Raw genomic sequence first — 288,358 nt, 5'->3', positions numbered from 1 at the left:
CTTTTCAGATTCACTTACATCCCTGATAATTGAAGTAAAGGAAGCTTTTGGTTTAGATCATGCTTTTCCTGTGTGGTTTAGGAAGTCTATTCCTGGTTATTATTCGTTTCATTATATAGAATGAAAGCTGGATGCCTTCAAAATGTAAATCCCTTTAAAGAGCATGGAGTCAGAACTGCCTTTTGTAGTGATTGCCAAGTCAAGTGAATAAAACATAGCTGAAAATTCCCTACCTCCCCCAGCTAGTAGACCTCAGTTGCCCAGGTGAGAGTTCCTGTTGCAGTTTCAGTGGCTTCTGTTTCTTAGAAAACGTTGATCACTGTGACACACAGTGTAAAAACCAATCAAAGACAGCTAAGTACTCTACCTCTGTATCCTCCCCCACCTCCCTCCCTGGACTTTCAGGGCCTGACATTTTGAGGGTCATTTAACTCCCTCTTAGGGCCTGCTTGATATTGAGTAAATCGGCCTCCAAATCCTGGGTTTCATTTGTGTTTCTCCTTGCCATTGTTGGTTTTCTTATGTTCAGAAAGAGAGAAACAAGAGTCATGGTAAACTGAGCACACATTTTAGATTTCAGAAGAAACACTCAAGTACTCATTTTTTGTGCCACAACAATGTTCCTACCAGGCATATAACCTCACAAAGTTGCATTTGGAACAAAAAGACCGAAAATAATTTTTTCTAGCAATAGTATATATATATATATATATATATATATATATATATATATATATGCTGGGCAGAACCTAAATATTTACCAAAGTAGAGCAGACAAATAATAAGAAATTCATATAATGGAGCACTGTACAAATTTTCAAACTACTGCTAGATTCAGCAATTTATATGAATCTTGCTTACATACCTTTTAGTAAAAGAAGCCAGAGACAAAATCATAAGAACTGAGAGATGATTATCTATAATTAGACTGGAGATAAATGAAACAATTTAGAGGAATAGAGGTCAAAATATTGGTTACTCTTTATGAATAGATGTCTTGTAAAGGCATCCTGAAGAGTCCTGAGTTACTTTTTATAATATTGCAGACTGTGATCTGAGTACATTCACCTAAGAAAATTCACCAAGATGTGTACCTTGATTTACATACTTTGTTATTTTTAAACTTTTGTTTAATGTATGATAATATGTACATTAATGAAACATAAGACATTTCAAGGCATATGTGTGTGTCTGTGTGTGTATGTACTGACCTAATTCGTGTAATTATCATTTTTCCTCTTATCATTGCTTTGTGTGTGAAGGTTTCCAGCTCCTCTCTTCTCAGTCTTCACAAAACATTCCCAAGTGATTAACAGTCATCCCACTGTGCTGTGGAGCCCTGGAACTTTCTCCTTCCCTCAAACTCTGTGCTGATGTTTAATATTATAATTCCCTTTCTCCCATGCTGTCCAGCTTGTAGTAATTGTTATGTTCTATTTTTGTTATATTATAACGTTAGTATATTGTTTCTGGATTATTTTTTACTATATAACACACACTGTTTTACATTCACATTGACTTTCTGAAGTTATCACATATGAGACAGTGAGTACATTATTGATTTTTCTGTCTCTGGCTTATTTTATTGAACATACCCTACCTCATTTGATACGTTTTGTTGTAAATGTCAGAATTTCTTTCTTTTTTGTACTGATGACTAATTTTCCTCTGCACATATATACTATTTTCTCTCTAATCATCTATCAGTGGGCACCTAGATTGATTCCACACCTGAGCTATTGTGAACAGTGCTTTAATAAACATTAGAGTGCAGATACCTTTTTGCTGTACTGATTTCATTGATTTTTTTATATATATTTAGAGGTAAAAGAGTTGGATCTATGGTACACTTATTTTTAGTGGTTATTTTTAAGGAGGTCCTCAATCTCTTGTTTGTATTGGGCAGCTAACTCTTACAAACAAAGACATTTCACCCTTACTATGAGATCATTTTCCCATCTGTGAAAATATCTGTATCAATTCTGCGAGCCAAGATTGAGCTCATTCTTTAGTATCTTGAAGAAAATTCACATTCTGTGAGTATCCTGCTCTGTGATGACAGTAATGTTATTGTATTATGTTGATCAGTAATATTAGTAAAATAATATCATGCAGAGAGCTCAGTTGAGGCAAATTTCCAAGAAAAGTTCTGTATGAGAATAATAGATTAGTAATCACACACAGCAAAGAATTTGTCTAAGGCACATAGGTCAGTCACATTAATAGACATCATTAACAATCTAGGAAGAAGAAACAGGCTGGATAATTTTATAGGGCCTTAATAAATTTAATCGCTGAATTTCTTTAATACTAAGATGTAGGTTTCATAACCTTTCTCCTTATTTCAGCATGACTCAGGATTGAGTGAAAGATTCTTCTCCATGCTAGACAAGACTACCATTCAGCTACAGCCTCAGTGATTACTCTGTTTTTCACCATTGTACATAGATATTTTTATACTGATTTTTCTTTTTTATTGTAAAATATCTCATGGAATTTTTATTTTTTGTTATTGAAATCATAAAGATGAAGCAATATGGGTTAAGTAGTGGTTTTTCCTCAACCAAATACCATTTGCTCATTCACTTATGCACTTAAAATACGTTTGCTCAATACTTTTTAGATTTCTGACATTATTCTATGTGTAGGAACAGCACAATGAAACGAGTTTTCCTCTTCAATCTAAAGCTGTCCACTGATGACTAAGTGTGTGTTAATATTACTCTGATTTATCCTTATCCTCTGATTTTATCCCGATGATGCGATTTTTTAGGGGATGAGTGTGAGGCTAAAATGGATAAATAAGGAAAGCAACTTCGTAGGGTTGTCACGGCATGGAGTTTACAAATAAGACAGTTTGCAACATAAAAATACATTCATGTAAAATACCCGGTGCTGCTTCATATTGTTAATGCCCTTCTGAAGGGTAACAGGTGTCTCAGAAAAGACGCCAAAGGTAGAGAGACAGTGCTTTGACAGATGAGTGTTGGGGTCTCCTCCAGAAGGGGTGCATGTTCTTAACACAGGCACGTTTCTGCTTTATTTATGAGCTCATGTTCATTGTTTTCACTCTGAAGTTAAATTTTCTTACGTAAACAAGTCAAAACTCACAGATACCCGACACTCTGAGGATGAACTATTCACCAGACTCACGATGGCAATATTATTAATGCGAGGTGAGTAAACTGGCGCTTACACCTTAGTTTTCTTCCGTGTTGATGCCGTTTTTAACCCTGATTTTCTCTGGGAGGAACCCGTGTCACGACCAGGCTAAACCCCAGTGAACCACTGTTACTTTTCAGGAGGAGGCAACTGGCCAGTCAGTGACCCAGACAGGAGACCCCGTGGTCCTCTTGAAAGAGGCCTCCTGAGTGTGCATTGCTTCTAAGAAGCCACACAGTGCTCTGCCTTATTCTGCTGGGTCCAGTGTGCTCAATAAAGTCCACCTCTGTTCCTCAAAGCCATGATAGTTTCCTAAATCTTTCTGCCTTCTCTCCACGTCTTCAGATGTTCCTGATACTCTCTATCTCCAAATAGTGAAGACTGTTATACCATCTCCCACCAGCGATGAGTCTGAACTTATATAGAATTATATAGTAATAATACAATTAATTTACATGGAATTGTTTCTTTCCTTCCTGCAGACTGTGCTGGGGCTTGGGCCTATTTGTCCTTAGATTCTTCCCCTGCTCAGCACTTTCTCTAGGGAACAGATATTCCATGGCTCCTGCTTTGATTCTAGGAAAGAAGCTTCAGGAAGCTGGCATCTGGCCTGCAGCGCCTTCCCATTTGCTTATCATCTTCACACCACAGGGTTCTTTATCTGTGCACTGCTTATACGGCTACTAACTTAATTTAACATTAAATAAACTTTAAAACACTACTCAAAATAGCCTGATTTTAATTAATGCTATTTGCAAAAATATGCTGGTTATATTATTTTCTAATACTAATTAAAATGTCAATGTATTTATTACACTGATAAAGCTCTTCCTTGAACATTTTGATGTAACCTCCTTTATTAATCACTCTTTAAAAAAGATTGATCTGGCCCATCCTTGTCATTTTATCGATTAACAAATTAGGACACAGAATCATGGTATAGTATTGCACAAGAATAAAATTCATGATTCACATGAATAAAAGTAAGGCATAATGATCAGGCTTTATGACCCCATAATAGCTGTTTGCTTGTTTGTTTCACAAAAAACACAAACCAAGATCTAGAGTCTAAGGGAAGCAGTTATTTCATTGTTAATTATTTACTTTAACTAAATGATTTATTTTGGATGCATTAGTAGATCTAATCAGATAAAAGTCAGATAAAAGTCCTTTAATTCCATAGCCTACAAATGAGCTATTACCATCTAAAATTTTTGGCGTATCCTACAGATATATTTTTCTATTACAGGAGTTTGCTATCTAGTGTTTATTAACAGGCCTGCCTATCTCCACTGTATTTTTATTTATGTATTTCCAAAGCAGACAGCCTATTGATGGCACAATTTAAAACGTATACCTAGTTATTTTACATAGTTTTTTAAACTGATCACATTTTGATAATGGTTCTATTTATCCACTATCTTAAATAATATTTTTCTGAGCACCATACAAGTGTAGTTTTATTGGAAATAGAGTTCGTGAAGTACAGAAAAGACATGATACAAATGCTTACTTTCCATGACCATATTTTTCAAAATATATTTAAAATCCTGTATATAAATCATAAATATTACATATGCACACACACACACACACACACACACACACATATATATATATATATATATATATATATATATATATCACTATATTTTACAAGATAGGATAGGCCACCTGCAGCATGTGGACCAGTTCAAAAAGGCCATCTGTTTGTTGGAGACTCAGATGACCCACTTAAAACAGGGAGACCCAGAGCTCACTGCAGAGCCCCAGTGGTGGCCAGGGGTCTATGCTGTGAGGCTGAGAAGTCTGAGCTAAAAGGCTGCAGAGTCTGAGCTGGGAGACTGGGGACCTGCCCTGGAAACCTAGAGATGGATATCGAGGTGGGGGTGAAGACTGGAGTGCTCTGAAGAAACTGAGCTGAAACTCTCTTCCTCATTCCCCTTTTTATTCCATTCAGACTGCAGCCCTATTGGCTGGTGCCACTCACACCCAGGGTGGGTCTTCCATCTGCAGGAAATACCCCCAGCCACACCCAGAGCTGTGTTAATCCCATAGGCTGGGCATTTCTTATTCAAGGTGACATAACCATTAGCCATGACAGGGAATACTGAAGCCCTTGTTGTAATGTCTGAGAGCTGTGCTGCCTTAATTTTCATTCTTTTTATGTTGCTTTTTGAATCTGTTCTCTCTTTTATGTCTCTAAATTTTTATTTCTACTATAATACCCTTGCAACACGTAATGTTGCACAAGCACATGCACATGATACATCATAGTTCCTTTCATGTGCCCCTCCCGACACGTGGTCCTTTTCCCATTTACAAAAGCATACAGACCCTCCATCAATGCACACTAGATTCTTAACCTAGAATGAAGCATTACCTCTAGCATATCATCATGTTCTACCATGTGACACAGACAAATAAGTACACAAATATCTGCATTTCTAATCCTTTAAGCACAACACATAGTCAGTGAACATCTTGACTAATTCTTAATGAAATATTAAAAATTAAAGAGCAATTAGGCACAATCTTTTTTCAAGCAGTTTTTCCAGTGATTTCCACATCAAAAGTTCAAGGCACTTACCCCATAAACACATATAAACTAAATTATATGACAATATTGAAAATATCTTAGGCATAGCACTGTAAGACGTAACACTAATTCAAGATGCAGGATAAATTGCATATTATACAAACTTCTTTTTTCATTTTTTTAAAGCACATTAACAAAGTTAATAGAAAAATAAACCTCTCTTAGCAAAATTCACAATACAATTACATTAATTCTCATAGTGGTATCTAAGACCAGGAGCCATTTTTATTTACTGTAATATAAGTATACAAAAACAATATGTTTATGGTCTTTATATGTTATACTTATGACCAAATTTTGCATTAGTTATTTGGTTTACATGATAAGATTTTTTAAAAATCCCTGTACTTTTACATGTTAAAATGTTTATTCAAATACCTGGGTCTGAATTTGTGTTTTTAATGAACATCTATTTCATCACTTGGAGATTTGTTGAGCCTTTGCTCTCCATGTTTCTTAATACCAGAGAACATTTTCTTTTCATCCCTAGCACCAAGGTGCCTTGGATGCAAGGACCTGCATTGTCTCCTTTTCCTCCTTTCCATTCATTAACTTATTTAATACACTTCCTTCATTTTAGTCTCCCCAGGGACTCCTGATAATGAAGTAGCAAACTAACAAGAAAATATAGATTTAGTGAGTTCCAGTTTAGTCCATGGGTGTATTGGGGAGAATATGAAAACATTCCAGAGGAGTGGCAGGTTCCAGAAAACCATAGACCAACAGTCAAGGAGAAAAGCAGGCCCGTTGTTAGGTAAATAATCAGAGAAGCAGCTAAGCCTGTTTATGTAGGCATTTAGCTCTGCTTTGTTGGTATTCAAACAGCAGAGTGGAGTAGTCGCAATAGAAATCATAAGACCTCAAAGTCTAAGATGTTTAGTACAGACACTTTAAAGAAACTCCTAGAGGAAAATGCTCTTGGGTTAGTTAGATCACAAAACAGTCTGCTGAATCCCAGCCACGCATGCTATCACCCTGGTGTCCAGGATTAGTGGTTACGTTGATATTCTGTGAGGGACATATATTCAGAGTGACCCAGGTATGTTTTATTCCTTGGTTTTAGGGTCACCCTTCGCCCCTCAGAACAGGAGACTGTTCCTCTCTCAGTGACAAAGTAGCAAAGCATTTTGACACTGTAAGAGGAATCCCCAGTTATTGTGATACTGACATAAATTAATTTTTGTTTACACACTGCACACACAATGCATGCATATATTGATTTTTTTACCTGATGTTACCTGAAATGGACCATACTGTGAGGTGCTATGACTCAAAAGGCAAGATATGGATTCTTTTGTTAACAGTAATATATTTTTCATGAAATTTTCCTGAATTCCATGACTAGCAAGGTAGTAACAAGGACTGAGATTAAAACTTTTACAGTGTTTAGAAAGTCAAAATTCTGCAGTTACTCTTCACTTTTGCCCTGTCTGGAGTAAATGATGCACATGTAAGACCACAGGGTGAGTGATTATGCTCTCCCCTGCACTTACTAAAATTTAAAAGGGAAATTGTATGCCTCACACACTTGCTTTTTATATCAATAAAGACAATTTGAATGTGATTAGAGGTCATCATTTCGAGTCCACAAAGTTATTCTGAGACATACCAGGTGCTCAAGGCCGTCTGGCCTCCCCAACTGCACAGCAAGCATGTCACAGGTCACAGGCAAACGTGTCCCATCTCTCCCAAGTGCATTTCCTATTGAAGCAGATGCACCAAACAACCCAATAACATGTGTTTACCTCTGGGCATAAGACACAAGATTAAGGCTGAAATTTTACAGAGAGCACAGAGCATTGCCCTGGAGGGCAGAGCTACCACCATGCTGCTTGCCACACTGCTTGGAGCAGCCATCACCTCCCTCTCCTTTGGTAAGGATTCCACAGCAGAGGGCTCAGCTGCTTTCTAACTCTGAAGGTCACAGAAAGAGCAAACTATGGCTGAACAAGCTGATTGGAGAAAGAAATAATGGGCCATAGGCCCAGAGTGTTGGGACCTAGATCATTTTGTGCCTTCTTCTCCCATGGTTGTAGATAATGGATCCTCTTCATCCTCACCCTCTTTCTTAACAGGGACCAGCATGACCCAGAAAGTAGCTCAAACTCAGACTGCTGTTCCAGTGCTGCAGAAGAAGTCTGTGACCATGGATTGTGTGATCCTAGTTATTCCTTACTCTGGTACAAACAGCCACCAAAAAGGGAAATGATTTTCTTTGTTTGTCAGGACTCTTAGAGTGAGCACAGTCCAGCAGAATGCTGCTGTTCTATGAGCTTCCAGAAGTCAAGGAAGTCCATCAAGCTCACCATCTCAGCCTCCCAGCTCATGGACTCCACAGTGTTTTTCTCTCCTCTGAGGGAAGGCACAGTGAGAAGGAACCCTCAGAGGCCCTAGGAAAACCTCAGCAAGAGACAGGAAGAGACTCCTGGGAAGAGACTTCATCACAGACAGGGTGAACAAGCATAGTAACACAACTACATTCTGACCCACAAATTTGCAAGAGTTAAACAGATAAAGTTCATCAATTTAAGATAAATATTTTTCATAATTATTCTTTTTTTCAAGTGATTTTAGTGTTTTTACATTGCCCCTTGGGGGCTGTCACAGCTGTTTGGAGTTACAAAGACCTTGTGCTTTGAAAATGTTTATGTATGCATAGAAATACCTATTATTTTATTCCTACAATTATGATGTTTACCCTTAATTCATTAACTTGATTGGCTCAAGAAATGCACAGAAGATTAGTAAAGCAGGTTTCTGAATTTGTACGGGTGGGTGACAGAGGTGCAGACTTGGGTGTTAGGTATGTTTCCTATCCTACGTGTTCCTTCCAAGCCACCATGAACCGAGAAGCTTTCCTGCACCAGGTCCTTTCATCCTCAGTGCTTCTACCCTGGGGCATGATGATAATAGAGCAAACCCCCTAAAGCCATGAGTCCAGGTAACTCTCTCCACATGTAAATGTTGGGTGTCAGGGACTGTCTCAGTGATAGGAAAGCTAATAGGGAATTTTGGAAGGGGAGACTTTGCTGTGACTGTCTCTCTCTGACCATGTGGTTTAGAAGCTTTGAGAAATGGTTCACAAAGGAGGTTGGAAAAGTAGGATATGCAGGCTAGTGAAACTGAGAATGCTATAAGCAGAGTCTAATGAGTGATTCTAGTCAGTTCTCCAGGTATAGCAATGTTGACAGTATAGGACAGACAGTTATAGGTTGGGTTCAGGGGGTTTCAGGTGGGAACAAGGGCTACTAGGCTAGAGACCATGTGTATTCCACTCTTGAAAAAAATGTCTACATTTTCTCATACTCTAAGACTTTGTGGAACACTGAAATTAAGGGCAGTGGACTAATTGAGCTCATGGAAGAAACTCAAACACAACCCAATATTCAGACTGTCACATGGGTAGTGCTGTCTTCTCTTAGCTAAGTTTATAATGAAAACCCAATGCAAAAGGCAGACCAAAAACATTTTTAAATGCTTAAATTCCAACATAAAAGGAATCATGTACAATGCTGAATCCAGAGGCAGTGTGGCTGCTGAATGGATTAGAACCTTGAAAGAGAACCAGGTACTTTGTATAGGTATAAGAAGGAGGATGACTGGAGAGTGTCTCAGGGATTCATCCCCATCAAAGGCTCCGTAGTGCAAAAGCATAAATCTTTCACTTGAGAGGAGTCCCCTAGAACCCCCTTCTTAAGACAGGACACCTCAGAAATTTGTTCTCCAGTATTAATTTGACCATGCTCAGTCATCCAGGCACTCAGAGTTTGCAATCATGGTCCTAGGGGGCCTGGCTACATCTCCAGCCTGCAGCATCACATGTTCACGCAATACTAGTTTCACCAGCATGCACAATACAAGAGGTGTAAGGTGGAAAAGATTTCTACTCAGTTATTCACTAAAGGTCTGGGAGATCAGGCAAGGAGCTGCCAAGAGGGCTGTGTAGAAAGCTGTGGGAATGAAATGAAAGGTGCAGAGGAGACCCTGGATGTCAGAGATGCCAGGAATGTAGAATGCATGAGATAAGTAAGCAATAGGTTGTGAGTGAGCCTGGCCCAAGAATGATCTCACCTGCGCCATAGAGTAAGGCCATGGGCACAGCCATGTGGTCCAGATGCTAGATATGGAGCTACAGGACTCAATATTTGTTCTGCAGATTTTCAGAGTTGTTATTGTCCAATTATTTTCTGTCTTCCCCATTCCCTTATTTTGGAATGAAAATGTTTCCTCTTGCCATTGTGTTTTTTTAAAATTATGTTCATTCTTTTGCCTCACCACAGAGGGTTCATAGGTAAGAATCTCAGAAGACAATAATTTTGACTTCTGAAAAGTATGGAAACTGTTGGAACTTTGGGAAATGATTGTTGTGTTTTCTAATTATGTGCTGTGCCATGTTAGCTGGAATTATGGACATGCTATTATCTTTTTATTTAGATGTTAACTACTGGTTTAGATGTGAGGTGTTAAGCTGGAAACAGCTGGTATTGAGGGTTAACCTTAATTGTATCTCAGAAACACCCAAGGAATTAGTGAGGTACATTCTGGGTGTCTCAGACTTGGCCATGGCCTTGTACCTGTGGATGCTGTAGGTGGTTCCTGACTCCTTGCACTCTGGCACTTTCCCCTCATGCTGCTTCCCTTCCAAGGTTAAACTCTTGCTTCAGTTAAAACAATGGCAAGACAAAAAGTAAGCTGAGAGTATTTCAAAGATCATGCTAACTGAGTAAATTGTCCATCTGTCACTGAGCAAAATGAATGAGACTGTGATGAGCCACGTGTGATCCGCACCTTCTATGGAGAACTTTGCATGGGGCTTGGCATCTCAACACTGTTTGCATGATATCATTAATGCAGTATCTATTCATTTTGTGATACTGGTCTCACAGTTGAATATTTTTGAGGCTCTGCACAATGCGTGATAACAGCACAGTTCTGATCCTTGATGTAATTTCTATCTATGTCCCACATAGATAAAGACTCTTTGGAGGGCTTTGGGAGTGTTTTGTGAGACTGTACAGAGATTTTGAGACCCATGACTCTGAGAGCTGACAGTTCACAGAATGCATACTGAACATCACACTGTGATGTAAGTGATGGTCCTCACTGCACGCACAGTGAAGGGAGTGTATTTGTTGCCCTTCCATCCTTGTGCTATTATTGTCATGTATTTTAATGCTGCATATGTTACAAAATCTAGTCATGCATTTTTATAGCTTTTTCTTTAACCAATTTTAATATTGTCCCTCTTATTCCCTAGTGTTGTTCTGATACACAATATTCCCAATCAGATGTCAGCTGTCACTCTTAGTTCTGAGGTTCTGTGTGTAAATGTTCTGTGCCATTTTCATTCTCCATACCAACTGCTACTGAATTTTCTGAGAGCTGATTGTTGCTATGATGTGAACAGCCCTGTTCTCACTAAAACTCACGCTGAGGATCGCTTCTCAGAGTGGCAGTGATGGAAGATAGTGTCTTGTAGTCATGCAGAGATCACGTGGCACTGTACATGAGCTTAATTAATATTCTACCTAGTAGATTAGGTTTACTCCTTCTGTACTGGGTATCTATTGAAATCTATTTTATTCTCTTATTTTCTGTCTAGTTGATTTACTATGTTTAGAATCATGTCATGACTGATTAGTGGACTCTATCCTTATAAGTACATATATAAACATTCATATATATATATATATTACTGTCCTATATATGTGTGTATATATATATACATATATAAACATTCATATATATATATATATATTACTGTCCTATATATGTGTGTGTATATATATATATATAGGACAGTAATTTCAGAGTTTAACTAGCTGACAAACTACAGATTCCATGCATAAGTAAATAAAGTAATAAAAACAAAATCCACATCCACAAAAATCATAGTATGATTTTACCCCCTTCCTCTTTAGATCCTTTTCCTGGGGACTCATTTCATAGTACAGCTTTCCCCCTGCTGGCTACATGGGCCACCTTTTCACTTCTTTCTTAACTCTCTTCTAGAAGGACATGGGTAAAGTGAGTAAAAGAAATGTCTTATGCAGTTTACTCCAGTGTTATATGTCATTGGTAATTAATTGCAAACATTTTAAGAGTTTATCAATGAAGACACGGTGTAAGAAACTATGCCTATACAAAAGTCCAAGACAGCCATAAGCTATTTTTGTGATGCCATGAAATTTACAAATATATTAAGGAGTTTATAGTCTGTTACATAAGGGTATTCAAACGATGAGCCATTTTGTATCAAGTAAAATGCTGTAGCATAAATACTATGTTCTCTTGCTCCACATACTTGGTATATTGTAAAGAATGTAAACACTCTGAGATCCCTGTTAGCATAGCCTCTGAGACTGGAAAGAAGAAGGATGAATCAAGGTGATGAAGGATGGAAGGGACAAAATAGGAAGGAGGAATCATTGGGGATTTGGGATTATATGTGGTATTTTATTACTCGTTGTTATTTGGTGCTGGATTGTGAGCCAGGACCTAAAGCCACGAACTTTTCTACTAAGTGGCATCCCCAGCCTTAAAAGTGGTTCTTTTTAAATCTCCATCCAACCCAGGCATTCCAATTTTTGAGCACCTGCATTTCCTCATCAGGAAATTCAGAGTGAAGAGGGCTGGTGGGTGAGGGCTGAGGATATCTGGTCTGAAATGACATGTGTTAATGGTTTCATCTCACTAGGGGGCACTGTAGTGACTACTATGCATTCTCACCTAACAACTGTGGGTGGCTTTCCTTAAAAACCTGAAAAAGTTCAGATGTCACGTGAGCTCAGTGAGTCTAAGGAACCTGCTCCTGTAAGAGCAAGTTTGGGAGCATCACATGACTATACCCAGAGCCTGGAGAAAGAAACCCCAAGCACGGGTCAGGAGGCATGGAGAGGAAACTGGGAGCCCTGCTGGGGCTTTTGTGGATGCAAGCTTGCTGTGAGTTGAGGGCCCTCGCCTGATACCTGACTGTGAGCAAAGAGGGGAGGACTTACACCTAGATGCTGGAGTGTTCTTTATTCTCATGAGCATTTCCTGGGATATTGTCCAGGTTTGGAAACTTCTAAGTGATTCCCAGTGCCAACGTGCATGTCTGCTTCTCTCTTTCCAAACAGGGGTGAGAGGAGCACAGGTGGAGCAGAGCCCTTCAATCCTTAGTCTCCAGGAAGGAGCGAATATAACACTCAGGTGCAATTTTCTACCACCACAAACATGGTGCATTGGTTCCGGCAAAATGCAAGAGGCAGCCTTGTCAGTCTGTTCCTCATGTCTCCAGGGACAAAGCAGGCTGGAAGCCTGGAGTCAACATTTAATTTCAAAGAGCATTCTAGCACCTTACACATAACAGCCTCCGAGCTGGGAAACTCAGGCTTCTACCTCTGTGTGGGCGGAAGCACAGTGCTCACAGCTCACCTGTACCCTGGTTCCAAAGTGCAGCTGGGACTGAGCCACAGCCACTGCCTTGGGGGACTCACCCTGCAGCATGCACGGCTTTGGGTTTCCTCATTAACACTGTACCACTGTTACTTTTGCTAACATCAGACTTTTTACTTTAGACACGTCGTGTGGTTTTATTTTTATATTTTCAGTCTTGGAATCCATAACAAATATAAATAGAAAGATCCTTCATGACACTGAGTCAGTCACTCTGAACAGGTGATTACATATGTGATCTAAGTCCTGAAATTATTTCTTCACTTTGCTTAGGAGTAAACTGAGAACTCTAGACCAGAAAGCCCTGTTCTGAGCTCATGTGGTTGCTGACTAGTGAAGCCAGGAAGGATACCCCACTTGTGTCTGGCACCAGAGCTTTTACCCTGAGCTGGCCGGGGGAGGAGACTCCACAGTGTCATGAGATTTACTGGGTCTAGGCTCAGGAAGAAAGAAGGTAAAATGGCCATATGTGTAGTACACACAGAAAACAGAGTCTTTTATTGACCTTGGACAAAAAGAATCAGAGACTTCAGATGAGGAGATCTGAGCAAAAACCTGTTCTCTGAATGTCCAGTTCCTCCGTGGTCAAAGCCCTTGAGATATCCAGTGTCAGTGATTGGATGTCTACAGATGTCCCCCTGCTTGCACAATTCTATGCTCTATTTTACGTCTTTTACAACATCCTGTGTTTGTTGTGAGCAACCCCAGGACTTAGCCGGCTCTTTGCTGAGAAAAGCACCTCTTCTGGCAAACAGGTTAGGTGTGGGGAGAGTGGCGCCCTAACCAAATCTGACATTAGTATCTTGCAAAAAGTTTAGGAACTCTAGTCTGATAGTGATGCCACATTTCAGAGTGTATTTCACAGGTTTAGAAATTTAAATAGGAAGAAAACCTTTTCTTTGAACTTCTGAATGAACCAATCTTAACACAAAACCTTATACTGAAAAATACAGTGATGAGATGTAAAAGCAAGTACTCTGAATTATGTACAAATCACAAAACCACTTTCAGATATCAAGTTAAGAGATTTTCAGAGGACATGCTGGGATATTTTTGTGAAAGTGAAATTTAAAATAAAATTCAGGCACATATGAAACTGACCTTTATGAAGAGTAAAGCATTATAGTGTAATTATTTGACTTCAAAAAACCCTAGATTTACTAATACTTATATTTCAAAGTACTTAATTAGGTATCTATGCTAATATTCTTATATCAGATAAAATACTCATAGGATATTTAATATCTACTGTATAATGTTTCAAAATCAGAAATCAACAAAAATTCTGGTCGCACTTTCTACAATACTGCCATAAAACTAAGTTGCTAAAAGAATAACTTTTGAAACTCTAATAAATTAACTTACAGAAGATCAAGGAGGAATATTAGTATAAGGAACCAAGATATTCTACTTATAAAATGTTAGCATTAGAAACACACTTTTGCAGTAAGAAAGTTTATGTTACATCTATATCATTATAAGGATCTTGTCTCTCTCTTAAGAAACCACAGTATTGGTTAGTATAACCTCAGGGACACTAAATTACATGTGAACTTTAAAAATGGTCTTGGAATTCCATGGTATAGGACAATCTCTCCCCACTCTCATGTTGTCCACATTTCATAAAGTCACCATTTATTAAACATTTTCTCTGTTAATGGTATAAAATATTTTTATATCTGGAAGGATCTTTAGGGATCTTCTACTCCCATTTGATCTTACAAGGGCAGAAACCATATGAAAAATTCAAGTTTAAACAATTACCTAGTAAATGAGAGGGTAAAGAAAGATGCCACTTCCTCATTTCCTCTTAGGAATCTGTCCCGTGTCACACTCCGGAAGGATCAGATCGCTGAGCAAAGTGAGGAGATGCTTCGTGGAATCCAGGTGCTTTGGGCTCTACCCTTTGGCTCTGGGAGAGCTGTGGTCTAAGCAATCTGACTTCCAGAAGCAAGAGTTTCAGTTCATGTAAATGATGGACACTTTGAGCTGGAAGGAGACTCAGGCTGAACCTCTCTGTTGTTCTACTAGCAAACTGGTCCACCCTTCAGTGAACCAAAGAGAGGTGGCATCATCTCTAACACCCAGGTGATGTCTAGACATTCTTAAAAGTAGTCACATGTAATCACCATCCCAGGTGAACATTCCCTGAAGGAAGGATTTCACCGTAATGAATGTCACTCACACATTGTTAGCAAAACACTCATTGAAACTGAGAGATTAGGGAAAACAGTGTTCTCCTGTAATTGACAGTCATGAAGGGGCTAGAAATGTCTGTTTTTGGTGCCACTTTCTCAGAGGGGAAATATTGACTCATTGGCTGTGTCCCCACCAAAGGGAGAATTCACTCCATCAATTATTTGGGAATTGTATCTTATGGGCAATGGAGAGAAAATAGAGTAACTTTAGAATTGAGAAATCTTAAATATATTAAATATTAAATATATTAAAATGCATTATTTATATAAAGAATTTCCCCAAAAAAGTGTATAGACACTTCCGGAAAATAAAAATAGAAATTTTTAAACACATGTTACCATCATATGGGGAACCATAGTAGATGTCATGTATTTCTGAAAATTCTCTATACTGCTGGCCTTTAGAGGAGAAATTGAAAATGTGTATGCAGAAATCTCAGTGACCACGGTCTCCTGAACAAAAGTTTGCTGTGCTAATAATTTTGAGCACCTCTTGTAACTGTAGAGGGCAAAGGTGACTTCTATTAACGCCGTGATCTCTCAATAGAGTTAGTATTTTTTCCTGAAGTGTAGTGGGTATACATTTTTGCCCACATACCTCACACACACATACACACTGAGTTGAGGCTGATCAACACACCGGTCCTTAAGTCTTGAGAGACGTGAGATATGAGTGAAGCCTTCATTCTGTATAACTCCAAGGTACTAGTGAGTACGGATCACAGGAAAAGGGTAGCAGGGTGTTCACTTTTGGAAACGAGGTCATCTTCATTCAGCAGAAACCGCTTCTCATTGTGAATTCCTTAGGGCAGTTCCCTATGTGTGCTGCCCCTATAGCAGACACAGGCAATGTTTACACTTCCCTACATTTATTCTTATGGAAGTAGCTAGAAAATATCAAGACATTATAGAAGCTGAAAATGCTTTTTGTTGGGGGAAGAGTCCTGGAAATTCAGAGGGATGAAGAACCTCATCAGTATTTTGAGGCAAACCTTATAGTACATGTATTCTGGAGGAAAATCGACGGTCCAGGTAGAAGGAGTCGGTGCCAAGAGGGCTGCACAGAGAGAGAAGCCCTGAGCCTCTGACCTGCAGGTCTCTCAGACTCTGCTCCTCCAGGCCCCATGGTTACCCACAATCCACCACGCCGCTTCTGTCAAATAAAACCTTACCATGGAAACTTGCTCTTTACTTCTCTAAATCCACATTTATTCAGCAGTGGACTGGGTGGTTGTGGCAACCATCGGTTCTTTGGGAACAGCATGGTCACCAGCAGGATCCGCTCTGGAGGAACAGAGGCTGAGACAACCGCACCTCAGATACTCAGGGTTCTCTCTCCTACTTTTTTTTTTTTTTTTTTTTTTGTCTTTTTCATTTTTATCGGTTTCGGGGATCGAACTCAAGACCGCCTTCTTGCAAGGCAGGTGCTTATGCCACTGAGCTAAATCCCCAGCTCCCCTTTCTCCTACTCTTGACCTTCGGTTCACACGTTCCTTTCAGAAGGGTTTTCACTGTAAAAGATAAATCTTGAAGGCACATTTGGCTGAAAAGAAAGTTCTGCATTGTTTGTTTTTTTTTTTTTTTTCCTATTAGAATGTGAAAGTTTCCTTTGATTTTCTTGATTCAAGTGGCTGCTAAATAAAAACATTTATCTCATTCCAATTTGTTAATAATGACTCAGCAGTGCACATGAATATCAATCTTGACTTCTTCATACTGACTGAGTATCTAATCTCCTGTAAAGACCTATGTAGAGAACTGTGCATGGCTGAGTCCTTCATATAAAGAGAATTTTAGTTGGTAGGGAGCTGCCGCCAGATGGCAGCACAGGTCAACCAGTGCGGATAAAGGTAGGGTCCATGGGTTTGTTTTCTTTTTGGAAGGAGAAGTCCAATGGAGGACCTTGTGCTTGTCTGGCAGGCACTTGTGCCGCTGAACTGTATCCCCTGGACTCGTTTTAGCAAATTCTGATTGGATAGGAAGCTGATGAGCCCAAGCTGAGACTTTTCTGCGTCGGTAGAAAACAGGAGAAGCCACCATAACTGCTAAGTGACAAACTGCTTTAATGGTAAATAAAAACGGGTGGACCAGATAATAGGAATAACTCTGCTGCCTGGAGACTCCTAGATGAGACTGAGCCTGTTTGTGAAGAATAATGGAGAGGCAGACACTCACGCGTTATTAGAATTCACGTGCCTGCAGCTGTGTGCTGAGGATTTGGACCTGGAGAGTGTATCAGCAGGTTCCCTTACACACCCAGGGAAGAGACTAGTTTTCTGTAGGCTTCTCTGTTAGGGTAGGAAAAGTGAGTTCCAGAGCATAAGGACCTGGCACCTTGCACCTTTCCCTGTGTTTCCTTTCCACATAAGGACAGTCTAGGAGAAAGGAAGAAGCAGAACCCGTCCACTGGTCCAGGCAGGAAGCAGCTCTCTCAGGAGGGTACTGACCCTGGCAGGTTCCATCCGTTTTCTGTGGTGGGAACAAGGAGCTGGAAAAAGTCCTCAGCTCCTTATGGACCTTCCTTTAAACATGGGCGGAAAGCAAAGCCAAAGACTTGCTAAACAGTCAGCCAAGCAACCCCCACACCCTGCAGACACCCACTGTAGACTTTCAACGATGGCCTTAGGTGCAGTGGGATGCGCCTTGCCTGCCAGACCTCTCCTAGAAACACACACACTTGCCCTTGAGCTGAACCCGCCTCTGTCCTTGGGCACAGACCTTCCAGGATAGCGCTTGCTGTATTTTGGTTTGGAATTAGAAACTAATATATACCCATTAAAATAAGGAAATTCGTAGATGACTTAAAAAGCTTAGCATGTTTTGCCAGCTGACTGCAGCTTCATATATTGTTTTTGTCTTATTTGTCACTGTGTACATCTGCTGTGTGCAACATGATGCTGTGATATCTGTGCACACGGTGAATAGGAGCAGCTGGATGAGGAGAAGCATGAGGCAAGATGGAGGGCAAAGCAGGAGCTCCATGCCCTCTTCTGGAGCCCAAATCTAGGTGCCTCTCTCTGCTCAGCAGTCCTGAGGCAGCACTTACTTGACTTTTAAAGGAAGCTGGCAAGATTTCTGTCTTGAAATCGCTCTAAAGGTGGGTTTACATTTGCTATTCAGATGTCTCTCCTTTAAGGCTTACTTAGTATTTGTATCATAATCCTTTTCACACATGGGTTTATCACTTCTTAGAAAATCACATCCGTTATTTTCTGTGATTATAAAATGCTGCAAATATTGAAATATGTAAAGCACAAAATTTTAAAATTAATAATTCATTACCCTATGTTTTGCTCTTCTGTGTCAAAAATTAAAAAGCTTAGATATTAAGACTTTATGAAAGAGAGATGAGGTTTTCTGTGCTGCTTGGCCCAGGAGAGAGAACCGATCACACATTGGAAATGGGAGGGATATTTTCACACCAACAGCTAAATCAAAAGAGCTACAGTGATGGCTTCAGCGAACTTTGCTTTTCACTGATCCAGTGATTTCTCCTTTAGACTAAATGACGCGGCATTTCATGGGGATGCACGGTTACTCACAATGCCTTCCTAATCCTCTGTACACAGTGCCTTTAAATAGGTGCTGACCTCCTAGGCCCAGCACAGATGCAGTGAGGAAGGGCAGCCATTATTCTAATGAGTTTCCCTTTCAATAGACTCCTATGTATTTTCAGGCTGAATGGCTACCATGGCAATATTAACATATCAGAATTGGTTGATTTAAAAGGAGGCTCAAGCTAGGTGAGACTGCCAGCCAGAACACAGAGCAGTGTGACGGGACTCATGCCCACGCCTTTCACTAGGAAACTTCTGTTTCCTGCTTCTGAGCAACTCAGCAGAGCTCAGCTATTCTCTCATCCCCCCACCGCACCAGGCTCACATCACAGCTCAGAGCACTGAATGTGAAGAAGACAAACTGTACTTCTGGGTGGTAAAAGCAAGCATGTCTCTCTCTGGGGTGCTGAAGCTGCTCATGGCCTCCACATGGCTGGGTATGAAGCTGCAGTGGGATTGGGCCTCTTCTGTGACTTCACGATGGGAGCACAGGAAGTGTCTTACAGGGAATTGGGGAAAAGCGATGACAGTGTGTACACAGGGAAGGTTGTCCCACTCTGCGCATGCTAAACTTTCTGATTCTTTTATTCCTTCAGGATTCAGTATTGCCCAGAAGGTAACTCAAGCCCAGCTGCCAGTATCAGTGGAGGAGATGGAGGCTGTGATCCTGAAGTGCACCTATGACACAAGTTACAGTGATACAAGTTACAGTCTCTTTTGGTACAAGCAGCCCAGCAGCCAGGAGATGGTCTTACTCCTTCGCCAGAACTCTTATGATACACAGAATGCAACACAAGGTCGTTATTCCTTGCATTTCCAGAAAGCACACAAGTCCATCCACCTTATCATCTCGACTTCAAAACTGGAGGACTCAGCTGTGTATTTCTGTGCACTGAGTGATCCACAGTGTAAAGATTGTTTGGGGGAGGAGTACAAAAACCCCCATGTCTGCCTGAGGCAGCCACCTGCTGCAGAGAGGAAGGAAGCAAGTCACCACCTCCCACAGGAAGTAGCTAGGACTGAGGCAGCACAGGGTAGTGCTACAGGGAGAGTCTCGCTGAGCACGCCCCTCTCTGGGCTCATGGCCGTATCTACAGGCATCAGTAATTACAGACATCCACATCCATGAAGCTGTAGCTGGAAGTTAGAGACAGAATTTTGATGAAAAATTGAAAGGAAGAAGGGGCACAGAAAATAGTTGCCCTTTGGCTGTGAGATCCAGCTGGGAAAAAAAAGCTGGATGAAGAATTTTAGAAGCAAATGCCTGACAGAGCAGTAATTTTTTGGAGTTTTGTGTCAATTAATACAGTAAACATTTATTGAACAAATATTGTTACAAGCTTTTTTAAGTGAGGGAGGCCTTGGAACCTCACCATGCTGCCATGCTGATATTACACAATTTAGTAGATTAGTTTAACTAAGCTTTGCTTAGTTTCCTAAGGCAACTGCTATGTGACAAACTTTAACTATGAGCCCCCTTCATTTTCTTAACAGTCCTAGCATGGAAGAGTTCAGTCCCCATAGCAAAGATTTGCTCTTCATCAGCTACAACCATAAAATGACCCATAAGTCATGGCTCTGAAAATGGCATGTTTTGGTCTCAGGCATGGAGATATAAACTTTTTATGTGTGTATAACACATAAAGGATATGTTCTCCTAAAATAATCATCATTTTTATTAAACTCTATCTTTCCATTATAAAGTGTTCCCAATATTTTATTATTTCCATTGATATGTCTAACTCTGTATATGCAAATATCTGTTGCAAACCAGGCTATGTAAGAGTTAAGTTTTTGGCCATGAAGAGAGCTCTGGCTGTGTTAGAAAACAGTGCTATGAGTCAGGATAACACCACAGCTGAGGACATGGACTGCTGACTCTGCCCCTTCCAGAGTAATAAAACTGCCAGCCTTAGAGACTGAACAGGTCTCTTAAGTGGCAAAATCGGCTGCTTGGAGAATTCTCTGTACTAACTTGCCAAATTCCTGCTCAGTGCCTGGATTTGCCTTAGTGTCTCTTCCTTTGAAAGTTAAATAAACATTAGCTATCTAGTGAAGTTCCTACCTTTTTAACCAGAGTTTTGATCTTCTTGAAGCCCCCTCCCCAAACATACTACTTGTCTCTCTGCATTTAAGCCATTCATCTTACATTTGTTTTAGGAGACTGGAGTTACACAAGTCCCCAGTAAATATCTGTGAGAAGTTTGAATAAGTACTATCTTATAAATATTGTTGTAAATAATGAAGACATTACTATTTTTATGTTTTCTATTTTTCAGAAAAATCATGCTTATTTATAATATTTATAATCATGCTTTATTTATAATTTATAATATTTAATTTATAATATTTAATACAATATTTAAATCACTTTGATTTAGGTTTGTTTGCTGTGAGTAAATAATAGTTGAACCTATTTTCTGAAGATGTTAACAATGTGACAAACTTTGTACAAGAGCTCTTTCCATTTTGTGAACACCTCTAGAAAGGAAGAGCTCAATTTTCACACTGAAGTTTTATAGGTGTCTCACCTCTCACATCCCTGAAGTGATCAACAGTAGCAGATCTTAGAAGTGCTCGGGGAGAATCTCCCCCACGGGAAGAGACAACCTGAAACTTTTTCTATTTATTTATTTATTTATTTTTGGTGCCAGGCATCGAACTCATGATTGCCAGGCAGGCACTTGTGCCACTCAGTTCAATCCCTGGCCTCCTTCCGAATCTTTTTAATGTATTGAATTCACCCCTTCACTACAATATGTTTATACCTGCTTTATTTACAACCATTAATCTGCTTCTTTCATTCTGTGCGAATTGCAGAAAGCAGTTTCATGGTCATTTTATTATTTCTTATGGTAAATCATTTTTCTTCATATATATTTTTCATAACTCTTGTACTTTTATTTTCCAATCCAAATATTAAAAAGGCTGTTCCACTTTCCTTATATCCAGTATGCATTAAACACATAAGACAAATGACAAAATCATTTTCAAATGCTTGAAAACAAGATTGTAGGCATTACACTTTACATATATATATATATATATATATATATATGAAATGTTAACTTGTTATTTTTATTCAACAAAACTTATTTTTCTCAATTGATAAAATGTTTTAGTTCATTTATATTTTGAGGTTTCTTACCTTTATCATCAACTAAATTTCTCTTAGTTTATTCAAACATTTATTCAGGTGCATACATTTTGCAATTTTGGAGGAGGGTCTTAAAGACTAAATTTTTTTTAGTAGTTTCAGGCTGCAGCAAACTTGAAAGGAGAGTACTGAGATTTTTCATATAAACCTCAAAAAACTAATCCTGTAGCCTTCACTTTTAACCAAATTCTCAGCTGGAGTGGTCTGCCTGCTGCAATGGTGACCCTGCTCTCACATGTTATGGTCACTTGAAGTCCACTGTTGCTCTTAGATGTCGTTTTTACACTTTCATATCACATATGTTTTGATAGAAATTAATGACCCAGTAGAATGTCACACAGAGTATTTTCACTCTCTCACCATCCTCTGTGCTCTATCTAGTCATCTCATTCTCATCCCAAAGCATTCACAGTGACATCTACACAAGTGTTAGAGCAGGTTTCTCACTCCTCACTTCTCCTTAGCCAAGGAGACACACAAAACTAAACAACCTCTTTACCTTCACTAATTCTTTTTTTTTAAAAAAACTTATTTTATCTTATATGAGGATAATAAACAAGCTTTCTTTTGATTTTGACTGGAATATCTTTGTTCATTCTTTCATTTTCTGATTGTTTTATATTCAATTATAAATATACGGCAACTCCCTATTTGAAAGGTATGATTACCTTTTCGTTGGAATTCTATTGTACTGAGAAAATATGAGGAATGAGGTGAAAATTTTCACAAGATTCAACTTTAAGAACTTTCCAGTATCTGAGCTGAAATATCCCACTTCTTCTGTCAGTGTAATCTGTTTCTATGATCAAGGACCTGCTTACCCTCCGCACATACTTATGCCTGAGCAATAGCAGGCCTTTAATACTGGTTCAGCTCATAATTGATGACAAAGTACCACTATCTCCATGGGAACAAAACTTCCCATTCATTCGGGAAGGATTTATTATGTGTCTACCTCTGAATGAATCATATCCTAGAAACCAATGATATGTTAGAACAGAACTGCGAAAACCTCCTATCCTAAAACAACAAACATTTTAGTTGATGTTCCCTGTCATAGGTCTTTTACATGAATTGTCAGTTGTAAACACTTAAAAATTCAGCAAGACATGGTAGCTCAACTATGGCCTCCACCATCTGGGAAGCTGAGGCACAAGAATCAGAAGTTGAGATCAGGCTGGAGCTTAGCAAGACCCTGGTTTCAAACTAACTATATCCATTATAGAAGAGAAAGCTAAAACTTAAAAGCCCCCTTCATATCATATGTAGCTGGAATTCACTTGAGATCTTCAAATATATGACTGAATTAGTAATCTATTGTGTTTCTCAAGACATGTAGGAGCTTGTATTGTATATCCCTTTGCAAATAATGAAGAGGAAGCCTAGCAAAAGAACTTAGAGATTCTGATCAGCTATAGCTCAGGCCCCAGGGTGGCAGTGTATGCCCTGGCCCTGCCCACAAAAGTGAATAATGCATCTGCAGCTGACCTAACATCTCACTGGCTGGGCGTCCTCCCTGAGATCCCTTTTTTAATGTTACAAGGAATAGATGGTTTTTAATAGACGTCACTCTTGACAGGGCCAAATGTTTGCAGAATAAGAATGGAGAAGCATCTGAGGACCTCTTTGCTGGTTCTGTGGTTTTCTATTTGGTGTAAGTTATATGCAGACTTCCAACCCTGACACAGAGGCAGGGAAGATGTTCACAGGACGCGGACAGAGTTTTACACTGGGATTCCTTGGGAGGAAGGAAGACAGCGTGCAGTGGGTTGCATTCTGGTTCACCTGGGATTTCTGTATGGCAGAGAAAGGTTGGAAATTAGAAGGTATTGAATCTAGATTATTGATCTTTTATTTCCTGTTTCCTTCTGAATAGGTGTGAGTGGCAACCCTGTAGTGCAGCAGAGTCCTCAGTCTCTAACTGTGCTCCAGGGAGAGGACTGCAGCCTTCAAAGTGATTACACCATGAGCCCCACTAACAATGTCAGGTGGTACAGGCAGGACACAGGGAGAGGTTCTGTCCCTGTGATACTCATCACTTCCACCAAAAAAAAGACATCGGATGGAAGGTACACAATGACTCTGGATGCAGCCACCAAACACAGCTCCTTGCACATCACAGCCTCCCAGCTGAGTGACTCTTCCTCCTAAATCTGTGTGGTAGGTGTACTGTGCTCCCCTGTCTGTCCTCAAACCTGTAGCTGGAGACTCACATGAGGCTTTGGAGTTGGTGCAGCTTTTTAATCTGATTCTGGATATGGTTAGCATGAAACTGATAATTTAGTCTCTGTTTGTTTTCCTGAGAAAGGGCATTGCTCTGGTCCAGGCTGATCTCAGCTCCTGCACCTTCTGCTCAGCTTCCCAGATTGCTGAGATAAGACTGTGTCACCATGCCTTGCTGACTTCTGAGCTGTTTATTCACTTGGTTGCGTATAATTTCACAAGTGATGAAGTCATGGCACAAATGAGATCTAAAATTATTCTCAGGAGAACACTGTGAGACACAGTCAAAATAAAGACTGGAAGAAGTTTTACTGGGAAATCAACACAATTGTCTATTGAAGAACAGACACATATTACATGTTTTAATTGTACAATTATATATCAAATATTTCATAAATGACAGGTATTTTCTAGAAAGGAAGGAAACAGATTCAAATACCAAAAGAGCTTCATTCATGAGTCTGGGTTCTTGATTGCTTTGTACTGTTCAATTTCTTTTACAGGAGTTCATGTCCTAGCCTGTTTCCTGCTTCTTTTCCTGACTGACAGATGTCATATGGTAATTAAGAGTCACAGCTTTGAAATACTATGTGTATCACTAAAGGACTATGGACAGCATTTATTAGGTATAGAATACAAATGTTTAATTATCTGTAATAATATCTTTTCACCACAAGGTATAGGGGCTGAATTAAATTAAATAGTTTAATCAAGTGATTAAATGGTGTTGTTAGAAAATGATTTTTAATAATAGTAGTAATTTCTGGATAATAGATGAAATGATGTAATGAATTTAAGCAAAAAATTAATATTGAATCTTAAGTATGGAGTAAGGGTTATCTTTCCATTCTCTGGTATGAACTGTATCATTATTATAGCATGGTTATGGCTGAGGTCACACTTTACTGCATACTGGGTTTATACTATTCAACTAAACTATAATCCTTGCTTGTTTAGTTTATTAATATCATAATTTTATGTTTGAAATATGATGATCTTCTGCTTCTGATGTAACTTATTGTAAATTCTAAGATGATTCACCATAAACTTTGTGGAGCAAGGCTCATACATAAGATTGTTAAACTACACAGTGTAACAGTGCCAAAAACTAGATTAATTACTGGGACCTCACCCATAGATCTTTGAACTGGAAATGAAAGGGATGGGAAAGGACGGGAGGGGAAGAGAAGGGAAGGGGAAAAAGGGGAGGAAAGGGAAAAAAGGGAAGGGAAGGGAAAGGAAGGGAAGAGAAGGGAAGGGAAGGGAAGGGAAGGGAAGGGGAAAAAGGGGAGGAAAGGGAAAAAAGGGAAGGGAAGGGAAAGGAAGGGAAGAGAAGGGAAGGGAAGGGAAGGGGAAAAAGGGGAGGAAAGGGAAAAAAGGGAAGGGAAGGGAAAGGAAGGGAAGGGAAGGGAAGGGAAGGGAAGGGAAGGAGAAGGGAGGGAAGGGAAGGGGAAAAGAAAAACAAAAGAAGGGAAAGGAAAAAAGAAGCAGAAAATGAGGAAAAGAACTTTCTAGGATTGGTAGCTGCTCGATAATTCCTATAAAAGGAAAAGATTAATCTAGGGCACAAACAGTGTTTTAGGTCTGGCATATTCATGCCTGGTCCTTATCTGGCCCTTTACTGGTTATTGTGCAGAAATCTAGGGTATCTGAGTGCCCTGAGCACAGCTGGAGAAATCTGGTTTCTGGTTCACAGAGGAGATGCTCGGCTCACTGTGTGGCAGAACTGGGAATGTGCACTCAGGGGAATGAGCCATTGAGGACTGGAGTCTTCAGTGGGTCTGACAGATGGAGCAGCTCTTGGACATTTCATTCATGACTTTTTCCTAGAAGCTGTCCTGTGAGTTGTTGGCTTTGGATTTAGTAAATCTCCATAGGCCTTGAAGTTACAGAAAGTTGTTTAGAGGTTCTATTCCCATGTGTGGAGACTGTGAAGAGAGTGAATATATTTGAAAAATAGTAAGCTTAATGAATCTCTGAGTGAGCTTGTGTGTTTAAACAAAGTCCCCCCAGAATCTGCTCAGTGTTCTTAACTTTGCTTGAACCAAAACTCGAGCCTGAAGAAACCTGTACCCACCAGGAGACAGTCATGGTGTCTCACCATGGAAGTGAGGGGTGACTCTTCTGCCTAAGCTTCTCTCCAGGCCAGACAACACATGGTGTGCATTCTAGAGGCTTAAAATGGTCTTCACTGTGCTCTTTTTGGCTTTATTTGCATAAAGTATCATAATCGTGGTTCCAAAGAAAGTTAGCCATACCAGCAGTAAGGAAAGAGAAAAACTGTTGAGAACTGCAGTAGTGTTAGAGAAAGAAATCAATGTGAAATTTGTTCAAGTCCTAGGAAAATGAATTATTTTTGAGTGGAATTTTGGTCCTCAGAAACAATTATTTGGTTTTTCATGATTTCTTATGGCAAAAGTACATTCATTTCTTGAACTTTTGGTGTTTGAGCACTAACATGGAATAAATTAACAACTGATAACCAAGATATTACTGTATTTATTAAATTTAATACTAAATAACTTTTATTAATAATTAAATAAACATGGTTCTTTTAAAATGGTATTATTTATGAAGCTATATATTTGATGTGCTGGTCATATATTTTCCTAATACAAAGTAAAATACCAGTCAACTCACTTAGGACCCCTTCTGTCTTTCAGATAGAAGCTTTTTTCTCCCAATAAATATATTCTGCTCTTAAAAAATAAGTAAAATAAAATCAAATAAAGGCTAACGGCTCCTTCTGCCCCCATCTTTGTTTTCTTTATTTTTCTCATCCTCTAGCAATCCTTAACCCCAAGATCCTCAGGAGCTGCACTGGGTCATGGCAGTTCTTACTGCAATCCCTGACTAATCAACCTGCCACTAGAAGTACAAAAAATCTATGAGAAACAAGGCATACAAGTATGCAAATAAGGAAGACGGGAAAGAACGCATCCTGCGCACAAGAAAGGGAAACTTCTGAAAATCATTTAGTTTACTTTCTAAAATAAGAATTTAGAAATTTGTCTGTCATCAATGAACTGAAATAAGTGGTAGCTGTAAAATGTAAAGTGGAAATCTGAGAATAGATCAGAGACTTAACTAAAAGCTAGTATAGCAAATCAATAAATAGAGATCATTGATAAAATATTATGATGAAGACTAATATATCTAAATTGAAACACATCTGAACTAAGGATAAATGATGGAGTGGTTAGTGAACAGAATTCAATACACTGTCATATGTTAAACGTGTATATTGGTCTCCAGCTGACACCATATGCATGTAGCAGTTTAGTTAGAGAAGGTATATGAGTACAAGGATAAGATACAAATCTGATAGGAGAAAATACAATATCCTTTATTTTTTATTAGATGATTATTGCTTAAACAGTATATAAAAAGTCTTAAATATCAAAACTGAAATATATTAAAAATTGACACAAAAACTGAGTTTGTAGATTTACAAAGCTAGTCGGTAAGCCGAAGATACTTGCAGCCTATACCACTGACAAAGGGCCTGTTTTGATTTTTAAAAGGAGACCTCCTTAAAGCCAGTGAGAAAACAAGTAACTATTAGGAGGGTAAATGGCTTGAGAAGATATACACCTGGCCAAATACACACCCCACTCCTGTAAAACAGAGACACAGGTAATCTATTACAAAAAGGAGAACAGTGTTGTCCATGATACTGGACACCTGGAAGAGCTCATAGAGGGGCTCAGAAGTGCTAGCAGAGTCCTATTTCCTGATCTTTGTGCTGACTAGAAGGCTGTGCTCACTTCGTGATCACTTACCAAGCCACACACTTTCCTATTTATATTTGTATATGTATATCATACTACAATAAAAGCTTTAAAATGATGCAGTGGTTTCATGTTAATTAAAAAGTAATCTGTGAGGTAAAAGTAAATTTTCAGCTGTTTTTCCAGTAGTTTTCCCTTCTTATTCTGGAGCTATTAAAGAAAGAATGCATCACTTAAAAACCACAAACTCAGAATATGGGTAAGTGTCGGTTCTCTATTACAGCACCATTGATGAGAAATATGACAACCTCTGTTTTCCTGTATCTGGTATATGAAAAAAGATTTTGACCCTTGTCATATGGTACAGCACATGTTAATGACGGGCATTTTAGATTATTATGAAAGCTGAAAATGTACTGAATAGAAAGTGATAATAGTAGCTCATAATACACTTTATTATTCAGGACAGGATACATGATAATTGAAATGTGTAGAAATCTGAAGAACATGCATATTTTTATTAAAGACATTACCCACTAAAAGAAATATTCTCTTAGTAAAAAAGAAAAAATCAACACTTGTAGAAAAACAATATCTGTTATAATTCTAAATGATAAAGGGCTTGCTAATATTGAGGCAAATTATATCAACATGATTTGTAAAAAGCACTTGGAAATTATTGACATAACCTCACCGTCAAGGATATGTTCTAGTTTGGCATAACAGTGCATGTGAATAATACTGAGCTTTCAGATTTTTCAAGCTGGAAAAACATTAAGATAGAAAGAGAAGCGTGTGGATTAGTGACATTTAAAAGAAGAACTTTGCAATGACTGACATTGGAGCTCATATTAGAAAAGAAGATGAGAGAGTGGCTGTTCGGGAAAGAGTGGAGGCATCAGCACTAAGTTATGAACAGATAGTAAAGAAAGAGAGAAGATCCTGCGCAGCCTGAGTGAGCATCCCAAAGCCTCTGCTACATGCAGCGCTGTCTCAGGCAGTGAGTGCAGCAGTGTCTCAGAACCAGAGCGGGTTTTCTCAGAGTGCTCTCTGTCAGGATTTCAGTGTGATGTGCACATTTCTCCTTCAATGTTCCTATCTGCAAATAGCAAAGGTTAAAAACCTTTTTAGTGTTTCCTGGAGGAGAGCTGTGCCTTTGTGGAAAGCCTGAAACTTGGTATTTATACAATCTGCATGGAAAACAGCACAAATAGCTTCCCAATAAACAAGCCTCTCCACACCAGGACCTTGGGAAGTACTTGTGGTCCTACAGGACTGAATTCCTTGAGAATCATTCACCAGGGGACCTGAGGGTTCTTCTGTTTTCAACACTGACCAGGCTTTCAGATTTCCATTTTATCAAAAGCAAAATATTGGCATACATTTCAGGGGTACGTGGTGATTTCCTAGCATGGAAGAGTCTCTGGGTTTTATCTCCAGCACTGAAAAAAAGCCACATTTTAGAGTCTTTGTGAGAATTGTTTCCATGTGTCTCAGCTGAATGCAATTCTCTGTGTGCAATGATTTTCTTCCCCTTGTGCTCCTTGTTCCACCACAGCTACAACACCCCAGACTGAAAGGCAGCATATTTATACACGTTACCAGTAAACCCAGGCATTATCTGTGCAGTTCTGAGATTTTGGCCTGATTCCCCTGCTCTGTTGTTATTATCATCTTCCCAGTCAAGACACTTCATACACTGAAGGGCTTAACAAAATTTAGGAATTTCCACTGTAAACTCAATACCATGCTGCTTAAATGTTGGCCTGGGACATTTAGAAAATGTCAGAACTCAGCAATTTTGAAAACTATTAATTTGAAGCCCCTAACTATTAACTCCTATTTCCATACTCCAGAAAGATCCTATAATAATTCTCCAATCAGATGCTGCTCCACCAAATCTTCCACCCAGGCTAAATCCACCCATATTTATGTTCTCACACAGCTCCTTACAGTGAATTTGTGTTTTGAGTACATCTGATCACTTATATGTCGTCACATCTAATCCACTGAAATAGCCAGTAGTCCACACTTTACAAATTCACCCATGATCTAGCTGCTGCTACATCCTAGATCCCCGCTTTTTTGTTATATTATTTTCTAAAGGTATCTTATATGGTCTTACCAATAACTTCAATGCACAGCTTTCTACTTAAACTCTTTTGTCACTCACTGCATTATCCCTAATGCAATTCTGCACTGAGTGATGACTGTCTTAATCCCCAATCACTCATAAATATCATCTTTATGCTGCATACTTTGTCTGATGCAGAAGGTTCAAAATAAAGACAGAGGGATGTAGGCTGGTGTTGCTGAGATTTGTTACTGTCAGCATTAACTTGATTTATAGTGGTGCCTGGCAAGCCCTTGTTCTCTCTTTAATTGGTTGTCACTGCCCATCCTTACAGGGCTATTTCAAAGTTTATCACACAACTCAAAATTCATAACCCGAGTGATGCCATTCAGTTTTTTGGTAAACACTTAATCTCTCTTTATGAGAAATAATAAATTCCATTAGAAAATAATAGGTGAGTCAAACTTCTTCCTTCATATCCAAAACAATTACTGAAACACAAACGGATCCTTTCCTCCTTTATTTCAATAAAACTAGAAATATCTGTCCCTCCTGCCAAAACTCAATCTTCTGATCCGTGATCATAGGTCAATTCTATTTATCATATCTGAACTCTGATTCATGGTTATTTCCAAATCATGTAAATACTGCCTGTGTTAACAACCTCATCTAGTTGACATCATATATTTTTATTCTCATTTACATAATCTAAATATCCAAAAATATATTGCAAATTTTCATTGTTTTTTGCGTCATTCAAGTGCAGCTGAAAAGACCAACCTTGACCTTTGTGTTGTTAAACTATCGACAGATATTGAAAAGCCATCTTTCTCTTCTACTTTCTTTAGCTTTTGCTCTGTGATCACACATTTCTCCTTAAAACTCTTTTTCCCAGATCCTCATCCCCTCCAGAATGGCTACTTCACACTCTGGCTGTGCTCTGGGGTTCCTTTAGTAGCTCCTCCACTTACTATTCCTTCAGTGTTCGGTCTTGTAAAGAGTGTCTTCAGTCCCTACTCTTTTTGAATTTTCTCTGAACATCTTTCTTGGACAGCTTTCATCTTCTATTTTATAATAGCCCTATGTCCTGAAACTTCTGTGTCCTTCGCATGTTAACTCTGTAAATACTTGGGTTTCCAGAGGTTAAGTAAGGAAAATGTCTACTCTAAAAGGCCACAGTGAAAAACTTTCAGTCGTCAGCCTTGGCGAATACCGTGGATACTCAGTTCATCTTAGTGGGACCAAGTCTAGTTTTCTCACATGATACTGGACCAATTACATTATTTCTCCCATGTTTCAGTTTTCTTACTTTTTAAGTGAGCATGGTAATATTATTTACTTCATATGACTTAATGATGTTATTTTGTTCATGTGATTAAAATACCCTCTCAAAAACAGACCCTTGAAAATATTTTTCACCACAATGAACTAACAAAATCTAGCACAAAAACCTTGAGGCTCACTTTGTTTCTGTACTCTACCACCAGGGGGCAGTGTTTGCCTGCACGGAAATGTCGGTTTCCTCTTGGGGGCTTCTTTTTGCCTTCTGGCACACCAAGTGCACAGTCTGAGCAGGACAGACAGCAGAGTACTGGTGACAGAGTTCGTGCTGTCATGGTTCAGACAGCATCTCTTAGCGTTAGTCTCTAGGTTGTGCCTGAACAAGGACCTCTCGGATGTGAGATTCCCATTAGAGAGACTCCATTCCTTCTGAGGGACCTCTCCCAGAGTAGCACTCTTGGACTCCTGATGACCAGCCATGCTCTCAGTGACCCTCCTCCTGCTTGGAATGCCTCTCACCTTGAGTAAGTATGCTGTGTTCCCTGTTCCTACCTCCCCAGAGGAATGAAACCAGAGAGGGACACTGTGTCATTATGGTGGGTCTGTCCTGGTCTCACTAATACAGACTTGATGTTGCAGGAGGAAGCAGAGCTCAGTCAGTGGCCCAGCCTGACCACCATGTCACTGTCGCTGAAGGACACGCTCTGTTGCTGAAGTGCAATTATACCTATAGTGCAACACCTTACCTCTTCTGGTATGTCCAGCGACCTGGCCAAGGCCTCCAGCTCCTCCTCAAGTATTTCGGAGGGTCATCTGTGGTTACAGGCAACAGAGGTTTCAAGGCTGAGTTTAAGAAGAGTGAAACCTCCTTTCACCTGCAGAAATCCTCAGCCCAGGGGAGCGACGCGGCCATGTACTTCTGTGCTCTGAGTGACACAGTGCCTGAGACTGCAGGGGGAGCCGAACACAAACTTCTAGAAACACAGAAATTTCTGTGAGGTGAAGACAAGACCTGACCCGTTTTTAGCAAGCTCTCTGATGTGATGAAAGTGAGCAGGTGGAGGAGCAGCCTCTGCAGCCTTCTGTGCCTGTCGCCCAGTGCTCCATTCTTAGTACAGCAGCCTGGAAGTACCCGTGAGGTCTCTCACTCATAAAACTCCTGCACTGGCTTCCTGTCACCCTCAGAATAAAACCAAAGCCTGTGCACTGGGCAGGGAGCCACGATCTCCTCCCATTGCACTTTTACAAAGCTGACAGAAGTAAACATTCATCCACAATGAGTTCTTAAGAAGGGAAAATACTTTTAATAATTATGATAAATTAAGAAATTTTCAAATACAGGGAAATTGAGAAAATTCATTATGAGGAGACTTGTTCTAAAATTAATCAAAAGAAAATTTGTTTAAGCTGAAGGGAAAGATAAGGGAGGAAATACTACAATCTCAAGATCAAAAGAAGAAGGCCTGCGGTGTAGCTCAGTGGTATAAGCGCCTCCCTGGGCAAGCGAAAGGTCCTGAGTTTGATACCTGGTACCAAAAAAAAAAAAAAAAAAAAGTACAAGAATAATGGAAGAACAACATAAATAATAAATATAAAATATGAGAGATTACTAATTTTTGTAAAAAGCTTTGAGGTAGAATTGTTGTACAAAAACTGCTCATATTTGACATATTAAACTTCATGATCTTGGAATTTACAATCATCCTTGTAACCACCATCACAACCAACAAAATGGACAATATCTGCCACCTCTCTGCATTTCCTGTTTCTTTCCTTCTGTTTCATTTGGATTTGTTTTTGGTGTTACTTTTGTAGGATCCTTAACCTGCTCTCGTTTTAAACAGCTTGTTAAGTGTGTACTTGACTTATTTTTTATTTACTTGACTTATTTAAAATGCTCTCAAGTACTGAAATCAGTGGATATAATATTCTCTGATGAGGTTTTCAGAACCTGAGTGTGGAAGACAATTGAGGAGCATAACATAAAGGGCAGAGGGAAGATAATCGACCCAGTGGCATCTATTTTTCTTGAACTAGCCAAATAATACTAAACAGAACATGAAATATTAGATTGTAAGTACCATGTACACCTTAAAAAGACATTAAAATCATAACATAGAAAGGAATAATTATATACACCAATTTAAAGCAGAGGGTAAATGAGGAAAAACTTTGGCAGGAAAATGAGGAAAATAGAAACAGGAGTTAGTGAAGAAGCATTGGAAGAATATGTAGTTATATTTGTAAAAGGGCACTGGGTTTTTTTTTTTTTTTTTGCATGATGACACACGTTCATTATGGAAAAATAAAATCATCTATATTCTACAGTCCAATAAAAACCTATGCTAAACTTCTATGTACAGGTCATTTTATGAACAAAATATGTTCAACTCTGTGACTGTAACCCACTTTGTTATCTTCTACAGAGGAGCTTCAGTCTTCTGGTCCCATACAAAGAGCCAAAAATATACATTTAACAAGCTGTGCTGGGAACTGGATATCCACTTATACAAGACTGAAACTGTATGTCAGCTGTGCAAAGGTCAGAGACCTCGGCATCTGGATGTCAAACTTTGGAAGAGCTAACAGAAAACAGGGGAAACACTTGATGCCAGAGACACTGACAGTGATTTCCTCAATAAGATACTAATACCACTGAAAATAATAATAAGAATCAACAAATAGGGGCTGGGGATTTAGCTCAGCAGCATAAGCCCCTGCCTTGCCAGCAAGCAGTCATGAGTTCCATCCCCGGTACTGATAAAAAGGAAAAAGACAAAAAAAAAAAAAAAAAAAAAAAATTCAACAAATAGTACGCAATTGCATTTTAAAATTTCTGCACACCAAAGAAAACTAACAGAGTGAAGACAGCACCTACAAAATGGAGGAAAATCATTACCAGCTATTCTTCAAATGCAGGTTTTATATCTAGAATATGTGAAGAACTCAGGAGTGTAACATAAAAAATAGCTCCATAAATAAATTAGAAAAAGAATTCAACAGATATCTCTCAAAGGCAGAAGTACAAATGGCCAACAGGAACACACACAAAGAAAAAATGTTCAAAATCTTTGACTAATAAAGAAATGCAAATTGAAAGTAAGGAGATTCCACTTCCTTGCAACCAGCATGTATCTCATCCAGAATACAAATGGCAATAAATGCTGGTGAGGATGCCCGGTTCCTGCTGAGAATACAAATTAATAGAGCCACCATGGAAATCAGTACAGAAATTCCTCAGAGGAATAAAAATAGGGCTCCCCCTGGGCCCAGCAGCACTGCTCCCCGGCACACACCTGAGTGAAGTAAGTCAGCGGAGTGTAAGGATGTGTGCACACCCAGGGGGAGTCAGCCCAGCTCACAGTGGTCAGGATATAGACACACATAAGTCCCCACCAACAGGTGACAAAAGAAAACATGACATTATGTATACAATGGGGCAGTACTACGTGCTAAGGAAGAATGAAATTCTGTGATTTTCAGGAAATTGAGGGACCTGGAGACCATCATTTTGAATAAACAAGTCCGATTCAGAAAGACAAGTGCAATTATTCTAGTATGTAGAATATTTAAAAATACCAAGAAAGTACAAGAGAATTTATTTTTATTACTGAATAGAAAGGAAATAACAGGAAGGAGTGTGAGGGCCAGCAATAAGGGTTATGGATACAAGCACAAAACTTACCTCATGTTAGAACTCCCCAAAATGTAAAGCTTGTGAGGAGAGAGAGGAAGCGGCTGAAGGAGGAATTAAACGATATGTGCATGAATGAACCTTTTAAAGTGAACCTATTGAGATTAATGAACATATTAATAAACCTGTTAATTTTCGGAACAAACACAAACAACTCATTTCTCAGAAGTCTTTATTTATTACTCTCGGGTTGCAAAGCAATGGAGCCATCGCTGACAGTAACCCAGGGTCAGCCTCACGTGGCGCTGCCCATAGACTCACCCAGGTGTCCACACTGCTTCTTGAGAACACTGTCATTTCTCAGCTGGGCTGTCTTGCATATTCCTTCAAAATTAATTGGACATGGATGTATATCTGAGTCTATTTTTGTAATACCTATTTTTCTACTTTGATACAATACCTGCTTAACTTACGTCTTTTATGTTCACCAATATCAAATTCTATGGAGTACTGTACTTTACAATAAGGTTGAAGGTTGAATCCTCCAGTGTTGCTGAGTTGGGATTATTTGAACGTGTTTCCTTGCCATATAATTGTGGAGTTGTTTCTTCAATTCATATGAAGAATTAGAGTTTTAATTCACAGCTCATTGAATTTATGTCAGAATTTGAGAGGTTTACATCTATTGAGTTTTTTCATTCATGAACATAACATATTTCCATTTACTAAATTTTTAAAAATTTCTTTTAGCAATGTTTTGGGCTTTTCAGGACAGAAGTCTTAGAAACATTTAATAATATAGAAAGCATGTAGATGTGAATAAAGGCATATATAAGCTCTTAAAATTCAATAAAAGATTGAATATTAGGATGAAAAAAATATTTGTGCAGGGCTTTCAAAATAAAGTCCATGAACATGAAAAGATGCTCTTCCTCAGGGTTCATCAAAGTACAGCCTATGACCCAGCGGCAGTCATGAGTCAGCTTTTATGAAGTTCAATTAAAGCAGTGCCATTTGCTAATCAAGGACGTGTCACATGCTTCAGTGGAGGAAATAAGAAGTTGCAGTAGAGAATGAATTACCATCCAAGATTAGAGTTTGGTGCTTACTACTCTGGATAAAGGTTGCTAGTACATATTTTACATCATTTCATCAGAAAAATGTCAGTAAACACCATAGTAAGATATCACTACAGAACCATTATGTTCAAACTTTTAAAGAGCGACTAAAAAAAAAAAATGGCTCCCCAGGCTCCTAGCTGTCTAATTTCAAGGCTGTGTAAGGGAGCATGTATTTCAATGTGGAGTTTTAAACCTGACTTGACATGGGTAAGGGAGGCCAGGACAGGGGTGTCAGGCAGTAGCTCAGCCCAAGGCCCAGCACGTGCCTCTGAAGTAAGTGCCCACAGGGTGCATGAGATGCACATTTCACATCCCAGTAACCCTGCTTTTTCCTGGCCTAGCTGACACCCTAAGCAACTCCTCCAGATGTCACTGGGAAATGCCTCGGTTGAGGGCAGCAGATATTTCTAATAGACTCAACAAGGCAATCTTCTCTCCTCTACAGTAATTCTTGGTCCAGAAGAAGAAGCAGCCATCACTCAGTTCAGGGATGCAGGGTTCGATAAACAGAAGTCTGCGTGCCCGGCATCATGTGAATGAATAAAGAATAAACAGGTTTCACACATTTATCACAGCAGAGTACTGCTCAGCCATGGGTGTACAGCAAGTACTAAGCAGACATAAAATATAAATTTGAGTCATTTGTAGGAAATTTGATGCACCTAGACTCCATAACGCTAAGTGAAATGAACCAGACACAGGTTTTATATCACATGAGTTCTCTTATATGAGAAACCCAAACTATATGAGTATATCATTGCTCATTCAAGAGATGCAAATTAAAACAACACTGAGATTGCATGTCACTCTAGAAAGAATGACTGTCATCAAAAAATCAACCAATAACAAATGCTGGCAGGGCTGTGGGGAAAAGAAACACTTCTCCACTGTTAGTGGGAGTGTAGGTGGTGTCGCCACTGTGAAATCAATGTGGAGATTCATTCAAATTTAGGGTAGGAGATCCCTTTTGATCCAGTTATTCCTCTTATGGGTATCTTTCAAGAATTGAAATCATCACACCACAGTGATAAACGTGCACCCATGTTTTGAGCAGCACAATTGGTAAAAGCTAAATCTTCGAAATAAACCAAATTCCCTTTAACTGAGAAAAGGATAAAAAAGATGTGATTTTATATATAATGGATTACTACTCAGTCACAAAGAAGGATAAACTTGAGACTTTTACAGGTAAATTGGATGCAACTTGATACCATTCTTGTAAGTGAAGTAAATCAGACCCATATGTGTAAACATCATATTGTCTTGCTAATGTGAGAAACAAAATGAGTAAATAAGTTTCAAAATGTACAACAGATATTGTGAATTGGGAGGAAACTATTCAAAAGAAAAGACAAACTGTAATAGTGAAAAGGGGAATAAGAAAGAGAAAGTTATCTTTACACATAAGATAGTTAAGACATTTATACAACTATTCTCTTAGGTCACTGAAAAAGAAGATGTGCACTAATATTGTTTGGACAAGATAGCATGCTTGTATCTTATAATGTGAATAACTACTATGAAGATACAATACACAATGTATTAATTTTGGTAACTCTCTTAATAACCTGTTTTTAAACGCTGTTTTTTTTCTTATTATTATTTTTTTCTCTTTAAAGTAAAAAGGGATATTCTACTCTTAGGTGCTTATTAGAAATGAAATCATCTCCCTATAACAAGGATTTTTGCTTTTAGCAATTTAATTAAGTTTAATGGTATAATTTATATACGCATAATAATCAAATATATGATGGGGACTTTGTACCTGAACATGATACATGTGGAGAGACAGGAACCTGAACCAATGGAGATAAAGGTTAATAAAAACAGACTCATAGAACGCCGAAATGTTGGAATTATCAAATATGGGATTGTAAATACTTATATCAAATAAGTTAAGGGACATGCAGGAAACCAATATTATAAAAAAGGAAAAGATGTAGGAATATGAAGAGAAATATGAAAACATTATGAAAAGAAACTCTAGACTTAAAAATCCACAATATGAACCAACAGAACATTATGTGTGAGTGTGAGAGCACACAGAGCACTGGGAAAATCACTAAGGGAATTGGATGTGAGTAAACAGAAACCATTCAAACAGAGACACAGAGAAAGTTATTTAAAGGACAGTGAACCCTGTCCTGCATCACATCGTCATTTGAGAAGGGCCCATAAATTTCAGATGCACCATGCTGTGTACACTTTCCAGCCTCCTAAATGATGGGCCAAATAATTATCTTTTCCTTAAAATGTACTTTGCTTCAGGAATTTTAGCATAACACAAAATGGACTAAGGCAGTTACAGTGAGCCGTGGAGCAGATGTCTTTCCATTTGTCCCATACTGGTAGGTTTATAGTTAAGCCTTGATTTTCTCGGTCCTTATTTAACTATCTTTCCTTCTGTATTCTTCTGAAGTTTCTATCACATGCACATTAGATTTCTTGGGTTTGCCCCACAGCTCAGGGACTGTTCCTTTCAACTTACTTTGTCTTTCTTCAGTTTGAACCATTTCTATTGTTCTTCAAGTCTGCTGAGATTTTTCTTACATTTTCTCATCTGATACTAATCCTACCTAATTTATTCTCATCTCTAGAAGTTCTATTTGACTCTTGTGTCTTTTTCTACTCTTCATGTCCCTACAGTTCTTTGGAGATTTAATATATTTTATGCATAATTTTAATGATTTATAATTATTTCTGTTCATAATGATAATCCTATCATCTGTGTAATTTCTTGATCCCTTTCTACTGTTTTGTTTCCTCTTGGCTATAGATGATATTTATCTGCTTGTTCATATGTCTGACAATTCTGATGATGCTACATCTATGAATGTTATGTCATTGGATAGAGACTTGTTTTGTGGGACACATGCACATTTGTTCTGAACTGCACATTTATTCAGAAGAATAAAAAGGAGAGTCCCCCCCGCCCATTATTGAGCAGAGGGTTTCCAAAAGGCAGAAAACCACACATGTTCTAGTTCAGGGGTTTTCACACAAGTTTTGGCCAGGTGAACCCGACAGAAAGCATGGACACTGCTACCTGCTGCCAGGCCTTTGGTGTCCAGAAAGGAGGCCGTCTGACTTGTACTCCACCCCTCCAAGGTTCCTCCTAGTCTGTTTAGGAACTTGCCCACCTTCTACCTGACAGCCTACACCACAGGACTTCTTTAGCCCACTGTTAACACATCACTTTCTGGATGATTCTGGTGTCTGCTCACGTGCTACAAGGTCTGTTTAATGTTGGTTGCTGTGCCTGGCCCTGTATGAGCTCAGGAAATTATTCAGGCTATCACTTTTTCTTTCCCTCAGACAGTTTCCTCCACAGGTATGTAAACCAGGCAAAGATTAAAACTAAAATTTAAGGTCAGTTGCTATAGCCAGAATAATTTATTCCATTGTATTTCACAAATGCACAAGCCAGTGAGAAATCATGGTCCTTCAGAGCAATTTTCTGGCAAGCACTGAACTGGATGATGTAGGCGGCCTGGTGCTTGGGACTCAGAGAGGGACAGGGATAATTAGGTGATGTTCTGATGGAGAGGAGCGAGGGTTTTCTACACAGAGATGTCCTTCTTTAACCATAGGAATCAAGGACCGTAGAATAGTCCACATAGAAGCCGTGGCTGGGGTTATTTGGGGGAAGATCTCTACACCATGAGAGTGCACTGGAAGTAGCAGTAATTAAATGTCGTCCAAATACAGTTGTGGTTGTACAAAGCGAATCCATTGTGGTTTCTTCTTACAGGGATATTTATGGTTTTTATCAAACTTTCTCACAAGCCATTTTGTAACAGTGCCTGATACTTAATTTTTTCTTTGTTTTTGTTACATCCTCGCCCCTGTCATCTGAAAGTAGTAAATGGAAAATAACAGACATGAAAAATCCATGAATTTCAGATAAACCATCTGAGCAGTGCGATGAAATCTTGCATGGCTGAGCTCCATTCTTCCAGCAAGAGAGCCATCCCTGTATCCAGCATATTCGTGGTATACAGGCACCCACACTTTAGTCCTCCTTCTTTTTGTCACTTTTTCTACCACACCTGGAATTGGACAAAAGTTACAGCCCCAGTGCATGATAAGTGCTTAGTTAGGATATAAAAGCCACAGTACTTGTGAGTAGGAGACATGAACCCAAAGGTGTTTCAGTTGTCAGCAACGTGTTGCATCAGAAAGCACTGTGCTCACTGTATGTGCAAACGTCATTATACATGTGTGTGTAGGGAACGGTGGTCCGCTTAGTATTCAGTGCTGCAGGAGATTTCAGGCACACTGTGGGGGTCTTGGAGCAGATCTTCTGTGGCCAAGGGCGAGGGAGGACAAAGGCATCATATGTATTTAAAACAAGGTCAGAGGTAGAGTGCAAGTTTGAGAACTACCAGTAGATGGCGATACTTCTTCATGTGTGGTCCAGGTTTGCAGAGTGGCGTTCCTTCAACAGATCTAATAGGTTTGTAGTAACCAGATAGGCTGCTGTTGTGCAGAACAAAGCTCAGGTTTCTTCTAGTGAGGTGTTTGGATTATATCACAAACATCAAGGATCCTTTCCTTCTATTAACATGCTTTCTGTCATCTGCTCTCTTCTTGTGATACTCTTAACATCTAGTAAGTAACATTTTTTTCTTAAGTACTAATATTTCAGTTTCCTACAATTACAACAATTTTAGCTTTCTTCTCTATATAACAGAATATTTTTCTGTTTCTTTAGAGCGGAGCTATGGAGACTCAGTGACCCAGACAGAAGGCCCGGTCATTCTCCCAGAGAGGTCCCAGCTGACCCTGAACTGCACTTACCAGACTACTTACTCGGTTACTTTCCTTTACTGGTATGTGCAGTATTCCAGCACAGCTCCTCGGCTCCTCCTCAGGAGCGCCACAGAAAACCAGCCGGCAGAGAACCGAGGTTTTCAGGCCACTCTGGCCAAGAGTCAGCGCTCCTTCCCCCTGCAGAAACCCTCCCTCCAGCTGTCAGACTCTGCCACGTACTACTGCGCCCTGGGGACACAGTGAGGAGAGCTGCAGGGGGAGCACAGCAAAAACCACGAGGGGGCTGGAGGCTGAGGGGAGAAGCCCTGACAGGGGATGGCTGTGTCCCTCCCTTCTGTGAGAGTGTTCACTCAGTTTCCGCAGGAACATGATGAGCCCATCTCAGGTCAAATTCCAAGAACCCTCAGAGGTCATGAGCTATGCTGATGTAGGAAGGGATGGAAGTAAAATTAAAGAGAACAGTTTCGCTGCCTGGAAGTACCCGTGCTCGGCCTGAAAGGTTTCTTTCTCTTTCAGATTCAGGACCCTCTCACTGCTGGCATTTCCTGAAAATGCTGATGAGCAATTTTTCTCTACCAGCATTTTAGCTGCTATTTAAAATCTCCTGGAATATTAGGTTCTTCATGCAAACACTTCTGTTTACTCACATCCAATTCCCTTAGTGATTTTTCTGCAACTAGAACATGTGTGGTTTTCTGCCTTTTGGAAACCCTCTGCAAAGAAAACTGAATCTGTTTTATTATTCTGCATCGTTCTCCACAACTAAGTGAGGCTCCGCTGGTCCTTAACCCCTGCTGCAGGATATCCCACACAGCCCCACACCAGCCTGTGCTTCATGCAGCTGCTCAGGAAGAATGACTTTAGAGGACCCTCAAGACCAAGCAGTGGGCACAGTTCCCTGCCAGGCCCTCATAAGACTACAGAAGAGACGGGAGGCAGCCTGGTCAGGAAAGGCCGTGTCCAGTGAGTCCTCCCTCTTCATGTGAAGTGTCCTCTGCTATCACCGTAGCCTTAAGGCCCCAATCACATGGTGGGGCTGCTCACCTGAGGTTGGGCTTTCATTCTCTGATAATGCATCTTAAATAGTAGAAAAGAGTCCAGGATTTTGGCCAAATAATTCCTTTAAGCAAGTATTATCTTAAAGTACACCAGTATGCTTACATATTCCTCTGTAAAGCCAGTGACATGTGAATACCACGGATGCCGCTCACAGAAAGACTTCTCTTCCTCTGTGTGTTGTAAAGGGCTGAAAAGGTATAAGCTGGGTTACCAGCTAGAAAGGCAAACGAAATGTCTTATTTCCCATTTCTGAAGTTGAGCTGTAACAGCCCTAGATAGACCAATGATTTCCTATCACTTGGAACTCAGCAGACTTCAGACCTCTGATGAATTCTCAGTTTCTGTAGGAAACCCGGGCGTCTGTCTGGGGCCTCACCATTCACTGCCTTCATGACCTCAATGGCTCTGTGTGCTGTAGATGCGGTCACCGGGACAGGAACGAGAAAACTGGGGCCGAGCCCTCATTGGGCCCTCTTCGGGTCACTCTTGGGTTTTCCCTTTTACCCAAACTCCTGCTTCTCCCTACCCTCCCTGTTCTCTACTGTAGGAGTTCAGTCCTGAGGACTGGATCTCCCAGGCTCCCACCTCAAAGTAATTTCAGTTTTATTCTAAAATTTCTTGGTGTCATTTTAATTCATATTTTTATCTTTTCAAAGCACAGTTTTAAGTTTTGGGGCTTACAAAACCATAAACCCTCCCTCTGTGTGATTCTAAAGCTTGAATTTCAACCCTGGAAAGGCTGGAAGGAAGTGAGGAAAGTTCAACACCTCCAGAGCTTCTCCTTGGCGCTCACTTGGGCCCCTAGAGGGCGCTGTTACCCAATCTGGAAATGACTTTCCATCCAATGGAATGGACACACAAACACCTTCCTTCCTTCCCCTACAGTTTAGTGAGGAGTGATCTGAGCACAAGAGGTAGAAATTGGTAAAACGGGAGGTTATTGTGTATGAGGACAAATGAATCCTTATTGGCACCTACAGTCTCTTTTGCTAATTAAGCCTTTCAGTGGACAGCTCTGCTGTGTAAATGTGAGCTGATGACACCATAATATGGACACTTTCCTAAGTCCTTAACGACCATCTCGCACATATCTACATACATTGTTATCATGACTTCTATGTGCATCACTACCTGTATCTCACATAAACTCCTGGAGCAGAGAAACATATACAGAAAAAGCAAGGCTGAAAATTCCAGAGAAGAGGAAGCAGATTTCTAAAACAAATTCTTGCTTAGATTTTATATACCAGAGGAAAATCTGAGTTTTATTTTACATATTCCAAATGATATCAGAACCATTTAATGCTATCATTTCTTTAATATTTTTTGCCTTTTTCTGGTAGCTAGAAGAAAGAGAAGGTAAGAAGAAAGGGGACAAGTTAAAGACAGAGATACAATGAGAAGACAAAATGGAAGGGGGGAAAATTAATCATAATGAACAGAGGGGCTTTATCAAATGCAAGCATGAGACACAGGCAGTTACTATAAGAATCAGGAAAAAAAAAAGCCCCATCTCCCAAACAAGGTAATATGTAACTCTTGTCTGAATTGAAACTATGTTTGTCCTCACAATTAAGGATTTTGCTACTATCGCTTGTTTTACATAGCCTGTAGTTATTCTTAAATAATACATACATATAAAATTATCGATATTAATAGATTATATGATATTTAGATGCATATATTCTTTGATTTTTAAATTAGGCAAGAAGCATCTTCTTAAACTTTTATAATTTAAAAAATTATTTATTTGATCTGAGGTCTTGGTACCCTGGAACTCTGGCTTAAATATCTGCCCTTCTCAGCTTCTTGAGTAGCAGGGTTTGTAGGCACGGGTCACCATGTGTGGCTAAACATTTATTATTTCCTTAGGGTGTTAAATTTTACACTCCTTACTCCAGTCTTGTGAAGATTACAGTGCATTATCATTATTTTTAGTCACCCTAATGTGCAACAGTACTCTTGAACTTCTTGCTCCTAAGTGTAATTTAGTACACACTGGTTAAACTCTCCCTCACCCTCCATCTCCTCAAGTTGTAATTCATTACAATAATGTTTACCACAACTCTTGGTTATTCCGGAAGAATCCCAATCTACAAAGTCCAATAAGAAGGCAGTATTATGTGTTACAGTATTAGAGGTGTTACAACTTTTTTACTTAGTATGCCTGGAGTGATTCTCAAGTAAATTAATTTAGAGGTTAATAAGAACTCATTAGAACACACATTTCTTTTCTGGGTTTCAATACACGTACATACATGTCCTTTCTGTGATGATCCCCAGACGCATTAATGTGGTTGAGCTGTTCTCCTTTGCAGAAGTGCCTCCCCTTCCTGCTCACATGCACCCTCACACTCCTCACAGCTCAGGGATTGCAAGAAAATGTTCCTCTAATTATATTTGTCTCTGTCCTCTCTCCCCACCAAGCTCCACCCAGATTCTCAAAGGTTTGAGTACAGGAGAGGCTTCCTGCACAGAGCTGTGGAAGACTCAGTGTCTGGGCCTGAGCAAGTTCTTTAGTGGAGCCAGTTGGCTGCAGGAGCAGTTCCAGAACCAGGAACTGACAGCAGTGACCCTGAGTTGACTATGTGCATCTGACTGATGCACCTAGGCCAAGAAGGATCATGAAGAGGATCTTGAGCTCTCTGCTGGGGTTTCTGTGCACCCAGCTCTGTGAGTTGAACTGTTTCAAATTTGGGGAATTTAAAGCACTTTTGCAGGTGCAGTGGAGGGGTTAGGCTAGGAGCTCACAAATCTTGCAGACTGTCCTCCCCATCATGATCCATGGGGGCATTATCAGGGCTGTGTACACACTGAAGTGACATCACCTGTGACCATTTCTCCATTCCTACTCAGGTGTCAGAGGGATGCAGGTGAAGCAGAGTCCTCCAGCCCAGATACTCCAGGAAGGAACTGGGTCCACTCTGTCATGCAATTTTTCTAACACAGTGAGCACTGTGCAGTGGTTTCGCCAAGATCCTGGAGGACACCTGGTCAACCTGTTTTACATTTCTTCAGGGACAAAGCAGAGTAGAAGACTAAAGGCCACAAAAGTACCTAAAGAAGACCACAGCTCACTGTCCATCTCCTTTTCCAGCCTCATAGACTCAGCCTCTTATTTCTGTGCTGCAGCCCACAGCGCTCCCCAGGCGCCTGCAGCTGGTGCACACATCCTCAGCTGAGCTCAGCCCTGTGCCAACCACAGTGCATCACAGGGCCACTGAAGCAGCGTCTTCACAGGTTCATATGTTTCATCTGAACTGGTAGAGTGTCAAGTACACACACTTTTAGACTTCATAGATTTGTTTGTTTTTTTGTTTCTTTTTTTTTTTCATCCTAAATTTTACCTCCCCTTACACAGAGGCCTAACTTAGAACTAGCAGTGTAGTTCATAGGAGGACTGGGTCAAAATAAATATTAAATTCCAGTGTTCTGAGTTCCCAGAGAATAAAAAAGAAAATGAATAAAAAGAAAAGAAAGTTATACAAAATAAAGGTGTTCTTAGTGAGGATGTATCTTATCTGTGCCCGTCTCAAGCTCATTTGGTTCTGTCTTAGCACAGGGTGCTCCCGCAGGCAAGTGCAAATACTTTGCTTTCAAACAATAATAGAAGGGCAACAGAAAAAAGAAAAAAAAAGTTCAGTGAATGCTCATATACAATAACTAGATGTCAGAGAAGATGTGAAGCTACACGTTCCATTCATCTAAGTCCCACCAAGTTCTTGAAGCTTGTTGTGTGGCTTAGGACTCGCTCTATGCTGGAGTGTCCCTAGCAGGACTGAGAGCACTGTGTGTCTGCTGGAGGATGTCTTCAGGCCAAGCTGTTTTATGGGGTTGCTCTAGTCTTTTATTTCCTTGCAGTTATCCTGCTCAGTTGTATCCATTACTGGAAGAAATCTCCCAACTGTTGTTACTGAATTTCTGTTTCTCTGGGTAGTTTCTTTCAGGTTTTGTTACATGTATTTTGGGAATCTGTTGTTAGGTGTCTGTACATTTTAGCTACTGTAGTTTCCTAAATGACTTACTTGTGATCATGATAAACATCCCTCTTTATCTTTGGTAACTCTGGTTCCCGTTATGGGAACATTATAGCAACTCTCTTTCTCTTAAGGCTGCTGTTAACATGATTCAACTTTTACTGTTAAGCTTATTGATACCTGCTATAATTTGTATCTTGAATGTTCTCCAAAGGCCCATAACTGAGGCTATTTGGCACTGTGGTGAGGTGGGTCCCAGTGGGAGAATTTAGCTTATCGCTTCCCTGCCCTTGATGAGTGAGGGATGCTGGTTCTTCCTGTCTGTGTCCGGGTTGCTGGAGGTGAGTGCCTTCCTGTGCTGTGTGTGTCCACCATGGTCCACAGCCTTGACAGATGAAGAGGCAAAGAGGCTGTTTGCTATGCACTGAAACCTTGCAAATGGGTGATTTCAGTCATTATGTAGGTGACAGAAACAGACTAACACAAAAATACTGACGGTAAGATGACCCACATATCACAGCATTCAGGATGTGAAAAAATTTAGATTAAATTTTACATTACATACTTTTACACATTCTAGGTTAAAACTCAGTAAACCAAGGATGTGCTTAAAGAATCATTTACTCATAAGTCTGAAATATGAAAAAATACAAAATTATCTTTTTTGTAAAATCTTTTCTTGTCACTCCGAAATCTTAGGAGAATGGAAGGGATGTGAGTAGTAAAGGAGATTTAGACCCACTGGGCATTGTCAGGAGACAGAGCTGGGTGATCAACGTGATTTCCTGGAAACACTTTTATGTTCTCATTATCTCTATTTTACTTTTCATTAATGAGCGTGTGATACATAATAAACACAGAATGGGACACGGCATAGACACATCACTTCTGGGTCTCTCTTACTTCCTCTTCCTTTCTCAGTGCTCCCATCTCAGCCCGTACTCAGACTGTCTTGATCTCTGCTAAAATTGAGTATGTGTGTGTGAACCCATTTCTGTGTCACAGTACATGTATCAATCTCTGTGCCTCTCTTTCACCATTACCAAACTCTGTAGATTGCTGTTCTGTACAGTAAGTGTTGCTAGCATCTCTCCTTAATGTTCCTTTTCATAACTGTTTTGGTTACTCAAGCAGATTTTCACATGCATGTAAATTATGCATTCAGTTCGCAATATATACAAGTATAATGTAATTTTGAGTACTACCTTATTACAAATTTTTGAAAAGGTGAATTTATAATTTTTGAGTCTTCCAATTCATGAACATATTTCCTGATTTAGTAAGCTTTCTTTATGTTCATTGGTAAGAGATTTTGGTTATTTTTAAGAAAAAAAAAGCCAGAAACTGGAAAAAAACTGTTTGAAACACAAATGTTATTCAAAGAATTTTACATATAATGTGTGAAGAGTTCTTGAAAATCAATCAAAGTATAAATTTTAAAATGAACAAAATTAGTATAGCCTTTATACATAAGCTATGCAAATGAGAAATAAGCAAATAAAAGAACGTACTTCATCAGAGGCTAACAAAACATGATCCATGAGCCAAATGTAAGGATTCACTTATTTTATCAGTTTTAATTGCTATAAAGAAAAGTCATTTGTTTATGTATTGTGAATTGCTTCTTACATGTTATACATAGAGAGCTAAGAACCTGCAACAGAGACTGAAAACAGAAAATCTGCAGTACCCAATCCTCTATGCCAAAAATTTAACCACTATTTGGCATCCATAATTATCACAGAAACAGTGTCATCGAAGCTAAGTGCGGTAGGAATAGATCAGCAATGAGATGGGCTGGGCCCTCCAGGGAGTCAGTGCTGAAGATGAGAAGGCATCAGGGCTATGGCCACAGGTGCATCTGAAGAAGACTAAAAGTGCTAGGGTGTGATTTCATACTTTCCTAAGTAACTCTTAGGATACTTAGCAGAAGCTCGGGAGTATTGGTGTCACCTCTTTGAGAATTGCCATCACCTTATTAAGGGTGGATCATCATCTCCCACCCACCAAGATTAAGCCTAAAACCACTAGGGATAAACTAGGACTACCAAGACTAAGACTATAGATACTGACCAAGTTTAATGATGGCACCCATATGCCCATATACCAGTAGATCAGTCTCATCTAAGTGACTATATTTGCAATCATATTGGTTAATCATAATTTCAATCCCTGTTGTGCCCGCCTCATGATTTTACTCTATAAAACTTCATTTAAGAAGTGGTCTCACTGGCAACCCATTTAAGACCCCTGCTTTTAATATAAGTAAAGAAACTCTCAGCCTGCTAGATGTCCAGTAGAAGTTCATATTCTCTACAAATGAAGAATGGATTTTAGGAACAATGGAAATTAAGAGCAGAATATATTTATTGAGAGAAAGAAAGCTTCTGTTCAAGAGAGTGATAGAAGGAGTCCTAAGTGGATTGCTGAGGATCCTGCCTTTTCTAGAGAATTTTACACAGCATAACCACAAAGCGAAGTGGGTTCAAGGTGGGGAAAAATGGGAAGTGAGCTGGGACAGAACTATGGCCAAACAATAAGACTATGAGTGTAATTGTGGGTAAAGCTGATTAAATCAGAATCAAATTGAGAAGCAAGTCACATAGCAAGCAGATATGAATAGAGAACAGGGCCTTTGCCTGTAGGGCTTTGGATTAGTGGCTCCTTCTGGCTTCTTCAAAGTGAGCAGACAGACTCCCCAACTCAGCAGTCACGGCACATTCAATCTTGGCCCCCCAGAAACCACCTCTTGGAGGCAGGCACTACTTGCTGCTGAGGTATTCTGCACCTGGACTGTCAGGAGCACAGGCAGGCAACTCACCAGGAGGGAAATTCCTTTACCATCTGCTCCCGGGGTGCTGCGCACACCCATGGTCTCCATCTGCTAAACAGCAAATAAATGCAAACTGGAATATTGGCTGTCTGTCACCACTCAGGAGAAATGGGATGAAGAGAGAAACTCAAAATAATTATTAGCCCATTTTTACAACACTCATTGATCTGTTATTACAACTTGTATCATGAACTAGAACTGTCTTAGGGACTTCATATGTGCTTTTCTTGGTTTCTAATTGCCTTTTGGTCACTTTAGTTTAATTCGTCTTTTGAAATGAAGAAGGAAAAGGAAGAGCAGCAAGACCCCACGTGATCACATAATGGGATGCAAAAACTCAGTCTCCATTGTTAGTAATATTCACGTGTCCTGTGTGTTTTCAGGAGAAGATAATAGTGTGTATCACAGAAATACCTGGCATTCTCTTCATGAGGTTATTCAAAAGAGAACAATAAGACTCAGTATTTGAGTCAATAGTATAGAAAATGTGGTAGAATAAATCTAACATATATGTCTAAAAAGTATAATTAGTTTTGCGGAGGCAGTAGGTCTGATTATACTCATACTATTAAAATCTAGTAAATAAAACTTGCTATCCTGTTGAGAGACGAGCATTTTATTATGCTTATAATTAAATAAAAACCCAAGATAGTTTCACCTCCAAAGACTATGGGATGGAATTTTATCACATGATTTGGATATAGTGTTGTCATTTGTAAAACTGAAATAGATCCTAAAGCTCAGGAAAGGAGAAGCCGCAATGATTGTATTGACATGACTGCCTTTCACAGAAAAGAAAAGACCTATGTGGAGAAGAGTAAACATTTGTCAGTTTAGTGACCAGGCAGAGGATTAAAAGGACAGTGTAGGGTTCAGAGTCAATATTACTATAAATGTGTCCCTCAAATTAATCTATTGAGTAGCATCTCCATGCGTAACCCAGCTCAGTGTGCAGTTCCTTTCAGCTCCAGCTCTCAAAATAACTGCTTTTCTCAGTGTCACTTCTAAGAACTCCTAACTGAGCTCCAGTGGAAACAAGGGTAGACAGAAGATCAGTTGTTTCTCACATGTGTGCAGGCCTTGTGGTGTATGAACCTAAAAACCCATTTCCTGTTTGGGGGAGTCACCTAGGAGCTCAAGAATTACTTATATGTGCACTGCCAGGGACTGAGGGGCCCTGAAGCCCAAGTGTGAGGCAGAAAAAAACACACTGTACAGAGGGACAAGGACACATGCCACTCTTCAGCCTGCTGTGGGTGTTCCTGGTCTTCATATGCTCTGGTATGGATGGTGCAAATAGATTGCTAAGGGTGGTAGTCATAAACATAGACAAGTGCTTCAACAGTCTGGGAGAGGAAATTGGAATAGGGAAAAAGCAAGGAAATCGTGACTTCACTTTTGTTTGTGGGTCCTAAATTAGTCTAATTCTCACAATATTTCATTCGTTATGTCATGGAATCAGCTGTCTCTGATTGTTCCCACAGGATCCAGTGTGGCCCAGAAAGTGACTCAAGTCCAGCCACTCACATCCAGACCAGAAGGGGAAATGGTCACTCTGGACTGCTCCTATGAGACAACCTGGAGCTCGTACTATCTTTATTGGTACAAGGAACTTCCCAGTGGAGAGATGGTTTTTGTCATTAAACAACATTCTTCATATTCCAATGCAATCAGTGGTCGCTATTCTGTCAACTTTCAGAGAGAAGCTAAGTCCATCAGCCTCACCATTTCAGCCTTACAGATGGAAGATTCAGCTAAGTATTTCTGTGCTATCTTGGAACCCACAGTGTTTGAACCGATGGTAAAAGCTGAACAAAAATTCAGGAGTTCTCTGAGAGCCAGGCCCTGCTGCAGGAGCCCAGCTGAGACTTGCACCTGCAGATCCCAGCAGGAAGGAAGCACAGCAGTTGCTTCACTGCTGTCTTTATTAGAAGATTAAGTTCTAAATAAAACCTGCTTCTTTCTCATTTCGAAACAGGTGTCAGAAGCAACTTTTCTGTGGTACATTGTGTCTTCGATTTCTGAATCAAAAATAGTTCATCAGAACACCCATCTGTGGTTGACATTTGTGCCTTTTCTAGCTGAAGCACACTCTACCATTGATATCCTACAGCTTAACTGCTGAGACACAATGAAACATGGTTGAACCTGCATTGGATGCCTTACGCCTCCATCTGCAGATGAATGAACAGAGACTAAGTGACGGTTATTATGAGATGTACCTGAACATGTTCATATCAAAGGATATTTCATAGCTTTTGCAGTTCAGGTCTCTCCAAGTGAACACATAGTTGCAGCTGGCTTTTAAAGCCACCTCTCCCCAATGCTCTACCCACTGTGCCCGCAGGTGCCCTTAAGTTTCTATAAAATAAGCTGCTCAACCAAGGACAGTGCTGCCTGAATGCCATAAACTCAGCAACAAAATTCTGTGACTCCATGACTCTGGTTTCAGCAGGAATCACAGACAAGTGAGTGAAAGCAAATCATACTTGAGAACAGCTGTAAAATCTTTGTAACACCCAGAGGAAGCTCATATGGTACATTCTGAGAAACAACATCAAGGATAAGGCCTCAGTTTTCTTTAAGGGTAACACAGTTGAAAGTAGATCATTTTAAAAGTGCTTACAGTGAAATAAGGTTTCCAGGTATTTCTCTATGAACATAAAATGTATTTAAAATTTTCCTTGTTGAAAATCACTCTTAAGCCACGTCCATTGGATGCGCTGTGATCTCTGCTGCTGGGGAGTGTGAGGCAGAGGCACTGGGCATTCTAGGCCAGTCAGGGAGAACTTAGCCAGACTATGTCTCAACAAAAGAAAGAAAGAATAAAAAAGAAAAGTCATGGTTAAGCTTGTGGAAAGTCCATTCAGATAATGAAAAACTTTATTTTCAGTGTGTATTTCCTTTCTTAATTATTATTATTTTAAGGCACGAGGTCACTGTGATATCCAGGCTTCCTTCACACTCCTGGGCTTAAGGCACTCTCCTGCCTCAGTCTTCTGACCAGACTGGACTACAGGCATGCACCAGAACACTGAGCTCTGCCGTGCATATTTCTGAGAAAGGACTTGTGCAGAATATACACAGATTTTATAAAATTAGTAGAAAAATAACCATCAGTCAACATTTTGAGAAATATATCCTTCAGATTTAAAATGTTTAAGAGCAAATATCCCTAAAGGCACTTAATATCATTACACATTAGAACACTGAAGAAAATGAATACTTTACCAAGAAACTGAAATCTGACGTTTGCTGAGGTTACTGTATGTGAGGCCTGGTACTATACATTCAGACTTACCTAATTTAAACACTGAGAGGTAGGTTTTGTTGTTTTCATTTACAACGTTCAGAAACAAGGTAATGCTTTCCCTAGTGTGGAGGAGCACTCTGACTTAGCATTAACTCATGTGCAGCACGAGGAAGGTTCTAACATGCAGAGTTCTGCTTATAAAGAAAAAAGGACCTGTGAGCAGGGTTGCTGATGTCTCTGTATTGGTGATATTACTGGGTCTCCCTAGGCTGGGGAAATAGTTGTCAAACTTTGGAACAAACTGACCAAGGCCCAGTGCATTTAAAAGCCACCCACTAACCAATCAGGAATGCTGAACGCATTGCAAATCTTTCCTACCACAGTGTATCAGTGAGTGGCAGGAGCTGGAGGAAAGCTAGTTCTGAGACACTGTGGGCACACTCCCCCATCAGGACCTTTGTCCCTTGTCTCTGCCCTGCCTGGGATTCTTTACCCCAGGTGTCTCTATGGCTCGTCTCTGTGCTTTCTCTTCATCCTCATTCAGCTGTAACCTCCCTTTGAAATCTTTGCCTAGCTGTATCTAATTCTCTTCTCTGAGAATCAGGCTCTAGCCTGTGTGTCCAAACCTGAAGCAGTTCTGGCTAAAACTCTGCCACCTGGTGTCCAGATAAAGTATTTTGAGGCAGTCAAGCTCACTTCCTTGTTGTCCTCTAGAATTCACAAGTTAGACTGTGGTGAAACTTTTCTCAAAAGGAGCCGCCTTTGTTCAACCAACCAGTGTAACTCTGAGGGCAGTAATCACGTGGGACAGGACTCAGAAGAACTAGCTGGTGGCTGATTTATTATGACTCCAGATGTGAAAATGATAAATTAAAAAATGGGGTAACTTGGGGTGGAGAGTAGAAGGATACTCTGACTCCAAAGCTCCCACTGCAATACCAAAGTGCGTTAATATTTCATTAATAGTAAGAACCATAATAGGGTATGAAATGTACGTGGTGAATTGTAAAATGCACCCCAGAAGAATACTGTGAACTTCATTTTGTGGGTGAACTCTGGGTATTAGAGGGCAAGAGGGGACATGGGATTTTAAGGGAGACAGGAAAAGAAAATCAGTGCCTCCTTCTTGGTTTCAATATAAAACTGTGCCAGATCATGAGGATAATGTGAGTTATCACTTGGATACTCACTTGCACCTGCACAGTTTGGGATGTATCCCCAGCCACTCCAAAAGGAGATGATGTCAGGCAGAATGAGCTCATACCCTTCAGTTGAGAGAGAGAGAGAGAGAGAGAGAGAGAGAGAGAGAGAGAGAGAGAGATTAAAGGAACAGATTAGAGGAATTCATTTTATCTAAAGTGTTAGGACCCAAAATTCTGAATGAGGTGTCACTCTGAGGCTGTCTTCTCTACTGGGTCTCAGGAGCAGGCTCCCCATATTTGCTGGAGACACTGCGTGGGTCCCTGTTTGTGTCTCTGGTGAGCAAGTTTGAGTTCCATTTGACCTGGAGTGGGGTACAGCGACCTGAAGGAAACATTCTGTGGTCAGTGCTCACTGTCCCGTGTACAGCTCCACACTTCCTTCTATTTCTGATTTGGAGGACCTGGAACCCCTTATTTCCAAGGCTTTCATATGTAAGCACTGATTTTCTAGTTACTCAGAACTCTAACAGCTGAAAAGACAAAGCTAAAAGTTGGTATGTTTCAGAGAGCGAGGGATTGGGGCAGTGGGAAAAGTATGAAAAGCTTTTTGATAGACTTAAAAAGTGAAGGTGCCAGTGCAGCAGGATTTGCCAAGGAAAATGTCACTACAGGATCCTAGTTCACAGGTGTACAGGTTCACAGTGCAGACATGCGGAACTCTAATCCAGCCTAACTGTAGAATCAATCTGCAGGTTTACTGATTGCCATCACAGAAAAACAATTTTCTGGAGATGTCAGAAAGTGGCATAAAACAGATTTTTAGGCAGAATTTTGAAAGTACATACTCACATAAATAAAGCATGGGCATTCAAGAGAGAGGGATATAATTTTTGGAAAAGGGAACATTTATATTTCTCTTGAGGTAGAAGTATATAGTATATATATGCTATCATATTATAGAACAATAGATGTTATATTATATGAGACCACATTAGAATATGTACAATATTGACACTCATATTCTGATAATATAGATACATGTGGAGTGTATCGGTGGAAGTATAATTTGAATTATGAGCAATTGCAAATTAAATTCAACAATAAAAACAATAATTAATATTAAAAATTATTATCCCCATCTATAATCCAAACAATTTAAGAAATTCTGCAGACACCTTAACACCTCTGAAAATATTACAATACAATGAGATAGTTGACTCTCTGCTAGGAGTCTCATGTAATAAAAGTATCCTAATGTTGTGAATCGCACACCAAGTCCTAGATAAAGTGAGTCCACCTTGCAGTGAGTCAGTCTTTAGCTGCCCCGTGGGTCCACGCTGAAGCACTGAAGCCCTGTGTCACACTGCAGCACAAGGTCAGCCACTGTCAGGCTAAAGATTGCTTGCAGAGAGTGGCAGAGTTTCTTTATTAGGATGGAATATGAGAAGAATGCACAAATTTCCAAGTTCCCTTCTTACTTTTGATCTTGCTTTTCTGTTTTAAATTGTGCCTACAATCCTAGTAGCCTAGCACAATGTTTGGCAACACTGATGGTACTGCACCCTGTAAATAAACACACTCACTCACCAAGCTGGGCTTGTCTGAGCAATCATATGGAGCTTGGGCTTTTCCTCAGCTCAGAGGCTGACATTTCTTTTACTTCTCTCCAGGACACCCATACCACATAAATTAGTCAGTCTTTTGAAAAAAAAAAATGGAGGTGGGCAAGGTGGGCAGATCAGTGAATTAGTTCATACAATTTTTGAGGCTGAGAAGTCACACAATTTCCCATCTGCAACTGGAGGCCCAAAAAAATCGGTTCGGTGTGTTCTGTACAAAGATGTAAGAACCATGAGTGACAGTGTCCAAGTCCATGGAAGACAGATGTCCCAGCTTAGGCAGGGAGAGTGGGGCAATCCCACCTCTAACTTCCGTTCTCCTCAACCTCCACGGATTGCAAGATGTCCACCACACTGGAAAGGTGCATCGCCTTTACTAAGCTTACAGATTCACACACTAATGTCTCCCAGAAACTCTCACAACAGCCTTAAATAATGGTTCATCAGCTCCCTGAGTGTCTTTTAGCTTAGACAACTTGATGTGTACAGTTAACTGTAATAGCCTACTGTTTGTAAAAACTCAACCCAAAAACCACCAGCAAGAAAATGTTATTATTTTACCACCTATAATTTTATCTTATACAAAAAATATGAAGTATATCATGGAATAATGCAAACCAAAAACTATTGATTAAACTCTTTAGGTACTAGTGTATACCCAGCACATTTCCTGATATTGTTACTCTAATTCTGTTTTGTGGTAAGTCCTACTAAAACTACAAAGAAAACAGAATTAGAATGTGGTTGAATACAAAAGTCTTCAGGGTTGCACAGGTAGAACACTAAGACCTTGAGAAAGATTTGCTGAGCAGCACAAAAACTCCTTAAAATACTTTGGAGTTTTAGAAAGCACAGTTTATGTATTCTATAAAGGATATAAAAGGACAAGAGTTTTTCCAGTAATGCAGTGGGTATGGTTCTAGAAAGCAAAGCAATCTCCCTAACAACCAAATGGCCAGCAGCAGGCTGTAAGTGGAAGAAGAAGGCATCCACAGTTAGGGCAGAGACAGCTCTGGTTTTCAGATGTGAATGGAGCATCAGAACTTTTCCAGGAGTGACCCACCAAGATTCATTGACAAAAACTATCTTCTTCCAGGGTCAATTCTTGTATTTACAAATTTTCATTATCCCATAAAAGTATATACTTTGTATATTCCAAAAAAAGGAATTCAGTAAGTTGTAACATTTACATTCAGATTACTTCATAGTTTCTTAGTGAATTTCACATAAATTAGCTCCCAGATCAGGAAAGCACTTAGGGTCAAACATACCTGTAGTACCCCCTTCAGTACCAATATCACATTTTCTTTGCCCATTCCTCTGCTAATGGACATATAGTTTTCTTCAAAGATTTATCTGTTATGAATTGTGCTGCTATAGAGATACATACACATTTATCACTGTAGTGTGATGTTTTTAGCTCTACAGCAGAGTACTACTGTGTTATAAAGAAGAATGCACTTGAGTCAGTTGCAGGAAAATGGATGCACTTAAGACCAAAATTTTAAGTGAAATAAATCAGACACAGAAGCTTAATTATTGCATGGTTTCTCTTACATGAGAAACTCAAAATTTAAATAAAGAGAAAAATGAAAGGTAGATAACAGGAAGTAGGACAACAGTTTTTTTTTTTTTTTAAATGGGAAAGAGATCAAGAGATGGAAGGAGAGAGGAGAAAGTGGAGGGAAAGGGGACCAAAGTAGGATTGAAATGTGTTATACACATGGACCAACTCCCCACAGAGAATGGAATTATTATGTAATGCAAACATGTACTAATAAAACACACACACCCACACACAAGGTTTCTGGGTTTAAATATGAGGATGCTATTTCTCTGATGCTCTTGCAGGCTTTGATTAGCACATTGAGACTTTTCTTTTTGGAGAAGCATCTCCCCATCCTCCTCACAATTCCAGGATTGTCAGATGTCCTTCTGCTAATATAATAATAAACTCTCTCTCCTCTCTCTAGCAGGCTCCACCCAGATTCAAAGCTCTAGTTGGGGGAGGGGCTTCCATCAGGGAGGCTGTGGAGGACTCAGTCTGGGCTGGGCAGGGTCATCAGTGAAGCTGATTGGCTCTGGTACAAACAGATGTGAAATCTGTCCGTCTGCCACAATCAGGAAAAACATCATGAAGAAGGTCTCATGTTCTCTGCTCTGGCTTTTATGCTCCCAGATTTGCTGTAAGTTTAGTTGTCCCTAATTCAAGAAAACTGAAAGCATTTTGCAGTTGCAGCATCTGAAAAGAAGGGGAAAATGAATGTACAAATCTTGTGGGCTTTCTTCCCACTCATGATCCATGGGGGCATTTTCAGGGCTGTGTAGATGTTGCAATGACATCACCTGTGACTGTGTCTCCTTCCTACTCAGATATGAGAGGGATGCAGGTGGAGCAGAATCCTCCAGCCCAGATCCTCCAGCAAGGAGCCAGTTCTACATTATGGTGCAATTTTTCTGCCACTCCTCAAAATGTGCAGTGGTTTCGCCAAGATCCTGGGGGCCACCTGGTCAACCTGTTCTCCGTTCCTTCAGGAACAAAGCAGAATGGAAGACTAAAGACCATGACAGTCCCTAAAGAATGCCAAAGCTCACTGTCCATCTCCTCTTCCCAGCTCACAGACTCAGCCACTTATTTCTGTGCTGCAGCACTCCCCAGGCACCTCAGCTGGTGCACAAACCCTCAGCTGAGCTCAGCTTTGCATTAGCCACAGGCACATCATGGGGCCACCGCAGTAGCATCTTGACAGCTTGACAGTGTTTCTGACCTACATTGGTAGAGTCTGAAGCACACACATTTTCAAGGCCCATAGTCTTGGACTATGATTTTTATCTTACTTTCTCCAATTATAAATCCCGGTTTGCAGAAATCTAATTTAGGAGATAAGACTTTCTAATAAGAGGACTGAATCAAAATGTGCTGGCTTCCCAAAAAGCAAAAATTAAAACTAATAAAAAATAAACTATGTTTGAATGAAGAAGTTATTGACGATGACACAGGTTAGCTGTGTGTCTGAAGTGCATTTGAGTTTGCACCATGGCAGTAGAGAAAAGAAAAAGTTCACTGGATGTTCATATACGAGGAATAGATGTGGGAGAAAATGTTAACATGTGTGTTCCATTCCTCTAAGTTCTATTCACAGTCCGGAGACTTGCTGCGGGGGCTGGGACCTGACATGCACATCAGTGGGCGCCTGGAGGCTGGAGGACATCGTGTTGAGCCATGTCCACAAGATTCACTGCTTAACAGCATTACTCAGGTTCTCTGCTTCCTTGCAGTTATTCTGTTGTTTTCCTATTATTGACAATGAAATGTTAAAATCACCAAATATTATCATTGAATGTTCTTCTCCTGAAATTCTGTCAGCTTTTGCTGCATTATTTTGGGGCCTATTATTAGGTGCATATGTAACTGTTTTTTTTTTCCAGATTGATCAAATATTTGAATTATTATCAGTAATCCACTTTATCTCTAATTACTTTTTATTTTAATGTACATATTATCAGGAACTTAGCTTAGCCTCTAATCTCCCAAAAATTAATCGGGTAAAGAGTTAAATAAAAAAAGACAAGCCGTGTGGTTTGGGAGCAGTCTAGGAAGGTCACAAATCTCTCAGGAGTGAAGATAAGGATGCTTCTGGGTCACTGTGTTTATTGGGCGTCCGTAGATTTGAGGTGTGCAAGAAGAGGGCACCTCCGAGGCAAAAACCCATGTAAAGGACCCTGAGGACAAAGGCAGTAAATCTTGTCAGTTAAGGGGAATAGTGTGGTCTCTAAAGCTGGCAGTCTTATTGCTCTGGAGTGGACAGTGTCAGCAGCTGTGTTCACGGAGGCCTCAGTCATGGTGTTATCTTGACCTAAGAGCACTGTGAATATGAGCTTTTCCAACATAGCCAGAGGGTCCTTCACAGTTAGCATTTATCCCTTCCATAGCCCGGTCTCCTGCAGCATAGATTGAGTCCAGCGATGGAAACAAATTCCAACCCTGTTACAGCTGTTATTAATATGACACAGCTTTTCTATCCATTTAATTTGCATATTCTGTGAAAATTTATATCCTGGGTGTCTTGGAAAGGGTCACACGTTAAAGGCTTAGTCTCTAGCTTAGCACAAGAGGAAGGCAGGGCCTCGCTGAGAGCCTAGTTCACTGGGGGTGGACCCTTGAGGGGGACTTTGGTACACCAGGTTCCTCTGCTGTTTGCTTCCTGGCTGCCTTGAATGAGCAGCTTCCTCTGTCCCTCACCCCGGTGTGATGAGCAGACTCACTGAGGACAAGAGCAATGAGGTTCATCTGCTATGGCTGAGATCCACAGGACTGTGATCAAAGTAAGCTTTCTAGTTTATTATCACAGGCATTTTGTTATAGTGAGAGAAAACTGACTAACATACACAGACTCACAACTTATTTTTTTAATTAGGTTTTCTACTCCCGAACTTTATAAATTCTAACTTACATCCAGACAAGAAAGGTCATTTGAAATAAGACAACTTAGTTATACATTTGGGTTATGAAAAACCAAAAATCAGTTTTCTCATAAATCTCTTTCTTTATCACTCTCTCACCACAGAATAATGTAAGGGATGGTGAGCCTCTTGCCATAGCCTCCTAAGGGCTGGGGATAATCACCATTTCCTGAGAACACTTTTCGTATTGGCTGTGCCTTGCACTATTTTGAAAATTAATTTGAACTTATTTTTTAACTCTTTTCAGGTTGCTACATTATTTTCCTGAACTGTGTGTCTTATTTTCACCAATACCAGATTGTCTGGGTTACTGTTCTTTGTTGTAAGGCTTGGTCAGATGACTAATATATTTGCATAAATTATGAACTAACTTCACCAGTTTATACAAAATATAGAATTTTGGTTGACTTTTTTATTGAATTTCTAAAAGAATTTGGGAAATTTAAAGCTAGTAAGTCTTCTCATTCATTAGTATTGCTTGTCTTCTGTTTATTTAGCTTTTTAAAATTTAAACCATTCCTTATAACTTTATTAAGCAGAGGATTTGGACATTTTCAGAAAAAAAACAATGAACAGTAAGTGAGAAAGATTATCAGAAGCATATATACATTGTTCAAAGTATTTTTATATATAAAATACATTGAGATATTACAACTTAAAGAGACAATAAATTTTAAAATGAACAAAACACTTAAGCATCCTCTTCATAATAGAAAATATATTAACATGAAAAGATGCTTTTCCTGAATGTTTAACAAAACCTGACCTATGAGAGAAAGCCAGCCGTTTACCTATTTTTATAAAATTTAACTCCAGCAAATCAATGTCACTTGCTTAGCAATGGCTGCTTTCATGCTGCAGTGGCAGAGCTTTAGTAGTTGAAAACAGTCTGAATGACACTAGAAGTAGAGATATTTACTATTCTACCATGTGTGGGAAACAAGGTTTAGGCCATATTCTGTATCAAGTCATAAGGTAATTGCAAACAACTGCCAAAATAAAATTGCACTACAAATCCATTATGTAGGCTAAAATGATCCTGTCAGGCGTTGACCTGCTGCTATTTAAGTTAGAGTCTATTTAAAGGTGTGTTCTCTTCAGTGTGAGGAGCTCCCCTGATCTGAGAGGCATATGGAGGGAAGGAGATTCTGCAGTCTGATAGCCACTGTCTGCCTGTGAAGGGAGCCCAGGTCACCTGTGATGTGAAGCTACTGTGTGTTTCACTGCCCCTGTTCTCTCCTAGTGTGGCCAGCACCAGTGTTTCTGTGCTCTCTGGATATGCACAGCATTTGTATTAATAGTGAAAGGTGAAGAAAAACTTCTGGATAACCTGCAGGCAAGCAGAGCTGTCGCACTATTCTGCATGCAGACTTGGCCCAAGGCAAAGAGACACTGAAAGCAGTGTGGTGGGACAAGTGGGAGTTGTGAGTCAACAACCTGAGGATGTGGGAGGCCTGGGACATAGCTCAGTGGCCGAGAGCTTGCCTAGCATTATGCACAAGACGCTGGGCTTATTCCTCAGCACTGGAGAAACAGTGTTTAAAAAGAGGAGCTGGCAGATCAGCACAGGTGAGCTTCCCCAGTGCCTTCAATCTTGAACCTGCAGATACAACACAGGTGCACATCACAGCCACAGGCTACATCTCACAAAATTTCTCAGGTGACCAATCCCCCTTTATGTGGGAAATATATTTCCAGATAGTTAAACTGAGTAAACACAAATCCATCTGATCATGAAATTTGCATCCCTATGCACCTCTTGTGACAACACACAGTGTTCAGATCCAAACAATAGAAAGACTGCACTTTCTGGTAATGCGATGATTGTTCTTCACTCTACCAAGACAATGTTAGCACTTTTGCCCATAGAGGACATAAACCCTCTTCTCAGTCACACTCCTCATTTGACCTCCTGTGCATTAACTTTGGAGATACAATCAGGTATAAGAATAATTTTCATTACATAAATTTTGTCGCTACATGATGCTCATATCAAAATGAAAACGAAATGACTTAACCACTAAAGTTCTTATTTCTATGAATAGTTCCATAATTGCAGTTTTAAGTGATTTTTTTCTAACATACTCATTAATGAAACTTCATACAAAATCTTAGTTTGAAGCTAACACCTCCACTCACATATACACTAGGTTTTCTATACAAGAAGCCCCTCAGTCTGCAACAGTCTCCATGGAGAACCACAGTGCCAACTAAAGAATTCTACAAGTCCATCACTCTAGTTTTAGCAGATGTATACCAAGAATGGAAGAAAAAGTCCATATTCCAGTGTTTATTTAAAGGAAAACATCACTAAAACACACAGAAACACTAGGCACAGCCAGCTCATTTTTAATTTCACAAGGCAGCTTTGAAATTGTGATCCTCAAGACCAGCTTGGGATACAGGATGGAGGTCATATCATGCAGGAAGAATTGAGAGGTGCAGAGGTTGAGGCAAAGTCCTGACATGGCACTTATGTGCCTAAAACTCATAGGAATATAGTTTCCCTTAGGACAGATAATAAGGAAAAAAGCTGTGGTCCTCCTGTGTGGTGAACGAATAACAAGAAGAAAGTTGTCATCCCAAAAGCAGACCTTTGAAGACAAACTTCAGGTTCTGAGACTAAGTATTAAGACTGATGGGGGGGGGGGGATAATTGTAGAGAAGGAAAGAAATTTTAACAAAATTTTGAAAAGACATGTCTTCATAAGAGGAATAAGCAGAAGGTTTGTATTAAGAAAAGGCTCACATTATCCAAAGAAGTGTTATCCAAAGAACATCAGCAAATGCTGGGCTTATACCTAGAGTACCTTTACAGAGATATTTTAATTCCAAGAAAATGAAGTTTTTGGTAGCTCATGATACAGTTGTGACAGGATATGAAGGAATAGTTCTCCCACAGTGTCCTTCAGAAATTAGTGAGATTAATCAGGTTCTAAGCAAACCATTTCAGAGGAAGGAATAGTGTGATTTCAGTAGATATGAACAAAGTGAGGAAGTTTTTGAAGACAAAGATTTGGGAAGCGGAACTGCAACTGATATCACACTTGTGGAGCAAATACCCCAGCTTCCTAGAGGTCTTCCTGCTGGATTAAAACCGGAGAGTATGACTGCACCAGCAGAACTATGCTTGGATTCTTAACTTATACAAGGAAGCGTGCAAATACCAGAAGGAAAGTTAAAGCTGAATAATGCAAGTATCACTGCCTTTCTTGTTTCTGAAAGTCCAGATATTGTCATTGATCAGACTTGTGCAGACTTTGATGTTGGGAGCCACTGAAACTAGAAATTGAACACACGTGGAATCTGCAGCATTACCAGGGGCTGGGTGACCCAAGAAAAAAGAGAGGCCTCAAGGGGCTGGTCAAGGTAGCAACTGAGGACACCTGGACTCAACTCCAGTGAACCAATTAAAGACTATAGCTGCAGATGTTTCACTTCTGTGGTGAAATGCAGCATGGAGATCTCCTAAGATACTTCTCCTAGATTGACATAAGCTAGTACTCCTCAGTTAAACATAATCTGTCACTTGGGAAAGTCCTGGAACCACTCCCAAAGTCTGTTCAGTTTTGTGCATTTTCCACTCTAACCTCTTCCTTGCTTGAAAACTAAATAAATGCAGGCCACCCAGAGACATTCCCTGTCTTAGCCCCCAGAGTCTTGAACTCTGCAGAGGGCTTTGACCCTTCTGGAGGCCTAAAATCATACTACTTGTCTCATTTATTTAGGCCTTCAATTACAGTTATTTGGGAGACGGGGGATCTAGACCAGGTCCCCAATACTTTAAATTGAGCGTGTAGGTTATATAACCAATGGTACAGCTTTCATCTTGGGTCAGAAAGGAATAGACAGCATTCCACAGACAATGGCTCACATAACTCATAAATTGATGATGGACAGAAAAGTTGAGCATGCAAGTGGCATTATTGATCCAACAATGATTAGAGGATTCGAGGAGAATGACGGCACTTCTGATAAGTTATGTGGAAAGCATAAAGCTTATGATACTGCTGTCCTTGCTCATAAAATAGATAACTGAGCTGCGAGTGTGGATGACATTACCAGTAAGCCATGTGTGATGGAGTTTACAGGTGCTATGTGTGATCATGTGACTGTAGGTAGCCCTTGTGTAGTCCAACCAGATGATACTTGTACTAAGTAGTTTCTCAATATACATAGAAATGAATGCAAAACACAGTCACTCCTCATGCAGTTAGGAGTGAGGATGACTCTGAAAATTCAGCAACCTACCTGCTTGCTCAGATACTTATGCTGAAAGTATTTCATCTAGTTTTACAGAATCCACAGGAAAGTTGGTAGAGTGCATGTCAGACTGTACTTCCTCCTTATCCATTAAGAAGATTTCTGGTAATAATTATAACACTTTTTTGGACTCTGAACTGTATATATTGAATGGGACAAAAGACCTTTGAGAGAGTACCTTGGGCAGTGATCTGGGTATTACCAGTGAGATAATAGAGGTATTACACGACTAAGAACTGCTAAAGTGTTCAAAACAAAAGAACAAAATGTCTTAAAGAATACAGAATTTGGTGTATCATTTCCTGTTAGAGAACTTTACACAATGAAAAGAGAAACTCCATGAATTATTTTCTAATACATATTTCCCTATCCTCAGATAAGAGGATCCTTCCAGAGCTGTGTACATAGGGACATGGATGGTAAAGAAAGAGAATAAGCTGTCAAGACAAAGATGGACCAAGCAGAAAAAAAAAATAGCCATTTGTCTTCATTCATAAGTGTAGTTCTCTGTTATTACCCTGCTGTGGTAGGGATAAAAGGCAATTGTCAGCCAGGGGGAAAAAAAACATGAACAATGCAACTTGCAAGAGTCCTGTGGACAGACAGGTCATGTTAGCGTGGATCTCACTTCCTAAAATGTCTAAAGCAAATGAAAAGCAGAGAAGAGGATTCAAACCTGCAGCGATGGGAGATTCAGGCCCTGCACAGGCAGAGCATTCTTTCTTACCTGACAAACCTGAAGATAGAAATATGGGAGACAGGAATGGTGGACATTTACAGAGCAATTAAGACAAACAGACAGACTAGAGCTATGCTTGACACCCACACCACCTACAGTGCCAGGCCCAGAGCTCCGAAGTTGATGAACTGCCACAGATGTAGGCATCTGGATCTAGAGCTGATACTGAACTCCACACCTGGGGCCACTCCAGCTGCACAGCAGCCAGGTACCTGCCAGCTGCCTTCCTCCAGCCAGTCTGGAGGAGTTATGTGCCATTTCTACTTTACACAGCAGTGTGCTGTGAGAGGGAAACGTTAAAGGCCATTTATGAAATAAAAAAGAATCACTGCTAAGATGGTAAAAGTCAGTACACAGGGTTAAAACCTACATTAGCAGTGTCTACTTCTAAAAAAGACCACATGCTCATGTAAATGTATAAGAAAATGAATAATAAATAGGATAAAAACCTAGCTACTTCAGAAATATGATACTCATTAGATAACAAGCATATAAAAACATTTAGTATCATATTCAGGAAACAAAAGAAAGTCCATTTGAGAGTCTCAGCAACCCAAGTGTATTACTATAGGAAATAACCCAAAGAAGATGGGGAAAGAATCGCTATCTTCAGACAAGTAATGATTAATTTTCTAGAAGCTTCCTTCATGCAACCTATGAGAAGAGGAGAAAAAACATCAGTGAGTCCTACAATGAGTGCTGAAGCAAAAGTGGGTGTAGTGGTTGGTTGATGGTGGGAATCTGAGACATTTGGAAGCTTAACTAAATGGATTTAGCAACCATACACCCTCGGGTGTAGAAGACCCACCCTAGTGTGGCTCATCACCATGAGGTATAAAAGGGAAGGAGGAAGGACAGATGCATTCCATTCTTGGGAGAAGCTCCAGTCTTTGCCTTTGGTTTAGAGCTGGTCTCCTGGCTTCCAGTGTAGACTCTTTAGCTTTCCAGCATAGACTCTTCAGCCATTTATTGTAGAGGCTTCGGCCTTCTGTCACAGACCCATCATCCTGCTGGTGTGACTTGCACAAGACACTAGGGTGAACTCCACACCTTGGGTTGACTTCTTTGGCCTCCATTGTGTAGACACTCTCTGCACACTTCCTATCCAACTCTGTAGTTTACCATCGTAAGCCAATCTTGTGGTTTCTTATACATCTGTATATCTTGTGTTATCTGTTTTCTTTAGTAAAACCCTGAGTAATACAGTGGGTTTTTACCAAAAAGAGAAAGCTAATATAATTGTGCACAATACATGTGAAGCACTGTATTACACACTTCAGAATTGTCATATAATTTAATCATAAAAGTACTATAGTGTAAGTTTTATTTTCCCATTTATCAATGTTTGGAAGATGCCATCAAACTTTCTTCATCCTAAAGAACATTTTTGACTTGTATTTTGAGGGAGGGTGAAACAGCAGCGCAGGTCCTAAGGAGCAGAGTTTTGGCTGCAGAGAAGGAATGTTACCGGCGCAGGGTGACCAGGGTGTCAGTGATGGTGAAATTTCTGCCAAACCTGAGTATAAATTACGAGAAAATCAATGGGTTAGCCAGGCATGGTGGCTCACACCTGTAATAAAAAACTCCAGAGGTTGAGGCAAGAGGATCTTTGTGAGTGCAAGACCAGCCTATGCTACAAAGTGAGCTCAAGGTCAGCCTGAACTGCATAGCGAGACACTGTCTCAAAAAGACAAAAAAAAAGTTTAAAAAAAAAAAAGATCAATGGGTTAGGAAAATAAACAAACCAGTTGACAGTGGTGGCTGCCTTAGCAAGTTCCTTGTAAAACACGTGTGCTGGGAAGTGTGAGGGTCTAAGGAGTGGGGCAGACTCAGAGTGAGACACTCTGAGCGGGATGGCACAGCAAGACATTTGTCCTTTCCCTTTGCCCCTCCTACCTGTAATGTTCTCCCTCAAACACCTGCACGGTGCACTCTGTATTTCCTACTGCTGTAGGCAAATGTCACCATCTTGTAAAACTTAGGTATAAATATGTTTTTCTTTTCGAGAAGCTGCAGAACTGAAGCAGTTGTTCAGTGAGTGTTGCCACTCAGTGTCCAGCTAAACTATTTTGACATTTACTTGCTGTCCTCTATTGTGTCTAGGTTAAGTTAGGGTGAAGCCTTGTCACAGTGAGAGTCATCACTGCCCAACCGAGGCCAGTGAATTTCCCATTGTACTGATTATGAGGAAGAGGACTCAGAAGGCCCGGGTGTTGCTGATGTGCTGCCCCACCAGATGTGAAGGTAGCTGAGCTTGAAGTGACAAACACAATACATGATTAATTCAGGCTGGAGAATAGTACCTACCTGGACATTGCTTTGCAAAACGGGGAGATTTTTCTCTACTAAGGGAACTGGATCGATTTTCTACTCTTTGCTGTATAATAGAAGTATCCTTAGAAGTAGGAGGAAGACCTCTTGATGGAGAAAAATGAGCCATTTTAGGGAAACTATCCATACTTAATTATGGCTACAATCCCCCAATGCAACACCACATGCACTTTATTTCTCATTAACATTTAATAAACGTAATGAGTCCTAAATTTCTATCATCATCCATGAACTGGAATATTGTGAGCTTTATTGTGAATATTGTGAATAGATTCCACTACACTCTAGCATTGTTTCCCAGCCTCCCAGTATTTTATACATTGTGCAAATTCCCAAGATAGAGAAGGCATTGTATTGGGTGACTTGCATAGATGCCCTTGCTTTATTTTTATTGTTAAGTCTTCAAAGTTAGTGGAATTTGAATCTCCATTGTGAGAATGATGTTTTGAGGTGGGGCTTTTGGGAGGTGTCTAACACTAGATAAGGTGCCCAAGGTAACACTCATGAAAGAATATTATTGGCTTTAGCAGAACAGGGAGAGAGAGATCAGAAAATCTACACCCCTGAACTCTCTGTCTCTTGCCATGAGATCTCTGCTCCACCTCAAGCTTCCTCTCTTTATAAAGCACTTGTTGGGGGAATTGTGTTATTAGCAGACAGATTAAGTCAGGCAGACCAGGCAGTAAGTGGTAGACAGCAGCCCTCATCTGGTTTTCCAGATCGTGTTAGACAGCCCATTATTGGAACTGTTTTGGACAGGCTGCCTTAACAATCCCATGCTTCAGTGTTCTTACCTGTCTCACACAGGTATTGGAAACACACACCACACATGGTTATTATGAGAATTAGGAATGATGATGAGAGCTGATGCTTAGAACAGGACCCAGAGAAGTCTGCTGGTTACTTACAGAAAAGAGAATTGAACATGCACATGATTAACACCTAACCCATTGTTACAGAGCCCCAGAGTGGAGCCTTCTCTCCTGTCTACCTCACTCCAAGTGTGACTTTCACCCAGTGCAGTGTCATATTAGCTGTGTGTAGTACTTATCACAATGCAAAATAATCACACTTTTTAAATTCATTTTTCCTTTTCCCAATGGTTAATTTTCCTTTTTCTGTCTCCTTCACTACTGCATCCCAGCCTAACACACAGCAGGGAAACCAACATGTAATTGTTGATTGCACAAAAGATGAAATTATTTCTAGAGCTTTGGTCACACAAACACTGCTATCAGAAATTAAAAGAGATTGCTATTTGCTGCATTTATCTAGGACGGGTCTTAACTCAATGCCAACTGTCCTTTTACCAGACACAGAGATGTCACATGGAGACAGAGCTAGAAATGGGACTTAGGTGGTCTTGGGTAAGAATGCTTGGACCCACCAGAAGCCAGAAGCAGCCCAGAAGGATTCTCTCCTAAAGCTTTGAGAGGCAGAGTGGCCTCCACCTCTTTATATCAGGCTCTTGGCCTCCAGTAATGGAGAAAAACAAGTCTTGAGACATTTAAGCTATTGAATTGGTTAATTTCCTAGGGCAATGCCAGTAAATTAATGTAATTTCCAAGATAAATAGTTAAATATTTAACTGTGATTGTTTGGATTCCTGAAAGGGTACATTGTAAGCAGAATTATTTGATTTGGTCCTTGGGATATTCGGAGTACAAAGCCTCACATACTTTAATACAACATTCAGTAAGTATTTTTGAGCAGCTGCGATTTATTGGGTGTACATTAGTTAATGAGGACATTTTGGTAAAAATTGGACTTTGTTATTAAGTGCTTGCTACTTACTAAGGAGTGCACTTGGGATACATTAACAAATATGCATATGAATTTAATTCTACAGACTCTGTATCCACTAGCAGTAGTATTTTTCAGGAGAACTGGTAAGGTGTTACATCTTCATGACCCAAAAGACAGTAAATCATGTGCCAGTATTATGAATTTTAAATATGACCAATATGAATGAGAAACTAAATTTTAAATTAAGTGTAATGATCCTTATGCAGCTGGCTACTACCACAAAAGAGAGCACATTCTTGGGGATGGTAATAGTGTACACCCTCAAGGTGTAGGAGACCAAGCCAGCAAATTAACAGGAAGTTGTAATACAGGGCTACCAGTACTGTGATAAGCCTGGTCAGATTTCTGTGACAGCCCATGGCTTTTTTCTAAATTTCTACACTCAGCTGCTAGTTTAAAGCACATAATAGAAAAACAGAACATACCATACAGAACAGGAAAAGATTCTGTCCCAGGGTTTTGTTTAAAGATAAGGTTCACATGAGAAATGACATCTAATGAATGATAATTTCCTAATATTTCATATTAATGTGCTCTCACAGCTGGGTCCCACAAGTAAAATAATAAGAAAGTAATGGACTGCTGTTAACTGAATGATTTTCAAGGGGAAATTTAGGTCACAAAGGAAAATTTGTAGTTTTGATTTTCTTTTAGAGGGGATTTGCTGTTTAGAGGGGATTAGCTTGTGAGTTTTTTCACACTTACTGAAATATTTAACCCAGTGCCTTGCGTGAGCACATGTATGGGCACAGCTTGATCCTTGAAACAGAAATGGAAAAGTAAGACTTTCTTACCCCTAGCTTTAAACAAAAGAGTGTATTTTACAAGGCAAATCGTTTCTTGCTGAGCAATTATTAGTATCAATGGACTCTTTCCAATCCTTCACACATACACCTGCCTCCTAAATTTGAAAGCAACTTTAAGGAAATTAGTGATCACATAAGACATTTTCAAGAGCAGTCACCAGGGGGAAGCACGTGCAAGCACAGCCTCTTTCAGTGAGTGGGGAAAATAGATGCTTCAAACTGAAGAGATGCCCTACTGTATTTCTCTTCCATTCCAGCACAGACACAGAGACTTTGCAACACAGACTAAAATCGCTTTTCTGGAGCTGAAGTCAGTCTTTGTAGGGAAATCCACAGAGCAGCAGTCGGAGTCAGAAGCTCTTTGTTAAGAAGGAGCCGGGATGCTACTCATGGCGACAGTGCTGATCTCATGGATGCAATTTTCAGGTGAGTTCTAGATTCCCTGGTTGCTTCCAGAACTTTCAGCATGGTGGAAACTTACTTGTAAGACACAAGTAGACTTTGTTTTTCTTTTTCTTTTTTTTTTTTTTTTTTGAAAGAACAACTCAATAAAAGGTGAGGAAGGAAATATGGAAAGGAGAAAAAAGGGCGTGATAAATGAAAAAGACCAAGGCCACCGTAGCTTAGGGAATAGGGACCTGACCTATTCAGTATGATGCCTTTTATTGTCTTTCCCCACAGAAATAAGTGGACAACAGGTAAAGCAAATTCCTCAATTCTGGTGCATCTGGGAAGGAGAGAATTTCACTGCGTACTGCAATTCTTCAGGCACTTTCAACACCTTGCTGTGGTACAAGCAGAAGCCTGGGGGACACCCAGTCCTCTTGGTGAGGCTTGTGAAGGGTGGAGAAGTGAAGGAGCAGGACAGACTGACAACTCAATTTGGAGAAAGAAGACAGGACGGCTCCCTGCACATCACAGCCACCCGGGGAAGTGACGTAGGAACCTATTTCTGTGCAACGACACAGTGCTCCCCAAGCACCTGCTGCCTGTACCCAAACCACGACCTGAGAATCCACAAAGAGCATCTCATCCCTAGTATAGCTCCGACACTAGAGAAAGCTAAACTCACACTGTCTGCAAAGAGACGGTGCACTTCCTCCTCATGGCAATAGGGATGCGTGTAGAAATTTACTCAATGAGACATGGTAATTTAATTCCTAATATGTAGTTATTGGTTTTCTTCTACAGAGATGTCTAGGGAATTCCAATTATTCCAAGAAGAATCAGTGTATTCTGAGGGCATCTTTCTGTGATGTCACAGATCCCCAAGCAGCTTCTTTCAGATTTCAATGCTAGAAAAAATATTGTTGAAAGGTTTCTCTTTAAACAAACTGTAAAAATAATAAGCCACTAAAAGATTAAAGGAATATATAGATAGATTTAAGCATTATTCAGGATTATTTGGACCCTCACTGATACATACTACATCCATAGTTGTGTGTATGGTTTACTTTTCAATAAAACATAACTAGAGCTCCCCTGAGCTCGAATGGTCCCCTTAGCAGCGGGCTGCTTTCTCACCACTCCTTCCCCGAGGCCCTGATGTGCTCTCCTCTCTTGGCCATTCTCTCCTGGAAGCTGCTTGTCTGACAAAGTGGCTCAGGGCTTCCAAAAGTGTTGAAGTGGAGCTCCCAGGCCATGTTAATATTTAGGCAAATAATTACCATGACGTTAGTTTTGCTTCACATTGTGTATTAAAGTGAGCATGGAGTTAGACTACAGTAAGTTTGGTAGAGAACTACAGGAGGCTGTGAGTGTCACTGGGAGCCTTTTAGACACTTTCTGAAACAAGTATTAGAGCACACACACTCCCTGTGCCAGGAAGACACTAGAGGGCTAATAAAGCACAGTTCATACCCAGGGGTTACCAAACCCTGGGACTTTACCTCTCAAACACAACTCACATTCATTTCCTTGTACCTGCACACCTTGCTGTTCTCATATTACAGGCGTTCAGCGAGATTTTGAACGCTTGTATTTACCTCTTAATTTTCTTCCGACCTCTCATCTTACTTCCTTGAATCCAACAGTAAAAGCAAGACATTTACAACTGACTCAACAAGTAAAACTTTTGCATCATTTTCATGAAATATTTTTGTTTTGGAAACAATTATGATGAATGCATGATAACCCTGGAACTAGTTAATATATTAAAATAATAAAGAGAAAAATATTAGTAAACTACTTGTAAAACTGAATAGAATATCATATACTACATAAAGAAAAATAGTGATATTAAAGTACTTGTAAAACTAAATAAAATAGCGTGTATACTACTTTAAGAAAAATATTCACACATGTATAGTGTTTAAGAGAATTTTAAGAGTACCTTTATTATTTGCTAAATTTCCATTTGTTATAAAATTTAAGAGGTATTATAGAGTTGTTGTAAAATTATTTTTCTGTAAAAGTGACATTTTTGAGATAAATTTACATTTATACCATTCAGAAAAACGTGAATAACAGATTTTTAAAATTTTTAATTCACATAATATCTGTATCTCCATAGCCACATCTGTATGTATAGCTATCTATAGTTTAATAGCTAAATTGATAAATACATTGTGTAATGAGCAAAGTAGGGTAAATTGCTTATGTAAACTTGAGATGTTTAGAAGTTTAACTAAATCAAGTTACATTATGGTAGCCATTTTGAATTTACTATCTTGTTCAGAAGTGCTTTACTGCATTCGTTGTTTTGTTTTTATTGGTTCCTCTCTGGGTTTTTTTTTTTTTTTTTTTTTTTTGCTGTTGTTGTTTGTTTGATTTTTACTACGTCTGAAACTAAATGCAGCTATTTTGAAGACAAGAAAAGGCATTATGGTAACCATTGTTGATTTCGTATTGTTTTGAAGTTCTTTGTCACTTACACTGGTTTGTGTTGATTGGTTTTATTTTGCTTGATTTTATTCTCTTTAAAATAAAAAACATTTTTGCAGTTTCAACAAAGAGTGCATGAAATGTCGGGACCTGAGAAACGTGGTTGCTGAAAAGAGCAGCATTAAAGAAGAGAAGTGTTTTGCTTCAAGACATCAGGAAAGATGAACTGAAGGTGCTTCAGGAACTGGGAAGGTGTCAGCTGCACGGGCTCAAGAGCATAAAGAGATAAATAATGCTGAAAGGCTTTGCTTTGAGAAGAAAGCCCCAAAGGCCTGGCATATTCAGGGCTGCCTGGGAAGTGTTTCTTAGAAGTCAAACGCCAGGCCAGCAGATGAGGGGCCCTAGGACAAGAGGCCAGGCTTCTGCTCCAACTGGCAGCAGATCCTGGGATCACCCATATGGTGCAGGTTTCTCAAATTGCAGAATCCAACAATAGTGAGATCAGGAGGCTTCTGTAAGATTTCAGAAGAAGGCCTGAGAGGCCAGGTGGTGCAGCCCTGATATGGCAGTGCATGGAGCTGTGAGAGTGAACTGAAAGCACTCTCACACCAGAGACCACAGAAAGTTAGATACCAAAAATATGGAACTTCTGCTGAGGAAAACTGGAGGGAATGGCTGAAGCCACCTCAGCAGACAGGCCATGCGGGCTGTAGCTGCTTAGCAAAGTTGCAAGAGTCGGGGCTGGCAAGTGCTTTGGGGCTCACAGCTCACCTCACTGCCCTGGCTCCTGACAGAAATAAGATTTAGTGTTTGTGCTATGATATTTTATAATGTTTTGTTCTAATTTCTGGCTGTATTATTCTATCACCTCCCTTAGGGAATGGGAATGTTTTTGTTTGTTTGTTGTTCAGGGGCTCACAACTATGACTTTAGGTTGAGTCTCTGGGGTGACTTTGGACTTGGACTTTTCAGGAATGATGAACTTGTTAAGAATTTTGCAACTCTTACAGAGGGACTAAATGCATTTCTAAATAATAAGATGGATATGAACCATTTGAAGGCCAAAGGCAGAATATCATGATTCAGACCTAAAATTTCCCCAAATTTTCATATTTGGAAGGTAATTAGATCATCAGGATGCTACATGCATGTTAGTTTGTCAGTGGATGAACTCAGTAGCTGAGTATACTCTGAGGAGATCAGGCCTGGTAACAGATGGGTCACTAAGAGCATGGACTAGAAAAGTGTGTTCTGGACTATGGCTCCTCCCTTTCCTTTCTGCACATGGCTTCCTGGGTTGGAACAGTGTTTCTCCACCATGCCGTGTGCCTTGAAGACCAACAATCACAGACTGTGTCTTCTGAAAACTCTTTTCATTTAAATTGTGTGTGACAGGTATTTTTCCAGTGATGAAATAGTTGAATAATAGGACTTACATTTATTTTCATCTCATGGGGCTTCTAGGCAGTGCTAGTATAGTGCTCAAAAAGCATCTAAGACTACTTGGCAATTTGTGCCACCAGGAAACAGTCTGTGCCTATCCAGCTTTAAACAGGATTTTCAAAAATCACTTTCCTTATCTTATTGTTTTTTTTCATACCTGTGTTTCTGTTCAGAAATAATCCTTTACCATTAAAAAAAACCTGACCTTTCACTAAACATTTTCTGCTTTAAAATATTGTTCCAAATTTATCTTCATAAATTGCATAGTTGAATATTGGTTCTTACAGATGTGATCAGTCCTACCACTCTTTCCACCATTAGGGCTTCCCGTGAGTAAAGCTGTTTTTGCACTGATTAAGCAGCATAATGACACAAAAAATAAGAATTGAGAATGCAGAAAAACAATGGCGAGTTTTTCTTTTTGCATTATCTCCCCACTTACAATAACCTGGGTAAATGTACATAGTGAGGATTTTAATATTTTAAGAACTCTGTTAAGCATATTTGAAAGGCCACTCCAAAGTAGATACTCAAATTCTTCCCTCAAAATTTTACAAACCAGATGATACATTGAGGATTTTTAACTTGTTTGATGGATTGATAACTGGTGGCCAACTTGTAACACCAGCTGAACTGAATCAGCGTGGTGCTGAGCATGGATGGCCCATCTGGGGCTGTTGACAAATAAAGAGGAGAACTGGAGAGGAAGAGTTAAGTATTGTTGGTTCTCCATGGTGTTGTTGGTTTTCCTGTTGCTGTGGGTTCTCCTGGAAGAGCTTGTCCAGCTTTTTTCCTGATATGTGCTTGGCTGTTCTCATCATCAGAGGTGCTCTGGACCTCATTGTCACTGAGAAAGGCTGTGGTTCATTTTGAAGGAACTCTGATCTTTAGTGCTTCCTGGCTCTGGAGGAGAAAATGATGTCCTGTTCAGTCTCCAGGAAAAGCTTGTCATGCTGGTTTCGTAATATGAACCCAACTGTTCTGATCATCAGAGGATCTCAGGACCTCGTTGTCTATGAGGATGGCTATGGTACTTTTCTGAGGAGCCCTGCTTCTTACCATGAGTGTTGCTTCCTGGCTCTGGTGCAGAACCCTCAACCTACTGGCCCAGACTTTCTAGCTTCCACCATTGAACTTCAGGCCTTCCCTAGCACAGATCTGTGAAACAGACTTGCATGAGACATTGTCCTGGGCTCTAAGCTTCCAGTTGGATTCGTGGGGAACATTGTCATGGTCTCTAGGTCTTCAGCTGAATATGTATAGAACATTGCTGTGGAATCCAGAAACCTAGCTCGATACATTGGTCTTAATATTGTAGACAGATTTCCTACACTTCTAGTATTTAACTATTGATAGTCCATGAAATAGTTTTGTAAATTATGTGTCCTCCTATTGTCTTATTCTCTTGCAATCCTTGACTACATCAACCCGCCACTAGAAGTACGCACGATTTTGTGAGAAACAAAGCATACAAGTAAGACGGGAAAGAACACATTCTGGACACCAAAAAGGAAAACTTCTGAAAATCACTTGCTTTACTGTCTAGAAAAAGAATTTAGAAATCTGTCTGTCATCAATGAAGTGAAATAAGTAGTAGCTATAAAACATAAAGAGAATAGATCAGAGACTTAAATGAAAGCTAGTATAGTAAGACAATGCTAGAGATCACAGTTAAACACATTGTGATGAAGACTAATGTCAAAGTAGATTAAAATCTAAATCGGAACACATCCAAACTAAGGCTAAATGATGGAATGTTTAGTCAGCAGAATTCAATACATTTTCATATGGAAAATATGTATATTGGCCTCCAGCTGACACCATATGCAAGTAGCAGTTTAGTTAGAGGAGGTTTATGAACATAAGGATAAGATACAAATCTGTTAGGAGAAGGTACAATTTCCTTTACTTTTTATTACTTCTTAATCAGGATACCAAATACAAAATTGAAATACATTAAAATTGGAAAAAGAATCGAGTTTATCGACTTACAAAGCTAGTTGGTAAGGTGAAGATATTTGCATCCTATACCATTGACAAAGGGCCTGTTTTGATTTTTAAAAAGGAGACCTCCTTAAAACCAGTGAGCAAACAAGTAAACTATTAGGAAGGTAAATGGCTTGAGAAGATACATACCTTGCTGAATAAAGACCTCATTTCTGTAAAACATAGACACAGGTAATCTATATCCCTAAAAGTCAGAACAATGTTGTCCAAGGTACAGGACACCTGAAAGAGCTCTTAGAGGGGCTCTAAAGTGCTAGCAGTGTCCTATTTCCTGATCTGCAGGCTGAATACAAGGCTATACTCACTTTGTGACCACTTACCAATCCATATACTTATATATTTATATTTCTATATGTATATTATACTTCAGTAAAAGCTATAAAATGATACAGTGGTTTCATACTAATTAAAAAGTAATATGTGAGCTAAAAGTAAATTTTAGGTGTTTTCTAGTAGTTTTCCTTTCTTGTTTTGGAGCTATGTAAGAAAGAATGCATGTCTTAAAAATCACAAGTTCATACAGTGATTAAGTGTGGGACCTCTATTAAAGCACCATTGATGAGCAATATGACAATCTCTGTTGTCCTTTATCTCATATACGAAAAAGGATTTTGACCCTTGTTATATGGTACAACATATGTTAATCATGGGCATTTTATATTATTAGGAAAGCTGATAATATACTGAATAGAAAGTAATAATAGTAGCTCATGATACTTATACTTTATTAATCAGGACAGGATACATGATAATTGAAATTTGTAGAAATCTGAAGAACATGCATATTTTTATTAAAGAAATTACCCACTAAACGAAATCAAGATTATCTTAATATGAAAGAAAAGAGTTCACCATTTGAGGAAAAAAGTTTGTTATAGTTCTAAATGATAAAGGGCTCCCTAGTATTGAGGCAAATTATATCAATATGATTTGTTAAAAGTACTTGGAAATTAGTGACATAACCTCACCGTCAAGGCCATGTTTCTAGATTGGCATAATAGTGGGTGAGAATAATACTGAGCTTTCAGATTTTGCAAGCTGGAAAAATGTAAGAGAGAAAGAGCAGTGTGTGGATTAGTGACACTTACAAGAACAACATTAGAGCACCTGACATTGGAGCTCATATTAGAAAAGAAAGGAAAGGAAGATGAGAGAGTGGCTGTGCAGGAAAGAGTGGAGGCATCAGCACTAAATTATGAACAGATAGTAAAGAAAGAGAGAAGATCCGTGCTCAGCCTGAGTGAGCATCCCAAAGCCTCTGCTGCAGGCAGGCGCTGTCTCAGGCAGTGAGTGCAGCAGTGTCTCAGAGCCAGAGCGGGTTTTCTCAGCGTGCTCTCTGTCAGGATTTCAGTGTGATTGCGCATTTCTCCTTCAGTGCTCCTATCTGCAAATAGAAAATTTTGAAGACCTGTTTAGTGTTTCCTGGAGGAGAGCTGTGCCTTTCTGAAAAGCCTGAAACTTGGTATTTACACCATCCACATGAAAAACAGCACGAATAGCTATACTGCAAACAAGCTTCTCCCCACCTAGACCTGGGGAAGCACCTGTAGTCCTACAGGGATGACTTTTGTAAGAGTAATCATTCACCAGGGGACCTGATAGTTCTTCTGTTTTCAATACTGACCTGGCTTTCAGATTTCCATTTTACCACAAGCAAAATATAGGTGCCTATTTCAGTGGTACATGGTGCTTTTCTAGCATGCAAGAGGCCCTGGGTTTGATCTCCAGCACTGAAAAAAGCTGTATTTCATAGTGTTTGTTAGATTTCTTTCCATGTGTCTCAATCGAAATGCAATTCTCTGTGCAGAATAATTATCTTTCCATTGTGTTCCTTGTTCTACCACAGCTAAAATACCCAAAGACTTACAGGTAGCATACTTATACATTTTACCACTAAAACCCAGGCCTTATCTTTGCAATTTTGAGATTTTCACCTCATCTTCCCCTACTCTTTTGTAATTATCTTCCCAGTCAAGACAATTCATAACATTGAAGGGTTTAACAAAGTTTAGGAGTTTCCACTGTAAACTGAATACTATGCTATTTAAATGTTGACCTGAGACATTTAGAAAAAAGTCAAATTTTTTAAACACCATTAATTTAAATCCCCAAGCCATTGACTTCCAATTCCACAATCCAGAAAGACCTTGTAATAGTTCTCCAATCAGATGCTGCTCCAGCTAAAATCTTCCACCAAGTCTAAATTCACCCATGCTTATGTTATCACACACAGCTCCTTACATTGCATTTTCTTTTTGAGGATATATTATCACGTATATGTCATCACATCTAATTCATCGAGACAACCAGGAGTCCCTGCTTCACAAGTTCACTCATGATCTAGCTGCTGCTACATCCTAGTCCCCCCCCCCTTTTTATTACCTTATTGTCCAAGGACTTCTTATATGATCTTACCAATAATTTCATTCTATAGGTTTTCACTTGAAATGCTTTGTCACTCCCTAATGCTAAGTGATTCCCATTCCAACTCTGCACCATAGTGATGATTGTACTAATCCCCAGTCATTCATAAATATCATCCTTATGATGCACACTTTTTCTGATGCAGAGGGTTCAAAATAATGACAGAGGGATGTAGGCTGGTGTTGCTGAAATTTGTTGCTGCAACATTAACTTGATTTATAGTGGTGCCAGGCAAGGAATTGTTCTCTCTTTATTATTTGTCTTTGCTGTTTCTTACAGGGGCTATTTCAAAATTTCCCCCACAACTCAAAATCCCTAGCCCAGAGTAACCTCCATTCAACTGTTTGGTAAACACTTAATTTCTTTTTATAAGAAATAATAAATTTCATTAGAGAATAATAGGTGAGTCAAACTTCTTCCTTCATATACCAGAGAATTACTTAAATATAGTTTCTTTCCTCCTTTATTTCAATAAAACCAGAAATATCTGTTTTTCTTGCCAAAACTTGATCTTCTGATCTGTGGTCATATTTCAATTCTATTTATCCTCTCTGAATGCTGATACATGTTTTTTTCCAAAATCGTGTAAACATTACCCAAGTGTTAACAATCTCATCTAGTTGACACCATATATTTTTCTTTACATTTATATAATCCAAATATATTGCAAATTTTTGTTTTGTCTCATCCTTTTGCCTCATTCAAGTACAATTTATCTTCTGCTGAAGACCAACCTTCATCTTTGTGTTTTTAAAAGATCAACAGACATTGAAAAACAACTTTTCTCTTACACTTTCTTTAGTTTTTGCTCTGTGATCATCCATTGCTTCTTAAAACTCCTTTTTCAGAGTCTAATCTACTTCAGAATTGCTATTTCACTCTCAGACTATGCTGAGATTCCTTTAGTGGTTCCTCCACTTCCTATTCCTGCAGTGTTCGGTCTTGTAAAGAGTGTCTTCATTCCCTACTCTCTTTTGAATTTGCTCTGAGCGTGTGTCTTGGTCAGCTTTCACCTTCTCTTTTATAATAGCCCTAGGTCCTGAAAATTCTGTGTCCTTGGGCATATTATCTCTATGAATAGTTAGTTGGGTTTCCACACATTAAGTAAAGAAAATGTGTATTCTAAAAGCCAACAGTGAAAAACTTGTAATGGTCAGCCCGTATTAGTGGGACTAAGTCTAGTTTTCTCACGTGATACTGGACCAATTGCGTTATTTCTTTCATCCTTCAGTTTTCTTATTTTTAAGTGAGAATAATAATATTATTTACTTCACGTGACTTAATGATGTTATTTTGTTCATGATATCAAAATATCCTGTCAAAAAGCAGATCCTTGAAAAAACATTTTCACCAAACTGAACTAAGAAAATCTAGCACAAAAACCTTGAGGCTCACCCTGTTTCTGTATTCTACCACCAGGGGCAGTGTTTGCCCGCATGGAAATGTCTGCTCACTCTTTTTTTTTTTTTTTTTTTTTTTTTTTTTTTTTTTTTTTTTTTTTTTTTTTTTGTGGTCTGTTCCCTCTTAGGGGCTTCTTTTTGCCTTCTGGCACACTGAGTGCACACTCTGAGCAAGACAGTCACCAGAGTACTGGTGACAGAGTAAGTGCTGTCATCGTTAAGACAGCATCTCTTAGCATTAGTCTCTCAGTTGTGCCTAAACAAGGAACTCTGGGATGTGAGATTCCCATTAGAGACACTCCATTCCTTCTGAGGGACTCTCCCAGCCTAGCACTCTGGGCCTCCTGCTGACCAGCCATGCTCTCAGTGACCCTCCTCCTGCTTGGAATGCCTCTCACCTTGAGTAAGTATGCTGTGTTCCCTGGTCCTGACTTCCCAGAGGAATGAAACCGGAGAGGGACACTGTGTCATTGTGGTGGTTCTGTCCTGGCCTTGCTGATGCAGATTTGATGTTGCAGGAGGAAGCGGAGCCCAGTCAGTGGCCCAGCCTGACCGCCATGTCACTGTCCCTGAAGGACACGCTCTGCTGCTGAAGTGCAACTATACCTATGGTGGAGCACCTTACCTCTTCTGGTACTTCCAGCGACCTGGCCAAGGCCTCCAGCTCCTCCTCAAATATTTAGGAGGATCATCTGTGGTTACAGGCAACAGAGGTTTCAAGGCTGAATTTAAGAAGAATGAAGCCTCCTTTCACCTGCAGAAATCCTCAGTCCAGGGGAGCGACGCAGCCATGTACTTCTGTGCTGTGAGTGACACAGTGCCTGAGACTGCAGGGGGAGCCGAACACAAACTTCTAGAAACACAGGACTTTCTGTGAGGTGCGGGCAAGACCTGACCTGTTTTTAGCAAGCTCTCTGATGTGATGAAAGTGAGCAGGGGAGCAGCAGAGACACGGAAATGTTAAACACCTGCAAAGAAATGGAGTATCTGTTAAGTTCCCTCTCTCACTACTGAGTCATGTCAGACAAGATGCAGGACAGAGAAGCTCACACGGGTGTTCTTTGTGGGTAATGACCCTGAACTCTAGGTCAGTGTACTGGTTCTGTGTAACAGCTACTGACCTCCTCGTCTGTTCCCACTGCCATCGATAGTGCTTTTCTACTACCGTTTGCTTTTCAGTTGATAGTGACTCCATTCAGGATTTTTAGCTATTGATTCTCAAATTTATTTCTGACTCAGTTTCCCCTTACTGCTAATGTCTTAATTCATCCTGTTATCCAGTAGTCCTCACCTCACAAGTGAACCCATGATCTAGCTACTTCTCCTTCTGGGTCTAACTCTGCATCCTTCTAAATGATCCCTGTGCTTGTTGCCAAGTTCTCCATTCTTATTATAGCAGCTTTGAAATACCAGTGAGGTCACTCAGGCATAAAACTCCTGCACTGTCTTCCTGTTGCCCTCAGAATAAAACCAAAGTCCGTGCAACAGCCAGGGAGCCATGGTCTCCTCCCATTGCACTTTTAAACAGCTCACAGCTCACAGAAGCAATCAACCATCCACCATGAGTTCTGTAAGTAGGAAAAATATTCTATAATAATTGTGATAAAAATCAAGAAATTTTCAAATTAAGGAAAATTGATAAAATTCATTTTGAGCAGACTTGTTCTAAAAGGAATAAAGAGGAAGTTGTTTTAAACTAAAAGAAAAGATACCAGAGGAAATACTACAACCTCTAGAACAAAAGAAGAAGGCCTGGGGAGTAGCTCAGTGGCATAAGCGCCTCCCTGGTGAGCAAAAGGTCCTGAGTTTGGTACCTGGTTCCCCAAAAAAGTACAAGAATAATGGAAGAACAACATAAATAATAAATATAAAATATGAGAGTTTAATTTTTTTAAAAAAAAAAGCATTATTGAGGTAGAATTGTTGTACAAAAACCACTCATATTTGATAGATTCAAGTTCATGATCTTGGAATTTACATTCACCCTTGTAACCACCAGCACAAACAGCAAAATGGACAATATCTACCACCTCTCTGCATTTCCTGTTTCTTTGCTTCGTTTTCATTTCGATTTGTTTTTGGTGCTACTGTTGTAGGACATTTAACCTGCTATCTTTTAAAACAGCTTTTAAAGGTCTGGACTTGACATATTTATTTACTTACTTGACTTATTTAAAATGCATACAAGTATTGAAATTGGGTATAATATTGTCTAATGAGGATTTCAGAATCTGAGTGTAGAAGACAACTGACAGATAAAACATAAAGGGGAGACAGAAGAGAACCGATGCAGTTTCATTCTTTTTTTTTTTTTTTTGATGTAGCCAAATAATACTAGATAGAACATAAAGTATTATATTGTAGGTACAATGTAAACCATATAAAAGCCATTAAAAGGATAACATAGAAAGAAGTAATTATATATACATTTATGTATATAAAGGCATCAAAAGCATAACATAGAATTAAGTATTTATCTATATTTTATACATATTATATATAATTTTAAAAACAGAGGTTATATGAAGAAAAACTTTGGTGGGAAAATGGTGGGAAACAAGAGTTAGTGAGGAAACGTTGGAAGCATATGTAGTTATATTTTTAAAAAGAGCACTGGATTTTTATTTGCCTAATGACACATGTTCATTATTGAGAATAAAATCCCCTATATTCTACTGTCCAATAAACACCTATGCTAAACCTCTATGTATAGATTATTTTATGAACAAAATTTCATTCAGTTCTGCTACTGTTACCCACTTTGTTGTCTTCTACAGAGTAGCTTCAGCCTTCTGTTTCCACACAGCCAGCCAAAATACACACTATTAAACAAGCCCTGCTGGGAACTGGATATCCACTTGTAGAAGACTGAAACTCTGTATCTCAGCTGTTCAAAGGTCACAGACCTGAGCATCTAGGTCTCAAACTTTGAAAGAGTTAACAGAAAACAGGAGAACACTTAAGCCAAAGACACTGACAGTGACTTCCTGGATAAGATACTAATAGCACTGAAAATAATAAGAATCAACAAATACTATATACAGGTTAAACCACATTTTAAAATTTCTGCAAGGCAAGGAAACCAACAGAGTGAAGACACCACCTACAGAGTGGAGGAAAGTCGTTAGGAGCTATTCTTCCAATGCAGGGTCTATATCTAGAACATATAAAGACTCAGGAGTGTAACATCACAAATAGCTCCATAAATAAATGAGAAAAATAATTCAACAGATATCTCTCAAAGGCAGAAGTGCAAATGGCCAACAGGAGAACAAAAAAAAAATGTTCAACATCTTTGACTAATTAAGAAAAGCAAATTGAAAGTAAGGAGATTCCACCTCGTTGCAGCCAGCATGTATCTCATCAAGAATACAAATGGTAATAAATGCTGGTGAAGATGCACAGTTCCTGCTGAGAATGCAAATTAATAGAGCCACCGTGGAAATCACTACGGAAGTTCCTCAGAGCAATAAAAATAGGGCTCCCCTGGGCCCAGCAGTACTGCTCCCCGGCACACACCTGAGTGAAGTAAGTCAGTGGAGTGTAAGGATGTGTGCACACCCAGGCGGAGTGCAGCCCAGCTCACAGTGGTCAGGATATAGAGCTGCATAAGTCCCCACCAGCAGGTGAAAAACAAAAGGAAAAATGAAATTCTGTCATTTTTAGAAAAATGAGTGACTAGAGACCATAATTGTGCATGAAATAATGTGGATACCGAAAGAAGAGTGTCAAATATTCTAATATGTAGAATGTTAAAAAATCACAAGAAAGTGGAAAATAGTTTATTTTCATTAGTCAAGAGAAAGGAAAGAATAGGAAAGGGTGTGAGGGCCAGTAATCAGGTGTACGGATCCGAGCACAACACATAATATATGTTAGAACTCCCCAAAATGTAAAGCTTGTGAGGAGAGGGGCAGCGGGTGAAGGAGGAATTAGACGATTATATGTGCGTGTATGAAACTTTCAAAGTGAACCTATTAATGAGATTTTGGTAGGATCAAAAATGACTCTTTCTCAGAAGTCTTTGTTTATTTATTACTCTCGGGTTGCAAAGCAATGGAGCCCTCACTGACAGTAACCAGGGTCAGCCTCATGTGGCTCTGCCCATAGACTCCCCAGGTGTCCGCACCGCTTCGTGAGAACACTTTCATTTCCCCCACTGCGCTGTCTTGCATATTTTCTTGAAATTAATTGAACATGGATGTACAACTGAACATATTTTTTATTACTCATTTTTCTACTTTGATACCATACCTACTTAACTTACATGTCTGGTTTTCACCAGTATTAAACTCTGTGGAGTCCTGTGCTTTACAATAAGTTTGTAGGTTGAATTCTCCAATGTTGCTCAGTTTGGATTATTTGAACATCTTTTACTTTCCAAATAATTAGAGAGTTGTTTCTTGAATTCATATGAAGAATTAGAATTTATTTGATAGCTCATTGAATTTATGGAAGAATTTGGGAGGTTTAAAGTTATTGAATCTTTTCATTCATGACCATAATACATGTTTCCATTTACTAAACTTTCTTTAATGTCTATAGGCAATATTTTGTGCTTTTTGGGACAGAGGCCTTAGAAATATTTAATAATGTATAAAGCATATATATGTGAATAAACACATATGTAAGCTCTTAAAATTCAATAAAACATTGCATATTAAAATGTACAATACATTTGAGCATAGTTTTCAACAAGAAAATATATGAACATGAAAAGATGCTCTTCCTCAGGGTTCAACAAAACACAGCCTATGAGGTGGATGCAGTCATATGCCTGTTTTAATGAGTTTCAATTAAAGCAGTGCCATTTGCTAATCAAGGATGTGTCACTTGATTCAGTGGCAGAAATGAGAAATTTTAATAGAGAATGAATGACCGTCCAAGCTCCGAATTTGTTATTTACTACCCAACCCTCTCTGGACATTTGCTGATACATGTTTTGCATCACATTCATTGGAAAAGTGCAAGTAAAACCAACAAAAAGTTATCACTGCATAACCATCATGTACAAAAGTAAAAACAAACAAACAAACAAACAACAACAAAAAAAAAACTGACTGAAAAACAAAGATGGCTCTCCAGGGTCCTAGCTATCTAAATTAGAGGCTGTGTAAGGGCGCATGCACTTCAGCATGGAGGTTTCGCCGCAACTTGACATGGGTAAAGGAGGTCGGGCCAGGGGAGTCAGGCAGTAACTCAGCCCAAGGCCCAGTGCGTGCCTCTGAAGTAAGGGCCCACAGGGCGTGTGAGACGCACGTTTCATATCCCAGTAACCCTGCTTTTTCCTGGCCTAGCTGACACCCTAACCGACTCCTCCAGATGTCACTGGGAAACGCCTCAGTTGAGGGTGGCAGATATTTCTAACAGACCCAACAGGGCAATCTTCTCTCCTCTACAGTAATTCCTGGTCCAGAAGAAGAAGCAGCCATCACTCAGCTCAGCGAGCAGGGCTTGGTGAACAGAAGAAGTCTCTGTACCAATCATTGTGTGAATGAATAAAGAATATACATATTTCACACATTTATCACAGCAGAATACTGCTCAGCCATGGGTGTGCAGCGAGTGCTATGCAGACTTAAAGTGTAAATTTGAGTCATTCATAGGAAAATTGAGGCACCTTGAATCCATAATGCTAAGTGAAATGAACAAGACACAGGTTATATGTCACATGGTTTCTCTTATAGGAGAAACCCAACCTGTAAATAATTCAGAGAGCAAAATCAAAGATAAATGAGAGGACATGGCCAGACAGACTTTGTGGAGATCGAAAGGGGGTCCAAACATGGAAGTCACGAAGAAGCAAAATAGATCAAATGTGATGTGTGTACATACACACACACTCCACAATTAAGTTATTTATTATGTGTTGCAAATGGAAACAATACAAAATTGAAAAACTACAATCAGATCCATTAATAAAAGTGAAGTCACAGGGGATTGTTCACAGGCGTCTGTGATCTCCCTGCATAGCCACAGAGGGGCAGTGCTGACTCAGATCAGAGTAAGGTCTACACACACTCAGCCAGACATGAGCTCTTTAAAAAGTATAAAATTATTCTCTACTCCTCTGTTTCAGCATATTTTTTATATCAAATGTGAGTTCATGTGTGTATCCACTCACCCACCTAAATAATGTCTATGATCAGAGGGTTGAAAAATCCGACTTTATAAGGCAAAAGTTCTCTGAAGACACAGGATATTTTTCAAGGTCAGGGCTACATTAACATTTCTGAGCACAAAATGACCTCAAGCATGTATGGCTGAATCTGGAGCCATGCTGATTAAACTGAACTAGAATTTTCTTCTACATGCTTTTTCCTGGGAAATCCGTTCATAGTTTTAGGCAGAGTTTAAGCATATTTTCTGACCAAAGTTTTCAGTGACATGGTCCAGAAACAGAGATCATCTCTGTCTTGGTGACCTATTCTAAGCACTGAACTCTCTCATAGATTTCACCTTGCTGTCCCTGAGTGCTGGGTTTTTCTGATAGACTGGGACTCACCTGTCACAGTGAGAACCAGATACTGGCCGTTTGGCAGGTGTTTGGTGGAAACACAGTATGGATACACCAGTCCCTATTTAGCCTCAGGATCTCTTTCTAGGTATTGAGCAAGTTGTGATCTGAAAATAGTAAGTGGAAAATTCATTAGTAAATAATTCACGAGTTTTTAAAGTTACACATTTTTCCAGCAGCATGGTAGAATCTCTTGCTGTCCTTCTCTACCTGCCCTTGGACGTGAATCGTCATTTTGTACAGGGTGGACATGCTATGTGATCATTGGTCACTTCATAGACATCTCATTATAAAAGTGTCTATCCTCACTGTTTGTATTTAAGTAACGCTAATTTTACTTAACAAACCTCCCAAAGTACAAAAGAAAAGGTGCCGGTAATGTGGATCTGGTAAAGAGATCATGAATCGCTTCCTTTAGGTGAAAAAAAATGAAAATTTTAGTATAGGAAAAATGTATAGGCAATAATGGTATAGGAAAAATATAGGAAAAGCATAATCCACTGGGTTTTGTTACCTCCAGTGGGTGTGGGTTCTAGGAGTTTCCAGATTCACTAGACCCAGGCAGTGACAGCCATTTCAGTGAAGAGTGAAAGAGTGGGGTACTTAGAATCTGGGGTGTCCTATTTGATGGGGTAGGAGTAAGTCTCCACCCCTGGGAGGGGCAACACTTGATTGACTGGACATTGGGCTTGTTGCTAGGGGTTTAAACTTGTGGGCTGATGGGGGAATTGGGTGAGGATGGCAAAGTGCAGTAGGGTGGACAGTGCTATTGGCCTGGAGGCAGCCATCAAACCATAGCCCTCAAACCATGGTGTGAAGCTGCTAGAAAATCTTTTGCTGTCACAGCCATACAGAGGGAGTTTTTTCTGTTCTCTACAAAGGGTCTGGATCTTCCCTATGGTTTGATGCTATTTGTGGCTTAGACATTTATTTGAGGTCTTGGAATGTAATAACCACAGATAAGAGAGGACACGATAAACACAGAAAAACCTTAAGCAATTAAAACACTTTCTATCTGACACAGCCACAGAATGGGACTGGACAGACTGAGGGATCTGCACCATTTTCTCCTACTGGATTATGATGATGGTTTTCACTGACTGGAGCTGAGATGATCTATAATACACAAACAAAAATCTATTGTGCTCTTCATGAAAACAACCTGCACTTTGTCCTTTTAACTTCTATTATTTATAACCGATGCCTTTCCTCCTCTTTGGGTTGACTTTAGAATTTATCAATTTTTGTCACTACTTCCTAATGGAGTAAACAACTATAGCAAATTAATTCTTTTTTTTTTTATTGGTACCGGGGATCAAACTCACGATCATGCACTTGCAAGGCAGGAGTTAAGCTGCCGAGCTAAATCCCCAACCCCTAGCAAATTAATTCTTTGTGTTTTCATTTACATCCCTGAGAATAAAGAAAATATTGAATGCCTATTCAAACTCAGAATCAGAGACCAAAAATGCTTTACTTCTGAACAGCCAAGTCCTCATATCTTCTGAAGTCAGCAAAATGTTCTCTTCTTATTATTAGAAGGTCAGAGCTTCTCTACCATAGACTGTTTCAGAACATTCTAATTATTTTCATCAGATATTCTTTGAAATATTTAATTTACATAAAAGAAATTTAGAATTTCTTTGCATTTTATAAAAACTGCAAAGAAACTTGCTTTGACTTAATTGTTTTCTATCATTTCCTAATCATGAAATAAAAGCACATCTAAAAGATGCTTAAAAATTGAAGTTCTCTGAGTGCAAAAAAAGACAAAGCATGTATATTCCACGACTTTAGATTTTAATGTAATATTTTGTCAATTGTGTGATGTCAGAAACTTTAAGATTTATATGAAAAGTTAAATGCCTTATATGTGTTCATCTTTTGCTTCCTGGGATTCCTTCTCTTTCATTTTTGTATAATGAGATGATTTTTATTGACATAGCTGTTACCACATATGAGATTTAATATTCTAGGAACCTGAAAATGTAGAAAGAGATCAACAGACAACAATTTTAAATGAATACTCCATCTCTATAGAGTGGATTTCTCCTTTCAAAAGACAAAACCTGGCCCTAGTTGGAAAGTGCTTCCTGTGACAGGGACTAAGTGAAAACCCCTGCAGGGGTGGAGCCTGCTGACAGAACTAAAGTGGGTGTGAGTCAGGCAGAGCTCCAGCCACCTGGGAGACCACAGACCACGGGGTTGGCACTGAGCCCTGGCTGCAGCAGGAATGGACAGGATTCTGGGAGCATCAATTCTGATTCTCGGCCTTCAGAGGGCATGTGAGTGTAGAGGAGAAACTCCGGGGTATGGTGTTAAATGAGGGAATGAGAACATTGGAGAACAGAAAACAACACACAGGGAGAAACTTTAAAAGGGAAATACAATTTTAGGGCCTAATGACTTTTTTTTTTTTTTAATTTTCCTAAGCAGGGGTGAGTGGCCAACAGAAGGATAAAGGTGACCAGCAACAGGTGAAGCAAAATCCTCTGTATTTAACAGTCCAGGAAGGAGAGACTTCAATTCTGAACTGCACATATGAGAACAGTGCATTTAACTATTTTGCATGGTACAGGCACCTCCCTAGGGGTAAAGGTCTTGAACTTCTGATAGCCATTCGATCAGTTGTGAATGAAAATGAAGACGGAAGATTCAAAGTACTGCTCAAGAAAAATGACCAAGAGCTCTCTTTGCATATCAGGACTTCTCAGCTAGGAGACTCAGCCACCTACTTCTGTGCAGCAGGAGCACAGTGCTCCCCAGACAGCTGCAGCCTGTGCACAAACCTGCCCTCGCTGCTCTAGCAAGACCTGCCCCAGACTTGGGCTCTGAGTGATAGAGGATAGCTTTTCTCTATACAAACAGTTAAAAATGGATATCCATAAATTCACTAGTGTGGTAGTACCATAGGGTGGTCTCTGAACTAAATAAAATAAAATTAGCTGCATGAATGATCAGACTATAACACTGGAATTCCATCTTAGTCCAAAAAGAATGGCTATTGTCAAGAAATCAACCAATAACAAATGCTGGTGGGGTGTGGAAAAAGGAAACTTCCTCTGCTGTTGATGGTAATGTAGGTGCAACCAACGTGAATATCAGTGTAGAGATGCCTTAAAAAACTGAAAGTAGAGATTCCCTCTATTATTCTCCTTCTTGACATTCTTCCAAAAGAATTAAAAGCATCACACCACAGCAGTACATGTGCACCCACATTTCTAGTAACAGTTCTTAGTAGCTATATCTTGGAAATAACCCGAATGCCAAATGCCCATCAACCAACAGATGGATAACAGAGACACATTTTTAATACAGTGGAGTACTACTTGGTCATAAAGAAAGGTAAACTGGAGACTTCTGGAGGTAAATGGACGCAACTCGAGACCACACTCTTAAGTGATGTAAATTGGACAGAAGTGTGAATAATGCATAGTCTCACAGATATGAGAACCTGAAAGTGTAAATAAGAAGTAAATTACATAATAGATATTGTGAAATAAGAATTATTCAAAAGAAAAGTGGAGAAAGGGAGGGGGAGGGGGAAGGAAGAAAGGCAAAAGAAAAAAGTGTAAAATGGAAACAATGTAAAAAGGAAGAGAAGAGGGCTTGAAGGGAGGGGAGGGTGGGGAGAAAGAGGGCTCAGGATCCATTAGGCACATTACAAATTCCCTATGATAACATGTATTATACAGGGAAATTTAACAATGAAAAACTAAGTGCTTTGAGATTGTCATAAACACCCACATATTCGTGTTGCAAATGGACTTTTTTTTTTTTTTTTGTCTTTTTCGTTTTTATCAGTACTGGCGATCGATCTCACGACTGCCTGCTTTCAAGGCAGGTGCTTATGCCGCTGAGCTAAGGGTACAAATTTTCATGCCCCATTGGGATATCTCTTAGCAGTTTCTTATTAAATGACCTTAGCTAAGGGACAGAAATTCCACTCCCAGAATGACGAGGATATCAAAACATGTCTTTTGCTCTTGGATAGGAAGAACCAACAGCATAGTTAAAATAGTCGTAATCCGAAAACTGCTATACAGATGAGATGTAATCCCAGTCAAGATATCATTAGCACACCTCACACATCTAGAGAAAAACATTGCTAACTTTGGACAAGCGTTGGAACCAGAAGAGACCTAGCAAAAGAAATTCTGGGCAACAAAGACAAGACAGGAGGCATCACAATACCATACTTAACATTCTACTACAAAGCTACTGTAATAAAATCAGCATGGTACTAGAAAAAACAAACAAACAAAGAAAACAGGCCTTAATCTCAGTGGAGCAGATTAGAATATGCAGACACATCTACAAACACAGTCACTCACCTTATTTTGACGGAGGGGTCAAACATGTTCATTGGAGAAAAAAAAAATGTGATTCACATGTGATGCTGCAAAAACTGGCTTTCCATATGCCAAAGAATAAAACAAGGCCCATGTCTATCACCATGCACCATACAATTGATTCAAAATGAATAAAAATCTAAATATTAAATTAGAAATGATTTATTAGAAGAGAAGATAGAATTCTCAAAGACATATGTGTAGGCAGAAAATTCATGAACAAAAACCTAGACTGTAAAGGAAATACTACCCAGAATCAACAAATGGATCTCACTTTTTGAAAATGTTGTACACAACAAAAGAAATCACCAGCACAGTGAAAAGACAACCCACAGAGTGAAAAAAAATTAACACTCGGGTTTCCCTCCAATAAAGTATTTGTATCTAGAACATATAAAGAATTGAAAAAAAATCAGACTTCCCCAAATTAAAAGACACAGTCCAAAATGTGCATCTGAGATGATCATGAACTTCTCAGGTGAAGAAAAACAAATGGCAAATGAATACATGAAAAAGTGTTCACCAACATTGGTCATTCAAGAGATGCAAATTAAAACAACACTGAGATTCCATGTCACTCTAGAAAGAAGGACTATCATCAAAAATTCAACCAATAACAAATGCTGACAGGGCTGTGGGGAAAAAGAAACACTTCTCCACTGTTAGTGGGAGTTTAGGCTGGTGTAGCCACTGTGAAATCAATGTGGAGATTCCTCCAAAAATTAGGGTAGGAGGTCCCTTTTGACCCAGGTATTCCTCTTATGGGTATCTTTCCAGAATTGCAATCATCATGCCACAGTGACATATGTGCACCCATGTTTTGAGTAGCACAATTTGTAGTAGCTAAATCTGGGAAATAATCCAAATTCTCATTAACTGAGAAAAGGATAAAAAAGATGTGATTTTTATATATAATGGAGTACTCCTCAGTCACTGAGACTTTTATAGTAAATGGATACAACTTGATACCATTCTCCTAAGTGAAATAAATCAGGCCCATATGTATAACCATCATATGGTTTTGCTACTGTGAGAAACTAAATGAGAACATAGAATTCAAAATGTACAATAGATATTGTGAATTGAGAAATAACTATTCAGAAGAAAAGACAAACTGTGATAGTGAAAGGGGAAAAAGAAAGGGAAAGATATATTTATACACAAGATAGTTAAGACAGTTATATGACTAGTTTCTCTTGGGTCATTGAAAAAGAAGATTCATACTAATACTGTTTGGGCAAGATAGCATGAACCTTGTACTAGTGAAAAACTATTATGAAGATAACAATACGCAATGTATTAATTCTGATAACTCTCTTACTAACCTGTTTTTAAACTCTGTTTTATTCTTATTCTTATTTTTTCTCTTTAAAGTAAAAAAGGAAATTCCAATCTTAGATGGTTATTAAAAATGAAATCATCTCCCTATACAAGGATTTTTGCTTTTAACAATTCAATTAAGTTTAATGGTAAAATTTATATACACATAATAATCATTTTTATGATGGGAACTTTGTACATGTACATGATACATGTGAAGAGACAGGAACCTGAACCAAAGGAGATAAAAGGTTAATAAAAACAGACTCATACAAGGCCAAAATGTTGGAATTATCAAACAAGGGGTTGTAAGCACTTATATCAAATAAGTTAAGGGACATACAGGAAACCAATGTTATAAAAAGGAAAAAAGGTAGGGAATATGAATAGAGACATGAAAACATTATAAAAAGAAACTCTAGACTTAAAAATCCATGATATGAACCAACAGACACTATGGATGAGAGTTAAAGCAGATAGATCATTGCAGAAAAAGTGTTAAGGAAATTGAATGTGAGTAAACAGAAACCATTCAAATAGTGACACAGAGAAAATTATTTAAAGGAAAGTGAACCCCTGTCCTGCATCACATTGTCATCTGAGAAGTGCACATAAATTTCAGATGCACCATGCTGTGTGAACTTTCCAGCCTCCTAAATGATGGGCCAAATATTTATCTTTTCCTTAAAAAGTACTTTGCCTCAGGAATTTTAGCATAACACAAAATGGACTAAGGCAGTTACAGTGAGCCGTGGAGTAGATATCTTTCCGTTTGTCTCATATTGGTAGGTTTATAGTTAAGCCTTGATTTTCTCCGTCCTTATTAACAATCTTTCCTCTATATTCTTCTGAGGTTTCTATCAACATGCACATTAGATCTCTTGGGTTTGCCCCACAGCTCAGGGACTGTTCCTTTCAACTTACTTTATCTTTCTTCAGTTTTAACCATTTCTATTGCTCTTCCTTCAAGTCTGCTGAGATTTTTCTTACATTTTCTCATCTGATACTAATCCTATCTAATTTATTCTCATCTCTAGAAGTTCTGTTTGACTCTTGTGTCTTTTTCAACTCTTCATGTCCCTATAGTTCTTTGGAGATTTAATATATTTTATGCATAATTTTAATGATTTATAATTATTTCCTTTCATAATGATAATCTTATCATCTGTGTAATTTCTTGGTATCTTTCTACTGTTTGTTTTCTCTTGGCTATAGATGATATTTATCTGCTTGTTTACATGTCTGACAATTCTGATGATGCTACATCTATGAATGCTATGTCATTAGATGGAGAATTGTTTTGAAGGAGGATGACCAAGTGCCCATTTAATCAGAAGAAGAAAAAAAGGAGAGTCCCCCCATTAATGGGGAGAGGGTTTCCAAAAAGTAGAAAACCACAGATTTTCATGTTCAGGGGCTTTCATACAGGTGAACCGGACAGAAAGCATGGACAGAAAGAGTGGCCAGAAAGCGTGGACACTGCCAGTTGCTGCCAGACTTTTGGTGTCCAGAAAGGAGGCTGTCTGACTTGTACTCCACCCCTCCAAGGTTCCTCCTATTCTGTTTAGGAACTTGCCCAGCTTCTACCTGACAGCCTACACCAGAGAACTTCCTTATCCCATTGTTAATGCATCAGTTTCTGGAGGATTCTGGTGTCTGCCTCACGTGCTACAATGTCAGTTGAATCTTGGTTGTTGTGAATAAACACGGTGCCTATGCCTGTGTGGGCTCAGGAAATTACTCAGCCTATTGTTTTCTCTTTACCTCAGAGAGTTTCCTCCATGTGTATGCAAATCAGCCCAAGGATTAAAAGTACACTTGGAGGTCAGTTCCTAGAGTCAGAGGAATATATTTCATTGTATTTCACAAATGTACCAGCCTGTGAATAAAAACACTGGTCCTTCAAAGCAGATTGTCTGGCAAGCACTGAACTGGATGATTGAGGCAGACTTCTGCTTGTTACTCAGGGAAGGACAGGGATAATTAAGTGATGTACTGGTGGGGAGGAGAGAGGGCTTTCTACACAGAGACCTCCTTGTTTATCTGTAGGAATCAAGGGACCCTACACTAGTCCACTTAGAAGTTGTGCCTGTGGTTATTTGGGGGAAGATCTCTGTACTGTGAGTATACTACAAGTAGTAGTAATTAAATATCGTCCAAATACAGTTGTGGTTGTGTAAAGCAAAAGCATTGTGGTTTCGTCTTACAGGGATATTTATTCTTCTTATCTAACTGTCTCACAAGCCATTGTGTAATAGTGACTATTACTTAATTTTCCTTTGTTTTTAGTTACACTCTGTCACCTGAAAAAATTATATGGAAAAAACCAGATATGAACAATCTATGAGCTTCAGATAAATCATCTGAGTAGTGCGATGAAATCTTACAGAGCTGTGCTCCATTCTTCCATCATGAGAACCATTCTCGTATCCAGTTGAACTCTACAAGAAATTTAGAGAAGATTTGAACTCTTTAATGAAATTCAAAGGAAACTAACTCTCTTTAACTCATTCCTGTAGACATGCGTTACCCTGAAAATAAACCAGAGAAAGATGTAACAAATAAAGAAAGAAAGATAGAAAGAAAGAAAGAAAAAAAGAGGACAAACTCTCTCATGAACATAGAGGCAAAAATCCTCCGTAAGATACTGGAAAACAGATTGCAGCAAATGATCAAGAAGATTATAGGACATGCCCAAGTGGGATTCAGCCCAGGAATGCAGGGATGCTCCAACATATGCAAATCAACATATGAAATGCATAATTATCAACACAACCAAAGACAAAAATCACATAATCATTTCAATACACCCTGAAGGAATTTTTGGTAAGGTCTAGGACTTGTACATGATTTAAAAATCATACAGAATATCAGAATAGATGGTATTTACTGTAATCTGCTAGAAGCTATCTGTGACAAACCAGCAGCCAGCATCACACTAAATGGAAAAGGCTGGAGGCCTTCACTCTAAAATCAGGAGCAGGGCAAAGATGTAACTACTAGCACTTTCATTAATATAGTTCTGAAAATATTAGTCAGAAAATAGGACAATGAGAGATATAAACAGTATGAGGATAGGAAAGGAAAAGTGAAACTATCATTATTCACAGGTGACATGACACTCTACATAGAAGACCCCAAAAACTCCAACAAAAGACTCCTAAAGTTGATAACCAAATTCAGTTGCACAGCTGGATACAAAGTCAACAATCAAAAATCAATAGCATTTCTGTACACAAACAACAAACTCACTGAGAAAGAAATTAGAAAAACTAAACCCTTCACAATAACATTCAAAACAATGAAATACTTAGGAATGAATATAGTCTAGGAAGTAAAGGATCTATATATTGAAAATTACAGTGCTTTGAAAAAGGAGATTAAATTGGGTATCAGAAAATGGAATGATTCACTTGCTCATGGGTAGGAAGAGCCACCTTAGTGAAAATGGTCATTTTGTCAAAACTGTTACACAGATTTAATGCAATCCCGATCAAACTACCATTAACATAGCTCACGGAACTATATAGAAAACAGTCATAAAATTCATCTGGACGAGAGCTAGAATAGCAAAGGCAATCTTGGAGAAAAAAGGCAAGGCAAGAGGCAGCACAATCCCTGACTTGAAATTATACTACAAGCTACTGTGGTAAAATCAGCATGGTACTGGCAATGGAATATGCCACTGAGAAAGAGTGTAAAGATCTTCTTTACACAACTTGTTGTGCAGACACAACTATGAACACAGTCAACCCCCTATTTTTGACAAAGGTGCCAAACATGTTCACTGGAAGAAAAAAGCCTCTTTAGTAAATGATGCTGGGCCCCTGTCTATCGCCATGCACTAAACAGAAGTCGGAATGAATCAAGAAGCTCAATGTAAAAAAAAAAAATCTACATTTACCAAAAGAAAATAGGTCCCGAAGATAGGGAGTAGACAGAGACCTCATGCACACAACCCAAAAACAAACAGCATGGGAAATTCTTCACAGAATCAACAACTAGAATCTTACATTTGATTGAAAAGCTTTTGCACAACAAAGGAAATCACAAACAGAATGAAAAGGCAACCCACAAAGTAGGAAAAGTCTCTCAAAGCACTTCTGCCTAGAACATATAAAGAGTTGAATAAAAATCAGACCCAAATTCAAAGACACAATTCAAACATGGGCTGCTGCTGTAAGCACACGCTTCTCAGATGCATAAATACAAATATCAAATAAAATATGTAAAAACATTTAATATTACTGGTCATTTGAGAAAATCAAAACAACACCGGGGTTTCATCTCACCTCAGTGAGGATGACTATTATTAAGAAATCAACCAATAACTAGTGCGGGAAGAGCTGTGAGGAGAAAGGAATCTTTTTCCCCTGTTGGTGGGAGTGCAGACTGGTGCAACCACTGTGGAAACCAGTGTGAAGATTCCTGAAAAAAAAAATAGCATTAGATGTTCCATTCATCTCAGCTATTCCTTGTCTAGACATTTTATCAGAAGAATTACAAGCATCATACCACAGTAATATCTGTGCCCATGTATTTATAGCAGCACAATTTGTAATAGCCAAGCCTTGGAAACAAGCTAAAGGCACATAAAAGAGGAATGGATTAAAAAAGATGTATTTTATAGAGTATCACTTATCTAGGAAGAAGGGTGAACTTGAGACATTTATAGGGGAATAGATGCAACTAGAGGTCATACTCATTAGTGAAATAAATCAGACTCACATCTGTAAACACCATATTGTCTCCATAATGTAAGAAGCTGAAAGAGTAAACATGATCCAAAATGTACAGTAGATACTGTGAAATGGAAAGACAGTTTTCAAAAGGAAAGAGAAACTGGGATGGGGAAAGGAGAAAAGAAGGAAGAGATAAGGAAAAAATACATATAAAAATGTACAACTGTTAGGATAGTTATACAACTAATTACTATTAGTTCATTGAAAAGATTTGTGCCTATATTGTCTGATCAATTTTTCATGCACTTATCTTGTAGTATGTACAACTATTTTGAAACAAACAATATACAATAATGCCATTTTTCTGCTACCATCTTGTTTTTTAAATTTTGTACCATTGTTTTTATTATTTTTTGCTTAAAAATTATCATATATTTCTCTGTAAAGCAAGTGATATGTGAATCCAAACACCATGGAAGCCTCTCTAAAGAAAGACTCCTTTTCCTCTGTGTGTATAAAGGGAGGGAAAGGTAAAAATTCTCTTACTGACTAGACTGGAAAATAGAATGTCTAATTTCATGTTTCTGAAGGTGAAGTGTAGCAGCACTAGACAAATGATTCTCTGTCACCTGAAACTTGGCCAAACTTCAGACTTCAGAATAAACTCTCAGTTTTTATAAGAAACCAGGCTTCTTTCCCACCTTTTCCATTCTTTGCTATAACAGTTCGATCCTGTGAACTGAATCACCCAGGCTCCACCCCAACATAATTTCATGTAATTTTATTGCTCATCATAAAAATTATTTTGTGCTCATTTTAACTCATATTTTTGTCTTTTTGTAACAAACTCAGGGTAGTGTCCTTAAAAAAACTTAAATTGTCCTTCGTATGTTATCATAAAGCTTTGAATTTCAACCCTAGAAAGGCCAGAAGGAAATGAGGAAAGTTCAAAGCCTTTAAATCTTCTCTTCAGCTCTCTTTCTGGACCCTGGAGGGCGCTGTTCCCTAACCTGTCTAATGCAATAGATTCACACTTTTCTTCCTCTGAAGTTTAAGGAGTGATCTGAACATGGAGGGCAGTAATAGTTAAAATGGACGATTACGGTGCACAAGGAAAATGAATCATTATTAGCGCTTAAAAACCCTGTTTGCTGAATATGTCTTTCATTCAACAGCTCTGCCTTCTAAATTTTAATTGATGACACCATAATATGAATTGGAGACCTTTCCTTAAGTCCTCAACATTTGCAGCTGTCACATATGTATACATTGTTATCGTGACTCTTGTCTGCGTCATCACCTGTCTCTCTCACAGAATACTCCTGGGTCAGAGAAACATAGAGAGAGAAAGCAAGACTGAGGTTCCAAAGCACAAGAGGCAGGATTTTTGTTGTTGTTGTTGTTTTTGTTTTTCTCAGAAAACTATTGCTTAGTATTTTATATACCAGAGAAAAATCTGAGGTTTATTTTATATGTTCAAAGTGATATCAAAACCATTTAATGCTATCATTTCTTTAATATGTTTCTGCCTCTTTCTGGTAGCGTAAAGAAAGATAAGGTAACAAGAAAATAGGAAACGTAATGGGAGAGATACAGTGAGAAGAGAAAGTGGGGGAAGGAGAGGAATCATAAAGAACAGAGATTTTATCAGTTGCAGGCATGAGACGCAGGCAGTTACTAAAAGCTAAGAATCATTAAAAAACTCATATTGCCCAGGCAAGGTAATATGTAACTCTTGCCTGAAGTGACACTATTTTCTCCTCACATTTAACATTTTTTACTAGTATGTTATTTCATATAACTTGTATTTTCAAATGACACACACAAATACAAATATAGATATTAATGGAATATTATGTGACATTTAGATGCATATATGCTTAAATCAGTTTAAACAATATTTTCTTAAATTTTTATCATTTAAAAATTATTTATTTGAGCTGAGGTCTTGCTGTGTTGCTCAGGCTTACCTGGAACTCTTGGGTTTAAGTGATCTGCCCATCCTAGCCTTTCAATTAGCATGGGTTGTAGTCATGGATTATCATGTCCTGCTAAACATTTATCATTTCCTTAGGGGGGGTAAATTTTACACTCCTTACTCCAGCCTGGTGAAAATTACAGTGCATTATCATTATTTTTAGTCACCCTAATGTTCAACAACACACCTGAACTTCTTTCTCTGAAGGGTGATTTAGTACACACTGATTAAACTCTCCCCAACCCTCCATCTCCTCAAGGTATAATTCCTTGTGATAATATTTACTACAATTCTTGGTTATTTCAGGAGAATCTCAATCAACATACTCCAATAAGAAGGAAACAGTATGCATATATTTTAGAGGTGTTACAATTTTTTACTTAGTATGCCTGGAGTGACCCTCGTGTAAATTAAATCACAAGTTAATAAGGACCCATTAGAACACAAGTTTCTTTTTGGGGTTTCAATACACATACATTGATGTCCTTTCTGTGATGACTCATGGACTCATTAATATAGTGAGCTGTTTTATCTTAGAGAAGTACCTCCCCTTTCTCCTCACATGCCTCCTCACACTCCTCACAACTCAGAGATTACCAGAAAATTCTCCTATAATGACCTTTCTCTCTCCTCTCTATCCCCACCAGACTCCCTCTGACATACAGATTCTAAAAGGTCTCAGTGCGGGAGGGGTTTTCTGCACAGAGGCTGTGGAGGACTCACAGTGTCTGGGCCTGGGCAGGTTCTTCAGTAGAGCTGACTGGCTGCAGGAGCAGAGCAGTTCCAGAACCAGGAACTGACAGCAGTGCCTCTGAGATGACTAAGTGCATGTGACTGATGCACCCAGGCCAAGAAGGGTCATGAAGAGGATCCTGAGGTCTCTGCTGGGGTTTTTGTGCATCTAGCTCTGTGAGTTGAGCTGTTTCAAATTTGGGGAATATAAAGTACTTTTGCAGTTGCAGTAGAGGGGTAGGCATTAGGAACTCACAAATCTTGCAGACTTTCCTTTCCCTCATGATCTATGGGGGCATTTTCAGGGTTGTGTAGATGCTGGAGTGACATCACCTGTGACCATTTCTCCATTCCCACTCAGGTATGAGAAGGATGCAGGTGGAACAGAATCCTTCAGCCCAGATACCCCAGGAGGGAACCAGGTCCACTCTGTCATGCAATTTTTCTAAGTCAGTGACCAATTTTGCCAAGATCCTGGGGGCCACCTGGTCAACCTGTTCTATGTCCCTTCAAGGACAAAGCAAAGTGGAAGACTAAAGGCCACGACAGTCCCTAAAGAACGCCACAGCTCACTGTCCATCTCCTCTTCCCGGCTCACAGACTCAACCACTTATTTCTGTGCTGCAGCCCACAGCACTCCCCAGGAGCCTGCAGCTGGTGCACAAACCCTCGGCTGAGTTCAGCCCCACACCAGCCACAGGCATATCATGGGGCCACCGCGGCAGCGTCTTCACAGGTTCATATGTTTTATCTGTACTGACAGAGTCTCAAGTACACACACTGTTTGACTTCATAGATTTGGTCTTTTTTTTTTTTTTTGCATCCTAAATTATACTTCCCCCTACACAGAGGCCTAACTAGCAAGGTACTTCATAGGAGGACTGAATCAAAATAAGTATTAAATTCCAGTGTTCTGGATTCCCAGAGAATAAAAATAAATAAAAAGAAAAGAAAGTTATACAAAATAAAGGTATTCTTAGTGAGAATGTATTTTAACTGTGTGTCCCAAGCTCATTTGGTTCTGTCTTACCACAGGGTGTTCCCACAGGCAAGTACAAATATTTTGCTTACGATCAATAATAGCAGGGCAACAGAAAAAAGAAAAAAATCAGTAAATGCTCATGTATAATAAATAGAGGTCACTGAAGACGTGAAGATACGCTTTCCCTTCACCTAAGTCCCTCCATATTCACAAAGCTTGGTGTGTGGCTTAGGACTCGCTCTACCCTGGAGTGTCCCCAGCAGGTCTGAGAGCACTGTGTGATGCTGGAGGATGTCTTCAGGTCACTCTGTTCTGTGGTGTTGCTCAAGTCTTTTATGTCCTTGCAGTCATGCTGCTCAGGTGTATCTATTACTGGAAGTCTCCCAACTGTTATTATTGTATTTCTGTTTCTCCCTGTAGTTCTTTCAGCTTTTGCTGCATGTATTTTTGGGTCTGCACATTTTAGCTTCTGTAGTTTTCCTAATTAACTTACTTTGTACCATGATAAATTATCCCTCTTTATCTTTAGTAACTTTGTTGAAGCATGTAGGAACATTATAGCAACTCTGATTCTCTTAAGGCTGCTGTTAACATGTCACAATTTTTTCTAAGGTAAACATATTTCTGCCTGCTATAATTTGTATCTGAAATGTTCTCCAAAGGCCCTTTGAGGCTGTTTGCCATTGTGGTGAGGTGGGTCCCAGTGGGAGAATTTAGCTCACAGCATGCCTGCCCTTGATGAGTGAGGGATGCTGGTTCTTCCTGTCTGTGTCCGGCTTGCCAGGAGGTGAGCGTCTTCCTGTGCTGTGTGTGTCCACCATGGTCCACGGCCTCACCACAGACCAAGAGGCAAAGAGGCTGTTTGCTGTGCACTGAAACCTTCCAAATGGGTGACTTCAGTCATTTTGTAGGTGACAGAAGCAGACTAACACAAAAATTCTGACAATAAGAGGACCCACATATCACAGCAAAAAGGATGTGAAAAAAATTAGATTAGATTAAATTTTATAAAGCATACTTTTACACATTCTAGGTTAAAGCTCAGTAAAGCAAGAACGTGTTTAATGAATCATTTACTCATAAATTTGAAATATGAAAAAAACACAAAAATGTATTTTCTCTAAACTCTTTTCTGTCACTCACAAGCCCTAGGAGAATGAAACGGATGTTAATAGTAAAGGAAATTTAGATCCATTAGGCATTGTCAGGAGTCGGAGATGGGTGACCAGCATGATTTCCTGGAAACACTTTTAAGTTCTCCCTGGATTATCATTGCTTTGCTTTTCATTAGTGAGGTGGTGGTACATAATAAACATACTATGGGAAAAGGCACGGACACCACACTTCTGGTTCTTTCTTACTTCCTTTTCCTGTCTCCTCGCTCTCCCCTCTGCCCATCCTCAGGTTGTCTTGATCTCTGCTGAAAATTAATTGAACACACGTGTGTGAACCCATTTCTGTGTCACAGTACATATATGGATCTCCGTGTCTCTCTTTCACCATTTCCACACTCTGTAGATTGCTGTTCTGTACACTAAGTCTTGGTAGGATCTCTCCCCGGTGTTCCTTTTATTTTTTCTTTTTTTCTTTTTATTTAAGGAGAAAAAGAAAAAAAAAACAGAAAAAGGGTACAAGTAATACAAAATTTAAAAAATAAACAGTAAGAAATCACTAGTTAATAGATTGCACATTCTCATCTTACAAACTGTTGTTCAAGTTACAAAATTGAAGCATATAAAGTGGACTTTCAAACAGTGAGAGTGCAAACAGTTTTGTTCAATGATCCAAAAAACACTAAGTAATATGGTTATCCATCCTACACACTCAAACATATATGCAGTTATAACCTGTAGAGTACTTTCTTTTCTTTTCTGCCAGTTCCTTTTCATAACTGTCTTGGTTAATCAAGGAGATTTGCACTTAGGTATCAGTTATGAATTCAGTTCAACAATATATGCAAGAGTAATGGAATTCTGAGTAATGTCTTATAACAATTTTTTAAAAGGGGAATTTAAAACTATTGAGTCTTCCGGTTCATGAGCGTATCTCCTAGTTTATTAAGCTTTTTTATGCTTATTGATCATAGGTTTGGGATATTTTTAAGAAAAAAAAAAGCCAGGAACTGGCAAAAACTATTTGAAACACAACATGAATTCAAAGAACTTTACATATAATACATAAAGAGTTCTTGAAAAACAATCAAAGTATAAATTTTAAAATGAACAAAATGAGCATAGCATTTGTACATAAAATACACAAATGAGAAATGAACAAATAAAAGAATGTTTTTCATCAGAGGCTAACAGAACATGGCCCATGAACCAAATCTAAGGATTCATTTATTTTCATCAGTTTTAATTGGAACAAAGAAATGTCATTTGTTTATTTTGAATTGCTTCTTATACGTGGTATATACAGAGCTAAGTATCTGAAACAGAGACTGAAAACCCCGAAAACGGAAAAGCTGCAGTACCCAATTCTCTATGCAAAGAACTTAACCACTATTCTGCATCAGTAATTATCACAGAAACAGTGTCATCAAAGCTAAGTTGGGTAGGAATAGCTCAGCAGGAAGACAGGGCTGGGCCCTCCAGTGAGTCAGTGCTGACGATGAGAAAGCATCAGGGCTGTGGCCAGAGGCGCATCTGAAGAAGACTAAAAATGCATGGGTGAAATTTACTACTTCCCTAAGTGACTCTTAGGATACTTAGCAAAATCCCGGGTTTACTGATGTCACCATTTTGAGAATTCCCATCAATTTATTAGGGGTGGATCATCTTCTCCCACCCACCAACAATAAGACTAAAACCACTAGGGCTAAACTAGGACTACCAAGACTAAGACTATAGATTGCTGACCAAGGTTGATGATGTCACCCATGTGCCCATACAACAGTGGATCAGTCTCTCCTAAGTAACTATACTTGTAATCGTGCGGGTTAATCATACAATTCATGTTGTACCTGGTTCAATCCATGTTGTACCTGCCTCATGATTTTATTCTATAAAACTTCATTTGAGAAGTTCCATGGGTAACCCATCCAATACCCCTCCTATTGATATGGGGAAAGAAACCCCAGGCTGCTAGGTGACCAGTATGAGTTAATATTCTCTATGAATGAATAATGGATTTTAGGAACAAAAGAAGTTAATAGCAGAATATATTTATTGCGAGAAAGAAAGCTTCTGTCCAAGAAAGTGAGAGACGGGGTCCTAAGTGGGTATTTGAGGATCCTACCTTTCCTAGGGAATTTTATAGGGCGAAACCACAAAAATAAGTGGGTTCAAGCTGAGGAAAAATGGAAAAACATGGGCATGAGGTGGGACAGAACCATGGCCAATCAATAAAATTATGAATATAATTGTGGGAAAAAGTGATTAAGTCAGGATCAAATGGGGAAGTGAGTCACACAGCAAACAGGTGAATACAGAATGGGCCCTTTTCCTGTAAGGGGTTGGATTAGTGGCTCCTTCTGTCTTCTTCAAAGTGATCACACTGACTCCCCAATTCAGTGGTCATAGTGCATTCAATCTTGACCTCCAGAAACCACATCTCGGAGGCAGACACTATCTGTTGCTACAGGGTCTGCACCTGGCCTGTCAGGGGCCCAAGCAGGCAACTCACCAGGAGGAAAATGCCATCACCACGCTGTTCCCAGGGTGCTATGTGCACTTACAGTCTCCATCTGCTAAAGTACAAATAATTGCAAACAAGAATATTGACTGCCTGCCACCACTTAGGTTCCACAGGATGGAGAAGAAACTCAAAATAATTATATGCCCTTCTCTACAACATGCATTGATCTGTTTTTAGGACCTGTATCAAGAACTGGAACTGTCTTTGAGACTTCATATGTGCTTTTCTTGTTTCTAATTGCCTTTTGGTCACTTTAATTTAATTCACCTACTAAAATAAGGAAGGAATAGGAAGGGCAGCTAGGTCCCACATGATCACATAGTAGGGTACACAAACTCAGCCTCCATTATCAATAGTGTTCACATGTCATGTGTACATTACAGAGCAGATAATAGCATGTATCACAGAAAGACCTGGCAGTCTCTTCATGAGGTTATTAATAAGAGAAGAATTTGGATCAATATTTGACTCACTAGTATAGAAAATGTGGAAGAATAAATCTAACATACATGACCTAAGAAGTATAGTTTATGGAGCCAGTAGGTCTCATTATACTTATACTATTAAAATCTAGTAAATAAAACTTTTTATCCAGTTTTGAAAGAATAGCATTTATTATGCTTATAATTCCCCCCCAAAACCAAAACAGTTTAACCTCCAAAGAATGTGGAATGGAATTGTATCACATGATATTGATATGGTTTTATTATGTGTAAAATTGAAATAGATTTTATTATGTGTAAAATTGAAATAGATCCTAAAGCTCAGTAAGGAAGGAGGAGATACAATAATTGTGTTGCACATGATTGCCTTTCACAGAAAAGAAAAGACCTATGTGGAGAAGAGTAAACACTTGTCAGTTTAGTGACAAGTCAGATGATTAGGAGACTCTGTGGCTTCTGGACAATATCACTATAAATGTGTCCCTCAAACTAATCTATTGAGTAGCATCTCTTAGCCAGCTCAATCTGCAGTTCTTTTCAGCTCCAATTCAAATTAACTGATTTTCTCAGAGTCATTTCTAAGAAATTCCTATCTCAGCTCCAGAAGAAACAAGGGTAATAAGAACATCAGTTGTTTCTTGTGAGTTCACAGACCTTGTGGTGTATGAACCTGAGAACCTATTTCCTGTTTGGGGGAGTCACCTAGGAGATCAAGAATTACTTATATGTGCACTGCCAGACTCTGATAGGCCCTGAAGCCCAAGGATGAGGCACAACAAAACACACTGTGCGGAGGGACAAAGACACATGCCACTCTCCAACCTGCTGTGGGTGTCCTTGGTCTTCATCTGCTCTGGTACGGATGGTGCAAATAAGTTCAAGATTGTTAAGAATGAAAGGCATAAACACAGATGTGTGCTTCACACACTCTGGGTGAGGAAAGGGGAATCAGGAAAAAGCAAGCAAATCATGACTTCACCTTTGTCTGTGGGTCCTAAATTAGTCTAAGTCTCACAATATTTCATTCATTATGTCATGGAATCAGCTGTCTCTGATTGTTCCCACAGGATTCAGTGTGGCCCAGAAAGTGACTCAAGTCCAGCCACTCACATCCAGACCAGAAGGGGAAACAGCCACCCTGGACTGCTCCTATGAGACAACCCAGGACTCATACTTTCTTCACTGGTACAAGCAACTGCCCAGTGGAGAGATGGTTTTTCTTATTATGCAGTATTCTTCGCATTCCAATGCAAAGAGTGGTCGCTATTCTATCAACTTCCAGAGCACAGCTAAGTTCATCAGCCTCACCATTTCAGCCTTACAGATGGAAGATTCGGCTAAGTATTTCTGTGCTATCGAGGAACTCACGGTGTTTGAAATGATAGTAAAAGCTGAACAAAAACTCAGGAGCTGCTGCAGGAGCCCAGCTGCAACTGGCACCTGCAGATCCCAAAGGAGAAGGGAGCATAGCCGTTGCTTCACTGTGGTCTGGATCAGACACTTAATTCTAAGTAAAACCTACTTGCTTTCGCATTTGGAAACAGGTGTCAGGAGCAACTTTTCTGTGAATCAAAAATAGATCATCAGAACATATGTAAAGATGTTTAATGTTCAATGCTTGCCCCATAATGACTGAAAGTGTCAGTTTTACTTTAAAATACGCACAGTCCAAATTTAGGTTTAATGATCTGAAACAGCAAGAACATAATTTTGTTAATCTTTTTAGGCTCCCTGTTTGGTACACGGAGCAGAGTCACCATGAACGATGCTGAATGAGAATAATTATAAGGATGAGACATCACACATTAGCTTGATCTGGAAGGGAGCCTCTATGAAGCTATTGTTTGTATAACCACAGTGAGCCTGAATTGAGTGAAGGCCAACTAGATTCACATTTAGGAAGAAAATTTGAGTAAGCACAAGTACTGGAGTTAAATGTGACTTGTGAGGAAGTACTGGGACCTGTGACGTCAAGTGGAACCTTCAACCTAAGACTTGGCTCTCTCCCTACTCCTTCAGTGTCAGTGGGTGTCCATCAAGAGAAGCCATGACATTTACAATGAAGCCATGTACACACCTGGGTCCAGATAGAGGTGCTGGAGGAGGAGCTGTGGTGGGAGGCGGAGCTGTGTCAACAATAAGATAAGTCAGCAAATCATTACCAGCTCAGGAGCACTGAACAGGGTCCTGAGCACACAAGGAGTGGCCTTAGCATCTCACCCACCTTGCACGTGCAGCACCATTTCCTTCATAACCAACCTTAGAGCAGCAAAGCACAGGGAAGCAAACTCTTAAGAAATCCATTTCTAGAGAGTTAAGTTGAGGCAGTGCAATGCTACCCTAAGTACCCCCTATCAGCTTGGGGTAAGCACCTCTTACAAAAACATTTAAAAGTTCAGACAAACACAACAAAACAATCATACTCACATGATGCAACTCCTCCTCTATCGACCACAAACAAACTAACAATTCCTAGTCAGCATAAGAAGTTTGCTTACCCATCTGTGGTGACATTTGTGGCTTTTCTAGTTGAAGCACACTGTACCATTGATATCCTATAGCTTAACTGCAGGGACACAATGAAATATGAGATGAACCTGCATCAGACATCTTATGCCTCTATCTTCAGATGAGTGAGTAGAGACTAAATCATGGTTATTATGGGATGTACCTAAATATGTTCATATCAAAATAGTGTTTCATAACCTTTGCAGTCTATGTTTCTCCAAGTGGACACTCAGTTGCAGCTGGCTTTTACAGCTGTCTCTCCCCAATGCTCTGCCCGCTGTTCCCACAGGTGCCCCCGACTCTCTATAAAATAAGTTGCTCATCAAGGGGCAGTGCTGCCTGAACGCCATAAAGTCAGCTAATACATGCTGTTACTCCGTAACTTTGATTTCAGCAGGAATCACAGATAAGCAAGCGAAAGCAAATCACACTTAAGAACAGCAATAAAATCTTTGAAATACCCAAAGGAAGCTCATACGGTGCTTTCTGAAAAACAACATTAAGGATAAGGCCTCAGTTCTCCTTATGCATAACATAGTTCAAAGATGAAAAAGCATTTTAAAAGTACTTAAAATTAAATAAACTTTCAAGGTGTTTCTCTATGAACATAACATATTTAAATTTTTCGTTGTTGAAAATCATTCTTAAGCCATGTCCATTGCATGTGCTGTGATCTCTGCTGCTCGGAGTGTGAGGCTGAGGCACTGTGCATTCGAAGCCAGTCAGAGAGAAATTAGCCAGACTCTGTCTCAAAAAAAGAAAGAAAGAAAGAAAAAAAAGAAAAATCACAGTTAATCCTGCGGAAAGTCCATTCAGATAATGAAAAAAATGTATTTTCAATGTGTATTTCTTAATTACTATTATTTTAAGGAATGAGATCACTGTGATATCCAGGCTTCTTTCACACTCCTGGGCTAAAGGCACTCCCTTGCCCCAGTCTCCTGACTAGGCTGGACTACGGGCACACACCAAAAAAACAAGCTTTGCTGTGCTATTTCTGAAAAAGGAATTATGCACAGATCTTATACACACATTTTATAAAATTAGTAGAAAAATAACCATCAGTCAGCATTCTGAAAAATATACTACTTCAGATTTAAATACTTCATAACAAATTTACTTAAAAGCACTTAATACCATTATACATTAGAACACTGAAGAAAATGAAAACTTAATCAACAAAATGAAATCTGATACTTGCTGAGGTTACTGTATGTGAGGCCTGGTATTATAAATTTTAGACTTTTCTAATTTAAACAGCCTGACATAGGTTTTGTTGTTTTCATTTACAATGTTGGGAAATGAGATAATGCTTTCCTTAGTGTTGACAAGCATCTCTGATTCAGTGTTATCTTGCATCCAGCATCTGGAGGCTCCTACATTGCAGAGTTCTGGTTATGGAGAAGCAAGGACCTCATAGCACGGTTGCTGCTGTCTGTTATGGTAATATTACTGTGTCTCTCCAAATCCCTAAGAGACTGGAGAAAACTTTCCCAAACTTAGATACAAACTGTCCAAAGCTCAGTACATTCAAAAGCCACCCACTGAGGAATGCGTGCCGCCCTCGGACCTTGGCCTGAGCTGCCGCGCGCTTCCTGCATGACTCCCGCCAGCCTGGATGAATGCCGCCCCAAGGACTGCTGCCCTCCACAACGCAACCCTCTGCATGTCCTAAACCAAGTACTTGATCTTTGGCTCCCACTCCTCCTCCCAGAACCTTGAACTGCAGTAGGTTAACCGTGCTGAGTTGAGGGGAGACTCAGTGACCTCTCACCCAAACAGAAGACCTCAGCAGGCTCCAATCCCTATACTCGTGTGCTTCTCCTGGCATTCATCCTACAACTTCAACAACCCGTTGAAGTTACAGCTTCTTCAACTAGAATGGGACCAAACAGGGTGACACAGAGGGAAGACACTCAGAACAAAACCATGAAAGTGATATAGAACTTCAAAACCAGATAGCACCTCATGGATGCCTGGACTGATGCCACTGGCCCACTCCTCAGCCCAGGACCACATACACTGCTGCACTGTGCTTCCTGTGTGCCCCGCGGATGCCCAGATGGATGCCACCGATCTGTCTCTTGGCCCAGGACTGTGTATGTCACCGCACTACACTTCCTGCAAGCCCCAAAGACACCCTGACTGACACCACCAGTCTGCCACTGCACTCGGCCCAGGACCACCTACCCTGCAGTGCCTCACTTCCTGTATGCCCAGCAGACTGCTGGACTGAGAGCACCCGCTGGCCCCTCAAGAACATTTCCTAACTCCTGGACCTAATGCTGCTGTTGATCTTCAGCTTCCACCCTTTCTGCCAGAACCTTGGACTACAGAGGATTCACTGTGCTAGCTTGTAGATTCAATAACTGCCTCACCCAAACAGAAGCAGGCTCCAGTCAGTGTGGTGAGTATGCCCCTAAAATAGAGGGCTACAGTGGGTAAATAGGGTCAGTAGTAAAGCTCCCTCCAACTAACTGTAAGACCTTGGTGAGTCTGACAAGAGTGTAGGTGACTCCTTCCTGCACACGGAGAACATCAGGCAGGGTGAGGAGTGTGCCAATAAGGATTCCCCCAACTTGGAGAAAATTAAAGGGGCTTATGAGACACACACAGGCAAACAGTAGGGACACAGGATAGCTACAGCTGATACACTATAACCAGAGATATTTGGTCACCTGGAATACCCTGAAAATAAAGTAAAAGCAGGAACTAAAAGTTGACCTACATCAATATTACCAGGCTTGTCAGCCCAGGAAGAATATGCAACTCACCCAACAGGCCTTGCAGGGGGAAGTCAGGTGACTGGCCCTCCTCTTCATTGTGGGACCCAGCAATTGGACAAACATCAACCTTACAGTAGGACCCCAAGATACACGCTACCAACAGTTGACACTAGTGGAACTGAAGGACCAAACATTAACTCGAAAGGGGAAAATGGCAAAATGAAAAAGCAAAATGCAACCTCAAACATCGACGTTTGTGTCCCCCAGGAGCACATACAGGGGACACTGAAATAGAGGACTTCAAAAGTAACGCACCAAAAATCTCTGAAAAGATAGTGAGTGAAATAAAAAAACTCCACGATGCTACAGAGGAAATCAAATTAGATGTAAGTTCTCATGTAAAAACAGAAATAGCAGTCTTAGTAAAGTAGTTGCTGAGCACAGCTAAAGAAGAAATAGAGAAAAAAAGTACAGGAGCATGGGAAACTGATTGAAACCTTGAATAAACAATATAGAAACAAGCAGAATTCATGAAACAAACTCAAAGAGACATCCAAGTAACAAAAAATTCCATTCAAAACTGGCAAAATCATTTAAATGAAGCTGAGGATAGGATTTCGGACCTTAAGGGCAGGATCAAAATTAGTGATCATGAAAGGATAGAACTTTTAAAAATAACAAGCATCATGAAATGACAATCCAGCAACTTTAAGATGATACCAAGAGCAAAAATATAATATTAATAGGCATAAGCAAAGATGCAGGAGTAAATGCAAATGACAGAACTAAACTATTCACAGAAGTAAAAGCAAAAAATTTCCCACACGTGGGGAAAAATCTGACATGCAGTTAAGTGAGGTATATAGACTGCCAAGACACAATCAACATAAATTTGCTCCCAGACATATAATAATTACGATCTTAGGCATACAGCATAAAAACAGAGTACTAAAAGCTATTAGAGAAAGGTCACAACTCACCTATCAAGGAAAGCCCTTGAACCATGGCAGACTTTTGAGCACAAACCATCAAGTCAAGATGAGCTTGGAGTCAGGTATTTCAAGCCCTGAAAAAAAACAACTTTCAACCCAGAAGGATGTACTCAGAAAAACTTTCATTCAGATTTAATAGAGAAAAAAGATACTTCCATGACAAAGAACAACTGAAGAAATTTATGGCCCCCCAACCAACCCTAGAAAGAATGTTGAAAGACTTATTATATAGAGATAAAAATGATCACAATCTCCAGAAAAACAAAAGAAAGAAACCACACGGCAGGACCAGCATTAAACACGATGGAAAAACAGAAAGCAAACAACTGGAACATAACATGGCAAAGTCGAGCCAGTACATATCAGTGATATTTATAAATGTAAATGGCCTCAATTCACATATCAAAAGAAATAGGTTGACAGAATGGATCAAGAAACAGGATCCCTAAAGAAGCTGTTTGGGTCAAGAAACACATCTGACCCAAAAGGAAACTCATAGACTAAAAATCAAAGGATGGAAAACAGTATTCCATACAACATGAACCCAGAAAAAAGCAGGGGTACCTATTCTGTTTGCAGACAAAGTGAACTTCAAACCTAAAATGATTAAAAGAGATAAAGAATGTCACTACATACTCATTACTGGAAAAATTCAAGAGGAAGAACTAATAATTATAAATATGTATGCAGCAAACACAGGAGCACACAACTATATAAGACAAATACTAATGGACATGAAAAACCAAGTACACAAGAACACAGTTATAACAGAGGACCTTAACACCCCATTGTCACAAAGAGATAGATCAACTAGACAAAAAGTCAGCAAAGAAATAATAGAACTGAATCACACCTGTGAGCAATTGGAGTCAAGCTCGCCTCCTTGTTGTCCTCCAGCATTTACACATTAGAGTAAGGTGAAACCTTTCTCAAAAGAGCTGCCGGTTTTCAATCATTCGGTGCAATTCTGAGGGCAGTAATCATGTGGAAGAGTCTCAGGACAGCAGGACTAGATGGTTGTTAATTTATTATGCCTGCAGATGCAAAAATGATAAATTAAATATATAAGGTGATTTTTTTTTCAGAGAATTTTAAAACACACCCAAAAAGGATATTGTGAGCTTCGCCTTGTCGGTAAACTCGGGGTATTAGAGGCCAAGAGAAGAAATGAGTTTTTAGTGGGGAGAGGAAAAGAAAAGCAGTGCCCTCTTTCTAGGTTTGAGTATATAAACTCTGCCAGGTCATGAGAATAATATGAATTACCACCTGGATACCCATTTGCACCTGCAAAATTTGGGACATTTTCCCAGCCACCGCAAAAGGCAATGATGTCAGGCAGAATGAGCTCATGATCTTCAGTTCTGAGAGCAAGAGAGCTGGAGGAGAGAGAGAGACAGAGAGATAGACAGACAGGCAGACAGGCAGACAAGACAGACAGATAGACAGAGACACAGAGAGTTACAGATGGGGAGAGATAGAGAGACTAAAGGAACAGATTACAAGATTTCTTTTTATCTAAAGTGTTAGGATCCAAAGATCTGAATGAGGTGAAGTGTCGCACTGAGTCCCTTCTCTCTACTGGGTCTCAGGTCCAGGCTTCCCACACTGGCTCCAGGAGAAACTTTTCTGGATGGATCTCTATTTGTGTCTCCATGGTGAGCAAGTTTTAGTTCAGTCTGACCTGGAGTGGGGTACAGCGACCCGAAGGAAACCTGCTGAGGTCTATGCTCACTGTCCTGTGCACAGCTCCACACTTTCCCGATGTCTGATTAGAAGGACCTGGAACCCCTTGTCTCCAGGGCTTTCATATGTAAGCTCGGATTTTCTAGTTACTCAGAACTCGAACAGCTGAAAAGACAAAGCTAAAGGTTGATATGTTTCAGAGGGCAAAGGATTGGGGAAGTGGGAAAGAAAACTATGAAAAGGTTTTTGCTAGACTTTAAAAGTCAAAGTGCCAGAGCAGCAGGCTTTGCCAGGAGCAATGTCACTGGGCAGGATTCTAAAAAGTTCACAAAGCACAGACATGGACCCAAATCCATCCTAGCTGTAGAATCAATTTGCAGCTTTATTGACCACCATCACAAAAAACAATTTTCCAGGAATGTCAGGAAGAGGCATAAACAGGATTTTAAGCAGAATTTTGAAAGTACATGCTCACATAAATAAACCATGGGCCTTCAAGGAGAGAGATATTATTTTTGGAACTGGGAACTTCTATGTTTCTCTTGAGTTGGAAACCTATGGAAAAGATGGCCAACCCCTTAAAAGCACAACGACTCATTTTACAGGTCAAAGAGATTTTTATAGATGGCTATTTTAACCACTGTTTGTATTATCTCACTCTCTTTGTTTATCTTAACATCAGGATTCCGTTCTTTACTTTCTCAACCTGACCTATTTTACTGCACTTACAGTATCTCGAAGGAGTATTGGGGATCACGGGTCTGGGAGGAAAGAGGCATGAATTAACCAAGGAACTGCCAATGTAGGTAACTTTGGGTAATTCTGACCATGTCTTGAAAACTGCAGTCTTCTTAAAAGTATAGTTTTTTAAAATTATGATTGTCCTTATCTTTTTTCTACCTATCTTATTTCTTCTATTTTACCTTATATCTGATAAATTTACTGCCTTTGACTGGTACTTTGCTCTTCCCCAAGTGTTGTTCAAATCCCTAGAAGTGCGCTCTGGAGAGAAACCTATTTGATCCACTTAGCTGGGCTTCGTGTTAAGTCACCTCTTCAGGGTCACAGTACTCTTCTGTCTCCTTCCACTGCGGGTCCTCTCGAGGTGATTCTTCTCAGGCCGCCCTGCTAGTGTGACACTAGCAGACAGTCACCTTAAGGCAACACAATGACTGGTCCAAGATCTTCAACTGTTGCTGTTCCAGAAAAGACATTTAAGTAGAAGAACGTCTTACATGTGACTGTGAACAGTCATCCACAAAATTTAACTGAGAAGTTCCTTTTTGGGACAGTTATAAAACTTTAAATATAGCTGGAAAATTAGAAAAAATAAGTTTTTAAGTGAAAAGCAGATATCCATTGAGAAAGACAGATTCTCAGCTATTTAAAAGTTCATTTTCAAGACTTACTCAGTTGGTAATGTTATGTTGTATGCTTATCGCCCTAGTAACCATGTACCTAGAGCACTAACCACATTGCTATAAATTAGTTATAAATTAACTGACCATGTCGTCATGCTGTTCTGTATGCGTTGCCCCCCTACCCCAGTAACCTGTTTGCTGTGTCAACTTTGTTCCCCTTGTAAGAGAGGAATAATGCTGTCAACCATTGTTCCCTCAGGAGACACAAATGTTCCTGGAATTGGCAGACCAAGGGCTCTGAATTGGCTAACCACCCACTGTGAAATGTCTCTCACCTCAAGCAAAGGGGAACAAGGCCCACCTTGTTTCTGTTTCTCATCACTATGTACTCAGTGATCAATGAGCTAATCATAAATGAAGTATTAAAAGTCAGTCAAAATTGTGACTCAGTTGCACAGCTTTGCAAATTACATCTGCACTGTGTCGCTGGGCCAGCTAAAATAACAGCCCTTCTTTTAAAAAGTCATTGTCTTGCCCCATTTTTCACCTTGGGGGTCTTGCCCCATTTTTTATCTCGAGGGGCCTTTTTTGGGGAGTACAACAGGTAACTCATGAATAAATGAAACGAAGCCTTTGAATGTTCATTGTGATGTATCTGGAGAACACTCAATGCTAATACTGCAAAACTGCTTTCAATTCTGGAGCTCAAAACAAATCCACATGTGTCCAGACAGTGCTGTCTGTCCTGACTTACATTTCAAATCTTTTAGCACAAACAAATTAAGAGGATGGATTTCCTTTATAGCAGAAATGTATAAATGACTATTTGTCAAAACATATGAAGGGACATGGAAAAACAACTTTAAGCAGGTACTTGTGCACTGACATACTAGAAGAAAGAGAAATGCTTTCCTCCAGTACAGTTTAGCTGAAAATGTAATTTCCAGTCCTTCCTGTGCAACTGTGGAGGATGCACCACAACCAAGCTGCCCTCTCACTGGCCACAGGTCCATTAGCTTCCCTTGTCAGAGCACTTGCTTCTCCTCAGGCTTGGGAGTCTCTGAGGACAGCACAGCAAGTGTGGGTATCTCTTCCGTCAGTCACTCCATACCAACTCATCACCGGGGATGTGCACTGGATGCTGGCCACCAGAGTGTCCACACCGGCTTTGGCTGGGAAGAAGCATCGGGTGCCCCAGACCATGTCCTCCCACCTCGCTCAGCAACAGGAGCTCAGCTGTGCATGTTGGGATGCATGACTCCGAGAACTCTGGTTTTGTAACTGTGGATGCTAACTGAGTTAAACTGGGTGTTTATCAGGGCTGAAAGGGTCTGTTGGATGCTTTCTTTGAAGGGCTCAGCAATGCTTTCCAAAATAGCACATGAAAATATGGTTAAATGGCACTGAAGACCTTTTTCTCTTGTAAGTGTGCTGAAATTATTGTTTTAGATTTCCCTCTGTTATCTTAAAGTTTTAAAACTTTAGACGTCCCCCAAATCAATTATTTTACCATCTGTGCAAAAATGTCCTCCACATTTATTAATATATAAGATATTATAAATTCCTGGAATATTGGGACACCAAATCATCTGATTTTCCAGCAACGAGTCATAGAGGAAAATAAACAATTAGAGCAAATGGCAATTGAGTGAATTATCTATGTTTCCTCTGACAGGAGGAGTCACAGCAGTTGATATTCAGAACGAAGACAGCTCTAATCAGTGTGTCTTTGGTATTCTTTCCCTCAGATTTTATCCCATCCTCTGCTGGAAGCTCCTAAGGACAGAGGGTACAGATATATCTTTTCCCTCAGGGTACTAGAGCTTGGGCGCCAGGTCAGAGGCTTGAATCTGGGGCCTATCTGGATGATTTTGCTTTCTTTCCCTGAAAAGTAGGAGAAAAGCTCATAGGGGCAGAATAAAAAGTTTATTCATGATTTCACTAAATTGGAAAGGGAGCTTGTCCACCACTCTAAGATGTATAGAAGACTCCAGTTCATCAGAGGGGTAGGACAAGATCAGAAAATATGACTGTGCAGATTCAAGCTTTAGTTCCTCATGAGGAACCTGAGAAATAGCTCTGTTTAAAATAATCTTAATGTTTAAAGCCCATGTCTTTTTTGTTTCCCCCAGCATGATATCATCTATTCCTCTGTCTTGAGGGACGACGCCGAGTGCTGAATTATCCGGGTAGCTGTTTAGTGCTTGCTTTATGTGTAGATTTCATCAAAAGCAGATAAGATCTAAGTAAGTAAGAGACATCTGGTGCTTGAATTAAAAAAAAAAGAAAGAAAGAAAGAAAGAAAGAAAGAAAGAAAGAAAGAAAGAAAGAAAAGAAAAGAAAACTGCACCGTCTTAAATCCTGGAACAAAATATTGCACAAGAGGGAACCTACATCAGAAATTTACCTAATAGTGCCACCTTCTGGAGGGTTTTTTGCTTTTAGGAAATTTTGCCTAAGAACTGCCTCTATGTACTTCGGTGATCCTGTTTAATTTTTGGTAACGTTGACTTTTTTTAGTCCCGAAAATTTCCTCACCCTGACTCCAAGCTCAGTTGTCTTCTCTGAAGCACTGCTAATTCACCATCTGATGCTGAGTCCTTCCCTGGGATTCTAACTTTTCTGGTCAGACTCCTTGCGGGAGAAGCGATTGATGATTGGCGTCATCCTTTTTAGACAAATTTGAGAAACAGTAGAGGTTGAGACAGAGTGGCCCTCAGGCTGTGTTTACCTTTTATTAAATTTGATATCATTTATTTGGTAGGGGAGAGCTCCCAAGAGGTTTAGAATTTTTACAATTTCAAGGAAGTACCTGCCTATCCATCTATCTACATGTCCTTTACACTGTGACATAGATTTTAGGTTTCTATATATGACGATGAAAGATAAAAATTAAAATTTTAAATAGAGGACTGCCGGAATGCCCGCCAAGAGGCATAGGGACACACCTGGAAAGAGAACCTTGCCCTCTCTGTGTGAGCCTGTCTGGCAGGCAAGCTTGTCTTACAGTGCAACCCCAAAGTGTCTTTTGCTTAACCTCCACCTTCACTGCCTGTTTAACTGGTGCTAATGGCCTTGTAATGTAACAAAATGTAACAGAACAGTTCTCCTCTGTATAATCCATAGTTTGTATAACTGCTAGCCTTATGGTGTAACCCAAAATGTTTAATCTCCCTTAGCAACCGATGCTGTCACCCATCCCACCAATCATAGGAGCCAAATTTGTCTGTAAACCTCCGTGCTTACTTGCTGGTTAAAAGCCCTAAGCCTTGCCAGGCAGGGCTCTGACCATCATGGACAAATCCTGGTCAGGAGCCCTCGGGTGTAGTAAACTGTCTCCCACAACTTCTGGTGCTGTTTTCCGGTTTGACCTGCTTTCTGCAACATTTTTAAATAGCAGGTGTTTGACTGTCTCACATTGAAATCTTGGTTCTCAATATCTTTTGAGGTGAAGATGGGCAAAGGAAGATTGCCCAATTCCAACTGAAAAGGACACAGCTCTTGCTGATTAAGTAACTATAAACCTTACACAAGGCATCATTTGTACCCTGAATTAGTAATTCAGGGTTTTAGTAATTTGGTTAAATAATTTAGCTACTTTTATAGAATGTTAAGACAACAATCATGATTGTATTACCTCAGGAGAGTTAGACTTCTTTAAAAATTTTGTAAAAGGTTAGAGTATTTGTGTAAATAAGGCATATTACAGCTCTGTAAATATAATAGCAGTTTATTTAGCTAGCATTGTAGGCCAAACTTTATAAACAGACTTTAAGTGGGTGCTTAATAAACACATCTCTCTTAGATTTAGTTTTTGTGAACAATCAAAGTCTAAAAAACACAGTGGCAAACACAAGAAATTATTCTGATGAAAGTAAAGCCTTTGCACTTTATTTCTTTTATGAATTTTATCAATATTTTAAGAGTTGTGTTTTAAACTTAAACATTTCATGATTCTGACTTTATCCCTGTGTGTTACACTTTGACTTCAGAATAAACCCCCTCCCCTCTCCTCCTTCTTGGAGGGTGACAAAGTCAAAGTGTCTGGGCTTCGGCTTCTCTCAGTGAACTCATTCCCCTGGTGTCCGTGAGACCAAATAGTACAGGGCTGCTGAGCTCACTCTGTGACTCCATGACAAATAGGTCTTCTTTACCCAAACCCATCAACCTCTCACCTATGGCAAATGTGCCCTTCTATCGTGTGTTCATGCAACAAAAATGAGAAGTTTAAAGAAGTAACTGGGAGCGAGGACTTGGGGGCCAGATGGCCAGCATTGGAATCTGATCTTGAATGTCTCTGTGTTCACCAACTTCTCTGATTCCAGTTGTAGTGGGGATTAAATTAATTAATGCATATGAAATTGTGCCCCCTTGTAGTAGCCAATATGTTTTAGCTGGCAAGAACAAATTGTATAAAAGTTTGTAAAATAGTAAAAAACTGAGAAATCACTTTTGTTCAGGAAGCAAAGATGTATCCTTAAATTGGTTATCTGTTTAGTAAGTAAAGAAAGACAACAGATATATATTCAGCATGATTATGATCATATGTAAAATGTCTTACATCAGGAGCTCTGGTTCAACTAATGTAAAATATTGGTTTTGCACAGGTCATACTATCTTGAGATGCTTGAAATTTGAAAAGCAAGACAAAATACTATGAATTTAATCAATAGCTACAATTCAAAAAGCATAGAACAAATAGATTTCATTATTGTTAACTCATTTGTTGTGCACAGTGATGGGCTTATTGTAAATTTTCTTACACACAAAAAATGTGCTTTGACTGTCTTCTTGCCAATCAGTCTCTTTCATTCCCCGATCCCTACTGCTCTTCTGCTTTCCTGATAGTGCACTTTCCACTCTTATGGTATTCAAAAATTAGATTCCATCTTTTACTTTTATGAATCTGACATATTTTGCCTGAGCATGAATTTCATCCATTTTCCTGAAAAGGATGATTTTGTTTTTCTTTATATTTGAATAAAATTCCATTATGCAGCCATTTATATATACACACACATTCTCTCTCTCTCTCCCTCTCTCTCTCTCTCTCTCTCTCTCTCTCTCTCTCTCTCTCTCTCTCCTCTCTCTCTCTCTCCTCTATCTCCTCTCTCTCTCTCTCTCTCTCTCTCTCTCTCTCTCTCTCTCTCTCTGTTTACTCATTGGCAGGAGTCTAGACTCATTCTTTATCATGGCCATTGTGAACTGTGCCGAGGTAAACACTGATATGAAGGTGTCTTTATAATAAGATGACACTGATTCCTTTGCGTATGCACAAAGTGTATATATTAAGAAGCATGTTCCTGGATAATATGTCAGGTCCATTTTGATTTTTTAACACACCTTCATGCTGATTTATGTAATGCTGTGCTAATTTACATTTCCATGAATAAGGATTCCTTTCCGCCTGATCCTTGCCAGCAAGTTAAGTTTTGTTTTTTGATAATGGGCATTGGGGTGGTGCCAAATATCTGTGCACTTTAAAATTTCTTTTTATTTTATAGGTGTATGTTTGCAGTATTCCATTCATCTTGGAGTGTAGCTACCTGTACATAACACACAGTTTCTTCTTTTCAATTCCCGTCCTCTCCCATTTCATTCCATTTGTAGTTATTTCTAACTCATATTTATGACAGTCAGTGTTTTACACTTATTGAGGATGTTAGGCTCCTATACCTGGCACAGTTTAATCTTTCTTACCTCCCCTTCCCGTCCCCTCTCTCCTCCGTTCCACCCCCTTGACCCCTTTCCATTGGAAGAGATCTGTCCTGGTTCCTTTCATCCATCCTGACCTGCCCTTTATTTTTCCCTTGCCTAACTCAGTGAGAGATGACACATGTAAGCTTGTGGGTTTGATTTGACATGTGTTTCCATAATGACTAAAAATGTTAAACATTTTTGTCATATTTGTCAAACCACTTATATCTTTTAGTTTGAGAATTGTTGGTTCAGCTCACTTGTCTATTTTGATTGATGTACTTGTTCTATTGGTGTTTTGCTTTTAGTTCCTTAAATGCACTGGATATTAATCCCCTCTAAAAGAAGTTACTGGCAAAGACTTTCTCTTATTCTCTTTCCTTCACTGTTTACTTTCTGTGCAGAAACTTTTCAATTTGAAGTAACCTTGCTTTTCAATTCCTAGTGACATTTGTGAATCTTTGGGAGTCCTGCACAGAAGATTTTTGGCTATGCCAAAATTTTAAAGTATATCACCTGTTTTCATGTAATGGTGTCACAGTTCGAGGGCTTATATTGATGTTTTAAATCTATTTTGAATGATTTTTTTGTTGTTGCTATACTAAGTGTGACAGATGGATCTGGCTGCAGTCCTCTTATTTGTGCATAGACATTTTTCCCAGCACCATTTGTTGAAGAGGCTGCCTTTCCTCTAACATACACTTTTGGTTTCTTTAACAATTAGAATGGCTGCAATTGCATGGGTTTGTTCCTACCTCTCTGTTCCAGTGGTGTGCCTGGGTGTTCGTGTGTGTGTGTGTGTGTGTGTGTGTGTGTGTGTGTGTGTGTGTGTGTATTTATGCCAGCTTTGTCCTTCAGTACACTTGCTTCTGGTCCTGACCTGGTCTTTCCTTTGTTACCTCTGTGGAGAGGAAATCAGCAGTGTAATCTGGCCCAGAGGGCGGATCTAGTGGCTGGTTGGCTGGGGAGATTCTCAGCTCTCTGCAGTGACACTCAGGAATATAAGCTATTAGGCTTGCTTGTGTTTGTGGACACTCAGACAGTGATCTATGTTCTCAGTGAGTGTGATGAACACAAAAATGGAGAAACTCTTGAGAGTTTCATTCATAATTTTGTCTTGGATCCTATGGCTGTGAGTTTGGTGCACTTGGGAAATGTCAATAATAATAACATAGTCAACAAATTCTTTCTATAAGCCTGAAATTTGTAAGGGCTATTTGAGCATCTGTGATCATTGGTAGGGACAGTGAAAAGATTGTATTTCTTTAAAAAAGTAGTCAATATCACTGAATGACTACGTCTGTGCCTCTCCCTATTCCACAGTGGTGAGCAGCCTGCATGTGCTGGAGCAGAGTCCTTCCTTGCTGAGTGTCTAGGAGAGGACAATCACCATTCTGAACTGCACTACTGAGGGGAGAACCCACCTCAATTTCCACTGGTTCCGACAGAACCCTGGGAAGGAGCTTGTGTCTTTGACCTCCATTCAGTCTGATCAGAAAGAGCAGATTGACAGATACTTTAAAGATCAGCTTGGGAAGAGCAAGGTATACAGCATTCTGAACCTCCCCAGCCCCCAGCTTGGTGACTCAGCCACGTACTTCTGTGCCTTGCGGCACTGTGCTCCTCCAGCATCTGTGGCCCACACCACAACCTGCAGCGGGGCTGCTTGACACAGGTCCAGCCTGTGTGACCAAGAGAGGGGCTTTCTTTACTCTTGGGTGCTCTGCTTTACACTCTCTGTCTCCCAGTAGGGAAGGCTGATGCACCATCTCCTGTGTGAGGAATCGGAATTTACATGGAGTTAAATTTTTTTCTTCATGGTTTCATTCTTCAGTGCCCATTATACTGGTCCTGGGCCTGTTTGCCCACAGAGCCCTCCACTGTGTGCACTTTTCTCTGCAAGGTCGAAACCCTTTGTGGCTCAGGCTCTGAGCCCAGGCAACAAGTTTCACCAGCTGGCTGCTTAACAGGAGTAATTGGTGAATTTGTTGATGATCTTCATAATATTTCTGGATTTGTGTGCTACCTATGTCATTGGTAGCACTGTTTACTTACTTTAATATTGAGCTGATTTTAAAAACAACTGCATTAAAATTACTCATGTTGTAAGGGATTCTATCTGTGAAATGATGTCACATATGCTGACATTACAGATAAAATTTTCCCAATACAAATAAAAGCACATTTTTATATAACATTTAAGAAACTCAACTCTGTATTGCTTGATTTTCCCTCTTATATCAATGATGCTTTAGGAAACACTCAGTGTGGGACATTCATTTAATTTATGAAATAATCAGGACACAGAGAAATGGTGTGATGTAAGGCATAACCTAAAGAACTAGAACCCGGGAGTAGAAGCTGGGTGTTCTCACCGGACATGTGCTAATTCCCTGAAAAATGCAAACACGTCCAGAGTCTGAAGGAAGGTTCCTGTAATGTGTTGCAAATTAAACTAAATTAAACTATCTTTTAATTGTACTTTTATTTTGGATAAGTTAGAAGATATAAATACTCAGATATAAATAGAATACTCCGTAATCTGTGGCCTAAAAATGCCAACTAATATGATTTTATGATTTTAAAGGTTAGGGGTACAGATATACAATGTTATTTTTCATGAAAGGGGATTATTGTACATCCAGTATTTCTTACATGCTCGTCTTTCTGTATAATATATTTAGATACTCCCATGACAACACTCTGTGCTGTGACAGCACTGGTCTCCTTCAGGTTGTTGAAGTCCTTTCCCAAGTTTCGCTTTACTCTTTCCTTCATCTGAAATGTTCTTGCCCCAAATCCTGGCCAGCCTGACTCACTGTCACCCTTCAAGTCACAGCTCTAATATCAGTCACTTTAGAGAAATCCTCTGACTTCTGCTGATCTTTCCACCCGCAGTGACTGTTCACAGCACTCCCTAAATCTCCACAGCACACTGGCTACTTCTTTTTCAGAAGGAGCTGTAACATCAGGTACATTGCTGATTTATGTGTCAAACTGTGGAGTGCTTATTCCTTCAGTCAGAATACAAGATTTAGAGCATCAAGGGTATTTGCTTCATGGCTTTATCTTTAGTGTCCAGAGTAATGCCTGTAGCAATCAGTACAGAACTATCTGCCAAAAGAATTAATGGGTGGATGAAGGACCGAGTGTTGCTTGGCTCTTCCCTTTCTCTTCATTTTCCTTTTGCTCATTCCACAGCAAGTCCCCTTTATAATTTCTGTTTCACTATAGGAACAGCCCAGTTCTCCCTGGCCTGCTCCCCAGATTCTGATTCCTGCTTTCTTTCATTCTAGGGGCTCTGGGAAGTAGATTATCTCAGGATCTCGGCCTTTCCTCATCCAACCAAATTTATCTTTATCAGAACGACTGACTCAGCTGTAAGGTGAATAAACTCATGACTCAACAAAAAGAAGAGACAGTCTCAATTAGAAGTTCCGAAGAAACACAAATCAATATCTCACAGAAAATAATTACATGCATGTGCCAAAGCTTTAGTTTAAACTATTATGAGCTGAAAAGTTCCTCAGGAAACAAATCCAAATAATTTTTGTGGACAGTTTATTGGAAGATTATATTTTAAAAAGCTACTGTTAACTTTACCATCTATGAAATGGCCCAGTGGAAAAAAAGTAGTCTTTTCTTGTTGGGAGCCACCACATTGCCGAGCCGCCGCATATAGCGATCATGCGGCCTGTGGTAAAGAGTAAAGCCTGAGTTAGATTACCCCTCCCATCGAGCACGTTAGTTTCCTGCTTACCGCGTAAACAACCCGCTCAATAATATGTTAGCCAATCAGCTTGCCTTGCTTACTTTAATATGATTGGACACTGTATCCGTATATATACTGGTGCCACCCCTGGGGGGAAGTAGAAGCCCGGAAGGAGCCGCGGAGAGCGGACCGGTAGAGGCTTCGGAGCGAAGCCCGAAAGGAGCCGCAGAGAGCGGACCGGTAGAGGCTTCGGAGCGAAGCACAAAAGGAGCCACGGGGAGCGGACCAGAGGAGGCTTCGGCTGGGAGCGATCCCAGGGCAGGCTATACAGAGAAAAAATTAAAAAAAAGGTTGTCCACTGCCAGACTTTGTCGTGTGTCCTTCCTGCCGGCCAAGAGCGACATCAACATTTTCTGTCAAAAGAGATACCTCAATTTTATGAAAATCCTTATTTTTGTTCAATCTTATTTTTGTGAAATGTACTTGTTTCAGCATTTCTTAAAAAGCTGAAACAAAAGGCTATGTGCCTGTCAACCTGGTGTAAAACTTTCTAACAAAGGGCTTTCCAGATCACAGAACCAAGCCTACCTAACAACTATGATCTCATGGGACAGTCATTGGGGTTACGTTGTAAGGCCACACTCCTGCCAACAGAGTGAGACACAGTGGCCACCGAGCTTCAGAGATAAAACCTGAGCAGATGCCTGCTCAGCGTGCTTGCTCTGTTAGTGATACAGCCTTCAGCAGAAATAGTTTGTCTTGTTGAGACACTTTCAAAAGTTTGTAGTTTGCTACGTCCTGTTTGCAGCACCAAACAATTTGTGCCCAGCAACTGTTAGACTACTAAAAGATTTATATTTATGGGCACATAGAACACTAATTTTGCTGAAGGAGTATTTATTTCATTAAATCACATCAGAAAATAACTCAGCTATAAAGAAAGATTGCGTGGAGGCTTTTTACAAGTAAATGAATGCTACTTGAGAGCGTACTTACAAGGGAAACAAAACAAACTCTCATGTGTAAATACCATATTGTCTCCCTACTAGAGAAATATGAGTAAATATGATCCAAAAGAGTAAATATGACCCAAAATCTACAATAAATGTTGTGTAAGGGTAAGAAACTGTTCAAAGGGGAAAAGTAACTGGGATGGGAAAGAAGGAAAAAAGGAAGGAAAAAGGAAAGCACGTAAATTTGTGTTTATATGCATCAGTTAGCTAAAGTGACTATAATACTAATTCTATTAGGTCTTGAAAAAAACACTCAGTACTCATATGATTAGATCAGTTTGGTGTGTCCATATCTGGTAATCAAAGTAACCCTTTTGAGGGTAAAATTATACAGTGTTACAATGATCGCTGAGTTCCTATCATCTTGTTTTGAAAACACACACTGTCACTGTTTTGGGTTTGTTGTTGTCTCTTTTGCTCTTTGTTTTTCTTTTCTGTCTTTTTTTCTCTTAAATAAATAAATAAATAGCTTATGTACTTTATTAGAAGTGACATTTAATTCCTGTTTTTTTTTTTTTCCTTATTCTGGGGTTTCTTTGCCAGTTTTTTTTTTTATTATTCACAATAGCTTTATAGTATATTTTCAGATCAGGGATTATGATGTCACCTGTCTTCTTTGTTGCCCAGGATTGCCTTTGCTGTTCTAGGTCTCTTCTGGCTGAAGATGAATTTTATGAATGTTTTCTCTAAGTCTGTGAGATATGCTGTTGGAATTTTGATTGGGCTTACATGGATTCTGTGTAAAAGTATTGGATATATGTCCATTTTTACTACGTTATTTCTTCCTACTCAAAAGCATGGGATATCTCTCTATTTTCTAATATCTGCTCCAATCTCCTTTTTCAGATTACTGTAATTTTCAGTGTAGAGGTCTCATATCTTTCATTAAATTGATTTATTGGTATTTCATTTTTTGAATGCTATTTTGAAAATTATTGATTCTCTGACTTCTCTTTCAATGAGTTTGTTATTCATGTACAGAAAGGCTATTGATTTTTCAGTGTTGACTTTGTAACTAGCTATATTACTTAATTTGTTTGTTAAATCTAGAAGTCTTCTGGTGGAGTTTTTGAGGTCTTCTAAGTAGAGTATCTTATCATCTGCAAACAATGATAGTTTAAGTTCTTCCTTTCCTACTTATTCCCTTTATTTCTCTCTCTTGTCTAATTGTGCTTGATGAGGTCTCTAGGGCTATGTTGAATAAGAGCAGAGACAGTGGACATCCTTGTCTTGTTCCTGATTTTAGTATGAAAGCTTTCCATTTCTGAAAATTTAGTATACTGGAGGTTCATCAGCCATTTTGATTTATCCAGCAAAGGCTGAGACAAAATACACTGAGTTTATCTGAAGCAGAATTTAATTAAAGTTGCTTTTGCAGAGTTCTAAGCAGAAGCATAAAAGCAACATGTAGTAATAACCAAAATCCTATCTCCTGTACCCATGTCAGAAGTATGCGATAAATCTCAGAGTAAAGACAATTAGTATACACAGTTTCATGCATTGTAGCCCACATGAGGAGTTTGAACTCACATGCTATTCTCTGGTTTATCAAAGAGAGGCCAAAGTTCCGCTATTATTCCCAAAGGAAATATATTCTGTGTTCTCTTTCCCCAGACCTGAAGGGAATTTTAATTCTGCTTTGGAGTTAGTGTGGAACTACTTACTTTGGCATTGCACCACTTTGTTAAGACACACTGTACACAAGGAGATAATATAGTAAACATTGTTCCTTTTCTGTTAGTTGGTTCCAAATACCCTGTAATACTTTCATTCTCTTGCATGGTTTTACACTGTCATGTTGTGTTTGGTACTATAATATACAAAGTCATACTCAAATATTACAAGGAAAGAGATACTGTGGTAGCTGAAACACTATGTTGCTTAAATTTATTCTGTTCTGACCTGTGTTATCATGTTGCTATGTCCTCTTTTATCTTAATCTCATTCATTTAAAAAACTTTTTAATAAAAAAAGATACGCTATCAGTTTTGAGTATTGGAAACTTTTTTTTTTTTTGTATTGGGGAAAGAGAGATTACAAGAGAGGCAGTGGAGTCATAAGTGAATGGCCCCATTTGTAAGCTTTACATGCATTCATAGACTACCCCAGCACTACTGAGGCATAATGGGAAATGTATTTGTATCCACACATGAAGATTGACTTGGAACAAATACTTCTTAATTGTTCTTAAGTAAAGTGTTTGTGTTTGTATTTAACAGTTCCCACTGGGGGCATTTTCCATATTTTATCTACCACTATTCTGAATCCACAAGATGGCAGCATCTTGTTAGGTACCCTGAGGATGGTTTCAACTGTTTCTTTGATGTTGTGTGTGTGTGTTACAGAAAGAAAAAAAAGGAAGAAAGAGAGAGAGATAAAGGGGAGGAGACACACAGATAGCGAGAGGGAGGGGGGAAGTGATCAGAGGAGGGGTCTGGTGTAGCTGGGTGACTAAGAAATCATCTTCTAATTTTGAGAACAGACACTTATATTCTTTGTTTCCTACAGCAAAATAATCAGAAATATTTGAAGAAGCTTTTTACAGTTTAAAACCTTCAGTGAAGAAGAACAGAACAATGGGATCCTTCAGTGTTTTCCTAGTGATCTTATGGCTTCAGTTCATCTGTAAGTAGAGTCATTTCTTTGGGAACTTTCAAGGACATTATGTAAAATTGTCATATGTACCAGGACTGTGGGATGAATATGAATGTTATCAATCTGCGGAAAAACAGAGACTGGGAAAGCACTGAAGAGATAATTTTTATCCTAAAGAGTATGCACCCGCTCCCCCAGTCAATCTGCTTTGCCTGTTGACTTTTTGAACAGGGGTGAGCAGCCAGCAGAAGGAGGTGGAGCAGAGTCCTGAGACCCTCAGTGTTCCAGAGGGAGACACGGCAGATCTCAACTGCACTTACAGGGACAGCAATTCTAACATATTTAGGTGGTACCGACAGTACCCAGGGAAAGGCCCTGAGCTGCTGATATCCATATTCTCCAATGGTGAACAAGAAGATGGAAGATTTAAAGCACAGCTCAACAGAGCCAACCGACATATTTCCCTGCACATTGGGGCCTCTCAGTCCCTTGACTCAGCCACCTACTTCTGTGCAGTGAGCACACAGTGCTCCCCAGGCACCTGCAGCCTGCACTGAAACCCAGCCAAGCCTGAGGGCAGAGAAGTCCTCTTCCTGCTCCAGAAGCACTGGGAATGATGAACAATAATGTGGGGTAACCTGTGGGTGGACAGGAAACTATTTTAATAATTCTGTGAATACTCACCTTTAAAGGGAAACTGTAGGCAAATATTAGCTGGTACAGATAGTTTTTAGTTTTCTATTATTATTCTAAAAATTTTATTGAAGGGTGGACAAACACCTACACATATTTAATATGTATCTTTAGAAGACTGAAACTAAATAGACAGCCATGAAATTGTCGTTATGTAGATAGAACCATTCCTTACAAGTTTCACTATTTTTGTTCTTTAAAACTGACATGGGATTGTTATACAGAAAGGTGCACATAGGGCATACATCTTGATATGGACTCTAGCTTTACATCACAGCTTCACACAAAGGATTACCGGGTGATAGATTTTATATATGAAGGAAAATGTTTTAATATGACAGGTATTTACTTATAGGCAATAAACTTTTTTCTGCTCAGTTGTTATACCAGTTTAATACACTACCTTTGGAATACATTGACAAAGCAGAAATCTAAAGAGAAGAAAGATGTCATAAAAAAATTCACAAATTTTAAGCCATAAATTCTTTTAGTGACAGATCTCCCACATCATCTCCACTCTCAGCTCCACCCTCAGCCGTGGGTTAGGTAAGGACCTCGGGTGGGCAGAAGGAAGGGTCGTAGAGTCAGATGGTGAGAATTGGTGAAAACTGAAATGCTCAGGACTCTTTTCAGAGATTTAAAATTAGAGAGTTTCCATGGTCTTGCTCTTGAGTCCTGGATGATCAGGTCTCAGAGTTTCTGGCCTGAGTCTTGCTTTCTGAGCCCTGGTATGTTGCATGAACATCAACCACAGCCACACGGAGACCCACACTCCAGGAGCGCATGAGGGCACAGAGTGACTCCAGGCCTCTTAGAATCTCTGAGAATGTGTCTGGAGTAGCTCTAGATATCAGAGGATTCTGTTCTGTTGACTAGAGACCTGCTTAGAGGAGCTAAGGTAGACTATATGGTACTGAGAGCCTTCTAGATAATGTTCCTTAGGAGAGCTGGAATTGGTGAGGCCATATGTTTGTCACCTAGCCTCGCCCCTCTGACTTTTGGGCAATATGGATTTGCACTCTTGCTTCCATGTGCTCAGGAAAAAATGTTTGTTGATTGATGCAAATAAGACATTATAAAAGATATTAAATTGAGTGATAGGAAATAAAAGTAAAGCTGCAGTGACTATGAAGCTGGTGTGGAGGCCTGTTACTCATGATGCTGTCTGTGTAGTTCATTTGTCCAAAGCTTATGGAAGTAGAAAATTAAGATTCAACCCAATCAGGGCTGACTTCAAATGTTCAGTATAGATTTTGAAGATTCTTAAATATTTATTTCCCAGTTTTGGAAAATACTTGAAGTTTGTTATACTGCAGTGGAGACTTGAAGGGAAATGAGGAAGAACAGATGTTTATGCTGAAGTCAAGATATTTATCTTTCAGTTCCACTTTTCTTAAGTGCATTTTATCATAATGATATTATGGAAGAAACCAAGGTAGTGATACCAGTTTCAACAAGTGTCACGTCATTTATGTCGTTTATTGATTTATTATTTATTCATCTTTTGAGACAAAGTCTCACATTATAGTGTAGGCTGGCCTAGAACTCATTCTGTAGCCCAGACTGGCCTTAAACTCACTTGGATCCTCCTGCCTGAACCTCCCCAGTGCTGAGATTACAGGTGTGCTCCACCATACCTGGGAAGCCACTTGATCTTGGGCAGTGCTATTATACATATATTTGAGGATTGGTTTCACAGATAAATGAAGCAACACATTGACATAGGTTTAGTCCCTTAAACAAACTCTAAAACTGAAATCCTTTTTCCCATGATATATCAAGTAAAACAGGTTGAGACGGAATCAGCCAGAATCTTGATTCAACCTGATTCTTGTGCACTGCCCCACTGGGCTGGTCCTTCTAAACTTGAGGTGGGTAATAAATTGTTCACTTTCTGAACATTAGAATCAAATGCTGGAGTCTCTCTTGCGGAGAAGGTGTACAGCACAATAGTGACTAACACTGGAAGAAAACAGCTTTACAGAGAAGATTGTCAGCTGAGAGTCACAAGTAACCAACCCTCCCAGCAGCTGGGTACAGATCACACTGGCCTGGGAAAAAGATTTCGGTTGAGGTCAGCAGTGTCCACTGTTAACATGAAGCTCCCTTACCACACTTATCATGTACTTCCTTACTACTGTGTTTATATTTTAATTTCTTCACTCACTTAATGGGGATGCGTAATTAATCACACTATTCACGGGGAATGGGAATAGTTTCAAGTACTTGTTAACAGAAAGAATGCAGGTGAATATAAGACCTTGCTATTCAAAGCTGAATTCCAGAAGTTTTTGAGGGTAAGGGCCTAACATATTGTTTCATTTCAGTGGAGAACAATGCTATGACACCGTGCCTGTGGCCTCCATCCCAGTAGAAATTGTTTTTGATGATCCATGATTGGTAATTTTGGGTTTCTTTGTATAGAGAGTCATAGGAAAACAGACACCATCTTGCATAGTCATGAATAGAAAACATTATTTTGTTCTTGGATTTTATGTAGGAATGTCAGACTGGATAGAAGAATATCGGTGTGTCCCAGGTCCCCACAGGTTCCTCTTGGATGGGGCTGGCCAGCGGTGTGGGTGTGCTGCATCCACATGAAAGGGGAGAGTTTTTATAGGGTGAAAAGGAGAGGGTGTCTGGAAACTCATTGTCTCCTTTTCTTCCCTGAACCATGTGGGTGTGAAGACAGTTTAACTCTGGCAACTGTCACTGGAATCTTTAGCTTTTCCACGAGACTCCTTGTATTTTGTGGTTTTGAAATTCAGTATAATACTACCTAAAATATATCAATATAAAATTACCATTTCTTCCTAAGTAGAGACAATATGAAACACTAGGCAGCAGACACCTTAAACCTGGAGCTCTGGGCTTTAGATACAACTAGGATTAAGAGAGGAGCAGGAAGAAGAAAGGACAAAAACAACCTAAATACTGAAGAGTAGATAACCAAATAGTCCTCCCTCACCTTGGAATAAATCCATCAGCAGTCTCCTTCCAGTGTGGCCTCATCTTCTACCTGCCTGTGCTAGGAAACATGGATGGAAAGAAGCAAAGGCTTCTTTGAGCTCAGCTGGACACACCCCAGAGGAACTGCTCTGGCAACAGAGCCCAGACTGGTCACTCTTACACAAGTGATGGGGTCTTTTAGGGTGACAAGGAGAGGCTGTGGCTAACTGCAAAGGACGAGGCTTGAGGAATGCTTACCCACGGATGAGGCTTGGGAAAATCCAGGGTGTAGTGTTTGCTGTCAGAACCAGGGCTGAGTAAGTACAGGATTCGACTGTGCTGGGGTAGGGCAGGGGTTACAGTGGTCTTAGTGAGCCTAGAATGGCAGTAGTTGGATTTCTTTATTCCAGAATCTATGGTTAAACAGGAAAAATGGGCAGCATGTCGGTTGCTTAACTGCTGCCTGCCAATTCGGGACAGCAACAGTCAAGATTTTGGTTTTAGCAACTGCCTGGGAAATGATGGCGGTCTCATTGGTGGGATCTCATTGAAATAGTTTGATTAGGCATGGTAATAATAAAAAAGGCAAATAAAACAAGAACCCAGGAGATTAAAGCCCATATGACCAAAGCAGGAGCTTTTTTTGAAGGCTGTGCTAGGCTGGAGTAGCCATGGTAACCAGCTCGCTCATAGATCTTTAGCTGGAAACTGCCAGCAGGGGCCAGTGACTGGAGGCTATATTACTTCTACTTTTTATTGTGAGGCTATATTGCTATTAATTTTATATCCCTTTGGTTTTACTTTTCTTTTGGGTGTTCTGTGTTAATCAAAACCAACCTCTTGGTACCTATTGAGGTCATGGCTGTGCGTGTTCCTGTGGATTCCAATGAACGCATGGGAGAGGTTTCTCTCTGATGACTGTCCTTTTCAGTGCACTGTACTCTGGTTAACCCCTGTTCTCTGGAATTCAATAATCTACCTGCTCAGGAGGTAGAGGGTCTCATAAAAATGTAGGATCCTGTAGAAAAGTACCCTCATGTCCATGACCCTTGTTGACCTTGGAGGACCAGGGTCAAAGCATTGGCTATTTTAGCTCTCGCCTCCAAACCTCAGTTGTTGAACACTGAAGACCTCATTTAATAGTCAGTATTTTAGTGGGGGCAGTGGGTTTAATATTATAATTTTATCTAGGCAACAAGCACCTTGACATATAAACGTGACCAGAGAGTTGTTATTAACTTACCAACAGAAGCTGAATCCCTGCAGAATGTTAGCAGGTAATAATTGCAAAGCTTTGTACAGAGGACTTGGGATCAAGGACAAAATAACTTTTGTGTAACAATCATGATGAACTCCTCACAGGCTTCTCCTTCTCTCCCTCCATTTTTGGTCTCAGATTGTTATATTTTAAATGTGACTGACTGCCAATAACTCTTCAAAAAACTTTGAATCAGGTCTCTTTACTTAAGCAGCAGATGACTGAATTAACCCCCTAATTGTAGTCTAAGAATTTACAAGTCACAAGAAATGTTTAAGTGTATTAATTAAACAAAAATACCCATAAAGCTTTGTTTATCATTTTTGTTTCCTTGAGCCTAGAATTTGTATTTTCCACTTTGATCTGGCAGTGGAAGGACTAAAAGAGTGGTGGGGCCTGCACAGGAGCCAGTTACTGGCAGAGAGGGCAAGTTTAGGTTGCTTTTACAGCTCTCTGGGATGCATCTGCAGGAGGAGGCAGTGCTGTTCAGAGGGGCAGAGCAGGTAAGCTGCTGTGATGCAGGCTCAGCTCCCAGGTCAGGGTGAGAGTTTAAGGGGTTTCAGGTGGGCAGAATGAGTTCTGCAGAGAGCGGGGCAAGAGGAGGGAGCAGAGAAAGCTTGAGCATAAGGAACTTCCTGCCATTTGCCATTTCTCTGCAGGTAGTTACTAAAGTATTGAAGAATTTGGAAATCAAACCTGCCAAATTCAGGCCATCAGCTGTTACTGTGCCAAGTTATGTGAACCAAATATCCTCATTTAAATTGAAGAATGAAATACATTTTAAGAGGCATCCCAAATGGAAATCTGCTGGAATCTGAGAAATTTTGGAGCCCAGAGTGACAAGAGAATGGCCAGGAGTCTATAGCCTTGTGTAGGGGCATCCCTCAAACAGAACTGGAGGTCTAGAGATTCTCTAGTGTGTGTGGCCTGGCTACATGAAATAAGTTTTTTTCTGAGAGATGGGGCAAATGTTCGTGCTCCAGGTTCTGTGGGAGTTTACCACAGAACCCAACCCTGTGGGTCCCCACTCTCCCACAGGTTTGCAATGGATTCATGCTTCCCAAAATGCCTGAGGAAGTGAGAGGGAAGGGATCTTATCAGTGTGGCTGGATCATGAAGTATTGGTATTGATCATTGAAGTCTGGTATTGAGTGGAGGGCTAACAGGAAACAGCAAAAGACTTGCTGGAGTCATGAAGAAAAGAAGGACAAAGGGAGAGAAAGAGAAAGAAGGAGAGAGAGAGAGACAGAGAGAAAGAGAGAGAGAGGTCAGAGAGAAGAGGTAACAGAAGGAAGAGGCAGAGGACATTGGAGCAGTCCCCTTGACCATTTTACTTTTAGGGGCCACCAAAATGTTAGGGAAACAGGAGAAAAGAAACAGAGGTCCGAACGTTGCAGGAGAGCTTTATTTCAGAACAGAGCTGAGAGGGACTCCTCTGTCACTAGAGACCAGACAAGTCAGTCACTCTTCACCGGAATAAGTGCAGTGAGGGGAGGAGTGGCTGCCAGCCAAGGCTGAGGCTTCATTAAGGCTCACCATTGATGGGGACTGGAAAGCACAGTGAGTAGTACTGTTGTCTGTCAGGGGCAAGACTAAGTAATAATAGGGGCCCTAGGGGCCCTGCTCAGCCTCGGGTGGTGCAGTCAGTGTCCTTCAGGCTGATCCCGGGCTAACACAGCACCAGTGTGGAGCAGAATTTGTTTTTCTTCTCTGCTCCTTGCTTCATGGAAAGCAACTGCTTTTGCTTTATGAATTTCTTAGACCTCTGGAAATGGTGTATAATTGTCAGTTTCTGGACCAAATTCCTGGGTTAGTGCATTACTGATCATAGATGATGGTGTAAGAGCAGCTAGGTGATCTGTCTATTAGAAAATCTTGATGACATACAGTCTGGACCCTGGAGTAAATTATGGTAAGAGGTAAACATGCTAAGTTATTAATTGTGTCGAAACTATTTAGCATAAATCTTTTTCAGCTGAAGCTTGTTTTTACATTCAGCTGATTTTAGTTATGGCCACTGCTCTCCTATGGACAGTGCTGTTCCTCAGATCTTTGGAAGAAAATACACTTGACTGCACATATGGTTTATGATATCTCAGTGTTGACTTTGTATCTAGCCATGAAAATAAATTTGTTATTAAATCTGGACATCTTGAGTCTGGGAACCAGTGCCATGCATGGGTCCCCACTGGACTGAAAGAGACAGATCCAGCCTCTCCCCATGAGTCAGCGCCATTTGTGGACAAGGAGTTGACAGAACAAAGCCACACCAGCAAGCAAGTCCAGTCTGGGAACCAGTGCCATAAATGAGCTGCCACTGGACTGGAACATATGGACCTCAGCCCCTTCTGGCTCACAGGATGGCAAATAAGATGTACCAACTCCTCCCCTACCTACCACCATAACCATCCAACTTATCCAGAGAAACACAGCTTGTGATGATAGCAATGGAGGTAAAACACAATTGGATGCCTGTGGTGCTTTGGTATTCCACTAACACTGAGGGTATATGGCCAGACAGTCATAGGTTCAGAGAATAGTTGTACATAGTGTGACATCTAGGGGGGATCTCCTTTTGAGTGTTGTAACCATTGTTCATTCCCTATGGTATTGTTTTGGGATTCTTATATCATTTCCATTGTTTTGTTGGCTTGGGTTTTATTCTCCTTTGTTTTGTTTGATTATGTCAAATTGGATGGCAGGAGCAGCTGTTTCAAAGATAACAAGATACCACATTTCAAAGATACTACACTATGGTAGTAATTTTCGATTTCCTATAGGCTTGCTTTGTAGTCCTTTATTGCATCTATTGCTTTATTTTTATTGATTCTATTCTGTTCTGTTCTGTTTGATTTTTACTATTTCTGAACTTATCTTCACCTATTTTGAAAACATCAAAAGGCATTATGGTTACCATTGTTGATTTTGTAATGTGTTGAAGTCCTGTATCTCTTACACTGGTTTGATTTGATTGATTTTATATTGTTTTATCCTCTTTAAAATAAAGAAAAATAAATCTGGACATCTTTTGGTGAAAACTTTGGGATTTTCTGAGGGCCATGTCATCTGCAAATAATGATAATTATTAATTCTTGCTGCCCTATATTTGTTCATTTTATTTATTTCTCTTGTCTAATTGCTCCAGCTAATGTATCTAGAACTATATTGAATAGGAATGATGATAATGGACACCCTTGTCTTGTTCCTAATTTAAGAGTGGAAGCTTCCAGTTTTTGTTTGTTTAGTACGCTGTTGACTATTGATTTGTCATTGGTGGTTTTTATGAGATTGAGATAAAGACCATCTATTCCAGTCTTCTGGAGGGACTTTATAATGAATGAGTTTTGGATTTTGTCAGAAGCTTTGTCTGCATCTATTGCTATGATCATATGATTTTTGTCTTACTCCCAGCGATCCACCTCTTCCAATAAGGCCTCACTCCTAACAGTGCACACAGCTATGAACTCATCAATGGGCTAATACTCAGATGAGTGCACTTCCACTTTCCAAAAGCCCAACGTCCCAACCCAAATCTTCTGGAGGACAAATTTCCTATAATTTCCAGTTTCTAAGATTGCACTGAAGAAAACAGAAGTTGAGAAATTACACACGACAAACCTTCCACTGTTCTGTTTTTAAACTTCAACAATTCCTGCTCCTCCGTAATAATATACTGGAGCGCACATGAGATTTGCCAGGCTATGCAAGTTCAAACCTTACTTTGTAATTTCCTTACTGTGTATTCTTTGGTAATTATTCATTTATATCTAAATTGCCTCATTAATAAATGTGAATGAAAAAAATTTCTATTGTCAAGTTTCTGAGAATTAAATGAGATAAAATATATAAAAGTACATGGTGTCACAACCTATGTACTCCATAAATGTCCCAATAAATGTCATTAACATCGCTAAGTAATTGTGATCCCTACATAAAGTTTTCACTGGTTGTGCAAGATTTCATTTTCTGTCTCTCTTACAGACAGAAATGTAGACACATGGTTTGGCCCATCTATTCATCATTCTTTTCTGCTTTCTAATTAACAAAACTTTCAATTTTAATTTAAATTATATACATCTTGATTTTCCAGGTTATAAAAAACCCAATACCTTAGTTCATACTCTGTTAGCTAGGGATTGTCATATAGAAGAGTTCTAAACAATGAGAAAGGATCAAAAATGAGTTAGGGATTTCCTAAAATTCTTTTGCTTTCCTGGTACAATTACCACATCATCCTCGTCCACCTCATCCTCTTCTTTTCTTCCTGAAACAAGCAAGTGATAATTTAACGGAAAGCATAGACATACTTCCCTGTCCAACTCTATGCCAAGTAAAATCTCCCCTCAGAAGTATTTTAGGGTTAAAAAAAAACTTTAAAAAATCATTATTTGGAATGATTTTTCACTTCTATAATTATCCCTAATCTTGATTGTGGTAGGACTAATGGAAAATGGCTGTTTTTTTCTTTTTTTTTGTTTCAGTGTACAAATACAGAAAAGGATATATGAAGAATTTTTTTTTCAAAAAAAAACACCTCCTTTTCTATGGAAGTGACATATTTCTGAAAGTGCTAATGTTCCTATAATTCTTCCCAGTGTCACAAAAACTTTAGGATTCCATAAAACAAAGATGAAAGAGTTATTTTACATGCAAATTACACAAAGTATCATCTTGTCTGAGAAGAGTACCACTTTCTTATCTCCAGTAAGAGTCCCACCTACCTAGCTGGGACTGTATGGGTGTTGTATGGGTGTATAGACTTATTGTTCTTAGCTTGATGCTCTGGAGAGGAAATTTTAAAAATGATTCACTTCTTTGTATATGCATACACATGTATTCATGTTGATTTCAGATAAAATAAAATAATTTTATTCTACATGTTTTCAATTAATCTATATTAATTATGTGGACTACTGTAGCATTTTCATACACATGTAATGTACCTTTATCATTTCCACGTATACTTACTCCCTCCTACCTTCCTGTCTTTCTCCCACTAATCTCCTTCTTTTGTATAATAGACCATTTCTACTTTTATGTATTTTTTTCAGGATTCCCTAGGATTCCTTATATGAGAGAAAATGTTTGATTATGTGATTTTCTGCATCTGACTTATTTTACTTAAATAAGTCACTGGGCTCACTCTTTTTTTGGATCCTCTATAGTTATTATTTTCTGTATTCTTGATAATAGATTTCTGTATTCTTGATAATAGCTTTTCTGACAGGGTGAATTCTTTATGCAAGGAACAAAGTAGTTTTGGTTGTGTTTCCCTAATGACTAAACATACTCAACATTTTTTTGAATAATTATAGGCCATCTGGACTTCTTTTGAGAAATGTTTGTTTAGTTGATTTCTTCATCTACTGATGGGCTTACTTGTTCTTCTGGCATTATTTGGGTTCTTCATATAGAAGTGTGGCTGACAATGACTTCTCCATTTCAAGAAGCTTTCACTTTGCCATGGACGTTTCTTCTTTTACTGTGCAGTGTTTAATCTGATGTGATTCCATTCTTTAATCCTTGCTGTTGTTTCTTGAGCTATTGGAGTCCTATGCAGGCAGTTATTTCCTGTGTCGTACGTTTGCTGTTTCCTCTATGTTTTCCTCAAAACAGAGTCAAATTTTCATGTCCTACATTTGTGTCTTTGACTCATTTTGAGTTGACGTTTTGATGAGGATAAGCAGTGGGAATATATTTTCAGTCTTGTACATGGATATTTGATTTTCTAAATACCGTTTGTTACAGGTGCTATATTTTTTCCAATATGCCTGTATCCCTTTTGTCAAGAATTACATGGCTGTAAATGCATGAGTTTATTTCTGGAACCTCTATTTTGTTCCATAGATTTACATGTCAGTTCTTGTATTTGTAGCATTGTGTTTTTGTTACTATGGCTTCATAATTCATTTTGAAATCGGGAATCATAATACTTCCAATATTATTCACTTTGTTCAGAATTTCTTTGACTAATAAGGTTTTTCTGTGCTTCCATGTGAATTTTAGGATTGTTTTTTCTAGTTCTGTGAAGAACGCAATTGGTATTTTTTACGAGGATTACATTGAATCTGTAGTTTTGTTTTGTTAAAAAGTTTATATCAATGCTATTCACGCTTCCAATCTATGAACATGAGAGTTCTTTATATCTTCTAGTGCATTCCTTAATTTTTTCCTCAATGTTTTGTAATTTTCCTCTTCGATATCTTTGTCAAAGAATGCTAAGCTATTGTGCATTTTAAATTATGAATTTTAAATTTTTGTGAATGGGATTATTTTTCTGATTTTGGTTCTTGGATTGTTCATCACTGCTGAAAGCTCCTCTGTATATCAATTTTTATCTCATGCTACTTTGCTGAATTTGTTTATTGGTCATAACTGATATTTGATAAACTCATTGGTCTTTTTAAGTATAGAGAAATGTCATCTACAAACATGGAAAATTTGACTATTTCCTACTTTTATCCTGTTCTTATTTTTTCCTTCCCTAATTTCTGTGGCTAAAATTTGAAGTGCTATGTTGATGAATAACTAATTAGAGTGGACACTTTTGTCCTTTTCCTGATTTTAGGAAAGAAATCATTTCTTTCAGTTGTGCCCCATTTGGTAAGACATTGGCTGTGGTTTTGTCATACAGAGCTATATTTCTGTTGTGATAAAATCCTTCTAGACCTGTTTCATTAATTCAAGTTTTTTTTCCCCATTCAGAGTTTTTATCCCAATGCAATGTTGAATTTCTTTGAGGACATTTCTTTGTCTGCTGTTATAATCAGGTGATTTTTATTCATGATTTAATTTATGTATCACATAGTTTTTATTATGTATGTTTACGTATGTTGGAATGAATCCAACTGGAACACAGATGAACTTTTTAATGTGCCGTGGAATTCTTTATGCAAGGATCTTATTGAGGGCTTTATTTTTGAGTTTATATACATCAAGGATATTTGTCTATACTTTTTTTTTTTTTTTTTTGGCTGTTGCTGTGTCTTTTTCTACCTTTCATATCAGGATGAAACCGGTTTCATAAAATGAGTTTGCAAGGATTTCTCACCTTTCTATTTCATGTAACAATTTGAGGAATTTCAGTATTAGATCTTCTTTAAAATTCTGGTAAAATTTAGCAGTGAATGCATCTTGGACTGAGCTCTTTCTTGTTCAGTGATTTCTGCTTTAATTATAGACCTCATTATAGGGCATATAATTTATCTGTTTAGGTTTTGGATAAGTTTGTTTCAATTTTGGGAGGTCATACCTATCTAGAAATTTGTCTGTTTTATTAAGCTTTGACAATATATTAGAATATGTTTTTCAAAATAATGCCTAAATCACTCTTGGGCTTTCAATGTTATCTGTTACAATGGTCTCCTTTTTTATATCTACTTTTATAAATTTTGGAATTTCCCCTTTCTTTCCATAAGTTGGGCTCAGGGTTCACCCATCTTGTCTTTGTTTTCAAAGAACTAACTCTTTGTTTCATCAGTTCTTTGTCTTGTTTGTTCTTTTTGATGTCTGTCTTACTCACATTCTGCATTGCTGGGGTAGGATAGCTGATACCCACAATTTAAAGGAGGAAAGCTTCATTTTTGACTCCTAGTTTCTAGAGGTTTCGGTTCGTAGTCCTCTGGCTCCTAGGCAGGTTAGTGTGGTAGACAGGCCTGGCAGAGGAGAACTGCTCACAGAGGGCTGCAGAGAGAAGCAGAGTGTGAAGGGAGGTCCAGAGAAGAGTTAGACCACTTTTTAAGAAGCCCTTAGAGACCCTCCTCTTCTCGAAAGATCCTGCATCCTTATCTCCACTCAGCTATTGTCTTATTGCTGGGACAAAAATACCAGACTTCTAAAGCTGAGGGAGGAAAAGTTTACTTCACACAAGGTGAGAGCTTTGAGGGAGTTAAAATGACCTAAAACTGGTGCAAAAGGGAGGAGAGGGGTTGAATAATCACTAGATATCGCTAAACTTTGTGAAAGTTTTCACAGACTCAAGAGACTCAGCAAGCCCTGAACAACTAAATTCAAAGCAATTATAAATGAAACAAAACAAACAGAAACTGAAAAAGTAAAGCTTACTTACATTATGTTAAAAACACCAAAAAGCCAAGATGAAAGACAAAAATTTCCAAACAGGCTTAATTTTTGTTTTTGCAAAGGGTAAATTAAATTACCCTGTAGATTTGTTTTTAAATCTTGGATATATGAACCCAGCAGGTGGTTCAGGCCTTCCAGAGTCAAGCAGCATATGTGATCCAGCCGCATGTTTGGGGACAAACTGCAGCAGCCAGAAAAACTCTATGCTAAAATATAATGACATAAAGGAGAACACCTGTGGGTACCTCTCAGTGTTTCCATGAATCACGATAAGATGTAACAGAAAGTTGCAGTAACCCAATAGTTAAGACACACATCCTTGGATCATCACCCCATAGACAAGAGAGTAGCCATACCGAGGGCAAAAAGAATAATGAACAAGCAATGAGATAAAGAAATTATGCAGTAATACAAGCTCACGTGTAGGCTCAGAAAGAACTATCACAATTATGGTTATTTATTCTCTCTCTCTTTCTTCTCTGTATGCATGTGATAACAAATTATTTTTTTGTTTATTTTGGTCTGTACTATCTATGTCCTACTCCCTACTTTTAAAAATTACTTAGCTTTATATTTCAATATAAAAGTTACAAGATATCAAAGGAGCAGTGTAACTCAGTGAAAAACAAAGAACTTCACTCAACAAAGTGTTAAGTGACATATGGGATTTCATACATCTATTTAAGAAAAAGGTTAATTTGTTTTAAATTTCATAGAGATGAATTGCATCATGTTTGGTAACAGCCTAATTTCATTATTATTTTATATGAAAATTCTTCCTGTCACCCACCCTGTTGAATAAGCACCATCATCTGCCTGGTAGTAGTCCCTAGAAATCCTGGCTATGGAAAGATAGTAGCTTCCTGAGACTTCTCTGTGAACTACTGTTTAACCATAATTGAGCAACTAAAGATGCTTGGCTTCAGAGACTGACTAGTCAGGGCCCCCTCTGGGACCACCAGGTACCCATGTGTGCTCACCTCCATGACTCCTTTTACAACTGAGACCAGTTCTCACAATGAGGATCCTGTACGACTGAACTCATGGAGATTCTGATTCATGGGCAGTTCCTTGACTGATAAACTGTAAAAATATAAAATTAAAGGATATTTTCTGCCTTACATACATCTATCTTCTCAAATAGGAAGGAGGTCAAGAGATGGGGTGGAGGGGATGGAAAGAGGATTAAAAGAGGAATGAAGATGTGTTAGGTTCCTGTACCAGTTCCACACAAAGAATGCAAACAGTATGTACTGCAGACATGGCTAATAGAAGGTGTAAAGTGTTGTGTGAGGAAACTATTAGATGAGCAAACAATAAGAAATTCTACCAGGGTAAGTGTATCCCTCCAAAAGATGTTTTTAGCTACATGAGTGTAGGAGAAAATAGATAAAAGTGATGTGTTCTATTGTCTTTTTGTTGGATGTGAGGAAATAAATTTATCCAAAGTGAGAATCCAGATTAATGTGTTTTTAATGCAGATACTTATGAAAATAAATTGCCTGCATTATAATTTATTCTCAGCTTTAAAGCTGTCAGTCTAATCCTGCATTATTACATAAAGCACTCACTGCCATTCCACCTCCATAAGAGGAGCCTCCTGCTTCAGTGTGGCTGAGCACTATCAGTCCTTACAGTGATGATCATTCTTGGGATGAGAAAGTTCCTTTTTATTTTAGGTGTCTGACCGATGTAGGGTCACTTTGTGACACACACTCTACAGTGGCAGGACTCTCCCTGTTTCATTACTGATGTTCCTGGAGGAGCAGAATCTCCTTAGCAGTTCCTCAGCCCAAATGCCAGCCTGGCTTTCCCTGGTTGCAGGCACTCATACACATTTTTTAACATTGAGTTTCAGGAACCATAGAGACAGTGCAGGAGTTTTCTCCACATCAACTAAATGGGTAACACTTCCTTTGTTAAGCATAGGTAACTTTAGATGAACACAGGGCTGCTCCTTGGTGAAATAAAAGGTCTCCGCGTAAGTAAAGAAGGCAGAGGAAGTTGAAGTCAGAGTTGCAGTTGCCTGGGCAGGAGATGGGACCACCTGGGATTGCACAGAAGGCATGACCAGGCTCCTGGGGGCCTCAGTGCTGGTTATGTTGTTTCAGGCAGACTGTGAGTTGTCAAGCGGTTATTTGACTATATAAGGAAAACTCCAAGAAATACAACCAAGAGGGGAAATAAGATATTGGGGAGTTATGTTTGGTTCTGTGTTCTAACTCCTGATGGTTTTCTGTAGGGGGATCAAAAGTAAAATTTTAAGTCTGTCATTTTCTTTTTAAACAGGGGTACATGGTGAACAGAAGAATGATGGCCAGCATGTTTTGCAAAATCCTTCACCAATGACTGGTGATGCAGGAAATATTTCCATTCTGAATTGTGACTACAATAATAATTTGTTTGAGTATTTTGCGTGGTACTAAAAATACCCTGTCAATGGTACCACATTCCTGGTATCTGTACCTTCAAAAGTGGAAGATTCACGGTCTTCCTCAGCAAAGCTGCTAAGCGCCTCTCTCTGCAAATTGCAGTTTTGCGGCTTGAAGACTCAGCTATATACTTCTGGGAAGCAAGTACACAGTGCTGTAGAGGGACACCCAGCCTGCACCCAAGCCTGCAACTGGGACCAAGCCAACCCTGTTTTAGGACTTCAGAGGTGGATCCACCAAACCTGCTTCCATTACTCATAGGAGTAGGGGAGAGAATTTCTTAAAGAATGTGAGACAAGTTGAGCTCCAAGGGATGCTTCACAAATAAATCAGGACAGTTCCTTGAGATTCAGAGTATCAGTTAAGTGACTGTTCTCCTTTCAGAGAGAGAAAGAGGCTGCTGGTTTAGCCAAAGCACAAATCTCTAATTATTCTTTGTTTTCACTCCTAAAATAAGGACACCCTGTGGTCTGCACCTAAGGAGAAGGAAATCTGGGTCAGAAATGGAAAAACATAAGCTCACTCTACTGCTGCAAAGTTCTCCTACTGCATGATTTTGCATTTTCCAGAGTGCTGACATCCACGTCTCAATTTTGTAGCTTGGTGGGAAAATTAAACTAGAATTTATCTTGCTTGTTAAATTTGTCTGATTGGACTTATGCCTGGTTTTCTGGTTTGGGCCTGGCATACAGTTCAGTCTTCAAATCTTAAAGTGTATTCATACTTGTATTTCACTTTAGCCTTTAATTGATAATTTTATTATTTTTACATTGTCTTCTATGATTGATACATTCTAAACTTATTTCTCTTACATCATCTTGGGTTTTTTATTCACTCAGAGTTTTAAAATTTCTTCTCTTGATTGGACTGAAATCCTTCCCCATCTCTCTTTTCAATCTTGCAAAATAGTGTTGCTATTATAAAATATATGTATCTATAATAATAATCTTTAATATATATTAATAAATAAAAGGCATGCATATGCTACAATAGTGTTATTTGAATAAAGTAATAGCTAACAAGCTTTAACATATATTATATTTTATAATATCTCAAAATTTACTGTGAATATATTTCTTTTTTGATTATTTCTATATTTCTATTTTATTCATTATGTAACATTAGCTTTTACTGACTCAATTTTCTAATGCTAACTTAAAATTGCATTACATGTTGTTGGTTAAAGAGACAAAATTTGTTGTAGTGCTATCTTCTGTTTCTCTTGTTAAAATGAGAACATTTTATTAGTGATATTTTATAGATACATATTTTATAAGTTCATAACAATGTTAAACTGTATTGCAAATTCCATTTCAATAGGCAGTATTACTTCCTTTTAAATTAACGTAAATCCTTAGGGATTATTTTAGCAATTTCTTTCTTAATATTTTTAGGAAACTGAATTCTTTTTCTTTATATTAAAAGAATTTCACTAAATTTCAGATTTGTCCATTTTGTGTAAAAATACTTTGAAGGTTATATTTCATTTTTCCATAGATTGTATGCTGCTTTCAAAAATAGTTTTTAGTTGGTGCTTTTCCATCTGCGTATTGACTCTGATTTTTAAGTTTTCCATGTGTATATTTACCACATTTCTTTAAACACTCATCAGCTGATGAACACAGATTCTTTCTATTTCTCAGCTCCCATGGGTAACGCTTTCCACAACATGGGACTACACACATCTGTGACACACTGGTTTCATCTTCATTGGATATATGCCCAGAAGTGGTATTGGTGTTTCACATAGTAGGTGTATTTTCAAATTTTTAGGAAACTCCCATACCATTTTCATAATGACTGTACTAATATACTTTCCTACATAAAGATTCTTTCTTCTCCACATCTTCATTAGCATTTGTCTTTTGTATTTTTGGTAACAATAATTTTTTTTGGATAGCAGATAATTTTTTTTTAGGGGCACACTTAGTTTACCCCTGAGTTCTAACTACTGTGAATAGAAAGATTATAAAGACTTTTGTCCCTGTCTTTAGAGGAAGTGAGCATTCATTTCCACTATGTATGATGGAATTCCCCAAGAGTGGAATTCTGGGTCATGAGATGTGCATATTTATCTTTAATGCATGCTAACTTACCTTTCTCATAATAGCTTTAAGAATTCATAAATCCCACACTAACCTGGGAGTGTTTCCTGTTGTTAGACATTGAAAATTTGACCTTTCTTATGGGATGTCATTGTTTGTGAGTTTAATTTATCTATTCTTCATGAAGAGTGATGTGGGGTAGTTCTTTTGTCAATTTATTCACTGATTAATTATCATTTTGACTATCTTTTTATTGGTTTGTATTCCTGATTTTTACAATGTTTTAGATACTAATTCTTTCAGATAAGGGTGTTGGGGACATCATGCCCAGTCTGAGATTTCAATTATATATTTAGTTGTTTGTATTCCACAGCTCTTGATGTTTTTTTGGCGTGTGTGTGTGTGTGTGTGTGTGTGTGTGTGTGTGTGTGCTGAAAGAATTCTATTGACTTAACCTTCATGAGCACTGATTATTTTTTTGTTGTTGTTGTTGAGTCTAAAGACCAGATTTTTTATCATTCAGTTCTAGAATTCATCTTGTTTGGCCTTTTTATTTGTTGCATTCTTTTTTGATTTTATATCATTATCAGGATATAATTATCTACTATACAGACAATGTTGTGGCATAAACCTCTAAACTTATTCATTTTTTCCCAGTGCACATTATACCCATTAATTAGTAACTCCATTTTCTCCCACTCTCTCCCCTGACTAACATTCCATTCTTTGTTCATAGCTGAGTGTTTTGGACACTTAGTATGAATGGAATCAAGCACTATTTGTCTCTCTGTGGCTAGCTTACTTCATTTGACATAATGCCTGGAAAGTTCATTCATGTGATCCCATATTAGACAAGTTCCTTTTTAAAGGTTGAATTGTGTTCTATTTTGTGTGTGCACCTCATTTTCTTTATCCATTTATCTGTTGGTGTCACTTGAATTGATTTTATGACTCAGTTACTGTGATGAGCTACATAATGAACATGGAAGTGTGACTGTCTCTTTGAGATGCTGATTTCAATTATTTTGGATAAGTAAGATTATATTTTACTTCATTGCATTTTGAAAGCATTGAATTTTAAACAATTGAAGATTTTGTGGCAATCTGACATTGAGCACATATATCAGTGCCATGTTTTCCAACAACATATGCTCATTGAGCTATATGCTCAATTCGTTTCTTTGTATCACATTTTCATAATTTAATAACATTTCAAACATTTTATTACTATTATATGTTTTATGGTGATCAGTGATTTTTTGATGTTACCGTTGTAACTGTCGGAGAAGCCGTTAACTATAACCATATAAAATGGTGAACTTAACCCGTAAGGGGACGTGGCACTACTATCCAGTACTTTCTATGTCTCTCTCTTTCTCTGACTTCCTTATTGCCTGTGACTCCATATGTTGATGTTAGATCAATTAAAAGCTATTCAGTGGCTTTTAATTCTTCAAGTGAAAGAAAGAGTTGGAAGACTCTAACAAAAGATGAAAAGATAGATTTTTTCCAGGCCAAAAGCCAAGACAGGCCAATATAAGTCAACTTCTTGCACTGGTTAATGGTATGGAGAATGTAAAGAAAAAAGTCTTGAAGGAAATTTAAAGTGAACACCAGTGAACTCAGTGCTAAAGTGGAACCTTTTTCTTTTCTGATATGCAGCCTTTTTCTGATATGGAGAAAGACTGAGTGGTTTGATCTTCTGATCAAAACAGCCACATTTCTTTTTCTAAGGATTAATCTAGAGCAAGGTCTGAACTCTTTTCTGTCTATGAAGCCTGGTAAAAAGGCAAAAAGCTTCAGATGAAAAGATTGAAGTTACCAGAGTTTGATTCCCTAGATTTAATGAAATGAGCCATCTGTATAAATCAAAATGCGAGATGAATAGCACGTGCTGATCCAGAAGTTGCAGCAAATTATCCAGAAGATGTAGATAATACAGCCACCTACATTAAACAACTGCAAATTCACTATGTTCAAAATAATCCTATACTGGAAGAGTGTGCTCTCCGGGGCTTTCATTGATAGAGAGGAGAATCTGATGCCTTACTTCAATGATGCAAAGAATAGGCTCACTCTCCCCTCGGGACTAATGCAGCTAAGAATTTTTGGATGAATCTAATCCTCATTGTTTGTTTGTTTGTTTGAAACAAGGTCTCACTATGAAGTTCAGTTTGAACTCAAGCTCACCTTGTAGCCCAGGTTGGTCTTAAACTGGCACCTATCTGCCTGGCTCAGTCTCCTGAATTCTAGGATTACAGGTGTGCACCACTGCACCTGGATTCCCATTGTGTTTCATAGTGTCTGGGCTGTGCTATAGATTTTTAGTTAGATGTAGTCTCAATTCTCTGTCATTGCTTTTGTTGTTTATGCTTTGGGGATTATGATTTTTAAAAGTAAATAAAATGATTTATTCAAAGCTAATTGTGTAGAACTTTGCTCTGCTTTCTTTCATTAGTTTTACAATTTCAGATCTTGAATTTATGTCTTTCATCATTTTTGAGTAGATTTTTTATGATATAGGATCAGAACCTAATTTCACTCTTCATTATACAGATATCTGCATTTCAGCACCATTTAATGCCAAGAATTTTCTTCCTCCATTGTATATTCTTGGCAGCTCAGCAGCAAGTCAATTGATGAGAGCACTAAGAAAAAAAGATGTAATCATAATAAACTAAAAAGCTCTGCACAGCAAAAGGAAATAACCAACACAGTGAAAAGAAAACCTACAGAATGGTAAAAAAAAATTGACAGCTGCTCTTCAGATACATAAATAATATCTAGAATGTATAAAGAAACAAGGTTGGTGGCACATGATTTTAACCCTAGCACTGGAGAGAATGAGGCAGGAAGATTGCTACAGGGACCAGACAAGCTTGGACAATGTAGTAAGTTCAAGGGCAGCCTGGATTATACATGACCCTGTATCAAAGAAAGGAAGAAAGAAATAAAGGAAAGGAAGGAAGGAAGGAAGGAAGGAAGGAAGAAAGAAAGAAAGAAAGAAAGAAAGAAAGAAAGAAAGAAAGAAAGAAAGAAAGAAAGAAAGAAAGAAAGAAAGAAAGAAAGAAAGGAAAGAAGGAAAGAAAGAAAGAAAGAAAGAAAGAAAGAAAGAAAGAAAGAAAGAAAGACCTCAAAAAATTAGTACTATAAACATGAACTAATAAACTTCAAATTGTGTCAACTTATTTGGTGGCTCTTTGTTATTCTGTTTCATTGGAAAAAGAATATGTATATTTCCATGTAACACCATAGTGTTTAATTACTGTAGCTTGATAATAAATTTTAAAATTAGGAAGTGTTACTATTCCAGCTTTTTTCTTAAGACTGACTTGGCTAATTGTGGTCTTTTATGGCTCTATATGCCTGTACTTTTCTCCCTATTTCTGTTCAAGTGCCATTGTGATTGTGGGAAGGATTACATTAAATCTGCATATCATTTTGGGTAGCATGAACATTTGAGTAATACTAACTTTCAATCCATGACCATAAAAGTCCTTCCATTTATTTGTGTCTCCTTTAGTCTTATTAATAAATATATTGTAGCTTTCAGTATATAAGTCTTTCAACTTCGCATTTAAGATTTTAAGAGGGATTGATTACAAAATTTACCTTTCAGATAGTTAATTGTTCATATATGAGAATGTTACTTTTTAAAATTTCATTTTAAAAAGAATAAAACCAAACCAAACAAACCAAAACAAAACAAAGCACAGAAAGTGATACAGGTCTTTAAGACAGGATAACAGGAAATCAACAATGGACACCATCATGCCTCTTGTTATCTTCAAAATTGCTGCCCATATCATCAGACATAATAAAATTGAACAAAACTGAACAGAATAAAACCAATCAAAACAGAACATGGAATAAAATAAAACAAGAAAAAGGAACAGAACAAAACAAAACAATGAGAACTATACTGAATTTCAGAAACAAGACAAGAGGAAATCTCCCATAGTTGCTATATTGCATATTGTTATTCTCCAAATAGATGCTCAGACTACAGGCTTTAGGCTTGCAAAGTCAATCATATTAGACATGCATTAAGTTGATTTTATGCCTCAGTTTCTGTCAACTCAGCCTGCGTTCCTCCAAATCAGCTGGTTGCTTAGGAGTGTATGTGTGGGGGGTTTCTTGTCTCCTAGCCCTTATGCCAGCTGGCTCACAGGAAGGGGCATTGGCTTCTGTTTTCAGTTACAATGGACATTTTTTGCTCTGATTGCTGTTGCTCTCTATCATGCCTGATCATACCACAGTGCTGTATTTAGGGAATATGTTGAGGCTCATCTCACTTCAAAGGCTGCAGTGTTACACAGAAAGTGGATGCCAGGTACATTTTTGTTTTATTTTATCAGTATATTTTGTGTAGCACTTAATGTTTACATTCCTGTGGGAAGCTGGTATATGCACATTACATATTTTAATTCCCTTATTTCATCCCCTGTTCCTTCTTTCCTTCACTCTTTCACCCACATCTTGGTCCCCAGCCTTTTTCTCTACACGTTTGTGATACATAATGTTTACATTCCCTGAGTGGAGTTGGCACATACCCATAGCACAATCCAGATTCCTTTGACCCCCTCTTCCTCTTTTCCTTCATCCTCTGTTCCCTTCGATCACATTCATTCCCCCATGAAGAAATCCATCTAGCTCCTTCCTATTTTCTATCTTTAATTTTGCTCTTTACTTTTGCTCATTTTCTCTTCTATTTCTCATAGAAGAGAGATCATATGATATTCAAGCCTGTGTGTGACTTATTTAAATTAACATTATAATCTCAGAACACATTTGTTTTCCTACAAATGACTCAAGTTTGTCCTTATGGCAAAATGATTCTTCACTGTATGCCAACAGTGGACTTTATTTATCCCTTCGCCATGGTGTGTATCTAGATGTCCCCTCCCACAAGGCCTCATTTAATCTTAAGTGGGTCATTTCAGAGGTGGCTAGGTATGATTGTGTGATGCTGGGATTCAGGGTGTGACGATGGGATTAATGATGCTTGATTATTAAATTAGCTCAGTGATTGGTTTAGTGCAGTTCTAGGTGAGGACAATGAGAAGGTCCACCCTGGGTGTGGCCTGGCAGCATGGATGGGATGAAGGGTGAGAAAGGTTGCTACTGGTGTTTTGCTACTTTGCTACTTGATACGCTTTGCTTAGCATGCATTGCTTCTCCTCTGCAGTGAGCCTCTGCCACCCCCGCCAACCAGATATGGATTGAAACTTCCACAAACTATGAGCTAAAACAAACCTTTCCTACTTTAATTTTGGGTGTTAGGTATTTTTGGCTTTGTTCACAGTTTATCTTCTGGGCCAGGGATTTAGCTCAGTGGCATAAGTGCCTGCCTGGCAAGTGCGAAGATATCAGTCTAATCCCTCGTGCCAAAAAATAAAGTGTATTTCCTTCCATAACACTGAGCATGGAAATGTTAAACAATGATGAAGTTATTTTTGCTGTATGTATTACAGATATTCTCTTCCTCCATTTTACCTGCATTTAGCATAATAGTAATTATTGTGATTTTTGACCAAGCTATATGGTTGCTTCAGTTCATATACACAAGCAAAGATATTCTGAGTACAACTTTAATAGCACAGGATACATTATCAAGAATCAACAAGTGGAGCTATATCAAATTTAAATTTCTTACACAAGGGGAACAACTAAAGAAGTCAAGAAAAAGTCTATAGGAAAGGGGGATTTTTTTGGTAAATACTGTTCCAACAAAAGAGTGACATCTAGAATATATAAATCACTCAACAAACTCAGCACCAAAAATCCAGCATCCCAGTTAATAAAGAGTCAAAGGGATTGAGTAGACACTTCTTTTATTAAATTTTATTTAAAGAGGAAAAAAAAAAACCAAGACCGAAAAAGGGTACAAGTAATGTAGAATTTCAAAAAAATAAACAGTAAGAAATCACTAGTTAATAAATTATATATTGTCATCTAAGAAATAGTTGTTCAAGTTACAAAATTAAAGCATAAAGAGTGGATATTCAAATAGTGAGACTGCAAACAGTCGTGTTCAATGATCCAACAAAAACTTAATAATATGGTTATCTATCTTATACACTTAAATATACATGCAGTTATATCCTTTAGAGCACATTCTTTTTCTCTTTTTTACAATAACAATTATAAATTTTGGGTTTTATTACTCCCATATTTTTATTACTTTTTTTTGAAGAGACTAAAACCAAATGTGACAAAACAAAACAGAGTCAGTCAAATCAAAAGGATGGGCATAGTACATGATTAAAAAAAAAAAAACAGAATACAAGGTGATCCTACAGTGGTTACCATGCATCTTGCTATCCTAAAAAGAATTGCCTATATCATAAGTTATAATAAAATTGAACAAAACAGTACAGAACAAAACCAATAAAACTGAAACACTGGAGACATTACAGGACTTCAAAAGAAGGTAATAGTCAAACCAGAATGGGCATCATCGTGAATCTTATTGTCTTCAAAGTAGTTGCCGATACCCTCAAACTTGTATTATCAAGCAAAAGAGAATAGAGTAAAATCAGTCAAAACAAGATGATGAGAGCAATACAGGGCTTCGAATCAAGTTAACAGGAATTCAAATTGTTAATATAATATATCCTGCTATTTTAATTTATTTTTCCATTAATTAATTAATTAAAAGGAGGTTGAGATAAAAGAGGACATAACAACACAACAGCACAGGTCAGAACAGAACAAAATAAGGAACGTAGGGTTCACCACCAGATATCCCAACATAATAGTAGTTACCATAGTGTCTCTTTCCTTGAAATACTTGAGTATAACTTCGTATACTACAGCATGAAACATATCAAGACAGTGTAAAACCATTCAAGAAAATAACAACATTACAGGTATCTAGAACCAACTAACAGAAAACAAACAATGGTTTCTATATTATCTCCTTGTCTATAAAGTTTTTGTTTGTACTATCACATATAATAAAATCCAGTAAGATACAATATGATAAGACCGATGGAGACAGAAGAACAAAAGCTTGATGGGACTTCAAAACAAGATGATATTAAACCAGCACTAGCTATTATGATTTTTTTCTTCAGAATAGCTGTTAATACCATCATAGACAATAAAATCAAAGAACCCAGAATAAAACCATTCCAATTAATGAATGAAAACATTATAAGGCTTCAAAGCAATATAATGGGGAATCATGATTACCACATACTTTAGTGTATTCTTATCATTTCTTACACTAGGGAAACTCTTCGGTATTTATACATTTGAATTTGATTTATTTCACTTTTGAGTATGGTCTTAAGCTGAACCCATTTATTTATAAATGTCTCAATGTGATCATTCTTTATACCTGAGTAGCACTCCATTTCTATAAAAGTACAACAACTTTTTTATCCATTCCTCAGCAGATTGACACTTAGATTGTTTCCAAGATCTGACTATTATATATTGTGCTGCGATAAACATGGGTGTCCATATACAACAATGATATGATGCTTTCAGTGCTTCTGGGAATATACCTGGAAGTGGAATAGCTGGAAAAAGTGGGAATTCCAATCCCAGCTTTTTGAGAAATCTCCAGACTGACCTCCACAATGGTAGCACCAATCTACATTCCCACCAACAGTGCAGGAGAATTCCTTTTTCCCCACAGCCTTTCCACCATATTTGTTGGTGGTTTTCTTGATCTTGGCCATTCTTTCAGGCATGAGATGGAATCTGTATGGTTTTAATTTGCATTTCTCTAATGAGTAATGATGATGAACATTTTTTCATGTACTTATTTGCCATTTGTATTTCTTCATCTGAGAAGTGTGTATTCATCTCAGATGCCCATTTTTGGATTGGATCTTTGTATTTTGGGAGTCTAATTTTTTTTAATTCTTTGTATGTTTTAGACAGAAGTCCTTTGTCAGAGGGAGAGTTCACTAAGATTTTTTTTCCCAGTTTGTGGGTTTTCTTTTCACTATGCTAGAGATTTCTTTTGACATGCAGAAACTTTTTAATAAGAGGTGATCCTAGTTATTGATTCTGGGAAGTATTTCCCATGTGGTTTGAGTCCTGTTCATGAATTCTCTACCTACTCCTATGTCTTCAAGATTTTTACCCAATTTGTCTTCCAATAGATTTAGTGTTTCTGTTTTAATATTCAGATATTTGATCCATTTAGATTTTAATTTAGTACATGGTGATAGGGGCATGGGTCTAGTTTTAGGTTTCGGCATATGGAGAGCCAGTTTTTCCTGCACCATTTATTAAAGAGACTGTCCTTCTTCTAGTGAACATATTTGGCCCCTTTATCAAAGATAAGGACAAATCTTTTTAAGGAAACAAGAGACAACGTTGATAACTATTGTTAATAACCGTATACTCTGTTCTACATCATGTGCTAAGTCTATCCTTGGTTTTCACTGACAGCTTTGTTCTGCCATATTTGACTTTATTCTCCCCCCCCCAAAAAAGTAATAAGAACTAAGGAGTAATAAAATCTAAAATGTGTAAATTTTGTTGTAAAAAGAGAGGAAGGGGAAAAAAGAGCTCTAACGGATATAACAGCAAGTGTGTATAGGGATGTTGAATAGCTGACTATATTAATGTTTTTGGATCATTGAACACAGCTGTTTGTAGTCTCTCTGTTTGAATGTCTACTTTGTATTCTTTGATACTGTGATTTGAGCAACTATTTCCAAGATGATAATATGTAATCTATTAACAGGTGATTTCTTACTGTTATGCTTTTTTTTGTAGTTCTGTATTATATGTAACCTTACACTGCTTTGTTTTGTTTTGTGTTTTTCTCTTTTTCCTCTTAAATAAAAAAAAAAAAAGATAAGGTGGTTGAGTGTGTTGGTAGTTGTTTTTGTATCTTCTCATCTATTCCATTGATCTTCAGCTCTGTTTTGATTCCAGTGCCATGTTGATTTTACTACAGTTATTTTGTAGTAAAACTTCAAGTCAGGGATTTTGATGCCTCTTGCCTTGCCTTCATTGCTTACAGCTGTCTTTGCTATTCTCGGCCTCTTCTCGCTCCAGATAAATTTTAGGAGTGATTTCTCAAGATCTACGTGATATGTTAATGGCATTTTTATTGGGATTGCACTGGGAGAATGGCCATTTTGTCAATAATTATTCTTCCTATCCATGAGCAAGGGATGTCTTTTCACTTTCTGAAATCCTCTTCAGTTTCTTTTTTCTGTGTATTATAATTTTCCTTGTATAGGTCTTTCACTTCTTTCCTGAGAGTAATTCACAAATATTTCATTTTTTTGGTTGCTAGTGTGAAGGGTGTGGTTTCCCTTACTTCTCTTTCAGTGATTTTGTTATTAGTGTATAGGAATACAATTGATTTTTGAGTATTGATTTCGTATCCAGCTATATTGCGGAATTTATTATATCTAAGAGTCTTTCAATGAAGTTTTGGGGGTCTTCTTTGTAGAGTATCATGTCATCTGGAAATAAACATAATTAAACTTTTTCTTTTCCTATCTTTGCTTCTTTTATTTCTCTCTCTTGTCTAATTGCTCTGGCTAGTATTTCCAGTACTATATTAAATTGGAGTGGTGATAAGGGGCATCCTTGTCTTGTGACTGATTTCAAAGTAAAGTCTTCAATTTTTGGTATGATACTGGCTGTTGGTTTGTCATAGATGGTCTTTATTATATTGTGGTAAAGACCATCTATTCCAATTTTCTGTAAGCTTTTTATCATAAATGAATGTTGGACTTTATCAAAAGCTTTTTCTGCATTTATACAAATGATCATGTGATTCTTACTTTTGTTTTTATTGATATGGTGGATTACATTTATTGATTTATGTATGTTGAACCATCCCTGTATGCTTGGGATGAATCCCACTTGGTCATGGTGTATAATCTTCTTGATGATGCACCCTATTTGCCAATATTTTACTGAGGATTTTTGCATCTGTGTTTATGAGGGAGATTGGTCTGTAGTTGGATCTTTCTCTGGTTTTGTGAGTTGAGTAATATTTGCTTCAAGGAGTGACTTAGGAAGAATTGCTTAGTTTTCAATTTCATTGAAGAGTTTGAGGAGTGTCAGCATTAAGTCTGCTTTGTACTTCTTGTAGAATTCTGCATTGAATCTGTCTGGGCCTGGGCTCTTCTTTATAGGTAAGGACTTAATTACGTTTTTAATTTCATTAATAGAGATTGGGTTATTCAGCAGTTTTAAATCTTCTTGACCTAGCTTTGGTACTCCATATGTTTCTAGGAATCTGTCTATTTCTTCTGTGTTATCAAACCTATGAGAGTAGAGGATTTTGAAATAGGTGTTTATGACCTTCTGTATTTCTATAGAGTTTGTAATGTTTTCACCTTTTTCATTCCTTATTGCATGAATTTGAGCTTTTTCTTCCCTTTTTTAAAATAAGGCTGGCTAGGGGCTTATCAATTTTATTTATTCTTTCAAAGAACCAACCCTTTGATTCATTGATTCTTTGGATTGTTTTCTTAGTCTCTACTGCATTAATTTCTGCTCTGATTTTTATAATTTCCTCTCTTCTTTTTGTTTTGGGCTTCACTTGCTCTTCTTTTTCTAGATGTTTGAGGTGTAACATCAGGTTATTTATTTGTATTCAATCTGTTTTCCTGATATGGGAACTCAGTGCAATAAATTTTCCTTTGAGGACAGCTTTCATTGCATCCTACAGATTCCAGTAAGTTGTATTTGTATTTTTGTTTGCTTGTAGGTATTGTTTAATTTCTGCTTTAATTTCCTCTGTGGCCCACTGATTACTCAAGAACGTGTTATTCAGTTTCAATGTGTTTGTGGGATTTTTGCAGTATCTTTTATCATAAATTTCTAATTTCATGGTGCTATGATCCAATAACATGTAAAGGATAATTTCAACTCGTTTGCATTTATTTAAATTTGTTCTGTGAGCTAATATATGGTCTATTTTAGAGAATGACCCAGGTACTGCTGAGAAGAATGTGTATTCTGATGTTTTTGGATGGAACACTCTGTATATGTCTATTAAGTCCATTTGTTCACAGGTGTGGTTCAGTTCTGTTATTTCTTTGCTGATTTTCTGTTTGTTGATCTGTCCCTTGGTGTCAATGGTGTGTTAAGGTCTCATGTTATAATTGTGTTATTGCTAATTTGGTTTTTCGTTTCTGTTAATACTTGTTCTATATAATTGGGTGCTCTGGAATTTGGTGCATATGTATTTAAGATTGTTATCTCTTCCTCTTGAAGTTTTCCCTTGACCAGTGTATAATGACCTTCTTTATCTCTTTTGGTTGTTATTGGTTTGAAATTCACATTTTCTATAAACAGAATAGATACCCCTACTTTTTTTGGGGGGGGTTCCTGTTTCATAAAATATTTTTTCCATCCTTTGACTTTCAGTCCGTGAGTATCCTTTTGGGTTTAGATGAGTTTCATGTAGATAGCATATGGTTGGATGCTATTTCTTGATACATTCTGCCAGTGTGTTTCTTTTAATTGGTGCATTGAGACCATTTACATTAATGGTTATAAAAATTATTTGTTGGTTTATTGTTGACATGTTATCTTTCTGCTGTTGCATCTTTATCTTTCTGTTCCATTTAATTGTCTGCTTTGCTTAGAGGTTTTTTTTCCTAAGTGTATCTAAACTGTCTTTCAGTATTCTTTGCAGGGTTGGCTTGGTGATCATGAAGTTCTTCAGCTGTTCTTTGTCATGGAAGTATCTTATTGTCCATCCATTTTGAAGGACAGTTTTTCAGGGTACATCAGTCTAGGTTGAAAATCATTTTCCTTTAGGATCTGAAATACTTCACTCCATGTTCTTCTTGAATTCATTGTTTGTGTTGAGAAGTCTGTTGTGATTCTGATAGGCTTTCCTTTATAGGTGATCTGTCTTTTCTGTCTGATAGGTTTTAGTATTCTATTCTTATGTTGGATTCCTGGGATGGTGATTATTATATGCCTGGGTGTAGTTTTATTTTGGTTATTGCTGTTTGGAGTTCGGTACGTTTCACTAACCCTAATGTCAGTTTCCAGTCTCATGTTTGGGAAATTTTCAGCTATGACTTCTGTGAATAGCCTTTTGATAACATTTGTGCTGTTCCCTTTTGTTTCATTTATACCTATTAATCTTATGTTGTTTTTCTTCGGATCATCTTGCAGGTGTTCAATTATTATTTCCTGATTTCTTGTTATTTTTAAAGATCTTTCCTTTCCTGTTCACTAGCTGAAATCTTGCCTTTGAGGTCTGGAATTCTATCTTCTATCTTCACTTTCACTGAGGCAGTTTTTTTACAACTTTCAATGGAATTTTTGATTTCCTGTATATCTCTTTGCATCAGCTTTATGTATTCTGTTTGTTTCTTATATTCTTCATCCAAGGATTCTGCCTTTTTTTAGTTCCTTCTGTTTTTTAACTGTGTCTTCTTTAGATATGTTCAGCATCTCTTTCATTTCTTTTATCATTTCTTTTTTTAGCTGGGAGATTATTTCTAGTTTGAATTCCTTTAAAGCTTCCTGGAGTTGCTTCTTTATTTCAGTTGCTATTTTATCTGATATTTCAGATGTATAGCATATATTTTCTTCTATGTACATAGCTCGTAAGGTTTCTTGGGATGGGCTGGAGATTTGAGATTGTAATTTGGTCTTTGATTTTGTCATTTTCCTATATTTGTGTGTTTCAAGTGTTATTCCAAAGCTTCCCCAGGGCCTGATGGAAATCCTCTTCCATGCCCTCAGCTCCTGGCACTCTGGCCATCCTGTTCCCCAGACTGAGAGTAGTTCACTGGGGGTGTGTCAGGCTGGCTCAAGACCGGCCTAGCTGGTCCAGTGCAACAGGAAGCCACAATGTTCCCAGTTCAGGGCAAGCAAGAGTTTCAAACTAGCTGTGCTCAGGGGATGGTGAGGGGACACTCAACCCAGGCCACCCAGCCTCTAGAACTGATAGTGCTGGCAGGCCCATAACTCCAGAGTTCGTCATGCCCAGCTGGAAGCAGTGAGCCCTGTGCAGGCCAGTACAAGACCCACCAAGCTGGTCCAGTGCTGAATAGACACTTCTTAAAAGAAGAGGTATAAATGGCCAACAAATACATTAAAATATTCAATATCTATAGACATTAAGTAAATGAAATTTAAAGTTTCACTGAAATTTCATTGCTGTCAAAATGACTATTATCAAGAATATGAAAAATGGGGATGGGGGTTTAGCTCAGCGGCATAAGCACCTGCCTTGCAAGCAGGCAGTTGTGAGTTCGATCCCCGGTACCGATAAAAACAAAAAAGATTAAAAAAAAAAAAGAATATGAAAAATGACAAATGCAGATGAGGAGGGGAAAGGAACTCTTGTTCTCTGCTGCTGGAGTTGTAAATTACTGTAGCAACAATGAAAATTCATCAAAAAAGTAAAAAAATAGAACTGCCATTTTATCTAGTTATATCACTCCATGGTAAACACTCAAATGGATTAAGTCAGCATATACAGGGACACCTGCACAGTTCAGAACAGCTGAGATACTGAACCGGGCTAGGAGTCCATCTGTGGATGTTAGAGAACATGTGGTCTATGCACACAGTGGAGGATTATCCACCCAGAAGGAGAATGACAAGTCATTTTCAGGAAAAGAGATGCAAGTAGAGATCATCATGCTAAGTAAAACAATCCAAACTCAGAAAGGTCACATGCTCTATCTAATATGTTGAACTTAAAAGATGACATGAGAGAAAGCAAGGAGTTTATTATTAAACAATACAAAGGAATATGAGAGCAGAGTGGATGGTATAAGGGTTGTAAATGGTCAGAGACGTAGGTAAAATATAGCTTAAACATTGAAAATCAATATTTTGTAAAATTAATAGGCATTAATAAAAATTTGTGAAACAAACAAAAAGTAGCATGCACTCAGGAGAATATTGCTGTCATCTTCAAACTTCTGAAGGACCAAGCTGTGAAGAATAAAAGATGTGCTCTGGATCAAATGGGACCAATCAAAAGAAGTTTCTGGAAACAAGAATTCAGCTTCAGTTATAACATCCATTAGTGACTCTCTGTGCTATTTATATGCCACGATTCTCATGATATATAAAATCTTGGAACAGTCACAACAAACCTGCAGGTGAATTTCTTTACTCCTATTTTACATGGGAGGAAATAGACCAAGATAAATAAATTGCATAAATGGGAAGGGTCAGAAATGAGCCCGGGGACAGGGCCACGAGAAAACTTTGGGGGATGTGGCAGAGGTTCCTCAGCTGGATTTTGATGATGGTTTTGCATTTGTATGCCTATGTCAAAAATTATCAAGTTTTAGTTATCCTATATATGCATATATATTATATAAAACTGCTTTAATAAAGTAATTTTCTAAGAAAAAAAGAACTGAAAAACACATTGAACCAAATGAGCAATTATTCTGCAGTATAAGGGACAGAATTCTTTACATTTTCTTAATTATAAAGGGAAACTTTTTCAAGCCTGGCAGAATAACCGAACATTTTTTACTATATATATATATAAAATCTCCCAGAAGTCATCCATTACTCATCACTTCTCTGCTTAGCCAAATGGTGGCACTTTTAACCACAAGTATCAGAGTGAGATCAGGGGACTCTGATAGCAGACACTGAGGAAAGCTCTGATTGGTGCAGCCTCCTGGACCAATGAGCTCAAGGAAGTGCTCTTGGGGAAGCCTCTCAGTAAAATCAGATTCAGAGTCTCTACAGCAGAGCAGAAAGATGGAGACCCTCCCGCACATTCTCCTGGGGATTCTCGGCTTGCAGGAAGCCTGTGAGTCTGTGCTTCCTCTAGGAGCTGTGAAATGATGGCTGCTTACCAAGGGCAGGTACGAAGTCATCTGCTGTCTTGGGAGGGCCTTTTGATAACTAGAACATGTTAAAAACAAAAAAAATACAAACAGTATTTTCTGGGTTGCTGTGACTGTGTTTGTGCCTAGGGAATGTAAGAGGAGGAAGAGCCACCTTCTTACTATGATCGTGAAGATCTTATGGGGGGTTTCCTTACCCTGCCCTTTGAACAGGGGTCAGCAGCCAAGAACTGCAGCAGAGTCAGTCCCTGATGATTCCAGAGGGAGAAGAGCTCACCACAAACTTAAGTTCATCAACAACTTTATACGCCTTACACTGGTACAGACAAGTCTGTACTGCCAGAGGTCCTGTCTTCTTGATGATGTTACACAAAGATGGAGATGAGAAAAGCTATGGAAAAATAACTGCCAAGCTGGATGAGAAAATGCAGCAAAGCTCCCTGTGTATCACAGCTGCCTGGCCCAGTCACTCAGGCACCTATTTCTGTGCAGGAAGTGCACAGTGATCTCCGTGCCTCTGAGGGCTGTCCCCAAACCTGCAGCTGGGCACAGATACTGTCCTGACATGAGGCTCCTGAGAGATGGCAGGTTCATTGCCAAAAGGAAGCCTGAAACAATGGCAGTTGTCTCGTTGACAACAAAAAAGGGAAGGAAGTAGAAGAAGGAATGATAAAAGGGGGAGATACGTGTTTAGGCACAAATTTCATTTCATTTTATTGTGTTGATTATGCCACATTTAAGTCAATACAACATCAAGTGAGGATGAGAATGGCATGGATTTCAGTAACTTATGTAATAATGCACTTATTTTGTGCCTCTGTTGTCCCAAGGAGCCTGATTCTTGTGTTATTTTTTCCTCTAGGTTGATCAAAAAGTACTCTGACTCATTCTTAGGTTCTCTGCCTCCTGTTAAGACTGTGCCCTTAGTGTTGGAGTACGGATCCTGCTGCCCACTGGGAGAATTTACAGGAAATTTTTTATCTAAGTTTATATGGCAGATGTGGAATTAGGAACTAGGTAAACAGATCGGGTGATATAAATAAACACCTAATCATAGCTTGGATTGACCTTGAGCTCTCACTCTGCTTTCGTTTGTGTTCTGTTCTCCGTTATTTCTTCGAGTACCAGCTGGAAACTGGTTTCTATTTTGTCCTAATATGACGAGGTCAAGATGTGACCTTCATGCTCCTCTTCTACACCCTGTGTAGTTATCTGAAGAACTGGCGAGATCACAGGATAAAGAGAAATGTTAACTTTTTTTTTTTTTTTGGGGGGGGGGGGATCTAAAACACTCCAGGAACTAGCCCATTCTGGATTTTGCAGGATTTGTGACACTGAACCAACATCACACCTATGTTCTAAGTCACTGTAGATCTCTAAATCATTGCTCCCTTCTTAAACCTCTCCTCCTTTGAATTGTGGTTGCCAGGTATTCTGTCCCAGTGATGAGAAGGTAACTAAGAAGCTGTCCCATCTTAAACTGGATGCACTCACGCTACTCTGCCATGTCAGGATGAAGCAAGGCTATAGACTGTGTGTTTTCTGTCTGACTATGAGCCATGTCGTGATCCATCTGCATTTAAAATAGTATTTTCAGTGTTAGTAAAAAATAATATAAAGTCAACCTAATTCTTTAAATAAATCAGGAAAACTGATCATGATAGGGCTCCACTCTAATTTTACGACAAAACAGGCAAATTTGAAATCATTGAAGACAATTTTCTCATGAGTAGAAAAAAGGATAATAACACCTCCCTCAAAAAAAGTAATTTTAAAATCACAAATGGTTCATGATTACTTGGTATTCTTTGTGGATTACATAAGGCCTGTAACTCATGCTAACATGAGGTGGGTTGGGTATATTGTTTATCTCGTTGCTCTCAGGCACTCTACGAAATAGATATTATTCACTTTTCAGATGAATTTGATCTCTCAGAGATTGACTCACATGCTCAAGGTCATTGAATTTGGAATTAGAAGATCTTATATTTGGGGCTGGAGATTTAGCTCAGTGGCATAAGTGCCTGCCTTACAAGCAGGCAGTCATGAGTTCGATCCCCAGTACTGATAAAAAGGAAAAAGAAAAAAAAGAAGATCTTATGTTTGAGTTGACATGCGTGATCCTAAGCATTTACTTTTTCTATTCTCCTGCCTCAATAATAGCGTAACTTTCACTAACTTTCTAGCACGACAAACTAGTTCCTCTGTCTCTTTTTTTCATGGAGAACTGTGGCTCATAGAATAAAACCTGAACCACATGGACTACTGCTCAATGATTCCGGTGCACATAATGTAAATAACATTTAGTCCTGATGTCAGCCTACCAGACACAAATGAAACCTCCCTCAACTTAGTCCAAGAAGGTTCTAAAAACCCAGGTGGGTTAACTCTCAGATTCATGGGAGCAAAGAAAATTACACTGTGTTGGAGAGGAAAAATCATCTCTGAACTCATGAAAGAAAACTGTAGGAAACTGGAAATCTAGAGCAACCTCTTGGTGACCAGAACCACTCTAGAGATAGGATAGATGTGACATAGCACTCTCTCTCCTTGCTTCTTCTAATACTGTAGATAATTCTGCTCCTGATGGTACAAAGTGATCTCTAACTTTTGGTCACCAAGTCTTCCTGAGACACTGCTTACAGTCCTAGAACTATTTGATTTTCTTGAAATTATATTAAAAATAGTACTTTCACATGTACTTCATATTTTTATTGAGGTTCCTGGTAGAAATTATTATTCTCCTAGAAGTTTAAATGAAAATAATCTTCTTTTTAAGGCAGGATTTTCTTTCTGAATAGAATCACTAGAATAATTTGTTACCCTTGATTTTTTAATTACAATTAAACAATTAGTTAATCAATTAATTAGCATGCACAATTGTATCACTTTGGATATTGTAGTTTACAAAGACATACATGAGTTTCCCTAGTAGATTCAGTGTTTTTTTAAAACTCTTACAAATTGCAGCTCATAACTGAGGAGACTCAGTCTTCTCAGAGGACTGGGGGTTAAAGTCCTTTGTATATGTGAAATTTCTCCTGTCATATTTCATATGTAAAAACTGTCCTGTAACATATTCTCATTTGTTTCTACACTCAAAATACCGTAAGTAGATGTTTGATAAATTATGCCATGTTCATTCTAGAGCTTAATTTACCCTTCACACAATGCTACTGATTTCAGTGTGCTTTAGGGGTTAGAGATGTCTCCCCAGCATTTTACCAACATACGTGTGCTTTGAATGTGATGCTGAAGCACTGGGCACCATGAGGAACTGGAGCAACAGTCATCATTGCTGAGGCAGCTGGGAGACAGTGGGTGCAGTGTTTCCCCCTGTAGGAGGGGACAGGGACCTCAGGCCTGGCATCTCTATGTCATCCGAGTTCCATAAAGACAGTTTCAGAGTTGTGCGGGTGCATTTCATCTTAATGAAGCAGTCCTGAGGTTTTATTGTTTTAAAAATACATACTTTTCTAATAAAGTACTGCAGTCATTAAAATGGAAAAAAATGTAAAACTGTTTATTTTTACTTGGGAGAGAGCAGTGATTCACATTGCACAGTAGGAACAAAGCAGTAAGCAAGGTAAACACACACACACACACACACACACACACACACACACACACACACGTAAGTGACATTTAGACAAACCCAGACAACTGAGAAAACTGACAATGAAACTAGAGGAAAAGAAGGACATTCAGGGAATTGAATATAGCTCTTCTGCTCCCTTAAATCTGAAGACCGGAAACACAGAATGGAAGTGCTGGCCAGGAGGCAGTGGGAGCTCATGGATACAGATGGAAGCAGTGACGCATTTATTTGTCCCTCAGCCACGTGCAGGTGGAGCCCTGGGTTTAATCCCCAGGACTGGAGAAAATAATCGCAAGGGGGGAAGGAAGGGAATTGCTAAATTCTGTAGTATTTTTATTCTTCCAAAAAATCCTCTAAAATTCCATCCTTTGATACTGATATTTTGTACTATTTCATTTTATTTACTTTAAAAAGGCCATGATACAACCCTGTGTTAAAAAAAAAAAACAGTGCTAAGTTTCTTAGTGCATTACCCTGTTGAAGTCTTTTTCTTTTTGCTTGTCTTTACCATTTATGTGGTGTTCTTTTTTTTAATGTCTAGTGATCCTGGGGTGCTCATTCATAAATAATGAGATAGGAATCTGCAGTGGAAACAAAGGAAGATATCTAGCTTCAAATATTTGCCTCAGTTCATTCTCAGCTAACTCTAGTATCTAAAATGCTTATGTTTCTCTACCTAGCATCACAGGGAAAAGTTTATTCCAAAAAAGTGCTCAGGAAGCACTGGATACCTGGTTTTCCAGATCAGAATGGAAGGTATAAATGTCATTTCACTTCCCATAACTGTATTTTCACTCTCCCCCCTCCATTTAATGTTCTCAGCCTCCATCCTCTGCTCTGATTTTCTGAGGCAACAGGTGCCCTTACTATTGACACTGGCAGGACGCCTGCATTTCTGTTGTTTTTACTTAGTGGAACCTTGAGATTCATCTTTATAGATCAACTGTTTAATTTTTTTGAAGTTTTATTCTCATTTCAGTTGGTTTTCAGGGAGGAACAGGGGAAAAACTGTATCTTCAATTCACCATACTCAATCAGAATGGGGTTCTAAACTGACTTTCCAGAGATATATAGGTAGCGGGGCAGAGGTCCTGTTTGTCTTATTTATGTGTCTGTACTTCCCAAGCATATCATGACTACTGGATAGCTGTGTTCATCAAATGATTAAGCGAATAAAGAGGATTATGAAATGAAACTCTGAAAGCGGGTCAGGAAAGGATCCGAAGATCAGAATCCACTGTCTTGCTATAGGGAAACAGTGTCTCCATGCATAGTTAACTTTAGAAGGTAGCTCAAAACCCTGGTGAAAACTCAATAAAAGACGAAATCCACTGATACACGAAACAGGTATCTTGACACTACCTGGGTATTCAAGTCAGTGCTCCAACCAAGAGGAGCTTCTCGCAGCAGAAGACCAATTTAGGAGATAATTCTTGGCTGCTGGAAACTCTCCTTGAAATTTTATTAATGATTCTGTGTATTCAACTATCATGGAAGTTTTAGGAGTTTCTGATTTTTTTCTTAGAGAATTCTCAAGAAATGGGTAAGTCGAGAGGTAATGTTGTATCCCAAAGACACAAATATGAAAATCTACAGGAGGGAGGAAAGGAAAAAGCACGGAGGCAGGGCTGGGGAGTTGGGGGATATAGTCATTATCTCTAAGAGGTCTCCGAAAAGCCATTAAAACAAGTCTTAACCACCTTCATTTGTCTTCCTACCCAGCAGAATGTGGTTAGCAGCTGAATCAGAGTCATCAGGCTATCCTCATCTAGGAAGGAAAGGAAGTCTACATGAACTGCAGCTCTTCAAGCACATTCAAGCCTCCTCCCAGTGACTTCTTTCAATCTTTCCCCTCTGTGTGCTTTAGCCTCTTAATATTGTTATAGAATCCAAGAGGTCAGAGAGCCTGATGGTGACAAGGACGATTGATTTCCAGGATGCTAGACGCACATCTGACCTCAGACCCAAAGTGCTGGGTGTTAGAACAAGGGAAAGGTTCTAGTTTTATATATTTGGCTGAGGGGACTCCTCTTTAGACACTAGAAGAGGGGTAGAGAAGCAAGACAAGGCAATTAGCAACTTAGTCTTGAAAGAAGACAGAGCCTTGTGAATCCTGCAAGATCAAGGTGACATAAGCTCTGTTTCCAGAATGTAGCTGCCCGGCTTATCTGAACCAGAGCAGGAGGTTACAGCTACAGGGCGGGGCGGTGGAGAGTCCCAGGGGAACTGTCCTTTAAATCCTGGTTCAATGTGACATTCATTTTATAAGTCCAGTTTTACTGGACAGAGGCCTCGCCTACTCTAACAAGACTTTACCTAAATATATCTGTGATGACCATGTTTCCAAAGAATTTCATACTCAGAAATGAGAGAAATTCACTCTTTATCATATGAATTTGAGGAGCACAATTCATCAACATAGTTTAGGGGGAAAAGATTTTGCAAATGAGAATAATATAAAGATCTTGTGATAGAATGATTATCCTGGATTGTTCAGGAGGACCAAATTAATCATAAGACCATCAGGAGAGTGAGAGTGAAACATGTGGTGTGATGTGGATATGAGGAAAAACTCTAAAATCTGAGAAGACAAGAAAATAGATGATTCCCTGTAAATACCACAAGGAAGCAGACTTGATGGCTTCTAGATTTTACATTAGGGAAACTAATATTGAATTTGTGACTCCCCTAATTGTAAGACAAAATCTGTGTTGCTTTTTGCCACTATGGTTGCTGTAATTTCTTAAGCAATAATCAGAAACTAGTAAAAATAGAAATAAAAGACTAAAAGTAGACATCGCTCAAGTAGCAATAAAATTTTTTGTGGGGAAATTGCGTGTAAATTGTGATGATAAAACTTAAAGTTCGTAGGAAAGCAAATGAATTCATAAAAAAGTATATATCTTCCAAAATAACTCAGTAATAAATAAAAATCTAACTAGATTTATAAGCATTTGAAGTTGTTAGATAATTATAAACAAATCTATAGAGATTTTTCAATAAAATAGTACATTTTACTTGGCATGTGTTTCTTATGACAAAATTAAGCAACATACATCCTAAAACTAAAGTCAGAGAAGAAATTGCTATGAGGAAATCAGAAAACAATCCAAAATAAAAACAGGTAAGTATACAAAAATCAGCTCAAAAAGAAGAAACAGAGAGGGTTAATAATCACATAAAACATTGTCTACAGCTATCAGAAGAAAATAAATAAAAAATTTACATGATTTCTAGTAGAGAAGCAAAATTAAAGTCTGCTTACATTCAGTGTTGAGAAAAATATAGGGAGACAGAACTGTTACACTTTTTCAAGTAAGAAAGAAAACCACACACAGAGAGAAAAATTTATATAACCATTTAGGAAACTACGTTAGTTTGCTAAAACTGGTTAAAATTATGTATATGTGAAATTCAACGAGTCCAATTATTGGTATTTATATTTAAATATAAGAACAAGAAAGCATTCAAAAGATGTAGCACTAATTTAAAAATAAACGTAATCAGTCATCAGTGTAATGGAATCAGTGTAATGAGAAGCCTAGTTTATTCCTACAATAAAATGCAAAGATTTATAACAAATAAATGATTCCATATGCATAGATGAATCCTAAACAGATACTGCTGAGTGTGAAAGGAGAATCTCAGAATGGTACACATTGCATAACACCACAGAAGGGAAATCTCAAATTTCAAACTCCATCATTTTGTGGTACATTTCTACAAGGACAAAATTTGGAATTATTTGAATGAAGTCTTCCTGCCAGCAATTCTTTCTTTGGAAGGAGAGGAGAAAGAACAGAGTGACTTCTTTATCTGTGTAATGCTTTTTTAAAAGAGGAAGGAGACAGAGCAAGAAATACTATTAAAACAACACAATTACATTTTTTCTGGCTGCTAATTTTTCTGCCATATAATTTTCTATACTTTTAGATGTGATAATTGTATAATATATTTAAAATAATTTCTAAATAAATAGCGGCAAGTAGATTTTTACGATCTGCACTGATCCACAGAATGGAGAAAGAAACTTCTCCGTACAGCACGCTGTGAAGCACTTTCCTGCTAAGCCACAGAAATTACAGGAGAAAATCTTTGGTTTCTTAATGAATGAAAGGGTGTGCAGTTAGGGGGTGCAGAGGATTCATATGCTCCTGGCTGCTCAGGGTGCCAAGCAGGAGGATGGACTGGGATTAGGAGTCCAGGTCAGACTGGGCAACAGGAGGCAGGAGTCTCTGTCTCAAAAAACAAACATGCAAAACAGTAGAAAACGCACGCAAGCAAGTAAACACTATTCAGCATCAAATATCCACTCCTGGTTCTACCTTCCATGGCCCACAATGCGTAAGTTTTACCACAGGAAAAGAGAAGGTGAAAGAAGAAAATCAAATCAGGTGGTTCTTAGCAGTACATACTCTACAAGACACCCGTGTATGAACTCCCTCTGGTCCTCAAATGTTTATCTATTTTTTATTTGAAAAGTTAAATTAGAAATTCAGAATAGTATTTATATCTGACTAGAGGATCTTTCAGAGGACTGACATAGCCAAGAATAAAACAAAACACAGTCTCCCTGCTGGAGGTCAGCATGAGGTTAAAGGCATCCCCAGGGATGGAGGAGGCGGGGAACCTCCAGGAGTGTCAGTAGTGACTATGCAGCTGCACTTTAAAGGTTTTGCAAAGGGAGCAAGAGAAATCTGAAGGCAGATGGTCATGGCATAACTGAGTTAGTCCCATTTGGATTTCTTTAGATGTAACTCACCTGAAAACACATTTTGGAAATCTGGAAATTTGTCATAAATTCCCTCACCAGATACATTTCAAGGTTAAAGTGGAAGAGAATCTTCATTCATTCAAGGTCCAAAGAGGGAATTCTTTTGAGAACATTTATATTATCAGAAGTTTTCCACATTTTTATTGATAAGATAGCACTGGGGAGATTTGTCTTCCTGAAAGTGAGAGCAGGAATCAGAGAACTTCTCCCAACACTACTGTGCACTCAGGGCAGCGAGAGAGCTGAGCATAGAAAGGAAAGTGGGCCTGGTCACCCCTTCCTGGGTAGAATTCAGCAGAATCAGCTCATAAACTTGACTTCGCTGCCGCCCTTGGCATGCCGGTGCACGGCTGGAAAGGTGTCTGAGTGAGAAGCCTGCTTTAGTTTCCTTTGTGAGCAGATGCTCTGCGACTGTGACATCTCCAGGTACCAGGGTGTGAGGGGAGCACAAAGGAAGGACACGGGGTCTTCTGGTTTGTCTCTGTAGGAAGCCAAGGACAGTGCAGCTTGTTTGCATTAGCGTCAGATTGGAGGCAAAAGAACAATGAAAACTTTAGTGAGCACCTACACACACAGCTGGAATTCACTGTGTTCATTTTCAGAAAGGGCCCCACCGGATAATTTAATAAGCTTGGACAGACTCAGCACTTTATCTCCTTTGAATACTTCCTTACATATTAAGCTTTCCCCTTTCCTAGGATTGCTTGTTACTTAGATGATGAAGAAGGGCAACACATGGTGTTTGAGAAGCACCAATGTCATCAGCTGGACACTGAAGGAAATGCAAACTTAGACCAGCCAGAAGCCCGGCCTAAGAGGCAGCTGCTACAACCCCTGTGAGGTCCTGCATCTGGAGTGTCAGGAGCAGGGAGCAGCCCTTTCTAAGGAGGGAAACTCTGTCACAGTGCTGCTCCCCAAGGTGCAGTGGGCACCCGTGGTCTCCACCTGCATGGGTAAAAGTAACTGCAAACCAGGACCCAAAGGCAAAAGTGAACAAAAAAGATATCTCAAATCCTTAAGCTTTCTCCCTGCACCATTTATTTGTTATTTAAAATTACATCAAGAACTGGGACTATTTTAATACTTTGGATGATTTGTAGTTCTCTACTTGTCTTTTGTTCACTTTATATTGTCATAAGTTGAAACAATAATCAAAGAAAAGGTTCAAAGTTATATTTCACACAATTATACTGCAGAACAGAAAATCAGCCACCACTTCCTGAGCCATTCATGTGCCTTTAAATGCTTTCACAATCTATTAAATAAAAATACAGAGTTCAACAGTGAGCCTCAGCACTTTTGATCAATGGATGAGAAAATGTTTTAGCAGGACAATTCTAGCACACTGCTCTGGTAATAGTAATTCTTTCTGCAAAGTCAACATCGCTAAATGACCTCAGATTCCAAAATCTAGTAAGTAGAACTCCGTCACTTTTTTAAAAAGTATAATAGTTTATTCTTGACATGTTTTTACAAAAAACGTAAATTAATAGCTTCTGAAGTACATAAGAATTGAGATTTATTAATTAATTTAGTTTTACAACCTATGAAATACAAATGTCCTAGAACTGAATAAGGAAGATGTGTATTAATGGTTTTGGGGACTTTTACTTTCATAGAGGAATAAAAGGACCTATGGGGATCGACTAAATAGTGTTAAATTAGTGACAAGTAAGTGGATCAGAAGGAAAGAGAGTGGCTTGTAATCACCTCTACTATACAAGCATCTCCCAAATTTGTCTGCCAGATAACAGCAGTATGCATCACCAACTCAGTCTGTAGCCTCCTCAGCTCCAAACCACACAACCAATAGCTTTGATCAGGCCCCACCTTTTACAGAGACAAGGAGAGGAACAAGGTGGGGTGAGCCACATTTACTCCCACTTGGTCTACAAACCTAAAAACCCCATTTCCTATTTGGGGGAGCAGCATAAATACCCAGGATGTACATGTATGAACGCTGCCAGACTCTCAGTGTCCCTGAACCCTGAGACTGGACAGAGGAAACCTGTGCAGCAGACACAGCCACATGCTGCTCTCCAGCCTGCTGTGGGCATCTGCTGTCTCCATCTTCTCTGGTACATGCGGTGCTCACACGGGCCACAGTAGCAAGGCCAGGGGCAGGGGGAAAGAAAGCAAACTGCCTTAAGTGTCATTTGTCCTTGTGTCCCAATTAAGCTAAATTTTGCAACATGTGATTCATCACGTGGAGGATCAGTTCTGGTTTCTGATTGTTCCCACAGGACTCACTGTGGCCCAGAAAGTAAACCAAGACGAGACTCCCATGACCAAGTGAGAAGAGGAAACAGTCACCCTGGACTGTTCCTATGAGACAAGCTGGAGCTCGTACTATATTTTTTGGTACAAGCAGTGTTTGAGCAGAGAAATGATTTTCCTTATTCGTCAGAGTTCTTCAGCTGCCAATGGAAGGAGCGCTCACTATTCTATCAGAAAAGCAACTAACTCCGTGAATCTCGGCATCACAGACTTACAGATGGGAGACACTGGAAAGTATTTCTGTGCTCTTTGGGCTTTGGGAACTCACAGTGTTTGAAGCGATAGTAAAAGCTGTGCAAATACTCAGGAGTTCTCTGAGAGACAGGCCCTGCTGCAGGAGCCCAGCTGAAACTTCCACCTGCAGATCCCGCAGGGAAGGGAGCACGGCGATTTTTCCATCTGTGGTCGGGATCAGAAGATTAAGTGCTAAGTAAAACCCTTCTGTCTTATTTGGAATCAGGTGTCAGTGGCATGTCAGGTGTAAGATGTCTTTTGCATTATATTTTGTTTAGCATTTTGAGCCCAGACTAAAACACTAAAAATATTCATGTAGTTGTCTACTGTTGTCAGCTTGCCCCATAACAATGTAACCTATCAGTTTCACCATAATATGCTTACAGCCCAATTTTAAGTGTAGGTATCTGAGATAGCAGTGAAAGCCATTTCCTTAGCCCTTTTCCCTTCAGCTTTTTGTTAGGTACAATCAGAGAAAGAAAACCACCAGGACTAATGTAAAATAAGAGCAATTTAAAATATTAGATGGCGTGCATCGTCTGGAGCTAGAGGAGTAGCCTCTGGAGAGCTATTGTATTTCCTTCTCATTCTGAGCCTGAGTTGACTGACAGTCAGTCACACCCAGATCTGGGAGAGGAAGGTGGGTGAGGACAAGTATGTGGAGGAACTGTGACTTGGGAGCAGAGGAGGGCCCATGAGAGGAATTGCGACTTACCAGGACAAATTAAAATTTTCTGTATCTCAACTCTTTGCTCTTAGTTGGCAAATGACCTTAAAGAGAAACATGTAATTTCCATCATTCTGTACACACACTTGGTCAAAGCCAAAGACAAGCTGAAAGAGATGTTGTAGAAGGTAGAATAATTAATAGGAAAATGGGCTGGCAGAAGGGCAGAAATCTGTGGAAAGTGGCCCAGGGTTTGGAGCCCGGAACCTGCAAAGTGTGTAAGCAATGCTTGCTGCGTCACACTGACCTCTCAAATCGTGTACCATTTCTTCTGTGGCTGACATGGAAGCAGCACAATATAGGGAAGCAAATGCCAGGAAGCATATTTTCAGAGCATTGAGAAACTAAAAAGCTACCACAGTCAACATTCCCAGCTTGTCATAGGCATTTCTTCACCAACACTTAAAAGTCAAAAAGCCCAGAACAATCACACTGCTTGCTAAGATGGTCCAACTATTTCTGACTCTACCAAAAATGTGCTAAACTCTGCTGAAGGCTACACAGGTTTTGATTCATCTCTGTGTCTAGCTGAGGTGCAATCTCTCAAAGATGCTCTATTCCTTAAGTACTGAGAGCCAAGAGAAAGGAGATTATCTCTCATTTGTATGTTTTATACTCTACATGCAGGCAGGTGGGAGAAGAGTAAACCATGGTTTCTGTAAGTATAAATATGTTTGTATTAAATAAAGTGGAAGTTTCATAGCAATTACTCTACTTGTTTCCACAAATGGTCATGAAATGCTGTACGCAAAGCCATAAATTAGGAGCAGGAACTCTGTAAGTCAGCTACATTGTGTTGGCAGGAGAGTTTCAGGCAGGCAAGTGAAGATAAATCCAGATCTGAGATCAACAGCATTAAGATCTTTGCAACACCCAGAGAAAATTCATATGCTATGTTCACAAAACAATGTAAAAGTTAGTGCCTAGCTTTCATTAAAGACAGTAGCTTACTGGCCATCAATAAAGAAGAAAGATTTTAAAGTTCTCAGGAAAAATAGTTTCACATTGTCTTTCTTATTTTTCTATGAATGTGAACTATGTATTAAATTAGACCTATAAAAAGTCACTCAAGACCTGCACAGTGACTTGTAATTTCAGCTATTGGGAAACTGAGACTAAAGAGCTGAGTTCAAGATCAGCACAGGAAATTTAGGCTGGTCCTTTCCTCTTCCCCCCAAAAATTCTTAAAAATGTGGAAAGTTGAACCAAAGATTGGAAAAGTATATTTGACATCTGTCTGCCTGTCTTTATTTATTTCACGATTCTTAGGGTTTCCTGAAGCTCATGAGCTCAGGGAATCCTCGTGCCCCAGTGTTCTAAGTACCTGAGCCTACAGGCATGCACGATGGCGTATGGCTCTGCAGTGCATATTTCTGAGAAAAGACTCAAATGCAGAGTATTTTAAAAGTTCACAAATCAGTAAGCAAGACCAGTAAAAATTGTGAACATTCATTTGCTTCAGATATGTGAGAATATCAAGCTTAGAAAAAAGAATTTTGTTGTAGTCAAAGGTTGCAAGGAGAACAATTCCATTCAGGACACATAATTTATAGTATTAATTACAATGATCACCCAAGGAGTTAAAATAAAAAAAGTGCAGGAAATCTGTCCATGACACTGCAGACCTAGACAATCCAGCCGAGGGCCTGGATCCCACATCCATAACCTGCATGAGTTCAGCTAAAATCCTCCAGCCCAGGACAATGACTCATGCAAATCTATATCACATATCTGCACTAGGAAGACCCAGAGGTCAGCAATTGGAAGCTAGAATGTCTATGCCAGCAGGGTGAAGGATCTGTGCCAGCAGCCTGTGGGTTCTGTACCACAGTCAAGAAGCGATGCTCAAAATAAGGACCAGGGCTCCTCTGAAAAGTACCAAAGCTATCCTCAGTGACAGTGAGGTCCCGAATTCCTCTGGCAGTGAGAAGAGCCAAGTACACTTCAGAAGGACAGCGTGACAAATTTCTCCTGCAGATTAAACAGCACACATCTTCCCCTCCAGAGCCAGGAAGCAATACTCAAAATAAGGACCAGAGCTCCCCCAAAGTGAACCACAGCCATTCTCAGCACAAGGTCCTGAGCTCCTCTGATGATAATAGCCAAGTTCATGACAGGGAACTAGCATGACAAGCTCTTTTAAAGAACTGATGGCTCCAAACAACACTTAGGAGAACCCACAATACTGCTCTTCCTTTCCAGGTATTCTTTTGAGGCTGGCAACAGTCCTCAGGTGGGCCATCCATGCCCAGCACTATGCTGATTCATCTGAACTGGTGTTTAAATTACCACCAGTTACCAGTCCACCACAGTCTTAATACCATTACACACCAGGGAAATGAAAATAGAGACTCCATGCACACGTTCCATCTATGGTTTTTAGCATCCTGAGTGAGACAGTGTAGTCAGGAGGAAATTATCGAATGAGGAGAGCAAATATGAGTGACTACTTCCAGAGAAAGGGGTGATTAAAATTTCTGGAAGCATTTAATTCAGGTGGTAGAGAGAAAATTCAGTTGAAGGAAAGGCAGACTTTACTAAGAAAATGAGAGTGTATTTATTGAGTTTTCTATATATGAGCCACAGTTTTTCACATTTTAGACTCATCTGACTTAAACATCAAAGACCCAGTTTTTATTGTTCCCAACTTTATAATTTTTGAGGAATGAGATGTATCTGTCCCTGATTCTGAAGAGCTTCAAGGTCATTATTGTTAGCCCGAGTCCGGCATCTGAAAGACCCTAAGGTGCAGGGCTTTGCCTGTGGAGAGTAATGGTACCAGGGCAAGTGACCACTGCCCCAGGGAAGGTGGTGTTTCTGGGTCCATCGACTCCAGTAGGAACTGGAGACAACAATGACAGACAGACACAAGTGGCCCCAGCACCAGTAGATTAAAGTCATCAAGTAACCATTTACCAATGAAAACTTAACTACTTCAGAAGCACGATTCCAGCGTCTCAGCCAGTGTCCTCCACAACATTGTGCTGGGAAGTGTAAGTGGCTAGAAAAAATATTCTGGAAATACTCTGAGCTTCTTTCCACATCAGGATCTTTGCTCCTTGCTTTTGCCCTCCTCACCCTGAGAAACAACGAGATAGGAGATGATCCCTCATCTGTGCATTTTAATGTTTTAATGTTTCACCCCAAATATCTGTGTGGTTCACTCATGCTCTTTTCCACACCTTTATTCAAATATCACCACTGTATGAAACCTGTCTCTAAATCCACTTTTCTCCTGGAGAGTCAGGCTCCAGTACACTTAGTGTACACTTAGTATACCTTTAGTGGTTCTTGACTGAAGTGCTGCCCCCTGGTGTCCTGCTGAAATACTTTGTGACATTCAGTGATGTTTGCCTTACTGTCCTGCAGTGGTCATGGGATAATTGTGACAACAGCCTGAAATGCAAGAGGACCTGCATGGTGAAGGACACTGAAAGGCAGAGAACTGACAGACCAGCAAGGAAGTAAAAGATGGCTCAGCAGGACTGGCTGGGGTGGATCTGTTGCTCAGCCGCATATAAAGCCGAGTGACCTTGAGAGTTAAAAACACATGGAGTGATTTGGGTTTGTGAGACCTCCTGGGAACAACGCTTGGCACTGTTGTACAAGGTGGGAGGTTTCCTCTACTAACTGAAACTGTGTCCCCTCTGCTGCCTTTTGGTGTAATGTAGAAAAATCCTGACACATGGGAGTGAAACTTAGCAATAGAAAAAATAAACCAGTTGTAGGGAAAATTGACTGGTAAATTGTTTTCACAAAATACTGTAGTTTCTATTCCCCACTATACCATCAAAATGCACAGATTTCTAGTTAATGGAAAAACCATTATGTACCATGGGTGTCTATGATAATTCATCATACCTGCTTTACAAATCACAAAATCCTCCTTAGGAGAATATTGTAAGCTTTATCATGTAAATAGACTCCACTACAATTTCAGATTGTCTTCCCAGTTCCTTTATATTTTATCCATCAAGTGGATTTGACTGAGTGCCTGACAAAGGGAAGTTATTCTCCTAGATGATCAGACATAGGTTTTATTTAATTATTATTAAAGGTCTTCAAGGTGGTAGCATTTGTATGAAGCACATAGAGCAGAGTTCCTGACACTAGAATTGGGCATCAGAGTCTTCAACCTATGACAGAATAGTTGAATAATATTAGACAATGATTTACATAAATTTATCCTTAGTTTCCTCATCCCTATAATACTCTGTATATGGATATTAGTAATGTCTACTACGGTAATTTTAAGAAATAAATGAGATAGTATGTGCCAGTGCCTAATACCAGTGCCAACTGACAGTAGGAAGTTTCTTAAAGAAAATGAAATTAAATGTGTCTGAGCCCAGAGTCCAGTGTCACCACATAAGCAGTATAGCACAGGCCTCCTTTCATACCAATTAGAGAAAACTGTTCTATTTTATTGGATGACATCTATCTGCTGGCCTGATACATCAATGGACCTTTAAATTATTGTCATTTATTTTATAATATCACTTAGTAGAATTCCACAGGAAGAATTTGAATTATTGACCCTTTAGTGTCTGGTGAAGGGTCCTTTAAAAGGGAGATTTAGTAATGCATTCTCTTCAAATTCTTGCTTCTAGAATTTTTGGTAATATATATGAATTTCATAGTAAAATTCAAAATTTGTTAATCTTCAATATAAATACATTTTAGTATTTTCAAGTAATATTATTGTGACTATGAAATAAATCAAAAATTAAGTAAAACGTAAATCTTAGATGTAAAAAATTTGTGAATTCTGGGAAATCAAAGAGAAGGAAATATCAAGTGTTTTTTTCATATTTTAAGAAAAGTATTGGAATTTGCAGTAAATTTCAGCAGATTACTGCTCAGTCACATAACTAAAGCTTAATTTACAAAGATGCGTGAGTACTGTATGCTCCTGATTTAGGCTCACTTCCGTGTATTGCTGGTATTTACTCACATCAGTTATGTTCTTCTACCATGCTTGCTGATTGCTGTTCCCTGGAAAACGGCACACCCTGCCTGGGTGGAGCAGTGGAGAAGCCTGGGCCTGGAGGCCTCAGTGAGTCCCCTCACATCTCATCCTGACAGCAGCACACACTCATTGGGAGTGGAGAGACCCTCTTTCATCTCATTTATCTATTTTATCAGCTAAACTTGAAAACAGCACATGCTAATATAACTTCTCTTTTGGAAAACATACGATACAATCTCATTTCCCTTTGGAAAACAATTTCAGTTTCCACTTTAAAAAAACCTGATTATGTAAGGTCACTTAACCAAGGAACCAACTAACACCAAGACATCCTTGAGAGGTGCTCTGACGCCTCCTGGCAGGAATCTGTGTGAAGCAGCAATCCTGGCCAGTCGGCCGGGGATGATCGTCCCATCCTGAGACCCAGAGTGGTCAGCCGAGCTACTGCCTGCTGTTGGCAGTGATCCTACAACCAGGCTTTGTGACAAACTTGTAACACACTGACAGGAACGAGAACAGTCTCCTTGTCATTAACCTTTCAGTAACTTACTACATCCATGACATTGGGGTCTATTTCTTCACAGCCCCAGATGATTCACCCATTGGATTAGGGCCACAGCATCACCTTCTTTGGTTTGAAATGGTTAGGAGAAGCCTGACCCTCGAAATTCTGCTAAACTTTGTTGGATTCAAAAGAACAAATCAGGAGATCTTGATGAAACTGAGAGATCACATGGGTGAGGCCACTATGAGACTCAGTTCTCAACTGTTAGTCTGGTCTTCTGATGAAAATATAGGGCAAAGTCCTTTGGGTGCTGAATTCAAGGGCCCGAGCCCAGGATAAAGCTGCACTGCAGGCTGTCAGAGAGCAGATAGAAGACCTCATGGTTTGCTTCTTCCCAGCTGTCTGCCATGGTCCTGTCTGCCTACAGGACTTTCTGGCTCACAGGAATGCCCCTCCCATGGCCAGTCTTCCAGTGCAACTTCTAAAATCATATAGTGGATGATAGGTAGCAATCATTGCCCTGAATGGCTTTTGCCCGGTTTGTTGGAATTGGGTCTGGTTGGGTAGATCTTCTTCAGACAAACACTCCCTTCTTTTTAGATGTAGCAGCTTTAATATGGACAGAAAATGTGCCATACTTGTGGCCCACACCTGTAATACCAGGACTTGGGAGGCTGAGTCAGGAAGATTGCCACGAGTTCAAGATCAACCTGGGCTATGTAGGTAGTTCAAGGTCTTCCAGGACTACACAGAGATCCTACCTCAAAAAGCAGGACAGTAGACAGAATGTAACAAAATTCAGTGATTATTTTGGTTAAGAAAAGCAGAGCACTATAGTGCACCCCACAAAACTCTGAACAAGCCTCTCAATTTTTGTAAGGAATGTGAAATACTGTTTAAATTGGGAAGCAACTTGGGGATTAATTACGTCTATGTGTATCATAGCTTCTTCTGTTCACAGCCTTCCTCTATTCCATCTAGTGATTTACTGCCCAACAGCCTGGGAGTTTTTGGTCCTGTTCAACAGTGACCCATTACAACCCAGTCTCTAAATAACCAAGATGTATAACAGAAGTAGATTTAAAAATAGACTTGGAATTCTTCTGTCACTGTTTAAGAAATTTTTCTTTGAGCTTATGGTGGAATAAAGCATCATTTTTATCATGCTGTATTTTGTGGTGGACAGCAGATATTAAAGATGTCCAGTGGATCAGAGCACATGCCCTGGTTGACTTTCAAGGTGGGTTGTGGATCTAGGTAGAAAGAGATGTTGAGCCAAGACAGAAAACACACAACACATAATTCGCCTATTAAAATGAGCCAGGTGGTGCCAGTCATGTGCCCTTTTAGGGTGTCGGGGGGAGGATTACATTGTAAGTGAGTCCGCATTTGGTTGACACTCAGGTTCAGCCTGGTTTGAGTAACTGATGAAAGCACTACTAACAGTTTCATATTTGCAAGATGAGCTTCTGACAGCAGCGTCTGGGTGAGAGGAGGAAGTAGAAGAAAGCATAAAATCAGATCTCTTTAGAACTATAAAGACTGCAGTGGTTAAAACTTACCTAGGAAAAACAGATGGAAGATGTGAATGTGGCTGCTATTCTAAACTGTATTTTTACTTGTCTCGGAGAAGAGAAGAAGCAGTGTAAGTTGTGTGTGAGGCTTCTGACTTCTCTCTGTCCCACATTCGCTCACTTGTTCATTGCTGAGGAGCCCCTGCATCGTCATTTGTCTTGGGTTCTCAGCTGGTGTCCTCCTTTTGGTGCTGTCACTTTAACTTCTCCTTGTTTAAAAGGTGAAATATTTTTGCTCTGCACACATGGTGTCTGAGACAGTGTGAGCAGCCCTGTTACACAACAAGAAGGCGCTTAGAAAATTCTTCGGGGCAGGAGCACTGGAGCCCATGGCGTTTCCAGAGCTCTCCTCCTGCTGTTCTGCCCACTTGCTTTCTGGTTGAGCTGCTGATAATCCCCCTCAGTGCAATGACAAATGTGCTGTGGGGTCCTCCGTGGCTCATGTCACAGAGGAAACTCAGTTTTTAAGTTCTCATTCTGTAGGATTTGATCCTCTTTCCAATAGAGACTGAGTTTTGTCTTCTTGTGTGATGTCATGTGCTCACCTTTATGCCCCATGCTTTCCTATTGCAGTGAGTTTTTAATTGTCTATTTAGTGAGATTCCTACTAGAGGTAAAGGACTTAAATCACCAAAAAGTATAAATTCTTCTGAATATATTATTAATTCAATTATAAAACATTATTAGAACTGGATTATTTGACGTCTATGTCTGATCTGTAGTTCTTGTTATGGTTTTTATGTTGAAGAAGCACAGATCAACATGAAGTTGATTGTTTAACAGATGAAATGCAATGAAACTTATCTTACTGAATCTGCATGCATTTAAAATTACTGGGAAAGTGAAACTACTCTGTTGTGTCATGTTTTAAGTGGAAACTGTCCACTGTACCAGCTACTCATTTGTGGTCTGTCTATCCAATTGATTACCTTTTACAAGAGCAGATAGTGGTTTCAAGTAAACACAAAGACAGTGCAGTGAAAATGTTATGAACACAGATCTAGGAATTACATTCTATGACAAATGAGTGAAAGAATTACAACTTTAAAATGCAAAAATAAATAACTGCATGGAATGCATTTACATTATTTTTTTTGTCTTTTTCCTTTTTTTTTTATCAGTACCGGGAATCGAACTCACGACTGCCTGCTTGCAAGGCAAGCACTTATGCTGCTTATCTAAATCCCTAGCCCCTACATATATTTTTATATGTAAATATTTTTATAACCTGTCTGTCTACTATGTACCTGTCTTTCTACTATGAATATTATGGTATGTGCTTGAGATTGATGGGTGCAGTGGGGGAGAGGGACCAGAGTGATTCTCAGTGTGGCCTGGAACTATGTTAGCATGGGTCACCAGGAGGGACTTCTATTTGTAATAAATAGGCTAGACGCCCTGAGAATCAGTCATTCAAGCCCCATTCCCATGGGAACTGCAGTTGCTAACTGTCATTGACCTAACCTTGCCTAGGTTCATCCCTAAAGAAGTAGATAAGAAAGATCCCGGGTACTAAAGAAATTATGAAGAATTTAGAATGAGTGTTTAAAGGACTGAAGGGCTTTATCAGTAATTTAAGTCACCAAGCATAAAAACCTAGGAAAGTGTTTGGATCTGGAATCTGAGTTGGCAGTAGCCTGGCAATTTGAGGAGAGATTTTACCAAAGGGAATCATTCAATAATCACATTGAAGACAAGCCCCTCCCCTTTACCTGATGGCTGAAGTATATCTGAGAGAGATGTGTCATCATTTCCTTTCAGCAGTGAGTAGCCTCACATGTCCTGAGGGTTTCTACACTTTTATGTCCAGGCTTTGAATAAGCAGACTCCATGTCCATGATCTCAGAACATTTGTTCTTCCTGAGAAAAAGCTCTGAATGCTTGTCAGTGTTCTCCTGATAACTAAGGACTCCTTATTTTCCTCAGTTATGCTAATATTATTAATTTACAGAAGCCTTTGTTCCTCCTGTTCTGTGCTCTGTGACTCAGTCCCCTGTCCTGAAGGAACCGCTATGGTCTAACCAGTCACCCCTTTCTGGGAACAGCAGTGTTAAGAGCAAGCAGGAGGAGACTTGGAGGAGCAGAGCCTGACACAGCAGGGCCTGACCCACCTAGGGAGTCTCTGTCCCTCGCTGAAATTTCACCTGCCCAAAGAGTTCTCTCAGCAGAGGAGAAGCTGGGCAGATCTGGGGTGCCCTCATCGGCCTCTCTGTGTGTCTGGAGGACTGTGGATATCTCTGCCCAGACTGTTGGAGTCTCCCCAGGCTTCCAGGTTCAGTGAAGGGGAGAGGTGGGTTTGAGGCTTCTACATCAGCCTCCCCATCCCGGTTCCACTTGGAGAACTGCTGAGCTCCCGACGGGTGGGCGGGCCCACACTATCAGCCGAGCCCAGCCTGTTTTGCTGCCGCGCCTGGCCATCGGTGTGCAGAGGAGGAGCTGGGCGGATCTGGGGTGCCTGCATCGGCCTCTCTGTGTGTCTGGAGGACTGTGGATATCTCTGCAAGCAGGGAGGGATGACAGGTTCCTGAGGCACCACAGCCTGTGGTGAGTACCCTAACCCGGCTGTGATTGAAGAACTGTGGAGCTTCCAAGGGGCAGGTGGGCGCACAGTGTCCCTGAGGCCCAGCTTGTCTGGAACTGCGGAGTTCTGAGCAGGCAGAGGAGGGCCACTGGTTCTGCAGGCCCAATGGCTTGGGGTAGTGTGGTGCCAGAGTCTCAGTAGCTGTAAACATAGAAGGGGATTTTCAACAGATCCTGAGGAAGCTTTCAAATAACACTGGAAACACAGAAATATAGGAAAATGACAAAATGAAAGACCAAATTACAACCTCAAACCTCCAGCCCATCTCAAGAAACCATAGGAGCAATGTATATAGAAGAAAATATATCCCATCCACCTCATATATCGGACACAATAGCTACTGAAATTGACAAGCAACTCCAGGAAGCTTTAAAGAAATTCAAACTCGAAATAATCTCCCAGATAAAAGAAGAAATGATAAAAGAAATGAAAGAGATTCTAAATATATCTAAAGAAAACACAGATAAAAATTGGAGGAACTAAACAAAAAGATAGAATCCCTAGACGAGCAATATAAGAAACAAACAGAATACATAATGCAGATGCACAGAGATATACAGGAAATAAAAAACTCCACTGAAAGTTGTAAAAACCACCTTAATGAAAGTGAAGATAGAATTTCAGACCTTGAAGACAGGATTGCAGCTAGTGAACAGGAAAGGAAAGATCTTTTGAAAATAACAAGGAATCAGGAAACAACAATTCAACAACTGCAAGATGATGCAAAGAAGAATAACATAAGAATGATAGGGATTAATGAAAGAGAGGGAGACAACATGAAGGATGTCAGGAGGATATTTAGAGAAGTAATAGCTGAAAATTTCCCAAGCATGAGATCAGAAACTGACATCAGGAGCAGTGAAGCGTATAGAACTCCAAATAGTCATAACCAAAATAAAACTACACCCAGACATATAATAATCACCATCCCAGAAATCCAACACAAGAATAGATTATTAAAAGCTGTCAGAGAGAAAAGACAGATCACTTATGAAGGAAAACCTATCAGAATCACAGCAGACTTCTCAGCACAAACAATAAAGTCAAGAAGAGCATGGAGTGAAGTATTCCAGATCCTAAAGCAAAATGATTTCCAACCTAGACTGCTGTATCCTGCAAAACTATCACTCAAAATTGATGGTGAAATATGATATTTCCATGACAAAGAACAGCTGAAGAACTTCATGAACACCAAACCAACCCTGCAAAAAATATTGAAAGACAGTTTAGATACACAAAGGAAAAAACCACTAAGCAAAGCAAATAATTAAACAGAACAGAAAGTTAAAGATGCAACAGCAGAGAGATAACATTCCTACAATTAACCAGCATTTAACAGTAATAACCATTAATGTAAATGGCCTCAATGCACCAATCAAAAGAAACAGACTAGCAGAATGGATCAAGAAACAAAATCCAACCATATGCTGTTTACAGGAAACCCATCTAACCCAGAAGGATACTCACAGACTGAAAGTCAAAGGATGGAAAACAATTCTTCATGCAGCAGGAATCCAAAAAAAGGCAGGAGTAGCCAACAATGACCATAAAGATCAAAGAAGGTCACTACATACTCATAAGGGGAAAACTCCAAGAGGAAGCGATAACTATCTTAAATATGTACACACCAAACTCCAGAGCACCCAGTTATATAAAACAATTATTAACAGAAATGAAAACTCAAATTATCAGTAACACAATTGTAACAGGAGACCTTATACGCCATTGACACCAAGGGACAGATCAACCAGACAGAAAATGAGCAAAGAAATAACAGAACTGAATCACACCTGTAAACAAATGGGTTTGATAGACATATACAGAATGTTCCACCCAACAACATCAGAATACACATTCTTCTCAGCAGTACATGGATCATTTTCTAAAATAGACCATATATTAGCTCACAGAACATATTTAAGCAAATGCAAAAGAGTTGAAATCATCCCTTGCATGTTATCAGATCATAGTGCTCTGAAATTAGAAATTGATGATAAAAGATACTGCAAAAATCCCACAAACACGTGGAAACTGAATAACACACTCTTGAGTAATCAGTGGGTCACAGAAGAAATTAAAGAAGAAATTAAACAATACCTAAAAGAAAATGAAAATGCAGATACAACTTACCGGAATCTGTGGGATGCAATGAAAGCCGTCCTGAGAGGAAAATTTATTGCACTGAGTTCCCACATCAGGAAAACAGAACTAATGCAAATAAATACCTTGATGCTACACCTCAAACAGTTAGAAAAAGAAGAGCAAGTCAAGCCCAAAGCCAAAAGAAGAGAGGAAATTATAAAAATCAGAGCAGAAACCAATACAATAGAGACTAAGAAAACAATCCAAAGAATCAACGAATCAAAGAGTTGGTTCTTTGAAAGGATAAATAAAATCGATAAGCCCCTAGCCAACCTTATTTTAAAAAGGGAAGAAAAAGCTCAAATTCATGCAATAAGAAATGAAAAAGGAGAAATCATTACAAACCCAATAGAAATACAGAAGATCATCAACACCTATTTCGAAAACCTCTACTCTTAAAAGTTTGATAACACAGAAGAAATAGACAGATTCTTAAGAAGCATATGAAGTACCAAAGCTAGATCAAGAGGATGTAAACTGTTGAATAACCCAATCTCTGCTAATGAAATTGAAAATGTAATTAAGTCCTTACCCACCAAGAAGAGCCCAGGCCCAGATGGATTCACTGCAGAATTCTACCAGAAATACAAAGAAGACCTAATGCCAACACTCCTCAAACTATTCAATGAAATTGAAAGGGAAGCAATCCTTCCTAAGTCATTCCTGGAAGCAAATATTACTCTAGTACCAAAACCTGAGAAAGACCCAACTATAAAAGAGAACTATAGACCGATCTCCCTAATGAACACAGATGCAAAAATCCTCAATAAAATATTGGCAAATAGGATGCAGCAAATCATCAAGAAGATTATACACCATGACCAAGTCGGATTCATCCCAGGAATGCAAGGATGGTTCAACATACACAAATCAGTAAATGTAATCCACCATATCAATAAAGCAAAAAATAAGAATCACATGATCATTTCTATAGATGCAGAAAAAGCCTTCGATAAGGTCCAACACTTATTCATGATAAGAACTTTACAGAAAATTGGAATAAATGGTCTTTACCTGAATATAATAAAGGCCATTTATGACAAACCAACAACCAGCATCATACTAAATGGCCAAAAATTGAAAGCCTTTACTTTAAAATCAGGCACAAGACAAGGATGTCCTTTATCACCACTCCTATTTAATATAGTACTGGAAGTACTAGCCAGAGCTATTAGGCAAGAAAGAGAAATAAAAGTGGTAAAGATAGGAAAAGAAGAAGTTAAATTATCATTGTTTGCAGATGACATGATACTCTACATAGAAGACCCCCTAAACTCCATTGAAAGACTCTTAGATACAATAAATAAATTCAGTAATGTGGCTGGATACAAAATCAATACTCAGAAATCAATAGCATTCCTATACACGAACAACAAGATCACAGAGAGGGAAATAAGAGAAACTGGACTATTCACATTAGCAACCAATAAAATGAAATATTTAGGAATTACTCTTATGAAAGAAGTGAAAGACTTATACAGTGAAAATTATAATACACTGAAAAAGGAAATTGAAGATGATCTCCAAAAATGGAAAGACATCCCTTGCTCATGGATAGGAAGAACAAACATTGTGAAAATGGCCATTCTCCCAAAACTGTTATACAGATTCAATGCAATCCCAATAGAAATACCATCAACATACCTTATAGATCTAGAGAAATCACTCCTAAATTTCATCTGGAACCAGAAGGACCTAGAATTGCAAAGGCAATTCTAAGCAGCAAAGACAAAGCAGGAGGCATCACAGTCCCTTGACTTGAAGTTATACTACAAAGCAACAGTAGTAAAATCAACATGGTATTGGAATCAAAACAGAGCCCAAGATCAATGGAATAGATTAGAAGATACAACCACAACTGCAAACACACTCAACCACCTTATCTTTGATAAAGGAGCCAAGCAGGTTCACTGGAAGAATGACAGTCTCTTTAATAAATGGTGCTGGAAAAACTGGCTCTCCATTTGCCAAAAACTAAAGCTAGACCCATGTCTATCACCATGTACTAAATTTAAATCTAAATGGGTCAAAGATCTGAATATTAAAACAGAAACACTAAATCTATTGGAAGACAAATTAGGTAGAAACCTTGGAGACATAGGAGTAGGTAAAGAATTCATGAACAGGACTCAAACCGCACAGGAAATACTTCCCAGAATCAATAACTGGGACCACTTCTTATTAAAAAGTTTCTGCATGTCAAAAGAAATCTCCAGCATAGTGAAAAGAAAACCCACAAACTGGGAAAAGATTTTAGTGAACTCTCTCTCAGACAAGGGACTCTTGTCTAAAACATATAAAGAATTAAAAAACTCAGACTCCCAAAATTCAAAGATCCAATCCAAAAATGGGCATCTGAGATGAATACGCAATTCTCAGATGAAGAAATGCAAATGGCAAATAAATACATGAAAAAATGCTCATCATCATTGGTCATTAGAGAAATGCAAATTAAAACCACACTGAAATACCATCTCACTCCTGAAAGAATGGCCAGGATCAAGAAAACCAACAACAAATGCTGGAGAGGCTGTGGGGAAAAAGGAACTCTCCTGCACTGTTGGTGGGAGTGTAGACTGGTACAGCCTTTGTGGAGATCTGTCTGGAGATTTCTCAAAAAGTTGGGATTGGAAATCCCATTTATTCCAGCTATTCCACTTCTAGGCATATTCCCAGAAGAACTGAAAGCATCATACCACAGTGATATATGTGCACCTATGTTTATAGCAGCACAATTTGTAATCGCCAGATCTTGGAAACAACCCAAGTGTCCATCAACTGAGGAATGGATAAAAAAGTTGTGGTATTTCTATACGATGGAGTATTATTCAGCTATAAAGAAGGATCACATTGAAATATTTATCAATAAATGGGCGCAGCTTGAGACCATACTCATAAGTGAAATAAATCAATCTCGCATGTGTGAATACCGAATAGTTTCCCTAATGTAAGTAATGATTCAAATAAATAAAAATATGTGGTAATCATGATTCCCCATTATGTGGCCTTGAAGCCTTATAAAGTTTTCACTCATTAATTAGAAAGGCTTTATTCTGGGCTTCTTGATATGGAAATATTTGAAGCTAGAGTATATGAAGTTTTATCCAAATATTTCAAGGAAAAAGACAGACACTATGGTAACTATTAAGTCAGGTTATTTGGTGGTGAAGCACTAGGTTGCTGAAACAGTCATGCTTTGACCTGTATTGTTATATTGTTATGTCCTGTTTTATCTCAATCTCCCCCTTATTCTTTAAAAAAATTATTTAGCTATTTCTTATGTTTGTCTTAATTAAGGGAAATAATTTAAAATATTAGGATATATAATAGTAATTCTTTTTGATTTCCCATTAACTTGTTTTGAAGTGCTGTAATACTCCCACGATCTTGTTTTGACTGATTAGACTCTGTTCCATTCTGTATGATAGTATCAAGTTTGAGGATATAGGCAACTACTTTGAAGGCAATAAGATTCACTAAGATGCCCATTCTGGTTTGACTATTGTCTTCTTTGGAAGTCCTGTAATGCTTACAATGCCTAAGTTTTATTGGTCTTGTTCTCTACTGTTTTGTCCAACTTTATAATATCTAATGAGATACACAATTCTTTTTAAGGAAACAAGAGACAACGTTGATAACCATTGTTGATAACCTTGTACTCTGTTCTACACCGTGTGCTATGTCTATCCTTGGTTTTGACTGACAGCTTTATTATGCCATATTTGACTGTATTCTCTCCCCCCCAAAAAAGTAATAAGAACTAAGGAGTAATAAAATCCAAAATGTGTAAATGTTGTTTTAAAAATAGAGGGGAAAAAAAAAAAGAACTCTAACGGATATAACAGCAAGTTTGTTTAGGGGTGTTAAATAGCTGACTATATCAATGTTTTTGGATCATTGAACTCAGCTGTTTGCAGTCTCCCTGTTTGAATGTCCACTTTGTATTCTTTGATACTGTGATTTGATCAACTATTTTCAAGATGATAATATGTAATCTATTAACAGGTGATTTCTTACTGTTATGTTTTTTTTTTTTTTTGTAGTTCTGTATTACGTGTACCCTTACACCTCTTTGTTTTGTTTTGTGTTTTTCTCTTTTTCCTCTTAAATAAAATTTAAAAAAAAAAGAGTTCTCTCTGTGGGAACTGACGCCTGACTATTGATCTGGCTGAATGAGTCTCTCTTGGACAAGTTAAAGAGGAGGAGAAGGATACGCAGGAAGAAATTCACTTTTGCATTGCGAAACTATCTCAGTAGCACTCTTTCTGATCTTTTTAGGTTAATCTGTTGTTAAATAAACATGAAGAAAGTAAAATTTAAAGTTAATTTTAAGTTTCTCAGCATGTTTGAGAGCATGCAATGTAAACTGAGTTCTTTTTTTTTTTTTTTTTTTTACTATGTCTGCTTCTGGCTAACATGACTGAATGTGAACATATTTTGAACTTATTTTGTATGAACTTTTGTTAGGGCTAACATGATTGACTGTGAACATATTTTAACTTGGTTTTCACGTCAGGGTATCTTGTAAATAGAGGGCAAAAGAGATATGGTTGCTAGATCTTTTGGTAACTATGGCATCATCTGGAAACAGGATTGAATTGGAGATAATGTATACTGTTGGAAAATACACCAAAGGGGCAAGTCACTTCCTATGGCCTTTAAAATTACCTACTCGGGATTAAATGAAGTAAAGGGCCTCTTATGCAAGACAGAGATGATGGGGATAGGGAAAACCAGACCAATGAGCTTATTAGAAGGATGAACTAAGGTATCCATCATGGTATTATGGTAATCTGATCAGTGGATAAAAAGTGCTCAAAAAAATAAAAAAGGACCTGGTTGACTGGTTTAGAAGTTGAACATCTGTTCACAGATGACTGACCATCTTTGTTGCAGCAGAAATCATAGAAGGTTCTATGTGGTCGCCTTCTGACAGAAGGCGCACGCTATAGACAGAAGCAGGGATCTGTGCAGACAGTTTTAAAAAAACTATTGTACCTTGGAGGAAAGGAAGAAACAAGCGAATAATAGAAGAGTCTCTCTTGGCTAAAGCTTCTAGTCCTGGTGAGGAAAGTAATGAGGTACTGTGGACCCTGATCCTGTGCTGTGATTGCACTGTGAATTGTGAACCTTTTAGAATTAAGGTGTTTACCAACATTCACTGGAAGCTCAAGGAGGAGACTAGCTAGTTCCCTACGGCCTGAAAGTCCTGTAGGGGAAAAGTGCAGATCTGCAGAGTAATGGCTTGGTATCCTGTGTAACTTTTCTTTTTGCCTGGGAAATGAGTAGAGAAGAGCAGGTGGAGCAGGGCTGCTCTTTCCTGGGTGTCCAGAAAGACACAGTTCAGCCATAAACTGCACGTAAATAGACGTGCAGTCTATTGCAGCACACTGCCTCCTTCTTCTATTGGCATAGTCAAGGGCCTGACAGAGGGTTCTAGTTTCTTCTTCATATACCTTCAAATATGGACAAGAAGCAAACCCATAGACTCAATGCCTTTCTGAAAAATAGAGACAAACATCTCTTTCTATACCTCACTGCTGCTCACCCTGAGAACTTAGCCATCTATTTCTATTTAGCCAGGGCACTGTACTCCCCAGCATCGATCGCCCAGACCCAAAGCTGGAAGAGAAGGGGAGACCAAAAGTTCAATTGTGACAAGTCAAGTCTGAGGTGTTACTGGCTGGAGTCCAGTAGAAAGGGTCAGGCCAAAGATACAGAAATAGTTAAAATTTTGAATTCCTTAGTTTTTGGATTGTACTAATTATGAGAGTCCCACATATAATAAACTTTTTTTTTGAAATAATCCTTGAAAATTTCAGCTTGCAATAATCCTTGAGAAATACAGTCATTGACTCAAAGGTGAGGCAGCAGAGCAGGTGGGCATCACAGAGGAAAAACAGCTCATAGCAGGCAAGAGGTGATTTCAAGCCCAGTGCTTTAAGACCAGTGTTTCATTAAGGCTAAGATTAATGTAATTGGGCACTGAAGAGGCCTACACTGAATAAGGAAGAAAAAAATACTCCATGAAAGCTTTTGCTACATCTGAGTGAAAGGAAAGCACACCTCAGTTTCCTTCGGGGACACTGAATCTTCTGTTCTTTACTTGGCCTCCAGAAAGCGCTGGTCACCAACAGGCGTCCATTGGTCATCAGGCCTTTCCACTCAGCCTTGATTTAATCTCTCCTTGCAGATGACCCAGGCTCCCAGACCAAGGCCTTAGAAAATGTGTCAAGGGAGGAGAATCAGAGGTCAGAAACACAGGCACATCCTGTACTTCTGTATTCTATCTAACCAGAGTATGAAGTTAGCCTAACATCGATGTGTAACAAGATTTTTAATTTTGATGCAATCAAATGATTTTTGTTGTGATTCAATTTTAATATTTTGGTGTTGAAATAACCTTGATTTTTTTGTTCCTTGGTAGATTTCTGTTGCATTGAAAAATGTTCATTTTCTTTTATTGTTTTAGAAAATTTGTAGTACAGCTCCATTCTTGTGAAAAAATTTCTTAAATTATATATAAATATATATGTAATTCTGTGTATGTTTCATATTTTTCCATGTGTGATGCTACTAATTTTTTGTGTACACCATATCATTTTCCTTGTGTATCTACTTTCTTCTTTTATTTTCTCTCTAGTTGATTTATTATGTTCAGAATCATCTCATGACTGATTAGTGGACCCTATGCATGTAAATACATGTATATGCTCATATTTATGTATTTTAAGTAATTTCAGAGTTTATTTAATAGGCTGACAAACTAAAGATTCCATATATAAATAAATAAAGTAATAAAAACAAAATCAATTTTCACAAAACTCATAGCTTGATTTCACTTCCTTCTTCAGATCCTTTTCACTGGGACCAATTTCAAGGTACAGTATTCCCCCTGCTGGCTACATGGGTCATCTTTTCACTTCTTAACTCACTTCTAGAAAAACCTTGGTAGACTAAATAAAAGAAATGTGTTAAGCAGTTTACTGCAATATTACGTGTCATTCTTAGTTAACTGCAAACATATTAAGAGTTGATCCATGAAGACACGGTTGTAAGAAATAAACCATGCCTATACAAAAGTCCAAGGGAGCCATGGGCCATGTTTGTGAAACCAAAAGATTTACAAATATATTAAGGAGTTTATAGTCTGTTGCATAAGGGTATTCAAATAATGAACCATTTTTCATCAAGTAAAATGCTGTAGATCAAATACTATGTTCTCTTGCTCCACATACTTGGTGTATTGTAAAGACTGTAAATACTCTGAGATACCTATTAGCACAGCCTCCCAGGTTGGAAAAAATAGGATGAGTTAAGTTGATGAATGATGTAAGGACAGAATTGGACTCTGTGGGGATTCGGGATTATATGCGTATTTCATTACTCTTGTTGTTATTTGGTTCTGGATCTTCAGCTAGCGCTAAATACATGAATTTTTCTACTAAGCTGAATCCTCAAGCCTAAAAGTGGTGCTTTGTTAACCTCTATCCAATCCAGGCATTCCAACTTTTGACCACTTGCATTTCTGCATTAGGAAACTCAGAGTGAAGAAGGTTGTTGTTTGAGTGTGAGGGCTAAGTATCACTGGTCTGAAATGACCTGTGTTGATGATTTCAGCTCACTAGAGGGCACTGCAGTTACTACTGAGTATTCTCCCCTCACAACTGTGGGTGGGTTTCCTGTTAACAACCTGGAAAAAAAATTCAGATGTCTCTTGTGCTCAGTGAGTCCAAGGCACCTGCTCCTGTAGGAGCAAGTTTGGGAGCTTCTCGGGACTACACCCAGAGCCTGGAGAAAGAAACCGCAGGCGGGTCAGGAGGCATGGAGAGGAAACTGGCAGCCCTGCTGGGGCTTTTGTGGGTGCAAGCTTGCTGTGAGTTGAGCCCCCCCTCCCCCGCCCCTGGGCTCTGCATATCTGACTGGGAGCAGAGAGGGGAGGAATAACACCAAGATGCTGGACTGTTCTTCATTCTCACGAGCGTTTCCTGGGATATTGCCCAGGTTTGGAAACTCCTAATTGATTCCCCAGTGCCAATGTGCATGTCTGTTTCTCTCTTTCCAAACAGGCGTGAGAGGGGAACAGGTGGAACAGAGCCCTTCAACCCTGAGTCTCCAGGAGGGAGCAAACATAACACTCAGGTGCAATGTTTCTACCACCACGAATGTGATGCATTGGTTCCGGCAAAACCCAAGAGGCGGCCTTGTCAGTCTGTTCTTCATGTCTCCAGGGACAAAGCAAGCTGGAAGGCTGCAGTCAACATTTAATTTCAAAGAACGTTCTGGCACCCTACACATAGCAAAAGCATCCAAGCCAGGAGACTCTGGCTTCTACCTCTGTGCGGTAGACGCACAGTGCTCATTGCTCACCTACAGCCTGGTTCCAAACTGCAGCTGGGACTGAGCCACAGCCACTGCCTCAGGGGAGTCACCCTGCAGCATGCACGGCTTTGGGTTTCCACATTAACACTGCACCGCTGTTATTTTCGCTAACATCAGACTTTTTACTGCAGACAAATCCTTTGATTGTATTTTTATATTTTCAGTCTTGGAATCCATAACAAATATGATGGAAAGATCCTTCATGGCACTGAGTGTCAGTCACTCTGAATAGGTGATTACATATGTGATCTAAGTACTGAAATTATTTCTTCACTTTGCTTGGGAGTAAACTGAGGACTCTAGAGCAGAAAGCCCGGTTCTGAGCTCATGTGGTTGCTAACTAGTGAAGCCACAGAGGATGCCCCACTTGGGGTGTTTGGCACCAGGGCTTGTGCCCTGAGCTGGCCAGAGGAGGGGACTCCACAATGCAAATGATGTGCATTGATGATCTGTAATAAGTGTTCATACACGTCATGGACTATAATTTGCTTTTTAGTGTTTTCTAAACAGCACCCTTTATTAAAGAGCTTCTTGAACTTCTCCTTTTCTGGTGCAAACATTGACTGATCTTGCTTATGTTTTGAGTAACTGTGTTACTCCAGATGTTCTACTATTTATGTTATGGTAAGATGAGCAGAAAACTTCACAACAACATGTTGACAAGCAAAGCCAAGGTTTTTATATGTGCATCCAGCCTTGCAAGGACTTTTATGGGAATGTACAGGATTTCCTGCAAAAGATTGTGACCCTGAGAACTAGGAAGAGGGCAGTTGGGCAGCTCCAGGGGAGCTGGGAGCAAGCATAGCCTCTTGGGTGGTGGCCTGTGAGGTCTGCAGGCTTGGCCCTATATGGACAACTATACGGATCCCGGAAGTGGACTTAATTTTCTGCTGTTGCTGTTGTGACATTCCTAATAAATTGGCCTTTGAGCTTGTGCACTGCAAGTGAAAACTGATAAGATGATGGAGCATGTTACAGGAGCATGTGAGAAACACGGACTTATGCAAGCTTGGATCCAAGAGTACCACCAGTTACCTCTATACTGAAGAGCTGGTTGTTCCATTCCTAGTGCATGTGCATACTAAGAGCTCTCTAGTAGTCTGAAACACATGAAAGTGGTTGTCAATGGACACTTTTAGGAATTACAAAAACTGAAAGTCATACAGGTTATTAAAGAATGTGTGTGTATGCATATGTAGTGCAATAAGCCATTTTGGAAGTTTATTAGCTACAAGGAACTTCAGGGATCAGAAACCAGCAGAGACTACCAGGCTTGTGTAAAAGCAACATGCCACAAAATTTATCATGTCTGAGTGCAGGCAAAGAGAGAATGAAAAGGCCATCTCTGTAGTACACACAAAAACTGGAGACTTTTACTAATCTTGTTCAATAAAGGTCAGAGTTTTCAGGTGAGGAGATCTGAGCACAAATCCATGGTCAAAGTTCTCTGAATGTCCAGTGCCTCCGTGGTCAAAGACCCTGAGGTATCCGGCGTCAGTGTTTGGATATCTTCAGATGTCCCCCTCATTGCAGAATTCCATGCTCTATTCTACCTCTTTTACAGCATCCTGTGTTTGCTGAGAGCAACCCAGTACTGAGCCACTTCCTTGTTGAGATCAGCACCTCTTCTGTCAAGCAGGTTAGTTGTGGGGAAGGTGGCACTCTCATCAAACTTCACATTAGTACCTTGCAAAAAGGTTAGGAACTCTAAAAGTGATGCCACATTTCAGAGAGGATTTCGAAGCTTAGAAATTTAAATATGAAAAACACTTTTCATCTGAGCTTCTGAATGAACTAATTTTAAAGCAAATCCTTATACTTGAAAATACCATGATATTATGGATAAAAAACTGGTGGTCAACTTAAAGCCAGCTGGATTACATCACTATGGTGCTGAGTGTGGATATCCCACCTGAGGAAAGTTGCCAGCATAAATAGAGAGGTGAAGAAGTGGGTGTTAGGGCATTAAGGCATTATTGCGTTGAGGCATTGTGGGTTCTCCTAGGAGTTGCCATTTGAGCCATTGGTTCTCCTGGAGAAGCTTTGGTCCTCACATTGTGCATTGCTTCCTGGCTCCAGAGGCGAAGATGTGCGCCACTTGGTCTCCAGGAGGAACTTGTCATGCTGGCTTCCTGGCATGTACCTGACTGTGCTTGACATCGGAGGAGCTCAGGGCCTCCATGTCACTGAGGATGGCTGAGGTCTTTTCAGGACAGCCCTGGTCTTTGTTGTGAGTGTGACTCCCAGGCTCCAGCGTAGAACCCTCAACCTATCAGCACAGCTCCTTCACCCCACTTGCATGGACTTTCTGGCTTCCCCCACTGAGCTTCGGGCCTTCCAGGCATGGATCCATAGAAGAGGCTGGCGTGAGTCCTTCTTGTGGGCTCTGCACCTCTAGTTGGACTCGTGGAAGGTGTTGTTATGAACTCTGGGTTTTCATCTGGACTCTTGTGAGACATTGCTGTGGGATTTAGGCCTTGACTAAATATTCTATGTTTTTGGTGTTGTGGATAGATTTCCTGCATTTTCTTGTGTTAACTCCCAGTGACCATTATAAAAATAATATTATAAAATCCATGTCCTGATTCTAATTGTTCTCTGCAAAACCCCTAACTACAATAAATGATGAGATGTAAAAGCAAGTATTCTGAGTTATGTACAAGTCACGAAACAACTTTCAGTTATCAAGTTACAGAAAATATCAGAGGACACACTGGGACATTTTTGTGTAATTTACATTTAAAATAAAATTCAGACTCACATGAAACTGACCTTTATGAAGAGTAAATTATTTTAGGGTAATTATTTGACTGGAAAAAACCATAGATTTACTAGTATTTATATTTCAAAGTACTTCATTAGGTCTCCATGTTAATATTCTTGTATCAGTAAAATACTCTTATGATCTTTAACATCTACTGTATAAAATCTCAAAACTAGAAATCAACAAAAATTCTGGTCGCAATACTTCATTTACTGGAAGAACCCATGATACTTTCTACAATCCTGCTATAAAATGAAGTTGCTAAAAGAATAACTTCTGAAACTCTAATAAATTAACTTACAGAAGAGTGAGGAGGAATACTAGCATAAGGAATCAAGATATTCTCCTTATAAAATGTTAGTGTTAGAAATACATTTTTGTAGTGTGAAAGTTTATGTTACATCTGCATCATTGTAAGGATCCTGTGTCTCTCTTAAGAAACCACAGGACTGACTACATAACCTTGGGGACACTAAATTACCTGTGAACTTAAAAATGGTCTTAGAATTCCATGGTACAGGACAATTTCTCCCCACTGTCATATGCCTCCATATTTTATAAAGCCACCATTTAATAAACATTTTCTGTTCATGGTATAAAATCTTCTTATATCTAGAAGGATCTTTAGAGATCTTCTAGTGCCACTTTATTTTTACAAAGGCAGAAACCACATGAAAAACTCAAGTATAAAACAACTAGCTAGTAAATAAGTGAGTGGGAATAGAAAGAACCAACTTTCTCATTTCTTCTTTAGGAATCTGCTCCCTGTCACTCTCCTGAAGGATCGGATCCCTGAGCAAAGGGGAGCAGCCTCAGGGGTCCAGGTGCTTGGGCTCTAGCCTTTGGCTCTGGGAGAGCTATGGTCTAAGCAAGCTGACTGCCAGAATCAAGAGTTTCAGTTCATGTAAATGATGGACACTTCGAGCTGGAACTTAAACTTGTTCTTTACTGCTCTCAACCCCCAGTTTTACAGAAGTGGCCTGGGTGGGCTGTGAGCGATCATCTGTTCTTTGCGAAGAGCATGGTGGCTGGCTGGATCAGCCTTGGAGAAGCAGAGGCTGAGAGAACCGCAACTCAGATACTCGGAGCTCCTCTCTCTTACTCTGATCTTTGGCTCACACGTTTCTTTTAAGAAGTGTTTTCACTGTAAAAGGTAAATCTTGAAGGTATATTAAGCTGAAAAGAAGATTGCTTTTTCTTTTTTAATGAGAATGTGGAAGTTTCCTTGATTTTAAATTTAGTCTGCTGATAAATAAACATTTATCTCATTCCAGTTTATTAATAATGACTCATTAGTGCACATGAATATCCACCTTGACCTCTTCATGCTGACTGTGCATCTAATCTCCAGTAAAGACCTATGTAGAGAACTGTACAAGGCTGAGGCCTTAGTATGAAGTATCAGCTTTTAACCTGATTTCAGTAGTTAGGGAGCTGCCGCCAGATGGCAGCACACATCAACTAGTGTGGACTAAGGGCAGAGTTCATCTTTTTTTGATTTTTGTTTTATTTTTATAACCAAAAATCCAGCCCAGGACCTTGCGCTTGCCCGGCACCTGCTTGTGCAGCTGAGCTGTGTCCCCAACCCTCATTTTAGCAAATTCTAAATGGATAGGAAGCTGATGGCCTCAAGCTGAGACATTTTTTACTGCGTAGGTAGAAAACAGGAGAAGCCACTCTGCGAAGTGAGAAACCACTTTAATCGTAAATAAAAACAGGCTTACCTGATCATAGGAATAACTCTGCTGGCTGGAGACTTCTAGATAAGAATGACCCTGTTGGGGAGGAATAATGGAGAGGGACACTCGCGCATTATTGGAGTTCCCCTGGCTGCGACTGGGGGCTGAGGATTTGTACCTGGACAGTGTATCAGCAGGTTCTCTTACACACACAGGGAGATTAGTTTTATGTAGGCTTCTCTGTTATGGTAGGAAAAGTGAGTTCTGCAGCATAACGACCTGGCACCTTGCACCATTCCCTGCCTTTCGTCTAGGCATGAGGGCAGCCCAGGAGAACTGGAGGAGCAGAACCCGCTCACAGGTCCCGGCTCAAAGCAGCTCTCGCAGGAGGGCACTGACTCAGGCAGGCTCCATCCTGCTCTCCATGGTGGGAGCAAAGAGCTAAAAAGGTCCTCAACTCCTTATGCACGCTCGTTTAGACACGGGCAGAAAGCAAAGCCAAGGACTTTACTAAACAATCAGTCACACAACCCTCAAATGCTGCAGCCGCCCACTGTGGACTTTCAGTTGCGTTCTTCAGGGCAGCAGGACATGGGTTGCAGGCCCGACCTCTCCGGAATGCCAACACACTCGCCCCTGAGCTGAGCCCATCCTCTGTTCTTGGGTACACACCTATCAGGGTAGTGTTTGCCGTGTTTTGCTTTTTAAGTAGAAACTAATATGCGGCCATTAAAAGCATGAAATATGAAAGTAAAAAGCTTAGAATGTTTTGCTAGCTGACGGTGGCTTCATAGATTATGTTGTGTCTTTCATTTGTCACTGTGCACATCTGCCGTGTACAACATCTGTGCAACCGGTAAATAGGAGCAACTGGGTAAGAAGCAGGAGGCAGAATGCCCTCCTAGGGTGCCCAAATCCAGGAGCCTTTCTGTTTTCAGCAGTCCTGAGGCAGCAGTTAGTTGGCTTTTAAGGGAACTGACAAGATTTTTGTAATGAAATCCTCTTTAAAGGTGAGTTTACGTTTGCTACTCAGACCTCTCTCGTATAAATAATGCTCAGGATTTGTATCACAATCCTATTCACACATGGATTTCTGACTTCTTAGAAAATTGCATCCAATATTGTTATTATAAAATGCTAAAAATTAAATATTAAAATATTAAAATATGTAAAACACAAATTTTAAAATTAAGAGTTCATTACCCTATGTATTGCGATACTGTATCAAAAATTTAAAAACTTAGATATTTGGCAACAAGTCCAGAGATGTAATATGCCAAAGACTGGGAAAGAGAGATGAGGTTTCCGTGCTGATTGACCCAGGAGAGAGGACAGATCACATGTTGGAAGTGAGAGAGATATTTTCACACCAATAGCTAAATCAAAAAAGCTGCAGTGATGGCTTCAGTGAACTTTGCTTTTCACTGATCCAGTGATTTCTCCTTTAGACTAAATGACACGCATACACATGGAGATGCGTGGTTACTGCACCTCACACTGTCTTCCTAATCCTCTGTACACAGGGCCTTTAAATACGTGCTGACCTCCGAGGCCCAGCACAGATGCAGGAAGGAAGAGCAGAGGTTATTTTAATGAGTTTCCTTTCAATAGACTCCTATGTATTATCAGGCTGAATGGAATATTAACCTATCAGAATTGGTTGATTTAAAAGGAGGCTCAGGCTGGGTGAGACTGCCAGCCAGAACACAGAGCAGTGTGACAGGACTCATGCCCACGCCTTTCACTAGGAAACTTCTGTTTCCTGCTTCTGAGCAACCTCAGCAGAGCTCAGCTATTCTCCCATCCCCCACTCCATCAGGCTCACATCACAGCTCAGAGCAGTGAATTTGAAGAAGACAAACTGTATTTCTGGTTGGTAAATGCAAGCATGTCTCTCTTTGGTGTGATGAAGCTGCTCATGGCCTCCACATGGCTGGGTATGAAGCTGCAGTGGGATTGGGCCTCCTCTGTGACTTCAGGATGGGAGCACAGGAATTGTCTTACATCGAATATGGGAAAAGCAATGACAGGGAATGTTGTCCCACTCTGCATATGCTAAACACTCTGATTCTTTTATTCCTTCAGGATCCAGTATTGCCCAGAAGATAACTCAAGCCCAGCTGCCAGTATCAGCGGAGGAGATGGAGGCTGTGATCCTGCAGTGCACCTATGACACCAGTGAACCAAGTTACAGTCTCTTCTGGTACAAGCAGCCCAGCAGCGGGGAGATGGTCTTACTCCTTCGCCAGAACTCTTATGACACACAGAATGCAACAGAAGGTCGCTACTCCTCGAATTTCCAGAAAGCAGGCAAATCCATCCACCTTATCATCTCGGCTTCACAGCTGGAGGACTCAGCAGTGTATTTCTGTGCACTGAGAGAGCCACAGTGTAAGGACTGTTGGGGGAGGAGTATAAAAACCCCCAAATCTGCCTGAGACAGCCACCTGCTGCAGAGGCCAAGGAAACTTGTCACCACTTCCCACAGGAAGTAGCTAGGTCTGAGGCAGCACAGGGGTAGTGTTAGAGAGAGAGGCTTGCTAAGCAAGCCCCTCTTGGGCTCACGGCCATATCTGCAAGCATCAGTAACTACAGACATCCACATCCATGAAGCTGTAGCTGGAAGTTACAGACAGAATTTTGATGGGAAGTTGCAAAAGAAGAACAGACAGAGAACAGTGGCTCCTCGGCCATGAGATCCAGCTAGGAAAAAGCTGGATGAAGAATTTTAGAAGCAAGTGACTAACAAAGCAGTACATTTTTGGATTGTCGTGTTAATTGATCCTTAAGTATTTACTGAATGAATATTATGTTACAAACTTTTTAAGTAAGGGAGGCCTTGGAACCTCACCATTTCAGCCTTCAGCAAACTTGAGAGGAAGACAGTAAGATTTTTGATATAAACCCAAAAAACTAATCTTGTAGCCTTCACTTTTACCAAAATTCTCAGCTGGAGTGCTCTGCTGGCTGCAAATGGTGACCCTGGTCTCACAGGTCACAGTCACTCGAGCTTCATTGTTCATCTTAGATGTCATTTTTATGATTTCACATCACATAGGTTTTGATAGAAATTAATTACTATGTCACCCTGTACAATGTCACACAGAATATTTTTACTCTCTCACCATCCTCTGTGCTCTATCTTCTCATCGCATTCTCATCCCAAAGCTTTCACAGTGACATCTACACAACTGTTAGAACAGGTATCTCATGACTCACTTCTCCTTGACCAGAGAGACACACAAAAATAATCACTACAACACTGTTACCCCTGCCAATTCTTTTTAAAAAGCTCATTTTATCTTATATAAGGATAATAAACAAGCTTTATTTTGATTTTTGACTGGAATACTTTTGTGCATTCTTTTGTTTTCTGTGTCTCTTTACATTCAATTATAAATATACAGCGACTCCCCATATGATTACCTTTTCATTGGGGTGCTATTTTACTGAGCTAAAATTTTTCACAGGATTCAAATTTGAGAAATTTCCAGCATCTAAACTCTTACAATGGAATCTGTTTCCATGATCAAGGATTCTGCTTATCCTCAGGACATACTTATGCCTGAGCAACAGCAAACCTTTGAAAATTGTTCAATTCATAATTATAATGACAAAGTACTACTATCCCCATGGGAGCAAATCTTCTCATTCATTCAGTAAGGATTTGTTATGTGTCTACTTCTGCATGGATCACTTCCTAGAAACCAAATATATGGTAGAGTAGAGCTGAGAAAACCTCCTACCCTAAAACAACAAATACATTAGTTGAAGTTCAAGTTAGTCCCTGTTATAGGTCTTTTACCTGAATTGTCAGTTTTAAACAGTTCAAAATCCACCAAGATATGATTCATCAACTGTATCTCCTCAATCTGGGAAACTGAGGCAGAAGGACTAGGAGTTGAGATCAGGCTGGAGTATAGCAAGACCCTTTCTCAAACTAACAAAAACAAAATTACTAGTTTTGCATTCACCATATCCATTATCAGAAGAGAAATCTTAAACTTAAAAGTCCTATTCATATCATAGGTAGCGAGAATTGACTTCAGATCTTCAAATAAACAACTGAATTAGTAATCTGTTGTGCTTCTTGAGACATATAGGCGCTTGTATTCTATGTCCCTTTGAAAACCATAAAGAGGAAGCTTAGCAAAAGAACAGCAATTCTGAGCAACTGTAGCTCAGGCTCCAGGCTGGCAGTGTAGCCCTGGCCCTGCCCACAAAAGTGAATACTGAGTCTACAAATGAATATGACATCTTACTGACTGGGTGTCCAACTGGAGAACCCTTTTTTTAATGTTATAAGGAAGAGATGGTTTTGAAAGACAAGTCAGTCTTGGCAGGGGCACACCTTTGCAGAATAAGAATGGAGAAGCATCTGAAGACCTCCTTGCTGGTTTTGTGGCTTTCTGTTTGGTGTAAGTTGTGTGGACTTCCAGCCCTGACACACAGAGTCAGGGAAGATGTTCACAGGACTCGGACAGAGTGTATTACACTGGGATAGGAGGAAGAAAGACGGTGGGCCTACATTCTAGTTCAGCTGGGATTCCTATCAGCATAGAAAGGATGGAGATTAGAGGTTGTTAAAACTAGATTGTTGATCTCTTATTTTCTGCTTCTGAATAGGTGTGAATGGAAACCCTGTAGTGGAGCAGAGTCCTCAGTCTCTGACTGTGCTTCAGGGAGAGAGCTGCAGCCTTCAATGTGATTACACTGTGAGCCCCGTTAACAATGTCAGGTGGTACAGGCAGGACCCAGGGAGAGGTCCTGTCCTGGTGATAATCATCGCTTCCACCAAGAGCAAGACATCAAGTGGAAGGTACACAGTGACTCTGGATGCAGCCGCCAAACACAGCTCCTTGCATATCACAGCATCCCAGCTCAGCAACTCTGCCTTGTACATCTGTGTGGTAGGGGCACGATGCTCACCAGGCACCTGCTGCCTGTCCCCAAACCTGCAGCTGGAGACTGACATGAGGCTTAGGAGGTGGTGCAGCTTCCTCGTCTGGTATTGGATATGGTTAGTGTGAACCTGATAATTTATTCTTTGTTTGTTTGCTTGAGAAATGGACTTGCTTTGTTCCAGACTGACCTCAGCTCCTGTACCTTCTGCTCAGCTTCCCAGATTGCTAAGCTCACACCTGTGTCACCATGCCTTACTGAATTCTGAGATGCTTTTCACGTGGTTGATTTTAATTTCACAAGTGATGAGATCATGGCCCAAATGAGATTTAAAATTTTTCTCAGGATATCACCATGGAACACAGACAAAATAAAGACTGGAAGACGTTTTATGGTGAAATCAAAATACAATTTTCTATTGAAGAACAGCCACACATTACATGTTTTAATTGAATAATTATTTATCAAATATTTTATAAATGACAGATATTTTCTAGGTATAAGGAATAAGGAAGCAAACAGACAAACACAAATACCAAAACAGCTTCATTCATGAGGCTTGATTCTTGATTGACTTGCAGAGTTCCATTGCTTTTACAGGAATATCCAGTGCAGTTTGTGACTTAGCAGAGGCCTGTTCCCTCCTTCTTTTCATGACTGATACGTGTCATATAATAATTAAGAGTTACAGATTTGAAATGCTGTGTCTATCATTAAAGTCCTGTGGACAGTGTTTCTTAGGTACAGAATACAAATATGTGATTATCTGTAATGATATCTTTTCACCACAAGGTGTACAGACTGAATTAAATTAAACAGTTGTAATCAACTGACTAAATAGCATTATTAGCTTTTTAAATAATGGTAGGTATTTTTGGATGATAGATGGAATGATGGAATGAACTTAAGCAAAAAAAAAAATATTGAACCTTAAGTATGTTGTAAGGCTGATCTTTCCATTCTCTGGTGTGAATTGTATCAGTGTTATAGCGTGGTTACTTCTGAGATCACCCTTTACTCCACACTGGGTTTATCCTATTCAATGAAACTATAATCCTTGCTTGTTTAGTTTATTAATCTCGTGCATTTTATGTATGCAATATGATGATCTTTTGCTTCTGATGTAATTTATTGTAAATTCTAAGATAATTCCCCATAAACTTTGCAGAGCAAGGCTCATACATAAGAATGTTATACTGTATGGTGTAACAGTGTCAAAAACTAGATTCATAACTGGGAGCTCACCCATAGATCTTTGCACTGGAAAAGAAAGTTAAGGAAGGGGAAGGGAGGGAAAAGAGGGGAAGAGAAGGGAAGGCAAGGGAAGAGAAAGAAGGGGAAGGGGTAAAGGGAAGAGAAAAAGAAATAGCAAAAGAAAAGAAATGGAGTGGAATTCTGAAGATGGCGGTTTGATAGGTAGCAGGGTAAAGAGCCTCTCTGAGAAAAACAACTCAGATGCTAGAATTTAACACTGTGAAGAAGACTAGATGAAAGGAGAGGGATTCTCATGACCCAGGAAGAAACTGAGGAAAAAGAAAAAGAAAGGAAGGAAGGAAAAACCTGAATGAAAGCCTGGAACCAAACATGCTTCCTGGATCCCGTCCCTACCATGCTGGGAGTGTCCTGGAGTCTGATAATTTATGGCCTCCTGAAGCCGCAGCTGTGGAAATTGGGAGTTGGTAAATCCAGGGCCTTTGGCAGGAGGACGCAATGCAGCGTAGAGTGGAGTCAAGTTAGAGAACTGCATTAATTCACGGTGAGTGCTGGACATTGGGTCCCGTGGCAGGTAAGGTTTGCTGGAGGACATATTGGAGTTGGACAGGACAGACCCCAACCTGGAATCACAATGGTGTCCGTCAGTTACCCCTGGCCCAAGGAGGGTTGGTGGGATCTGCTTGGGTTGAGTCATGCGCCGCGTTGGGACCCAATAGCCAGGGACAAAACTGTCCTAAACCTGTGACATCTCAAAGCACAGACTAACATGCTGAAGGCACTCGCCAGTTGAATGGCTCAGAGAAGATGGCCAGCACACATCATCCCTGCATGCACCTCAGATAACAGTAAACTGGAGAAGGCAGCAAGCCCCCAGCCAGCACACTTTAGAAAAATCGTAAGCAACATGGAGAGAGCCTGAGACCTCCTCCATATACCTGTCTGAAGGAAACCAGAAACATGACAAGAGAATGAAATAAGACAAAGTCTCCAGCCACTGATCCTGGGAAAATAAGTCCAGGAAAGGTAAGTACAGAAGAGATCCAGTGCAGCAGTCATGCAAAATTGGCCACAACATCAGTGGACATAAAGAAATGCCTTCATGACCTCAAAAATGAACTTAAAACTGAAATTCTAATCCAAGTGAGGCAAGATATAAAAAGAGTAATAAAAAAAAATGCGAAGCTCCTCTCAAGAAGATACAGATGGAAGAATGGAGGAACCAGAAAAAGAAGAGAAACCTTTGGTGAAGAATATTTAAAAATCTAGAAATAATGAAACAGATACAAAGAGATTGCCAGGAAATTAAAATCTCCGTTGAAAGCTGCCAAAATACCTTGACAGAAACTAAAATTAGCCTTTAGAAATCTGAAGATAGATTTGCAATGTGTGATCATGAAAGAAAAGAGCTCTTACAAATAACAAGGAACCAGGAAGTAACAATACAAATGCTAGAAGATGACAAGACAATCTATAACTTAAGAATATAAATGTGAGCGAAGAAGCACGAGTAACCATAAATGAATTACAAAGACTATTCACAGAAGTAATTAAGGAAAACTTCTCAAGCATAGGAAAAAGAAATGATATCCAGATAAATGAGGCATACAGAACTCCAGTCACCTACAACCAAAAGAGATCTACACCGAGACATATAATAATCAGGATCCCAGAAATTTGCCACAAGAATAGAATATTAACAGTGGTCAGAGAAAAGAAGTAGATTACCTATAAAGGAAAATCCATCAAAATAATGACAGACTTCTCAACACAAATTATCAAATCAAAAAGAGCTTGGAGTGAAGTAGTCCAAGCGCTGAAAGTAAATATTCTCCAAACCATATTGATGTACCCTGAAAAACTCTCTTTCAAAATTAATGGAGAAACAAGATGTTTCCAAGACAAGGAGGAATTGTGGGAGTTTGTGGCCACCAATCCAACCCTAAAAAAAATACTGAAGGACATTCTAGAGTGATAGAAAAAAAATTAGGATTCCAGCAACAGTGACAGAGAGGCCTCAATGAATGGGGCAGACAGTGGAATGAAGGAGAAAAGTAGACAAATAATAGCAGAAAAATAGAATAGCAGAGTTGAGGCAGAGAAGGTGGCTATCTAATATAGATCAAAAATAAACACAGCCAGAGTAGATCAAGAGATAGGATCCATTGAGATGCTCTGAATAGGAAATATACTTAACTTGAAATAGGGTTAATAAACTGAAAGTCAAAGATGAGAAAACGATGCTCTATGTGACAGAGAACCAAAGAGAAATAGGGACAACTTGTCCCGCAGCTGCAGATAGGTGGGGAAGTCATGACACTTTGGTGCAGTAGAGAACTACTCAGCTATAAGGAAGGAAAACCTTGGGTAAAAAGTTTCAACACACTTAGATAGATATTGGGTTGCCCCCTAATCTAAAAAATGTAAAGGAGTTAATGCTACCCAAAATATACAAAGCACCCTGAGAAAGGGAAAGGGGAGGAATTGTCTAGAAAAGTAAGACAGAGGACGTTGTCAATAGTGTATCAGGATTTAAATGTCACATTAGTCTTATCACTCTGTTTAGTTCAGTTTTATTTTGTTCTAGTCTGTCTACTCATACTAGATTTGAGGGCACAGAGAGCTATTCCCAAAAATAGCAGGATATATGACAGTAAATATCGTTAATTCCCCATTAACTTAAACTGAAGCCCTGTATTATTTACATTGTCTTTCTATGACAGATCTTATTTGAAGCTTGTTTGTTAGACCACTGTTTTGTCTTGACTGATTTTATTCAACTTTGGTATGCTTGATAGTATCAAGTCTAAGAGTAGAGGCAACTACTCTGAAGATGACAAGATATAATAAGATACCCATTCCAGTTTGATTATTAATTGCTTTTGAAGTCCTACAATATCTCCAATGTTGTGTTTTTTTATTAAAAATACTATGTAATGCTATGTTTAATTATATTATGTCTGATGATGTAGACAGTTCTATTGAAAATAAGAAGAGACAACATAGTAACTACTGTAGATCACCTAACATTGTAGTTTTATATGTCTTCTTCATTTTACGTTTTTCTAGGAATTTGTTTTGTTGTCTTGTTTTGATCTGATTTTCCCTATAATATATATAGGATAGGTATACATGTAGAGATTCACACATATGGAGAATTTCTAAACAGTTTACAGTAACAGATTATATAATGCATGATGTAATGAACAGATACTCTAAACAAGAAGAGACACTAAGACACCCAGTGCTAATTATGTAGCATTATGATATAAAATCTAGCAATACTATTATTCACTGTTCAGAGTGATATTAGTCTAGTCTCTTATGTTTAATTTCAGCATACTTAAAGATATGGACAGCTACTTTGAAGAAAACAAGAGACATTATGGTAGCCATTGTTGACTTCCTTAATGTCTGCTCTTGAAGACCTAAAAAGCCTTCATCATCCTGTTCTGATTAGTTTAGCACTATAATGTTCAGCATATTTTCACTGTGTGTGAAGATGCGGACAACTATTTGGAAGAAAACAAGAGACAATATGATAGACAGTGAAGATCTCCAGTGGTCTTGCTTTGAAATCCATATTTTTTAAATTGTTTCCTTATGATCTGTTTTGTTCTGTTTACTTTTACGCTCTTTAAAATAAAAAAAGAAAAGAAGGGAAAGGAATAAAGAAGTGGAAAGGGAAGGAAAGAGCTTTCTTGGTGGGATGATTCTAGTTAATGGGAGCTGCTCTATAATTCCTACAAAAGGAAAAGATAATATAGAACACAAACAGTGTTTTAGGTCTGGCACATCCATATCTGGTCCTGATCTAGCCCTTTACTGGGTATTCTGAAGAAATCTGGGGTATCTGAGTGACCTGAGCACAGGTAGAGAAATTCAGTTTCTGGTTCACAGAGAAGACACTCAGCTCACTACAGGGGCAGAATTGTAAATATGCACTCAGAGGAATGAGCCATTGAGGACTGGAGTCTTCAGTGGGTCTGACAGATTTCATTCATGACTTTTTCCTGGAAGCTGTCCCCTGAGTTGTTGGCTTTGGATTTATTAAATCTCCATAGGCCTTGAAGTTACAGAAAGATGTTTAGAGGTCCTATTTCCATGTGTGGAGACAGGGAAGAGAATTAATATCTTTGAAAAATAGTAAACTTAGTGCATCTCCTCTGCATGAGGTTGGGTGTTTAAACAGGGGCATCAGCCTGAGTGTGGGGGGGCAGAGCCCTCCTTTCTCAAGTGTCCAGCAGAGAACGCAGGCCACTCATAACCCAGCTTTTCAGGGAAGAATGGCCCTTGACTTCCTCCATTCCCTCAGTCTCCTGGGAAAGCACTGATGTCTTGCACCTTCACTGTTCCTGGTCAGAAAGTGAAAGTACACAAAGTCCGTGAAAATGCTGGGGAAGAAGTTGTGCCACAGGTCCGGTCATCTGCTTCTGTGCTTCGGGGCCCTCTCTCCCCAGCATCTGCGACAACATCGCCACCTGCAATGTAGACCACAGCAGAGAGCTGACAGTGAAGAGGAGAAAGAGAGAAGGTATTTTCCTTAAAATCTCTGTCCCTAACAGGGAGAAACAATACCATGTCCCATGTGTAATGAATTTGACCTCATATGGATTTAAATTTGAGTTATTGTTTGATTCCCTGGAGCTGACTCTCATGATCCTGTGCCTGCTTTTGCACATATCTGTCCATTCCTTGGTCCTTTCTCTGAGAGGACAGAGCCTTCTTGGCTCAAGTTCCAAGTCCAGGAAACAATGCTTCATAAATCCAGCCCTTCTCCATCAGAACTTTACCATGAGGTCCACAGTACTATTGAACTGTAATCTCCTTACACAATTAAAGTGGTAGCTCAGTTGTCAAATAATTCCGAGCTCTAACTTTCCTCTACACAAATAGCAAAGTCACCACAGAATCTGCTCAGTGTTCATAACTTTGCTTGAACCAAAACTCCAGCCTGAAGAAACCTGTACCTGCCATGAATCAGTCATGGCGTCTCACTGTGAACGTGAGGGGTGAGGCTTCCACCTAAGCTCCTCTCCAGGCCAGACAACACGTGGTGTGCATGTTAGGGGCTTAAAACAGTCTCCACTGTCCTCCTTTTGGACTTTATTTGCATAATTTATTGTAACCATGGCTCCAAAGAAAGTTAGTGATACCAGCAGTAAAGATAAGAGAAAAACTGTTGAGAACAATAATAATGTTAGAGAAAGAAATCATTACATTGATTTTTTTGAACAAATTTTACATAATTTGTTCAAGTCCTAGAAAAAATGAATTTGTAAGTGAAAATTTGGACCTCAGAACCAATTAATTGGTTTCCATGTTTTTTTAAGGCAAAACTTTTGGTGTTTAAACACTAATGTGGAATAAGTTTACAATTGACAACCAAGGTATCACTGTATTTATTAAATTTAATACTAAGTAACTTTTATTAATAATTAAATAAACATGGTTCTTTTGAAAATGATATTATTTATGAAGCTATGTATTTGATATGCTGGTCATATATTTTCCTAATACAAAGGAAAACACTGGTCAACTCATTTGATATCCTTTTTGTCTCTTAGACAAAAGCTTTCTTCTCTCAACAAATATATTATGCTCTTAAAAATAAGTAAAATAAAATAAAATAAAATACCATTATACCTATAACAAACTCCTCTAGGAAGAAATTCTTCCCTGCACTGCTTGACATGACTTCCTGCCTCAACTGTGAGTTAAGAAAAGCTGACCCAGCTCTTCCCTGTGGTTTAACTGATGGCCTAATTAGGACACAGGCAGGTGTAACTCAGCCAGGGCATGACTTAGAGAAGTGGGAACTGGGAGCAGAACACAAGCTTTCTCACTCCTTTGTGATTTTCCCCAAAAGGTCCATAGCATGAGCCAGAATCTGAAGAAGGGAGTTTGTGTTGTAAATGACACTAAATGTATTTCTTAGTTAAATGTGTTATTTTGGGTAACTTAGAAGATAGGACTCAGATAACAATAAAAGCCTCCTGTAATTATTAGGCCTAGAAATGTCAACTTATATCATTTAAAATGCTGGGAACACACATATCCAGCTTTTTTTTTTTTTTATTAACGTAGTCATCACATATCCAAGATTTATCAGCATGGTTGTCTTTCTCCACATTATATATATGCATTTCTATGTCAGAAAAAGGTATCCAGAGAATAATTTCTTTTTTTCTTTTTTTTTTTTTTTTTTTTTTTTTTTTTTTTTTTTTTTTTTGAGACAAGATATCACTATGCAGTTCAGGCTGGACTTGGCCTCACTTTGTAGCCCACGCTGAGTCTCAAACTTGCAATAATCCTCCCACCTCAGCCTCCTGTGTGGTGGGACTACAGGTGTGCACCATCACACCCAGATTAAGAATATAATTTTAAATGGTTGCTCTACAACTTTACATAGATTTTTTTTAAAAAAAATACTAACTTCTTGACATTTTTTCTAATTATTATTGAGTTTATTATCTTTTGAGATAGAGTGTCACTATATAACCCAGAGTGGTCTTGAATTCACTAGTTATCCTATGATAGCCTCAAGATTGCTGAAATCCTTTTAATGAACATCATTAAGTTATAGTTTTGTTGGAAATAATGTTGTACAAATATGACAAAATCCATGACACTGAGTGTCTGATTCCTTAAAGATTTATTCATCAAAACGTGATGTCAACAGTTGCACACCAATAATGCTAAATTACCACTAGTTAATCATTTTGTACATTAATATTTTAAAGTAGTTACTATTTTGTATGAAAGTTTTCACAGCATTTTAATTTGACTTTTTATTTGCACATAAGATTATGCATTTTGGTCTTAAAAAAAAACAAGACATGATGAGTAAACATCAAAGCCCATCATGTAGGATCTACTGATCCTACAGTAAGAAATGTATAAAACAAAAGGCAGAAATGTGTTTTCTGAACCAAGTTACCATCTCATTGGCCTTTTCCTCTCAAGGCGTGAACTGCACACATCTGTGCTCCTCAGAACCAGCAAGAGCGGTCACTTTGCCTGTGCACTATTTTTGGCCCCCACATCCCCTGTGTGCTCACAAGCCCCTCATCACTTAACAGCTAGACAGTCATTAATCTGCCAGTTGCCACAGTGCTTGTTAGAAGTTTGATTCAATCAACCCCTGTCTGCTGTGCTTCAGGAGCTTTCCAATATTCTTATAATGAAAGAAAATCTTTGAGTTGTGAGATAAAAAGTGTACAGAATTTTTACCTGAGTTGAACCTTCAATCTCAGCTCTTAATTCTCCTTTTCCATCTCTGGGTAACCCAACAATCTTAGTCTCCTTCAGTGCACTGAATTGGCCATGTTCATTCCTACAGTTAGCCTTACTCTTTTATCCACCTAGAGTATTATTCCCTCAAATCTTGGCCAGCCTGACTCAGTCTCCCCTTCAAGTCTCAATGCAAGCACCACTACTGTAGAGAAATTCTCTTGCTTCTGCAGATCTTCCTGTCCAAAGCTAATTATTCCCATAGGGTAAGAACAGTAACAAGCAGTTATGCTGTTGATTTGTGTGCCAGTATTTTGAGTGATTATTCACCTAATTAGATTACAGGTTTTATGAGACCAGGGAAACTGTTCAGTCCCCAGCTTTATCCCTGGTGTCCAGACCGACGACCAGTTCACTGCAGTCAGTTCACAGACACCCACCCAAGGAATGAATCAGTGAGTGAGTGAGTGAGTGTGGCTGAGTCCTTCTCTCCCTTGTCCTTTCATCTCTCTCTTTCTCATCTCAGTGACTCCTGCTTAGTGTGTGAGCTCTGCTGCATTATGGGGCACAGCTCAGTCCTCCCTAGCCCTATCTTGGACACTCAGGCCCTGGCCTGTCTGTGCTCAGGGAGCTCTGCTGAAAATTAGCTCCAATCATGCTCTCATCCTTCCCTCACCCAACGGAACTCACCTCATTAGAAGGCCTGAGCCAGCGTGCTCTAAGGTGAGTAAACCCATACAAAATGTTACAGAGAAGAAAACCACAACTAAAAGGTATGGGAGGATAAAAAGTAACTTCTCAAGTCACATAGTTAAAATTTTATTTCAAAATACTACAAGGAGAAATTTCTCCAACAAACAAATTTAGACAAGTAGCCTTAGTAGACCTTTTAAAAGAGATTAGGTGTTAAAAGGATATGGTTACATGAGTTGGTTAATAATAGTCCAACTTCACCACCTCTTTTGTGGCTGTTTCTTCACAAGATTAATAATCATCTACATCTATAGCACTGACATTGTAGCAGTTCTTATTTCATAAAACTGTCAGAAAATTTCTCATTCATTTTACCAGATGTGATGTGTAAAATCCCATAAGGGGCTAAATATTATATCCTTCAAAAAGTCCATTTTTGGAAACGCTATTTTTCCCAAAAGTAATTCAGAGGTAGCTAAGGGCCTATTAGGGCTTGCATTTTACCCTTTGCTGAGCTAACTTGACTGCTGCAGTAATGTTGTCAATAAAGACACAGCTTCTAGGCCTGGGGAAAGAAATATGCTGGCACTAGCACAGCAAACAGCGTAAGCAGTGGTGCATCCTTTTAATGCCTCTATATCTGGTGTCTATTGAGGGCACACAACGGGTGAATATGGATGCTGTGCCTAAGGTTATGTGTGCCCTGGAGGAGGAAATCTGAGCTTGGGAACTCCCTGCCTTAACAGCAAACAGTGATCAGACTTGCTCTTTGTCTCAAAGGAAAAACTGCCTCAGCTTTCAGGGTTGTTTGCTGTAAGCATAGCACTACAAAAGAACTCAGTATGTGAGATCACAGCTTATATTAAACACACTTGGGTAGACATGTAGTAGTTAAAGGGCTCATAGACACCATCTTTCACTCTTACCCACTCTTGGTCCCATATTGTGATGCAAAACTTAGTTTCATGACAGCTGTGCTACCCACCAGCCATTCTGATTGATCTGAACAACAGGGACGGAGTCTAAATGCCTTCAACTTGTGCCACACTGTGTTTCACTAAAGTTTCTTCAGTAGAATTCTAATAGGATGAATCTAATTTGTGGTATTAACACAATCATGTCTCCTGTGATCCCAGATTCAGACAATTGTGAGCTATCCCAGGGTACAGACAACTGTGGTACAGTGTGTGATCCACTATGATTCACACATGGAAATTTAGATTTATGTTTGGTTTTATTGTAAAAAAAAAAAAAATAGACGAGGCATCAACCACCATTCCACCCAGAGAAAGACATTTTATGTCTCCCCAGAAAGATGCATACAACAAAGATGAAGTGTTTTAATTTTGCTTTGGAATGAGTGTTAAATTTTAGTCATGTTAGAATTACATCACTTTGGTGAAGTACATTATCAGTGTTACTGAGTGCTTGTAACTTTTATATACAATCATGGACTAAGCTAGGACTGTCCAAATATGAGAAAAATATGCGGTTCTATTAGGAGTAAAATTTGTGATTAGTCTGTTTTCATATAAAGCTCAAGCTCATCATATAAAATACATGCATATGTATGCATCCCACACATACATGGAGAATGACTTGGAGTAAATCTTTCCTAATTGTTAAATGTATCAAGAGTGTCAGGAGTTGGCATATTGCCATCTGAGTCCACAACAGGGCAGCCTCTTGTCAGGTACCCTGAGGAACATTTTAATTGGGATGAGGGAAGCAAGGGAGCGAGGGAAGGAAGGAGAGAGAAAAAGAGAGAGAGAGGAGAGGGATCACACAAGGGGCTTGATGTAGCTGATGGCTAAAAAACATCTTTTAATTTTGAGAACAGATACTTGTATTCTTTGTTTCCGAAAGCAAATGACTCAGAAGTATTTGAAGAAGCTTTTTAGACTTTAAATCCTGAATCCTCATTGAACAAGAGCAGAATGATGGGATCCTTTAGTGTTTTCCTAGTGATCTTGTGGCTTCAGTTCATCTGTGAGTAGGGTCATTTCTTTGGGAATTTCAAGTACAGTACATAAATTTGTCATAAGTACCAGGACTGTGGGATCAATATGAATGCTTTTAATCCGCTAAAAAAAAAAAAAAAAAAAAGGAGACTGGGAAAGCACCAAAAAGATAAAGATAAATTTTATCCTAGAGGGTAAGCACCCTCTCCCCAGCCGATTTTCTTTGCCTGTTGTCTTTTTGCACAGGGGTGAACAGCCAGCAGGAGGTAGAGCAGAGTCCTGAGACCCTCAGGGTTCCAGAGGGAGACAGGGTTGATCTCAACTGCACTTATAGAGAGAGTACTTCTTGAACCTTTATTTGGCACCGACAGTACACTGGGAAAGGTCCTGAGTTTCTGATGTCCTTGTACTGGAGTGGTGACAGAAAGGAAGGAGGATTCACAGTGTGGCTCAGCACAGCCCGCTGGCATTTCTCCCTGCACATCACAGGCTGCCAGCACCATGACTCAGTTGCCTATCTCTATGCAGTGAGCCCACAGTGCTCCACAGACTTCTGCAGCCTGCACCGGAACCACAGAGGCTTGGGCAGTCCTGAGGCAGAAGAGAGAGCACAGGGCAGAAGGTTTCTGCATCTGCTCCAGAGGCAGTATAGATTAAGAGCAAAGGCAGAGACTGGGAAAGTATCAAAAATAATTCTGAAAATTAATGACCATAGAAGGGAAATGAGAGGCAAAATCTTTGTCTGATGTAAATATTTACCTTCTTTCCGTTGCCACTGTAATTAAAAAAAAAAAAAAAAGTTTTGAGATAGTGTATGTACAAAAGTTGCACATGTGTAAGTTATAAACCTCTGTGCAATTGAAGATCCATGTATCACCATAAACAATGCTATAAATGTGTCAGTCACCTCTGAAGTTTCCCTTCCTCCTTTTTGCTTTGAAATTGAATTACAATTGACAAAAATTGTGTACAACACATACACCTTGATGTCTTCTCAACTTTATCAAGAGCATTAGGTTTGTGATGATATTTATAAATGAAGTAGCACATTTTGATGTAACAGTGACTACTCCTTCCCAGTTTTTAATGTTCTTTCTCTTCCTATTCAGTTTCACAAGCAGTCTAATCCACTGCATTAGGACAGACTGATAAAACAGAAATGCAAGGGAACTAAAGGAGTCCTAAACCGGTACTCTCAGAAAGGCTTAGTTCATAACTACTTCATAGACCTCTCACTTTTCCTCAACCTTCAGCTGCAACCTCAGCCCTAGATTAGATAAAGACACAGCGGGTGGGCAAAGTCACAACAGGGCCAGAGTGAGAACTGGCCAAAACAAAGAGCTGGGATGACTGCAGAGATCAAATATCTGAAATGGTGTGTGTTCCTGTTTTTGAGATCAGGCTAAGAGGTCTCAGAATTCTTTTCCAGGGCCTGACTCCTGTGCCCTTGGGGTGAGGTGTGGACCTAAGGGTCTGGTCCTCCACAGCTATAAAGTGCTCCAAGCACTAGTGGGACACAGGAAAGCAGAACCCCAGCTATCTCAGGAAGGGTCTTCTACAAGGCATTTAGAGGAGTTCTGGACACCAAGATGCTTTGTTCTCATCCCTGAAGATCTGCCTGGATCTTCTAAGGCAGGTGAGGAGAGTTTTAGCAGGTGTTGGGGAGGAGAGCTGGAGACACTGAAGATGTGACTTGCGTCATCCTCAGCCCCTCTTTTCTGACTTCTAGGTACAGTGGATCACGCCTTCCCTTTCCATCAAGTCCAGGAAATACATGTGTGGCCTGATGAAAATAAATCCTTAATACAGTACAGTGTAATAGGTATTAGGATGAATTACAAGAATAAAAATTCAAATCACCTTTATTTTTAAAATAAATATTTTAGCCTAAAAGCCATGACACTGTTTATGTAGGCTAGGATCTAGAAGAATTTGGGAATGTGCAACTAAGATTTAGTAATCCAACCCAATCTGGATTTGTGTAACATTCTGAATCTGAAATTTGAAACCTCTAACAGATGTTTCCATGTAGGGAGCCATTGAAGCTGGAGATTGATCACATGTGTGGGGCTGAAGCAAGGCCAGTCCAGAAAAAACAGAAAGACTAAAACAACCTGTGTAAACAAGCTGTTCCAGCACCAAGAAGGCAAAGTGCCCAGGCCTGCCAAGCAATAGGTTGCTAGGCAGAGGGGCTGAAATTGACATCATCTTCCCCACTATATAAATAAAGGTGCTACAGTGGTTGAGCAGTTCCTTTCCTCCCATCAGGAGGACAAGGGCCCCACCTGACCCCAGCTTCATCTTTGTCTTTCTCATCTTCTCTTAGGTCCTTAGCCCCAAGATCCTCAGGAGCCACATTGGGTCATGGCATATGATGCCAGAACACGGACAGGGTAAGAGATTCAGGGTGAGGTGACACTTCTTATGTGTGTGCAATTTAGGGGGATAACTGCATTGGTATATGTCAATAGTAGTCACTGGAGTGTATTGATGTTGGTTTCATCTGGTGTAAAGAGTGGGGCATTGAAACCCCATTATTCTCTAGGGCCAGTAATAAATGGGCCTGAGAGAAACCCCTTCCCCTGAAAAGGGAAAAAAAAAAAAAGGAGGGGATGGTATATTGATTTTATCAGCTGTCTAACTATGGGAAAAACTTATGCAAAATAATCACAAAGGTATAAGGGACTATTTGTTGTATGCTTGATTCCAGTATTTATGTTCCTTCTGTGGATCTGGATTAGATAGGTTCTTAATAATCTTAAGCTTCTTGAGACAATTACAAGGGAACTGGCTCAAGGCACTGCTTCAGAATCAGGTCCTGAACAGGGAAAAGATGGCAGCATGACCACCACCCTGACAACACTGATTGAGCTGCTGTCCAAAGTGTAGACGACAGTATCATTGGGCCCCTCGAAGTAAAAACTTCCAGTAGGGCCTGTGGCAGGACTGCCAAAGAGTAGGGGTGTGATGGCTCAGACAGCTCCCCCAAGACGGCCTGGCCCTGCTTGGCCCAGCAGGCTTCTGATGGTTGGGGGGTAATATGGTCCTGATTTGTGGTTTGCTGATTCCTGTTTACAAAATGATCTTACAGAAGACAATTTCAAATAACCAATAGGACAACAACTAACCTTTAAAACTTCTAAAAATTCAACATTTGGCTTTTACTTGCTGATAACAGGCTGGCTCCAGCATATCACTGCCTCACTGTGGCTTTGTGGTGGGTCTAGATATCTGGTAATGTAAATTCTCAAACTCCATTGTTTTTTTAAAATTACTTACAAGAGAGGTACTTGTTTCAGATTCACAATTAATGTAACTCTACATTTACTTAGGGCCTTAGGGCCTTAGGGCCTTTCTGCTTTCTTAAGTCAATTTTAGTTGTCAGTAGACTGACATACACAGCTTGCTAAATTTCTTGAGTTTGTCACCAGAAGAAGAAATTGTAAATTTACATACTTGGGAGGAAACTGAAAAACACCTTAGAGCAAGGCTAGGGAAAACACAAACCAACAGAAGTCAGCTGGCCCTCTATGGATTTTAAAGGGTTATTTAATAAAACTGCTGCTTTCTGCTCCTCTCACTACTTCTCACAGACCCCTTGACAGGGAAGGGCACCAAATCCTCCCCTGAGCCTGGAGTTTGGCCCAGACAAGGCAGGTAAAGAAACAATGTTGCTTGTTTCAGCTGCAAGGAGAAATCAGGGTTATGGTTCAATTTACGCAAAACACGGTTCAAATATCCTAGATTACTGTATTGCTCAATTGGTTATTCTTCCCTGACAAAAATTGAAAAATCTGTAAATAAAGAAAGGTTACCTAAGATTTTTGATTTTCTGATATTTATTAGAAAGGTGGGACATGGCTCTGGCCTGCCCATGCTACCCTGGTTTTTCCTATCACCTCTGCACATGCTTTGTCAATTAAAAGTTTACACTTCACTGATCCTCAGATCCCCAACAACAGTGAGGCCTCCAGCCCAGAGCAGGAGCACCACCTTCTTGTCACAGTAGAGCCCAAGGTACCTAAATATAAAATGCAGTTTCCATTTTCTTTATTCTTTACCACAAAAATTCTGTATAATCTTCAGGTCTAAAAGTAAGCTAAATGTGCTTACAATTTAAATTTAAAAAAAAAAAAAGGGAAAGTTCACCTCATAATAGATTTCACTTGACAGTATATACCATTTAAAATATTTAAATTCTAATAAAGATGTAACTATGTCAGCAGATAGATAACATAATCAAATAAATCAAAGCTAAAAGGAGTCCATTGGAATGAACTTCATACTGGACAATAAAAGCATCCAGTCAAGTGCTCATGTAGGGTCAAGGGTATGCTTGTGTATTTCCAGGAAAAGCTAAATGACCTATCTGGGTGCCAGTGTGTGCTGTCCAGCTCTATATGAACCCAGAGAAAGAATTAACTCCACCTCTCAAAAGCAGATGCTCAATCCTATGCAGTGATGCCTCCAAGACCACATCACAACCCAAAGAAAAGAATAAAGTTAGAACCAACCTTAATTGACCCAAGATGCCCAGGAAATGGTAACCAAAAATAAAAAAGGTCCAAATAGATGATAGAAGTACATACTAAATCTTATGACAAAAATATGTTAATTATAGAAAAGATTTTGTCTTTTCAAATTCTTTGATAAGAGATCTCTGCTAACTGACCTACAACAAATGTGACTAGTCTATTGAAAATTAAAAATTCTACAATTGTAAAAAGTTTCTGTAATTCAATTTGGCTAAAATATATTTGAGTAACACTTGGATTGTGAAAAATGTTTATAAATCTGTGTATCCGTTTTTATGTTTGTCCAGTCTCTTAAGTTGTTGCTGGAAGTCGCTGAGCTAGTGATTGCTCACACAAGTGGAGCCAATAGCACAGTGCTTGTACAGGAGTGCCCAAGTGGCATGGGGTGCCTGAGAAACATCCTGAGGGCACGGTGCTAGAGCTAACAGGTGTTTCAACCCTGAGAACACAGGGTGTAAGAAGCGAGTTAGTTCAGGAAAGAGGTGTGAAATAGCCCCCAAGAACTTGGAGACTTCTTATGGACACTGACAACTCTGCATTTGTTTCTACATCTGTTTGAATCTGTACAGCTCATCTGTCCATGTTTGTTCATTTGTCCATTTGTGAACAGCTGTTATTTTTATTTTGAGCTCAACAATTTTCCTTTTTCCTTTTTCTTTTGCATTTATAGATCATTTAATCAGGTTTATTTGAGTTATAGAATTACAAAACATACTTCCACCTGAGTTTCCAGTTAGTCAAAATGATGCTAAAGTCAGTTATGTAAATTTAATGTACACTATTGATTATCATAACTTGAGAGTCTCTCATTGTTGAGAAATAATATGTTAAATGTTGTGACTTGAGTTTTCTTTAAAAAATATTATATAATTATTAATCAAAAATCCCTTGGCATTGGTACTGTTGGACAGGACTTCAATTGATGAATAACCAAGTTGCCACCTGAAACATTTTACAGCTCTTGTTCATTGACTGGAGACCCCATGATCTCTATATCTTTATCTATCACAAATGAAGTTATATAAATATTATTTTAATATGTTCATGTTGGTCATCATCAAAAGAAGTAATACAAAAGGTTCTTGATTTTAAAAATTCCCATACAAAGGTTTTCATATGGTTATGACAAATGATTGTTGTTAACCTCAAGGTGTATTCATGTATTTATGCCTCCATATGTACAAGTCTTAGAAAATGTAAAAACAGATTGTTTATGTTGACAAACTTTTGTTTCAGATTCAGAGCTCTGTCTCTAAAAAATGCTTATGAGATGTATACCCTACTAAAAGTCAACAAGTTAGGTAAATGCTTTTATGAAAGAGACTGCAGGAGTGAGATGCTTACAGCTGCAATATCTACTTAATTGGCGTTGGAGCCAGGTGTCCTCAGCTGTGGCCTTATCTTGTCTTTTGAGGTATCTCTGGCATCACAGGCCACTACAGGTCTCAGCCAGGACCAGTAATTCATAGAGACTCACTTACTATGAATCAGCTCCTGCTGCCAGGCAAGGGACCTAGGCCTAGGACAGACTCACAGATAAACACAGGAAGTCAATTAGTTAAGTTTAAATCTTGCTCAAAAGGGTGATGCTCCTGTTTCTCCTAGGTGAGTCACTCACACTCTTTCATTAATGTACTGGCACTAAGATGTATTGCATAGAAGATTAACCCTCACTGTCACATTTTATGCTACTACATGAAGGAAAATTAGAAGAGAGCAAAGTATGGCAAATATAGAAATAAATATATTCTTTTAAAAATGAAAATATATTCCACAACTGTGATAGCCCTGGCCTCCATAAACAACCATGTTATTGCAGTTGGTTTTTCTGATCACCCTATCTGTCACCCACTGCATAAGAGTAACAAACACTGTCACTCACTGGTGCACATGATGCTTTATTTTTAATTTATTACTTTATTTGTTAATATTAAGAAGAAAAGGTAAAACAAATTTTCACAACAAAGTAATGAAAAAGTTACAATTGTTGATAAATTGCACAACATTATCTTTAGTCACTCAAGTACAAAATATGGGCATAAAAATTACTTCAATCAATATTAGCACAACCTTTCCTATTCAGTGAACTAAGTGACACTAATGGTATAACTAACTTGCATTTTTTTCTTTTCCCTTCTATTCTTTCTCTTTTACCCTCTTAGTTTCTTCTTTTTATTGAACAGTTTCCTTCCATTTCACAGTGACTATTGTATATTTTGAACATTATGGTTTCACATATGTCACTGTGGTGTGATGTTTTTCAATCCTTCTGGGAAGATACACAGAAGGGGAATACCTGGGTTGAATGGGACCTCTAATCCTAATTTTTTGAGGAATCTCCACACTGATTTCCACAGTGTTTGTACTAGTCTACTCTCTAACCAACAGTTGTAAATGGTTTCTTTTTACCTACAAAACCAGGAGCATTTTTTATTGATTGATATACTTTTTTAAAAAATTAAATGATTTTTTAATGAATATGGGAGAGGATGAGATAAAAGAGGGCATAACAACATAACAATACAGGTTAAAGCATAACACTTTCAGCAACCTAGTGCCTCACCACCAAATAACCCGACTTAATAGTAGTTACCATAGTGTCTTTTTCTTTGAAATATTTGAATATAACTTCATATGCTATAGCATCAAACATATCAAGGCTGTGTAACACCATTCAAGTGGATGAAAGCATTGTAGAGTATTTAGAACCAGCTAACAGAAAAAATGATCAATGGTTTCAATATTATCTCTTTGCCTATAACAATTTTTGTTTATACTACCACATATGATAAAGTCCAGCAAGTTACAACATAATAAAATCAATGGAGACAGAAGAACCATAATTTGGAACGGCTTTAAGACAAGATGTTATTAAATCAGCACTAGCTGTTATTATGTCTTATTTTCTTCAAAGTGGCTGTTCATTGCATCACTGGCCATGATATCAAACAGCCCAGAATAAAGCCATTCCAAGTAATGAGTGACAATTTTATAAGGCTTCAAGGCCATATAATGGGGAATCATGGTTATCACGTACTTTTATATATTTGGTTCATTTCCTACACTAGGGAAACTATTCAGAGTTCACAGATGCGAGTTTGATTTAGTTCACTTATGAGTATGGTTTCAAGCTGCGCCCATTTATTGATAAATACCTCAATGTGATCCTTCTTTATAGCTGAGTAGTACTCCATTATATAGAAGTACCACAGCTTTTTTATCCATTCCTCACTTGATGGACATTTGGGTTGTTTCCATGATCTAGCAATTACAAATTGGGCTGCTGTAAACATAGGTGTGCATATGTCACTTTGGTATGATGCTTTCAGTTCTTCTGGGAAGATGCTTAGTAGTGGAATAGCTGGAATAAATGGGACTTCCAATCCCAGCTTTTTGAGAAATATCCAGACTGACCTCCACAAAGGTTGTACCAGTCTACACTCCCACCAACAGTGTAGGAGAGTTCATTTTTCCCCACAGCCTCTCCAGCATTTGTTGTTTTTGGTTTTCTTGATCCTGGCCATTCTTTCAGGAGTGAGATGGTATCTCAGTGTGGTTTTAATTTGCATTTCCCTAATAACCAATGATGATGAACATTTTTTCATGTATTTATTTGTCATTTGTATTTCTTCCTCTGAGAAGTGTGTATTCATCTCAGATGCCCATTTTTGGATTGGGTCTTTGAGTTTTGGGGGTCTGATTTTTTTTTAATTCTTTATATATTTTAGACAAAAGTCCTTTATCTGAGGGGGACTTCACTAAGATCTTTTCCCAGTTTGTGGGTTTTCTTTTCACTATGCTGGAGATTTTTTTGACTTACAAAAACTTTTTAATAAGAGGTAGTCCCAATTATTGATTCTGGGAAGTATTTCCCATGCAGTTTGAGTCCTGTTCATGAATTTCCTACCTATCCCTATTTCTTCAAGGTGTCTACCTAATTTGTCTTACAATAGATTTAGTGTTTCTGTTTTAATATTCAGATCTTTAATCCATTTAGATTTTAATTTAGTACATGGTGATAGGCTTGGGTCGAGTTTTAGTTTTCAGCAAATGTAGAGCCAGTTTTTCCAACACCATTTATTAAAAAGACTGTCGTTCTTCCAGTGAACCTGCTTGGCTCCTTTATCGAAGATAAGGTGGTTGAGTGTGTTTGTAGTTGTGGTTGTATCTTATAATCTATTCCATTGATCCTCTGCTCTGTTTTGATTCCAGTACCATGTTGATTTTACTACTGTTGCTTTGTAGTATAACTTCAAGTCAGGGATTGTGATGCCTCCTGCCTTGCCTTTGTTGCTTAAAATTGCCTTTGATATTCTAGGTCTCTTCTGGTTCCAGATGAACCTTAGGAGTGATTTCTTTAGATCTATAAGGTATGTTGATGGTATTTTTATTGGGATTGCATTGAATCTGTATAACAGTTTTGGGAGAATGGCCATTTTCACAATGTTTATTCTTCCTATCCATGAACATGGGATGTCTTTCCATTTTCTGAGATAATCTTCAATTTCTTCCTTCAGTGTATTATAATTTTCCCTGTATAAGTCTTTCACTTCTTTTGTAAGAGTAATTCCTAAATATTTCATTTTTTTTGGTTGCTAGTGTGAAGAGTGTGGCTTCTCTTTTTTCTCTCTCTGTGATTTTGTTGTTAGTATATAAGAATGCTATTGACTTCTGAGTATTAATTTTGTAGCCAGCTACATTACTGAATTTATTTATTATATCTAAGAGTCTTTCAATGGAGTTTAGGGGGTCTTCCATGTAGAGTATCATGTCATCTGCAAATAATGACAATTTAACTTCTTCTTTTCCTATCTTTATTCCTTTTATTTTTCTCTCTTGTCTAATTGCTCTGGCTAGTACTTCCAGTACTATATTAAATAGGAGAGGTGATAAAGGACATCCTTGTTTTGTGCCTGATTTTAAAGTAAAGGCTTTCAATTTTTGGCCATTTAGTATGATACTGGCTGTTGGTTTGTCATAGACAGCCTTTATTATATTGAGGTAAAGACCATCTATTCCAATTTTCTGTAGAGTTCTTATCATGAAAGAATGTTGCACCTTATCGAAGGCTTTTTTGGCATCTATGGAAATGATCATGTGATTGTTACTTTTGGCTTTATTGATATGATGGATTACATTTATTGATTTACGTATGTTGAACCATCCCTGCATGCCTGGGATAAATCTCACTTGGTCATGGTGTATAATCTTCTTGATGATTTGCTGCATCCTGTTTGCCAATATTTTATTGAGGATTTTTGCATCTGTGTTCTTTAGGGAGATTAGTCTGTAGTTCTCTTTTTCGGTTGAGTCTTTCCCGGGTTTTGGTACTAGAGTAATATTTGCTTCCAGGAATGACTGGGGAAGAATTGCTTCCCTTTCAATTTCATTGAAGAGTTTAAGGAGTGTCGGTATTAGGTCTTGTTTGTGTTTCTTGTAGAATTCTGCAGTAAATCCATCTGAGCCTTGGCTCTTCTTTGTACATAAGGAATTAATTACATGTTCAATTTCATTGATAGAGATTGGGTAACATCCAAGAGCAGTTTTACATCCTCTTGATCTAGCTTTGGTACTTCATATGTTTCTAAGAATCTATTTCTTCTGTGTTATCAAACCTTTGAGAGTAGAGGTTTTTGAAATAGGTGTTGGTGATCTGCTGTATTTCTATTGAGTCTGTAGTGACTTCACCTTTTTCATTTCTTATTGCACGGATTTGAGCTCTTTCTTCCCTTCTTTTAATAAGGTTGGTGAGAGGCTTATTGATTTTATTTATTCTTTCAAAGAACCAACTTTTTGATTCGTGGATTCTTTGGATTGTTTTCTTAGTCTCTATTGCATTGATTTCTGCTCCGATTTTTATAATTTCCTCTCTTCTTTTGGCTTTGGGCTTGACTTGCTCTTCTTTTTCTAGCTGTTTGAGGTGTAGCATCATGTTATTTATTTGGATTCGTTCTGTTTTCCTGATGTGGGAGCTCAGTGCAATAAATTTTCCTCTGAGGACGGCTTTCATTGCATCCCATAGATTCCGTTAAGTTGTATCTGAATTTTCATTTGTTTGTAGGTATTGCTTAATTTCTTTCTTAATTTTCTCTGTGACCCACTGATTACTCAAGAGTGTGTTATTCAGTTTCCATGTGTTTGTGGGATTTGTGCAACATCTTTTATCATTGATTACTAATTTCATGACACTATGGTCTGATAGCATGCGAGGGATAATTTCAACCCTTTTGCATTTATTTAAATATGTTCTGTGAATTAATATATGGTCTATTTTAGAGAATGACCCATGTACTGCTGAGAAGAATGTGTATTCTGTTGTTGTTGGGTGGAATACTCTGTATATATCTATTAAGTCCATTTTTTCACAGGTTCAGTTCAGTTCTTTTATTTCTTTGTTGATTTTCTTTTTGGTTGATCTGTCCATTGGTGTCAGTGGTGTGTTAAGATCTCCTGTCAGAATTGTATTACTACTGATTTTGTTTTTCATTTCTGTTAGTACTTGTTTTATGTAACTGGGTGCTCTGGAGTTTGGTGCATATATATTCAAGATATTTATATATTCCTCTTGGAGTTTTCCCCTAACCAGTATGTAATGACCTTCTTTATCCTTTCTAATCATTATTGGCTTGAAGTTGACTTTGTCTGCAAACAGAATAGCTACCCCAGCTTTTTTGGGGGTTCCTGTTGCATGGAATGTTGTTTTCCATCCTTTGACTTTGAGTCTGTGAATATCCTTTTGAGTTAAGTAGGTTTCTTGTAAACAGCATATGGTTGGATTTTGTTTCTTGATCCATTCTGCCAGTCTGATTCTTTTAATTGGTGTATTGAGACCATTTACATTAATAGTAAGAACTGTTATAAATTGGTTTATTGTTGACATATTATCTTTCTGGCATTGCGTATTTATCTTTCTGCTCTGTTCAACTGTCTGCTTTGTTTAGTGGTTTTTTCCTAAATGTATCTAGGCTATCTTTCAGTATTCTTAGCAGGGTTGGCTTGGTGATCATGAAGTTTTTCAGCTGATCTTTGTCATGGAAGTATCGTATTTCTCCATCAAATTTGAAGGACAATTTTGCAGGGAACATCAGCCTAGATTGAAAATCATTTTCTTTTAGGATCTGAAATACATCACTCCATGCTCTTCTTGACTTTATTGTTTGTGCTGAGAAGTCTGCTGTAATTCTGATAGGTTTTCCTTTATAGTTGATCTGTCTTCTCTCTGACAGCCTTTAATATTCTATTCTTTTGTTCAGTTTCTGAGATGGTCATTATTATATGCCTGGGTGTAGATTTATTTTGGTTGTGACTATTTGGAGATCTATATGCTTCATTGATCTTGATATCAGTTTCCAATCTCATGTTTGGGAAATTTTCAGCTATTACTTCTCTAAATATCCTCTTTATGTTGTCATCCTTTATGTTGTCCCCTTCTTTTTCATTTATCCTTATCAATCTTATGTTGTTTCTCTTTGCATTGTCCTGTAGGTGTTGAATTGTTATTTCTTGATTTCTTGTTATTTTTAAAAGATCTTTTCTTTCCTGTTCACTTGTTGCAATCTTGTCTTCAAGGTCTGAGATTCTATCTTTACATTCATTGAAGCGGTTTTTACAACTTTCAGTGGAGTTTTTGATTTCCTGTATATCTCTTTGCATCTGTTTTATGTATTCTGTTTGCTTCCTATACTGTTCATCGAGGGATTCTATCCTTCTGTTTAGTTCCTCTAATTTTTTAACTGCCTCTTCTTTAGCTATGTTTAGCATCTGCTTCATTTCTTTTATCAATTCTTCTTTCATCTGAGAGAATATTTCTAGTTTGAATTCCTTCAGGGCTTCCTATACTTGCTTCTTTATTTCAGTTACCATTATTTCAGGCATTTCAGTCATGTGGCATGTGTTTTCTTCTATGCACATGGCTCCTGGGCTTTCTTGGGATGGGCTGGATGTTTGAGATTACATTTTAGACTTTCGTTTTGTCATTTTCCTGTATTTGGTAGCTTCAAGTGTTGTTCCAGGTGTGGGAGAGAGATCCACCAGCCTGGGATGGGCTACCCTCGATGGCCCCACTCACTGGACCCAGCAGGGAACTATGGCCTGCTCCTCAGGCCAGGAAGAGTGTCTCAGGCTGGGTGGAGCTCCCAGCTGCTGCTGCCACGGTCTCTGATCTGGCCTGGTCCCCGGGTCTGGTGGGAAACCAGCCTGGGTCCCCAGGTCAGGGCGAAAGTTCCTGCAGGCTGGGCGGAGCTCTCAGCCGCAGCTGTTACTCACCCTTCCAGCCTGGTCTCTGGTCCAGTGGGGAGCCGGTCTGGTCCCCCAAGTCAGGTAGAAAGTTCCCACAGGTGGTGGTACAAGCGCCTCCGTCACTGCTTTCGTGGCCGGGATCTTGCTGGAGTTTTATTCTCTCCCCCAAGTAACACACCGCGTCAAACTACACCTCTGCCACGTCACTCACCAACCCTCCGCTTCTCCCATTTGCCCGGGCCACAGGCAGCAGCAGCCGCTGCCGACTAAGGAGCCGCAGCCCTGTTTTATTGTTAAATGTACTCAGCCTTCAGTTAGTAAGATGTTGAGTAGCAAGCTTCTCCAGCAAACGAGCTTTGAAGATCAGGAGAGCTTCCCAGCGGAGATCGCTTTAGGTTATTCACCAACTGCTGCCACCGCCTCTGGGCCACACTCCGGGGTGCCAGGCTCGCCTGCGACCATGGCAGAGCCGCCGCGGCCTCCCCTGCTGCTCGGGCCGGCGCCTGGCCTCTGGGGCCCAGGCGGCCGCCCCCGCGGCTCTGCGGCCCACTCCTCCGGAGCAGGGGTCTCCCTCAGAGGGGTGCAGCATGACCCCGACCGGGCTGTGTCCGAGACAACAGCAGCGAACAGGCAGCCGAGGTGCTCCAGGTCAGGGTCCAACATTCGGAGGACAGTGCTGGACGAATTGCGTCAATCTCCGGCTCGGTGGGCCTGAAGAACAGGCATTTCAGCGGCTCTCCGCAGCCGCCCAGAGGTAGATCGCACATGACGCTTTGTAAAACAAATTCTACCATCAGTGCTATGTGGGATCCCATAAAGTTGGATACAGAACTCTCTAAGGTCACCATTCTGTTTTGGCTGGGAGTTATACACAGGGAGCATCCACATCTGACGTGCTTACCTAAATGAAGCAACAGCAACAACAACAGAGAAACTTTAGGAATAATCAAAGAAATTTCACTCATTCTGTGCTGAGAAACACATTAAAAATAATGGCTGAATACTCATGGAGAGAATTAGAAGCCAAGAAGAAAAATATCTTTAAGGGAATTAATACAAAAATGAGCAAAGCTCCCATGATCTTTTTTTTTAATGAATGTAATCATTTTTCAAACTACCTTTGTTTAAAAATCACTGGAAGCCAAGCACGTGGCTAAGGTCTACAGTCACATCTGCTTGGGAGGCTGAGACCCTAGGATTGCCAATTTGATGTCAGCTATGGAAATGTAGTGAAAACCCTTTTCAAATCTGGCCAACCAATAAAAACTCTTAAGAAGGTGGCAAGGCCTTTCACAGTCTGTTTGCAATGTGTTTTTACTGTGCGGCCCAGGCTGGCCCTGAACTTCCAGGTCCAGGGCTTCTGAGTTGCAGGGTTTAAAGTCCTGCACCAGTGCAGCCAGCTTTGCAATACAGATTCCTGGAAAAAGACTCACATGAAGAACACACAAATGAATTGTAAAATCAACAGGAAAAAATTATCAACAACAATATTGAAAAAGCCATTTCCAAGATATGATACTGAATAACACATATGTACAAAAAACATTTAATATCATTACTCAGAAAGAAAATGATAATAAAACCCTGTGAATCTTTGTGTGTCCTCTCAGCACCTTGAGTGTAATAATGCATTTAAGAATTATTGATCCCCAGAGGCCAGAGAAAAATAAAAAACTAACTCCAGGGAAGGTATAGGAGTTGAACTGGGAAGAATAAAAAGCATGAGAAATATAAGACCTGATCGAATCATATTTGGGAAATTACAGAGTAGATTAGGAGAGAGCCATGGCTGTGTCACCATAAGGGAACTAAGAGCCTAGGCCCATGGGGATCACACGTTTAACTAAGCAGCTGAGAGTAGAGAGAACTAAGACAGTTGTTACACAGAACAACATGAAGAAGATTTTATGCATGATCTGGGAGTCTTTAGGAAAGACCATCAAGAGTCCTGCCGTAAAAACTAATTAATTAATAGAATATAAGAAACTAGGAAGCAAATTGGATAGCAAAACATGACTTAGCCTGAGAGTTGTGGCTGTGAAGCCTTGGTGAGACGGAGGTGGGTAGGAGATAGATGAGATGACCTGCCCGAATGTGTAGGGTCAGGGGAGATAGGGTTAGGAGGGCACTGCTTAACTTGAGTGATGTGGAACCAGAAAGGCAGTCCAGCAACCTTGACCACTGTTGAAGTTCTGAGGAAGACCCAATAGGGGCCCCTCTATTTTAGTTATAGTCCCTGGGATGATTTTCTGTAACAAGACTTCAGTAACTACATTAGCAGTCTCGCTGGTTGTGGGAAAGGCTTTTATCTATCTTGAAAAAGTACAAACAAAGATGAGAAGATATTTGAGAATTTTGTGGCAGGGCATGTGTGTAAATTTTACCTGCCAGTCCTGACCAGGGTTGTTTCTGAAAAATTGATGAATAGGAAAGGAAGGGGCTGCTATGTGTCCCTGAGATGAGGTTTTACAATAGAAATGACAGGTGTAAGTTATTGAGACCTCAGAGTGTCTGGATCAGTCTGCATAAACACAAAGGAATAAAAAAGTCATTTTCAAGATCTGAGTGGTGCAGGGAGGGATATGAGAGAGCATGGTATAAGGGTTTGGCATCATTGGGTGGATGGTGATAATGGCATTATTGATTACCCTAAGGTTCTGCACTAGATGATAAGACCCATCAGGCTTGACTTTCGGGAGAACAGGAGTATTTTTTTCCTCTTTCCTTATTTTTTAATTTTTATTTTTATTTAAAAAAAAGATTAAGATAAAAGAGGACATAACAACATGGGTCAGACATAACAATTTAAGCAACATAGTGTTTCACCACAAAACAACCCAATATAACAGTAGCTACCATAGTAGTGTTTCACCACAAAACAGCCTGACATAATAGTAGCTACCATAGTTGCTCTTTCCTTGAAATATTTAAGTATACCTTCATATACTATAGTATCAAACATAACAAGACAGTGTAAAAACATTCAAGAGAATGAAAGTGTTACCGGGTATTCAGAACCAACTAACAGAAAACCAACAATAGATGCTATATCATCTCCTTGTCCATAAAAATTTTGTTTATACTATCACAAAATCCAATAAGATACAATATGATAAAACCCATGGAGGCAGAAGAATAAAAGCTTGGTGGGACTTCAAAATTAGATGATATTAAATCATCACTAGCTATTATAATGTCTTGTTTTCTTCAAGATAGCTGGTCATACCATCACAGACAATAAAGTTAAAAAACCCAGAATAAAATCATTCCAACTAATGAATGAAAACATTATAAGGGTTCAAAGCAATATAATAGGGAATCATGATTACCACATACTTTTATGTATTCTTACATTAGGGAAACTATTTGGAATTTATACATGTGAGTTTGATTTATTTCACTTATGAGTATGATCTCAAGCTGTGTCCATTTTTTAATAAATATCTCAATGTGACCATTCTTTATAGCTGAGTAGTACTCCATTGTATAAAAATACATCTTTTTTATCCATTGCTCAGTTTATGGATACTTAGGTTTTTTCCAAGATCTGGCTATTAAAAATTGTGCTACAATAAATATGGATGCACATATATCACTGTGGTATGATGTTTTCAGTTCTTCTGGGACTATGCCTAGAAGTGGAATAGCTGGAACAAATGGGATTTCCAATTCCAGCTTTTTGATAAATCTCCAGACTGACCTCCACAATGGTTGCACCAGTCTACACTCCCTCCAACAGTGCAGGAGAGTTCCTTTTTCACCACAGCCCCTCCAGTATTTGTTGTTGGTAATTTTCTTGATCTTGGCCAGAGAACAGGAGTATTATAAGCTGAATGAGTAGGTTTAAGAAAACCATTGTCTAAAAGGCACAGGTTTAAGTCCCTGTAAATGTTTGGGAGCTATGGGATATTGTGGAATGCAAGGAAAAATTGAAAGATCCCTGAGGCATGTCATTGGTAGTGCAGGTGGAATTGGAGATATCAAATTGTGGGATCAACCAGAAAAGAATGGAATCTGGAACCTGCATGGAATAGGCCCTGTCTGTAAAGGCTGTGCATATTGGCCATCAACACCCACTACAGAGGCTGAGGACTTAATACAGTGGCCTGAAAACTCAGGAAGAACACTGTACATAGCCTCTATGTCCACAAGTACAGAGAAAGCCTTATCTGAGATCTCCAGTGGGACTTGGGGCTCTGAGAAGGATATCTTAATAGAGGGCTATGGGCCCCAAACCCCATCAGTCTTCAGCAGCAAGTCTGAATAGATCAATCAGTGATGAATCCGGAGGTGATGAGATCTCTCATGAGGGCAAGGAGTTAGAGGATATATTTCCTACTCTCTGGCTGCTAGAATAATTGCTCTTCCAATGGCCCTTGAGATGGTAATAGGGGCAAGGCCCCAGAAGAATGCCAGGGTTGGGGCACTCTCTTGCCCAGTGTCCTTGTTTGTTGCTCTTGAAGCATAGTCCAAGAGGGGCTCAGGCAGCCCCACTTTGTCTCAGTTTACCTGCCTCAGATCCCCAAGTGCCACTGCTAAAAGATCAGGTTGTTGTCTTTCCTTTTGATTTTTATCTCTGTTGTTGAAAACAGAAAAGTCAGATTCGGAAGATCTCCCTGTGGGGTATGAGGGCCAATGTTAGCCTTTTGTCTTGGTATCTGGCCCACAGTGGAAGGTATTTGTCTCCTTCAGAGTCACAAGACATCTGGTTTTGATCTTGGGTAGTTGTATAGCTTTAAGTCTAAAAGAGACAAAGGCAAAGAGTCAATTAAGTATGCAGGAGTCAAATAATAGAATCAACAGGGTATTTATGATTATAACCTTAGTGATGGCTTTCCATAAGGAAGACAAGGATAAGGTCCAGGGAATTTTAGGAACTGACATGTCCTTTATTTGTCATTACACACATTTAGGTTTTACAACTGTATAAGTATCCTTTGTGCTATTAGAATGTCTAATGCCATCTGATTTTTGGAGGATGGCATATTTTATTAATTTTACCTTTTTATTTAGGAGAGAGTTCAGCTGTGGTGTCATTGAATGCCAGTTGAGCATAGTTAATTATGGCCCCAATATGCTTCATACAATCTTTTTTGGAAAAGATCTGGTGAATCCCAGCAAAAGGAACCCAAAAGGAATTTGTAATTATCTCTTAGTATTAGTTGTTGAGCATCCAGAAGATTGATAACAGTACAGTGCAGTGAAGACAGTAACCTTAAAATAGAACACTAAATGAAACTATTATTTTTTATTAACTATGGGTGTTTTAACATTTGAGCACTGAAGAAATTTGTGACTTTGTTTAGACTGCTCATTATTTAAGCATCTCTAAGTATAACATATACATTCCATAAATTTTAGTTTAAAAATTATTATTTGATTGGTGACCTCATGTTGGTCTGACCTGAATTTCCTGGCTGGAAAACAAGAAAAAGGCAGACATCTGGATCTGAAAGAAAACACTTGTCACCATGAACAATCCCAATTTTACATTTGAAGGCATGAATATATCACCAGATTAGCAACATTATATTGTCTTAGTCAATGTATTGTGTTTAGTTGAAGTCTCTCTCATAAGGCTATGGAGATTATTGAGGCCTTCAATTAATGAAAAATAGTTGGTTAAAGTTAGCAGGTGGCCACTTTCTTGTTTATCAACTGAAGTCCTGTCCAGTGTTTTCTCACCCCAAGGCACTTTGTTTAACCAACTTTAGCATCATTTTGACATAGCTGGCAACCTACGTGGAAGCATGTTTTTAAAATCTATAACCCAAGTAAACCTTGATTAAATTATCTGAAAATGTAAAAGAGGAAAGAAATTGTTGAGTTCAAATAAAAAGAAACAACTATTCACAGAGAAGGCAAATGGACAAACAGAGAGCAGATATATATATACTGGCAGTCAGCTTATAAAATCAGAGTGCAATCAAATACATTTGGCCAATTTGAACTATAATAAATAAACTAGTGTGAACTTTTTTGTAGATCAATTAAGAGAGACCACTTAAAATAAGAATACCAGAAAAGGAACCTCATTTATGGCTAATCTGAGATAGGTCAGAAAAGAAAAAAGGAACATAAACAACTAGTCTCTTGGGACCAGAGCAGGAGTAGAGCCTGTCCCGAAGCAGGAGCAGAGCCTGAGGCTGAGAAGGCTGTGGAGTAGATGGCCATAGAGCAGCCAACCGTCCAGCAGGAAAGTGTGGGCAATTACTTGATGGTTGGCTATAAAACAGCCAACTCATCGCCATGCAACAAGGAAAAATGCAGGCTGTTCACGAGTCACCATGTAACCCACAGCAGCTTAGCTGCTGCTGGTAATGCAGTGAGATGCATAAGGTGGCTGCTAGTCATCATATGACGCGCAGCTGGATAGATGCTGCTTATCACACGAGGGGCCCCAGGGGCTCAGCCATTGACCCTGAGACCCATCTCAAGATGGCAGCACACTGCCACATGGTGGAGGGCCTCAAGATGGTGACTGTCCTCCATGCGAGCTGTAGCAAGATGGCTACAGACAACCATGTGGCCTGCCAGAAGGGTGGAATGCATAAGACCATCCGAGAATATGGCGACACAGGGGAAGGGGACAAAGAACCCTCAGATAGAACAGATGGCTCCACTTGGGGGCATTGAGAAGTTGGAGACTGGGGAAAGACACAAAGAGAAGGAATACAGGCAGCTGTGGGTGAGGAATGGGGAGAGGATGGTGCATGGAGCAAAGAAACTTCTGGCTGAGAAGGCTGCGGGGTTTGGTATGAGAGATACAGGGGAGGAGCCATAAAGACAGAAGCTGTATCATCTGAAGGGGTCTGGTAGGGAGGGAGGGAGAGATCCTGGTGGAGCAGAGCAAGCCAGAAGTATTTGGGCCATCAGAGAAGACAGAGTGAGAGAAAGACATGTCCTTAAAGTGAAAAAGGCCTAAAGAAGGGTTTCTGCCAACTTGCCACCATTATGGAAAAAACATAAATAAAAGACCAGCTTTTTGGTTTTTATAGCCTTTTAGAGGCCAAGAGCACCAAAGTTATGAATCGGGCACCACAGGTGTGTTTTTTTAGGAGTCAGGAAGTGGCTCCCCTGACTGAATTACAAGTGATCTGAGAGAACAACTTCACCTCAGGATGTAAGAGCTATAGCTCCCCCCAAGGAACAAGGAAGCTATCCTGTGTCATGCTTAACAAAAGAGACCCTCACCTTATTTTGAAGGTGCGACAGAGTCATCATAAGAGCATGGTGTGGAGGCCCAGGAAGAAAAATAGCGGTTTTGCCTCAAGCCATATGGCCTAAGGAACGTGAAAACTGATATACCTGTTTGGGACAGCAGGATGGGTTTTCTGTCTCAAGCTTGCTAAGGAACAGAAGCAAAAAACCCTGGAAGGTAGCTCACCTGTGTGGAATGAGGAAGATCACTGTTGCATGTGGATTAGCGGTGGCAAGTGAACAGTCCCAGAGAAAGAAAACCCCGGTTCTTAGGCAGAGGGACTCAAACTGGGAGGGATCCCCAGAAGCCACTCTGCCATCTGAGTCAGGGCACCATTATGAAAGAGTTTAATAAAAGAGAGAAAATAAAGTAAAAACAGCCTTTATTCCAAGGATGTGGAGAAAGTCCATGACTGCTGGTGGGCTGGCTTTCTCTGGCTGGAATGTGGGCATGGGATATACATATAACCTCTGACCAGGGGTAGCGCTTAGGGCGGCCATTGATGAAGCATGAGGAACTGATTAGAATTTTCTTTGTGTGAAAACAGGAAGAGGAGTTGCAGTTAAGGCTGAGGAAGAAGCAGGAAGTGGTAGTGTTCCTGCTTTGGACGTCCGCCATGTTAGACCACCTCCATAATTTCTACTAAGGCAAGAACCTTTCAATATCTACATGATATTCCAAACACCTCCTCCAAATACCCATGTGGCTCACCTTCCCACTTTTCTATGTTGTGAATCAAATACCACCTTGTAAATCTGCGTTTAAATCTAGTTTTTTTTTTTTTTTCACAAGATTCAGGATCTAATACATTCCATTTATCCAAGAACTGCGCAACCATTATAGGCAGCAGGGTTTCCACTTGGTGCCATCATGGTTTCTTTGTGGCAACAAACTGACTTCCTTGCTGCCCTTTAGTGCTCACATCTGAATTGCAAAGTCTCCTTGCAGTAGGAGCCACCACTGCTGAACCAAGGTCAGTGAACCTCCCAATGTAAGATGTTCTGAGTTAGCTCTTAAACATTGTGAAGTGTGCGAAATTATTTTTCTTCTATGGAAAAGACAATGGGATGTGTATTGGACCAAATGCTGTGCTCTGTCTGAGATTGCTTTCTAGGAAGGGCTATAAACACAGGGGGGGGGGAATTTTTTAAATGCAATGAAAGAGATGATCTAAAATATCCTTGTGCTTATGAAGCAGATGGCACCATGTCTAAGTACCACGGCTCTGCATGAATCTCAGTGGTAGAGCACATACCTGGTATATGTGTACTTACAAGTTCAATCCCTAGTCTAGCGAAAAATACCATAAATATATTAGGATCTCCTATTCTTTAAGCAAACATCCTAGGATGAATGAGACACCAAGGACTCAGTGCCACGGCTTCCACATGTTTCTCCAATTCTGATGCATTCTGCTGTCCCTACTTGTGATATGACAGAAACTCATTCTTCAACTTCAAGGTCTTCATTTATTTCTCTTGCTCTTTTCTGCTTCCTTTGAAGTTGCTCAGAAACCAGAGGGGAAGGAAGCCTTTTAGGAAAAAGGCCTGGCTTGAAGTTTTTCTGCATTCCTGTTAAACAGTCAGTAAGGGTGATATCTGGCAGGAAAGTCAGTGAGGAAAACATCCATGTGACTCTGCAGGTGACTCATCAGTAAGTGCTGTACACAAAAGTCCAGATTCTTCACTTTAGATGCAGTTATATTCCTGATGATTGAAATGCAGGAAGCTTTTGGCTTAGATCAAGCTTTTGCTGTGTAGTTTAGGATAGTCTATTCATGGTTATTATTCATTTCATTATATAGAATTAAACCTGGATCACTTTAAAATGTAAATCCCTTTAAAGAACATGGATACAGAACTGCCTATTTTAGTGATTCCCAAGTAGAGTGAATAAAATGTAACTGAACATTCACCACCTCCCCCAGCCAGTAGACCTCAGTTGCCCAGGAGACAGTTCCTATTGCAGTTCTAGTGTCTTCTGTTTCTTAGAAAATGTTGATCACTGTGACACATATTGTAAAAACCAATCAAAGACAGCTAAGTACTCTACCTGTGTATACTCCCAACCCCATAAAAACCTCCCTCTCTGGGCCTGCAGAGCCTGCCATTTTGAGGGCCAGTTAATTCCCTGTTAGTGTCTGCTCAATGTTAAATAAATCTGCCTCCAAATCCTGGGTTTCACTTCAGTGTTTCTGCATCCTGTTGTATCAGTGATGATGTTTTTCCTATTTTCAGAAAGAGAATAGTAAGAGTCACAGTAAACTGAGTGCACATTTTAGATTTCAGAACAGGCACTCTAATTCATTTCAGGACTATCAGGGAAAATCCTGTCAGCTTCAGAAGTACCCGATAACTTTAGTTGGATTATGAAATTTTGCAAAGAGAAATGTGAAAAAACTCAAGAAATAATGCCCATGGTGTTTGCAGAGGTGAGTAAGACTGCATGACACCTTTTAGAGTCCTAGCAACAATGGAGTAAGTCTCATTGAGGAGGATGTGAAACAACTAGAATTCTCATAAGGTACAGATGGGAATGTAAATTATGGAAGACCTCCTCTCTTTGAGCTAAAGTACACATTTTCTATGACACAACAATGTTGGTTCCAGGCATATAACCTCACAGATTTGCATATAGAGTAAAAAGATATGGAAAATAAGTTTTCTAGCAATATTCTTTGTAATAGATGAGTATTGGGCAGAACTTAAATATTTACCAGAGTAGAACAGATAAACAATAACAAATTCATATAAAGTAACACTGTACAAATTATCAAATTACTGCTACACTCATCAATTTGTATGAATCTCGATTGCATATGTCTTGGTAAAAGAAGCCAGACACAAAATCATAGATATTGAGAGATTATCTATAGTTAGACTGAAGATACACCAAACAATTTAGAGGAATGGAGGTCAAAATATTGGTTACCTTTTGTGAATGGATGACCCCCCCCCCTTTTTTTCCCCAGTACTGGGGATTGAACTCACGACCACCTGCTTGAAGGCAGGTGCTTATGCCGCTGAGCTAAATCCAGCCCCAAATGGATGACTTTTGAAGGCATCCTGAAGAGTCTTGAGATTTTTAAAATAATATTACAGACTGTAATCTGAGTACATTCACTTAAGGAAATTCACCAGGTGTGCACATCGATTTACATACTTTATTATTTTTAAACTTTTGTTTAGTATATGATAATAGTATACATTAATGAAACATAACACATTTCAAGGCATATGTGTGTGTGTGTGTGTGTGTGTGTGTGTGTGTCTGGCAAGGTAAGAAAATGAGACTCTGAGAAAGGAAAGATGTGCACTGTGGGAACTAACTCTTCTAACTAATCCTTTTCAAGCAGGAGCTGAATCTTCTGAGAGTCCGGCCAAAAAGAATGAAGAGAACCCTGGGGATGTCTTCGGTAACCCTGTGGTTTCAACTGTCCAATGAGTTTGGTTACTGTGAGCAGAACAGGGACAGAAAATTTCAGAACCTATGTGACTGAAAGGCGAAATCCTGCAAATCTGGAAATACATCTGGAGATGTAGCAACTGACCCCCTACCGGTGGCCTGTGTTTCTGTCTAGGAGTAAACAGGTAGCAAGGAGAGTGGGTTTTTCAGGCCCTGACCATCTGTGAAGGTGAAAACACTGCTGTGAACTGCAGTTCCCAAACTACTCTAAACGGCCTGCAGTGGTACTGGCAGGAAGCAGTGGAAGTCCTACCTTGCTCATGTTAATCTGATCAAATGAGAGAGAGAAGCTCAGTGCAAGACTAAGAGCCACCCTTTACATTGTTGCCAAAAACAGCTTCCTGCCCATCCCAGATCTCCAGGCCACAGATGCTGCTGCTTACTCCTGTACCACAGATGCACAATGGGCAGCAGACACAGACCCCAACACAGAATCCCCACAAGCTGTGTCATGAGACTCACAATGGGAAATAAACTCCAGGCTTGGTTGTGCATCCTGACTGTATATACTCAGGCTCATCTTCACTGCAGCAGCCTCTGATTTGTGTCATGAGAAATAGAAGATTTGAATCTTTTAGCACAAAAAAGCTTCATGCTCTGATTCTATCAGAAACAGATAATTCCTGGGCTCTTACAGAGGATTAAGAACTACTGAGTATCAGTGTTGTACCCCCAAAAATAAGGCCCCAAGATATTAACCAAAAACAGGGCAAGATGTCTTTTTTAAATGAAAAGAGAACATTTATTTAAGGTGGCACCAGCGACACAATGCAGATGGAGTTTGCAAAGCTGTGCAACTGGGTTAGAATTTTGACAGATTTTTATAGTGATTAAACTGCAAAGTAAGGAGTGATGTGAAGTGAACAAGAATGTGGAAGGCCTTTGTTCCCCTTTGCTTGGGGTAGGGTTGTTTTGCAGTTGGTGGTTACCTCTTTTGTTTCCTTAATTTACTGCCCTTGATCTGCTAATTTCGGGAATATTTCTTACTCATAAAGGGAACAAAGTTTGAGACAGGAAATAGGTTACTAGGGTGATGACGCATGCAAAACAGTATGATGACTCATCAGTTAATTTATAACTGTGTGGTTGGTGTTCCAGTCAATCTTTTTAACTTTACATTTTAGTTTTTTAGCATTTTAGTACCACATTCCCTACTGATTTTTGTCAGTGATGCAAATCATTGGCTCATGGAGTTTTCAAACAGAGGTATCCTTTATAACCTTGTATCCTTAAAATCATGAGTTTTATAGTTTGAACTCAATCTTTGATATAATTTACCAATTTATTTATAATACAAGGCCCAATTGTTTAACAAGTAAGTAAGACTAACAGAGGTCCAGAGGCTCCCCATTGTCAACCCAGGAAATAGAGATAATCATCATTCAAACCAGTTCTGTTCAGCTTGTCTGGCTTGTTCTCATTCCTGTAGCTGCCTTTTAAGGCTGGCCATACTTAGTCGTATAACCCCTGAATAATTGGCATACAAGGAACAATTTTCTCCTAATGCCAGACAGAGGCCCCCTTCTTTTAGGAACAGGAGATCTACACCCCACCAGTTTTGTAAAACCATCTCAGCCAGTGAACTTAAAGAATCATCTAATTTGGAAACAGGGTCACTAAGGGCTGTTAGATCTTGGTCGATGAATGCACTTAAGTGTCTATAATTTTGGTCTGCAACTATTAGGCTGGACACTCCTAAACCTATTGACCCTGCCATTCTAATTCCCAGTAATACAGGTATGAGTATGGGATTTCTCTTCATTCAGATCAGACTCTTTAAGTCAAAGGTAGGGAACAAATGACTCCTACCATTATCTTCAGAGTACCAATACAATTGAGGAAAGATATGAACCAATATGCAAAGCTCAGGGTGTTGGGTGAACAGGTGAAGCATGGAGCAAGGAATTTTACCAGAAGTACAGGCAAACAATGTTCTGTTGGGAGCAACAAGGTGCAGATTAGCAGGATAGGAAAAATTATGAATCAAAACTGAAGAGGTAAGATTACAGATTGCAAGCATAAGGGGAAGTGTGCAGGGAATAGGAGGCAGTGCAAACACAGGTTCGTGGAGCACCCTGTACGTTTTCCAGTGTGAGCAGGGGCCTAGCACCCCACCAATAAGTGGTTTCATCTGCAGAGGAATTTAAAAGTTGATTGTCCATAGTAGTCATAGGGGTGCCCATATAGAAGGGAGGTCAAGATGGAAGGCATAGCCAGCAGTCAGCAGTGAGGTTTTGGGCACTAAGATTGAGAAACTGATAAGCAATGTCAAGAGGCAAGAAGGGGTTTATGGATGGAACACAAATGGCAGAAGGCAAAAAGTTCTCAGGAACAGGAAGCCTACTAGAGGAGGGTGGAAGATGAGTAACAGGAAGAAATCGAGTTGGCTGGGTTGGCTGAGGGCCTATGGGTCTGGTGGGGGCTATTCAAACAGTCTCAGGAACAAACTGAATGGTAAAGGCACTCCCTGGATCATATCTGGAGACCCATAACCTAATACCATAATGTAATCCTACACTCCAAACAGGATTGATTGGGATTTTTGGTCTGAAAGTCATAAGATTACACCAGTTGAGGGTGCAGGAAAATTGAGGTCTCCTGCATAAGGAAAAGGTAACAATCCCCTTTGTTTCCCTGCCAAGGAGATATAGATTCACAACCCTAATGTCTACCAAAATGTTCTTTCTTTACAGACTGTGGGCACTTACTAGTGTAATTCCTTTTGACCAAGTAGGTCCATGCAAAGCCTGGTTGGTTTCCTTCCCATTAGCAACTAATCATGCAGCATAAAATGCTGACCCAACAACATTCTCTTCTGTCTAATTTTTGCCGGGATGTTATTTAATAGGGCACATAAATCTATCTTAATTTTCCCATGGACAGTACCATTCACCAGTGAAACAGTCAGTAATTTTCCAAGTTCCAAACAGTGCATTATGAGGTAACTCCTTGAGGTCTCCATAAGGAAGAACACATAAGAACAAGATTATCTGAGACATTTGGCAATTTTAAGCTTTAAGGAGTCCTTGGAGCAAACAAGAGTCCACTTACCTGTAAGTTGATCACTGTCAGAGGCTGGAACCAGCTTGAAGTGGGAATGATGAATCCAGGCAGGCTTTCCAGTGACTTTGACAGCAGTTGGAGTACTGAGGACCATGGTGTAGGGACCTTCTCACCATGGTCTGAGAGATTCATGGTGATGTCTCTTGATGAGGACTAGTGTCCCAGGTTCCACTGCAGGGCATTCATCTTCAGAGTGGACTACAGGTGGAGGATGTGGTTGTCGGAATAATTGATGGATGGAAGTTAGTACTGGCTGGAGGGCCTGAAGGGACTTAATGAGATCTTGATTAGCCAGATCAGCTAATTTTTCCTCTGAAATCTTAGGAATAAGAGGAGGAGGTCTCCCATATACAGCTTCAAAAGGGGAAACACCTGCAACATAGGGGGAACATTGCACATGCAAGAGGGCAAAAGGAAGGAGACTTACTCAGTTTTCACCAGTTACCACTTTTAAGGTCTGGTTCATCCTTTCTATTTGTCCGGAACTTTGAGGCTGGTAAGCACAATGGCGTTTCCAACTGATCTGCAAAGCTTGGATTAGTTTTCAAGTTTTCTGGGCTATAAAAGACAGACCATTGTTGGACCCCATGGATAAAAGTAGGCTAAATTGTGGGACAACCTCATATAAAAGCTTTTTGACTACTATCTGAGCTGATTCACATTTAGTGGGAAAGGCTTTGATCCATTCAGTGAAAGTATCAATCATTACTAGCAAATACGTATACCCTTGAAGTCCAGGCTTCCCCATTTCTGTAAAGTCTATTTCCCAATATTTTTCAGAAATAGTCCCATGATAATGAGTGGTTTCCATTTGATTCAGTCATTTTGAAGGCACTGAAGGCATCTAAGACTCACAGACTGAGTAAGTTTTGATAACTGAGGGATAAAGAAACAATCTCACAAAAGAGCAGCAAGTTTTGATCCTCCCATGTGATTGGACCGATGAGCTTGTTGGATGAGTTCTCATCCCAAGGCCTTGGAGAGGACTCGCTTATCAGGCAGTTTCCCTGGGAATATCAGACTTAGCTTGGAGTTGAGCTAAGTCTTTTTGAGAAAAGGCCTCTGACAGAGTAGGTGGAATGAGCAGCAATATTGGGGCTGTCTCAATCCCCACTGATTTTGTGTCCACTTTTCGGGCAGTGGTGTTTGCTAGATTGTTTAATAGCCACCTTTCTTGGCATCCAAGTGGCAGCTAACAAATCCAAAATTGGGAGAGCATTTTTAATCTTTTGGCCTCCTGAAGTCAGTAAACCCTGTTCTTGATAAATGGCCCCATGAACATGGGCAGTAGCAAATAAGTCCTTACTGAAGGTGGCTCCCATGACCCACTTACCTTGATAGATGTAACTGCTTCCATCGGAGAAATACAATGGAACTCCGGACAGTGGCTCATCTGTCATGTCCGTTCAAAACACTCTGAGATGACCAATAATCTACAGGCAGCATAGTAGCTGGATTTAAAGCCAATGTCCCCTTGAAACTGATGGTAGTCAGATCCAGAAGTAATGCTTGATAGTGCATGACTGGGGAGTTAGGCAGCCATCGGTCTGGCAGAGACTTAATGAGGGTCTCTAGCAAATGAGAGGAGACAGTTGATGAGAGTCTTCAGCGAATGGGAGGAGATAATTAAATGTTTCCATCCAAAACTCAATTTTTTTAACCCCTTTGCCACTGGGCCACCAAGGAAATCACAAGCAAACAAACTGACCAACTGGCTGCCACGTTATCAAGCCCCTTGGAAAGATCTAAAGCCCATAGAAGAGCTTGGGATAGTCCTTTCATCAATGCCCCTTCTCCTTGCAATAAGCTCATTGATTTTTATCTAGGGGTAGATGAGACTTCGTATCGGGCTGGGTGACTTTGTCCTCCTGGTTGTCAAATATATTTTAAGCAATATCTAATAACTAACTGAGGGGCATTCCCTCAACTTCCTCAAGCTTTTGCAATTTTTGCTTACTATCAGGGGCCAACAGTTACAAAGGCAATATTAATGGCCCTTGCTTTTTAGGTGCTACCAGATCTATGGGTGGATAAATGTAATAGGCTTCTAGTAATCTTTCCAGAAACCCTAAGGGGGGCTCATCAGCCAATTGTCTCACCTCTGCAACCTTGGAAAAATTGGTGTAATTTTTGGCAGTGCCTTTAAGGGCTTCTAGGAACAACTGGCAATACTGAACAAAGAGCCTCCTTACCTCTGGTTGTCCAATCAGGTTGGGACAAAGGAAAAACATGATTCTGACATTCAGGATCAGAGGACGTGTTTTTACCTGGAGTGCACACTGCTTTTTATCCCACAGTATGAATGTTTTCTCTCTCTTCTGCTGTAAACAAAACCTGCAAAATCTGCTGGCAGTCATCCCAAGTGGGGCTATGAGTGGAGAAGACAGATTCCGAAAGAGAAATAAGGCCCTGAGGAGCTTTAGAAAAATGGGATTGAGGAAGAGGAGTCCAGCGATTCTGAATGCTGATGGCTCCTAATCCAGATGGGACTGAGAATTACAGTCCTTTTTAATTTTTATTTTCATTGGAAAATATATTCTATATAATGGTCAACACTGACTTATCATCATTATATAAACTTGGGATGACAAAGAGCTCCAGTTTTTCTTCCTTTTTTAATATCTCATTTTAATGGAAACATTTTGCAGTAAAGGTTTACTGATCCAATTATATCAAATCCTGAACACATTTGTTTTTCTCTGTATTTTACTTATTACAAGTCAATTACCTTTTCTCTAGATTTTTAGACAACATTAAAACTTTTAAGAAAATCCTTGAAGTGACTTTCTTTTAGTTGACGAAATTATATTGAGTCATTTTATGTCCTTTTACCACCTTAAAATGCTACACTTTGAAATCTGTAATTTTTTAACTGGCTCAATAACAGTATGACCTGGTTTTATAGAAGACAAGGCCAACATTAAAGATGCAAAGGTTTTTCTGTCTGTGGTTCAGTGACATAAAGGGAAATAAACTTTCATTATGACCCTTGAGTCCAATAAGCCGTATGGAACTTGCAACAGTAGTTTAAGAGAAATAAAAACAACCCTGAATGTTAGTACTGAGGTAACAGATTCAAGCAAGCAAATGGCTCCACAGTAAAAATATATCAAGCACAAAACCAAATGGACAAACAATCCCAAATCACAAATGGGCTAAAAGCCCTTCCCAGAAGGTATCCCACTCTGGTGCAGAAGGAGCACTAGGATCCTCTGCAACTTCAACCATGTGCACTCAAATTACAAAGAAGAAAAGACCCAAATAGTTACAGATGGTTCAAGCCAATTTATTGGTGAAAAATAATGTTGGGAGGGGTCCCCATATAATCCTGGAAAGGCCCCCAAATGTTGTACCCCCAAAACAAGGCCCCAAGATATTAATAAAAAATCGGGAAAGATGTCTTTTTTAAAAAGAGCACTTTTATTTAAACCTGCACCAGCTACACAATGCAGATGGACTTTGCAAAGCTGTGCAAATGGGTTAGAATTTTGACAGATCTTTATAGCAATTAAATCACAAAATAAGGAGTGATTTGAAGCAAGCAATAATGTGGAAGGCTTTTGTTCCCTTTTGCTTGGGGTCAGAGACATTTTGCAGTTGGTGGCTACCTCTTTTTTCCTTAATTTACTGCCCTTGGTCTGCTAATTCCAGGAACATTTGTTTCTCATAAAAGGAACAAAGTTTGACATAGCATCACTTTTCTCACACAAAGGGAACAAAGGTTGACACAGCAAACAGGTTACTAGTGTGATGACACATACAGAACAGAATGATGACACATCAGTTAATCTATAAATGTGTGGTTGATGTTCCAGGCAATCTTTTTAACTTTGCATTTTAGTTTTTTAGCATTTTAGTACAACAATTAGAAGGTATTTTCTGTCCTTAGCCAGAAGGTCTGAGATATGTAGGGACCATTGTGGTGGCAAAGTGTCAGGACACAAAGCTAGGATAAAAAAATAAACTCTTAAGCTTCTCTTTGCAGTATTACATGCTCCACTTGGCCCACATTGGTGCCTGATAAAAGTTTAAAAGCAACATTATTACTTAAAAAATAAAAAAAAAACAAGAAATGGTGTTAGAAAGTAAATTAGCTTCACTTGCTCTTAGTCAACTTAAAATGACTAATTGTGGAGTCCCACAACCAGCCAATACATTACTAGTTTTCCTTTATGTTGGTAAGGACAGTACCTCTATCTTGTGGATTGTGCTGGGTTGCTTCTTATGGGGCTGCTTTTGAGGCTGCTTTTGCTTGGAACCTTGACTCCTGTTGAGAAACTAAAGTGGGGCAAAAGCCTTGGCATCTGAATTATGCCTGTTCTCTTTGCTTTTTAAACTGCTGAATCAGATTCTCCTCAGCTTTGTATGCAGACATGTTGATTGTTTAGGTAATCAATCAACATGTCTGCATACAAAGACATACCAGCGCAAATGGGCAACAGACCAAATTAACTTGCATTGCACCATACTTTTTCTCAGCATCTCAAATACTAAAAGTCCTTCAGGCCCATGGCAAAGGCAGGTCACTTACAGAAAATGATGACACCATCTGTGAGAGTAACTGAGCTGTTCCTGAACAAACTTGATTGCCTGTTGTCCAGTATCAGACTTGGTAGGTCTCTGAGTTGCATAAGAGGTTCTTGCATTCCCTCAGTTCCAAGAATTAGTAACTCAGACTTGCAAATCTTCTGCCTAACCCTCCCAGAATTCTGGAATTACTCATATGCACCCGGATACCTGGCTCTGAATTTCTGTTTTTAATGAACATCATTTTCATTACTTAGAGATTTTCTGAGCCTTTGCTATCTGTCTCTTAATGTCAGAGAACATCATCTTTTCATCCCTAGCACCAAAGTACCTTGGATGCAAGCATCTGCATTGTTTCCTTTCCCTCCTTTCCATTCCTTAACTTATTTAATACACTTCTTTCATTTTAGTCTCCCCAGAGACTCCTGATAATGAAGTAGAAAGCTAACAAGAAAATAAGGTTTAGTGAGTTCCAGTTAAATCCATGGATGTATTCGGGGGGGATATGAAGACATTCTGAAATAGTGACAGGTTCCAGAAAACCATAGACCAGAAGTCAAGGAGAAAATCAGGTCCCTTGTTTTGTAAATAGAGAAGCAGACAAGCCTGTTTATTTATGCATTTAGCTCTGCTGTGTTGGTACTCAAACAGCAGAGCGGGGTAGTTGCAATAGAAATCGTAAGACCTCAAAGTCTGAGATATTTACTACTGACCCTTTAAAAAACACCTAGAGGAAAGATGCTCTTGCTTTGGTTGTATCCCTCTATAAAACAGTCTGCTGAATCGCAGCCACCCAGGCTGTCAGCCTGGTGTCCAGGGTTAGTGATTGCATTGATATTCTGTGAGTCATATTTATTCAGTGACTAAGATGTTTTATTCCTTGGTTTTAGGGTGATCCTTCCCACTCAGAACTGGAAACTGTTCCTCTCTCAGTGTCAAGGTAACAAAGCATTTACTACTTGTAAGAGGGATCCACAGATAGTGTGACACTGAGCTAAATTAATTTTTGTTTACTCACTGCACATACATATATGTATTTATTTGTTTTCCTGATGTTACCTGACATGGCTCATACTGTGAGCTGCTGTGACTCAAGAGGCATGATATGAATTCATTTGTTAGCAAAAATATCTTTTTCATGAAACATTTCCTGAATTCCATGATTTCCAAGGTAGGAACAAGGACTGAGACTAAACCTTTTACACTGTTGTTAGAGAGTCAAAATTCTGTGGTTACTTTTCACTTTTGTTCTGCCTGGGATAAAGGAGGCACATGCAAGACTACAGGGTTTGTAATTATGCTCTCCTATGCACTTACTAAAATTCATAAGGGAAATTGCACGTCTAACATACTTCCTTTTTCTATCAATAAATTGTGATTTGAATGTGATTCCATTTTAGAGGTCATCATTTTGAGTACACTAAGTTACCCTGAGACACATCAGGTGCTCAAGGCAGTCTGGAAGTGAGCACAGGAAGTGTGTCTGTCACATGTCACAGGCAAACGTGTCCCATCTCTCCCAACTGCATTTCCTATTGAGGCAGATGCACCAAACAACCCAATAGCATTCATTTAGCTCTTAGCACAAGACACAAGAGTAAGGCTGAGATATTACAGAGAACATAGAGCATTGCATTAGAGGGCAGAGCTACCATCACACTGCTTGCCAGGCTCCTTGGAGCATCCATCACCTCCCTCTGCCTTGGTAAGGATTCCACAGCACAGGGCTCAGATGCTTCCTAACCATGAAGATCACAGGAAGAGCAAGCTGTTGGCTGAACAAGCTGTTCAAAGAAAGAGATAATGGGCAACAGACCAGAGTGCTGGAACCTAAACCATTCCATGTTTTGTCCTCCCATGATTATAGATAATGGATCACATTCATCCTTACCCTCTTTCTAACAGTGACCAGCATGACCCAGAAGGTAGCCCAAACTCAGTCTACAGTTCCAGTGCTGGAGATGAAGGCTGCAACCACGAATTGTGTGTATGAAACCAGTGATCATAATTATTCCTTATTCTGGTATGAGCAATCACCACATGGGGAAATGATTTTCCTTGTGTGTCAGAACTCTTATAGTGAGTACAATGCAACAGAAGGCCTTTACTCTGTGAGCTTCCAGAAGGCAGCCAAGTCTATCAAGCTCAGTATCACAGCCCCCCAGATCACTGACTCAGCTGTGTTTTTCTGTGCTCTGAGAGAGGACACAGTGAGAAGGGACCTGCAGGGGACCTAAGAAAACCTCAGCAGAAGACAGGGCCCTGGGGAAACACTTCATCACAAAGAGGGAAGAGCATACGTATCACAATTCTATTCTGACCCATAAATTTGCAAGAGTTAAACGGATAAAGTTCATATATTTAAGATAAATAATTTTCATTGAATAATTATTTTTCTTTCAAGTGACTTTAACGTTTTTACATTGTACCGCGGAGTGTGTGTAAGACAATACCACAGTTGTCTGGAGTTACAAAGACCTTGTGCTTTGAAAATGCATGTGCATGCATAGAAATACCTATTTTCTTTCTCTTATGATACAATTCTGATGGTTATCCTTAATTTCATTAATTTGCTTTGCTTAAGAAATACACAGATAGTAGTATAGCACACTTCTGAATTTGTACCAATGTGTCACAGAAGTATAGACTCGGGTGTTACATATGTTTCCTATCCTATCTGGCACTACTCTGTGTTCCTTCTGAGCCCCCATGAACCGAGAAGCTTTACTGAACATCTTTTCATCCTTCATGCTTCTGCTTTGGGGTATGCTGATCACAGAGTGAAACCCCTAAAGCCATGAGTCAAATTAACCCTTTCCACATGTAAACATTGGGTGTCAGGGACTTCTCAGTGATAGGAAAGGTAATATGGAATTTTGGAAGTGGAAACTCTGCTGTGACTCTCTCTCTGTCTCTTTCTGACCATATGATTTAGAACATTGGGAAATGGTCCACAAAGAAGGCTGGAAAAGTTGGAAATGCAGGCTACAGAAAATAAAAATGCTGTAAGCAGAGCCTAATGAGCAATTTCAGTTGGTTCTCTGGGTATAGTAATGTTGATAGTATAGGACAGACAGTATAGGCTGGTTCTGGAGGTTTCAGGTGGGAACAAGGGCTACACTGGCAACTAGGCTAGAGACCATGTGTGTTACACCCTTGCAAAAGAAAATCTACATTTCTCATGTTCTAAGAGACATGGAGGAGCTTTGTGGGATGCTGAAACAGAGAACTGAAATAAAGAGACATGCAGGAGCTTTGTGGAATGCTGAAATAAAGAGCAGAGGACTAATTGAGCTCATAGAAGAAACTCAAAACAACCCAATATTAAGACAGTGGCATGGGTACTGCTCTCTTCTTTTAGCTAAGTTTATAATGACAATCCAGTGCAAAAGGCAGACCAAAAATTTTTAAATGCTTAAATTCCAACCCAAAAGGAATCATGTACAGTGCAGAAGCCAAAGGAGTTGTGGCTGCTGAATGGATTAGTACCTTTAAAGCAAACCAAGTACTTTGTATAGGTATAAGAAGGAGGATGACTGAAGAGCATCTCAGGGATTCTCAAGACTCCATCAAAGGCTGCACAGTGAAAATGTATAAATCTTTCACTTGAAAGAAGTCCTCCTGGGCCCCCTTCTTAGGACACAACACCTCAGAAAGTTGTTCTCTAGTGTTAATTTGACCACGCTCAGTCATCCAGACACTCAGAGTTTGCAATCATGGTCCAAGGGGGCCTGGCTACATTTCCAGCCTGCAGCATCACATATTCATGTGACACTAGTTTCACCAGCATGCACAATGCAAGAGACATAAGGTGGAGAAAATTTCTACTCAGTTTCAACTAAAGGTCTTGGAAATCAGGCAAGGAGCTGCTGAGAGGGCAGTGCGGGAAGCTGTAGAAATGAAATGAAAGGTACAGAGGAGACCCTGGGAGTCAGAAATGCCAGGAATGCAGAACATATAAGTAAGCTATAGGTTATGAGTGAACCTGGCTCAAGAATGATGTCACCTGTGCTGTAGAGTAAGGTCATGGGCACAGCCATGTGGTCCAGATGCTGGATATGGAGCTACAGGATGCAATTTGCTTTGCAGAACTTCAGAGTTGTTTTGGTCCATTTATTTTTGATCTTCCTCATTCCCCCATTTTGGAATGAAAATCTTCCCTCTTGCCATTGTGGTTTTAAATTAGGTTCATTCTTTTTCCTTATCACAGAGGTTCATAGGTAAGAATATCAGAAGACAAAAATTTTGACTTTTAAAAAACATGGAAACTGTTGGAACTTTGGGAAATGATTGTTGTGTTTTCTAATTATGTGCTGTGCCCATATTATTAGCTGGAATTGTGGGCTTACTATTGTCTTTTATTTAGATATTATCTATTGGTTTAGGATGCCTTTAGCTGCCAAGCTTGCAATAGCTGGATACTGAGGGTTAACCTTAATCATATTACAGAAACACCCAAGGGATTAGTGAGGCACATTTCCGGGTGTCTTGGACTGGGTCATGGACCTTTACCTGTGGATGCTGTAGCTGATCCCTGACTCCTTCCACTCTGGCACTTTCACCTCATGCTGATTCCCTTTCAGGAGAAAAAATTTGTTTCATTTAAAGCAATGGCATGACAAAAGTAAACCAAGAATGTTTTGGGGATCATACTAACTGAGTAATGTTGTCTGGCACTGAGCTAAAGAAATAAGACTGCAGTGAGCCACATGTGATACCTACCTCCTAGGGGAAGTCTTGCATGGGGCTTGGCATCTCAACACTGTTTGCATAACGTCACTAAAACAGTATCTGTTTATTTCACAATAATGGTCTTACAGTTGTATATGCACGTTTTTGAGGGTCTGCACAATGTGTGATAACAGCACTGTTCTGATCCTTGATGTAACTTCTGTCTATAGAAATAGATAGAAAAAGACTCTCTGGAGTGCTTTGGGAATGTTTTGTGAGACTATGCAGAGACTTTGAGACCCATGAGTCTGAGAGCTGACAGTTCACAGAATGCACGTGGAACATCACACTGTGACTTAAATGGTATTGCACACTGCACACACAGTGAAGGGAGTATATTTGTTGTCCCTCCATCCTTGTGCTATTATTGTAATGTGTTTTAATGCTGCATATGTTACAAAATCTAATAGCGCACTTTTATAGCTTTTTCTTTAACCAATTTTAATATTGTCCCTCTTATCCCCTAGCGTTGTTCTGATACACACTGTTCCCAGTGAGACGTCAGCTTCACTCTTAGTTCTGAGTCTCTGTGTGTAACTGCTCTGTCCAGTTCTCATTCTCCACACCAGTTGCTGCTGAGTTTTCCAAAAACTGTTTGCTGCTATGGTTTGAACAGCTCTGTCCCCACTAAAACTTACACTAAGTCTGGCTTCTCAGTGTGGCAGTGATGGGGAATGGTGCCTCGTAGACACACGAAGATCACTGTGGCACTGCACATGGGCTTGATTAATATTCTACCTAGGAAATTGGGTTCCTTCCTTCTGTACTGGGTTAGACTATACCCAGTCTCTTTACCATGAGTTTGGTTTCATGGAACTGGAATAAATAATTATGAGTGGGCTCATATAAAGAAAATTTGGCTATATCAAAGTGTTCACTCACTTCTTCATTTGACAAACTCTGCTTTGTATAAAACTGTCCTTGTGAGGTGTGGTGCTGATTGGGACTAGGGCATAAAAAGGGACAGTTCAGGATATAGACTGGAGGGAAGGAGAAAGAATTATCTATTCTGATGGATCCTTTTTACCCACAGGAACCTCAACAGCATGTACAAGGAAAAAGCCTCACACGGGGTACACAGAAGATGTGCAAAAATATAATTGGGGAATTAGAGAACTCAGCATGGAGAAAATGTTGTAAATAATTATTGACTACTATCCTAATTATAGCTGTAATTCTATAGACAAATGTTTAGTGCTTTCTTCAAAAGTGCTATTTCATGCTATTTATTTATCTTCTTCCTCTCAAATGATTTCATAAGACTCCACTGTCAAATATTTCTCTCTCCAAGGTTCCTGTTATGTGCTATAAACTTCACTTGAAACATTAAATGAAAAAATTCCTGAAATGAAGAATTCATGCTTCACATTTATTCCATGTCACCCTGAGCATTTTGATGAAATCTTCCAGGCCCACAACACATCCTGGGAGGATCAATGCTTTGTCCATCATCTCCGTGGTGCACAGCTACTTCCTTCCCAGCCTGTAGTGTTTGTTTTTGTTCATAATCAGCTAGTGCTAGTTTTGAAGCCTCACCTCAATCTGGACAAGGTACAACAACTGTACACCAGTGTTTAGCTGAAGTCTTCAAGGAAGACCTGAACTTTCAGCTTGTTCCAGTTGACGGCAATGTGTTACACCAGAAAGCACTGTGCCTACCTCACAAGCAGATGCTATCATAGGACTATATGGATAGGAGACGACACAGGGTGTAGGGGTAAGTGATCTCCATGGTTTCAGGCATTTAGAGAAGTACTAGGAAGCATTTTCTGTGAATTTGCACGACTGATATTAAGTAAAGGTGACAAGGCTTGGAGCAACTCAAGGAAACCACCAGTGGGTGCTGCTTTCTCATACATAGCTCACATGAGCAGCTGGCTGGTGACTCTGTAGTGTTATCTTTGTAACCACAAGTCAGACTACCAGAAGAGGCACTTGACTCCTTTTTCTAGAAGATCCTGTTGGGGCCAAGCTCTGTAAGATTTTGTGTAATGCAAGTAGTGAAGGCTCTTTGATAACAACATGCTGTCTGTCACCTGCTCAGTACTTCTGATTCTCTTAATGTTCAGTAAGTAACATTTTATTGTAATCACTGATGTTTTTATTTGCCTTAAATTATGATCATCTTTGCTCTTCTTCCATATTTAAACAAATGTTGTCCTTGTCCTCTTGCTCCTCTTCCTTTTCCCCTTCCTCCTGCTCCTCCTCTCTCTTTTCTCTTATCAGGGAAAAACCATGGAGACTCAGTGACCCAGACAGAAGGCCCGGTTACTCTCACAGAGTTAGAAACTCTGATCTTGAACTGCACTTATCAGACGACTTATTCAGGTCCTGTCCTTTTCTGGTATGTCAAGTATATGGACAAAGCTCCTCAGCTCCTCCTGAGAAGTGCAACAGAAACCAAGACTGAGAACCAAGGTTTTCAGGCTACTCTCATCAAGAGCCGCAGCTCCTTCCATCTGCAGAAACCCTCACTTGAGCTTTCAGACTCTGCTGTGTACTACTGTGCTCTGGGGACACAGTGAGGCAAGCTACAGGGGGAGCCAAGCACAAATCCAGAGGGTGCAGGAGGCTGAGGACAGAGCCCTGACCAGAGACTGCTGTGTTCTCTACCTAGGAACACTCAGTTTCCCCAGTAACCTAAGCCAGTCTCTGGTGAGTTTCTACAAAAGTTGGGAGTCCTGAGCTACTTTAAGGTATTATGGGGTGGATGATAGATTAAAGAGATCCCAGGGTTTGCTCTCCAAAAGTTTTACCTCTCAGCTGCAAAGTCTTCTCTCTCTTTCAGACTGGAAAATTTTGCAGAACAAGTATTTCCAGGAAAACCATGGCACAGGGTTAATTTCTGCCAAGATGACTTGTATGTTTTGTGATATGAAATTTTGAGGGATTGTGTTTTCCATGCAAGTATTTATGTACCATAAAAGGGACACAAAACCTGCCTTAATTATCTCACTTTAGTCTCTACAGCTAAGTTGGTCTCTGCTTCTCCTTAGTCTCTGCTGGAAATGTTCAGGTCAACGCCCCACCAACCTTCAGCTTGATGAAGCTGCTCAGGAGGCACAGCTGTGGGGGTCCCTCAGTCTAGGATGCTGAAGGGTAGCTCCATCATAGGCCCTCACTACAGAGATGGTGAAAGTCAGGGCAGTTAGGAAAGACTGTGTCAAGAAGTCCTCTTTCTTCTTGTCCAGGTTCCTCTGTCATTGCCCTCACCTTTAAATGACAAGCATCTGAGATTCAGTGTGAGGTTTTCTGAGAATTCACCTGAAACAGAAGAAAGAAGACCCCTTTTAAACATCTCAACTCTCCTAATAAAATGGCATTTAAACTCAAATACTTAATTGTCTTGTATATTTCTGTATAAAGCAAGAGAGATCTGAATAAAAAGGAAGATGCATCTCATAAGACACACTCATTTTGGTCTGTGTTTACAGAAAACAGAAAAGATACACACTGTATTTTACAGACCAGAGAGTATTATGGAAAAATCTGATCCTCTATTTCAGAGCAGTAGCTCAAATTCTGTGAAACAGATTACTCAGACCCTTCTGCTTGCCAGCATTTTACTTGATTTAGCCTTTGCATAGATACTGTCAAGAGATCTCTCAGTGGGAGAGAGAGGTTGAATCTTTCTTTCCTCCTCATCTGCTGAAACACAGTGATTTAGTCCACATTCCTTTGTAACTTCAGATCTATCGATAAATCTCTCTTCCACAGTGTTGCTTCCCATGAGTTTGTCTTTACACTTCGCTCCTTCAGATTGCGGGTTCTCATGACTCTCCAGTGTCACCAGGCAGTGCTGGAAGCATCCTTTTTTGGTTCCCTAACCCCATTCACACCCTTCTTGCTATGATATGCTCTGAATTATCTTCATTTTCCTGGGAGTGCTTTCTGTTTTCCTAACTGCAGCCTGAATGGTGCACCTGAGAGTGACTTTTTGCTTGGTCACCTGTGGTCTCTCAGCGTTCCTCGATTAGTGTCCTTGACCTTAGATCCTTCCATTTAACATTATAGGGAATCTTTAACTTCACTTGGTCTCCGTGTATGCTATGATCCTGACTCTTACTCCACTCAGCCTCTGACCCTGGCCTGTTTTATGCTGTGACCAGGATCCTTAATGCTGTGGAGCTGTGTGAGCTTTGTCCATTCTGTGTCTACTTTATGTACTTTCTTAGATTACAAGTGCATTCTTCAGGGATGTGATTCTAGAGGAGTGTGCCTTTAATTAGTAGTTCCTCTGACAGCAGCAACATTTCTGAATTTTTCTCTAACAGTTATAGAAACCTTTTTTAATGTTATTAGCTTGTTACTTTCCAATATGTACACAAAGACATTTACTATATTTACATAGTGTGTATATAGTATATGCATGCTATCATATTATGGAATAATAGATGTTAAAATACATTAGACCACATTAGAGTATGTACAATATATACACTCATATTCTGATAATATAGATATATATAGAGTATATAGGTGGAAGTATAATTTGAATTAAAACAATTGTCAAATTAAATTCAACAGTAAACACACAGTAATTAATTTTAAATATTATTATCCCCATCTATAATCCAAACAAATTTAAGAAATTCTGTAGACAGACACCTTAACACCTCTGAAAATATTACAACACAATGAGATAGTTGACTCTCTGCTAGGCGTCTCTTGTAAAAAAGTATCCTAATGTTGTGAATCGCACACCAAGTCTTAGCTAAAGTGAGTCCACCTTGCAGTGAGTCAGTCTTTAGCTGCCCTGTGGGTCCACCGCTGAAGCGCTGAGGCCCTGTGTCACACTGCAGCACAAGGTCATGCACTGTCAGGCTAAAGCATGCTTGCGGAGAGTGGCAGAGTTTCTTTATTAGGATTGGATGTGGGCAGAATGCAAAAATTTCCAAGTTCCCTTCCTCTTTTTGATCTTGCTTTTCTGTTCTAAATTGTGCCTACAATCCTAGTAGACTAGCACAATGTTTGGCAACACTGATGGCGCTGGAGCCTGTCAATCATCTTTTGTGCTGGAAGGAAGCCTTAGTAAACACACTCACTCACTAAGCTGGACTTGTCTAAGCAGTCATATGGACTGTGGGCTTTTTCTCAGCCCAGAGGCTTATATTTCTTTTATGTCTCTCCAGGACACCCATACAACACAAATTAGTCAGTCTTTTGAAAAAAAAAAAAAATGGAGGTGGGAGATCAGTGAATTAGTTCATAAAATTTTTGAGGCTGAGAAATCACACAATTTCTCTTCTGCAACTGGAGGCCCAAGAAAATCAGTTACGTGTGTTCTGTGCAAAGATGTAAGAACCACGAGGGATAGTGTCCAAGTCCATGGAAGACAGATGTCCCAGCTTAGGCAGGGAGAGTAGAACAATTGTGCCTCTAACTTCTGTTCTCCTCAATCTCCATGGATTGTAAGACACCCACCACACTGGGGAAGATGCATTGCCTTTACTAAGCTTACGGATTCACACACTAATCTCTCCCAGAAACACCCTCACAGCAGCCAGAAATAATGGTTCAACAGCTCCCTGGGTGTCTCTTAACTTAGTCAACTTGATGCATACAGTTGAACTTAATGGTCTGTTTGGAAAAACTCAACCCAAACATCTCCAGCAAGAAAATGTTATTATTTTACCACCTATAGTTTTTATCTTATACAAAAAATATGAAATATATTATGGAATAATACAAACCAAAATTGGTTGATTAAACTCTTTAGGCACTAGTGTATACCCAGCAAAAAGTCCTGACACTGTTACTTTAGTTCCATTTTTGTAAGTTTTACTAAAATTTACAAAGAAAACAGAATTAGAATGTTGTGTGTGGCTAAAAACACATGTCTTCAGGGTTGCACAGGTGGGACACTAAGACCTTGAGAAAGATTTGCTGAGCAGAACAAAAACTCCTTAAAGGCTATAAGAGGACAGGAGTTCGTCCAGTAAAGCAGTGGGTGTGATTCTAGAAAGCGAAGCAATCTCTCTAACAACCAAATGGCCAGCAGCAAGCTGTAAGTGGAAGAAGAAGGTATCCCCAGTTAGGGCGGAGGCAGCTGTGGTTGTCAGATGTGAATAGATCCTCAGAACTTTCCACATAGTGCCCCACCAAGATTCATTGACAAAAACTATCTTCTTCCAGGCTCAAATCTTATATTTACAAATTTTCATTATTCCATAAGAGTGTATATTTTGCATATTCTAAAAAAGGAATTCAGTAAGTTTACAGTGTGTAATATTTACATTCAGATTATCTCATAGTCTCTTAATGACTTTCACTTAAATTAGCTCCCAGATCTGGAAAGCACTTAGAGTCAAACATACCTGTAGTACCCCCTTCAGTACCAATGTCACATTTTCTTTGCCCATTCCTCTGCTGATGGACATATAGTTTTCTTCAAAGATTTATCTGTTATGAATTGTGCTGCTATAGAAATAGGTAAGCATTTATTACTGTAGTGTGATGTCTTTAGCTCTACAGCAGAGTACTACTGTGTTATAAAGAAGAATGCACTTGAGTCCGCTGCAGGAAAATCTATGCACTTAAAACCACAATTTCAAGTAAACAAATCAGATACAGAAGCTTAAATACTGCATGGTTTCTCTTATATGAAAAATTTAAAATGTAAATAAAGAGCAAAATGAAAGGTAGATAACAGGAAGTAGGAAAACAGATTTTTTTAAATGGGATAGGGATCAAGAGATGGAAGTAGAGAGGAGAAAGTGGAAGGAAAGAGGACAAAAACATAATTGAAATGTGTTATGCACATGGACCAACTCCCCACAGTGAACGGAATTATTATGTAATGCAAACATGGACTAATAAAACACACACACACACACACACACACACACACCAGATTTCTGGGATTAAATATAAGGATATTATTTCTCTGATGCTCTCCCAGGCTTGATTAGAACATTGAGACTTTTCTCTTTGGAGAAGCACCTCCCCATCCTCCTCACAATTCCAGAATTGTCAGAAGATGTTTTTCTGCTAATGTAATCATAAACTTTCTCTCCTCTCTCTCTCCATACAGGGCTCCACCCACATTCAAAGGTAAGGGGCTTCCTGCAGGGAGGCTGTGGAGGACTCAGTCTGGGCTGGGTAGGCTCATCAGTGAAGCTGATTGGCTCTGGTACAAAGCAGCTGCAAAAGCAAGTCTGACTCCACTCTGCAGATATGAAATCTGTCTCTCTGCCACAATCAGGAAAAACATCATGAAGAAGCTCTCAAGTTCTCTGCTCTGGCTTTTATGCTTCCACATTTGTTGTAAGTTTAGTTGTCTCAAATTCAAGAAAACTGAAAGCATTTTGCAATTGCAGCATCTGAAAAGAAGGGGAAATGAATGCACAAATCTTGCGGGCTTTCTTCCCACTCATGATCCATGGGGGCATTTTTAGGGCTGTGTAGACGTTGTAGTAACATCACTGGTGACTGTGTCTCCATTCTTACTCAGGTGTGAGAGGGATGCAGGTGGAGCAGAGTCCTCCAGCCCAGATTCTCCAGGAAGGAGCCAACTGTACACTATGGTGCAACTTTTCTGCCACTCCTCAAAATGTGCAGTGGTTTCGCCAAGATCCTGGGGGCCACCTGGTCAACCTGTTCTACATTCCTTCAGGGACAAAGCAGAATGGAAGACTAACGGCCACGACAGTCCCTAAAGAACGCCACAGCTCACTGTTCATCTCCTCTTCCCGGCTCACAGACTCAGCTTCTTATTTCTGTGCTGCAGCCCACAGTGCTCTCCAGGCGCCTGCAGCTGGTGCACAAACCCTCAGCTGAGCTCAGCCCCACACCAGCCACAGGCACATCATGGGCCCACTGCAGCAGCGTCTTCACAGCTCAGTGTTTCTGACCTACATTGGTAGAGTCTGAAACACACACACTTTTAAGCTCATAGACTTAGTCTATGATTTTTTTTCTTAGTTTCTCAAATTATAAATCTTGATTTGCAGAAATGTAATTTAGAAGATTAGAGTTTCTAATAAGAGCACCGAATCAAAATGTGCTGGCTTTCCAAAAAGCAAAAATTAAAACTAATAAAAAATACAATATGTTTGGATGAAGAAGTTATTGGCGATGATGCAGGTTAGCTGGGTATCTCAAGTGCATTTAAGTCTGCACCACGGAAGCAGAGAGAAGAAAAAGTTCACTGGATGTTCATATATGAGGAATAGATGTGGGAGAAAATGCTAATGTCTGTGTTCCGTTCCACTAAGTTCTATTCACAGTCTGGAGACTGGCTTCGGGGGAGAGGACCTGACATGCCCAGCAGAGGACGCGTGAAGGCTGCAGGACACCATATTGGGTGATGTCTACAAAAGTGACTTGCTTAACAGCATTGCTCAAGTTCTCTGTTTCCTTGCAGTCCTTCTGTCCTTTTCCTATTGTTGACAGTGAAATGCTGAAATCACCAATTATTATCATTGAATTATTTTTCTCTTAAAATTCTGTCAGCTTTTGCTGCATGTATTTTGGTGTCTATTATTAGGTGCATCTGTAACTGTTTTGTTTTCCAATTGATCGAATCTTTGAATTATTATAAATAATCCCACTTTATCTCTAATTACTTTTTTATTTTAATGTACATATTATCAGAGACTTAGCTTAGCCTTTAATATCCCAAAAATTAAGTAGGTAAAGACTTAAATAAAAACAAGCAGTGTGGTTTGGGAGCAGTCTAGGAAGGTCACAACTCTCTCAGGAATGAAGACTGGGAGTAAAGACAAGGATGCTTCTGGCTCACTGTGTTTATTGGGTTTCCACAGATTTGAAAGGTGCTAGAAGAACTCACCTCCAATGCAAAAGCCCATGTAAATGACCCTGAGAATAAAGGCAGTAATCTTGCCAATTAAGGGGAATTGTGTGGTCTCTAAGGCTGGCAGCCTTATTGCTCTGGAGTGGAGAGTGTCAGCAGCTGTGTTCTCCGAGGCCTCAGCCATGGTGTAATCTTCACCATGTCCTTCACAATCAGCATGTATCCCTTCCATAGCCTGGTCTTCTACAACATAGACTGATTCCAGCGATGGAAACTAATTCCAACCCTGTTACTGCTTTTGTTGGTGTGACACAGCTTTTCAATCCACTTACATTGCATATTCTGCTAGAACTTATATCTGGGGTGTCCTGGAAACAGTCAAACATTAAAGGCTTAGTCTCCAGCTCAGCACAAGAGGAAGGTAGGGACTTATTGAGAACTTTGTTCACTGGAGATGGACCCTTGAAGGGGATTGTGGGATACCAGGTGCCTCTGCTCTTTGCATTCTTGCTGCCGTGAATGAGCAGTATCCTCTGCGCCTCACCACAGCATTATGAGCAGCCTCACCGCAGACAACAGCAGTGAGGTTCATCTGCCATGACTGAGAGTCACAGAACTGTGCTCAAAATAAGCTTTCAAGTTTATTATCATGGGCATTTTGTTATAGTGAGAAAAAATAGACTAACATACACAGACTCACTATTTTTTATTAAATTAGGTTTTCTACTCCCAAACTTTATAAATTCTAATTTACATCCAGACAAGCAAGGCCATTTGAAATAGTTATAAATTTGGGTTATTAAAAACCAAAAATTAGTTTTGTCATAAATCTCTTTCTTTATCACTCTCACACCACAGAATAGTGTAAGGCATGGTGAGCCTCTTGCCATGGCCTCCTAAGGGCTGGGGATAAGCACCATTTCCTGAGAACACATTTCTTATTGGCTGTGCCTTGCACTATTTTGAAAATTAATTGAAATTATTTTTTAACTATTTTAAGGTTGCTACATTATTTTCCGGAACTGTGTCTTATTTTCACCAATACCTGATTCCCTGGGTTACTCTTCTTTGATGTAAGCCTTGGTCAGATCAGTTATCTAATACTATTTTTGGTCTATTAAGTATATTTACATTTACATGAATTATGAACTTACTTCACCAGTTTATACAAAATATAGAATTTTGGTTGATCTTTTATTGAATTTCTAAAAGGATTTGGGAAATTTAAAGCTAGTGTCTTCTCATTCATCAGTATTATCTGTCTTCTGATTATTTAGCTTTTTAAAATTTCAACCATTCCTTTTAACTTTTTTAAGCAGAGGATTTGGACATTTTTCAGAAAACAAAACAATGAGCTGTAAGTAAGAAAACTTATCTGAAACATATACATTGTTCAAAGTATTTTCTATATAAAATACATAGAGATCTTACAAGTTAAAGAGACAATAAATTTAAAAAAAAAACCAAAACACGTATGCATCCTCTTCATAATAGAAAATATACGAATATGAAAAGATGCTCTTCCTGAAAGTTTAACAAAACATGGCCTATGAGAGAAAGCCAGCAATTTACATATTTTTATAAAATTCAACTCCAGCAAATCAATGTCACTTGCTTAGCAATGGCTGTTTTCATGCAGCAGTGGCAGAGCTTAGTAGTTGAAAACAGTCCGAAAGACACTAGAAGTAGAGATATTTACTATTCTACCATGTGTGGGAAACAAGTTTTAGACCATATTCTGTATCAAGTCATAAGATAATTGGAAACAACTGCCAAAATAAAATTTCATTGCGCTTCCATTATGTAGGCTAAAGTGACCCTATCAGGCTTTAACCAAGGCATAGAACTGGTATTTAAGTTAGAGTCTGTTTAAAGGTGTGTCCTCTTCAGTGTGAGGAGCTCCCTGATCTGAGAGAGGTATGGAGGGAAGAAGAAGACACTGTCTTCCTGTGAAGGGAGCCCAGGTCACCTGTGATGTGAAGCTACTGTGTTTCAGTGCCCCTGTTCTCTCCTAGCATGGCCAGCACTGGTGTTTCTGTGCTCTCTGGATACACACAGTGTTGGTACTAATAGTGAAAGGTGAAGAAAAACTTCTTCCCTGGATGACCTGCTGTGAAGCAGAGCTGTCACACTATTCTGCATGCGGACTTGGCCGAAGACAAAGAGACACTGAAAGCAGTGTGGTGGGACAAGAGGGAGTTGTGAGTCAACAACCCGAGGATCTGGGAGGCCAGGGACACAGTTCAGTGGTGGAGAGCTTGCCTAGCATTATGCACAAGGCCCTGGGCTTGTTCCTCAGCACTGGAGAAACAATGTTTAAAAAGAGGACCTGGCAGATCAGCACAGGTGAGCTGCCCCTGTGCCTTTAGTCTTGAATCTGCAGATACAATACAAGTGCACAGCCAAAGGCCACGTCTCACACAATTTCTCAGGTGACCAATCCTCACCCTTTATGTGGGAAATATATTTCCTGATAGTTAAATTGAGTCAAGACAAATCCACCAGAGTCACCGCTCATCAACCTGGCTTCCATAGGCACCTCTTGTGACAACACACAGTGTTCAGATCCAAACAATAGAAAGACTGCACTTTCTGGTAATGCAATGATTGTCCTTCATGCTACCAAGACAGTGATAGCACTTTTGCCCATAGAGGATGCAAACCCTCTTCTCAGTCACACTCTTCCATTGGCATCCTGTGCCATAACTTCTTAGATACAATCAGGTATAATAACAATTTTCATTAACATAAATTTTGCTACTACATGATGCTCATATCAAAATGAAAAAAAAATGACTTAACTATTATAGTTCTTATTTCTATGAATAGTTCAATTGCAGTTTTCAGAGATTTTTTTCTAACATACTCATTCACTGAACTTCATGCAAAATATTATTTTGAAGCTAACACCTCCACTCACATATACACTAGGTTTTCTATACAAGAAGTCCCTCAGTCTGCAACAGTGCTCCATGGAGAGCCACAGTGCCAAGTAAAGAATTCTACAAGTCCACTACTCTAGTTTTATCAGATGTATTCCAAGAATGAAAGAAAAAGTCCATATTCTAGTGTTTTTTTAAAGGAAAACATTGCAAAAACAAACAGAAACACTAGGCACAGCCAGCTCATTTTTAATTTCACAAGGCAGCTTTGAAATTGTGATCCTCAAGAGCAGCCCAGCTGGAGATACAGGATGGAGGTGATGCCATGCAGGAAGAAGTGAGAGGTGCAGAGGTCGAGCTAGAAGGCCTGACATGGCTCTGTATGTGCCTAAAACTCATAGGAATATAGTTTCCCTTAGACAGGTAATAAAGAAAGCTGTGGTCCTCCCACTGTGGTGAAAGAACAACAAAAGGAAGTTGTCTTACCAAAACAGATCTTTGAAGGCAAACTTCAGGTTCTGAGACTAAGTATTAACACTGATGAAGGGAAGAATAATTGTAGAGAAGGAAAGAAATTTTTAATAAAATTTTAAAAAGACACGTTTTCAAAAAAGGAATAAACACAAGGTTTGTATTAAGAAAAGGGTCACATCATCCAAAGAAGTGTCATCCAAAGAATATCAGCAAATGCTGGGCTTATGCCTACAGTACCTTTACAGAGATATTTTAATTCAAAGAAAATGAAGTGTTTGCTGGCTCATCATACAGTTGTGACAGGATATGAAGGAATACTTCTTAAATAGTCTTCTTCAGAAATTAGTGAGATTAGTCAGGTTCTAAGCAAACTATTTCAGAGGAAGGAATTGTGTGATTTCAGTAGACATGAACAAAGTGAGGAAGTTTTTGAAGACAAAGATCTGGGAAGTGGAACTTCAACTGGTGTCACACTTGTGGAGCAAATACCCCAGCTTCCTAGAGGTCTTACTGCTGGATTAAAACCGGAGAGTGTGATGGCATGAGCAGAACCATGCTTGGATTCTGAACTTATACAAGGAAGCCTGTGAACATCAGATAGAAAGTTGAAGCTGAACAATGCAAGCATCACTGCCTTTCCTGTTTCTGTTAAGTCCAGATGTTGTCATTGGTCAGACTTGTGCAGACTCTGATGTTGGGAGCCACTGAAACTGGAAATTGAACACACATGCAGAAGGCTACAGCATTGCCAGGGGCTGGGTGACCTGAGAACAACGAGAGGCCTCAAAGGGCAAGACAAGATTCCATCTGAGCACACCTGGCCCCAACTCCAATGAACCAAATAAAGACTATAGCTGTAGATGTTTCACTTCTGTGGTGAAATGCAGCATGGAGATCTCCTAAGATACTTCTCCTAGATTAACATGAGCTAGTACTCCTCAGTTAAGCATAATCTGTTACTTGGGAAAGCCATGGAACCACTCCCAAAATTTGTTCAGTTTCCTGCATTTTCCACTTTAACCTCTTCCTTGTTTGAAAACTAAATAAATGCAGGCCATCCAAAGACATTCTTGTCTTAGCCCCTAGAGTCTTGAACTCTGCAGAGGGCTTTGATCTTCCTGGAACCCTAAAATCATACTACTTGTCTCATTTATTTAGGCCTTTACTTTAATGTTATTTGGGAGATTGGGGATCTATATCAGGCCCCCAAAACTTTAAATTGAGCATGTAGGTTATATAACCAACTGTACAGTTTTCATCTTAGGTCAGAAAGTAATAGACTGTATTCCTCAGATGATGGCTCACATCACTCATAAATTGATGATGGTAAGAAAATTTAAGCATGCAAGTGGCATTATTGATCCAACAGTGCTTAGAGGAATGAAGAGAATGACAGCACTGCTGAGGAGTTATGTGGAAAGCTTCCAATACTGCTGTCCTTGCTCATGAAATAAATAATGAAGCTGAGAGTGTAGATGACATTACCAGTTAGGCATGTGTGATGGACCTTTTAGTGCCACATGTGATCATGTGAATCTAGCTAGCCCTTGTGTAGTTCAACCAGATGATACTTGTGCTAAGTAGATTCTCAATATACATAGACATGAATGGAGATATAGCCTCTCCTCATGCAGTTAGAAGTGAGAATGACTCTGAAAATCCAGCAACCTACCTACTTGCTCAGATTCTTATGCTGAAAGTATTTCATCTAGTTTAACAGAATCCAAAGGAAAGTTAGTATAGAGCATGTCAGATTGTACTTCCTCCATATCCATTAAGAAGATTGCTGGTAATAATCATAAAACTTTTTTGGACTCTGAACTGCATATGTCGGATGGGACAAAAGAACTTTCAGAGAGTGCCTTGGACATTACTGGGTATTACTGGTGACATAATAGAGGCATTACATGAACTAAGAACTGCTGAAGAGTTCAAAACTAAAAAACAAGATGCCTCAGAGAATACAAAATTTGGTGTATCACTTCCTGTTAAAGAATTACCAATGGGAACATCCACAAAATTAAAATGAACTGAGAGGTCTCACATAAGAGGAAGCGTTGCTATGGAAGAGAGCTTGGAGTCTGTGTTTAGTGATGACAGTGACTGCATAGACTCTGCGTAGTGATTCTTCTACAAGAGTCACCAGGGATTATGAAGAAAAAAGGAAACCTCCAGGACCCTGGATTTGATTATTACAGCCATGGCTTTCCTGATATTGATCTCCATGAATGTGAGTTCCCACATGTCACTGATATTTATGACTCCCCCCAAGAATTTTATACAGGAGAACTTCTAAGGCTTTTCTGAATTTACCAGAAGAAAGCATTTGATCTTAAATTGGTGGGTAATACACACGCTCTAGGCGTATTCTCCAGTCTGATTACAGCTCGCAATACTTTGAGTGTTAAACACATCATGGTGAAGATACAGCCCTTGTCATAGGCCACAAGAGAAGCCAGGCCAAAGCTAGAGTTTATGCTGAATTCCTTCAGTCAGCAAAGCAATGGCCTGTGACTTCAGCAGCCATAGCCAGGAGGTCAGTAATCTGTGCCCTTTGGTCAAAGCCAGTAAAGCAAAGCAGCATGGGAAGCAGAGCTCATGAAACTGCCAGAAGCCAGAGACAGAAACCATTTGGAAGCCAAGCAGTGAGAAGCTATCTGGGAAGGCAGAGAACAGTCTGTTGCTTGAACATCACCAATGAAAAGAGAAACTCCATGAAATAGAAAAATATTTCTCTAGCCTCAGATAAGAGGATCCTTCCATAGTTGTGTACACAGGGACATGTTTGGTAAAGAAAGAGAATTAACTGTCAAAACAAAGATTGACCAAGTAGAAAGAAACTAGCCATTTGTCTTCACTCCTAAATGCAGTTCTCTGTTATCACCCTGCTATGGTAGGGATAAAAGGCAATTGTCAGCTGAGAAAAAAACATGAAAAAATACAACTTCCAAGAGTCCTGTGGACAGACAGGTGATGTTAGCGTGGATCTCACTTCCCAAAATACCTAAATCAAATGCAAAGCAGAGCAAGGGATTCAAAGCTGCAGCGATGGGAGATTCAGGCCCTGCACAGGCAGAGCGTTCTTTCTTACCTGACAAACCTTAACAATATGGGAGACAGGAATGGTGGACATTTAGGGAGCAATTAAGACAGACAGACTAGAGCTATGCTTGACACCCACACCACCTACAGTGCCAGACAAAGAGCTCCAAAGCTGATGAACTGCCACAGATGTAGGCATCTGGATCTAGAGCTGGTACTGAACCCTGTGCCTGGGGCCACTCCAGGTGCACAGCAGCCAGGTACCTGCCAGCTGCCTTCCTCCAGCCAGTCTGGAGGAGTTAGGTGCCATTTCTACTTTACACAGCAGTGTGCTGTGAGAGGGAAACGTTAAAGGCCATTTTATGAAATAAAAAAGAATTACTGCTAAGATGGTAAAAGTCAGTGCACAGGGTTAAAACCTGTATTAGCAGTGTCTACTTCTAAAAAAGACCACATGCTCATATAAATGTATAAGAAAATGAACAATAAATAGAATAAAAACCTAGCTACTTCAGAAATATGATACTCTTTAGATAACAAGCATGTAAAAACATTTAGTATCTTATTCAGGAAACAAAAGAAAGTCCATTTGAGAGTCTCAGCAACCTGAGTGTATTATTTAGAAAATAACATAAGAAGACAGGGAAAGAATGGCTATCTTCAGACAAGTAGTGATTAAACTTTCTAGAAGCTTGCTTCATTAAGCCTATGAGAAGAGGAGAAAAAACATCAGTGAGCTCTAAAATGAGTGCTGAAGCAAAGGTGGGTGTAGTGGTTGGTTGATTGTGGGAATCTGAGACAATTTGGAAGCTTAACTAAATGGATTTAGCAACTCTACACCCTCTGGTGTAGAAGACCCACCCTAGGGTGGCTCATCACCAGGAGGTATAAAAGGGAAGGAGGAAGGACAGATGCATTCCATTCTTGGGAGAAGCTCCACTCTTTGCCTTTGGTTTAGAGCTGGTCCCCTGGCTTCCAGTGTAGACTCTTTAGCTTTCCAGCATAGACTCTTCAGCCATTTATTGTAGAGGCTTTGGCCTTCTGTCACAGACCCATCATCCTGCTGGTGTGACTTGCACAAGACACTAGGGTGAACTCCACACCTTGGGTTGAATCCTTTGGCCTCCATTGTGTAGACACTCTCTGCACACTTGCTATCCAACTCTGTAGTTTACCATCGTAAGCCAATCTTGTCATTTCTTTTACATCTATATGTCTTTGTGTTATCTGTTTTCTCTAGGAAAACCCTGAATAATACAGTAGGTTTTTACCAAAAAGAGAAAATTGATATTTATTGTACAAAATACATGTGAAGCACTGTATTACACACTTCAGAATTATTATATAATTTAATCATAAAAGTACTATAGTGAAGGTTTTATTTTCCCAATTATGAATGTTTGGAAGATGACACCAAACTTTCCTTAGTCCTGAAGAGCATTTCTGACTTGCATTTGCAGTGAGGGTGGAACATCAGAGCAGGTTCTAAGGAGCAGTTTTGGCTGCAGAGAAGGAATGTTACCATCGCACTGTGACCCGGGTGTCAGTGATGGTGAAATTTCTGCCAACATGGGTATAAATTGCAGAAGATCAGTGGATTAGCCAGGCATGGTGGCTCACATCTATAATCCCAGCACTCAGGAGGCTGAGACAGGAGAATCCTTGGGAGTTCGAGACCAGCCTAGGCTACAAAGTGAGCTCAGGGTCAGCCTGAAATGCATAGCGAGACACTGTCTCAAAAAGACCAAAAAAAAAAAAAAAAAAAGTAAAAACAAAAAAGATGAGTGGGTTAGGAAAATAAAAAAATCAGTTTACAGTGATGGCTGCCTTAGTGAGTTCCTTGTAAAACACGTGTGCTGGGAAGTGTGAGGGTTTAAGGAGTGGGGCAGACTCAGAGTGAGACACTCTGAGTGGGATGGCACAGCAAGACATTTGTCCTTTCCCTTTGCCCATCCTACCTGTAATGTTCTCCCTCAAACAACTGCACAGTGCACTCTGTATTTCCTACTGCTGTATGCAAATGTCACCATCTTGTAAAACTTAGGTCTAACTCTTTTTTTCTTTTTGAGAAGCTCCAGAATTGAAGTAGTTGTTGTGTGAGCATTGCCACTTGGTGTCCAGCTAAAGTATTTTGACATTCACTTGCTGTCCTCTACTGTGCCTAGATTAAATTAGGGTGAAGCCTTGTCACAGGGAGAGTCACCATTGCCCAACCAAGGCCAGTGAATTTCCCGTTGTACTGATTATGAGGAAGAGGACTCAGAAACACAGGGTGCTTGTTGATGTGCTGCCCCGCCGGATGTGAAGGTGACTGAGCTTGAGATGACAAACACAATACATGGTTAATTCAGGCTGGAGAATAGTATCCACCTGGACATTTGTGCACAATATAGGAAGGTTTTTCTCTGCTAAGTGAACTGGATCAATTTTCTACCCTTTGCTGTGTAATAGAAGTATCTTTAGAAGTAGGAGAAAGACATCTTGATGGTGAAAAATGAGCCATTTCAGGGAAAATTTCCATGTCTGATTATGGCTCCAATCCCCCAATGTAACATCACAATGCACTTATTTCTCATTAACAGTTAAGAAACATAATGATCATCACCCATGAACTGGAACATTGTGAGCTTTGTGGTGTGAATAGATTCCACTACACTTATCGTTGTGTTTCTCAACCTCTCAATATTTTATACATCATGCAAATTCCTAAGATAGAGAAGTTATTATATTGGGTGACTTGCATAAATGTCTTTCCTTTATTTTTATTGTTAAGTCTGCAAAGTCAGTGAAATTTGAATGTCCACTGTGAGATAGGGATAGAAACTCAATCTGACTTTGATGTTCTGAGGTGGAGCTTTTGGGAAGTGATTAACACTAGATAAGCTGACCAAGGTAACACTCATAAGAATGAATATTAGTGGCTTTAGCAGAACAGGCAGAGAGATCAGATACATCTCTGCACTGTCTGTCTCTCGCCATGAGATGTTCTGTGCCATCTCAGCCTTCCTCTCTTTATAAAGCACTTGTTCAGGGGGAAATGTGATATTAGCAGACAGATTAAGGCAGGAAGGTGGGACAGTAAATAGAAGGCAGCCCTCTTTTGGATTTCCAGATCGTGTTAGACAACTCATTATTGGAACAGTTTTGGACAGGCTGTCTTAACAAACCTGCTTCAGTGTCCTTACCCGTCTTACACAGGTACTGAAAACATGCACCACACATGGTTATTATAAGAAGTAGGAAGGAGGAAGGATAATAGACCAGGATCCAGAGAAGTCTGCTGGCTACTTACAGAAAAGAGAATTGAACAGCACACAGTTAATACCTAACCCATTGTTACAGAGCTTCAGAGGGGAGTCTTCTCTCCATGTCTAATTCACTCCAAGTGTGACTCTCAGTGCAGTATCATATTGGCTATGTGTAGTACTTATTAAAGTAATCACACTTTTTAATTTTTTTTTCCTTCTCCCACTGGTTAATTTGCCATTTTCTGTCTCCTTCACTATCACATCCTTGTTTGGCACATAGCCAAGCACACAGCAGAGAAACCAGCATGTAATTGTTGATTGCACAAAAGATGAAATTATTTCTAGAGCCTTGGTTACACAAATACTGCTATCAGAAATTAAAAGAGACTTACATTTGCTGCATTTAGCTAGGGTGGGTCTTAACTCAATGCCAACTGTCCTTTTATCAGACACAGAGATGAGGTCACATAGAGACAGAGCTAGAGATGGGACTTAGGTGGTCACGGGTAAGAATGGCTGAACCCACCAGGAGCCAGAAGCAGCCAGGAGGGATTCTCTCCTAGAGCTCTCAGAGGCAGTTTGGCCTCCACCTCTTTATTTCAGGCTCCTGGCCTCCAGTAATGCAGAAAAACAAGTTGTGAGACATTTAAGCTATCAAATTGTGTTAATTTCCCAGGGCAACATCAGTAAATTAATATAATTTCCAAGATAAATAGTTAAATATTTAACTGTGATTGGTCAGATTCAGGAAAGGGAACATTGTAAGCAGAAGTTATTTAACTGGTCCTTGGGATATTCTGAGTACAAATCTTCACATACTTTATTAAAAATATATTTTAATACAACATCTAGCAAGTATTTTTGAGTAGCTTCAATTTATTGGGTGCAATTAGTTAATGAGGACAGTTTGGTAAATAAATTGGACTTTGTTATTAAGTGCTTGCCTCTTACTAAGGAGTGCACTTGGGATATATTAGCAAAAAAATGCATATAAATTTAATTCCATAGATCCTGTATCCAAGAGCAGTATTATTTTTTAGTAGAGTTTTCTGAGATGCTAATGTTATATCTGTGGGACCCAAAAGACAATAAACCATATGCTGGAATTATGGATTTTAAGTATGAACACTATGAATGAGAATCTGAATTTTAATCCAAGTGTCACAATCCTTATTCGGCTAGTTACTACCACAAAGGAGAGCACATTCTTGGGAATGATACAGTGTACACCCTCAAGGTGTAGGAGACCAAGTCAACAAATTAACAGGAAGTTATAATACAGGGCTTCAAGTGCTGTGATAAGCCTGGGCAGAGTTCTGTGACAGCACATAGCTTTTGTCTAAATTTCGACACTCGGCCTCTAGTTTACAGCACATGATAGAACAGCAGCACGTATCATACAGAACAGGAAAATACTCTGTCCCAGGATTTTAAGATAAGGTTCACAGGAGAAATGACATCTACTGAATAATAATTTCCGTATAACTTTATATTAATGTGCTCCCACAGCTGAGTCCCACAAGTAAAATAGTAAGAAAATAATGGACTGCTGTTAACTGAATAATTCTCAACGGAAATCTATGTCACAAAGCAAAATTTGTACTTTTCATTTTCTTTTAGAGGGGATTTGCTGTTGGACATTAGCTTATGAGTTCTTCTCACTTATTGAAATATTTAACCCCAATGCCTTGCGTGAGCACATGTGCAGGCACAGCTTGATCCGTGATACTGAAATGGGAAAGTAAGACTTTCTGATTTTTTTCTGATCCCCTAGCTTTAAACAGAAGAGTGTATTTTACAATGAAAATCGTTCCTTGTTGAACAATATTAGTATCAATGGACTCTTTCCAATCCTTGACACATACACCCGCCACCAAAATTTGTAAGCAACTTTAAGGAAATTGGTGATCAAACAAGTAATTTTCAAGAGCAGTCACCAGGGGGCAGCACCTGCAAGCACAGCCTCTTCAAGTATGTGGGGAAAACAGAAGCCTCAAACTGAAGACGCCCTACTATATTTCTCTTCCTTTCCAGCACAGACACACAGCCTTTGCAAAACAGACTACAATCATTTTTCTGGAGCTCAAGTCACCCTTTGTAGGGCAGTCCACGGAGGAGCAGTCAGAGTCAGAAGCTCTTTATTAATAAGGAAGAGCTAGGATGCTACTCGTGACAGTGCTAATCTCATGGATGCAATTTTCAGGTGAGTTCCAGACTCCTTGGTTGTTTCCAGAAATTGCAGTTAGTAGAAAATTATCTGCAGGCAAAAAATTGACTTTATGGTTTTTGGGTTTTTTGAAAGAAGAACTTGGTAAGAGGGGAGGAAGGAAATATGGGAAGGAGAAAAATGGACGTGATAAATGACCAGTGCCAGTGTAGCTTAGGGAATAGGAACCTGGTCTACTTTGTATGGTGGCTTTCATTGTGTTTCCCGCAGAAATGAGAGGACAACAGATAAAGCAAATTCCTCGATTCTGGCATGTCTGGGAAGGAGAGAACTTCACTGCGTACTGCAATTCTTCAGGCACATTAAACAGCTTACAGTGGTACAAGCAGAAGCCTGGGGGACGCCCAGTCCTCTTGGTGAGACTAATGACGGGTGGAGAAGTGAAGGAGCAGGACAGACTGATCACCCGATTTGGAGAAAGAAGACAGGACGGCTCCCTGCACATCACAGCCACCCGGGGAACTGACGTAGGAACCTATTTCTGTGCAGCGACACAGTGCTCCCCAAGCACCAGCTGCCTGTACCCAAACCTCGCCCTGAGAATCCACAAAGAGCGTCTCATCCCTAGTGTAGCTCAGAAGCTGGAGAAAGCTAAAGTCACACTGTCAGCAAAGAGACGGTGCACCTCCTCCTCATGGCAATAGGGATGCGTGTAGAAATTCACGCAACGAGACACGATAATTTAATTCCTAATATGCAGCTATTGGTTTTCTTCTACACAGATTTTTCGGGAAATTCCAATTAATCCAGGAAGAATCAGTGGATTCTGAGGGCATCTTTCAGTGATGCCACAGATCCCCAAGCAGCTTCTTTCAGATTTCAACTCTACAGGAAATGTTAAAATGTTTCTCCTTAAAGAAATCATAAAGATACTGTCACTAAAAGATTGAAGGGGTAGGTACGTTTAACCTGATTTAAGCATTATTTAGTGTGTAAATCAAGTGTGTATCAAAGATTATTTGGAGTTTCATTGATATATACTACTTCCATGTTTGTATGTATGTTTTATTCTTAAAATAAAAAAAAGATTATAGCTCGCCTGAGATGGAATGGTCTCCTAAGCAGCCAGCTCCTTTCTCACCACTCCTTCCCTGAGGTCCTGATGTGGTGTCTCTCATGGCCATTCTCTCCTGGAAGCTGCTTGTCTTACTGGTGCTCCCTGGCCATTTTAATATTTAGGCAAATAATTATCATGATGTTAATTTTGCTTCACTTTGTATATTAAAGTGAGCCATGCAGTTAGACTACAATAAGTTTGGTAGGGAACTACAGGAGGGTGTGAGTGTCACTGGGGCCCTTTGGATACTTTCTGAAACAAGTATTAGAGCACACACACTCCCTGTGCCAGGCAGACACTAGAGGTCATTTACAACTGAATGACCAAGTAAAGCTTTTGCATTTTTTTTCATGAACTATTTTTAGTTTTGGAAGCAATTATGAGGAAAATATGATAATACTGGTACTAGTACAATATACTAAAATAACGAAGACAAAACTTTACTAAATTACTTGTAAGATTGTATGAACTGTCATATACTACATAAGGAAAAACATTCATACTAAACTACTTGTAAAACTAAATAAAACAGCATGTATATTACATGAAGAAAAATGTTCACATGCATACAGTATTTAAGTGAATTTTTAAGAGTATCTTAACTATTTGCTAAATTTCTACCTGTTATGAAATTGCAAAGTATTATAGAGTTTTGATATAAAAGACATTATTTTTCCGTAAAAATGACATTTTGCTGAGATAAATTTACATATATACCATTTAGCCAAAAGTGTACAACTTTTTAAAAATTTTTAATTCACATAATATCTGTATCTTTGTATCCATATGTATATCTATCTATAACATCCTAGCTAAATTCACATATACATTGAGTAATGATCAAATTAGAGTAAATAGCTGTAATGGTGAATTGCTTATGTCAACTTGAAATGTTTAGAAGTTTAAATCAAGATATATTATGGCTGCCATTTTGAATTTACTACTATCTTGCTTTGAAGTCCTTTATTGTTTTGTTTTTATTGGTTCTATTATGTTCTATTTTGTTTGATTTTTACTGTGTCTGAAGGGATGTGCAGCAATTTTGAAGACAAGAAGAGACATTTATGGTAACCACTGTTGATTTGAAGTTTTGGGTCACAGTAATTTATTTTGATTGGCTTTATTCTATTTTATTTTGCTTGATTTTATTCTCTTTAAGATAAAAAAAAATTGCAGTTGCAACAAAGAGTACTTGAAATGTTGGGACCCGAGAAAGTGTGGTTGCTGAAAAAAGCAGCATTAAAAGAAGACAATGCTTTGCTTCAGGACAACAGGAAAGATGAACTGAAGGTGCTCGAGGAATTGAGAAGGTGTCAGCTGCACGGGCTCAAGAGCAGAAAGAGACAAATAATGCTGAAGGGCTTTGCTTTGAGAAGCAAGCCTCAAGGGCCTGGCATATTCAGGGCTGCCTGGGAAGTGTTTCCTAGAATTCAAACACCAGGCCAACAGGTGGGGGGCCCTAGGACAAGAGGCCAGGCCTCTGCTCCAACTGGCAGCAGATCTTGGAGTCACCCAAATAGTGCAGGTTTTTGAAAATGCGGAATCCAAGAGCAGTGAGATCAGGAGGCTTCTGTAAGATTTCAGAAGAATGCTTGAGAGGCCAGGTGGTGCAGCCATGATAGGGCAGTGCATGGAGCTGGGAGAGTGAACTGAAAGTGCGGTGTAGACCACAGACAGTTAGATACCCAAAATATGGAACTTCTGCTGAGGAAAACTGTAGGGAATGGCTGTAGCCACCTCAGCAGACAGGCCATGCGGGCTGCGGCTGCTTAGCAAGGCTGCATGAGTGTGGCTGGCAAGTGCTTTGGGGCTCACATCTCACCGCAATCTGCCCTAACTGCTGACAGAGAGATGTAAGATTTAGTGTTTGCACTGTGGGATTCTATAATGTTTTAATCTAATTTCTGCTTATATTATTCTATTATCTTGTTTAGGAATGGAAATGTTTTTGCTTGATTTTTTGTTTGTTTGTTGCATAGGAGCTCACAACTAAGACTTTACTTAGAGTCTCTGAAGAGACTTTGGACTTGGACTTTTCATCAATGATGAGCTTGTTAAGAATTTTACAACTCTTACAGAGGGGCTAAATGCATTTCTGCATAATGAGATAGACAGGAGCTATTTGAAGGCCAGAGGCAGAGTATCATGACTAAGACCTAAAATTTCACCCAAATTTTCATAATTAGAAGGTAATTAGAACATCATGATGCTACATGCATGTTAGTTTGTCAGTGGATGAACTCAATAGCTGAGCATGCTCTCAGGAGATCAGGCCTGGTGACAGGTGGGTCACTAAGAGCATGGACTAGAAAAGTGTGCTCTGGACTCTGGCTCCTCCCTTTCCTCGCTGCATCCAGCTTCCTGGGTGGGGGCAGTGTTCCCCTTCATGGCTTTCTACCATGCCGTGTGTCTTGGAGCCCAACAATCCCAGACTGAGTCCTCTGAAAACTCTTGTCATTTAAATTGTGTTTGACAGATATTTTTCCAGTGATGAAATAGCTGAGTATAAGACTTACATTTATTTTCACCTTATGGGATTTCTATGTAGTGACAGGATAGTGTGCGAAAGGCATCTATGACTACTTGGCAATCCAGGTTCCACAAGGAAACAATGTCTACCTATCCAACATTAAACAAGATTTTCAAAAATCATTTTGTTTTTCTTAATGTTTTTTTGATACCTGTGTTTCTGTTCAGAAATAATCCTTTACCATTAAAAAAATCTGACCTTTTACTGAATGTTTTCTGCTTTAAAATATTGTTCCAAATGTATCTTTATAAATTGCACAGTTGATGATTGCTTTTTACAGAAATGTGACAGTACTGCCACTCTTTCCATCACTAGGACTTTCCATGAGTAAAGCTGTTTTTGCACTAAGTAGTATAATGACACAAGCAGTAAGACTTCAGAATGAAGAAAAATACTGGTGTGTTTTTTCCTTTTTCTTTATCTCCCCATTTATAATAACGTGGATAAATGTACATACTGAGGATTCTAATATCTTAAGAACTCTGTTAAGCATATTTGAAATGCTGATGCAAATCAGCAACTCCAAAGTAGATAGCTAATTTGTTCCCTCAAAATTTCACAAACTAGATGATACATTGATGATTTTTAACTTGTGTGATGGATTGATAACTGGCGGCCAACTTGTAACACCAGCTGAACTGAGTCAGCCTGGTGCTGAGCATTGATGGCCCACCTGGGGATGTTGCCAAGATAAAGAGGAGAACTGGAGAGGAAGAGTTAAGTATTGTTGGTTCTCCATGGCATTGTTGATTCTCCTGTTGCTGTGGGTTCTCCTGGAGGAGCTTGTCCAGGTTCTTTCCTGAGGTTGGCTGTTCTCATCATCAGAGGCTTTTCTGGACCTCACTGTCACTGAGAAAGGCTGTGGTAAATTTTGAAAGAAGCTCTGGTCTTTACTGCTTCCTTGCTCTAGAGGGGAAAATGGTGTGCTGTTCAGCCTCCAGGAAAAGCTTGTCATGCTGGTTTCCTGATAGGAACCCTGCTGTTCTGATCATCAGAGGAGCTCAGGTCCTCGTTGTCACTGAGGATGTCTATGGCACTTTTCAGAGGAGCCCTGCTTCTTACTATGAGTGTTGCTTCCTGGCTCTGGTGCACAACCCTCACCCTATGGGCACAGACTTTATAGCTTCCACCACTGGTCTTTGGGGGTTCCACATTGCAGATCTGTGAAACAGACATGCATGAGACATTGTCATGGGCACTAGGCCTCCAGCTGGACTCATGGCCATTGTCTGGGTCTCTAGGTCTTCAACTGGACACATGCAGGACACTCCTGTGGGATACAGATGCTCAGCTGGATTCCTTTGTATTAGTGTATGGACAGATTTCCTGCACTTCCAGTATTTAAATATTTGGGTGACACATATTCTGTATATATGTGTCCTGTATTGTCTTGTTCTCCTTGCAATCCCTGAATGCATCAACCTGCCAATAGGAGTACATAAAATTTTATGAGAAACAAAGTGTACAGGTATACAAATAAGGGGCATGGGCAAGGACATATCCTGGGCACAGAAAAGGGAAACTTCTGAAAATCACTTACTTTACTTTCTAGAATAAAAATTTAGAAATCTGTCATCAATGAAATGAAATAACTGGTAGCTGTAAAACGTAAAATGAAAACCTGAGAATAGCTCAGAGGCTTACATGAAACGTAGTAGAGTAAGACAGTACTAGAAATCACTGATAAAACATTGTGATGAAGACTAATGGTGAAGTAGATTAAATCTAAATTGGAGCACATCTGAGCTAAGGCTAAATAATGGACTGTTTAGTGAATAGAATTAAATACACTGTCATACAGAAAATGTGTATATTGGCCTCCAGCTGACACCATATGCAAGTAGCAGTTCAGTTAGAGAAGCTGTATGAGTATAAGGATAGGATACACATCTGTTAGGAGAAAATACAATTTCCATTACATTTTATTATAGAATTCTTTCACAAACAGGATATAAAAAGCCTTAAATATAAGAATTGAAATACATTAAAATTGGCACAAAATTGGGTTTATAGATTTAAAAACTAGTATGTAAGCAGAAGATATTTGCAGCATACACCATTGACAAGGGGCCTGTTTTGATTTTTAAAAAGGAGACCTCCTTAAAGCCAGTGAGCAAACAAGTAAACTATTAGGAAGGTAAATGACCTGAGAAGATATACACCTGGCCAAATACACACCCCACTTCTATAAAACAGAGACATATTAGTCTATATTACAAAAAAGAGGACAATGTTGTCCAAGGTACAGGACACCTGCAAGAGCTCATAGAGGGGCTCAGAAGTGCTAGCAGTGTCCTGCTTCCTGATCTGCATGCTGACTACAAGGCTATGCTCACTTTGTGATCACTTATCAAGCCACACTTATATATTTATATTTGTGTATGTATATTATACTTGAATAAAAGCTTTAAAATGATGCAGTGGTTTCATACTAATTAAAAAGTAATCTGTGAGCTCAAAGTAAATTTTCAGCTGTTTTTCCAGTAGTTTTCCTTTCTTGTTTTGGAGCTACTTAAGAAAGAATGCATCTCTTAAAACACCACATGTACAAACTATGGTTAAGTGTTGGTTCTCTATTAAAGCACCATTGATGAGAAGTATGACAACCTCTGTTTTCCCGTATTTGATGTACAAAAAAAGATTTTTACCCTTGTTATATGATACAACACATGTTAATTATGGGCATTTTAGATTATTAGGAAAACTGAAAATGTACTGAATAGAAAGTAATAATAGTGGGATTTCCGGGAGAACATGGTGGACAAATAACAGCAGCCACGGAGGCTCTCTGAGATTACCAGTTTAGAATCCAGGAGCGGTGCCGTGTGAGGAGTCCTACGTGAGGGGAGATGTACCCTGCCGACCCAGGAATGAACTAAGCTGAGAGAAACCAACTGGAAATGCAATCCTGATGCTATAACAGGGACAGATAAAATCTCAGTGCAAAAGCTAGATCCCGCGCCATTGGAAGCCACGATTTGAATTTCTTGCTGCCACTACTGCCTTCCAATCCACATGGCAGGGAGAGAGAAGCACGAAAGCTCAGAGAGCTGGAATCGGCGAACCAAACAGCATTGAGAGTGGGACTGGCAGAGAGCCCTGCATCGACCTGCAGTGAGTGCGAGAAATGGGGACCCTTTCCTAGACCAGGAGGCTCCAACAGAGGGCATTCTGGGAACGGGCAGACTAGCAGGGCCCTGCAGTGACTTTAGTCACATACTCTCCTCTCAAACGGGAGTGGTGAGAAGCACTTGGCCTGGTGATGCCGCAGACTAAGATCCAGTAGGCTAGCCAAAATCAGGTCCCTGCACCTGGGGTGCACCCTAGCAGTGAAGTATTCAGTAGGTTGACCTGGAAGGGCAGGCCCAGCAGAGGCTGCCCAGGTCTGTGTCTCCCTAGTACACTGCAGTGGGTGGGAACACCTAGCCGGCAAATTCAAACAAACTGTAACAAAGAGAAAAAAAAAAAAACTGGGCCCCCCACATACACTTGTATGGAAGGAACAAAAAGTATGGGAAAACGGAGCAACAAGAAAGGGTCCTCAGTCCCCAATCCTGAGAACACTGATCCAGGAAAGGTAAATGTAAAAGAGAATGAAGACAGAAAACATGCAGTATCCAGCATGGCACCTATAGACATAAAGCGGAATCTCCGGAGCCTCATAGGCGAGTTCAAAAATGAAGTATTTAATGAAATAAAGCAAGAAATAAGTAGAATAGTTAGAGAAATGCTAAGCACCACCCAAGAAAAAACAGATGGTGGAATGGAAGAACACAAAAAAAGGGGAGAATTGTTTGATGGAGAAAACAGAGAAAACATAGGATACATGAAGCAGGTTCAAAGAGACTAGCAGGAAACTAAAAACTCTATTGAAAGCTGGCATAACAGCTTGAAAGAAACTAAGGATAGATTACCAGAACTGGAGGGCAGATTTGTAAGGTGGAAGCATAAAATGAAAAACTTCTTAAAAATAACAAGAAAACAAACAGCAATAATACAAAGGCTAGAATATGATAAGAGGATCTATAACTTAAGAATTAAGAATATAAAAGAAGAGGTAGGGACACAAACAAATGAACTACAAAAGCTATTAACAGAAATAATTCAGGAGAATTTCCCTAATTTAGCAAAAGGTAAAGCTACTCAGATGTATGAGGCATACAGGACCCCAGCCACCTACAACCCAAACAGAGCTACACCCAGGAATATAATAATCAAAATTTCAGAAATCCAATATAAGAACAGAATATTAAAAGCCGTCAGAAACAGGAAACAGATCACTTACAAGGGAACACCCATCAGAATTGAAGCAGACCTCTCAGCACAAACCATCAAATCTCAAAGAGCATGGGGGGAAATAATTCAAGCTTTGAAAGATAATAACCTCCAGCCAAGATTGATATATCCTGCCCAACTGTCCCTAGAAATTGATGGAAAAACAAGGTGCTTCCAGGATGAAGAGGAGCTAGGGGAATTTGCAACCACCAATTCAACTCTATAGAGAATACTGCAGGATATTCTAAAAATGAAAAATATCAAGATTCCAGAAACAGTGGCAGAATGGCCCACAATGAATGGAGCAGAAAGCAAAATCAAGAAGACAAACTGACAACTAATGACAGAAAAAGACCTCAACAGAAAAGAGGTAGAGAAGGTTGGATGGTAGAAACAGCTATTTTGGAGAAAACAAGACATCATAATAGGTAGTGCTGATTTAACATCTTCTTGTTTTGAAGTCCCATCAAGCTTTTGTTCTTCTATCTCAATCAGTTTTAACATGTTGTATCTTATTGGATTTTATTATATGTGATAATATAAACAAAAACTTTTATAGACAAGGAGATTATACAGAAACTATTGTTCATTTTCTGTTATTTGATTCTAAATACCCTGTAATACTGTCATTCTCTTGAACAGTTTTACATTGTCTTGATACTTTTGATGCTACAGTATACAAAGTTATACCCAAAGATTTTAAGGGAAGAGACACTATGGTAACTATGGTAACTACTATTATGTCGAGATTATTTTGTGGTGAAACACTATTTTGCTTAAATGGCTATGGTTTGACCTGCACTGTTTTGTTGTTATGCCCTCTTTTTTTATCTCAATTTCCTTTTTATTATCTACTTTTTCATTTTTATCCTTTTAATTAAGGGAAAAATAAATAAATAATAGCAGAATATATTATAATAACCCACTTTGATTTCCTATTAACTTGATTTGAAACTCTGTATTGCTCTCACCATCTTGTTTTGACTGATTTTCCTCTATTCTGTTATGCTTGATAGTACCGAGTTCGAAAGTATAGGCAACAACTATGAAGACAATAAGATTCATTGTGACACCCACTCTGGTTGACTATTATCTTCTTCTGAAGCCCTCTAATGTCTCCAATGTTTTGGTTTTATTGGTCTTATTCATTACTGTTTTGTACAATTTTATTATAACTGATGATATAGGTAATTTTTTTTAAGATAACAAGAGGCATTATGGTAACCATTGTTGATCACCTTGTATTTTGTTTTAACATTATGTATTATGTCCATCCTTTTGATTTGACTGACTCTGTCCTGATATGTCACATTTGGTTTTACTTTCTTCAAAAAAAAAAAGTAGTAAGAACTGTGGGAGTAATAAAACCCAAAATGTGTAATTGTCATTGTACAAAAGAAAGGAAAAGAAAGTTCTCTAAAAGATATAACTGCATATATATTCAAGTGTATAAGATAGATAACCATATTACTGAGTTTTTTTGGATCATTGAACAAAACTGTTTGCAGTCTCACTGTTTGAAAGTCCCCTCTATCTGCTTTAATTTTGTAACTTCAACAACTATTTCTAAGATGACAATATGTAATTAACTAGTGATTTCCTACTGTTTACTTTTTCTGATATTCTGTATAACTTGTACCCTGTTTCTGTTTTTTTTCTCTTTTTTCTCCTTAAATAAAATTTAAAAAAAGAAAGAAAATAATAATAGTAACTCATGATACTTGCACTTTATTATTCAGAACAGGATACATGATCATTGAAATTTGTGGAAGTCTGAAGAACATGCGTATTTTTATTAAAGACATTACTCACTAAAAGAAATCAAGATTCTCTTAGTATAAAAGAAAAGAATTCACCAGTTGTAGAAAAAAAACAGTATCTGATATAGTTCTAAATGATAAAGGGCTCCCTAGTAATGAGACAAATTATATCAATATGATTTATAAAATGCACTCTGGCAATTATTGACATAACCTCACGGTCAAGGACATGTTTCTAGGTTGGCATAATAGTGGGTCAGAGTAATACTGAGCTTTCAGATTTTGCAAGCTGGGTAAATGTAAGAAAGGAAGAGAAGTGTGTGAATTAGTGACATTTAAAAGAACAACTTTGGAGTGACTGACATTGGAGCTCATATTAGAAAAGAAAGGAAAGGAAGATGAGAGAGTGACTATTCAGGAAAGAGTGAAGACATCAGCACTAAATTATGAACAGATATTAAAGAAAGAAGATCCTGTGCAGCCTGAGTGAGCATCCCAAAGCCTCTGCTGCAGGCAGGCGCTGTCTCAGGCAGTGAGTGCAGCAGTGTCTCAGAGCCAGAGCGGGTTTTCTCAGCGTGCTCTCTGTCAGGATTTCAGTGTGATGTGCGCATTTCTCCTTCAGTGCTCCTACCTGCAAACAGAAAAACTTGAAGACTTTATCTGTGTTTCTTTGGAGAAGAGCGGTGCCTTTTTGGAGAGCCTGAAACTTGATATCTATTCAATCTGCGTGAAAAACTCAGCCCAAATTGCTTTCCTGCAAACAAGTTTCTCCACACTAGGACCTTGGGAAGTACTTGTTGTCCTACAGGACTGACTTTTCTGAGAATAATCGTTCACCAGGGGACCTGACGGTTCTTCTGTTTTCAATACTGACTTGGCTTTCAGATTTCCATTTTATCAAAAACAAAATATTGGCATATATTTCAGTGGTATGTGGTACTTTCCTAGCATGCAAGAGGCCCTGGGTTTGATCTTCAGCACTGACAAAAAGCCACATTTCATAGTCTTTGTGAGAATTGTTTCCATGTGGCTGAACTGAAATGCAATTCTCTGTGTGGAATAATTGTCTTTCCATTGTGTTCCTTGTTCTACCACAGCTAAAACACCCCAGTCTTAAGTACCGTATTTATACATGTCATTACCTGTAAAACCTAGGCACTATCTTGGAAATTTTGAGATTTTGGCCTGATTTTCCTCTACTGTTTTCTTATTATCATCTTCTCAGTCAAGACATTTCACATACTGAAGAATTTAACCAAGTTTAATATTTTCCACTGTAAACTGAATACAATGCAACTTTACTGTTGGCCTGGGGCATTTCGAAAAAAGTCAGAACTCGGCAATTTCAAATACCATTAATTTGAATCCCCTAGCCATACACTTGCCTTTACACAATCCAGAAAGATTTTGCCATAATTCTCCAATCAGATGCTGGTCCACCTAAAATCTTACACCCAGCCTAAATCCACCCATGCTTATGTAGTCATGCACAGATCCTTACAGTGCATCTGTTTTTTGAATTTATATTATCATTTGTATGTTATCACATCTAATCCATCAACATATCCAGGAGTCCCTACTTGACAAATTCACCCAGATCTAGTTGCTGCTTCATCCTATATTCCCTCCTTTTTTGTTTTCTTATTTTCCAAAGGCTTGTTCTGTGGTCTTACCAAAAACTTCATTCTAGAGCTTTTTACTCGAACTCTTTGGTCACTGATTACATTATTCCCATTGCAATTCTGCACCATAGTGATGATTGTATTAATCCCCAATCATTCATAAATATCATCCTTATAATGCCAACTTTGTCTGATGCAGAAGGTTCACAATAATGATAGAGAGGTGTAGGCTGGTGTTGCTGAGATTTGTTACTGTCAGCATTAACTTGATTTATAGTGGTTCCAGGCAAGTACTTGTTAACCCTTTAATTATTTCTTAATGCCCTTCCTTACAGGTGTTATTTCAAAATTTTTCACACAACTCAAAATTCCTAACCGAGAGTGATCTCCATTCGATTTTTTAGTAAATAGTTAATTTCTCTTCATAAGAAATAATAAATTCTATTAGAAAATAATAGGTGAGTCAAACTTCTCCCTTCATATTCCAAAGAATTGCTTAAACACGAACAGATCCTATCCTCTTTTATTTCAATAAAACTAGAAATATCTGTTCCTCCTGCCAAAACTTGATCTTTTGATCTGTGATCTTATTTCTATTCTATTTATCATCTCTGAATTCTCATTCATGGCTTTTTTCAAACCATGCTAATATTGCCCAAGTGTTAAAAACCAAAGCTAGTTGACATCACATATTTTTCTTCTCCTTTATGTAACCCAAATATCCCAAAATATACTGCAAATTTTTATCTTCTACTGGAAAGACCAACAGACATTGAAAAACAATCTTCTCTTGTGCTTTCTTTATCTTTTGCTCTGTGATCACACAGTTCTTCTTAAAACTCCTTCTCGCAGAACCTCATCCACTCTGGAATTCCCACTTCACTCTCTGACGGTGCTGAGGTTCTTTAGTAGCCCCTCCACTTATTTTTCCTACAATGTTTGGTCTTGGAAACAGTTTATTCAGTCCGCATTGCCTTTTGAATTTTTTCTGAGGGTCTGTGTTGTCAGCTTTCACCTTGTTTTTTATAATAGCCTGAAACTTATGTGTCCTTGGGCACATTATTGCTATAGTAGTTGGGTTTCCGAGTGTGAAGTAAGGAAAATGTTTATTCTAAAAGGCAACAGTGAAAAACTTGCAATGGTCAACCCTGGCCAATACCGTGGACTCTTAACCCGTATTAGTAGGACCAAGTCCATTTTTCTCATTGTGATACTGGACAAATGGCATTATTTCTTCCATACGTCAATGTTCTTATTTTTTAAGTGAGCATGATAATATAATTCACTTCATATAACTTAATGTTGTTATTTTGTCCGTGAGATTAAAATATCCTCTCAAAATGTAGACCCTTGAAAATATTTTCACCAGATTAAACTAAGAAAATCTAGCACAAAAAACTTGAGGTTCACACTGTTTCTGTACTCTACCACCAGGGGGCAGTGTTTGCATGCACGGAATTGTGTGTTCCCTCTTAGGGGCTTCTTTTTGCCTTCTGGCACACTGAGTGCAGTCTTAGCAGGACAAACACCAGAGTACTGGTGACAGAGTACATGCTGTCATCGTTAAGACAGCATCTCTTAGCATTAGTCTCTCGGTTGTGCCTGAAAAAGGAACTCTCGGATGTGAGATTCCTATTAGAGAGACTCCATTCCTTCTGAAGGACCTCTCAGACTTGCACTCTCGGCCTCCTGTTGACCAGCCATGCTCTCAGTGACCCTCCTCCTGCTTGGAATGCCTCTCACCTTGAGTAAGTATGCAGTGTTCCCTGTTCCTGCCTCCTTAAAGTAATGAAAATGGAGTGGGACATTGTGCCATTACGGTGGGTCTGTCCTGGTCTCACTGATGCAGACTTGATGTTGCAGGAGAAGGTGGAGCCCAGTCAGTGGCCCAGCCTGACCGCCATGTCACTGTCACTGAAGGACACGCTCTCGTGCTGAAATGCAACTATACCTATGGTGCAACACCTTACCTCTTCTGGTACATCCAGCAACCTGAAAAAGACCTCCAGCTCCTCCTGAAATATGTTCCAGGGTCATCTGTGGTTATAAGCAACAGAGATTTTAAGGCTGAGTTTAAGAAGAGTGAAACCTCCTTTCACCTGCAGAAATCCTCAGCCCAGTGGAGCGACGCGGCCATGTACTTCTGTGCTCTGAGTGACACAGTGCCTGAGACTGCAGGGGGAGCCGAACACAAACTTCTAGAAACACAGGACTTTCTGTGAGGTGCAGGCAAGACCTGACCTGTTTTTAGCAAGCTCTCTGATGTGATGAAAGTGAGCAGGGGGAGCAGCGGAGACCTGGGAGACGTTAGACTCCTGCGAAGAACTGGAATTTCTGTAAGTTCTTTCTCTCACTACTGAGTCATGTCAGACAAGACACCGGACAGAGGAGCTCACACGGGTGTTCCCTGTGTGGGTAAAGACCCTGCACTCTAGGTCAGTGCACTGATTCTGCATAATGGTTACTGACCTCCTGGTCTTTCCCCACTCCCAATCATACCGCTTGCCTACTACCACTTGCTTTCCAGTTGATAGAGACTCCATTCAGGATCTTTAGGTGTACAATCTCAGATTTATTTCTGACTCAGTTTCCCCTTACTGCTAACATCTAATCCATCATGTTATCCAGGAGTCCTCACCTCTCAAGTGAACCCAGGGCCTGGCTACTTCGTCTTCTGGGTCTAACTCATCTAGGTCTAGCCTTGTAATGTTCCCTGTGCCTGTCTCCCAGTTCTCCATTCTTAGTACAGCAGCCATGAAGTACCAGTAAGGTCACTCATGGATAAAACTCCTGCACTGGCTTCCTGTCGCCCTCAGAATAAAACCAAATTCTGTGCAATGGCCAGGGAGCCATGATCTCCTCCCACTGCATTTTTAAACAGCTGACAGAAGCAAACAACCATCCACAATGAGTTCTGTAAGTGGTGAAAACATTCTATAATAATTATGATAAAATCAAGAGATTTTCAAATAAAGCAAAATTGAGAAAATTTATTATGAGCACACTTGTTCTAAAAGGAAGAAAAAGGAAGTATGCTTAAGCTGAAAGCAAAGACACCAGGGGAAATACTACAACCTCAAGAGCAAAAGAAGGAGGTCTGGGGGTACAGCTCAGTGGTATAAGCACCTCCCTGGCAAGCGAAAGGTCCTGAGTTCAATACCCGGTACCAAAAAAACCTACAAGAATAATGGAAGAACAGCATAATAAATATAAAATGTGAGAGATTACTAAGTTTTTTAAAGCATTATTGAAGTAGAATTATTGTACAAAACTACTCATATTTGATAGATTCAACTTCATGATCTTGGAATTTACATTCTCCCTTGTAACCACCATCACAACCAACAAAATGGACAATATCTACCACCTCTCTGCATTTCCTGTTTCTTCCTTTTTTTTTTCATTTTGATTTGTTTTGGTGCTACTGCTGTAGGACACTTAATCAGCTCTCTTGTAAAACAGTTTTCTAAGTGCTGTATTTCACTTATTTGTTTATTTACTTGACTTATTTAAAATGCACACAAATCCTGAAATCAGTGGTATATTATCACCTGATGAGGTTTTCAGAATCTGAGCATGGAAGACAACTAACAAGTACATAACATGAAGAGGAGAGGGAAGATGACCGACCCAGTGTCATCTACTTTTCTTGAAGTAGCCAAGTAGTACTAAATAGAACACGAAATATCAGTTTGTGGGTACAATGTAAACCTTAGAAAAGCCATTGAAAACATAACATAGAAAGAAATAATTACATATACTAATTTAAAAAACAGGGTAAAGAAGGGAAAACTGTAGTGGGAAAATGAGGAGAAATGAAACAAGAGCTAGTTAGGAAGTGTTGGAAGCATATGTAGTTACAGTTTTTAAAAGGGCACTGGGTTTTTTATTCGCATGACGGCACATGTTCATTATTGAAAATAAAATCCCCTATGTTCTACCATCCAATAAAAACCTATGCTAAACTTCGATGTACAGGTCATTTTATGAACAAAATTTTTTTCAACTCTGTTACTATAACCCACTTTTTTACCTTCTCAGACTAGCTTCACCCATCTGGTTCTGTACAGAGAACCAAAACTACACACCGGATCAAATGCAGTCTCTTTAACAAGCCCTGCTAAGGAACTGTATATCCACTTGTAGAAGACTGAAACTCTGTATCTTGGATGTGCAAAGGTCAGAGATCCTGGCATCTAGGTCTCAAACTTTGAAAGAGCTAACAGAAAACAGGGGAAACGTTTGAGGCTAAAGGCACTGACAGTGAATTCTTGAATAAGATACTAATAGCACTAAAAATAATAATAAGAATCAACAAATAGTATGCAATCAAATTTTAAAATTTCTTCACACCAAAAGAAACTAACAGAGCAAAGATGCCACCTACAGAATGGAGGAAAATCATTACCAGCTATTCTCCCAGTCCAGGGTTTATATCTAGAATATATGAAGAACTCAGGAGTGTAACATAAAAAAAAAAAAAATAGTTCCATAAATAAATGAGAAAAAGAATTCAACAAATATCTCTCAAAGCTAGAAGTACAAATGGCCAATAGGAACATGAAATAATGTTCAACATCTTTGACTAATGAAAAAATGCAAATTGAAAGTAAGGAGATTCCACTTCCTTGCAGCCAGCGTGTATCTCATAAAGAATACAAATAGCAATAAATGCTGGTGAGGATGCCTGGTTCCTGCTGAGAATACAAATTAATAGAGTCACCATGGAAATCAATCTGGAAGTTTCTCAGAGCAATAAAAAAAGGCCCCCCCTGGGTCCAGCAGTACTGCTCCAGGCACACACCTACCTGAGTGAAGTAAGTCAGCGGAGTGTAAGGATGTGTGCACACCCAGGGGGAGTGCAGCCCAGCTCACAGTGGTCAGGATACGGACACACATAAGTCCCCACCAACAGGTGACAAAAGAAAACATGACATTATATATAGAGTGTGGCAGTACTAAGTCCTAAGGAAGAATGAAATTGTGTCTTTTTCAGGAAAATGAGTGAACTGGAGACCGTCATTTTGAATAAATAAGTCAGATTCAGAAAAACAAGTGTCAAATATTCTAATATGTAGAATGTTAAAAAAAACAGAAAGTAGAAGAGAATATATTTTTATTAGTCAAGAGAAAGGAAATAACAGAAAGGGGTGCAAGGGCCAGTAATAAGGGGTACAGATACGAGCACAACACACAATATATGTTAGAACTCCCCAAAACATAAAACTGGTGAGGAGAGAGAGGCAGTGTGTGAAGGAGGAATTAAATGATTATATGTGCCTGTATGAACTTTTCAAAATGAATCTATTAATGGGATTAATGAACCTATTAATTTTTGGAAGAAAAACAATTCCTTTCTCAGAAGTCTCTGTTTATTTATTACTCTCGGGTTGCAAAGCAATGGAGCCGTCACTGACAGTCACCCAGGCTCAGCCTCATGTGGCGCTGCCCACGGACTCATCCAGCTTCTTGAGAACACTTTCATTTCCCCCACTGGGCTGTCTTGCATATTCCTTGAAATTGATTCAACATGGATGTACAACTGAACATATTTTTTATTACTCATTTTTCTACTTTGATACAATACCTACTTAACTTACATCTCCGATTTTCACCAGTATTAAACTCTGTGGAGTCCTGTGCTTTACAATAAATTTGTAGGTTGAATTCTCCAGTGTTGCTCAGCTTGGATTATTTGACCATCTTTTACTTTCCAAATAATTACAGAGTTGTTTCTTGAATTCATATGAAGAATTAGAATTTATTTGATAGCTCATTGAATTTATGGAAGAATTTGGGAGGTTTAAAGTTATTGAATCTTTCCATTCATGCCCATAATACATATTTCCATTTACTAAACTTTCTTTAATGTCTATAGGCAATATTTTGTGCTTTTTGGGACAGAGATCTTAGAAATATTTAATAATGTATAAAGCATATATATGTGAAAAAAGACATATATAGCTCTTAAAATTCAATAAAAGTTTGGATATTAAAATGAACAATATATTTGAGCATAGTTTTCAAGAAGAAAATATATGAACATGAAAAGATGAATTCTCCTATGTTGCTCAGTTTGGATTATTTGAACATCTTTTACTTTCCAAATAATTACAGAGTTTTTCTTCAATTCATATGAAGAATTAGAATTTTAATTCATAGCTCATTGAATTCATGTCAGAATTTGGGAAGTTTAAAGTTATTGAGTCTTCTCATTCATGAACATAACATATATTTCTGTTTATTAAACTTTCTTTAATTTCTATAAGCAATATATTGTGCTTGTTGGGACAGAGGTCTTAGAAATATTTAATAATACAAAAGGCACATATATATGAGAAAAAGGCATATATATATATATATATATATATGAGCTTTTAAAACTCAATAAAAGATTGAATTTTAAGATGAACAAAATATTTGCACATAGTTCTCAAAAAGAAAATATATGAACATGAGAAGATGCTCTTCCTCAGGGTTCCATAAAACATGACCCATGAGGTAGATGCAGTCATGTATGTGTTTTTATGAAGTTCGATTAAAGCAGTGCCTTTTGCTAATCAAGGTTGTGTTGCATGTTTCAGTGGCAGAAACGAGAAGTTGTAATAGAGAATGAATGACCGTCTAAGCTGAGAATTTGGTATTTACTACTTGACTCTCTCTGGACAAAGTTTGCTGATACATGTTTACATCACATTCATTGGAAAAATGCAATTAAAAACCACAGTAAGATATCACTACAATACCATTATATACAAAAGTAAAAAAACTGACTGAAAAACAAAGATGGCCCTCCAGGGTCCCAGCTGTCTAATTTAGAGGGCATGTAAGGGTGCATGCATTTCAGTGTGGAGGTTTCACCTCGACTTGCCATGGGTAAGGGAAGCCGGGACAGGGGAGTCAGGCAGTAACTCAGACCAATGCCCAGCCCAGGCCTCTGAAGTAACTGCCCACATGGCACTGAGGTGCACATTTCACATCCTGGTAACCCTGCTTTTTCCTGACCTAGCTGACACCCTAATCACCACAAGGGGACAGTGCTGACTCAGACCACAGTAAGGGTTCACACACCCTCAGACAGGTATGATCTCTTTAAAAAGTAGAAAATCATTCTCCCCTCCTTTGCTTCAGCTTTTTAAATATCAGATGTCAGTTCGTGTATGTATCCACCCATCTACCTAAATAATGTCTAGGCTCAGAGGGTTGAAAAATACAACGTGGGAAGAGAAGAGTTCTCTAAAGACACAGGTCATTTTCAAGGTCAGGGCTACATTAACTTTTCTGAGCACAAAATGACCTCATCCATGTATCACTGAATCTGCTGCTCTGCTGATTAAACTGAACTAGAATTGTCTTCTAGACTCTTTTTACTGGGAAATCCATTCATGGTTTAAGGCATACTCCAAACATATTTTCTCTCCAGACTCTTCAGTGACATGGTCCAGAAACAGAGCTCATCTCTCTGTTGTGGTCACCTTTTCTAGGCACTGAATTCTCTTATAGATTTCACCTTGCTGTCCCTGAGTACTGGGCTGACCTGTAGACTGGGACTCGCCTTTCACAATGAGACCCAGATACTGCCCGTGTGGCAGGTGTTTGGCCAGTACATATGCACCAGTCCCTCCTTAGCCTCAACCTTAACCTCTGAAAATATTAAGTGGAAAGTTCATAGATAAATAATTGACAAGTTTTTAAAATTGCACATCGTTCATAGCAGCATGGTAGAATCTCCTGCCATCCTTCTCTACCTGTCCTGGGACGTGAACCCTAATTTTTAATGGGGTAGACATGTTATGTGCTATGTGGGCATTGGTCACTTCATAGGCATCTCATTATCAGACTGACTATCATCACTGTTTGTGTGTAAGTAATTCTTATTTTACTTAGCAAAGGTCCAAAGTACAAAAGTAAGGGTGCTAGTAATTGGAATATGGTAAAGAGAGATCAAGAATTGCTTCCTTTAGGTGATAGAATGAAAATGATAGCATAGAAAAAACATATAGGAAATAATAGTATAGGAAAAAATTTAGGAAAAACATAAAATATTGGGTTTTGCTACTTTCAGTCGGTCTGGGGTCTAGGAGTTCCTAGATTCATTAGAGCCAGGCAGTAAAACCCATTTTGATGGAAGTGTGGGGCGCTCAGAATCTGGGGTGTCCTATTGGATGGGGTAAGAGTAAGGCTCCACCCCCTAGGAGGAGCAATACTTGATTGACTGGACATTGGGCTTGTTGCTAGGGGTTTAAAGTTGTGGGCTGATGGGGGAATAGGGTGGGAATGCCACCCTGCACTAGGAGGGACAGTGCTGTCTGCCTGGAGGCAGCCATCAACACCATAGCTCCTCAGCTTTACACCCTGAAGCTGCTGGAAAATCTCTGGTGTCACGCCACACGGAGGGAGCATTTTCTACTCTCTAAAGAGGGTCTGGATCTTCCCTGTAGTTTGATGCAATTTGTGTGTTAGACATTTACTTGAGGTCTTGGAACGTAATAACCACAGATAAGGGAGGATATCCTAAACACACAAAAACCTTAAGCAATTAAACCACTTCCTATATGACAGGGCCACAGAATGGGACTGCATAGACTGAGGGATATGCAACACTTTCTTCTATTGGATTATGATGATCTTTTTCACTGACTGGAGCTGAGGTACTATATAATACGCAGAAAAAATCCATCCTGCACTTCATGAAAACAACCTGCACTTTGTCCTTTTAACTTCTGTTATTCGTAACTGAGACCATTCCTCCTTTTGGGGCTGCTTTAGAATTGTCAGTTTTTGCCACTACTCTCTCATGGTGTAAACATCTATAGCTAATTAATTCTTTATATTTTCATTTTCATCCATGAGAATAAAGAAAATATTCACTGCCTATTCAAACTCAGAATCAGAGATACCATTTACCAAAAATGCTTTATTTCTGAAGAGCCAAGTTCTCATATCTTCTGAAGTCAGCAAAATGTTCTCTTCCTCTTGTTAGAAAGTCAGAGCTTCTCCAGGATAGATTGTTACAGGATATTCTAATATTTTTCATCAGATATTCTTTGAAATATTTAATGCACATGAGATGAATTTTATAAAAACTGCAAGGAAACTGGCTTTGACTTGTTTTCTATCATTTCTTAGCCATGAAATAGGAGCACACATAAAAGACTGTAAAAAAGTGAAGTTTCCAGAAAACAAAAAAGACAAAGCATATATATTCCATGACTTTAGATTATAATGTCATATTTTGTCAATTGTGTGTTGTCAGAAACTTTAAGATTTATAGGAAAAGTGAAATGTCCTTGTAGGTGTTAACCTTTAGGTATCATGGGATACCTTCTCTTTCATTATTGTATAATGAGATGATTTTTATTGGCATAGCTCTTACAACATATTAAATTTAATATTCTAGGAACTGGAAAGTGTAGAAAGAGATCAACAAAGAAAAATGTTAAATGAATACTCCATATAAACAGAGTGGATTTCTGATTTCAAAAGACTAAAATTGGCCCAAGTTGGAAAGTGCTTCCTGTGACAGAGATTAAGTGAAAACCCCTGCAGGGGGTGGAGCCTGCTGACAGAACTAAACTGGGTGTGAGTCAGGCAGAGCTCCAGCCACCTGGGCAGACCAAAGACCACGGGGTTTGCACTGAGCCCTGGCTGCAGGAGGCATGAACAAGATTCTGGGAGCATCAGTTCTAATTCTCGTCCTTCAGAGGGCATGTGAGTGTAGAGGAGAAACCCCGGGGTATGTGTTAAATGAGGGAATGAAAACATTGGAGAACAGAACAAAGCATACAAATAGAAACTTTAAAAGGGAAATAAAATTTTAGGGCCTAATGACTTTTTAAAAAATCTTCCTAAGCAGGGGTGAGCAGCCAACAGAAGGATAAAAGTGACCAACAACAGGTGAAACAAAATCCTTCATATTTGACAGTCCAGGAAGGAGAGACTTCAATTCTGAACTGCACATATGAGAACAGTGCATTTGACTACTTCCTGTGGTACCGGCAGCTCCCTGGTA

The 288,358-nt window shown here is 39.3% G+C and overlaps 1 long non-coding RNA gene, 2 pseudogenes and 13 gene segments (V, D, J or C); 15 read left to right on the top strand and 1 right to left on the bottom strand.

Moving 5' to 3' along the window:
* The first annotated feature begins 19,160 nt into the window (after positions 1-19,160).
* On the top strand, positions 19,161-19,909 carry LOC100730484 (T cell receptor alpha variable 14/delta variable 4-like; annotated as a pseudogene).
* A 20,757-nt stretch (positions 19,910-40,666) lies between these two features.
* On the top strand, positions 40,667-41,207 carry LOC134473114 (T cell receptor alpha variable 18-like). The segment is given in 2 exon segments: positions 40,667-40,785; positions 40,889-41,207. Coding segments are annotated over 2 exon segments (348 nt in total).
* Positions 41,208-49,941: 8,734 nt separating this feature from the next.
* On the top strand, positions 49,942-50,783 carry LOC134473113 (T cell receptor delta variable 1-like). The segment is given in 2 exon segments: positions 49,942-50,097; positions 50,301-50,783. Coding segments are annotated over 2 exon segments (504 nt in total).
* Positions 50,784-62,275: 11,492 nt separating this feature from the next.
* LOC134473361 (coiled-coil domain-containing protein R3HCC1L-like) lies at positions 62,276-261,273 on the top strand (annotated as a pseudogene).
* On the top strand, positions 69,477-70,354 carry LOC134473351 (T cell receptor alpha variable 25-like). The segment is given in 2 exon segments: positions 69,477-69,665; positions 69,921-70,354. Coding segments are annotated over 2 exon segments (480 nt in total).
* Positions 75,379-90,434, bottom strand: LOC134473238 (uncharacterized). The gene is made up of 3 exons (XR_010043379.1): positions 90,188-90,434; positions 79,962-80,304; positions 75,379-76,896 (listed from the first exon to the last, which is right to left on the bottom strand). It is a non-coding gene; the product is annotated as an uncharacterized LOC134473238 (long non-coding RNA).
* Positions 79,493-80,214, top strand: LOC134473237 (T cell receptor alpha variable 8-3-like). The segment is given in 2 exon segments: positions 79,493-79,739; positions 79,855-80,214. Coding segments are annotated over 2 exon segments (405 nt in total).
* On the top strand, positions 88,015-88,797 carry LOC134473234 (T cell receptor alpha variable 23/delta variable 6-like). The segment is given in 2 exon segments: positions 88,015-88,138; positions 88,290-88,797. Coding segments are annotated over 2 exon segments (423 nt in total).
* On the top strand, positions 104,719-115,428 carry LOC111758116 (T cell receptor delta variable 1-like). The segment is given in 3 exon segments: positions 104,719-104,834; positions 105,046-105,362; positions 115,381-115,428. Coding segments are annotated over 3 exon segments (456 nt in total).
* Positions 126,118-127,675, top strand: LOC101788354 (T cell receptor alpha variable 12-2-like). The segment is given in 2 exon segments: positions 126,118-126,295; positions 126,497-127,675. Coding segments are annotated over 2 exon segments (375 nt in total).
* Positions 189,599-191,143, top strand: LOC134473350 (T cell receptor alpha variable 22-like). The segment is given in 2 exon segments: positions 189,599-189,764; positions 189,958-191,143. Coding segments are annotated over 2 exon segments (501 nt in total).
* LOC134473349 (T cell receptor alpha variable 14/delta variable 4-like) lies at positions 196,386-197,151 on the top strand. The segment is given in 2 exon segments: positions 196,386-196,650; positions 196,799-197,151. Coding segments are annotated over 2 exon segments (402 nt in total).
* Positions 248,398-249,873, top strand: LOC134473236 (T cell receptor alpha variable 18-like). The segment is given in 2 exon segments: positions 248,398-248,542; positions 248,701-249,873. Coding segments are annotated over 2 exon segments (410 nt in total).
* Positions 261,274-266,875: 5,602 nt separating the features above from the next.
* LOC106028672 (T cell receptor alpha variable 25-like) lies at positions 266,876-268,685 on the top strand. The segment is given in 2 exon segments: positions 266,876-267,078; positions 267,313-268,685. Coding segments are annotated over 2 exon segments (477 nt in total).
* Positions 268,686-280,048: 11,363 nt separating this feature from the next.
* LOC106028673 (T cell receptor alpha variable 8-3-like) lies at positions 280,049-280,568 on the top strand. The segment is given in 2 exon segments: positions 280,049-280,094; positions 280,210-280,568. Coding segments are annotated over 2 exon segments (405 nt in total).
* Positions 280,569-287,955: 7,387 nt separating this feature from the next.
* LOC111758132 (T cell receptor alpha variable 23/delta variable 6-like) overlaps positions 287,956-288,358 on the top strand; it is a 615-nt gene continuing 212 nt past the window's right edge. The window contains 2 exon segments of the V gene segment in view: positions 287,956-288,057; positions 288,203-288,358. The exon segment at positions 288,203-288,358 is cut by the window's right edge and continues 212 nt beyond it. Coding sequence covers positions 288,006-288,057; positions 288,203-288,358 — 208 coding nt within the window.

Source organism: Cavia porcellus, unplaced genomic scaffold (assembly GCF_034190915.1).
Source record: "Cavia porcellus strain 051 isolate PalLab524CR breed Dunkin Hartley unplaced genomic scaffold, mCavPor4.1 scaffold_26, whole genome shotgun sequence".
Lineage (NCBI taxonomy): Eukaryota > Metazoa > Chordata > Mammalia > Rodentia > Caviidae > Cavia > Cavia porcellus.
Note: the sequence above shows the minus strand (reverse complement) of the source record. Positions and strands in the feature narration are given on the sequence as shown.